General features: G+C 34.5%; 34 protein-coding genes, 5 long non-coding RNA genes, 1 other non-coding gene and 1 pseudogene across 120 annotated transcripts; 18 read left to right on the top strand and 23 right to left on the bottom strand.

Moving 5' to 3' along the window:
• The first annotated feature begins 1,095 nt into the window (after nt 1-1,095).
• Nucleotides 1,096-5,747, top strand: LOC127245835 (uncharacterized). Its single transcript, XM_051266914.1, has 4 exons — nt 1,096-1,624; nt 1,847-1,962; nt 3,968-4,214; nt 4,296-5,747. Exons 1-4 carry the CDS (start codon nt 1,268-1,270, stop codon nt 5,595-5,597), a joined length of 2,022 nt encoding a protein of 673 aa, XP_051122871.1. The 5' UTR covers nt 1,096-1,267; the 3' UTR covers nt 5,598-5,747.
• A 3,051-nt stretch (nt 5,748-8,798) lies between these two features.
• LOC127245965 (transcription factor DIVARICATA-like) lies at nt 8,799-11,036 on the bottom strand. Of its 2 annotated transcripts, none has more exons than XM_051267141.1 (3): nt 10,844-11,036; nt 10,138-10,599; nt 8,799-9,479 (listed from the first exon to the last, which is right to left on the bottom strand). In XM_051267141.1, exons 2-3 carry the CDS (start codon nt 10,533-10,535, stop codon nt 9,083-9,085), a joined length of 795 nt encoding a protein of 264 aa, XP_051123098.1. In that variant the 5' UTR covers nt 10,536-10,599; nt 10,844-11,036; the 3' UTR covers nt 8,799-9,082. The 2 variants fall into 2 exon arrangements, with proteins under 2 accessions (XP_051123098.1, XP_051123097.1); XM_051267140.1 differs by having other exon boundaries at nt 8,800-9,479; nt 10,138-10,580; nt 10,844-11,035.
• Nucleotides 11,037-13,368: 2,332 nt separating this feature from the next.
• LOC127245916 (60S acidic ribosomal protein P0-like) lies at nt 13,369-14,929 on the bottom strand. Its single transcript, XM_051267070.1, has 5 exons — nt 14,672-14,929; nt 14,292-14,360; nt 14,089-14,187; nt 13,609-14,001; nt 13,369-13,515 (listed from the first exon to the last, which is right to left on the bottom strand). Exons 1-5 carry the CDS (start codon nt 14,927-14,929, stop codon nt 13,369-13,371), a joined length of 966 nt encoding a protein of 321 aa, XP_051123027.1.
• Nucleotides 14,930-15,745: 816 nt separating this feature from the next.
• Nucleotides 15,746-18,491, top strand: LOC127245779 (syntaxin-31). The gene is made up of 6 exons (XM_051266813.1): nt 15,746-16,082; nt 16,941-17,191; nt 17,286-17,434; nt 17,715-17,753; nt 17,837-18,043; nt 18,140-18,491. Exons 1-6 carry the CDS (start codon nt 15,860-15,862, stop codon nt 18,297-18,299), a joined length of 1,029 nt encoding a protein of 342 aa, XP_051122770.1. The 5' UTR covers nt 15,746-15,859; the 3' UTR covers nt 18,300-18,491.
• A 6,182-nt stretch (nt 18,492-24,673) lies between these two features.
• Nucleotides 24,674-29,116, top strand: LOC127245783 (anthranilate synthase alpha subunit 1, chloroplastic-like). Its single transcript, XM_051266821.1, has 11 exons — nt 24,674-24,922; nt 25,284-25,465; nt 25,567-25,756; nt 26,702-26,853; nt 26,933-27,048; nt 27,131-27,377; nt 27,480-27,536; nt 27,640-27,792; nt 27,889-27,969; nt 28,054-28,140; nt 28,416-29,116. The coding sequence occupies exons 1-11, from the start codon at nt 24,766-24,768 to the stop codon at nt 28,815-28,817; spliced, it is 1,824 nt and encodes a 607-aa protein (XP_051122778.1). The 5' UTR covers nt 24,674-24,765; the 3' UTR covers nt 28,818-29,116.
• A 14,471-nt stretch (nt 29,117-43,587) lies between these two features.
• On the top strand, nt 43,588-47,707 carry LOC127245896 (uncharacterized). Of its 2 annotated transcripts, XR_007837535.1 has the most exons (4): nt 43,588-44,016; nt 44,127-44,266; nt 44,869-44,990; nt 46,497-47,707. It is a non-coding gene; the product is annotated as an uncharacterized LOC127245896 (long non-coding RNA). The 2 variants fall into 2 exon arrangements; XR_007837534.1 differs by lacking the exon at nt 46,497-47,707 and having other exon boundaries at nt 44,869-45,123.
• Nucleotides 47,708-52,302: 4,595 nt separating this feature from the next.
• On the top strand, nt 52,303-56,481 carry LOC127245803 (arginyl-tRNA--protein transferase 2-like). The gene is made up of 6 exons (XM_051266854.1): nt 52,303-52,574; nt 53,501-53,539; nt 54,037-54,187; nt 54,524-55,639; nt 55,719-56,028; nt 56,111-56,481. The coding sequence occupies exons 1-6, from the start codon at nt 52,427-52,429 to the stop codon at nt 56,225-56,227; spliced, it is 1,881 nt and encodes a 626-aa protein (XP_051122811.1). The 5' UTR covers nt 52,303-52,426; the 3' UTR covers nt 56,228-56,481.
• Nucleotides 56,457-58,213, bottom strand: LOC127245809 (protein yippee-like). Its single transcript, XM_051266886.1, has 6 exons — nt 58,195-58,213; nt 57,881-58,007; nt 57,506-57,549; nt 56,977-57,085; nt 56,838-56,893; nt 56,457-56,734 (listed from the first exon to the last, which is right to left on the bottom strand). The coding sequence occupies exons 2-6, from the start codon at nt 57,974-57,976 to the stop codon at nt 56,650-56,652; spliced, it is 390 nt and encodes a 129-aa protein (XP_051122843.1). The 5' UTR covers nt 57,977-58,007; nt 58,195-58,213; the 3' UTR covers nt 56,457-56,649.
• A 3,122-nt stretch (nt 58,214-61,335) lies between these two features.
• LOC127245810 (uncharacterized) lies at nt 61,336-62,120 on the top strand. The gene is made up of 2 exons (XR_007837488.1): nt 61,336-61,558; nt 61,946-62,120. It is a non-coding gene; the product is annotated as an uncharacterized LOC127245810 (long non-coding RNA).
• A 104-nt stretch (nt 62,121-62,224) lies between these two features.
• On the bottom strand, nt 62,225-64,116 carry LOC127245808 (uncharacterized). Its single transcript, XM_051266885.1, has 4 exons — nt 63,630-64,116; nt 63,255-63,529; nt 62,735-62,834; nt 62,225-62,611 (listed from the first exon to the last, which is right to left on the bottom strand). The coding sequence occupies exons 1-3, from the start codon at nt 63,922-63,924 to the stop codon at nt 62,769-62,771; spliced, it is 636 nt and encodes a 211-aa protein (XP_051122842.1). The 5' UTR covers nt 63,925-64,116; the 3' UTR covers nt 62,225-62,611; nt 62,735-62,768.
• A 2,350-nt stretch (nt 64,117-66,466) lies between these two features.
• Nucleotides 66,467-69,133, bottom strand: LOC127245807 (uncharacterized). 2 transcript variants are annotated; one of them, XM_051266884.1, is made up of 6 exons: nt 68,616-69,133; nt 67,525-67,650; nt 67,309-67,429; nt 67,159-67,240; nt 66,931-67,084; nt 66,467-66,798 (listed from the first exon to the last, which is right to left on the bottom strand). In XM_051266884.1, the coding sequence occupies exons 1-6, from the start codon at nt 68,937-68,939 to the stop codon at nt 66,709-66,711; spliced, it is 897 nt and encodes a 298-aa protein (XP_051122841.1). In that variant the 5' UTR covers nt 68,940-69,133; the 3' UTR covers nt 66,467-66,708. The 2 variants fall into 2 exon arrangements, with proteins under 2 accessions (XP_051122841.1, XP_051122839.1); XM_051266882.1 differs by having other exon boundaries at nt 66,467-66,843; nt 68,616-69,132.
• A 629-nt stretch (nt 69,134-69,762) lies between these two features.
• Nucleotides 69,763-86,597, bottom strand: LOC127245804 (jasmonate-induced oxygenase 2-like). Of its 25 annotated transcripts, XM_051266868.1 has the most exons (14): nt 86,449-86,597; nt 85,895-86,137; nt 85,750-85,797; nt 84,885-85,228; nt 84,722-84,817; nt 84,452-84,628; nt 83,850-83,945; nt 83,730-83,760; nt 83,494-83,569; nt 82,285-82,416; nt 81,709-81,783; nt 72,249-72,917; nt 71,619-71,949; nt 69,763-70,183 (listed from the first exon to the last, which is right to left on the bottom strand). In XM_051266868.1, exons 12-14 carry the CDS (start codon nt 72,740-72,742, stop codon nt 69,932-69,934), a joined length of 1,077 nt encoding a protein of 358 aa, XP_051122825.1. In that variant the 5' UTR covers nt 72,743-72,917; nt 81,709-81,783; nt 82,285-82,416; nt 83,494-83,569; nt 83,730-83,760; nt 83,850-83,945; nt 84,452-84,628; nt 84,722-84,817; nt 84,885-85,228; nt 85,750-85,797; nt 85,895-86,137; nt 86,449-86,597; the 3' UTR covers nt 69,763-69,931. The 25 variants fall into 25 exon arrangements, with proteins under 25 accessions (XP_051122825.1, XP_051122815.1, XP_051122812.1 ...); XM_051266858.1 differs by having other exon boundaries at nt 85,370-86,137; XM_051266855.1 differs by having other exon boundaries at nt 85,750-86,137.
• On the bottom strand, nt 86,498-87,874 carry LOC127245827 (UDP-glycosyltransferase 76F2-like). The gene is made up of 4 exons (XM_051266901.1): nt 87,721-87,874; nt 87,461-87,679; nt 86,740-87,385; nt 86,498-86,645 (listed from the first exon to the last, which is right to left on the bottom strand). The coding sequence occupies exons 1-4, from the start codon at nt 87,872-87,874 to the stop codon at nt 86,630-86,632; spliced, it is 1,035 nt and encodes a 344-aa protein (XP_051122858.1). The 3' UTR covers nt 86,498-86,629.
• Nucleotides 87,875-90,339: 2,465 nt separating this feature from the next.
• On the bottom strand, nt 90,340-91,013 carry LOC127245778 (em-like protein GEA6). The gene is made up of 2 exons (XM_051266812.1): nt 90,811-91,013; nt 90,340-90,685 (listed from the first exon to the last, which is right to left on the bottom strand). Exons 1-2 carry the CDS (start codon nt 90,923-90,925, stop codon nt 90,552-90,554), a joined length of 249 nt encoding a protein of 82 aa, XP_051122769.1. The 5' UTR covers nt 90,926-91,013; the 3' UTR covers nt 90,340-90,551.
• A 2,531-nt stretch (nt 91,014-93,544) lies between these two features.
• On the top strand, nt 93,545-104,149 carry LOC127245791 (clathrin heavy chain 1). Of its 2 annotated transcripts, none has more exons than XM_051266832.1 (30): nt 93,545-93,818; nt 94,114-94,318; nt 95,059-95,147; nt 95,254-95,332; nt 95,442-95,569; nt 96,294-96,392; nt 96,478-96,586; nt 96,701-96,780; nt 96,873-97,100; nt 97,179-97,244; nt 97,426-97,542; nt 97,703-97,900; nt 98,012-98,128; nt 98,446-98,505; nt 98,639-98,725; nt 98,885-98,968; nt 99,027-99,161; nt 99,261-99,323; nt 99,396-99,500; nt 99,658-99,770; nt 99,874-100,126; nt 100,214-100,350; nt 100,425-100,703; nt 100,788-101,790; nt 101,879-102,364; nt 102,449-102,619; nt 102,721-102,906; nt 103,139-103,261; nt 103,359-103,469; nt 103,647-104,149. In XM_051266832.1, the coding sequence occupies exons 1-30, from the start codon at nt 93,774-93,776 to the stop codon at nt 103,803-103,805; spliced, it is 5,115 nt and encodes a 1,704-aa protein (XP_051122789.1). In that variant the 5' UTR covers nt 93,545-93,773; the 3' UTR covers nt 103,806-104,149. The 2 variants fall into 2 exon arrangements, with proteins under 2 accessions (XP_051122789.1, XP_051122790.1); XM_051266833.1 differs by having other exon boundaries at nt 95,059-95,151; nt 95,258-95,332.
• A 1,058-nt stretch (nt 104,150-105,207) lies between these two features.
• On the top strand, nt 105,208-106,157 carry LOC127245893 (transcription factor MYB77-like). Its single transcript, XM_051267036.1, has one exon. It carries the CDS (start codon nt 105,293-105,295, stop codon nt 106,022-106,024), a length of 732 nt encoding a protein of 243 aa, XP_051122993.1. The 5' UTR covers nt 105,208-105,292; the 3' UTR covers nt 106,025-106,157.
• Nucleotides 106,158-107,554: 1,397 nt separating this feature from the next.
• LOC127245826 (RING-H2 finger protein ATL66-like) lies at nt 107,555-108,037 on the bottom strand. Its single transcript, XM_051266900.1, has one exon. The coding sequence runs from the start codon at nt 108,035-108,037 to the stop codon at nt 107,555-107,557; it is 483 nt and encodes a 160-aa protein (XP_051122857.1).
• A 1,652-nt stretch (nt 108,038-109,689) lies between these two features.
• LOC127245915 (UDP-xylose transporter 2-like) lies at nt 109,690-112,313 on the top strand. The gene is made up of 7 exons (XM_051267069.1): nt 109,690-109,834; nt 109,955-110,139; nt 110,230-110,297; nt 110,370-110,502; nt 111,160-111,321; nt 111,424-111,693; nt 112,197-112,313. Exons 1-7 carry the CDS (start codon nt 109,711-109,713, stop codon nt 112,311-112,313), a joined length of 1,059 nt encoding a protein of 352 aa, XP_051123026.1. The 5' UTR covers nt 109,690-109,710.
• A 1,202-nt stretch (nt 112,314-113,515) lies between these two features.
• Nucleotides 113,516-119,104, bottom strand: LOC127245863 (inactive receptor-like serine/threonine-protein kinase At2g40270). Its single transcript, XM_051266961.1, has 9 exons — nt 117,381-119,104; nt 117,125-117,263; nt 116,565-116,636; nt 116,343-116,477; nt 116,142-116,264; nt 115,657-116,051; nt 115,131-115,315; nt 114,834-114,966; nt 113,516-114,280 (listed from the first exon to the last, which is right to left on the bottom strand). Exons 1-9 carry the CDS (start codon nt 117,490-117,492, stop codon nt 113,715-113,717), a joined length of 1,860 nt encoding a protein of 619 aa, XP_051122918.1. The 5' UTR covers nt 117,493-119,104; the 3' UTR covers nt 113,516-113,714.
• Nucleotides 119,105-119,211: 107 nt separating this feature from the next.
• LOC127245864 (eukaryotic translation initiation factor 2 subunit alpha homolog) lies at nt 119,212-122,752 on the bottom strand. The gene is made up of 7 exons (XM_051266962.1): nt 122,247-122,752; nt 121,085-121,141; nt 120,907-120,993; nt 120,673-120,819; nt 120,474-120,578; nt 119,732-119,830; nt 119,212-119,638 (listed from the first exon to the last, which is right to left on the bottom strand). The coding sequence occupies exons 1-7, from the start codon at nt 122,628-122,630 to the stop codon at nt 119,483-119,485; spliced, it is 1,035 nt and encodes a 344-aa protein (XP_051122919.1). The 5' UTR covers nt 122,631-122,752; the 3' UTR covers nt 119,212-119,482.
• Nucleotides 122,753-122,869: 117 nt separating this feature from the next.
• Nucleotides 122,870-122,942, bottom strand: TRNAK-CUU (transfer RNA lysine (anticodon CUU)). Its single transcript has one exon. It is a non-coding gene; the product is annotated as a tRNA-Lys (tRNA).
• A 388-nt stretch (nt 122,943-123,330) lies between these two features.
• Nucleotides 123,331-127,118, bottom strand: LOC127245957 (DEAD-box ATP-dependent RNA helicase 18). The gene is made up of 11 exons (XM_051267124.1): nt 126,814-127,118; nt 126,272-126,508; nt 125,725-125,985; nt 125,532-125,611; nt 125,320-125,425; nt 125,133-125,246; nt 124,622-124,720; nt 124,440-124,529; nt 124,262-124,368; nt 124,034-124,177; nt 123,331-123,938 (listed from the first exon to the last, which is right to left on the bottom strand). The coding sequence occupies exons 1-11, from the start codon at nt 127,084-127,086 to the stop codon at nt 123,677-123,679; spliced, it is 1,773 nt and encodes a 590-aa protein (XP_051123081.1). The 5' UTR covers nt 127,087-127,118; the 3' UTR covers nt 123,331-123,676.
• Nucleotides 127,119-127,326: 208 nt separating this feature from the next.
• Nucleotides 127,327-130,481, bottom strand: LOC127245786 (laccase-12-like). The gene is made up of 6 exons (XM_051266823.1): nt 130,228-130,481; nt 129,959-130,110; nt 129,400-129,644; nt 129,125-129,253; nt 127,776-128,723; nt 127,327-127,695 (listed from the first exon to the last, which is right to left on the bottom strand). The coding sequence occupies exons 1-6, from the start codon at nt 130,438-130,440 to the stop codon at nt 127,565-127,567; spliced, it is 1,818 nt and encodes a 605-aa protein (XP_051122780.1). The 5' UTR covers nt 130,441-130,481; the 3' UTR covers nt 127,327-127,564.
• Nucleotides 130,482-135,472: 4,991 nt separating this feature from the next.
• Nucleotides 135,473-137,239, bottom strand: LOC127245901 (WUSCHEL-related homeobox 8-like). The gene is made up of 3 exons (XM_051267045.1): nt 136,991-137,239; nt 135,703-136,186; nt 135,473-135,617 (listed from the first exon to the last, which is right to left on the bottom strand). The coding sequence occupies exons 1-3, from the start codon at nt 137,169-137,171 to the stop codon at nt 135,572-135,574; spliced, it is 711 nt and encodes a 236-aa protein (XP_051123002.1). The 5' UTR covers nt 137,172-137,239; the 3' UTR covers nt 135,473-135,571.
• A 3,486-nt stretch (nt 137,240-140,725) lies between these two features.
• Nucleotides 140,726-144,491, bottom strand: LOC127245774 (probable leucine-rich repeat receptor-like protein kinase IMK3). 2 transcript variants are annotated; one of them, XM_051266809.1, is made up of 3 exons: nt 142,719-144,491; nt 141,570-142,174; nt 140,726-140,741 (listed from the first exon to the last, which is right to left on the bottom strand). In XM_051266809.1, the coding sequence occupies exons 1-2, from the start codon at nt 144,463-144,465 to the stop codon at nt 141,573-141,575; spliced, it is 2,349 nt and encodes a 782-aa protein (XP_051122766.1). In that variant the 5' UTR covers nt 144,466-144,491; the 3' UTR covers nt 140,726-140,741; nt 141,570-141,572. The 2 variants fall into 2 exon arrangements, with proteins under 2 accessions (XP_051122766.1, XP_051122765.1); XM_051266808.1 differs by lacking the exon at nt 140,726-140,741 and having other exon boundaries at nt 141,422-142,174.
• A 7,323-nt stretch (nt 144,492-151,814) lies between these two features.
• On the top strand, nt 151,815-152,357 carry LOC127245876 (uncharacterized). 2 transcript variants are annotated; one of them, XR_007837507.1, is made up of 3 exons: nt 151,815-151,867; nt 151,975-152,059; nt 152,218-152,357. It is a non-coding gene; the product is annotated as an uncharacterized LOC127245876 (long non-coding RNA). The 2 variants fall into 2 exon arrangements; XR_007837506.1 differs by lacking the exon at nt 151,815-151,867 and having other exon boundaries at nt 151,874-152,059.
• Nucleotides 152,358-160,904: 8,547 nt separating this feature from the next.
• LOC127245873 (uncharacterized) lies at nt 160,905-184,644 on the bottom strand. 36 transcript variants are annotated; one of them, XM_051266986.1, is made up of 16 exons: nt 184,370-184,644; nt 184,270-184,301; nt 183,994-184,172; nt 183,734-183,901; nt 182,993-183,086; nt 182,584-182,654; nt 182,033-182,084; nt 181,688-181,736; nt 181,426-181,517; nt 180,439-180,558; nt 180,154-180,350; nt 179,798-179,902; nt 178,349-178,439; nt 173,245-174,319; nt 162,640-162,744; nt 162,106-162,423 (listed from the first exon to the last, which is right to left on the bottom strand). In XM_051266986.1, the coding sequence occupies exons 1-10, from the start codon at nt 184,564-184,566 to the stop codon at nt 180,488-180,490; spliced, it is 1,005 nt and encodes a 334-aa protein (XP_051122943.1). In that variant the 5' UTR covers nt 184,567-184,644; the 3' UTR covers nt 162,106-162,423; nt 162,640-162,744; nt 173,245-174,319; nt 178,349-178,439; nt 179,798-179,902; nt 180,154-180,350; nt 180,439-180,487. The 36 variants fall into 36 exon arrangements, with proteins under 36 accessions (XP_051122964.1, XP_051122943.1, XP_051122955.1 ...); XM_051266998.1 differs by lacking the exon at nt 162,640-162,744 and having other exon boundaries at nt 173,245-173,306; nt 173,713-174,319; XM_051266984.1 differs by lacking the exons at nt 162,106-162,423; nt 162,640-162,744 and adding exons at nt 172,055-172,352; nt 174,743-175,029 and having other exon boundaries at nt 173,245-174,337.
• Nucleotides 184,645-185,621: 977 nt separating this feature from the next.
• On the bottom strand, nt 185,622-186,401 carry LOC127245953 (uncharacterized). Its single transcript, XR_007837571.1, has 3 exons — nt 186,258-186,401; nt 185,956-186,159; nt 185,622-185,787 (listed from the first exon to the last, which is right to left on the bottom strand). It is a non-coding gene; the product is annotated as an uncharacterized LOC127245953 (long non-coding RNA).
• Nucleotides 186,402-192,309: 5,908 nt separating this feature from the next.
• On the top strand, nt 192,310-196,095 carry LOC127245775 (uncharacterized). Of its 3 annotated transcripts, none has more exons than XR_007837486.1 (4): nt 192,310-193,261; nt 194,015-194,672; nt 194,762-194,846; nt 195,813-196,095. XR_007837486.1 is itself a non-coding variant. In XM_051266810.1 (3 exons), the coding sequence occupies exons 1-2, from the start codon at nt 192,363-192,365 to the stop codon at nt 194,658-194,660; spliced, it is 1,545 nt and encodes a 514-aa protein (XP_051122767.1). In that variant the 5' UTR covers nt 192,310-192,362; the 3' UTR covers nt 194,661-194,672; nt 194,762-195,779. The 3 variants fall into 3 exon arrangements, 1 of the variants encoding a protein (XP_051122767.1); XR_007837485.1 differs by having other exon boundaries at nt 195,789-196,095; XM_051266810.1 differs by lacking the exon at nt 195,813-196,095 and having other exon boundaries at nt 194,762-195,779.
• Nucleotides 196,096-196,462: 367 nt separating this feature from the next.
• Nucleotides 196,463-197,899, top strand: LOC127245796 (PRA1 family protein B3-like). 3 transcript variants are annotated; one of them, XM_051266844.1, is made up of 2 exons: nt 196,463-197,241; nt 197,627-197,899. In XM_051266844.1, exon 1 carries the CDS (start codon nt 196,564-196,566, stop codon nt 197,197-197,199), a length of 636 nt encoding a protein of 211 aa, XP_051122801.1. In that variant the 5' UTR covers nt 196,463-196,563; the 3' UTR covers nt 197,200-197,241; nt 197,627-197,899. The 3 variants fall into 3 exon arrangements, with proteins under 3 accessions (XP_051122801.1, XP_051122803.1, XP_051122802.1); XM_051266846.1 differs by having other exon boundaries at nt 197,608-197,899; XM_051266845.1 differs by having other exon boundaries at nt 197,605-197,899.
• Nucleotides 197,900-199,027: 1,128 nt separating this feature from the next.
• LOC127245795 (protein RETICULATA-RELATED 6, chloroplastic-like) lies at nt 199,028-207,448 on the top strand. 6 transcript variants are annotated; one of them, XM_051266843.1, is made up of 13 exons: nt 199,028-199,921; nt 200,151-200,280; nt 200,630-201,160; nt 201,437-201,544; nt 201,638-202,186; nt 202,450-202,563; nt 202,792-203,449; nt 203,599-204,101; nt 204,259-204,497; nt 204,580-204,703; nt 205,261-206,222; nt 206,594-206,834; nt 207,016-207,448. In XM_051266843.1, exons 1-7 carry the CDS (start codon nt 199,311-199,313, stop codon nt 202,936-202,938), a joined length of 2,190 nt encoding a protein of 729 aa, XP_051122800.1. In that variant the 5' UTR covers nt 199,028-199,310; the 3' UTR covers nt 202,939-203,449; nt 203,599-204,101; nt 204,259-204,497; nt 204,580-204,703; nt 205,261-206,222; nt 206,594-206,834; nt 207,016-207,448. The 6 variants fall into 6 exon arrangements, with proteins under 6 accessions (XP_051122800.1, XP_051122794.1, XP_051122799.1 ...); XM_051266837.1 differs by having other exon boundaries at nt 203,599-204,497; XM_051266842.1 differs by having other exon boundaries at nt 203,599-204,497; nt 206,581-206,834.
• Nucleotides 203,461-206,833, bottom strand: LOC127245825 (cation/H(+) antiporter 15-like; annotated as a pseudogene).
• A 2,250-nt stretch (nt 207,449-209,698) lies between the features above and the next one.
• On the bottom strand, nt 209,699-213,399 carry LOC127245961 (alpha-soluble NSF attachment protein-like). Its single transcript, XM_051267135.1, has 9 exons — nt 213,108-213,399; nt 212,428-212,477; nt 212,254-212,326; nt 211,335-211,414; nt 210,931-211,082; nt 210,546-210,705; nt 210,411-210,458; nt 210,228-210,308; nt 209,699-210,081 (listed from the first exon to the last, which is right to left on the bottom strand). Exons 1-9 carry the CDS (start codon nt 213,250-213,252, stop codon nt 210,001-210,003), a joined length of 870 nt encoding a protein of 289 aa, XP_051123092.1. The 5' UTR covers nt 213,253-213,399; the 3' UTR covers nt 209,699-210,000.
• A 983-nt stretch (nt 213,400-214,382) lies between these two features.
• LOC127245860 (uroporphyrinogen decarboxylase, chloroplastic) lies at nt 214,383-217,365 on the top strand. Of its 2 annotated transcripts, none has more exons than XM_051266958.1 (6): nt 214,383-214,639; nt 215,285-215,403; nt 215,869-215,979; nt 216,118-216,306; nt 216,412-216,537; nt 216,647-217,365. In XM_051266958.1, the coding sequence occupies exons 1-6, from the start codon at nt 214,540-214,542 to the stop codon at nt 217,160-217,162; spliced, it is 1,161 nt and encodes a 386-aa protein (XP_051122915.1). In that variant the 5' UTR covers nt 214,383-214,539; the 3' UTR covers nt 217,163-217,365. The 2 variants fall into 2 exon arrangements, with proteins under 2 accessions (XP_051122915.1, XP_051122914.1); XM_051266957.1 differs by having other exon boundaries at nt 214,384-214,639; nt 215,282-215,403.
• A 1,150-nt stretch (nt 217,366-218,515) lies between these two features.
• LOC127245859 (CBL-interacting protein kinase 2-like) lies at nt 218,516-221,270 on the top strand. 2 transcript variants are annotated; one of them, XM_051266956.1, is made up of 2 exons: nt 218,516-218,796; nt 219,528-221,270. In XM_051266956.1, exon 2 carries the CDS (start codon nt 219,815-219,817, stop codon nt 221,147-221,149), a length of 1,335 nt encoding a protein of 444 aa, XP_051122913.1. In that variant the 5' UTR covers nt 218,516-218,796; nt 219,528-219,814; the 3' UTR covers nt 221,150-221,270. The 2 variants fall into 2 exon arrangements, with proteins under 2 accessions (XP_051122913.1, XP_051122911.1); XM_051266954.1 differs by having other exon boundaries at nt 218,516-218,801.
• A 3,007-nt stretch (nt 221,271-224,277) lies between these two features.
• Nucleotides 224,278-228,464, top strand: LOC127245963 (adenine/guanine permease AZG1-like). The gene is made up of 3 exons (XM_051267137.1): nt 224,278-224,326; nt 226,118-227,242; nt 227,674-228,464. The coding sequence occupies exons 2-3, from the start codon at nt 226,151-226,153 to the stop codon at nt 228,292-228,294; spliced, it is 1,713 nt and encodes a 570-aa protein (XP_051123094.1). The 5' UTR covers nt 224,278-224,326; nt 226,118-226,150; the 3' UTR covers nt 228,295-228,464.
• A 1,233-nt stretch (nt 228,465-229,697) lies between these two features.
• Nucleotides 229,698-233,556, bottom strand: LOC127245787 (mini-chromosome maintenance complex-binding protein). Of its 3 annotated transcripts, none has more exons than XM_051266826.1 (12): nt 233,315-233,556; nt 232,972-233,010; nt 232,760-232,867; nt 232,537-232,680; nt 232,225-232,272; nt 231,806-231,925; nt 231,548-231,706; nt 231,358-231,429; nt 230,901-231,217; nt 230,691-230,826; nt 230,313-230,608; nt 229,698-230,199 (listed from the first exon to the last, which is right to left on the bottom strand). In XM_051266826.1, exons 1-12 carry the CDS (start codon nt 233,480-233,482, stop codon nt 230,082-230,084), a joined length of 1,725 nt encoding a protein of 574 aa, XP_051122783.1. In that variant the 5' UTR covers nt 233,483-233,556; the 3' UTR covers nt 229,698-230,081. The 3 variants fall into 3 exon arrangements, with proteins under 3 accessions (XP_051122783.1, XP_051122781.1, XP_051122782.1); XM_051266824.1 differs by having other exon boundaries at nt 229,700-230,199; nt 232,972-233,085; XM_051266825.1 differs by having other exon boundaries at nt 229,701-230,199; nt 232,552-232,680; nt 232,972-233,085.
• A 2,788-nt stretch (nt 233,557-236,344) lies between these two features.
• LOC127245889 (sugar carrier protein C-like) lies at nt 236,345-239,686 on the top strand. The gene is made up of 4 exons (XM_051267032.1): nt 236,345-236,484; nt 236,615-236,940; nt 237,807-238,439; nt 239,175-239,686. The coding sequence occupies exons 1-4, from the start codon at nt 236,346-236,348 to the stop codon at nt 239,637-239,639; spliced, it is 1,563 nt and encodes a 520-aa protein (XP_051122989.1). The 5' UTR covers nt 236,345; the 3' UTR covers nt 239,640-239,686.
• Nucleotides 239,687-240,345: 659 nt separating this feature from the next.
• Nucleotides 240,346-246,526, bottom strand: LOC127245914 (potassium transporter 2). 3 transcript variants are annotated; one of them, XM_051267067.1, is made up of 10 exons: nt 245,932-246,526; nt 245,793-245,841; nt 245,477-245,708; nt 244,089-244,334; nt 243,919-243,972; nt 242,993-243,253; nt 242,781-242,833; nt 242,580-242,697; nt 242,236-242,490; nt 240,346-241,628 (listed from the first exon to the last, which is right to left on the bottom strand). In XM_051267067.1, the coding sequence occupies exons 2-10, from the start codon at nt 245,829-245,831 to the stop codon at nt 240,502-240,504; spliced, it is 2,385 nt and encodes a 794-aa protein (XP_051123024.1). In that variant the 5' UTR covers nt 245,832-245,841; nt 245,932-246,526; the 3' UTR covers nt 240,346-240,501. The 3 variants fall into 3 exon arrangements, with proteins under 3 accessions (XP_051123024.1, XP_051123025.1, XP_051123023.1); XM_051267068.1 differs by having other exon boundaries at nt 245,947-246,526; XM_051267066.1 differs by having other exon boundaries at nt 245,793-246,526.
• Nucleotides 246,527-252,067: 5,541 nt separating this feature from the next.
• On the top strand, nt 252,068-255,490 carry LOC127245880 (uncharacterized). Its single transcript, XR_007837517.1, has 3 exons — nt 252,068-252,252; nt 252,417-252,521; nt 255,155-255,490. It is a non-coding gene; the product is annotated as an uncharacterized LOC127245880 (long non-coding RNA).
• LOC127245879 (expansin-A4-like) lies at nt 253,390-254,916 on the bottom strand. The gene is made up of 3 exons (XM_051267022.1): nt 254,689-254,916; nt 254,132-254,444; nt 253,390-254,045 (listed from the first exon to the last, which is right to left on the bottom strand). Exons 1-3 carry the CDS (start codon nt 254,831-254,833, stop codon nt 253,742-253,744), a joined length of 762 nt encoding a protein of 253 aa, XP_051122979.1. The 5' UTR covers nt 254,834-254,916; the 3' UTR covers nt 253,390-253,741.
• Nucleotides 255,491-256,654: the final 1,164 nt, after the last annotated feature.

The following is a 256,654-nucleotide window of genomic DNA, read 5'->3' as shown; positions in this document are numbered from 1 at the left end:
AATTTGGATAGTAAAAAATTTTAAATTGATGCCGGGATAAATTATGAATAGTGAAAATTTTGACAAATTCGAAGTTGTCGGGGGTTTGAACTATAACTTCACGGTCACAAGTTCAAGTTCAATCCTCACGCCACCAAGTCATCTCTTAAGGGATTTTGTATTGTTTTGATAGCATATGGACTTTAACACATAAATATATTATAAATAAATAACAATAATATGTATTAATATAATCTAAATACAATAATATAAAATAATATTAGTACAATACAAATGCAATATTTATGCATTACATTCTATAACTTATAAAATATATAAGATAATTTTAATATTTATGTCATTTTTTATAAAAAATAATAAAAATAAAATAATTTTGGCCGATGAATTGATTTTTTGTGTATGGTATGAAAAAGTCAGCTCATAATATTAAAAATAATATTTTGTATTGAATAGTTATTTTTTATGAGTGATAGCATATGTGTATGTTTCTTTAAGTCAGTTTTTCCAAATTTTACTATTTGAACTCTGCGTTTTCCGAAAAAAAAATATTTTTTTATCTCATAAAATATCCTATCAAACATTATTTTTATACCAAACTCAAACAATGTTTTTTTTCCAAACTGATCAAAAAGGAAAATTGTTTATGAAATATACAGCTTATATTAATATTTGTATATTTGTATTTTTTAATAATATTTATGAAAAATTGTTCGAAACAAACTGAATAATAATTTAGCTAATACAAGTTGCATAAAAATGCAATATATTTTTTGTTAAGAACGTGTCTAATTTTAAACTTTAAAAATGTTTAAGTGTATAATTTTTTCAATAAAATGTAAAGTAATTATTCTATAAAAAAAATTAGACTTATTATAAAAGTAATCCTACGGACTACGAATGAGAAAAATATCAAGCAACTGTGTTCTGACGTGGCACGCCAATCGAGCTATGCAGCGCTATTGGCCACGTGTGGGGTCCACAAGAATGACGTGTACTCCGGACGTCAGACCTTTATTAATCGTATTGGAATTTAGGTCTCACGTCCATGCTATTGCTTCCCTTCCCCTCCCAGCATATAAAAATGGAAGACGTGTGTATTTCCTTATCTCTCCATTTCTGTGATTGCAATTGCTGCTAGATTTTTTTCGCGTCTCATCTCTGCCTGCGTCGCTCAGGATTCTCGAGGATATTCGTCTGCAAGGTTTTGAAGATTTGTGATCATTCCAGCGGTTTTGTTAGTTTTGATTGATTTGAGGGAGTTTTGAGAATGAGTAACTCCGAGAAACGGCAATCTGAGGATGGGCGACCGGTCGATGATGCAGATCCCTCCGGTCGAGCGTCGAGCGGCGATGATTCGGCGAATGTTCCGTCTTGCGGTGGTGGGACGTCGGTGAGTGCGGGGCAATCGGTTGCGCGGCGGCTGACGGAGATTATTGTGGAGAATGAGGATGCGGATCTGCTGCTGCAGAGGAATGGTGGGGAAGACGGTGTTCTTAAGTGGATTCGTGCGTTGGATATGCAGGTTATGGGGGCTTGCCGAGCGGATGAGAGGCTGAAACCTCTGCTGAAGCTAAATGTCGCTGCAGGTGTTGCTGATGATCGTTTGATAGCGCATCTAAATCAGGTACCGAGGAAAATCAATTAGATTCTTGATGTTTGCCCTTGATAGTGTAGAGTTCTTGCTTTTTTATTGAATAATTTTCGTTTGTGCTTTGAATGGAAATGCACTATGTGGTGTGAATGTTTGTCGGTTAATTGGATTATGTTACTGTGGACGATTCTATCTTGTTACGGGTGCTGTAAGTTTGTGTTCTTTCGGCCTCATAATCATTTTGTTCATTAACAGCACTTTGAGCCTGCTGAAGTTGGGAGGCTAGCCAGATGCTTGTGCATTCCTTTGGTTTCTATTCGAGTTGGAAAGATCAATAAGCAAGGGACACTATTATTGCCAACATCTATAAGGTACTTGCGTTTAAATGTTGTTTTTTAGGGCAGACAAAATTTATCCCATCAAGAACTGATAGTCTCTTAATCATGTATAGAAATGTGTATGATTTATAAGCCCAATCGAAACATTCATATATCTTAGCACACTAGGGGGAAAAGGATGGGATGAGAATGATATAATTTCATGGGTACTGTACTTGAACAGGTGTGGATAGAGCTAAGGTTTTAACTGTTGAAAGGATATAGTCAAATCTTAGTAACCAACAAATGGAGTTCCACGAAATGCTTGAAATATCTTTTCATTCTCTGTTGCTTTCTTAATTTGCTTTGAATAAATATAACTTATTTAGATTTATTTTAAGTTGATTAATTGGCTGAATTGACTGTAATCTTGTTTGTCATGTGTTGATTGATATTTGTATTTTGTTTTAACACTCTGTATCATTATTCGGATAAGGAATTTCATTGTATTGAGTGCTGATTGATTATTATCCTTTGTTGTATGTAGCTTTAATTGTATTCAATTACATGTATTTTATAAGTGTGGTATATGATTAGGTGATCATTTAGTAAGTGGCTACCGAGAGGAGTATCGTATTATGTCCATCTGATTCCTAACGGTTCACGTGTTTTGAGTGTTGTTTCTAATTTGAATCACAGACACGCATTAAACACAACTTTATTATCCCGCATCTTCTTTATTAAATACCTGGATGTTGATTTGCTGATAGCTAGGAGGTGCTTATGACACGTGGAGATGCCAAGGAAGGTTGATCCAATACATATTTTTGTCGTCTCGTATCATGGAGATTGCAGCAGACACTTTTGTCTGATGGCATTGAGATAACCAGTCCAAAATTCACCTACTCTCTCGTGTCTCATTATCTCCTTTCTGTATTAGCAATTTGTTTTTTTGTTGATACATGAATGTAGGGATGACGATTCATATCATTTATTTTTTGCATAGTATTTATTGCGGGATGCTGTAGTTATATTGTTAATAGTAACATTGCTCGTTCTTCCAAGTGAAAATATCTTTTGACTTGTAGGTAAATTGGGCGTAAACTATTATGATCTCTGAATTAAGAAGATGTAAAGGTAGCTTCGTGCTCCTTGTATTATGTCACACTTTGCCAGAATTCTCTTGACTTTTTTGTTGAATCAGTATGTTTCCTATTTCATTGATATAATATCCTTTATAGTTTCTGTATATATTTCTGTAGCTTGCTTCCTATTCCTTCTATCTTTGCATCCTACTGCTTGTTTTTAACTTATCTGATTTACTATTCTAATTTGATCGATATGATTTCTAAATTTATGGTCATAAAAAATTCACAACTTAGAAATGATAGATATGGAACTTTTACTGTTACCGTATCTTAATGAGCTCAGTAGCCAACTGCCTTGCTAATACAGTCTAGAAATTTCTATAATGACTAAGATTTTCATTAACTATTTAAGCATTACAAATCTCAACATTTGTGTATCTGCTGGCAAATTAATTTCTTTCCAGTTTACCGTTCCTCGTAAATATTTGGCTATCAGTCTGAGCAAATTAGGGCAATCAGTCATTACTCATTAACCATCCTTTGTAAGAAAAGTGAGTTTCTTTATTTGTGTCTTTTGTCATTAATAGTTGTCGTTGTCTGTAGCGTTGTTCAATTATATACTTTAGTTGTGTTGTATCTTCGGTTGGCTTCTGTTGGATTTCATTTTCTCAGCAAATGAATGCTGTCTTTTCTTTCTTCTGAAACACTTTGATTATACTCTGGAAGGAAGCTATGGCGCTGGTCTACGGAAAATACTAAAAGTTATTGTTTTGCCTTTCGAAAATTGTTTGCACGAAGAATTTGTTGTCCCAACTTTGGCTGAACTGAGATAATTAGATTGGACTGCCAATTTATTGCTACTTCATATCATTATCTTGAATTTGGCTTAAAGACCATAGCTCGATTCCAAGTTTCTATGTCTTCTTTGTATTGATTGGATCATATGAAGTATTTCATTGTCGTCTGTACAGGGGGAATTTGTGCCTGACACTATTACTGACCTCTGATTTACGGCTGTCGTTCAATGGAGATGATAGCTCTACAGAGAGGTTAGCAACATTTAGTACAGACACCGAGACTACTGAAACAGAAATCGAAGCCATCCCAGCCGACAAATCTGGTAGGTCATTCTCGATCAAGGTCTCAGACAGCGACGAGGTTTCTTATTTTTGGTGCTCCGAGAAATCTATGCTTTTGGGGAGCGAACTGCTGAGAAAGGTAAACTGCTCAACATATCTGCTCAATGTTCGCTTGTTCTGTCGAAATCGCTTGTCTGATTCTTTATTTCTTACACATTAGATGAAGGATTTGCTCGCGAGAAAACCTTCGCTGTCTGAATTAAGCGGCATTAGCGATTTCCGGCTCAACTGTTTTGCCAATGGTCTCCGAGCCAGCCTTGCTAGATCGAGCTCCAGTCTTTCAGAAACCTCGGCTAATAACAACTCGGTTCATGTCTCCGAACTCCATTCTCCTCAGACATCATCATTCGGTTGTCAGAAAAACATACATTCCCGGCTGCAGACCCCTCATGGGTCGAAGACGAATCTGTTCTATCCGGGAAATCTCAGCCCAAGATTATGTTCTTTCAAAGAAGGCCTACAAAGAAGCTTAAGAAACACAGTAAGGGAAAAGCTTCGGCGACGAGGGGAGAGCTACGCATCATCCATTGACACCGTATCATTAAATCCGCTGTTGCAGAAAGAAAAACTCCCGAAGGTGAATCGAGCAACCCTTTCGCTCGCTACATTGAACATTTTGGATATTATCGGGAAATCCCGAGAGCTTCCGGCGTCTTCAATCCAAGATATACGATCCCCATCATCTCTGTCTCCTCACTACTGCTGGTGCCCTCCCGTCGGGTCGTCCCTGCAATACGCCATCGGAAAACCTCAGCAGCTGCCGGTTTCGTCGCCGGATTCCTTGTCTCTTCCGCCGCTCTCGTCACTGTTGCCCTCCGCCGGTCCCTCCGCGCTCCTGACGTCGAAGCCGTTACTGAACCTGGCTGAGATTCCGACTGTCGATTTCCCCGACCTCCCTCCGGAGCCTCTGGTCCTGCTATCGACGTCGCAGCAGATCCCGACGTTTACGCCCTTTATATGCGACCCGATAGTCCACATTCCGATCATAGATGTCTGCTCGTCGGGACAGGCGTACTTTGTCAGCGCTGGACCGGCGATGTCCACCGCAATTCCGCCGCTAAACCCGAAGAATCTTGTCGACCCGTTGCTTCCGAATACAGAGTCCATGGTCGAACGGGGCGCTCGGGAGACACTGCGAATGCTCATTAGCTCCTCCAACCAGCAGAACTCTCAGCTACTTGATGTCTTCCCGTCGGTTTCGAGCAATGACAAGGGAAGTGTACTTGTGGCCGGAAGCCGGGGACTCTATAGCGGGACCCGCGATGTTGAAGTCGTCAACAGTAGCATTTCGACTGTGGGGCTGTCGTTTTTGTCCGAAAACGGGAAAAAACACCTCTTGGGTCGGGATGGTTTGTTCAATCCGACGAAGAACCACCCGAGCCTGTCGAGCTCCGGTTCGTCGTATACTACTAATTGCTGTGATGACGATGACGATGATGTCGACAATGACGGAAGAGATTGATCTCTCTATTGGTAAAAGTTTAAAAATGTTGGTTTCTCGTGAGGGAGAAAGAGACATGTATATGAATATGAAGATGAATATGAATATGAATATGATGGGTGTTTTGAGCAGTGAGAAACAATGAAATATGTTTCTTGATTTTGATTTTTAGTTTGGTCTGTCTGTGTTTGTTTATTTTTATATTTTTTAACAATGCAAGAAGGAATCTGCAGCAACTCAACTATTGATTGAGTGCGCATTGAGTAAATTCCGAGCCGACCCGACTTAATAGTTGCAAATTAAGGAGCAAATGTGTCTTTGGCAAAACAGCAATTGTTGTTTCCCTGTGAACCGACATAAATGAATGAATCTAAAATTGTTAAAATCTACCGAGAAAGAAGCAGCACAGCTGGAAATGAAATGAAATGAAATGAACCCAATTTTATTTATGTTTTATATTTTTAATTTTAGTTTTATTTTTTGGAAAAATAATCGAAATCAATAATCCAATCATTTAATTCAGACCACAAACCATACATCAACACAGACCAGCCCAGCCCAGCCACCGTAACAATACCATTGTTGCTTCTTTTCCATAATATTGATATAATACCATTCTTGTCGAATAATAGCTATACCTCAATATTATTAAGGGACGGTAGGGTTTGTCTCTTTTTTCTTTTTCTTTTTTTTTTAATTTAAATAACGATGATATTTTGTAAGATTAAATTGTAATGTCTTTATTGAGAAATGTAAACATTGAATACTGAAAAAGATAAAAAAAAATCTTAAAGAAACAGACCCAAGTAAATCGTGAGGAATGTGATTTTTTTACATATGAGTGTAAATTAAAAGAAATGTTATGCAATTTATGAAATCAGTTATCAAATGAGGTAAACAGACAAATCATTTTTTTCATTTTTTATTTTTGACTCTCTTGATAACTTATCTAAATATGTAATTCTTGCCTTGTGACTCAAGTTCCAATATTGATTAAGATTTTAATTGATATCAATAGTAAAATATATAATACATCTCAACATAAGATTTTTATATTAATATAACACAAGTAATAATAATAATAATAATAATGTACACAATATATGTTATTTTAATTCTAGCTATGTACTGTGTATAATATTTTTACGTGTTGATCGGAGCTAATCAACATAGATGCACATGCGTTGTTTGCTCGACCGCACGCACAAGGTTTAAGGTTTCGGACAAGTGGGCATTTAGGAATGTAATTAAATTGGCGGACACATACACATAATCAATAGAATTGCTCACATGCAAAAGATGTGGACATTGTCCTACTATGTGTGGATTCCCATTTTTAGGTGTGTCTTAAAGATGAGTTCTTTAAGAAGCTTTACACATATGTGTATATGTTCTAATTGGTTCTGATACCACTTGTTCGAGAATTAAACGTCGATGAATTGATCTAAGTAATAAATAATACAACGAAATCCAAAATATAAATATACATCCTAATGGACTTTGGAACTCATAATGAAAAGCTTGCCTATTATCAAACTATTGCCAATATATAGAGGTGTGATATATATATAATGTATATATAAAAATTTGGACTAAGATGTCCTTAAAAATTATAAATAATACTCCATCCATAATAATAATAATAAAAAAAAAATTTAAAAAAAAAAGAAAGAAGAAGTTTATTTACTAAAAAAAAAAAAAAAAAACTTATTCTTTATGATAGAAAAAAAAAAGAAAAATAAGTCTATTAAGTAAGTAATTCTTTTTTTTTCAAAATAAAAAGATTAGATTTATGAAGAAAAATTATGGATATATTGAATCTTTATTATATTAGAAGTTCAATCGAAATCATAAGTAAGTCAAAATTCATTTAATTTTCATCATCAAATTCAAAAACACAAAAAAAGACACATTTTTCATTCGCAAACACTATCGGTGTGTTCCTTTAAAATTTTATTTTATTTATTAATTTGAATGATAATTTAAATGTCATATTGTGAATATATATATATATATATTTATAAAGATTAATCGCAATTGTAGGGCAAAAAAAAAAACCAAAAAAAAAAAAAGCTTTCTTTTTCTCTAAAGGAAAGAAAGAAAAAAAGAATGGCGAGCAGTAGAGTCCGTCCAATAAATTTCCTTTACCACTTTATACTTTCTCATTCAATACAAATATCAAATTAAAAACAAAAAAAAAAAAAAAGCAAATGTAAGAAAAGAGCAAGTTGTTATTTTGTGAATATAAATTTCAATTCGGCAATCAAAATCAGCAATCCAAAAGTGTACCTGTTGAGAGCTCTATTATCGTCATTTTTCACAAAGTTGGATTTTCATAAGCTTAAAGTTCATTTCCATGGAGGATTTCATTTCTGCACATGTAAAGTGACAGACAAAGCTGCTTAATAATATAGCCTTTCTGTTTCGCCACTGGCGGCAGAACCCGACAGCACGGAGCCTCGTCGCCGCTCGCCGGAATGACCATTTTGCCCCTCCGGTGAAATAAATCACATTATAAACACATACTCGAGAAAGTATTGATATTTGGTCGAACATGTCTCCCAAAACTTATCTAGTATAGTTCAATCAAAAAAAATTATTCAGTACGCACTCGAATAATAATCGGAGCTCTGAATGGAGTTAGGACATGTGATTGAAGGTGAAACAAAAAATACAATCAAGGCAAACAATTTTTTTTTTTGAGAATTTTACTTAAATCATGATAAAAAAAAAAAAAAAAAAATATAGCTGATTGATCCAAAAATAGTAGCTTTATTGTGGACCCCAAATTCCGGATACCTCTAAAAACATTAAGGAGACAACAGATTTTAAAATCATATTACATTTTATCAAAATTCGAGAGATCTCTATCATTCAAGAAATAAAAACCCTGATACCTTGTTATGATATATAGAAATTTAAAAAATCTACACTTAAAAAAAATATATGGAATATATTATTCCACAAAAAATAAAATAAAACACGAATTCTTAATTAATATTATAAAATAATAATATATATAACATGCAATTAAAAAATTAATAATTCAATAGCTTCACACAATCACAATATGGCCTTGTGGAGTTCATACTCAGCTTTCATTACACAATCCATGCCCTAAAAGTACTGTGATCATAACAACAATAACAATAATGTACTACTTTGATTAAAATAATTGCACCCCCCAAAAAATAATAATAATATTTTTTTAAAAAAAAAAAAAAAAACCCAACAAACAAAAAACAAAAAAGCAAAAATTAACATAGTCCTTGTCAAGAAATCACCATGAAAAAGAAAGCTTCAAGAAAATAGTTGAAACTACTAAAGGTATAGTAGCTAAATACACAAATTTCCACAAGTCTTTCTGCCAAAACCACAATCTTATCATACCATACCGTTTGATGGACTTAAATATGGGAAGAACAAGAACATATACAAAGATGCCGATTTTTTCGATCGAAACGATCTGGCGCGGCGAGTAGTAGACCTTCGGCGAATTTGATTTATTAGATTCGGAAATGTGGACTCGGCGCAACCCTCTTGGCGCTATGCCAAGTTTGCGCGGCAAGATTGCACGGATACGCGACGAGCGAGTCGCTGCCGTAAGCTGCGGGATCGAAAACCATGAACATTTTGTCGTCGATACGACCCCCATCGACCGGCGGTTTGGGGGCACTACTTGCCGGCTTCTGCTGCTCGGAGGAGGGTGGAGTGGCAGCAAGATGGACAGTGGTGATGTCGTGGATGCTTGGCCTCCGTTTGTCCTTGGCCCCCGAAAGCTGCCGGAGATAATATTTTTGAGCATGGCTTGCAACTTGCGTTGGCGTTTTAGATATCACGAAGTTCCGGGAGATGTTCCTCCAATCTCCTTTTCCGTGCTTTTGAAGTCCCAAAAGAAATCGCCTGTCGCAAATTTACATTTCCATCAACACAACACAAAATCCACCGTCATTGATCGTCAATAAGAACTCAATATATCCATACCATATCGAAACAAATTGAATTGAATCGAATGTTTTAATTGAATCACATCTATGCTCATCAATAAGAACTCAATATATCATATCATATAAGAACTCAATACTCATTCCGTCCGTCAAACTTATGCCACTGTTCATTTTTGGATTGTCCACTAAACTTATGCATAATATATTTATAGTAAACAATTTTATCAACGCATAAATTTATTACTTTTACTTTAACAAATAATAACCAATATGTCCGTACTTTTCTACTTATCCCACCACGTTTTTAACATTTTTTAATAAATTTTCATGATATCTCCACTTTACTTTTTATCTATGTTAAAATATCATTATTTTTTAGTCGTCATATCCAAGCAAGAATGCATAAGTTACGTAAACAGAGAATACATCATATATAGGATCGAATCAAGGTGAAGTGATTGAATTGAGCTATATAGAAATGAATTAGATCACTTATGCTTGTCCTCGGTCGATCATCATTATCATCGATCATCAATAAGAACTCACTCAATATATCATATCATATCGAAGCAAATCAAATTGAATTGAACTAATATTGAATAAAATGGGATCACCTATGCTCGTCCTCGGTCCAGGGCACGCCTTTCTTGCGATGCTCTTGATCGTTGATCGTCGCCCGAGCCTGCCTCTTCCTACACACATCAAAACTCCGGAGATCCGCCAATTCGTACGTAAATGAAGAAGCCAAGTATGCAGGAATTGGGACCAAACCTGCCTCTATGTCACAAACATCTGCAACCAATTCCTTGTACTGATTTATAACATCATTCACAGATTTCCCAGGAATCATTGCTGCAACCTTAAACCATCTGTAAGGAGTTTTTTCGTCGAAAATCGCCAGAGCACTCTCGAATTTCTTGTTCTCCTCTTTAGTCCATGCTGTAGCCATTCCCTGCTGTTCTAAGAACCAGCTTGAATCTGATCCAACCGACGTCTCACACAAACTCTCCATTTTTCAATCAATTTTAGCTTCTATCAGCACCCAAACCCTAAATCCCTGTTTGATTTGGGGAAAACTGAAATGCTCAATTAACATAAAACCTAACAGAGTATTCTTTCGATTCGAAGCAGATATGCTTAATTTGCTTATGAATATCATCATTAACATGCAGGAGCTAAAATTAGGGTTCATAATCATCATCAATCATCAAAGAAAGCAAAATTCTACAAGCTTTTACAGGGAATCGAAGCACAAATCAGTTCAGAGGATTAAGAAACAGGTGACTAAGCAGGAAAACAAGTTGAATAATGAATTCTTACCCTGAAATTATGAAGCTCAGCCAACTTAAGAATTTGGTGTGAAAAGCATAGCAAAGCAAATTGTTGAAAAGATTATGAGGAAAGGGAAAGGAGGAAAAGGGAATAATTATATAGAAGCCCTGAAGAAAGGTAGCAATAATCTTAGTGTAGGTATATGATCAAGACTGTGGATTGTGATTTGGCACTTCATATAAATGGTTGGTTGGATTTTCTTTTTATTTTTGTATGTCAATATGTACATATATATATTTGCTTGCTTTGTTTTTTATTTTTATTTTTATTTAGAAAATTATTTTATTTTATAAAAATAAGAATAATAATTATACGAGTATAATAATGATGGAGGGGTGATTGTTTGTGGTGGCTGCTATCAAATGTTGAAATTGAACAATCAGAATCACTTTGTGTTGTCAGCAAGCCCTCTATCATTATTTATTGTTATTTCACAGGGAATATAAAAGATTTTGGCACTGTGTGTCCTCTGCAATTATTGCCTTTTATTATTATTATTATTATATTGTGCTTGGTTTACTATTGTTTTATCATACTAAATTATTACTCGGTTCATAAATAAATAAATATATATATATATGTTTAGTGTGTTTGTTTTGTGGTTTGATTTTAAAAAATTATCAAAATAATAGTCTCATTAAAATAATATTTTCTAATTAACTCGTTATTTTTTTACAAAATTATTTTTACTTTATCACAATAATTATATGAAGTAAGAATATTTTAATTTTTTAAAACCTTTTTACACCAATTATCACTTTATCAGGTATAGTAAATTACGTAAATAAAATTAAAATAATAAATATTTGTAATATATTAATATTTTTATAAAAAAATATGTTGGAAAAGTTTAGGTAAAAAAAAAAAAAAAAAGAAGCTATCATACTAGGTAATAGAAAAAGATTAATTATTTTTTTAATTTTTAACTATTTATAGTAAAGTATATTTTTACACAATTTAAAATTTATGTTATTACTTCTATTATAATTTAATTTTCATTCGGTGAAAAGTAGCTTATTTCTTTTAATTTTTATGTTCAAATATTTTGAGCATACTTTTTATTGATGGATAAAATATTATTATTGTTATGACCAGTATTTTTTTATTTTTTTTCCAATGATGGTTAATAATCACCAAGATACCATTTTAATTTTTTTATTAATTGAAAAAAAAAAAGTTTCAAGAATCTATTGAGAGAGATTTGACAGGGCATTTAGAAAAGGTGAGGTCTATATATTAATAATAAAGTGGAATTATTGATTTTTTTTGAAATATTCACACTCTAAATACATTAGGCAATATTAACTCAAGAGGAAAAACATGTAAAAATATTGATCTTTTATGTGTTTGTCACTTTTTTTCTTTTTTAAGGGAAAAGAGTACAATAATTTATTTCTTTTTTTAAAAAATAAAAATAAAAAAAGGTTTCTTTTGACAATTAAGAGTACCTCTTCTCTTTGCTGTACATATATATTTTTGCACTTTAGACTAAACTTTGATTAGCTGAAATTATACATATTTAACTTTTACAATAAATTAGTTTCATGGTTTACCATACTTTTTTATTTATTTATTTATTAATTCACAGCATATATTAAAATATCTATCTATCATATCATAGTCTGATATGATAGTCTCCAAAATCAAAGGATTAGCAAATTCAGCTAAACACTAGTGATTAGTATTACTAATTAATTAATTAAATGAAACACATATGAAGTCGCTTTTTAATTCATGGCAAAGTTCTTTTAAGGCATGGAATCTTTTTTATTAATTAATATGATGTTGATTGTCAATATATAAGTTATAGATTGTTGATATAAATATAATTGCATGTTGAAAATTGTTTGAAAAAATTCGATTTTATTGTTGCATAATGAAATATTATTTAGTTATAAATTAAATTTGATAATGTATATTTGATTAAAAATAAATTTAAAATATATTTTAAAACTTATACTTCAATCAAATGTATTCAATGGAGATGCCATTTTGTAAATGATAAAGTTCATATAAAAAGAAAGAAATTGTAATTACATACATCACTTCATTTTATATTAATTTCTATAAAAATGGTATATGATGAAAAAAATTAATTCATTTTTATAAATTTAACTGATATCTATATAAATTTTTATTTTTGTTTGGAAGTTTGGGTTTAAATTTTAGATAAAGAAATCTTGAAATTGAATATTGTTTGATATTAAACAAATTAAATTATATTTATTATTCCCCGTTATTTCCTGTAAGAAAATCAAACCAAAACACACCCTTATATTTATTTATTTATTTTCCAAGAAAATTGAACCGCAAGATATCATATCATTTATGTGAAAGGCAAATTTAATCAAAATCAATATAATTCAATTCGTGCAAGTAGCAGATTTAATCATAATCCATACTAAAAATTAAAATGATTAAACTCTAAGCTCAAGAAAAGCAATTAATCAAAGAAAAAATACTTCTTGAAAATCCATACTGAAATAAGCTAACCTTCAAAGTCTATGGCTAAGTTAATCAAACAGGCTGAATCCCATGTCATCATCAGACTCCTCAGCAGGTTCCTCTTTCTTCTCCTCCTCGGCCGGAGAAGCGGCCGGGGCTCCACCGCCACCGGCAGCAGCGGCTGCCGGAGCAGCCACTGCAAATTTGCTGGGATCCTGCATAGTTTGCATCAATAAAAACGATCAGGAACTTCAATTCAGCTTAAACCAGGTGAATTTGGACAAACAATATGATCAAACAATACATACTGCAAGATACTCCTTGATTTTATCGGCTTGCGGGAACGAATAGTCGCCTTCGACTGCAATGGCGAGGAGATTCTTGTATGCATTGATGAACATGTGTGGTGCAGCTGCAAGCGTTGGGTAAGAGATGCCGAGCGAAAAAGCAGTAACTATGGAAAGGCCATTGGAGAACTTCTCGACAAGGTCATCTTCTGTGAGGTCGAGAACCTCGGGGCTGAAAACAGAGCCGTTGTCATAAACAGAGAGGACGACTAGGCCATATGAGAATGGCCTGATTCCAAGCTTGGAGAGCAAGGCAGCTTCGGATGATCCGACTTTATCGCCCTTCTTAATAAGCTCCACTGGTGTGATGATTTCCACAGTTCCTTTGTTGATCTTAGTAGGAATGTTGAGAACCTGGAAGAAGGACACATCATGAAATTGTGTATCGAATTTCTAAGCATGAGATTGTTTTTTTGAGTGAAATAGATCATTGATGAAGACCTGGAAGAACGATGTTTGTGATGGATCGAGGCCAGTGTTTCCAGGCGGCACGATGACGTCGATTGGAGCAATCAAACCAACACGAGCAGGAGCTCCAACCTGTTGGAAAGTGATCAGATCAGTTTGGTGTTCATGAAATATGTATCGAGCGGAAATTAGGGGAAATTTTTGGCTTCGAAGTACGAAAACTGAATTTCATTCACCTTGTACTTAGCAATCTCTTCACTGACTTCCTTCAAATCGCCCTTGGTGAAGATCAGTCCAACATTTCCCTATCCAAGTAGTAGTAGAGCAGAATTGTTCAACAAAGGATTGAAACTTGAAAGAGTGAGTTCATCCAAATTAAGCGAAGTACCAAAATGAAGACATTTTCACGCAACTGATATTGTTCGAAGCTCAACGAAATAAAAATCATCACAGATTCACATCAACAATGAAAAGAAGAAATAAATTGTCGCAAATATACAGCAACAGATATTCAGAATAAGATCAGAAGACCGGTGGATTCCAGAAAAAACGATACAGCAACAGATATTCAGAACTTTTTCATCTATCCAGATGTAAATCTGATGAGAACACTTACAACAAGCAGAGGAATGAGGTTGAGAATAGCCTCGTTTCCGGTCTTCTCCGCATGAAGCCTGATAGTCCTCTTCATCATAGTGTTCTTACCCATGAGGACGATCGAATGTCCTCTCAATCCCTTCCTAATGCTCTGCATCTGAGTCGAACCAACATTATCCGCCGCCACCACCAGAACCTGCGTGTACTCGTCGAGCAATTTGCATAGCTTCTGGTCATAGGCGACCTTCTTCTCCGCCTTGGTACGTTTAGGAGCCATTTATCAAACCAAAAATCTCCGAAACCGTCGAAAAGTAAGGATTTGAGAAGTGAACGAGATCTACAGAACGACGGCCACCACAACGACGGCGTCGTAACTCTGAAATTCAGCGCCGGAGGAAGTCTGAGGCAGTAAAACCCTGACGGTTACTCGCAGTAATATTATATACGTAGTCGCATGAAAGTGAAATGAATTTACCTAAATTGGATGGCTGTGAGTGAATTTCGGAAATTCGTTAATCATGGGTGTATTTTATTTCGGGCCGTAATTATAATTGGGCCTAAATGGGCCAATTATTAGGGTTTAGCTTAGCCCAATAGGAATTATAATTTTAATTGTACGGTTCTACCCGATATTCATAAAATTTACGACTATTTGATTTGATATTTTATTTATTTTAATTTTTAAAATAATATTCATATTTAATTTAACATGAATTTTAAACTATTCAATTAGATTTAATAATATAATTTTAATAATATCATTTATATTTTTATTTAAAATCCGATACTTTAATTGTATAATTTTAATTTTAATTATTTTATATACTTAATTTTTATTTAATTTGAAAAATATCAATGTATACTGTTTGGTTGATTATAGTTTGAAAAATGAATGATATTACTATTTTCCAAAACTAATACAAAAATATAATCGACATTTTATTATTTAATCAAACATTTACTAATATCAACAAATATTAAAATTCAATAATTATATTTGATTTATATTCGAATCCATGGAATATCTATGTCCGAAATTATAAAATTTCGAATATTTAGAACAAAATCATTCTAATTGTTTACCATCCTATTTGACGCTTACTTGAGAGCTGATGACGTGAAATGCGCTTTTCCATTTAATCATACGATTCTGAAGCAATTGGGCGATTCCGCGAAAAGGGGGAGAAATCATCTCACCGTCGATTACATGGCGGCCGCCGGTGTTTCGCCGTTCCGAGATCGGACGTCGGAATTCGTCTCTTTAGCGAATACGTTGAGGAGAATTGGTGGAAATGTGGCGACTCCGATCCAATCGCAATCAAACGAGCCTGTTGCGGCGACTCCGGATCGATCTGAATTCAACAAGGCGGCTTCCAGGTTAGGCCTTCGGATCCACCAAACATCGCAGAAAATCGACCGTCTGTCGAAACGTAAGCTTTTTTTCTACTCCGGCTGCTTTTTTAATTTTCTCTTTCATTTTTTGGATACAAAATTTAGCTGCTGATCAGTACCTGGGGATGGAATCTTCACGGTAGTTGTAAGCTTGTGGTTGCTTGTATGAAGTCTTTGAATGATGATTCCTATCGTTTAGAACAGTAGTTACAGATAGCAAGGTGTTGTGGTTGATTGAATTGATGTGCGTGGATGTTCACGCATCTCAACTTCCTAATTATAAGAAAAGCTATGCGCATTCCGTAGAATTATAGTCTGGTCCAGGCACAGTTTGTATTGAGCTATTGTATATAACTTGCAACTTAGTTCTTCATATTCCTGAATTTTCAGATGCGCTTAATACTAGCCTCTTGCACTTGATTTTATTGGACTATAGTCCTCTTAGGGCAAGTTGATTCTCTACATTAATTAATCTTTATGTTGTATTACAATGTAAAGATCAATTAATCAAGGAAATTTTTTTTGCTTTCTGAATGCTTCCAGTGATCACAGTTCATTTGTCAGATGTATTTGGGACCTTTTGGTCTTCACATGGTAGAAAACTTTCAGCTATTAGATCTGTTACTGATCTTTCTGCTCTCTCATGGAGGCCTGTCTTATCTTTTTTCAGCTTTTCATGTTATAATGTAAAGAAATTTTCACTTGAGATTGGCCATTATTGTTATTACAAAATGCTCTCCATTAGCAGTTAATACTTTTCGGTCTGATGTTTCAATTTTCAATCCATCATGACAAGAAGAATCATTTTGAAGAGCATTAGACACCATTATGTCTTTGTAATGAAATTTTGTATTTCATTGTTTTCAATTGTTAAACTGCATAGTTTGAATGTGCAGTAACCAAAAGGTCATCTATTTTTGACGACCGGAGCAAGGAAAATGAAGAATTAACTGCCTTGATTAAAAATGATATTACCGCGCTAAATGTGGGTATCTCTGATTTGCAAACTCTCCAAAGCATGGAGATCGGCGATGGGAATTATTCAGGGGATAGAGCTGTTCATTTGAATGCTGTTTTTGATGATTTGAAGAACAGACTTATGAATGTGACTAAGCAATTCCAAGAAGTCTTGACTGCTAGAACAAAGGTACATTTTCTATATTCATTGAGGTTTGTTTGGACTATTAAGCAGAAATACTAGCTTCTTCTTCTTCTTCCTGACCAACTTCTCTTTTCGACAGAACATCAAGGCTCATGAGAACAGGAAACAGCTATTTTCTACAGTTGTCTCAAGAGAAAACCCTTTAAAGCAGCCCTCGAATGCAATGGCTGAACCACCTCCTTGGTCAAATTCGCTCAATTCGTCTGGAGGAAATACACAACCATCAGTGTAATTCTTTACATTCTGTTGTTATGTTTTAATTATTTTGCCTCAATCTTAACTTTTAGTCATTGATCAAAATCACAAATCATCAGCTATTTGTTATTGTCTGTGTATATGTCAACAAAGTAGATCACTTTACCCCAATTTCAAAGAATGTGAATCAAAGTAAATCACAAATGCAGAGGAAGAAATAATGTTGTTGTAAAATTCTGCTCAGATTAATATTAGATTATTTCGAGATGATTCATCGATGACTCTTACATTCTTTATGCTCGTCTATATCCAGGCCAAAAGGAAGCGGCGCTCAATCTGGAAATCAGCTTAGGTAACATGATTCTTTGTAAGAGCGTGTTGGTAAAATGATGCATTACTTTATCCTCTTGTCCTGACTTAATGATCCAAAATCAGACGAAGAATGGGTACAGATGGCGCCAGCCCATCCCCCCAAGTCGAGGCCTCCATGTCCATGGTTCAGCAAATGGTTCCACATCAAGAAAGCATCTCTCAAAGCCGAGCAACTGCCCTTCAAAATGTCGAATCTACGATATCAGAACTCAGTGGGATCTTCACACATCTTGCTACTATGGTCGCACATCAAGGCGAGCTAGCTATCCGGTAATTACCCAATCAACTATTCATTCATTTAGCTATTTAGTTTTTAAATCCTCGAGTAGTATTATGATGTTTATTTGGTGGGATCGAAACGAGCAGGATCGACGACAACATGGATGAGTCACTAGCAAATGTTGAAGGTGCCAGCAATGCCCTGCTTAAATACTTGAATCAAATATCATCAAACAGGTGGCTTTTGATCAAAATTTTTCTTGTTTTGATATTGTTCTTGATTGTGTTCATGTTCTTTGTTCTTTGAGTCTTCAATTTATGATTTAAATATGTTTCTAAGATGTATGTATCTATGTCTGCGTGATCATATAATTACTCTCTCTCTCTCTCTTAATCACATACACAATCTCTCTCTATATGTATATATATATACACAACATATAATACACTTAGGTTTGCAGCATAGATATGTGCAGTTGGAAATAAGTATGAGCAAATTAGGGTGTGGTTGCATGTCTTTCTTTTCTTTTTTTTTTTAATTATTTAATTTAAATTCTTACAACCAAAGTACCTAAACAAATGATTTATTTGCTTGGTGATATATATAGTGGATGATTATATATGATATTTTTATGAGAATTTTTTTATTTTTGTTGTTAGATTTGAATTTTAATTTAGATAATAAGTATTTTGCAGAGAGCTGAGTTGCAATCATACACCATTAAAATAAATAAATATTTGAAATATAAATAGTATGTGGAGGGTGAGTGCTTATTTCATCTTCTATATATATAATATATATATGATGGGCTCTGACTAAGCCCAACTGGTCCATTAAAAAATTAATTTGGGCCTTAGCCCAACACCAATTTGATGGTGATAATATTAAAAAATACATTATACAGATGAGCTTTTCTTTTCTTTTTTATTTGATTTTTTTGTACTATATAGTCGTTCGGTTTTCTATATAAATATATCATATTATATAATTATTTTGCAAAACAATTACTAAATACAATAATTTTTTATACTAATTGTGATTGTTCTTTTTAGATGAATTTTACTAGGTAAAAGAATAAAGAACTCAAGCTAAAAGCTTACACATAAGAAGCATGGCTATAATTGGAAATTATTGGTGTGTTTTTTACTTTATTGAAACAATTATATATTGTTTGTTCTTTTCAAATTTGATTTTTTTTTTTTTTTTTATAGATAAATAGTAGTTTAAATGTTCAAATTTATGAGAGAGAATAATATATTTATAAGGAGTCATTGAGAATTTAAAAAAAAAAAAAAAAAATTAAATTCCATACACACTCATAAAATAATACTCTGAAAATATTAAACTATGTAAGCCTTGTGTGGTAAGCACGATTTAGAGGTGTAAAAGAATTATGATTTCTTTATTATATAGCATTGTTGTTCTTAATGAAAATGTAATTATTTTTTCTTTAAAAATATTAGGACTAACTATTGTTTCATTAAAAAAATAATAATATATATATATATTTATACCAAAAAAAAAAAAAAAATCATCCTACTTTCTTCTCTATCTTCTTAATTAGTGGATTTATATGTACTAACTTATCCTTAAGCTTCATTTCTGACCAGCTTCAATTTCGTCTTATTTGATTATAAATAAACATATACAAAGATAGAAATATAAAAAAGATAGAAATTCTGAAATTCATACTTAAAACTCTACAAAATCCAAAATACAAATATCCTTTATTTTGAGATTTAAATTTTTTATTTATATATATTTAACTCTATAGCAATTCTTATAGGAAAAACAAAAATAAAAATTACTGTTTCATTTTTAAAAAAATGATAATAAAAAATACATTCAAATCAAAATTTAAATAAAAATTCAATATCAAACTCTATAATGAATTATCCTTCTTCTTCTTTTTTTTTTTTTTCTAATTTTTATGGTTGTTTGGATTAGCTTAAAAAATAAATAGAAGTCAAAAGAAGAATCAGATCGATTTTATATTTGAATGAATAATTATAAAAGCAATTTTTTATAAAAAAAAATGTTTGGATATAATAAAATTAAAAGTATTTTTAAAATATTAAAATGACCTAATAGAATATAGTAATGTAAATAATATATTTTTTATTAAAATTTTCTAATATATTTAGAATTTTATAAATTATATTCCTTCGTTCCAATACAATACTGTAGTTTAACATTTTTGACCGTATTAAAACAATAGTTTTATTTTCATAAATAATCATATCACTATAAAACTATATTTATTTTTTTATTATTATTATACAATTGTTTATACTTTTTACACTAACACACTAGTAAAAATATTTAATCTTTTTACACTAATAACTAATCCAAACTATAGTTTAGAGACGGAGAGAGTATTTAAAAATTAGAATGGCCAAAAGAGGACGGGACGCACAGCCAAAGGAGAGTACGGTCTCGCGATTGTGGTGTAGACACGAAAGAAGGCGTAGGAGAGTACGGTACCATTTCTCTTCCCCTTCCCCTTCATCAGACGATGGTTTTGTAGATATTCAAATGAATTGGGAATAGCATCATCAACCATGTACATTTTAGAATTAGGATAGATGAAATTAGAGATGTGTTTGTTTTGAAAAAAAATTAACATATCACATATATTCTTTATTATTTTTATATTATTTACACACTAAACAAAATATTATTTCAAAATATTTTACAAAATAAAAAAAATATATATTTTTATACACAATATGTGTTGTGTGTAATAATAATATATATTATTTGTACATATAAACGGGTCCGATGTTAAAAATCAACATGGTGGTGATTTTTTTAAATCAGGACTCGAACACGACCCTTTTATTGGTGTGTCGGGCCAGAAATGACAAAAAAATTCAAGTTTACTTTTAGGGTGTGTTTGTTTGAAGGATTTGTAAAGATTTCTACTATTCATCTTATTTTTTTTCCCCAAAAACATCAAATCAAACACCTATTTTTCATTTTTTATATTATACTAAAAATCAATTTTACATTCAAAACATCACATCAACACCTATTTATATCACATCATACAACTATTCAAATTCAAAATTTTTACTATTCAAATCTCAACTCAAAATCCAAACCCCCAAACAAACACACCCTTAGAAGAACAAACACAATCTTTTATGGTGAATTTGAATCAAATTTTAAGTTTTATTTTTTTGGGTTTTTTTAAAGTGGGTTCGTGTGTGGAGTTTCTATTTTGAGTTGGGATTTGAATAATAAAACTTTTGAATTGTAATAATTGTATAATGTGATATAAATAAAAGTTTGATTTGAACAGTGGATTTGGGAGAAAATTCACACCCTTAGTGAATAGGATATCTGTTTTTTCCGTGTGCAAAATTATTTGGGCGACTAAGCCGTATGCATCGAAAGCAGAAGATCTTCATTCAACCATATTAGAAGTCGATGGTCCAGTGAAGGTTGGTGCAGATCTGGACTCCAATCTTACGCTCATAGAAATTTGGGTTTGACTTTGATTTTTATTTTACGAGTTTATTTGTTTCTTTTTTGTATTTAGGTTTGGTTTGAGTTTTAAGAATTTAGATATATATTGATTTGATAGGTAATAAAATAATAATAATAATAATAATAATAATATATTAATTTAATTGATAAAATTAATAGTAGTATGATTTGATTATGATTTTATATTATATTTAACATATACATTTTAAAATTTGTATTTATTTGTATTATAGAAAATTTTATTTTTTACAAAAATAACACTTGTATATATTTTTCTAACCTATAATTATTATAAATATTAAAGAAATTATTATTTAAATATTTTAAATTAAAAAACACATTCAGCTTGCACAATAATCAGCCTTGGGGTTTGGATTAGATTTTCATTGTTCATCCCATTTTTTCTATTTTCAAAACATTAAATCAAACATTTATTTTTTATTTTTATATTATATTAAAAATCAATTTTATATTCAAAACATCACATCAACACTTATTTATATCACATCATACAACTATTCAAATTCAAAATTTTTACTACTCAAATCCTAACTCAAAATTCAAACCCCAAACAAACACAACCTTAGTGTCTTCCCAAACTGCGGATGGGGTTTTTTAAACTGAAGTTGTGCAAACAGATATAGATAAGTTGAAAATGGTATAGGTTATAATTTCTATTTACTGTTCTGTTTTCCAGTACATTTTATTAAAGTAATTCGTAAATAAATAAATTTTAGTAACAAATATTTTATATTATAGACATATATATTGCAATCTATCTTACTATAATTTAAATTCAAAAAAATGTTTGAATATATATGTGATATATAAAATTTAATTATTTTAATATTAAAATAATAATAAATATATTAAATTTTAGTACATGAGTATTTATTAAAATAATTCATAAATAAATAAAATTTTAGTAACAGATTATTTATATGGATAGGCATAAATATTGCCAGTTATTTTACTATAATTTAAATTCAAAATAAACTAATTATGTATTAAAAAATTATTTTTATATTTATTTTTATAAAATTGTAGATTTAAAACTATTCTGTACAATAAAATGTTATGGGAAGGTCAATACTTATTATGAAGTTACTATCAAAGTTTATACTTTATTTAGATAACTTTTGAGTTAATTTTGAAAGAGTTATTTTGAAAGTTGTTGCTAGGCTTTTGGTAAGCGTGTCTTTTTTTTTCTTTTTTTTTTTTACGAAGTGGGACCCGCAACCGCTACTCGAAAGTACGCAATAGATAAACTTGCCGAACCTAATACCCTGTAATCCAGACCCGACGAGAAAGACACACTAGACGAACCATGTGTGGCAGGTGAGTTAAAAGTGTCGGGAGTTTTTATTTAAAGATTCTAAGGGTGTGTTTGTTTGTGGGTTTGGATTTTGGATCGAGATTTGAATAGTAAAAATTTTAAATTTGAATAGTTGTATAATGTGATATAAATAAGTGTTGATGTGATATTTTGAATGTAAAATTGATTTTTAATATAATATAAAAAATAAAAAATAGGTGTTTGATTTGATATTTTTGGGGGAAAAAATAGGATGAACAGTGAATATCCAAACAAACCCGTCAAACAAACACACCCTAAATAGTTTTTTCATGTTATTGTATAAATTTGGAATATAGATATACAAAACACACTTTGCAAAACAGACAAAAAAATAAAAATAAAAAAGTTGAAATTAAGATTGAGATGGAAATTTATTGATTTTAGGAAACAAAATTCAAATGCATTTATTTGGAAACAATATTTATTAAAATTATAAAAATAGTAGATTACACATGCCTGTTCAACTTTAGTAATTCAAATGCATGAATATAATTATAAATTACTCTTGAGGAAAATATTGGTCAAAATGTGTGTGTGTTTTTTTTTTTTTTTTTTCTGTAAATTTATTATTTTTCTATTTTTGAATGATAATCATTTCATGTAATGTAAGAAAAAAGGCAAGGGAATTTTTTGAAAAATTGTATTTTTAGTTTTATTTCAATCTATATGGTTACTTAATAAAGATATTTTATTTTATTTTTCTATAAAATATTATATTAAAATTATGTTTAAACTAAAATTTAAATTCAAATCAAAATAAAACAAACTATAAAATGTACTAATAAATCAACCCTTGATGATAAAAAAAAAAAAATAATAATTATATTTTTATTAAATTATATCCTTACCAAAATATTTTAATACACATTTTAAATCAAACTTACGTTATATCTCAAAATTAACTTAAATACCATATCATTTAAATTTATATTGAAAAAAAATAATAAAAAAACTCAAAAATCCTTAAAAGAAAAAATTTCATAACCATAAGTAATGGTTTCAAAACTAACACCACACAATTCATTTTAAGTTTTAATAAGAATGTATATATATATATATATATTCAGAAACGATTATATTAAAATATTATCTAAAAAAATAATAAAATATCTAATTAAATTTAAAACAAACACGCCCTTATTAAATTTAAAATTATCCATACTTAGAATAGTCATAAGTTATTACAGTTTTAAAAAAAAAACGAAAAAACAGTACTAGGGCCCCACCAAATCCTAAGTGGGCCCATTCATTTAACCATTTTATTTTATAGTTAAAGCTGTACTGCTATTGCTATTACAATTAATTTTTTTTTAGGTTCTATTTTGGATAAATATTTGAAATTTTTTTAGGGTTTTTTCTTTTAAATTAATTTTTGGTTGGTACTATTATATTTGCTATTTATATTTTATTCCTATAAATTTCAATAATTCAAAATAAAATATTATTTATATAATTGATCATATTTTATATAAAAAATATTTTAAACTAAAAATTAAATAAATATATCCTTAAATTTTAAAAAAAAATTAAAAATAATAAAAGTATTACTATTATATAATATAATATGATATTTTGTTAGATTTCATATAAGATTGTAAAAAGAGAATTATATTAATGAATATAGCCAGAATTTCTTAAAGTATGTATGTAAAGAAATTTAGTATATTACTATAATTTTTCTGTATTTTATTAATATTTTTTGTTTTATTTTATTTTAATAAAAAATATTCCTTTTCTATATAGAAATTTTTTCAAACAAAAACATAAAGAATAATTAATTTTTATTATAAATACAGCGTCTTACACTCAGTATTCACAGTTCAGTGCAAAGTATTGTCTGTCATTTAGTTTTTTGCTCTCTCTCTCTCTCTCTCGCTTTCTCTCAGTCTGTTGTGTGGTGAAGCTTCACCTCAGGGAGCGGAAATGCAGGCTTTAACGGTAACTCACGGGCCGTCTCCGGCGATTCGGAAGCTATTTGGTGCGGCGAATGGTGTTATTTCAGTAGGAGGTCGGAGAACTTCGGCGGTTACATTCCGGCGTGGGGCGGTGAAGTGCTGTGCTTCGGAATCTTCGCGTTTAGGTTTGCATATCTTTTGTTTATATTGCTGCATTACGGTGGTTATTGTTTTCCGGCGGAGTTTAATTGATGGTGGTGGTGTGCGTTTGTTGGTGCGGTTTGGAGAGCATTTACGGCTTTTTGTTTGTTCCTCGGAGACTGCAGGCTGCAGAGTTGGATAGAGTTTTAATTGAATTGAATTTTTTAGAGTTTTGTTTGTGGTTCTGGAGCTAATTGAAGAGTTTGCTTTTATTGGGACTGGATTTATTTGTTCTATGCAGAATTTATGCGGTTGTTGTATAATTAAGGTGGCGATTTACTGTTGATGTTTGCTTTCCTCTTTCTCTGATTTCGTGATTTATTTTTTGTGTGCTTTTCAATTCAGAGGTGGATGAGAAGAGATTTGTTGACGCGTCGGAGAGGGGAAACGTCATTCCTCTGTTTAAGTGTATATTCTCAGATCATTTGACTCCGGTGATAGCTTACAGATCCTTAGTTCTTGAAGATGATCGGGAGGCTCCAAGCTTTCTGTTCGAATCTGTGGAGCCCGGTTTTCATGCAACTGTTGTAAGAATCGAATGTTTTCTGTAGTGATTATTGTTTTATAGTTAAATGAGTGCTCTCACATAGAGGGATGATTTGACGATCATTGTCATGATTTTATTCAGGGTCGATACAGTGTGGTTGGGGCAAGGCCGGCTATGGAAGTTTTAGCTAAGGAGAACATGGTTACAATTCTAGATCATGAATCTGGGCAGATAATTGAGAAGCTGGTGGAGGATCCGATGACTGTTCCTAGAAGCATTTCTGAAGGTTGGACCCCTCAGTTGATCGATGAACTTCCAGATGCATTTTGTGGTAAGTACTTTATTTGGTGTCCATTCTTTTTGATCCATTAATTCTTGTTTGATATACCGTATCTTGGTTTAGATAGTCGTTAATTAGCATTTGATAGTACATGTGTGTAGTGTAGTTGATCCACCATCATTTATGGCTTCCCGTTAAAAGTTGGTTTTGAGGCTTGCAGCTTGCAGTTTAATGTTATGAAAGAATGTCTTGTAAGTCGAGATTGGCCGGAAAATATAGACTTTCATCTGGATGTAACTAGAATTCGAGGGTTCTAATGTGGTTTGTTACAATTAAGTGATACTCTTTTTGTCGTAACTAACTAAAAATGGTAATTCCGGTATATCACTTATATGTGCTGCAACCGACAAATGGTAGATGCATAATCGACGCAATTATAATATTTTGCCTGCATTCGTTAGCCATAACGAATTCATGGAACACGTGTTTTTTGCGAGTCAGCTGCTGATTAATGTTGAGCTCACGTGGTAGTGCATTGACCTTCTGATGTTACCTTACATACATAGTCGATAGCGAAATACTCAAGTTACTTAAATGATCACAATCAAAGTCAAGGATGATCCTCTAAGCTAGACATTTCTGTTGTGTTTAAGAAAAAAGATAGCTTAGGTTAATGTTGTCAAGTAATTAATTATCAATCGCAACTGAATGCAAGTGTTTTGCTGATGGTAACTACTTGTTTCGTAGGGAGGTCTGAGCGTGCCTCATTCATAGCTTTCTGGGCCATTTTCAGGGGAAAAAATAAATCTTTATCCTAAACTTCATGCCCTACCTAGTTGCTTTATTGAAAGACGGGCATAAAATTGACTCAAAACATGTTAAACATTTAATTTGTGGATCATAAGCCCCTCATTTTTCATTTACAAACTGTATCATGGCTTACGAATATGTATTTTCAAAGTCAAAGCTACTCTAATGACATACCTTATTTGACAGGTGGATGGGTCGGGTTCTTTTCGTATGATACGGTTCGCTATGTGGAGAAGAAAAAGCTGTCATTCTCAAGTGCGCCGATTGATGATAGGAACCTACCTGACATTCATCTTGGTCTCTATGATGATATCCTTGTTTTCGATCATGTCGACAAGGTACATTGTAACTTCTCTTCCAGGTCCTCTGTGTTCTTGTAATTGACTGTGAATAATATCTTGCTCGTTTTTTCCTCAGAAAGTTTATGTCATTCATTGGGTACGGTTGAATAAATATTCGTCTGCTGAAAAGGCTTATGCTGATGGAATGGAACGATTAGAATCAATAGTTTCTAAAGTGCAAAGGGTTGATCTGTAAGTTTGCCTTACTCAATCTCGTAAAAATTCAACGATTTTATTGCATTTGCTAATGCATTAATTTATCTTCATTTCGCAGTCCTAGGATACCTCATGGTTATATTGATTTACACACCCATGAATTCGGACCTCCTCTAAAAAACAGCACCATGACAAGAGAGGAATACATGGGTGCTGTTTTACAAGCGAAGGAACATATTTTGGCCGGAGATATTTTTCAGATCGTCTTGAGTCAGCGCTTTGAAAGAAGAACTTTTGCTGATCCTTTCGAAATATACAGATCTTTGAGATCTGTGAATCCAAGTCCATATATGGCTTACATACAGGTATTGATTGTACTATTGTTATGTGTGAAAATCTCTTATCACTATGTTCTCAATCGATATAGGTGACTGAGATTTCATTTTGTTTGCTTACTTCTGTTTCAGGGCAGAGGCTGCATTCTGGTTGCTTCAAGCCCGGAAATTCTTACTCGCTCAAAGAAGGTGAACTCGTAAATTTCAATTTTCCAACTGATTTTTTGCGATTAATCATTTTGTTTGTTTAATGTGAACTAGTATGTTATCTTATAGTTGTATTTGTCGACAGAAACATATTGTTAATCGACCTTTGGCGGGTACAACTAGAAGAGGGAGGACTTTGGACGAGGATGAGATGCTCGAGAGGATGCTTCTAAGCGACGAAAAGCAATGTGCGGAGCATACTATGCTCGTTGATCTTGGCAGGAACGACGTCGGAAAGGTTTCTTAGATCCATCCATGGCTGATGAAAGATCATATTTAAATGTTTATACACATTCTGATTATCTTTTCAATGATGTTATCTGTTCTTATGTAGGTTTCGAAATACGGTTCTGTGAAGGTAGAAAGGCTTATGAACGTCGAGAGATATTCGCATGTGATGCACATCAGCTCTACGGTAATGATATATAGTCTCAAATATGTTCTTAATAATAAAATCCGAAACTTTCCCTACAACATTCGTGACATATTGCGCCTACAGGTCACCGGAGAATTGCTGGATCATCTTACAGGATGGGAGGCTCTCCGCGCTGCATTGCCTGTCGGAACGGTTAGCGGCGCGCCGAAGGTAGCTACTCTATCTTTACTATCATCGATTTTTATGCACTAAAATTGAACGCAAAAACCGAATGATTGAACTCGACAACATACCGAATGATTGAACTCGACAACATAACCGTTTAGACTAATATTTTCATAAAAGTTAAAAAAAAAAATCAGCAATAGTCAAAATTTGGTAATAGTGTCAAAAGCTCCAAAGGTATACCCGTAACTACTCCATGTCTATCATGCATGGCTAATAATCTTTCGATCATCGGTGCGATGTCTTGTAATAAATTTCAGGTGAAGGCGATGGAGCTGATCGACAAGTTAGAAAAAACACGGCGCGGCCCATACAGCGGCGGCTTCGGAGGAATCTCCTTCACCGGAGATTTGGACATTGCGCTTGCCCTCCGGACGATAGTGTTCCCCACCAGCCCCCATCACGACACAATGTTTTCCTACAAAAATGGATCCCAGCGCCGCGAGTGGGTGGCGCATATCCAGACCGGAGCCGGAATTGTTGCCGATAGTCGTCCTGACGACGAGCAGCTGGAATGCGAGCGGAAGGCTGCCGGCCTTGCCCGGGCCATCGATTTGGCGGAGTCAGCATTTGTTAACAAAGGGAGCAGCAGCAGCAATGGTGCGGCGGGATCTCCAGCGCCGGCGGAATCTCCGGTCGGTGGAGTCTCTGTTGGGAACTGATCAGGTATGGTGGTAAAGATGATAGAAAGGTATAATTAGCAGCAGCCTCTTTATAAGGGTATAGGGAAGAACAGTTTCTGTCAGGTGTGTTTTAGATTTGTCATTTTGGGGTGTTTTTGCTTTGTCTTTGAATTATCTGACTATATGGCAGAGATAATAAGAATATATATATGTACAAAAATTACCTACAGAGGTTGGGGCTGCTGCTTTTTGTTGAATGGTGGAAAATTTTAATACTATTTATCAAAGAAGAGTCAAATATCTTGTTTATACCTATCACTTTGAGACTAAATAGTAATTTTACCTGTCACCGAGTGGTTTGAGGTTGAAAGTATAGATTATTTCATTACTGATAATGAATGCAATGTTACATTAACAAGTAAAGTATCAATTTGTAGTAACAAGTAAAGTATCAATTTGTAGTTTTTTAGATATTTGTAAATTATAGGAGAAGTGTACGAAAAAACTAGGGTTGTTTCTCCAGCCCAGCTTTGGATTGGATCATTGTACAAATAGTATTTAGCACAGTCATTCAACCTAAAACTGGACCGGAGGCAGGCGTTTGGGGATAGACTCATCTGTCCTTTTTTTTTTTTTAATTATAAATATAAAAGAAATGGTAGATAATAAAAAATTTTATAATACAATATTATAAAAAAAATTTAAAAAATATATAAATATAATATAAATTTATAATCAAATCAATTACACATCAAAATTCTTCAAATTCCAACCAAATCCAAACAAAAAAGAAACATCTAAATTCAAACTCATTTTAAAATTCAAATAAAAATCAAACTCATCTCAAAATTTTCAAACCAAACTAAAAACCAAATATTTCTTTTTAAAAAATTAATATATTACTGTTACGTACGAAATTTAGAATTAGGTTAAAAGCCCAAGGTAAAAAAAAGAATGGGCCTAACAATGGGGTTGATTGAACTGGCTGAAGGACACCGTGAGGAAATCAAGGAAAATAGATTTATTTCTAAGGAAAATACAAGGCGGAAGGTCCTCAGGGCGGAAAGACCTCAGGTCGGAAGGTCCTCAGGGCGGAAAGACCTCAGGTCGGAAGGATCTCAGGTCGATAGGTCCTCAAGACGGAAAGACCTCAAGTCGGAAGGTCTTCAGGTCGGGAGGTCCTCAAGATGGAAAGACCTCAGGTCGGAAGGTCTTCAGGTCGGGAGGTCCTCAAGATGGAAAGACCTCAGGTCGGAAGGTCTTCAGGTCGGGAGGTCCTCAAGACGGAAAGTCATCAGGTCGGAAGGATCTCAGGTCGGTAGGTCCTCAAGACGGAAAGACCTCAAGTCGGAAGGTTTTCAGGTCGGGAGGTCCTCAAGATGAAAAGACCTCAGGACGGAAGGTCTTCAGGTCGGTAAGGCCTCAAGACGGAAAGTCATTAGGACGGGAAGTCCGCAGGTCGGGAGGCTTTCAGGTCGGGAAAAGGAAGAAAGGTAAGATCTCAAGAATTGATCCAAATCCAGACCGAATTCGGGCAGACGCAGAGGTCTGTTAAGAGGAAGGTCGGGCAAGGAAGAGGTACGGACAGATGCGGAGGTCTTCGGTCAAAGACGGAGGGCGGCTGATGCGGAGGTCGGCCCAAGTGAGGTCGGGCGAAGAAGCAGGTCGGGTGAAGGATGAAGTCGGGCCAAAAGAGCGGAAGGTCTGTGGTCGGCTCAAAGAGTGAAATATAAGGATAATTTTGGTCTGCTGAGGACACGTGTCAGCATGAAAAGGGTTGGAAGACAGTTGGGAAGGAGACGTTGTAACCGTTCGGGTGACGGTTTTCAGTACGGTTCCCCAGAGAATATTTAAAGGTTTGAATCATCATTTGGCAAGATATCTTCAATCAACTTCAACAAAGCAAAGTCAGATTTGGGGATCACCACTTTAAATTTCAGTCTTTTATTTTCCAGTTTATTTTCTGTACCATACAGTGTTTAGAGATTCCTAATCTCAGGCACTAATTAATCAAGTTTAAGGATATTTTCTATATCTTTGAATTTTACTTTATTTTTGTTGAAAAAATACATCAACAAATTGGTGACCACAGTGGGAGCAAGACAAAATTGCTCATTCCAATTCCGGCGACAATTTCATACGTCTTAGATCCGGCCGTATCATCGGAAGGGTCCATATGGCAGGTTCACAACCTCAATCATCTTCGGCACCGGTGGGAGAATCCGTTCCACCACCTATTGTGCCAACTGCCGGGGAAATCCCACAACCACCAGCCGAATGGTGGTCTTTTGTTCAACAAATGTTGCGTGAGCAACAAACGAACATGTTGCGTGAGCAACAGAATCTGATGCAGAACATGATAGATCAAGCACTGTCAAGGGTTAGTCTTCAACCCACTCAAACTCCACCAGGAATATCACCATCCAGACCACAGGCAAATTTCGCAGGGCCATCATTCGTGGACACTACGTTTCCAAGTGCCACAAATCCCAACCGAATGGATAGGGGAAAGTCTCCTCTGACTTTTCCCAACACTGTTCCATTGGGACCAAGGGTTACCAATCCGCAGCCGAATAATATAAGGGAGGACAGGCCTGAAGGATATATACATGATCCTATTCATATTCCTGTGCAGGATCCGTTCCATGTTCCTGATCATCAACGCTTGCATGTAGATCCTGATGAGATTGCACATATATTAAGGGATCAGTATGGATTAACTCCTCAGATGGCTAACCGCCCTGCGTATCAGAGACCGTTCCCAGAAAGAATCATTAATGAACACCCTCTCCCAAGGAATTATCGACCACCCGATTTTCATGCATTCTCAGGGGAGGACGGATCTTCCACCATAGAACATGTTGGTCGGTTCACAGCACAATTGGGAGAAGTTGGTAATAACCCTTTTTATAAGTTGCAGCTGTTTGGTTTATCTCTTACTAGAACAGCATTCTCGTGGTTTGCAAGTCTGCCTCCTGGACAAATTCAGACGTGGGAAGGACTGGAGACGGCATTTCATGCTAGATTCTTCAATCCTTTACCAACTGTTTCTTTAACAGATTTACTGGAATTGAGGCAGTATCCAGAAGAATTTGCTTCACAGTTTATAGAAAGGGTGCGACTGATGAAGGGACGATGTCCTACGGTAATCAGTGAGAAAGAGATGACCAATTTAGTGGTCCGGAATATGCATACTCGTTTAAGAAAGGCACTCACTGCCCTGGATGTTGAGGATTTGGCAAGTCTTGCATCCAAGGCAGGACGTTTAGAGTCTTTGTTCAGAGAGGAAGATCAACATAACAGGCGTAATAGAGGCCAACATATGGCGAGTATGGGAACGGAAACATGTGACTTTGATTTTAATCAATCAGAAGAGATGGCAGCCGAAATCCTTTCTGGAAAACCTTATGTATGCCCTAAATTGAAGCCAGTTCCAGGATCTGAAGGAAAGGAGCAACCGACCTTTGATAGTTCGAAAGCTGATGAAATCTTTGATATCCTACTAACTGATGGGCAGATCCGTATTCCAAAGGGGCAAAGATTGGCCACTAAAGAAGAAATCAAGGGGAGACCATATTGTAAGTGGCATAATTCTTTCACACACAATACAAGTCAGTGTACTCATTTCAGGAAGGAAATTCAAAAGGCCATCAAGACAGGTCGGCTCAAATACATCACTCTAGGTGTAGACCAGCAACCGTTTCCGAAAGTAACAACAGCAATGGTTGACATCCAACCAAGTTCGGAAACAGGGAAAAGTTCGGCCAATAGTGGAGAAACAGGAGAGCGAACTCAGGCAAGTCCTGGAACAAAGAAAGGGAATCAGCCAAACAGCAGCCGACCGGAAGAACGACTCAAAGTTGTTGAAAGGCCAGTCGCTGAAAAATGGGACCGTCCAGACGGTTCTTTTAATGTGGAGGTGAAGGAAAAGGTTTTAGTGCGAGACCACCCGACCAGAAAAACAGGTTCAGTTGGGAACGATTGGGCTCGGAATAAAAAACCTTTACCAGTTGATATAGATCCTCGTTTCCCGGGCATGAATCGTACACAGATTCGCATTGCCAAACGCATGTATGCTGCAAAGTATGGGAAACGAGGTCCTTCAGCAAAACAACTAACCGACGAACAAAAAGCAGCCGACCACTTGGCAGGAGATCAGCCCATTCGGGTCTTTACAGAACAAACGACCAACCAGCAGAGAGTAGCCATTCAGTCTCCAGTTGGTCGGTCCAGTCGGGTCTGGTCAGGAAAGCAACCGAATGACGGATTAGGCGCTTCCGACCATACCAAAAGAGGTTCGTCGGGACAGGGGAAAGGTAAAGGAGTGGCAGATGAAATAATTAAAGGTTTTAGATGTCAACATTGTGAACGGATCAACATCAATCCATCTTTTGAAGAATTCCGTATAGAATCTTTGACGGTTCAATCTCAGAACAAAACGAAGGAAGAAGTTGTAACTACAGAGGAGAATTCAAGATCTGTTAAATCCCGTCTGGGGTCACGAATCCCTTGTCGAATGACAGAGATTAATCAGATGAGAGATGAACCGATATGGGCGAGTCTGGTAGATGATACTATGGACGAACCTTTATGGGCATTCTTGGCAGATGATGAATTAGAGGAAACAGAGTGGGCAAAGACTTCAGACTCTGAGCCTCAACCAGAGCCACCCTCGATTGTGTTTCCTCCTATTCCAGAGGGTGCGATCTCCCATTTGAAGCCTCTGTATGTTAATGCTCATATTTGTGGGAAACCAATCACAAAGGTTTTCGTGGATAATGGAGCAGTTTTTAATGTTATGCCATTGAAGACTCTCAAGAAGTTAGGAAAAGGAGTACATGATTTATCTCCTGTGGAATTCGAAATGACAAGTTTTACAGGGCAGCCGACCAAGCCTGAAGGCATGATGGTTGCCACAATTGAAGTCGGACCAAAAAAGATCTCCACTGTTTTCTTTATTGTGGACGCAGATACTACATACTCTCTTTTGCTGGGAAGAGACTGGATACATGCCTCTCAATGTGTGCCATCAACCTTGCACCAACAATTAATGTTCTGGGAAGGAAATCAGGTCTTCAAAATGGAAGCGAATGATAATCCATTCGATGTAACAGAACAAGTTGAAGAGTCAGTGTTTTATTCCAGTCAGGTGGCTCCGATGTCTCAGTTGTACATGGCCAGGGAATACCCAATCAAGGGTTATAAAGTCACTGGCCAGAACTCGATGTTCTATTAAAAGAACACCTTTATTGTATGGCTCATGATAAAGCCACACCCATTCCCGTATAATTTGTTTGTAATGGAAGATACAAGCTTAGAAGTATGTAGTTCTCTTATTAATAAGTTCTATTTAAAGCAATTATTACATAAAGCAGAAAATAGTAAAGAGATTCTGGATGTTCACCTCCAAGAAGATGAACAATTTCGTTGGCCCGACTTATTAGAAAAAACAGAACCAACAGCTTCATCACAAGACCCGTTGTTGGAGTTTAATTTAGGAACCGAATTGGTTCCAAAAGTGATCAGGTTAAGTGGTTATTTGTCTAAAGAGCAACAAACAATGATGCTCGAAGTTATTAGAAACAACATTGATTGTTTAGCATGGGATTATTCAGAGATGCCTGGTTTGACAAGAGGTCTAATAGAGCATCGATTGCCTATCAAAGAAGGTTGTAAACCTTACAAACAACCTCCAAGGCGAATGAGCCCGGATCTGATGCCTCAAATCAAGGAAGAAATCCAAAAACTCCTCAAAGTGGGTTTTATTCAACCTTGCCGTTATGCGGAGTGGCTAGCTAACATTGTGCCAGTGGTCAAGAAAAATGGTAAGATAAGGATATGCATCGACTTCAGGGATTTGAATCTAGCTACCCCTAAGGACGAATATGTGATGCCTATGGCCGACATGTTGATAGATGCAGCAGCAGGGCATAAAATCCTTAGTCTGATGGATGGTTATGCAGGTTATAACCAAATATTCTTGGCAGAAGAAGACATTCCTAAGACAGCATTCAGATGCCCAGGGGCTTTAGGTATTTATGAATGGACAGTCATGCCATTCGGGTTAAAGAATGCAGGGGCAACTTACCAAAGAGCCATGAATTCAATTTTTCATGATTTAATTGGCAAATCTATGGAAGTTTACATTGATGATGTTATTGTTAAGTCTGCCAGTTTTGTTGAACATTTGAGAGATCTTGAAGAGGCATTTGAAAGAATGAAGAAGTACAAGCTGAAGATGAATCCAACCAAATGTGCTTTCGGAATATCAGCCGGGAGCTTTTTAGGATTTTTAGTTCATGAGAGGGGAATTGAAATCGATGCCAATAAAGCTAAAGCCATTCTTGACAGTCGGCCACCCAAGACGGTTAAAGAAATCCAAAGTCTTTTGGGTAAGGTGAACTATTTGAGGCGTTTCATTTCTAATGCTGCTGGCAAGGTCAGACCCATTACTAAATTATTGCAAGCTGGAAAAAATGCCTTTGAATGGGGTCCCGACCAACAGACGGCTTTAGATGCTATCAAGCAGGCATTGGTTCACCCTCCAGTCTTGATGCCTCCTAAACAAGGTCGGCCACTCAAACTTTATTTGGCAAATACATATGAAGTGGTTAGCTGTTTATTGGCACAGGATGGTGATGACGGGAAGGAAAGGGCAATCTATTATCTCAGTAAAACCCTTACAGGACCAGAACTGAATTACACTATGCCAGAGAAAATGTGTTATTCATTGGTCTTCGCTTGTACTAAACTCGAGCATTATTTGCTGCCCAGAAGAATTGAGGTCATATCAAAGGTGGATCTCATCAAATTGATTTTACAGAGACCTACTATGAAGGGCAGACTCATGAAATGGGCCATTAAATTGGCTCCTTTTGATCTTCAGCATTCCCCTTTTAGGGCAGTCAAGGGACAAGCAGTAGCCGACTTCTTAGCAGAATTTTCACAAGTCGGGTACTCTCATTGTGATATCGTCCGACCACTTGTTTGTTCATCATATTTGAATAGTCTACAGGTCGGATGTGTACCTTATATAAGTACCAGAACATGGTTGATGTTCTTTGATGGCTCTACCTCTGGAAACAAATCAGGGGCAGGGGTCTTTTTGCAAGGACCTGATGGTCAAAAGATCAATTTGCAACTACGATTGGAAGCCATGACCCATAATTCGGCAGAATATGAAGCTTTAATTTTGGGTTTGGAGGCTTTAATAGCCAGGAAGGTCCAGTCTGTAATCATAAGGGGGGATTCTCAATTGGTAGTCAACCAGGTAAACAATCAATATGTTTGCAATTACCCTCATCTTCGCAGATACAGGAACATTGTGGGTCGGTTACTGACAAAAATTTCAGAAGTAATAATTGAGTTCATTCCGAGGAAAGAAAACCAACGTGCTGATGAATTGGCTCAAAGGGCATGTAAAGGAATTCTGGAGGATATGTGGTCGGAGGTCAAGTCGGGCATAGAAGGAAAGACAGACCCAATAGGTGACCGAATGGTCGGGCAAGAGACTGTCGGACAGGACCCCGACTACGAAGTTGTTGGTCAGGAGCCCGGCTGTGAAGTCATGGTCGGGCAGGAGACGGTCGGACAGGAGCCCGACTGCGAAGTAGATGTCAGGCAGGAGTCCGACGGCGAAATAGTGCCCGATTGGAGAACAGAGCTTATCACGTATTTACAGAATCCAGGTGCAAGTGTTTCAATTGCGACACGATTGAAAGCTTTACGTTTTCAATTGATTAATGGAATTTTGTATAAGAGATCATTTGAAGGTCTGCTTTTGAAATGTTTGGGGTCTACAGAAGCTCTAGAGGTAATGACAGAAGTACATGGGGGAATATGTGGAGCTCATCGGGCAGGTCTCAATATGAGATGGGCCATTCATCGTTTGGGTTTTTTCTGGCCAAAGATTTTTGAAGATTGCATACAATTTGCCAAAGGCTGCCAGGAATGTCAGAGACATGGAAATTTAAACCATTTGCCAGTAACCGAATTGCAATTCTTGGCAAAACCATGGCCTTTTAAATCATGGGCTATGGATATTATTGGTAAGATACATCCTGCTTCATCGAAACATCATTGTTTTATATTGGTCGCGACTGACTACTTCACCAAATGGGTAGAAGCAGTTGCTTTAAAAAATGTGGATCAGAAAGAAGTGATAGACTTCGTTTTGAATCAAATTATTTACAGATATGGTATTCCTCAGTCTATAACAACCGACCAAGGTTTGGTCTTCACAGGGGAAAAGTTCTCTAGTTTCTTGGCCGAATTCGGTGTTCGTTTACATCATTCGTCACCTTATTATCCCCAAGCCAATGGACAGGCGGAAGCAGCAAATAAGATTATTATTGGGATCGTAAAGAAGATGGTGGAAGGGAACCCAAGAAAGTGGCATTTGTTATTGTCTCAGGCTTTATGGGCACATAGGAATACCAGAAATACGGCCACAGGGTTCTCACCTTATCAACTCACGTTTGGCCAAGATGCTGTTTTACCAGCCGAAATCCGAGTATCATCTGGTCGGACAGAATTTACTGATGGTGGTCTTACAGAAGAATACCAACAACTTATGATGCAACAGTTAGAAGATTTGGATGTTAACCGATTTCATGCGATAAGTCGAAGTGTGAAACAGAGTGAAATCAGAGCAAGGAGTTATGGAAAGAAAGTTCTTCACAGGACATTCCAAAAAGGAGACCTAGTCTGGAAGACCATTCTTCCTACATATAAGAAAACTGATCAATTGGGAAAGTGGTCACCGAATTGGGAAGGACCATACATTGTTCAAAAAGATATTGGGAATGGTGCTTTCATTATTGTAAATCATGAAGGTAGAAGAGTACATGATTGTATTAATGCTAAATATCTGAAGAGGTATTATCCTGCTTTTTCAGATAACAAAACTGCCTGAAACAAAATGTTATTCAGAACCCATTTATGGGGTTCGGATTCGAACCTATTTAAAGGTTCATTTCTGTTAGTCATCATGTATTTGTGAGAAATTTTCTGCCTCTGAATCAGACTTTTCATCCCAGTGAGTGGATATTAATTCTGGTTCTTCTTCAATAAGATCTTCCAAATCTGGTCGGTACCTTTCCCATTGGCTTTGCATGTCGTCAAGATCTTGATGGGTACGCGCTTGCATGTCTGTTAGGGCTTGATGTTCACGATCAACAATGGTCCGTAATCTTGAGAAGACTTTTCGTTGATTGGAAAAGATGTTATCCCAACCAAGATCTGGAAGTATAGTTGCTGCGTGATTTTCTATCATTTCCATGTGGTGATGGAGATCAGGAATGCGACTAAGGATGTCACGAAGTGGTTCATACCCTTCAATGACTTTTTCCATTAGGCGGATGACGCGATGAATGGTTCTTCTTCCTCGTTGGGAGAATCGGAATTTGAAGTCTAGTTGCTTGAGTATATGTAACAAGTCTTCTGCATGGCCTCCAATAGGGTGATTACCCACAAAGAAGGGTTGAAGAACACCCTGCCAGTTGTTTGATGGAACATAAGGTCGGTCATTCGCCATGTTTGTTAACACTTCAAGTGTTGTGATTTTCAAAGTATGCCTTGGAATGTATTTCTTAAAATGTGAGAAACAATGTTCTTTTAAAGAAGGAGTTTGTTTCTATTCCTACAAAGTTGGAAATTGAAAGGTGATCCTTGTTTTGAGAGACAAAAGAAAAATGGATTACTAAGTCAAGTATTGTTACAAAGGGGGAAATATTACAACAGTGCCCCTAGGGCAGTTTTTATCTGTGTCCATTTGTTTTCATCCCTGGATAGCCTTCTGGTATTGGCAGCCGTCTGATATCTTCTGATGAATTGGGATCGGGCTTGGGTTTTCAGCTCTTGATCCAATTCAGCCTCATTTTTGGTATACTTCTCAAGCAGATGCTGTTCATTGGTAATTTGCGTATCCAGGGTAGACTGTTCTTTCCTTAGCTCCCGCAATTCTGCCTCCTTTTTCTGAATGGCATCATCAACCAGAGCTTTCGTACTAAGGAGACCACCCAGTCTTCCAGTAGTCTGCTGAAGGGATTCTCGAGTCTTAGCCAAAGAATTCTCCAGCGTTGTTTGATCGAAGTCGGGCTGGGGGGTTTCGGCTGACAGAAGGCCAATGACTACCACTTCAGTCTTGAGCTCTGTAAGTCTCTCCATCAGCCGATGCAGAATGGGGACAGCTGGCGATTCCGTCGGAGTGTAAAAGAGAAGGCCACCAACCGTCTGGATGAGTTTGTCCAATAAGTCGGATCTCAATTCTGACAGGGGATGGTTAATGGCCTCGGTGAATATGGTTCGGGCCTCCGCCGGAACCGGAACAGTCGATAGGACAGCTAAGTCCGAAGGCCCCTGTAAGTCCTACAATGTCAATAAGTATTCCAAAGGAGGTGCAAATTTATTCATATAAGATATGTGTTACCTCTGGGCGGACTGCTGTCAGTGAGGGGGGCAGCAATGAGGTCGGTCGAGTAGGGCAGACAGCTGGTATAATAGCAGCCGACTCGTCGGCTGCTGCGAATGGTCGCTGAGGTGCCGACCTGGGTCCCTTTGGAACGTGGTAGATAAAACAGTTAGTGTTCTCCGAGGGAAACATTATGGCATGGATTGGTGGAATCTTACCAAATTTACAGAAGTCTCCGATTCGGACGAAGACATTTCTTCCATTTCTGGATGTTGGATTGCAGCAGGTGGTTCTTCTGCCTGCCACTCGATTGCTAGAGGGAGCGCCGCTGCTGGTTGGGTGGCTGCAGGTTGGGCGGCTGCATCTAGAGCCACTGCAGCCGGGATCTCTGCGGCACCTCCGATTTCGGGATCAGCAACATCAAGGATGTCGTTTTGAGGGTCAGCTTCGGCGAGGGCAGTTGGTCCTTCCTTCGAAATGGATGAGTCTGATGCCATGTATGGCGGTCGACCCATCTGGGAAGTAGTTCCTTCGCTGTCAGAAGAGACCCCTGCTGCTGATCCGATGGGTGAAGGTGTCTGTGGAAAATCATGAAAATGTTTGTTGTCAACTATATCAGGGTTGATCATTAGAATACTAAGGAGTGCTGATGAGAGAACTTACTGGTTCTGTAGGCACTGCTGGTAGAGATTGCCTCCTGGTCGGGTGCCTGGCCCGACCGCTCCTCGGTGCAGGAGGAAGAATTTGCCTCCTCGTCGGGTCCTCTGCCCGACTGCTCATTGGCAAAGTGAGAAGTGGAGTAGGGGTTTGAAGAGGAACTGCCTCAGTCGGGACCAAAGGTTGGTCAGCTGGGGCTGGCGTCGGTTGTGTGGTCGGTGCTGCCAAGGTCGGTTCTGGTGAATGATAAGTGAAATCAAGGTTAAGATATAGTGAATTGGTTCACGGTTTTAAGAAAAATTACCTAGTCGGGGTCGGGTCCTTGCTGACGTCCTAGTAGTTCCTAGGTCTGCTTGAGCTTGCTGGTCGGCCCCAGAGGTCGGGGGTGTTTGCAGCTGGGAAGCTTTCCTTTTTCGTTTTGGAACACTAGATCCGGTCCCCGGGGCGGCTGTTTGTGGCTGGGTGCTAGTATGTCTAGCCGCCCCTAGAACCAATCCTTGGGGTGGAAGGAGTATGTTCAGCAACCGACCCTCATCAGGGGAAATCAGGGGCCATACAACCGACCACCATTCATTGAAAGTATCTACAGTCTCAGGGTTGGAGCGGAAAGGAATATAAGAATTGGAAATTATGTACGTGGTGAGCTGGGATATATAAGAAGGGATTGAATTAGGTAGGACTCGTCGGTCAGGGCTTTGAAAAATTATTTGCGGACACGCGACGGGTCCAGGGATACCTTGGCAACAGCCGAACTGGCGCGCCAGGAATTGAGGTTCATAATTAAAGGTGTAAAAAGTTTTCTGCCCTTTTTTATCAAGTTTTTTGCTACTGAAAAGAGACCTGGGTTTGAGGGCAACGTCCCAGGCAAAAGGATAAGTGGAATAAGGACAAGGCTCAGGAGTCGGAAGCGGATTTGGTACTGGGAAAGGCCAAAAATGGTCGGGAGCATAGCCCGCATATTTTTTATACATAGAAAAGCGAGAGTTACTGCGGGTATCTGTTAAAACTGCAATTATTATTGGATCGGAAGATTGGAGGTTATTGCGTCCTGAGCAGAGTCGGTTAAGGGCTAGTCCCAAATGTTTTTCAGCTGTTGGCATAGTGGGTGGAGATCCTAAGTTAAACGCGTTGGGAAAGTAGAGTCGGAACCAAAGTTCTAAAAACCAAAAAGGACCCGACGCGGCAGTGTCTAATTTCCTATTATCATTATCTGTTAAGCGAAGGCTAACTCTAGTGAGTCCTTCAAACAGATTGGCTAAAAACAGGGTGCCAAGAGAGAAAAAACGACCTGACGCGATATGAATGGCTAGGTCAAGATGAGAAGGAAGAACACATTTGGAAGGGGAAACAATGACGTACCTACAAAGCCAAAAAAGGATAAAGGCAGTATGCTCCCGGTCGGTTACAGGGGTCCCTGGAGCCCCTTGCTGGTCGGTTGCGAACTTTGTCCAACCCCATTCCTTCACACCTTGTAAAGACCACCCTGGATGGTCTTCTGATGGCTCCTGCCCATCTAGGGTTCCCATTACGGGGTCTTCACCCACGACTGGGAGATGCGCAATCATTGCAACGTCCATAAGAGTTGGGCCAAAGGGGCCTGATGGGAAGAGGAAAGTCCCATTTTCCGCATTCCAGAAGGCAGACATGGCCAACAACACCTTCTCATGCAGGTTGATAGGCATGGTGGACAGTAATATTGCTTGGTCGATCTTTTGGGAACGCCATTGGGTCTGGAAGTGTTCTGCTACCCGTCGATACCAAGCGCGGTAAGGATCTTTTGGGTCTGTGAGATGGGTTTTGATGCTGTCTCGGATGCGAACTGCTTGGTAGTTAGGGCTGTTGATAGCCAAGGAATTTCGGGATTCCAAGATTTCCCTCATCCGATTTGAATCTTCAGGAGTAGTGCAATATGGACGGATCGTCGGAGTCAGTACTTTCGAGGCTGAGAATGGGCCCTCCGGGAGGGTTCCGTCGAAGGGAAGGGCAGGAATGTATTGATTCGCCATGGTTAGAGTGTTTTGGGATTGTGATTCGCAAAAGCTTGTAGTGCGGAGAAGGAAGTTAATCAGGAGTGTTGCAGTAACTGGTGCAGTTGCTAAAGGAGTTTTTCACGAGGGTGGTGATTTACGAACTTCCAAACATTGATTGTTAAATGGCGTTTGAAAGTCCCTTGGCGGCGGGCAAGTTGTTACGTACGAAATTTAGAATTAGGTTAAAAGCCCAAGGTAAAAAAAAGAATGGGCCTAACAATGGGGTTGATTGAACTGGCTGAAGGACACCGTGAGGAAATCAAGGAAAATAGATTTATTTCTAAGGAAAATACAAGGCGGAAGGTCCTCAGGGCGGAAAGACCTCAGGTCGGAAGGTCCTCAGGGCGGAAAGACCTCAGGTCGGAAGGATCTCAGGTCGATAGGTCCTCAAGACGGAAAGACCTCAAGTCGGAAGGTCTTCAGGTCGGGAGGTCCTCAAGATGGAAAGACCTCAGGTCGGAAGGTCTTCAGGTCGGGAGGTCCTCAAGATGGAAAGACCTCAGGTCGGAAGGTCTTCAGGTCGGGAGGTCCTCAAGACGGAAAGTCATCAGGTCGGAAGGATCTCAGGTCGGTAGGTCCTCAAGACGGAAAGACCTCAAGTCGGAAGGTTTTCAGGTCGGGAGGTCCTCAAGATGAAAAGACCTCAGGACGGAAGGTCTTCAAGTCGGTAAGGCCTCAAGACGGAAAGTCATTAGGACGGGAAGTCCGCAGGTCGGGAGGCTTTCAGGTCGGGAAAAGGAAGAAAGGTAAGATCTCAAGAATTGATCCAAATCCAGACCGAATTCGGGCAGACGCAGAGGTCTGTTAAGAGGAAAGTCGGGCAAGGAAGAGGTACGGACAGATGCGGAGGTCTTCGGTCAAAGACGGAGGGCGGCTGATGCGGAGGTCGGCCCAAGTGAGGTCGGGCGAAGAAGCAGGTCGGGTGAAGGATGAAGTCGGGCCAAAAGAGCGGAAGGTCTGTGGTCGGCTCAAAGAGTGAAATATAAGGATAATTTTGGTCTGCTGAGGACACGTGTCAGCATGAAAAGGGTTGGAAGACGGTTGGGAAGGAGACGTTGTAATCGTTCGGGTGACGGTTTTCAGTACGGTTCCCCAGAGAATATTTAAAGGTTTGAATCATCATTTGGCAAGATATCTTCAATCAACTTCAACAAAGCAAAGTCAGATTTGGGGATCACCACTTTAAATTTCAGTCTTTTATTTTCCAGTTTATTTTCTGTACCATACAGTGTTTAGAGATTCCTAATCTCAGGCACTAATTAATCAAGTTTAAGGATATTTTCTATATCTTTGAATTTTACTTTATTTTTGTTGAAAAAATACATCAACAATTACGTTACCCTCGTTTTTTTTATTATCTAGACAATTTTCTATATTTTATATAAAAAAAATCTTTTCAAATTAAAATTTAAATAAATTAATATAGGAAGAAATTATTACAACTTGAACAGATGATTAAATTAATATACGAAGAAATTGTGAGTGTGATTGCTAATTTAGTAATACTGCATTCCCTGTTATATACTTCTAAAATGCCCCTTCATAAATTTGCTCATGTTTCTAATTTTGTTGTATCGGTTCAAACATTTTACAAAACATAGAAATCTAGCAATTTGGTTAGGCCCGGCCCGGCTCGGCCCACTTCAATGTCGGTCTACGCTTTGTCATTTTGATATTTTAATTGTTGTCTTCCCTGCGTGGTTTTCACTTGTTAGAATACTCTTGTTCTTTATTTCAGTTTACGAGAGACAGGGAAATGGCGATTTCTCTGTATTTTTGTCGTCGGTTTTCTCTGCATTAGGTGTCTTGCTTGCCTTGTAATTTGATTTGATCGTGATTTGAATTCAGTTATGGATTTTAAGAATTCTGACCGAAGATGGCGGTTTGGTTGATCGGTTGATTTTGTTTGGATTCACTGTTTCTGGTTGGATGTGCCGTGATTATTTGAAGGAATTAGATAAGGATCGCTTGCCGCCGTAATATTCACGAGCGCAGACAGGGAGATGCGATGTGGTTGAGGAATAGAAGGCGTCGAAGAGAGCGTGGTGCAATAATTAGGATCGCTGGCGGAATCTCAACCATCATCGCCCTGCAATCAATCCGAGGAGAAGACCACAATCACGCGCAAAACCTAACTCTGGTTTGTTAGTCCGATATCTCCAATACTGTCAGTTAATTAGTTTTTCTTCCTGCCACTGTTATATATTCATTAACAATTCCTAAATCTGGTTTCTGTCATCGTCATTGTAGGTCTTGAATCGAGTCTGACGGTTCTTTGTGCGATGTCTTGGATCAATGTCATTGAGTGGCTACTCTGTTTTGAGTGATGATTTAATGCTAGGTTCTCAATTAGGGCACACTGAGGTCATTGTTAACTGCATTTGGGAGAGGTATATTCTCATTTACATAACATCATACAGTGGTTATTTGGCTAAGTAATCAATGAATGAAGTGGTTTCATCACTTCTTGAGTAGTTTATTATTGAAACATTAGGAATAATATTCCTGTTAGTTGTGAACTTTTATTCCTAGTGTTCAATTTCACTCATTGTGCTTACTTGGTAGTTTGAATTTGAACCTAAACTACTGAAATTTTTTACATGAACTTCCTATATTATACTTATCTGTTTCCTGGTTTCTTTGTCACATTATTCTCAATCCTGAATCCCCTATACATGTTGCATGGGTTCCACCGGTGAACAAGTTGGAATGTAAGTACCCAATCCAGTGCCTATCCCTTCATTTACCAGAACCAATGCAATGGTTACCTACATATAATAGAATGGTGTAATATCCTGGTGAACCTCAGATAAGAAATCCCCTTAGACTATAGTTATTGGTTAACAGTTATGGTCATGGATGAGCTTTCTGTCTCAAAAATTTATGTCACATCTTGGTAATTATGCTAATGGCTTGCTTTGTTTTCTGTACAAACTTTAAATTCTGTCTTGGCAACTTATTATTTTGTTGCACATGAAATTGGCATGGCTAGGTTCTACCCGGGTTCTTAATGCTTATAGTGAGTGTAAGAAACCAGGAGCTCTCTGGGTTTCAAACAGCCAAGTCAATAACTTGAAGAATCTTCAAGTAGTGACATGCTTTGTGCTATGCTATGTAAGTATTTGATTTTGCATTATTTATTTATTTATTTATATAAATACACTCTTCAAAGGGTGGGTCAATTTATTATAGTTGTGTTATAATCTGATAGTGTGTTGCATTCACCTGGAAATCAGGATTAGCCATATGTGTTATTTTTCATGCATCTATAAATACTGCATATCGAACTTCCTTGCTGTTAGATCAACTAGTAACACTCATCTTGTTCATGCGCATAAGTTAAGTTTGATAGGATACATATTTAGTGCTCCCTCTGGAGAGAGCCGCTGTAATATGTATCCAATCGAACAACTATTCTCTTTTTGTCATTCTCCAAAGTGGTGTTGGCAATCAATCAAGCTAAATGTTTTACTTGTTTATTTTTGCAAAAGTAAAACAAGTAGACAAGAAAATCTCAATCTTTTAGACTAGTGGTTTGTTTTCTGAGCTAGATCTCTGTTTTTGGTTTGTTATATGGAGATCAATGCCAAGAAGATGCATGTGTGTATTATGTGATGTGATGTGACCAATCTATTTAACCATTTTATTGTCCCAAATTATTGGATTATATGATTCAGAGGGATTAGGATGAAAGTAGTTAGTTCTATATCATGCTGGCAATTAGTGTGTGCTTGCTTGGTTTGGGTGTCTTATTACATGTTAATATTATGGTTAGGTTTTTTGGTATGATATCATACAATACTGGCAATGTACGAGGATGTTTCGATTTTTCTAGGGATGACCAAAATTTCTCAAATCTGAAAATCTAATCCAGGGCCAAATCAAAATTTACAATTTGGTTCGGATTGAAAATCTTATAATTTCGAATTAGTATACTAAAAATTCGAAATATAATATTTTAATATATCTTTTTTATTGTATATTTAATATTTTAATAAAAATAAAAAATCAAAATTATTAATTATATTTTAATATACTTATTTTTATTTATTATATATATAATATTAAAAATAATTATAAAAATCTAAATATTATTTTTTTTTTAAAAAAAAGGAATTTCAAATTTTTTTATTTAATTCGGATTTTTTAATTTGGATTTTGGATTTTCATTTCCGTTGCCAAATCCGAACCAAAAACTCAAATGCTCACCCTTAATTTTTCTCGTGAGTACAAAGTGACCAATAAATAAGGCTCTTTTGAAAAATAAAAAATAAAAAATGGTGATAATATTTTGTGACAAGTAAATATGTATTTGACTTTTTTTCTTTTTAAACAAGAGTACAATTGATCTATTAGGTTCGATGGCTATACTTAGTGCGCTATTTCGCGTGTTAAAAAAATAAAAAATAAAAAATGTACAATTTATGTATATGTCAAAAACTTAAAAAAAATAATAATAATAAAAAAATGTGAATGTAAATAATATCTACGTCTTGAGCCGGTGCTCGCATGCTTTTTTGAAAAGCCATTCGCATTTGACCAGCCCGTGTATAATGAGCATCCGGCCCAATATTAGGTTGCAGAAGCCCATCCAATACGCTCACTTTTCTTCCATTACAGACATGCTCACGTGTGCGGTCGACAGAGACCCTACAAGCCCACGTGCTGTCTGCCAAGAGCACGACAGACCTACTTGCATTGGTTAAGGCCCATCCTGCAGAATAAGTTTCCTACCGGCCCAATGATTGCTATACAACAGCAGTCAAGAGCACATGCTGTTTGCCGAAAGTCCAAAAGGCCCAATTGAATGTTGGGCCCAAACTCAATTGAGTCCAATTTAGTCAGTGTAGGCCCATTCGATAGGCCAAACGTTGTGCCCAACGAGCCGACAGGAGCACGTGCTGTCTGCCTTAAATCCTCTCCAGGTGCACTCAGTCGCGACAGCTGTCGCTTAACAGCCGACAGAAGCACATGCTGTCTGCCAAAGCCCACGTCCAGTGGTAATGGACCATCAGGCCCAATTTTTTTCTGTGTGGGCTATAGAGCCCAATGTGATGTCAGCATAAGTCTATTTGATAGGCCCAATAGCTGTCTCCAAACACCCGACAGGATCACATGAGAAGCACATGCTGTCTGCCAAAGCCCACGTCCAGTGGTAATGGACCATCAGGCCCAATGTTTTTCCTTTCTGGGCTATATGGCCCAATGTAATGTCAACATAAGTTTATTTGACAGGCCCAATAGTTGTCTCCAAACACCCGACAGGATCACATGCTGTCTGCTTACTAAATTCCAATCACGCGCAGTGGTCCTGGACCATTAGGCCCAAATGTTGTTTTTGTGTGGGTTATATAGCCCAATGTAATGTCAGCGGAAGCCCATTGAACAGGCCCAATATTTGTCTCCAAGCACCCAACAGGATCTCATGCTGCCTGCTCAGATCCAAACAGACCCACGTGTAGCTGTCAAGGCCCATCTAGCCCAGTGTCGGTTCTCTCCCGGCCCATAAGGCCCAATGGAGATGTCGGCACAGGCCCAATTAAAATTCACCTGAATGTCGCACACACGCCGACAGAAGCACGTGCTGCCCGAGAAATCCCGACAGATCCACGAGCAGTGGTTACCTTCACGGCCCAATGTAATGTCAGGCCCAAATTCTGTTGGTCAAGTGCCGACAGATACACATGCTCTCTGCTCAGACCCGACAGGGCCACGTGCTGTTTGGTCTAACTGGACAATCCCAAGTGCAATTGGTCAATGCCTGTCGGGCATGAATGATCTGATAGTGCCACAATAGTCACCCGTGACCCGACAAGCCCACCAAGGCCCATCCAGCCCATTCCATTTTCAGTCTAATTGTTAGGTTGTAATTATTATTATTGTATATTTATTAATTTAACGAATAGCAAAATAACTATCCAAGCAAAAACTAAAGCTATTGTCCCTGAAGAAGAATAAAAAAATGAATAATAGGTTCTCTACCCTCTATTTCTATACAACCCTATCAGTATCAGATGGGCTTCTGAGGACATTAATAATAATATAAACATGTGTAAATAACCAACCTATGGCACATCAGCTATAAAAATGGCAGCCATAACATAATACTATAAAAAATACACATAACACCCACCACCTCTATATAATTTTCTTCAAGAGAAACACTTGTTCCCATCATCATCATCAAGCCTCCGTTTCCGAGCTGCACTGATTTGGTTACTGAGCTCACACATTGTCATTAGCATAGCATTCATGGAAACTCGTTAGTCAGTACCTTCTTTATGAATTTTCGGTTCATGTGTTGGCTGGCGATGGATCATCGATGACCTAGTAGCAATATATAGATGAATGATATATCCATCAAGACGCTGCAGAAATGAGATTGAATCATAAAAACAATCATTATCCCACTAGCCTGGACCTCTTTAGTGCTGCTGCTGCAAGGTAAGAACCGATCGCCATGACTGATATCCACTTCTGAAAAACAGGTGGTAAGTCAATTCAGGTACAAACTTTTCAATCAAACACATCATCTGCTACTAGCAAACTTAAATTGGTTGAAAGTTTTAATGAGCCATTTTTTTGGAACAGGACGGAATATTTGCATAATGTAATTCCCGCTAATAATTGATCTGATAAACTTGTCAAGACAACCCTCCAGTTATGATGTAATCGCTGGAAAAACTTCAAATCATGCAGAACAACAAGAACTTAGACATGCAAAAAATTAAGTAAATGGGAAAAGGAAAATAATAATAATAGTAATAATAAATGGGATTTTTATACCACAAATATCAGAGAAGCGAGAACTACATACCCAGTCACCTGAAATGCCCAAATATATTGAGTAAACATCTAAATAATTAGAAGTTTAGTGAAATATTATTTAAACAAAAATTTAAATAAACATTATTTACCCAACATAATTTCCAATAAAAATACACAATTTTCTCTCACAATATCACATCAAAATAAGCATATGTGAAATATTTTATTTGCATATGTGAAATATTTTATTTAGAGAACAAAATTTGGGTATAATGAAGTTAATTGTTGGAATGGCCTAAAGGGGGCAAAGAGTGACGGAATGTCTATGACCTTTCCGTCCATATACAACAATCAGAAGTTCAGCTTGTATACAGACACAGCCATGGAAATGTTCATAATGTTTTTCATAAATATCTTCTCTTTCAATAAGATATATTTATTGTATAATTTTGGGAAAGAAATATCTACAGTCAGTCGTATAACTTAAACATACCCAAACATAGTGCTCGAATCGAAACACACTAGTAAAATTATTGCGGATCCATGGAATACCCAAATAGAAATCCTCCTAAATCTATACAGTAAGTTCGTCAATCATTCCGGATCCAAAACTATATAGTATACGATACGAAAAAAACATATGGAAAAATAAACCCTAAACCGCGATTAGGTGAATCGTAGAGAGAGAGTCACCCAAAATTTCAAGAAGAATTTATCAAGTATTCATACAAATAATTAATTATATATGTTCTTAAACTACCAACATCTCAAGAAGAATTTATCAAGTATTCACACAAGTAAATCATTATATATGTTCTGAAACTATCAACATCTCAAGAAGAAGCTATCACGTATTCACACAAATGATTCATTATGTTCATACGAATCCATTCCAGATCCAAAGCTATAAGTTATCACTACCAAGTATTTCAATATTTCGAAATTATGGAACATTGCAAAACGTTACTACCAAAAAGAAGGAACGAAAACCACAACATTCAAATCCCTAAAAGTAAATCAACAACAAATTTCAGCGACCGCGGGCCATAATTTCACGCAAAAACAGAAAAAGGAAAGAAAAATCGTGATCTAAATCCATACCCATGGTTGCCGAACTTGTGTTCGAGGAGATGAACCAGTAGCGAGAGCGAGACGCTCGACTCTGCAAGCCGGAACATTCCTGCTTTTCGAAAAAAACACAATGCAACAAATAACTGGACCGGACAGGGACCCTTCCTTTTATATAATTGTAAAAGCTTATATAAAAGCCCACGTAATAGTAGGGTTTTGTATTGATGTTTTCGAAACTATTTATCAATAAATTAAAATAATAATAATAATAATCAAATCATTTATATATTTTAAATTTAAATATAATAAATTCCAAAATACATAGTATATTTATTCAAATCATATTAAATCACACAGCTTTAACTTGAAAGATGAACACAGAGAGAATGGTACCTGAAAGATCTTTCTCAACATGTTGCCATATCTCTTCTTGAATTCCTTGATTCTTGTTCTATCTACTTCAATTTTTCTCAGTTTGTTTGTAATGATTGCAGTGCCCCACTTGGTACAAACTGTTCTTACAAGAACCCAATCAGTTTTGCATCCAATTCTTCAAGTTCAGCATGGATTCTTGCAGCTTCAAATCATACTAGTTATAATACACATTTGTGTGCATTTCAATCTGCATTGAGCTCTGGTCTGGAAGCATTCATCCCTCAATTCATTAACAGTTTTTAACATCAATCATTCCGGAACTTCCCGACGGATCCTTCCATTATATTTGCTCTGCCCTTGGATTCATACAACTTTGCAGCACCAGCTGATTCCAATCTTGATGCTTCTTCAATAGTCTTAATCTTCAAACAGCATTTGAACTCTACTGATTTCCTAGGGCATCTGAGATATCACCATGGGTAGCCATTGTTATCTCATTCAGAGCAGAAGGCAAAGCAGCAGGATTCACCGCATTCTGGTTCCTTACAGATGCCAATTCAGAACACTCATGGACTGTCTTGTTCTACCAACAAAATTCGTGAACTTGATTGATTATCATCACAGTCATAATGTTTCTTTAATCACTTTAGAGTGTCTTCAAGCTCAATCTGTCATAGCTGAGAGGCTACATGTGAAAATCTCTATATAGAACATCTTAATAAATAAAAGGAAACATATACCCTAAGAAGTTCGATGTGTAATCTATGAACATGGAGTGTATTAGCAATTTAGCATAGCACCTGCAGGCCTGAGATGAATAGATGATGGTATTCTGGAGAGTAGCGATCAACTTTGGGGCTTCCATCTTTTTGTATGCAGTCTGTTAAGTGTTGAATTAGGAGAAGAATCCCGTGATCTTCTCTGAAGAACAAGGAATGATTGGAGATGTTCTCGTTAAGAGAACCACTTATGCAAAATCAAATACAACAATGAACAATCAACCTTCAGTCATCTGTATGTATGTTGTTCCCAAATCATTCCATCATATACTCTTTCATTAGAAGGCACGAAATGAAATAGTAAACACGCTAATAAATTTCTGAAAATGCTTGAAAGATTCTGACAATTGCTTCATTTTTATCCATGAAAACATCATGATCAAATTGAAATAACAACAAAGCAAGTAAAAAATCGCCGTCAATGCTTGATAGATTTTGACAATTGCTTCACTTTTATCCGCGAAAACATCACGATCAAATTGAAATTACAAAACATCAAGTAAAAAATCCCCGTCAATGCTTGATCGATTCTGACAATTTCTTCACTTTTATCCACGAAAACATCACGCTCAAATTAAAATAACAAAACAGCAAGTCAAAGATCGCCGTCAATGCTTGATCGATCCTTACAATTCTCTTTCGACAGTAGAGTTTCAAAAGGTGGAACAGACTCAACTTACAATCTTGATATCGCCATAGCTTGTAGTTGTAGGAGGCGACACCAGGTAGTTTCGAATGGCGAACGAAGAAGGCGGCGGCAAGGCGCCATCAGACAATTGACAAATGGATATTAGGAATGGGAGTTTAAATGGAAATGGCTTGCGCCTGCGGGTCGGGTTTCCCATTTGACCCAAACCCGCCCAGTACATAGCCGCCCTTTAAGATTTTGTGCTTCTGTATATTACGTTTTTATATATTGCGGGCCGGGTTGGGCCTGTAACTGAAGTTATTACTGTAACTGAAGTTATTAGTAAATAGTAATTTTTTTCAAGTAAATTTTTGAATATATTTTTTTATTAATAAAAAAATATTATTATTTTAACTTTAATATAAAAATTTATAGTAGACATTTTTTTTCTTTTTAAATTATGAATAAACAAAAAAAATATAAAACTAAACGTAAATTTAACAGAGCACGAGAAGTAATAACAACTCGAGTCAAATCTTTGGATACACAAATACCTCTCTTTGTACTAAACCTAAATTTAAAATAATAATAATAATAATAATAATTAATAGTGTCCCTGTACATAAACAAATATCCTACACTTTGAGATGTCCAATAATTATAATTGTATTTTTTTCAAACGTAAATTTTATATTTTTACCTGTCATTCATTTATTATTTGTAAATTCATAATAATAATTAAAAAAAAAAAACAATCATTTAAAAAAAATAAATAAATAATCGTGCAAAGACAATTTACCACTCCTTCCGCAGCGTCTATTAATTTACCAGCGGAGTTCTTGCGGACAATTTTCCCGACTGATAAACGCGAGACTTATCGCAATCGAGATCGCTGCACAGTGTTGCATTTAATCGGTGAAGATCCGGTGATGGCGTCGCGAAGCAGAGCGAGTACCAGCGGCAGCGCCGGCGGTGGCGGAAATGATGTCAGAGGCGAAAGCATGGTGATAGATGTTGGCCGCAGGAAAAGCACATGTGGCTACTGTAAATCTGGTGCCTACACGAGTATATCTCACGGTAAGTCTCTGGCGCCTCAATTAATTCTGCTCTGCGGTGTGTTACTTGGTCGCCTGTTGATGATAATCTTGTTGCTAGGTTGTTTTGATATGAGGAAGTTTGAGTTTGTGAATGAATAATGGATCTGCGTGTTTTGCTGTGATTTCTTTCACTTTGTATCTGACAGTTGAATTATTCGAAGGGAATTTTATAATATCTGTGAGGATAATTTTGAATTTGATGATCTGTTGAGCTATACACTTTCGCTAAGTTGGATGGATTCTTGAGTATGTGGAAACATTGTGCTTTTACTTTGTGAGAAAGTTTATGATAGTTTACATTACATTTTTTATTATATTCACATGTTTTGTTCATTCGTATTTTGTAATGTTAAAAAAATATCTGAAAACTACAAAGAAACATACCAACACTGGTTCTCCAAAAATTGGAACTTTGAATTTCATCATCTTAGGAATAGAAATTTGGAAGGAGCAAACAATACTGAGTGTAACATTTTCGATGTCAGATTGGATCAAACATAAATTGGAACCTTTTTCAATTGTGGTTTTTCGTAATTGGAATTAAGGTTTTCATGGACGTTTCTCTACTGTATTGCTGTGTTGTCTTTTCTAGTCTAGTGTCTTTCTTCATGGCGGAATCACACATTCTTGAGGTTTACATTGCTATCTTTAAAAAAGTGTAGACAAGCTTTTATCCACGATCACTTCATTTCCTTATGTTCTGTTATTAATGTAACATTGTCTTGCAAGGATGTGCTACTTATTAAGTTGCTAGCTGCCATTTTCATGTCTTTATATGTTTCACCCATAAGTAATTGAATATCTTTTGGTTCGTTTGCCTGCTGCTGAATGCAGTGGTATCATCCCTTTGTTATGCTTTGTCCCTGCTCATAGTTTCTGTTGTGACTATTTTTTCCCTGATTTTAGGGCTATGGGCAGAGAGTCTCACCGTTGATGATTATCAAGGTTAGTGCCCTGGCTCCATTTCCATATATTTTATTCAGGGCTTCATTTTTTTTCCTTTCTGAAATTATATATATTAGGTAATTTGTCTGCTTGATTTTTAATCAGTGTTTTGATTATGATTATAACATTTTTGTGCATATTACTTTCATGTATTTTATTTTATTTCCTAGTTTGGGATGATGCTAATCCATAATTTGATAAATCTGATGGCATGTTCTATCTGTATGTGAGTGAGTTTGTGTGCTAACCCCCGGAACAAAATTAGGAATGCATTAATTCTAGAAATTATCATTTTCTGAATAAGCATATTTCACAGCTACTTGTAGGTTATCATAGATCATTCCTATTTTTCTGAATGAATTTTCGTTGCTAGTTCATCACAAGTTCTCTTTGACCAAGATCCCTGTATCCCAAAAATTATGCACTTTATATTGCTTTATTTGCTTATCTCTAATATCTTTTGAATAAAACCAGAGGATTTTCGTACTTCTTTGCAGCTCTTCTCGACAGGGGCTGGAGAAGATCTGGCTGTTTCTTGTACAAACCAGACATGAAGAAAACTTGCTGCCCCTCATATACTATTCGTCTCAAAGCTAGTGATTTTGTTTCTTCTAAAGAGCAAATTCGAGTACAAAAGAAGATGCAAAGGTATGTGGACTATGGCATGCCGACATATTTTTGATCCATGAGCATGACATGAGCATTGGTAATTTGTGTCGTCACAGAATGTGCTGAAATATTCTCATTTTTGGGAAATGTTACTCGAAGTTTTGGGTTTTATACAATACCCCCTTCTGAATTTCTGGATTTATTTGTTCATCCCCTGACAATCGACTTAATTTCCTTTCTGTTCAAGCTCCAAGGCCCTTTGTTTTTCTCTTCTCTTCTGAGTATTTCAATTATTTGCCTGGCAATCACATGTTACTTCTTTAAATAGAGACAAAGTTTCCGGCAGGTGAAAATTGATGGATTGGTCTTTTGTAGGTTTCTAGACGGCAAATTGGATGCACAAAAGCTGGACAAGTCAAATGCTGAACTAAATACTTATGGAGGATCATGTAGTAATGCAAGCGATAAAGGAGACAGTTCTGCTAAAATGGAATCATGTCTAGTTGGTCGTGATGGCAACGACAAATCGGAGCAGACTATGCAACTTTTGTCTGAAAAAGTCGACAATGCTGCAAAATCATACATCCAGTGTATGGACATTAAATCCGAAGTACATTTGCCAATTGCTACCGTTAGAAAAGTTGCATCAGCTAAAAGGAAGTTGCACGCAGAAATGTCTGAAGAACTCATTTTCTCTTGCAACATCGCCTTTCAGATTGCAGCCGCTCTAAAGCGATTGAAGAAAGATATCGGCAATGGGAGATCATCTGAAAATGAAGACTCGACCGACCTTTCTCCTAAAATGATCGCCGAAAGTTTATCTAGCCATTTGAAGGAGCTGGGAACTTGTGGTTTGACAGCAAGAGCGTGCAATGGACACATAAATTTCTATTCTACAGCTAAGAAAGCCGAGTTCGTCGAAGCCGAGAAAATCACAAAACTGAAACCATCTCCAACACCTGTAGAGGAAAGCTCGGGTGGAAGTGTTCAACGCAGACGGAAGAGACTCGAGATTCTGATGAAAAGATCCACCTTCGATTCCGAAGAATACTTTCTATACAGGAAATACCAGCTTCAAGTCCACAACGACAAGCCTGAGCAAGTCACCGAAAGTTCGTACAAGAGATTTCTAGTCGACACTCCTTTAGTGTACGTTGAACCAACGGGTGACAGCGATGTTGACATTCCTCCTTGTGGCTTCGGCTCTTTCCATCAGCAGTATGTGTTGGACGGGAAACTTATTGCTGTTGGTGTCATCGATATCCTCCCCAAATGTTTGTCGAGCAAATACTTGTTTTGGGATCCCGACTTGGCGTTCTTATCGCTCGGCAAGTATTCTGCATTAGAAGAAATTCAATGGGTCCGTGAGAGCCAACTACGATGCCCGACCCTCCAGTACTATTATCTCGGCTATTACATTCACTCCTGCAGCAAGATGAGGTACAAAGCTTCGTATCAACCGTCCGAGCTCCTCTGCCCCCTTCGCTTCGAGTAAGTTCTATTCGAGTTCATATCACAATACTTACGTAGTCGAGCTTGAGTTTCCTGTCATCGATTTTTTCTTATGCAGGTGGGTTCCGTACGACATTGCGAAGCCGTTGCTCGACGGACAAAAATATGTGGTTTTATCCGATTGGCGCTCTTTACAAACCGGAGAGTCGTTGCAATCATCATACGATGTTGCTTCCGATAAGGAAAAGCATCAAAGCTCCTTTCCCGACGAGGCCTCAAACGATGTTCTTGTGAACGACGACGAGATGACGGAAATCGACTCGGATTGTTCCGACAGCGAATCGGACTGTGAAGCTAGCGGTGCGCCGGAGGATGTCGACACCAGCAATGTTCTGCTCGGTATAAGAGGCAATCGTCTGCGATACCAAGTACGTTAAAAGTCCCCCGAAACTTCCCACATTATCCTTCGATACAACGTTTGATTTATCCTCGTCGGCTTTTTTCTCGCAGGACGTAAAACATGCATTCGATCCCCGGAAGAGGGAGTCGTTCGAAGTCCAGTTACAGAGATACGCTAACGTGGTCGGCTTAGACCTCTCCAATCGAATGGTTTACTCCCTCGGATGATACATTCTCGGACATACATCCATCCTTGTCTTCGTACCAGGTTCGCCTCACGACCCCTCTCGTCATATGTTTGCACCTTTGTATAATAAGCACTCGTAGTTTATTTCCGAGTGTCGACATGATTCGATGGCCAGGCCGAGTCATGTTGCATGATCTCAGCCGCCGTTCAGACACTCAATTCTTTCCTGTTGTCTAAAACTGGAAGCTTTTCACTTCTGTACATATAATGTGTCTAAATGGAAATGTTACTCGTATTGACATGAGTAATTTAATCGATCTTTGGATCGAAGAATGTGATTTGTTACAAAGTTCAATAGCTAAAAATCCAGTTCTTGAATGCACAAATTGCTGAATCAGATATGTACATATTATTATTATTGTGATAAGAATGTACACTTGATTATGTCTTTTCGAGCCCCCAACTAACCATCGTCGGCGTCACTCCCGCCGATGTGCACCCCGTGGCTGATCCAATAGTTGCTCCCGTCGGGTCCCGATATCTTAAACCTGTTCAAAATCAAAACAAACCAACCATCCATCTCAGAACATCGAATATAATTCTTTACAAGTCTCTAGTGTAAGAAAAGTGTTTGATAGTCGAAAGACAGACCGCTCGAGAACTGATTTCCCTTCCTTGTACTTCTGACTCTTTTCCCGCGCAGTTTCCTGTAGATTATATAAGATCATTGTAGAAAATCCATAAACATCTGCTGCTACAAATGGGCAATGCATAGTAGAATCGTTCTTACATATTTCCAGCCAACAATCGAACCACATTGGACGCAGAAGATGTCTGCGACTACATGTGATCCCGTCATCATCATCCTCTCATCCTTTTCGCCGAGAGTTACATTAACCCTAAAAGATTCAGTGAAAAGGAGGGGATCACTAGTAGGGAAGTCTAACACTAATTCCCTCGACAATTAGGATGAATGATGATAATCGAGATGAATGAACACCAAAATACCGGATAACAACAACAGTTTTCCGGGCAACAATTTCTTCGAAAATGCCTGCCATTCTAATGCAACTCTCTACCAAAGTCATACATACATATACATTTTCCTCCGCGATTAGGATGAATGATAATCGAGATGAATAACACCAAAATACTGAATAACAACAACAGTTTTGGAGGCAACAAAATTTTTCGAAAATGCCCACCATTCTAATGAAATTTTCTACCAAATAGATACATATATATATATATGTGTGTATATATTGGGCAACATCCATGGAAAAGCTCCTCAAATTTTACAAGTAATAAAAGCAACTTACACCTTGCTGAAGAGATAAGCCTTCCCATGCCTGCTGTGGAAAGACTGAACCACCAAAAAAACAATCTATCAGCCAAAAACAATCTTTATGAACTAATTAAATCATCAATAATTTTGATTTCAATAATAATAGTAATAAACCTTTCAAACCAAAGATCATTTTGGATCTTAGTCCAGACTTTGAAATCAATCAATCAATCTTTTGGTACAATAAAACAAAACTACAATCATCATAATCATCAATGGGAACAGCAACAGCAATACACACAAAAATAATTCCACACCAGATCGAGAACAAATAATCAATTCATTTTATCCTCGATTTTACTTTAATTTAAAAATAAATAAATAAAAGAAAAGGAGAAAGCGTGCAGACCTTGGAAACGACGTCGTCGGTGAGAGCAAGATGAGTTCCACAGTGCTTGCAGCTGTAGATCTTCCCCTCAAGTGTTAACACAAACACTCTCCCCATCTCCCTCTCTCTCTCTCTCTCTAAAACACCCCTAACAAAAACAAAAACAACAACAGAAACTCAATCAAATCGAATCAAAGAAACAAAACAATAGCATAATAACAATCAAAGAAGAAGAAGAGAGATTGGTAGAATCGGATTGATTCGGCGTGAAGAAATGGATAGAACAGAAAGAGAGAGAGAGAGAGAGAGAGAGAGAGAGAGAGAGAGAGGAAAACCAAAAGCATACGGCACAACAGAAAGAAACGACTTACTGCTCTGATTCTGATCAACCAAAATGGTGCGTGGGTGGTGCCTTGTGGTCCTTTTCCGAAGAATTATTATTATTGTTATTTAATAAAATTTATTTAATTTAATACTAACTTATACTGTAATAGTATTGAATGAAATTAAAATAATCTTAGGGTGTGTTTGTTTGGAGTTAGAATTTTGAATAAAATTTAAAAAAATCTAAAATATAATTAAAATATATATATATTTTTAAAAAAACATGAATAAAATGAGAAAGACAGAGACAAACTAAAATGACGATATGGACATAAAATTTGAGACAAGGGAAATACTATTTTATTTTACATATCAATTAGATTTTTAAGGGAAGAGTTAAATACTTATTTGGATTAGTCAGTATGAAATTCAACAGTTTTGACCAACACCTAATCGGTGACAATTTTATTTACTAATGAGACAGAAGTTTTATATAAAAATTTGAAATTCCATAAAGTTTTGGTACCTTGTTTGTTAATAATAATATTAGTAAACCCTTAATTATATGTCATGATATTTAATGTGTATGACATTTGACAATCCTGAAATGTAAGTAGTAAGTAGTGATGTTTGAAAATAGCAAAATCCCACCACCCAACACAATAATCATTATTCAATTGGAAGAACTTGCCATTGAGGACAAGACTCACATATTGGAAAAATGATATTGGCTCAACTATATTGTAGTAGTTTGTGTTTTAATAAAAATAAATAAATAATTGATTAATCATTCGTTCTTTAATTTATTTTTTTTTTTTTTGACAAACTGATATTATATATATTTTTTTATAAAACTTAATTTATGTATTTATTGATAATTAAACAAAAATTTTAGATAAAAAGGATGTTTCATATTAATTTTGCATTAATACAAAAGAATATCACGCAACAAATAAAATACAAAATATTTTATGTAATTTTACTAAAATATAAAAAAGTATTATATAATTTATCCAAAAACAACGATTTAATATAGCTCAAACATAATAACAACAGTAGTAGAACAGCGTCATACAACTTAGATGGCAAGGAAGTTATAGTAGCTAGAATCGGTTTGAAGTAAGTGAAAACGTACAAGCCATTGCCTTGCGTCACACCAATGAGAAAGCCCATATCCTTTGCAGCTCCGGGATCCATAATAGGAAGAGAAGTCGACGGTTCACATTACATATTGCATTAGCTGCTCGGAGATATGCATCTTGTGGGAGATCCGTGAACGTTTGCAGAATACGCTGAGCTCCGAACAAGGATCATCTCCGCTCATTCCGGTAGTCAGTAAGTTCAGCCCGCAGCTCTCGAACTCCGTCGCGAATCTCACCTTGTACCGGATCAGCACCGACGAGGTACCCGACCCCCACTCTGACGTTGAAGAACTGGTAGAGAATCCGTCTCCCCTAACCGTTGAGGGGCCCGCCGATCACGACTCAGTTCCCTCGTTTGTATCCACGCCTTGTGGAGGTGCGTCGTTGAACTGAGTACCAGTTCCCGTGGCAAACTGTTTTCTAAACATATCGTGACAGTAATCGAAATGGGCAATGGGCAAATGGATGCGTCAGTAAATGTCTATACCCGGGGTGTGCCTAAGGAAATGGGTATATCACTTTCATGCTCCATTTGGTAAGAAAGTAATGGATCATTGGATTTCGCGCATATCGTTAACCATGTCACCTTATGCGCTTCACTCGCATCGATCAGGCCCGCCGTTGAGTCCCAACCAAGCCCAGTCTGTCGAACAACAAGGTCACGCAGTAGACCGTACGAGGCTTTTATCCGCTTGAACTTTCCTTGTAGTTGCTCCAAGTCGTACTCGCAGTCAGTTTCCTCGTGAAACTGTGTCACTATCTGATCCCAAACCTCCGGTTTGAACTTGCCGTTATTGAGTGCAACCAGAGGATGTGTGTGAAGTACAATTATAGTTCACATGTCCAATTCGCAACACATTTCTGTGCAAAGTGAAGCGGCAGAAAGAGATAAGTTCAAAAAATATCCCATGGAATCTTTTGTCCCAAAAATAAACCATATCCATCTATCTCCGCACACATTTATACCTGTGTATGTATAATACGTATGTATATCTTATATACACACACGTATATATGTTAATGAGAGAGGATTTAGTCTGAAAAACTATAGGGAAACTAGCAACGTCAGGATTCGTAACAGAGGACCCATTTTTTTCAAGGGATTCAGTAGTAAATATAATGATGGAAGCCCCCACTGCCAAGCTATTCCTCTACTCGACGAAATGACGTGGACAAGAGACTACAACCGGAAAACGAGACAACCAAAGCAACTCGAAATGTTCCACAGGCAACAGCTGCTCAGGGTAATACCTTTCTCGTTTGAAGTGGTAGTATTTGTTCCTACTGTAAAAACACCATTAAGCGAACATCTATTTCGAAGCGTATTGTCTCCTAACAAACCATGGCTTAAGTATAACCTCAACAAGTATAACCTTCTACTACACCCTACTTCTTCCTTCGCAAGAAAATTACATTCTATCGCCGCTGCCTAAATTATGTAGATCTTAAAATAATTTACCTAAATAAACGCGGATCTACCTTTCTACTACGCGGAAAGTAACGACAGTAATCTAAAGCAGGCATACATTGTTTCGTAGAGTAGGGGAATAACTTTACGCACGGTTAGGTCGGGGCCGACGATCTGAGTAGACACCGCTCCTCGCTTCGAATCTCCGTCTAATCGCCTTGTTGCCGTCGAACGACAATTCCCCAAACGCCGGCCAACTCTCCGCCCTAGATTTCTGCCTCCCTCTGGAATACAAATTCTGGCTTGTGGTGAGAAATTAAAAAACAAAAAACGCTGCAGCCCTACACCCTAACCCTGTCAAAGACTGTCGAACCGTGAAATTTCCCGCGCGATCTCAAACCTACGGTAAAAAAGAATCCCAAACTAGAGTGTAAAGAAACGTACCGTTTGTGACTCTTAATGGGCTGGAAGATAAGCCCATTGGTTACAAATCCTGGATTTTTATTACTCGCAAAAGATGAAGAAAGACTGAGCTGGACATAGGACATAATTGACACGTGGCACAAGTGAAAGGGCTGACAGTCCACCTGTCACTTGTTCTGTGAAGTATAAAAATGGCATTGAACAAAGCTGATTAATTATAAAATAAAAAATAAAAAACTAAAAATGATGCATAGCAGCAAGAAAGGTGATGTGCAGCAGGGAGAGCTATACTCTCCGGAAAATGGTGAGGGCAGAAATGTCAAAAATGTACAAGTCGATCATCAAGGCAAGTTGTACTCTCCCAATCCCAACACCCAAATGGAAAAAAGCCCCATTAATAATGTAAGGCTCCAATTACTTGATTCTATGCATGTTTTGCCATGTCTTTATTATTCTTATTTTTACTATTAGTTTTAATCGTTTTCTTTTTTTAAAAAATAAAATTATAAATTTAGATATAATGGTTTAAATATAAAACACAAATAAACACTAGTAATTGATTGAGGTGGGATATTTTATAGATTGTTGATATGCCCTAATCAACATGTAATGAATTAAATGATGGGTGAATTGTTATAATGATGTATTGTTACTTCATACTATATTTAATTAACTAAACTCATATCCTGAATTTGTACTATTATATTTGATATTGATTATTTTTTTTTTTTTTTGTATTATATATTGATTATGACTAATTAGGTTCTAACCCTCACTTGATTGAGGTAGGTGGTACAAGTGAATGATGGAGAAAGTGATGATTTTGAAGTGGAAAAGAATGAGCAGCAGACAAATGGCCACAAGTCTTCCAGCAAACTCTAAATAAAATCACATATGTAATCATAAATTTTATTTTATTTTTCACCAAGATATATAATAATTGTGATTTATTCGGGCACATTAACATTTTAGTTCGACTTATTACACGTGTCAGCCAATCAATTTTATCAAATCAATGAGATAAATATCATCTGTTCAGAGGACCATATGTAAATGAGCAATCACCAATTCAAGAATCATCATATCATATCATATCATCTCAACACAAACCAAAACAAGAACAAATCTTTGCTTCATATATATATAAATGGGCATCTAAGCAATTTCGGATTCAAATCCAAACCCGACCCGAACCCTGCGGTAGCACAAGCAGCCAGCTTGTATTAACACAACACCTGCAGTAGTTCATAAATCCATCCCATCCATTAATTTAGAACACTTTACACTTCTGGAATTAAATTGGAATTGGATGGATATAAACCATTTTGTATGTATCTCTATATATATACTTCCCACAAAAATAAAAAAAAAATAAAAAAAATCTATCTAAATCTCTATCCATCTATTGGTATTTTCAATCCTGCTACTATTAGGCTCCAAGAATCCTTTGGACACCTGTCAAAATCATCACACATGGATGATTGAAACCAAATTCAGTATTTATAATAAATAAATAAATAAATAAATCATCATACAGATCATTGCAATAAAATAAAGAAAAAGATCCCATTTTGTTACCTGGAACCCTTCTGGCCAAAATCAATTATATCCTTCATCTTGTTCTTGCTTCTTCAAGTATTTTTTGGTGGATTAGAAACCCTTTTGTACATGCTGATACCTGCAGTTTTGCAATCATCGTCAAACTTTTAAATTAAAATAAGTAAATAAAAATTGAAACTTTACCATTACTACTGATCTAAGTCTAACCCTAGCTAGCTTGAAATTAGCCTCTACCAAACGACATTTATTCAATTCCCTAGTAATCAGGCTAGGAGATAATTAAAATAAATAAATAAATAAATAAATAAAATTAGGAGGTTCTAGAAAGATTTGTGGGTGGGGGGGAGTTGAGGTCCCGGGACTGGTCAAGAACTGCCAGCCCCATGATCAGGATGATTGTTTGTTGGTCATACTCACATCACATGGCACACTACATACTGGTGGGCCCACCAACACAACTTGCAAAATGAATCTCTTTGAATGAAATGAAATTACTATAATGCCCTTGCCCTGAAAGACGAGGAGACCTCAGGCTTACCGCTTCAATGTCGATTTTGTAGACCAGAAGCTTCCTCCTCTCCTTGCAGCTCGTCCTATAGGCGACCGCCACGTGTCCGATCGCAAACCCTAGCGACGACGCGAACATCGCAGCCTCCATTGCCTTGATTACACCTACGCCGGCGCCGCCGCCGCCGAGGAGGAGGAACGAAGCTTTTACTGATACGAACACCAGAGACGCCGCCGAGCAGGCGGTGGTGATCGCCAGGTACGGCCCCCGCGACAGCCCCGGCCGATCGCAGAAGCTGTAGACACCTTCACCGATCGGAAAACAGCATGTTAGTTAGGCTTACGAATCAATTGCAATTTCGAATCCAAATTTCGCCTAATTAATCGATTCCACAGCGCAACTTACAGAAAATCACGGCGGAGCGGAGGATCGAGACCAGAGGCACATCGATGAGCGAGCGGCGGAAGTCGTAGTTCCGGAGATGTACGGAGAGCGTCGACGCCGGCGGAAGCGAGACCGAGAATAAAGCCGACGGAAGCACGGCGTCGGCGACGACGAGCAGAATGGGCGCCGAGAACACGAGCAACGACACAAACATAGTGGTGAAGAAGAACACCGCCTTCACCCATCTCGGTATCACCAAAACCACCGCCGCCGCCGTCGATCTCTTCCCCGCCTTTTCCTCTCTGAAGTATCGCATCCTACTTTTCCGGCGAGAATCAAAAAGGCGGATTTAGAAATGAGCCGGACGTTGAATACGAAAAAAAGCTCTCTATGTATGTATGTATCGGTCAATTTCTGAGGGCTTATTCTATAGTACAAATATAAAAAAGTATATATATAAATATATATTTAATTATTATATATATTATTTATTTATTTTATTTTATAGTTATTTGCCAATTGCAGCATTCTTCATGTGAGTGTAGAATTACGAATTAATTCAAACTATGATGCGCATTTTGGCAAAACACGACTTTAGTATTATCTTCTGGGGTGAAGTGAAATGACGCTTTTGCCATTCATTCCGCACTAAAACCGTGTGTACGGAAAAGCGTTTTTCCCTTTACGTTGCCAAGAAATTTCAAATCTGCTCTGCTAAGTCATTGACATGGGAATATTATTAAATTAAATTAAATAATGAATATCAGAATATGTTTGTTTTTGTTTGGTTTGAATTTGTGTAATAATGGTTAAATTATACTCCTGTGTGTTTTTATTATGAACAAAATAAGTATTACCAAACACGCCAGTAATTTGTTAATTTTAGATTTGTAAGTTTTAGAATTATATATATGATTATATGAATCAAATTTTAATAATTAAATAGTTTATTTTAAAATTAAAAGAATAATAATAATAAAATTGCAGCGGTTTAAGCGGAAATGGAATCAACTAAATTAATAATAATAATAATAATGTGTGGCCACATGCTAAAATTTGTCCTGCAGAATATAATCTTGGTTTGTTATTCTGATTCTTATCTCTCTTATTTAAATAATAATTAAATTAATATTTTATAATATAAAATAATATATTTCTAGACTTAATTATATGCTATCCAAAGTATTTTTTTCTCTAAAATCTAACGTAATAATAGATATATAAATTCAATGTATTACTATTACATATTTCACTTTATAGTATAATTCCAAAACAAGAGTCTACAATAATCACTGTTGTCTTGAAATTTTAAATTAATTAATAAATGTAATCTTAATTTAGTATTGATAGGAAAAATAAAGATAAAAATAGAAAAACAACATTTAACATCATAATTGACTTTTATTGAAATTTGTAGAGTTTATTTGTTTGTGTTGTTTATTTACAGTAAAATATTTTTTCTCATTGAAATATAAATTATTTTTAAATTTGTATGATTATTAATATACATTTTTATTTAAACTAAAAAAAATAATAATAATAAATTCAAAGCACACCTAACTACATGTTACTCCGTTAATTATGCATTGGTTTGGCTTCTAATGTAACTCCCCCTAACCAAATTTGCAATGTTTTGGAAATTGAGAATATGTATATATACAATTAATTGATTAATTATTGTGCTTAATTTATTTTTATTTTTTTTATGAAAGTAGTCTTGAAATTGATATTTGGCAGCAACTGCCCATGTGATTATGTGTCGAGAACAACAAATTCATACAATTCAGGTTATACTTTTTAAATTGAGATTTGAGACAGAGGCAGTGGGTATATTCTTTTTGTGTTTTTGGTTTGGTCAATATATATATATTTTTTAAAATAAAACAAATATTATATTCTTTTTGTATATTTTTATTGACTTTTTATTGTATATTTGATTTTTTAAGTAATAGTATCTTTTATAAATAGTGTATACAGTATACACACACTATATATATAGTGTGTATAAAATTAAATTGATGGGATTAAACTATTCAATTAACCTATCAAACTTGTGTCATTGCTTTTGGCCCAGATTTCGGATCCCATGCCATTCTTTATTATTATTATTATTATTATTATTATTAAATAAATTGTTTTCCAAGAAAAGGGCTTTTCTTCATTGCTGGTGAAATTAGTACACAAAGTTGAATTGACATTGGCCTTCCCCCAAGTAGGGTCAAATTTTATTTTCAGCACCTTCTGCAACAATTTTGACCTTTCAAAATTTTTATATACATATATTTATATTTTGTTTCAATAATTAGAATTTAGAATTCAACAATAATTAAGATTATGATAGTCTCATATATTCTACAAAATGTTATAAATTTTCAGATATATATATATATAATATTTCTAGAAGATGCCATATCATCATGAGTCATGGAATCTTCTCGAGTCAACATTAGGAACCCTGCATTTCACACGTGACAGAGTTATACTTGATTTTGCCATTTCGGAAATGTGTTCATTTATGTACTCTGATTTATTTATTTTAAACAAATTTATAAATAGTATATATATATATATTTTTAAATTTCAAATCTGTTCAAATCGTATTTTATATTAATTATTGTATGAAACAATAGTACTATATCTTTTAAGGGAATCATTCAAATTGACACTACATGATTTAATTTAATGAATACTACAACATATTATTATGTGAATTGTTACGCAGGTGCTGTTAACATACATTTTATTGAAATCAAGTATATTACTTATATTAATATATATATATATAATTATTTTTTTTTATAACGTGGGAATCAGTAACGCACTGTTTAAAAATCAATCAAAACATTATGCACAAATCATCACATAACTACACATATTTTCTAAAATCAAGAACACGTATGGTACAAAAAATCACAACAATATTCACCAATATATACAACAACAACAATGGGAGATGCAGAGAAACCTATCAACAGAGTTACATAATAATCACAGTAATTTTCAATCAAATTTACCAAAAATTTACAGCTTGGAAGAGAATAATTTACCTCTAAAGTGTATATTTTCCGAAACCAGTAATGGAACGACGACGATCGTATCCTCAGCTTGGCCAGCCCGGAGTAGTGATTCCGTGCTTTTGAAACCATTCGGGCATATGGAACTTGTCGTAGAGTAAAGTCCGGACGTCGCTCTGCAGAGAAAGTTGCTTAAGCAATGGAAGAATGACTTCCAGAAGCTAGTAAGCAGATAAGGTTTCACAAATGAGAGATACCGAGGGGACAAAAAAGTCGAGGGAGGGGTAAATTTTGTTAGTTTTGAGTACCTGCTTGTCGTGGGGTTGTCCGGCGGAGAAGGGTACGCATGGAATGCCATTTAATGGCTGCAGCAAGAAACTGAATGGGTTGTTGTCGACAATGACGATCCGGGATAAGTTCTTGGATAAGGACGATAAATCCTTCACATGATCGCGGTATTGCCTGCGATTTTGTATATGAATCTTAAGGATATGAAGAAATGAGCTCGATATATATCGAATGGGGGACTGACTTACGTGCTAATGGTAGATTGTCGATAGAGCCTACGATTGATTCTTTTCTCGACATCTATTCGATCAACAAGTGGACTAGCATAGCCTGCAAAAGAAAGATGGATCGTAATTTGTAACCCTAATAGGGTGAATTGAACATCCAACTTAGTATACCTTCAAGTCCGGCAGTAAATAACACAAGATCAGCAAATTCGCTAAGTTGGCTTAGAAAACCATGTAGCCCGGGACGTTCAAACACTGTCACGTGACTGATCTTAGATTTGCCTTCGATTCCCTTGAAGCCCCGCGAAAAATGAAACATCAAATGTTTGTGAAATGAAAATCCAATATGATATTCGATTAAGTTTTGCTTAGTATTAAGAAACTCACCTCAGAAGAAATGCACTCAAGTTCGAACCATTCTAAACCGGCTTCTGTGGCTTGGGCACGTAGCATTGCTGGCAAAGTTGATGTCTCGTAGGCACATACCAAAGTTTCATCCAAATCGAGAACCACCTGCGCAGAGTATACATAGATACAATTTCACAAAAAGGGTGTGATGTAAGCATACAATTCAATGCATTTTTGTAACTTTTCTGGCTTTTATTAGAAAAAAATCCCATAATTTAGCCAAATTCATCACACAAGGTAAAGAATCTACTCTGAAGTCTAAAAAAGGTTAAAATGTAACAATGTAAAGGTATTATATCTATCACACAGTCAATTCCAGATATATAGAGACATCATCACACATTTAAGTGATTCTAAAGGGCAATCACCAATTATCATTTCATTGTTTCTAATTCGACTAATTTCAGTAACCACATATACACCTGATATCGAGCAACCACCTAAGTCCCTGCAGTATAGAGCTTACCAATTTCACCAAAGAGTTTCTTGCACACTTAAACACCTTAATTATCGATTGTTTAGGCTGAGATATATTGAAACAAGGTTTACTCAATTTGGTTTTGTTTAGGCCAAGATCTCCTTGGATATGCAACTTCCACATCACCCTTATCTAGTAAACATAATCGAGCAGAGTGGAATACGGCAGAAGACTACATTAAAGGAGGTCTAACAAGTAATAATGGCTTAAGGTATCCATTCTTCATCCCTTTTTTCTATGGATGAACAAAGCTTCCTGTTGTAGACGTTCTTCATCACTTACATCAGGCCTACATCCGATTCCTACCTCTACAACGGAACAAATATTAAACAATTATTCAAGGTTATCAATGCTTAGCGTATTAATTGCAATTGAAATTTCTCCTTATTGCACCATTATGCAAATAGATTGAATGACGCAGCTATAGACAATTAAATGCAGCACTTTCTGAATTCTGAGTTGATGTTCGTCCTATTACTTTCCACGTGCAAAAAACTCGCCACACGCAAGCAAATTCATGTTCAATTATTTGACTCGTTTCACAAAATCCAGATCAATCAATATTCAAAGTTTGAACTCGAGAAAATTGTACCGTCAGCTTCTCCAGAGAAGAAGCACCGTCAATTCCATCGATTCCGCCACCGGTAACAGGAATAGCACCGGAACGCGGTGCCTCCTCCGTCTCTTCGACAAAATCGGGGAGCTCAACCACCGTCAGAGGCTTAAACTCCGGCGATGCAGAAGAGAGCAACGAGCCATCGCGCCAGCCGAAGTAAGACAGGACCTCACTAACCGAAGGTGTGCCGCGCAGGATCTGAGCGAAGATCTGAGAAAAGAACGCCAGCCAGTTCAGAAGAGTTCTCCACACCTGTATCGTCCGCGGCGCGTACACTTCTTCCGCCACCAGCTCCGCCATCGTCAACTATGCGAACACCGATATCAGCCGGACTGCGCCTCAGACGAAAACCTCCGCAGTCGATATCCGCACGCGCGCTGATATTCGGTCGGCCGGCCGCCCGCCGCGTGCTCCGGCGAGTGCTCCGTTTAGATGTCGATGTGGCGACGGAGGAACAGTCTAAGAAATGCGATGGGTTTGTCGTCGATTAATATTAAGCGTGAAAATTAATTTTTAAAAACAGCGCGTGTCCATCACAGCGGCATGGGAGCGTGGTAGAACGAAAATTCGGGTTGTTTGAAGCATTAATGGGCCAATGGGCCGTGTTTTAGATGTGGGCCCAAATTAGGCCCAAAACTCACTGGACTGCTATTTTTATATTGGAATATATTTGGGTCGAATTGCAATATATAGAAAATTAATGGTGGATTCGACAGCCGCCAGATGGATTCCAGAAAGGTTTGGATCATCGCATAATGACATGAGCTGGGACCCGTAAAAAAATAAAAAAAGATAGATATTTTATATTGAATTTTTTAAAATATTATAGCTTATATAAAAATAATTCAATAATAATAATACAAGTAGTATAATAAATAAACACACTCAATTAATTGTCAATCGCCATATATATTTAATAATTTAATGCTTTCCATTTGAAACACATAGTTGTGTATTAGTATAATTATGGTGTCTTTTTCCGAGAGAAATATAGTGATTTAAATATAAAATTTTATGTAAAAATTAAACACTAATTATTTAAAAGATGTAATATTATTTTTAAAAAATAGAAAAAATGATATAAAATGATACACCCGATAGTATGATTTTTTAGAAAAATATATCACAGTAAAATAATAGAATTAATTAAACAAACCCTAGAGTTACAATGGAATAAGAAATATTCTTGACTTTTGATAACATATAAGCATATGAATGGAGCAACTTTACAAGATCTTTTTTCTAATGACAAAGATATTTACATAGAAAACATATATATATCTCTTTATATATTATTTTTGACATTTGGACGATTCTTCTATTTGGGATTTTCCTTTAGGACCTTTAGTTCTAATGTAGCGTCTATATTCGTCAAAAGTCATGGAAGAATATAATGCGGGTTTCTCCGGTGTCACCAATTCTTTAATCGGTTGAATAAGTAGATCGCTCTTAGGGTTGTAGAAGTAAGCCAGCGAAATGCGTGGTCGATTCGGATTTACGATCACTCTATGCTCAATGCTTCTATAAATTCCATTGGTTAAAACCTAAAAAACATTTGAAGAGAAACATAAGTAAGGTTTATATATAGATTATTGGCCATTTTCGTTTCTATACTTTTATTTTAAAAAAATATATATTAAATTTACGGAATAAAGAACCCATTCCATAAGTTATAATAATCCATGAAATATTTTATTATTTGCAATAAATTATCATAAATTCTACTTAAAACACAGGCACATAAATGTATACATAAGGAGATATATATCTATAAAATAATGTAGGGAATTTGGATAAGGTTGAATTATTATATTATTATTTTAATATATAGTATATATTTAAAATAATAATGAAATGTAACACATGTACATTTATTTTAATATTGTCGTATTAGGCGTGTATAGTTTAATATGAAAAATTAAAACCTTGCATCACTTCAATGGCTACTTCATGCTGATCCTTTCAGACTATTTTATATATGTTCTCTTTTAAAAATAATTGGTTACATGAAGGCCATCAACGATTATGTCTGGGTTTGTTTGATATCGACTTTGATTTTTATTTACTTATTTATTTTTAAAGTTTTAATTTAAATAGTACTCAATTTTGATAGAATATTTTTTAAAAAAAGTAAATATTTTTTTATTAAAATTAAGTGAAAAAATTAAATATGATATTTCTAAAAAAAAATATTAATAAATAATATCAAAAAATTTTAAAAAATATGCTAATAATAGGGTTTTTTTTTTTTTTTTTTAATGTGGAATTTCACATCTACTACTTATCCAGCAGACTCTGAGTAAACCCCTAATCAAATTTAATACCCTACAAATTAATTAGACTCAATAAAATAAGTCACATTAAGTGTATGTAGCGTGTGAAACATAGAGGGCTCAAAGTTTGAACCAATAACCTCACAAATGTTATTACCCAACAAGTGTTATTATCATTATTATCATTATGTATAAAACACGTGTGTTTACTTGTAATACTTTGATTTTGATTTTACTATTTCAACAATTTTTTTCTTTCAAAATATCAAATAAAATACATATTTTTTATTTATTATATCTTATTAAAATTTAATTTTATATTCAAAATATCACATCAATATATTTGTATCACATCAAATAACTATTTTAATTCAAAATTTTATTATTCCCAAACAAAACTCAAAATCTGACGAATAAACACACCAAGAGGTACTACATAGGCTTATCTCTTCGTGTATAGAAGTAGTTGATTTTGTTCTCTAACAATCTCTTGTCTCTCCCATGAAATAATGAAATTTTAGTGTTATTATAATTTATATAATTAATAAAATTATATATATGTAAATTCCAAACTTAAGAAGTTAAATAAATATCATAATTAATAACATATATGTGTGCAATTACGTGTATATATATCGCCATATTATTATTATTTAATATAAAATGATTATAAAAACAAGGAGGGTAATAAGGAACGAATGTTCACCTGAATTTGATCGCCCATATTTACAATGATTCCGTGCGAAGTCGGCGCCACCGTGACCCAGCCGTCGCCGCGGCGGACTTGGAGCCCCGCCACCGTTGCATCCGGCAGCAGAAAGGTCATGCCGCCGGGATCGGAGTGTGGGGAGAGGCCGTAGGTGAGCTCCGGCTGCGGACACTTTGGGTAGAAATTAACCCTCAAGCAAGCCCCAATATCGTCTCCTCCAAACGCATTTCGGAGGCTGTCTTCTTTCATTCCCAAATTTGCAGATAAAATCTTCAGAAGAACGCCTCCTAGTCTCAAAACTTGCTCCGAATATTCTACAATTACTTCCCTAGAATAGAAAATCAGGTATCCATGTCTATAGACGGTAATTGAGTTTAATTTCTTTTTTTTTTCCAAAAATTAATGCTAACGTGGAGACGATGGATTATCATGAAATTGATGTTTGTAATTTCTAATCCGTAAACTAAAAATGCTCCTGTGAGCTGTACGGATATGGTTTTGGATGTGCAGAGAAAACTCAAACCGTAAGGTGTTCGTCGAAATGCTTGTTTGAAATTTGAATTTCATTTTCTCAACAAGTTAGATTCAGGCAAACATATACATATATATATATATATCGATACGTACCTGAGGGAACTTGGAAGAGCAGGCCATTTTTTGAAATCTCTGATGTTGCAGGGAAGATAATGGAGAAAGTAATAATCGCTCCAGTCAAGAACAGCTCCTTCCTCCACACCTAAACGGCTGCCATAGCCTTCATACGTCACCGGAGAGTTAGCGTAGCGTTGCTTGACCTCCATCGGCTGGTGGAAGAATTCGCGCCAAACCTGCCGCGCTCGGTCCAACAGATCCGGACTGATTCCGTGGTTCACCAATTGAAAAAATCCCCGGCGACACGCGTCGGAGATCTGCCTCCGCGTCGTCTCTCGAATGCTCGATTTCTCGTCATCTAAACCTCCGAGATCGATCAGTGGAATCTCAGCTCCTGTATTTACTACTTCGGAGCCTATTTCCGGTCGTAACTCCGGCGGCTTGATGTACCTCTCGGGAATGACGGCGAGTCCACTGTCTGACAGCGATTGAACGCGGATTATCGGCTCAGGCCAATCCATACGGTCCATCGCCGGCGCCTACTACGTCGAGTGAGGTACATCGTCGTCGTAGCGAATTTGTGGCGGTATTTATTGAAATTGAAGGTATGGATGATGAGTTGGCGCGGTGGGGGACCACGGCGTCGTGCGGTTGGGAGGCGGTTGTGCGGTGTGGTTGCGGCGGCCTCTCTAGAAGCTTGTATGGCTGAAGAAATATAATAAAAATAGATACAACGTGAAATTTATGCTTGTGATATAAATATAATAATATATACGGGGATTAAATGAAAATCAGTGTTTAGCGACAAAAGTTGTTTGGTTGTGTTTTTTTGTTTGTGTGTGTTTTTTTTGTTTAGCATATACGAGTTTGTTTAGTTTGTATTTTTGAATGACTGTATTGTTATGTGAAATATGAAAAATTGTATTAATAATATAAATGGATGGATTCCGGTGAAATCAATCATGGTGGCTTGATTTTAGAAGTTTTCTCACACCATTTTGAGGCCGTCGCTCCGACTAAAATTGAGGATGAAATTTCGATTGAACATCGGTCTAACCTCGTGGCGATTGTTGGATGCTGAATGATCGTCTCACCTAAAAGTTTGAACGGTTAGGGAAACTAAGCCGGTGGGATTCGAACTCGAGACTTAATCAGGTTATGATACCGTGCAGGTCACCTAAAAGCTCAAACTGTTAGGAAAACTAAGTCATTATTCATATATTCGCAAATGGGAGTCCCAACACACACTGTGACAACGTCAGCCTCCTAAAACAAAACTGAAATCACGATTTTGGTTCATGATTTTCGGAAAAGGCTCAGCCGATGTACCATCTGTTATGTTACGAAACTCTTTTGTTGTTTACTCATAGACAGTTTTATCGATGTGGAATTTGAGTATGTGACAGAAATTATTTCTTCTACGAAGATCGATTCAAAGGAAGCTCTTCCTGTGCCGAGCTAAGGTTTCCATGGGAGGAGAGAGCCGACGTGAGAACTTAGAGATAAATTGAAATAATAAAGTATGTGAAATATATTTCTGGAGATGTACAATATGAAGTTACTGTGCGATTTGTTGATTGGGGAAATCACTTGCACGCGTACGATCCACGTGTTCAATAAAGGTTTTTATGCGTTTGGCCGCGACGTGAATACTACGAGGGTTTGTTTGTCTGGGAGATTGGATTGAATTTATACTATTCATTCAATTTTTCTTTTTAAAAAGCATCAAATCAAATACATATTTTTTATTTTTTTATATTATACTAAAAATCAATTTTACATTTAAAACATCACATCAACACCTATTTATATCACATCATACAACTATTCAAATTCAAAATTTTTACTATTCAAATCCCAATTTAAAATCCAAACCCCCAAACGAACACACCCTGAGTAGATAAAATGTATGTGTTACATATAGTATTAATATTAGTGTACGTTGTATTTATTTTATACATTAATATCAAAATATTTTTACATTTTTGCTTATTTATAAATATATTATTATATATATAATTTTTTTATATATAAAGTCAAATGATAAAAATATCAAAATTTTTTACACATAATATTTCTCTAAGGGTGTTTGTTTGGGGATTGGATTTTAAATACACTGTTCATCATTTTTTTTTTCCCAGAAATATCAAATCGAACACCTATTTTTTATTTTTTATATTATACTAAAAATCAATTTTACATTCAAAACATCACATTATACAACTATTCAAATTCAAAATTTTTACTATTCAAATTCTAACTCAAAATCCAAAACCCCAAACAATCAATTGGGACGGAAAAAATATAATATAAGTAGATGTTGATATGATATTTTATATATAAAAATATTTTTTTTAATAATATTAAAAATATATATATACTATTTAATTTGATATTTTTAAATAAATTTCAAAACACAATGAAAATCAACCAAGATATTTAAAAACAAACACATTCTTTCTCTCTCTACTTATACTATTTAATCTATTAATATTTCTTTTAAACCAATGTTATACTCTTTCATCCCCAACTTAATATATTTATTTTATCATTATTTTCGGATCACGTTAAAAAATATTAATTTTTTTTTTTTTTGTAAGAATTAACTTATATATAAATATCAAAATATCTTTAATTTTATAAATATATATATATATTCTTTATTCTTAAAAATAAAAATAACAATATCATTTTACATATTTTTACTCAATAATAAAATACTATTATATGTCACAAATCAAAGGTGTTTTTTAGAGTTTTTATAATAGATTAAAAAATAATAGTATTTTATTAATCAATAAAAGTGTATAAGAATTTTTGCATTAAATTTATGTACAAAGTAATTATACACGTAATCATTATAATTTAAGTAAAAATTAAGGATATTTTTGAATAGTGTATGATTTTATTTTATAAAATAAAAAAAATACTTTAAAATGATAATAGACAAGATGGTAAAAATGATATTTTGAATTAAAAAATAAAAAATAAAAAATATTATCTATATGTATTTTTTTATTACCAAAAACAAATATAAACTTTTGAATTTGAACTAGCAGAGTACTTCATAACTATTTTTCTTTTGTACAAAAAATATCTCATTAACCAATATTTAATTATTAAAATTAAATTATTTTTTTTTTCTTATAGAATATCATATATAAATAAATAAATAAAGTTAAACACACTTTAAAAGTTAATTATAAGTGTACTCTCTATCAGAAGAATCTATATTATCATTTTTTTTAGCTATAAATGAATTTTTAATATCATGTTTGACACTTCTTTATCATTTTAATCATGTAAATAAAATTCATATAAAAATAATTATATATCTAATTTATTATTGTCGTTGAAAAGATCATATGATATTGAAATATTGTCATATGCACTAAAATAACATTGTCAGAGTAGAGTATGATAAGAAATACTACATAGAAGACTAAAATTAATCTCTTTTTGTTCATTAATAAATTCTCATTATTTTTTATTTTTTTAGTGTCTGAGTTCTGTTCGTTAAGTAATTTCATTACTCGAACTGAGTGTTTGTATTCGGTTCAATTTAACTCGGTTGGATAAGTATGATGTATTATTTTATTTGTTTAATCATATATATATATAATATTCTATTTACTTATTTATTTTTAAGTAACAATTTCACAAGATTAAAAATGTCCTTTTTAACGAACATTCGCGAACAATGTTCAAACTCATTTGCTAATAAAATGAGTATATTTATATTATTCGGCTTGATTCGTTTATGTTTGCAAACGAATTTAAAGAAAATCAAACCAAACCAAATTCACAAAAGTTTACATATAATTAACCTTTAAAAATAAATATAATAATAATAATAATAATAATACACTCTAACAGGGTTGTCGTATTCTTAGTCGATGGTAAATGGTAATGTTAACATCCCTCCCATCCCCACCTTTGTTCTCGTTCTTCTCCTTTCTTTGTGTTGTCTTGTATGTGTGTGTGTATATATGGTTTGGTTGGTTGGTTGGTTGGTTTATATAGGCCCTGGAGCAATAATTAATATCATTAATGAAATTGTAATGAATTAATAAGAATATATTAAATTCAACGTCTTATTGTAGTTAATAATTGGTACTATTATTTTTATTCTAAGGGAGTTAGTTTGATTTTAAGATAAGGATACCCTAATTGGTGTTGCAAGGACATAGGCTTGTAGTAGCTTAACATTTATTTTTTATTTTTCTATATTCGAACCGGGTTGGGTTGTAGCAAGATGTGTTGAAAACAAATTAGATCAGTTTTGTATAATTTCTTTTGGTAAATAAAATTAAGGATTTGAAATTTTGAAACCGAAACGATTGTTGTTTCTGCAGCTTCAGATTTCTTTTCTAAATCGAGGTAAAGATTAGCCGAGAAGACGACAATGTAAATATATTTTTAACGATTCAATAACGGATAATTTACATACAATTAAGGAATGCATTGCACTTATGGAAGCAACGGAAAATCCGACCGATCCGATCCGCGAGAAGAGAAAGACGATCCAAGAATTATTACCAATAAAAAAACCTAACCGGCCGCTCTCCACCTCTTCCTTTATTTTTTTCCCTTTTTCTAATTTTTCTCTTTTCATTTTCTTCCATTTTCTTCTTCTATTTTCCTTTTTACTATTAATAGTATTTAAACTCGTACTATGCACAGGTGTATACATAATTAAAATATTTAAAAAAATCATAAATGAACAATAAATACATTTGCGCATAAAAATAAGTTGTTTCAATATACATAGATAATTAACTTGTAATCTATTGCGTTTGATCGAGATTTTATCTTCACATGCTCAAAAAGTAACGGTTTTGCAAATTCTATATGGTTTACTAATGTTCAATATATATATATATATGCATGTATATATATATAATAGGCTGATTCTGGAGCAGGGCGAAAGAGGCGAACACCCAAAATCCACCACAAGAAAAGATAGACTTTTGTAGTGTACTCGAAAAGTAATGGCATTAAATTCTCATGTTTTAAAAAAAAAATGACTTTTGTTTAACTTATGCTATTAATTTTGTATTTGTGGTTGTTCATCCAAAATTTTATTCTCTTAAAAAATCAAAGTGATTCAAACCTTATTTCTTATTTAAATTATTATATGAAAAATATATTATCTATTTTAAAATGTTATATGTATACATATTTTCATCTTATCAAATACATTTAATTTTTAGATTTAATTTTTATTATTTTCAAAATTATGTTTCAATGTGGTAGGTTTTGGTCGGGACTTCTCATCATTCATCAATTTTTTTCTTTCAAAATCATCAAATGAAATATTTGTTTTCCTTAAAAATATTATGTCAAAAGTTCAATTTGCATTCAAAATATTGTATCAAATATTATTTATATTACATCAAAATTTTATTTTATTTCAATTCAAAATTTTATTATTCTTAACATTTTATTCAGCTCCTAAACCTACATCCAAATGATGAAATTAAGTGAAATCAAGATAAATACTAACACACGAGAGATGGGAATTTGGTGAGTCAGTTTATCGAACCTATGTCTGAGGATGATTAAACCATGTATTTTCTCTAGTAGTTCCAATTTAAATTTCATAGAATATACAACATTTATTTTTTAAGGGGTCTTTATTTTTGTTTTTCCCCGAGCCTTTCAAAAGTTAGTAATATCTGGCCGGGGGTGAAGGAGGTGGTGTAGCTGTCGTGGAGGATGTCCATGTACGGGTCGCAATACAAGTAGAGATTCTTGAGCAAGATAGCCTCGCCGGCGCCAGCCGGCACCTTGAGCTCGACAACAGCGGTTTTGAGGATCATATCTGATTCTTTGGGGAATCCATTGACATAATGTTTGAGGATAATCGGCCTGTTGGATCATATTCATCCTCCATTATATATATATATATATAATCGGCCTGTTGGATCATATCTTATCCTATGTTTGGTTGATAAAACAACCGGGATTTATATCTTTCAAATCCAATTTTTTTTGCAAATTAATTGAAAATTTTGGATTTTTAATATTGTAAATGAGATAATTATCCTTTCACGAGTTTTATTTATTATGATAAATTAAACTTTACGTCCATTTTTTTCGTGAACTTTATTTATTTTTTCACCAACTTAGATGTTTTCTAATAAAAAAATTTTTAATACGATTTTTGATTTATATTAAAAAAATATATAATATATATAGTTTTGTACAAAATATATAATATATAATTTATACACTAAAAAATATAATAGTTTAACATAAAATATTACTCCCTCCGTCCCACTTAATTTGTCCACTTTTTCTATATCCGTCCGTCCCGTATAAATTAGCTCTTTTCTTTTTTGAAAATATAATTATACACTTTAATCATATTTTAAAATTCATAATTTATAATTTTTTTATTTTAATTAAATATTAAGTCATTTTAATCTATAATTATTTTTACTAATATATTTTTTAATTACTTACTAATTACATCATACCTAAAACTTCGTGCCCCAACTAAAATGGACAAATTAGTTGGGTATTGTTTTTTTTTACACTACTTTAAACTAAAAATACAAAATTAATACACCAGTAAAATAAATTTTAAATTATTAATCTATTTAAAATACCATTAGTAATATAATAAAATTAATGATTATAAATAAATATATGTAATTGTAGTAGTATATTCAAATAAAATATTATATTTTTATAGAAGCAATAAAATATAATTTAAATATAAAAATGTATATACATATAATATTAAAAAAAGAAATTATTTTAATTTTTATTAGATTAGATAGGAGGGTAGAATGGTAAAATGTGAAATTATTTATGGTAAGTTTTTATATTGGGTAAGTAGCCGTTAAGCATAATGATTTTGATTTTGATTTTAATTTTAATATACACATAATATTAAAAAAATAAATTATTTTAATTTTAATATACACATAATATTAAAATGCGAAGTTATATATGGTAAGTTTTTATATTAGGTAAGTAGCCGTTAAGCATAATGATTTTGATTTTAATTTTAATATACACATAATATTAAAAAAAAAATTATTTTAATTTTAATATACACATGTGAAATTATATATGGTAAGTTTTATATTAGGTAAGTAGCCGTTAAGCATAATTTTGATTTTAATTTTAATTTTAAAAAAGAAATTATTTTAATTTTAATATACACATGTGAAATTATATATATGGTAAGTTTTATATTAGGAAAGTAGCCGTTAAGCATAATTTTGATCTTAATTTTAATTTTAAAAAAAGAAATTATTTCAATTTTAATATACACATGTGAAATTATATATGGTAAGTTTTATATTAGGTAAGTAGCCGTTAAGCATAATTTTGATTTTAATTTTAATTTTTAAAAAAGAAATTATTTTAATTTTAATATACACATGTGAAATTATATATGGTAAGTTTTATATTAGGTAAGTAGCCGTTAAGCATAATTTTGATTTTAATTTTAATTAAAAAAAAGAAATTATTTTAATTTTAATATACACATGTGAAATTGTATATATGGTAAGTTTTATATTAGGTAAGTAGCCGTTAAAAGCATACATTATAAATATTCATAATTTTGATTTTGTATACATTATTATAAATTTTTGGGGCTGCAATGCAAATGCAAATGCAATGCAATGCAATGGGGTACGAGCGGGGGGGAGGGTTCTTGGTGGGGCATGGGCATGGGCATGGGTAGGGGCAGCGGCATGGTGTGCTTACAGGAGGGAGGGCGATCCATAGGTCAAGTGCAGGGCTTGGGAGGTATAGGAGGGAGGGCGATCCATTTAAGGAAGAGGTCAAGTGCAGTGCTTCGATTTCGATCGATCGATGCAATAGCAGCAAAGCAATCTGGTGAGTTATCTTCCATTTTGCTAGTGAGTTTTTCCCACTTCTGATTCTTTTTCACTTTTAATTCATTCTTGAGGTTCTTGGAGGGGAGGGGATGATGACATGTACTTACTACCCTTCTTTAGATCGATTGTAATACAAACCATAGTCCGTAGATCGATCAATCATGTTGGTGAGTAGTTTAGTTTCTTTGCTAAGTTTGAGTTCTTGGAGGGGAGGGGATGACATGTACTTACTGCCCTTCTTTAGATCGATAATACAGACAGACCATATGTCCGTTGATCGATCGATCATGTTGGTGTGTAGTTTAATTTTTGTACTTGTATTTGTTTCTACTGTTTGTTTGTTTGTTGTTTCATACTAATATTCATTCTAAATCTTTTTAGATTCATACGAGAGGGAGCGGCCGTATGATCGGACGACCGAATAAATCATAGGGAGCAATTCGCCTCTTTCCTTTAACATTTATGCATTTAATTTAATTTAGCATATTGCATATAGAAATAGATTTATTTTTCCGTCGGTCCCGGGACATGCATGCATTAATTTTGTTTCTATATTTTATACTAACTTACTTTTAAGTGTTTTTAATTTGTAGGTAAAGCTTATGTGGAGACGAGGGGATCCGCAAAGATCCTTCGATCTCGATTTCAAATCCAAGGTAAGTGATTTTAATATTATTTTGTTGTTTCCTATACATATATACTAATATCTATTTTAAATCCCTATAGATGCATACGAGAGGGAGCGGCCGCATGATCGGACGACCGAATACATCATAGGGAGCAATTCGTCCCTCTCCTTTTACATTTACGCATTTAATTTAATTTAGCATCTTGCATATAGAAATAGATTTATTTTTCCGTCGGTCCCGGGACATGCATGCATTAATATTGTTTCTATATTTTATACTAACTTACTTTTAAGTGTTTTTAATTTGTAGGTAAAGCTTATGTGGAGACGAGGGGATCCGCAAAGATCCTTCGATCTCGATTTCAAATCCAAGGTAAGTGATTTTAATATTATTTTGTTGTTTCCTATACATATATACTAATATCTATTTTTAATTTTCTTAGATGCATACGACAGGGAGCGGCCGCATGATCGGACGACCGAATAAATCATAGGGAACAATTCGTCCCTTTCCTTTTACATTTATGCATTTAATGTTATTTAGCATCTTGCATATAGAAATAGATTTATTTTTACGTCGGTCCCGGGACATGCATGCATTAATTTTGTTTCTATATTTTATACTAACTTATTTTTAAGTGTTTTTAATTTGTAGGTAAAGCTTATGTGGAGACGAGGGGATCCGCAAAGATCCTTCGATCTCTATTTCAAAATCTAGGCTGGTATGGCCCGGTATAATTAAAATCTAGGCTAGCCTAGCTTGGCCCGGTATATTTTGAAACCGGGCCATGCGTGGATTTTGGTTTTCAAGCCCAATTCAAAATCAAGTTGGGCCTATCGGGCTTGAATTTTAAAACGGCCTAAGCCATCCCAAAATATATTACTCTCTCTCTTGCAAAAAATGTACTAATTTTTTGCGTGGCTGAGGGAGTAATACCAGCCTGAAATTGTCAAATTTTTTTTGTCAAATATGATGTTAACTTCTCAAATAATGGAAGCAAGATACCTTAAAATTTGAATCTGCCGATATGGTGCAATGGTGCAACAGAGAACCCTTTCCCAATGCTTTCACATAAACCTCCTGGAATTAAGAGATTAAGTAAAAAAAACACAAATCATGTTTCCACTAGTCCTTCATATAACTGTTATTATGAAATTGCACAAAGCATTATTATTACGAAATACAATTTATCAAATTTTCCAAACTAAGACTACTTAGAAGATTCACAATCTTTTCTTTTCGAAAACCCCGGATCACATGCTTATACCAGCTTGCAAACAATCTGTTCATATCATCTTTAATGTGCCAGCATAATATAAGGGGAAGAAACAAATGTCCGTGAGAAAATTATTAGCACAACATGACAACTCTTTTCAACGTTTTAAATAAAATTTGACCCTTTTGCCTTATGGAAATATGTTCAACAATTATTGGACAACAAATTAATATTCACACATATATACACATGAATACTAGAATTTTAGAATTGTAATTATATTGCAAGCCTATATAGGTACTGCCCATATTCAACTAGAATGAAAGTTTTATTGTCCTTATATTTAGTTGCAAGAAATTACTTACTGGGCAAACGGAGCAACTTTGAGATCCTCCTTTGATGAGTTTCACTTTCTTGAGGACAAACCTCACTGAGGCTTCCCAACTTAACTTCATATTTATCATCAAGAAGTATGTTGCTGGCTTGGACATCCTTCACTAATACAAACAATAAAATTTCAATTTCCCGAAATAAGAATAGAGTAGGGTCCAAAAAAAAAAAGCTGAAATACAAATAGCATAGACAACTTAATTAAAAAATACACATAATCTTAAGAGTGAGATCATGTACAAATCTAAGCTCACAGTTCCTAGAGATATTATCCATTGCTCTTCAGTATCTTTGCACCTATTTTGTGACATCCCTAGGGTTTTTGGTGCACAACTATGTGTTGGAGAAAGTAATCTTTGGTGCTTGATACCAATATTCAGATCTTGTTTAAAAAATATGCTGCATATCTACGACTTTTGGTGTTATGCTGATCTCTTAAATGACAGCTGAAATGCAACTGAGTGTCTATGCACGTGTGCAAGCACAATCCAAACCAAGACTAAATATTCTATAAACACAAGTTGAATGATATATGTAGGACCTAAATCAATAATATTGTCTAAAAACATGTATTAAATCAAAAATGTCGAGCAATGTAAAGGAATAGAAACTGTCCGGGTTCTACTTATGCTTGTAAGAGTTGGGCTATCAAAATTTCAATAGACGCCTAATAAATATCCTAATATAGAGAACTGATGAAAAGATTCACATGCTAGAGAAATTACAAAATAGCATAAGCAAAATTTTCAGCATCGACTACAAAGTGAGTTAAATGACTTCAAATATATTATTTTTATCAAATAGAAAACTTCATATTAGCAAGTATAGACACCATAGGAGCGCCGGAAATAAATCTAAACCTATCACATATATTTATGGTCGCTCATCGCATCAACCTAAAAATGGATCCGTAAAATAAATACTTAATTTCCAAATCTCAGAGACTGTACTACAAGAAAATAAAGAGTATAAAATCAACAAAAGCTAAACATATATATTATATATAAATGGTTGGTTATATTGATTTCATCATGGACTAAGATGGACATACAAATAGCTAAGCTAAGAAAGGATCACACCAAGATTCTTTTTAGTTCCAACGTCCTCCAAACTTCCCAGGCAAACTACATGCATGACAATGAAAAAAAGCTACAAAGAAAATGAAAGAATTAAGGCCAAATAACCTAAAATTCCGTCTTGAAAAAGGAAAAGAACGAATGATGACTTGCTTGTGATGTAGCAACACACCTAAAACTCGATCTGCAACAATGTATAAGGTAAAATAAAAATAAAATAAAATAAAATAAAAAAGATTAAAAGAAAAATTAGTCTAAAAATATACAACCAAATCTCAATGCATAGGATATTAAACATTAGTTTGGAAAATACACTTATCCAAATGCCTCATTGATATGCTCACCTGATTAATGTGAGCTGCCCCTAATAGAATTCTGCATTCAAAATGGAAGAGTACAAAATTAGTACTTGAACTCATATGGAATTACTACTTGTTGCATACAAAACCAAGGGCATGACGTACAGAACATTAAGCCTACTTCATCAAGAATTGTATAATCCCACGCTTCTTATGCCTCTTCGCCATTGTAAATGCAATCTCCACACAAGAATTTTATTTCTGCACAATATAATATGTTTATAAAAGCACGCCCGTTGTCCCATAATGAAGCCATTACTGGATTAATAGAAAACAAATACGAACAACTGGAAGTAAATCAATCAATACAGTTGGAGATATTAGTGTCATAATGAAAGGTCCAAAATTGCTTAATGATTGCATATATAATCAAAATTTATAATGAAATCATGTTTACAGGATAAAGGAACCAAGCAAGTGTTTTTGGCTCAATACATAATGGAAGAAATGTAACTATTTTCATTCTTTATTTTAGAACAACTAAAAATTCAATCTCGTTGCAATTTTGAGACAACAAATATTGTCGAACATAAGCACCAAAGCATACAACCAGTTCAACCGCAAATCATTTAGTGTTATTTGCCATTGATTACATATAGAAGATGTTTAACTTGCAAATTCTAAATTCTAAATAGTAAAAACCAATAAACCAAATGAGAAAAAATAGCAGAAAATAGTTTTATAGAACCAAAGAGAACAGATAAAACCTTTTGCCTATTTGTCTATTATTTTTTGCTTTTGGTGAATTATTGGTGTAAAATGCAATAACCGGTATGATAGCTGACTTGCGACGTGCTTACGCCATCACGGGCGCCCGGGTAAGTATTTCCGTGAAAGGATTGGCGCGAACCAGAGTGAGATCTCCGAACTCCAGGGGAACCAGACTGAGACGCCAAAAGCATATGTGTTAATCTATGTTTCTGTTGTGACTTAGTTGTAGATCATTTCTATAGATATTGAAATTAAAAAATCAATACCTGTCATATCTCGATTTGCCTCCTTAGTTCCATTGTCTTGATGGTGAACCTCTTCAACTATTGCTGCCCCTTTGAAGAACATTCATAATATTTGTTCTGCTTCAATAATGCGGCTTCTTTAGATTTACCCAAAAAGGGGGAAAATGAAACCACGAATCAATACCTTCACCAAGGAGCGCGTGCGAAGGGAAAGACGGAAAGCAGCCCTGCTAGTGGTGGAGGCGGAGCTGGAGGAGGGACGGCTGCGCTGTCAATCGATAGAGGAGATGGAAGCGGCCATAACAATCGAACACGAGAGGAATGGATGGGAAGGGAATGGATGGTAGGGATAGACAACTAATGCCCAACCGAGGTCCAGATCTCAGCCGATGAGCGCGATCCATACATCAGTGCATCGCAAAGCTATTTCCTCTCGCAAAACATCACGCCAAATACCCACCTTTTTTTTACTATTTCCAAAATTTTCGAAAACTACAAAAAACTTCTGTGGAAAGATGATTGTAGACGCTGCCAACAAAATCATAATCAAGTTTAAATGCAAAGATTAACAAAACAAATTCATAAAGCATTACCACATGAAAAATAATTGATTGATGTAGATATCATTTCATAGATGAGTCCAAATGCCGAAAGGATCAAAATACTAACCTTGACTCCTCCGTCAGAACCAAATTCCAATACCTTCTGGCACCGATGCCGGTTATAATATTTATTATTTTTACACATAAAAATAAAAACTAAGAAATAGGGGGAAAGGGGTCAAATTATTGAAAATACATAATTTTACTATAAAATATATTTTTGGGGCCGGAGGCAGGTGACCCCAAACCCCTAATAGTTCCGTCCGTGTGTTTATATATATATATGAAATTTCATTTCAAAATATCACCTAAAATACTATTGCAGTTCAAATTTTTACTATTATCGAATCAACAATATAAAGCTCAAGTGGTGCCTATTTATTCCAAACCACAAACACACACACAGCTTAAAACAAGCAGATTAAAATGCTGTTGTAATTTACTCACATGATGAGTAGTTCTAATGCAGCAACTCCCAAGATTCCGATCTTTGATCTGTCAAGAAAAAACACAAATACCAGTTCAGATTCATGGACAGAAGATTGCAAGAATGTGAAGAAAGCCCTTGAAGAGTATGGATATTTTATAGCACAATATGATTATGTTTCAGGTGAACTAGACAGGCAAGTGTTTGATGTAATGGAAGAGCTGTTCGATCTGCCACTCGAGATCAAAACTAGGAACACTTCTGACTTGGTGTTCTATGGCTATGTCGGACAACTTCCCCATGCCCCCCTCCATGAAAGCATGGGAATTCCAGAGGTAACAGCTTCTGAAGCTGTTCAAAGCTTCACAAATCTCATGTGGCCGTCGGGAAATAATAGATTCAGGAAACCTGTTCAAATTTTAACATGAATTGATTACAGTGTTCTTGAGCTTCAGGTTCAGAACTAACTTGTAACCAAGCTAAGAGTTAGATATTATCTCAGAAATATGTCTAATAACTTTGAAATTTTAAGAAAACTTTTTCGAGCAGGTTACTTACTCTATCCTTGTGTAGTGAAAGCATACTATGTTATGCTAAACTAGTATCAGAACTCGAACAAACTGTGGACAAAATGGTGTTTACAAGCTATGGAGCACAAAGACACTACCAATCCCATATTTCATCAACAACGTACCTTCTCAGAACCATAAAATACTCACCTCCAGATAGCGACAACGGCAACAGCAATAATGTGGGAACAAATGTTCACACTGATAAAGGCTTCTTAGCCATACTTCACCAAAACCAGGTCAATGGTTTGGAAATACAGCTGAGGAATGGAGAATGGCTTTCTGTGGATGTCCCGCCTGCGTCATTTGTCGTCATGGCAGGGGATGCTTATCAAGTAAGCAATTTTCTACAACATAAAGATTCATGTTAATAACTATACATGTATGTAGATAGGATGAATATAAAGAAACAATACTGCAATGGTGCTTTTAATTTGTTACCTAGGCATGGGAGCAATGGGCGTGCAAATCATTGGTACGCCCTCGCAGATGCTCTCCAGCGTCGAATTCCATCCACAATGCGTCCAAAAAGCTCCAATGGCTGGATGTGCCAAAACATCGAGCTGAGGAGCCCATTCGCCAATGTATCCTCGTCCCTCCACCATATCCATGAACTGTTCAGGCAATGCATCTTGCCGATTCATTCCGGAGATTGATCCAGGCCTGATCACCCACAAGAAATGGAAGCCGCTGTTGGCTAATCCCCAAGCGATTTCTAAGCATTTTCTCTGTTTCAATGATGCAGCGCTTCCGAAAGTCACGTAGATCACTGATTTTGGGGCTTGTTTGTCCAGCCAGGAGATGGAAGTCCGATCAGGTGTTAAATAGCTGCTTGAATTCGGTGGTGAGTATAGGTGAAAGGGACCGATTGGATATATCGGCACCAGAAAAGTTTGGCGAAGAACAGCCATGGCAGAGTCTTCTAGCTCTTCGAATGAGTTGAATATGACGCCTGAAGAAGTTTTAGCTTCCTCGACAAGCTCTGATATATACTTGGTGAATGTTTCCATGTCCGGCACGCCGATCGCCGGCAGATCCTTGACTCTTAGTGGAGGAAGATAGACAACGGATTGTTCTAACTGAGAAGCTGCAGATATAAGAAAGATAAAGCAATTTCAGAAACTAATTGGGGGATCTGAAACCCTAATTTTTCGATTTGTACCTTGAATCGGGAGATAATGTTTCTCCTGAAGCAGAGGAAATGAGCTATAGACGAGGAAAGCGCCGCGCCGGAGGTTCTGAGCACAAATCTCGGCAGGGCGAAGCTCTTGGCGATGTCTCTGGTGAAAGTTAGGGCAGAATCTGAAATCAGAGCGTAGGGACGATTCTCGGAGGAATCGGTGAAGAACTGAGTCAATAAATCTCGGAAAGGCTCCGAACACTTGTGGTTGATCAAATACGCTAAATCGAAGACGCTGAGACCTGCAGTTTCGGATTCGGAGAGATGGTCGGAGAGGGGATGGAAGGTGAACTGAGGGTATTTGGAGGAATTGGGGGCGTTGAATTTAGTGTGGATGAAAGAAATGGAGAAGCCTATGGAATGAAGAATGGCGGCGAGATGAAGCATCGGCGTCATGTGGCCTTGCAACGGCGGTGAGAAGAAGAGCAGCCTACCGCCATTGATGGAGCTTCCGAGCTCTCATTCACCTTCCATGGCGACCATCGAATCATTAGCGAACTGAACTATTTTTAATCATAAAAAGAATATTCCATAGATTATTTTAATTTACCATAGATTATGGAGTATTATATTTAAAGAATAGCTCTATGGTTAATTTTAAATAAACCATTTTTAATTCAATTATTTTAGTTTAGGTATAAAGGTTTGAATAAATTTAAATTTAAATAAAATTGATTGAACATAAAAATTAAGAAAAAATAATGGGTGTATTCTTTTTGTAAAAATATATATCAATATATATTTTCAAAAAATTAAGAGTAAAAAATTATTTTTGATCTCATTCAATATTATAATTATTAATTTTGGTCCAACTTAAATGAAATTGATCAATTTTAGTCCAAGAAGGATGGCTGGATGAACACGGCCGTATTGGCTTCAACAACGCCATGTTGGATGATTCAGAAGGTCTGTGTTGATTACCCTGCAAACATATTATGTACTCCTTTTGTTCCATGAAATTGGTCTCCTTTTTTGGGCACAAGTTTAAGAAATATTGTATTAAATGGTTAATTAATTTGATTAATTTATATAATATTTATAATGTATTATTGTTTTAATTATTTTTATTTAATAATATATTAAAATAAAAATAAAAATATTTTTTTATATTGAATATTTTATATTTTGAATTTTTTTAAAAAAATATTGTATCATCAATAAAATAGTAATAACTTAAAAAAATAATTTAATTTTCTTAATTTAAATATAATTAAACAATAAATAATAATGTGACTGTAAAAATTTTTATTTTAATAATATTTTATATAAAATTATTCAAAAAGTACGAAAAATAAAACTTAAAACTAATTTAGACAATGAATAACAATAAATATGATAGATGAGTTATGAATTTGTTTATTCTCACAAAATTTTAATCACAAGTTCTTAATAATATTCTCTCCATCCGAAAAATTAAATCTTATTTTTTGTAAATATGCATAATATATTATTTTTCTTACAAAATAATAAGACTAAATATTTTAATAATATTTTTTACAATTCTCAATAATAAATAATAATAATAATAAAATCCTAAACACAAAAAAGTATGCACTTTTGTTTTCTTATATTTTTTAAGAAATAAAATACTCCGTCTGTCCCATTAACATTTGTTTTTTCACGTAAATTTTTTAATATTAGTATTATATTGAATTGTAGTAAAAAAGACAAAAATACCCTATTAGTATGGTGTAATATAAAAGTAACAACATTTGTGTGTAATATAATATAAGTTGAAAGGGTATTTATTATGTTAGATAGGTAATAAAAAAAGAACAAAAAATGAGCTTCAAAACATCTTCACGGAGAAAAATAAAAACCACAATGCTTAATACAAAATACAAACACATCATAACTTAAATGAAACATTTTCACTTTAAATAAGCAAAGTAAGTAACGAATATGTAAATAGATGGAAAAACAGGACAACCATGCTAAAGAATTTTAAAAAACTTATTATATAGATTCCATACTCTTCGGTTCATAGACAACAATGAAATCATTAAAACAAATTACAGAAACTTACTATATGACAGCTATAGAAGTGATTCGCCCACTAGCGGATGCGATAAAGGCTCCGGTGTGTTGATCAGCTATAGAAGTGATTCGTCCACTAGCGGATGGGATAAAGGCTCCGGTGTGTGGATCAGCTATAGAAGTGATTCGTCCACTAGCGGATGGGATAAAGACTCCATTTAGCGCATTCAAGCACTCCATATTAATTTAGAATATACTAATCGAATATCGAATATTGAAGTTTTGAACCATGAATGTCATTAGCAGCAACCAATTTTTTCAAAAAATACAATATTAATCAGGACCAACAAACTAATAATACCCTAAATCAGATCACTTCACACATCCGTATAAGCCATCATTTAGATCTTTAAAGATAGAGATTTAAGAAGTTGTCGCCGTCGTGGAAGTCAAAGAAAAATGGGCAAAATTTTTCATCAATTGACCAAACTGTGCGTCGCCGTGGTTGAGGAAAAGGAAACGTGTAGGGTCTTAATTTTTTACTAACTAGCAGTACTTCATAACTATTTCTTTTTGTACAAAAAATATCTCATTAACCAATATTGTAGATTTGCACCCTGTCCACTAATCTTTTTGTGATATCCATTCATCTTGTTTGTTTGTTGTCTTGTCAAAACAACGAACAAACAAATTGTGTCATGAAATAGATCATTTTATTAGAAAATGTGTTAATAAAACTAAGACTACTGGACTCAATGTTTTCTCTTAACTATAATATATATATATATATATTGTGGGACTTGGAACTTGAAACTCACATTCAAGATAAAATTAAAAGGAAAACAAAAAAAAATCAAAAAAAAAAGAAAAAAAAAAAAAGAAAAAGAAAGAAAACACTCGACAGTCATGTATACACAGAGATATCATCGTCTCAACTAAAGCCAACACAAAACCGCCATGGAAGACACACCTCAGATCTCACACTCAGACCAGACGACGTCGTTTTTATTGAAACCTAACTACATACACATCACCATGATATCTTCATATCATATCCTCCATTACAGACACTCCTTCAAACTTGAAGGATATATATTCACCCAGTCCTGAACTTCGATTCGTCCACCTCCGCCGCACCCTCGCCGGAGCTCAGTCCTCCCTTCCGCCCCATCTCCTGGTACCCCTCCGTCCCCAGCTGCTCCTTCCTCGTCTGCCCTCCCCTGCTCCTCCCTTTCCAATCCCAATCAATTAATTGAATTAAATCACTCCGATCCGCCGCACTAATCGTTACTTCAATTCGCCAATTCATTTCACAAATTGATTAATAGAAAACCTTACTAATTTCTCGTGCGTACCTTCGGCGAGGTGCTCCTGCGCTTCGAGGCTTTTGCCGCCGGTGCCGCCGGGAACCACCGTCTCCCCTTGCTTCGCCCTGGCGTCCATCTCCTTCCTCTCTTGCTGCGCAGCCATAATTCCTCCCGAACTCTCCGCAACTGTGTCTTTCGCGGATTGAATTGATTCGATTCGATGTTAGGGTTTGTCGCTGATCGACTGAGGAGTTGCAGTACATATATACAGTGAACTCTAGCTAGGATTCATTGGAATCTGGATAATGACTTACGGAATGACACGTGTGACACGAGCCGGAAATGAATGACACGTGTCCAGCGGTTGCTGATTCATGCTTTCTCGTCTGCTAGTCTAAATTCTAAATGTTTCCTAGAACGACGTCGTTTGAGTTGAGTTGTAGGCGTAGCTACGGCACTGTTTGAAGTAATATAACCGGAAAAAACGTATCATTATTAATTTATCCTTTATAAAGATAAACTTAATTTTTCATTTTTTATTGTATTATTTAAATGTATATTAATAGTCTTGTAAATATATGTGCAAAAATAAAAACGAATAGATACATATTAAAATGAGTGAGCCGTGTGTTTTTTTTTTGATTGATTTAAAAATATATATATATTTGAATTTAGTATTAAAATAATGTCTCTAGATATTTTGTAAAAAAATATATATTTAATTTTTTTTTTCAGAATTCAAATAATAAAAAATAAATTTGAGGGAAACAAACTTAATATTTTGTATTGTGTGTTTTATGTGTTCTCTTTCTTCCCACAATCATTTTGTTATTTATTGGCCTTCAAATGATTGATCCCTATTGATTTGTCGTTGGGCTGGACTTGTTACCTTTAGATGCCCACCTCTTGGATTGGATTTGGGCCAAACTTAACACATGTACTTTTGATATAAAAATTTTAAAATAAATTTATAAATAAACATGAAACTACAAGTTTAAATAATTAAATACTATTTTTTCCGTTTCAAAATTATAGTTTTGTTATATTGGTAAAAAGTATAGATAAAAATAATAGATAAAAGTATAGATAAAAGATATTTTTGTCCTTGTGAGTTATTAGTGTAAAATGTAGTGACAATTGTGTAATAATAATGAAAAAGTAAGAATAATTTTATAATGATATAGTTATTTATGAAAATAAGACTATTGTTTTGGGACGAACAAAAATAGTAAATAAGACCATTGTATTTGGACGGAGGAAGTATAATAAATCAAAAGTGTATATTTTTTTTAGGGTGTGTTTGTAGGAGATATAGATTTTGAGTTGGAATTTAAATAATAAAAATTTTCAATTAAAATATTTGAAATGAGACAAAAAGAGTATTATCGATATAATTTTCTGTACCAAAGATAAAAAAAAAATACTCTAACTATTTTTTTAGAGAGTTTTGGAGTATTGAAAATTTGAAAAAAATAAAAAATTAATATTTGATTTAATGTTTTATAAGATAAAAAATATATTTGATGTGATATTTTTTTAAAAAGAAATAGTGCCAATGAGTGGAAGTTTCATTGTAGAAACGAAATCTAAAATATTGACAAAAAAACATAAACCAAACAATAAACAACAAAACATATTTGCATGTGTTTCTTTTAACAAAAATTACATACTACCTCAGTCCAGTCCAATAAGAATGATTATATTTGCATAATGTGTGTTTTTCTTATAAGTTATTTAAAAATATTAGTAATATATTACATATATTTATTATTTTTATATTTTATTTGGCATAATTTTTTATATTTCAGATAAAAAGAAACATACATTCAAATTATCTCACAAAACAAATGAATTATATTAGTGGTATCAATTTGTGTTTTCGGGTAGTATTCGTGCCGGGTTGAGTCATTAGATAATAAAAAAAACTGTCAACTCGAAACCGATCCAACCTGAATTTTTTTTGACCTAAAACCATAGATCCCACGACACGAATTCGTTCATGTAAGATTTATGTTGACCTGAATTAGTCTCAGGTTATTCGAAATCCGAAAAAACTCAATACGAACTTGAGACAAAACAGACTCGAAAATTAAAAAAAAATTTAAATTAACTTAAAACGAATTCATTTTAATTTTTATATTATTTTATATTTAAAATAATATAAATATTACTCGATCCGTCCCGCGTAATCCTATTTTTATTTTCTTTCTATTCCATATAGTTTGTCATTTGTTTTGTTTTTTTTTTTAAATATGATTATAAATTTTAATCATATTTTAAATTTAAATTTTATAATTTTTTTAATTAATTGAACTATTTATCATTTTAATCTTAATTTATAATTATTTTTATTATAATTATTAGTTAATTATATTTTACTTAATAAGTCCACTTACACAGAGGGAGTATAAATTAAAATAACAATAACAAATAATTTCAGGTCAACCCGAAATATGACACAATTTTTTTTTTTGTTTCGGATTCGAATTGATCCAATTTTTTACAAATTCAAAATACCAAAATTCGAACCTAAAAGATTCATGTCGGACCGATTTGATTTTTCGGGTCGGGTTTAATTTTGAGATACTGTATTAGTCTTGTCGACGCTAATCTTAAGCATTGTATCTAACTGTAGGAATGCCAACCGCAGACGATTAGCAAGCGGCGTCGCTCGTCTCGTCCGTCGATCGGATCTCTCCCTCTTTTAATTTTCTTCTGTCTCAATTTTTAAAAGAAAAAAAAGAATAAAAATAGAAATATCTGGTCATATAAAAGCACGCCATCGCAGCTCACTTCATTTCCTTTGAATAGACGAAGGAGAAGACCTCCGCTTTCCCTCTCTCTAGATCTCTCTCTGCGCTCCTCTCTCCTTCTCCGAGGGATTGAGGGTTTCTCTTTGTTGCTCCAGATCTCGAACTTCCTGCCGACGCGTTCCCTTGTTGCCTCTCGATTAATCGATCCTTTTTTCAGATCCGGAGCGCTGATCTCGAACTATTGGTTGATTCGCCGCCATGGCTGCCGCAAACGCTCCGATCACCATGAAGGAAGCCCTAACGGTACCCTCAATTTTGTCGCTTACTGCTTTTGCTGTATATTTGGTTGTCGTCAACTAGGTTTCTGTCGTTTGTCGACTGTGATATTGCTTGTTTAAGTTGGTTAGCTTTTTTGGTTAATTGATGCTTGATTTGATGTATTGGTAGAGTTTTAAGGTGAGGGAAATGGTGTCTTTTTGCTGGTTGAGTTGTTTATGCTTAGTTTGGTGTTTAGATCTGCTAATTTTGATTCGCGGATGCTGTACTTTGTGATGGCGGTAGCATTGAATTCTGAACGTTTTTGATGCCATGATTGCAGTTGACTAGCTTAGGGATCAATCAGCAGTTCATTACCTTCACCAATGTTACCATGGAATCGGAGAAGTACATTTGCGTCCGTGAAACAGCACCTCAGAATAGTGTGGTCATTATTGATATGACCATGCCGAATCAGCCGTTAAGGCGGCCAATTACTGCTGATTCTGCACTTATGAATCCGAATTCTCGAATCTTGGCTCTAAAAGGTGATCTTATCTAAGAATTACTATTAGATTGATTGGATGCATTTTAATTCCATATATATATTTACCAAATTTTAGTTTGTTTATAAAATAGCTCACTGATATCTATTATCAGATCATTAGTCAAAGTATGTTCATGCAATAGATCAACTGTTGGCCATTCGCCTCAAGGTTTTCCCTAAAAGGTTTTCAGTGGAAAAAGTAAAATCTTGAGGAAAATTTGTAAATATATGATGAAAGGTAGATGTTTAACGTACTGATATGGCCATTGAACAAATGATTCAATTCACAGTTATGGTGTATGCTTTCTGCAAGTTGTTATTTATTTGCTTAAATATCTATCCTTATTACGAACATATTTGTAGAGAAAGGATAAATCTAACAATATTTGATTGAGGAACATTAGCTGGTTCAATCAGAACATGCCTTGGCTGCATGTGTTATAAGTAAGTTGAGAATCTCATTTGATTCTGAAATGATGTGAAATTAATATTTAATTTGTAGGCCTTAAAACTCTTATCTCTCTGTACTTGCGCATAATAATTCTATGTTGAGAAATATCAGCAATCACCTCGCCATCTGCCTAAAACATGTTTTGTTGATATCTCTACTTCCTTGTGGTTGCTAATAATTGATAGCAAGTAATAAATTTTGCTTGTTCAAAATAATGCAGTTAATCAAAATTGCAGTTTTGTTTCTTTAATTTTAACTGCGAGACTGAAAATAATTGTTCCTTGATGAAGCTCAACTTCCTGGAACCACTCAAGATCATTTGCAAATATTTAACATTGAAGCGAAAGCAAAGATAAAGTCACATCAGATGCCTGAGCAGGCAAGTTCATAATACATCTAGAAGCTTAGATGCCTCGAATGGTATATTGATTTTTGTTGATGCCGCATCATAAAGCTCGACTCTGGATAATTTTATTGTTGGACAGGTAGTATTTTGGAAGTGGATTACCCCCAAAATGCTGGGTTTAGTCACGCAATCCTCAGTGTATCACTGGTCAATTGAAGGTGAGATGCCATTATTTAGGTCTTTTGAAATACAACTTACGGATGATCCATTTTCTGTTCATTTTTGCTATTTGTTTCTTCTTGAGATCACTTTCTTCTTACTTGACAGGCGAATCTGAACCTGTGAAAATGTTCGATAGAACTGCCAATTTAGCCAACAACCAAATAATCAATTATAAATGTGATCCTTCTGAGAAGTGGTTGGTTCTGATTGGGATTGCTCCTGGTTCACCTGAGGTGTGTGATTACCAACTTTTAATCAGCTTCTGCCTTTTTAAATTGCATCATTAAATATTTTAGAAATAAGGATAGTGAAATAGTTGTGTGAATAACCATTTTTGTCATCTAGAGATGGTATCTGGTAGTTCTGTTGTATATTGTGGAAACACTTTATCATCTACCCTAGTAGGTTTTACTATAATTAGATAAAGCAAGATAATCTGTACCCAATGCTTCATTTTGTATTGGAATAATGACATTATGTTCTGGGCTTGTGAGGGTTTCTCATTTGGGGTTTTTGCTTGCATCTTACACTACGGTTCTGAGTGACTAACTGGCTATTAGATATGGGCAACTGGGTTGTGTTTATAATTACCACCCATTATTATTATTAGTTTTAAGGTGTTGATAATTGTCATCGATGATTTTTCTTTTTTTTTTTAAAATGGTGGTGTGGTAGCTTGGTGCACATTGTTTTTCCTTTATATGGTGATAATTTTGAAGGATTTCCCGAGAAATTTTGCTAGCAATTATATGTGAGAATTGAATAATTCAACTTTTTTTTTCTAGTCATTGCGTTTTCCGGGCACTACTTTAATCTCATTAGATTATCTTAAGAATCCTTTTCTCTTGTGGATATGCAGGATGTGATTTGTATATTCATATTTTACTTAGATTAGGATTTATAGCTTTATGATTGACCTTGACAATGATTGTAATGTGGCATTATTTTCTTCATCAGCGGCCTCAACTTGTCAAAGGAAGTATGCAGCTGTTTTCTGTGGAACAGCAGCGTAGTCAAGCACTTGAAGCTCATGCTGCAGCATTTGCTACTTTTAAAGTATGCAATCCTTCCTTTACTTGTTCACTAAAATGATGTTATTGGTTTGTGCATTTTTTATGTTATATCTGTTCCTTTTGTGTAGGTTCCAGGGAATGACAAGGACTCTATCTTGATATCTTTTGCAACAAAAACTTCTAATGCTGGCCAGATAACATCTAAGTTGCATGTTATTGAGCTTGGTGCTCAGCCAGGTGTGTTATATAATTGAGGTTTGGTCATCTTTTGGATAATGTATATTTCCATTGGTTTTCATATTGTCTGACAGGTTCTGCTGTTATTATTTGTAACTCTGGCAATATTTGCAGGTAAACCTGCTTTTACTAAAAAGCAGGCAGATCTTTTCTTCCCTCCTGATTTTGCAGATGATTTTCCAGTGGCCATGCAGGTATTCCTAACTGGGTTGAGTTATTGCGCTTGATATTCGAGTCTCTGTTGCATCTATTTATAACATGCTTTCTTTTGGGTAAAATGTGTCAGATATCACATAAGTTCGGTCTTATTTATGTGATTACCAAACTTGGGCTGCTCTTTGTGTACGACCTGGAAACTGCTGCAGCTGTATATAGAAATAGGATCAGTCCTGATCCCATCTTTCTGACCTCTGAAGCTTCATCAGTTGGTGGTTTCTATGCAATTAATAGGCGTGGCCAAGTTCTACTTGCTACAATCAATGATGCGACTATTGTGCCTTTTGTCAGTGGACAAGTACGTTTAGCAGCTTTTGTTATTTAGTGAATGCCTGTTTGTTTTGTTCCCTTACACATGTTTGAATTGTTCTACCAGTTAAACAATCTGGAGCTTGCTGTCAATCTTGCCAAAAGAGGAAACCTTCCTGGTGCTGAGAATTTGGTAGGTTGATATTAGTGCTTGCTTTTATTGTCCCGCATATCCATTTAATTAATAATTTGAAAGCATGATCAACTGTATCCTGTCAACTTTTTCTCCTCATTTTAGCTTTCCCTAGTAATTTATTTTCTGTAGAGACAAGTTTGTATGGGGGAACAGAATATAACTATCTTGTACACTGCAGGTTGTCCAGCGCTTCCAAGAGTTGTTTGCTCAGACCAAGTATAAGGAGGCTGCGGAGCTTGCGGCTGAATCTCCTCAGGGCATCCTCCGGACTCCTGAAACTGTTACAAAATTTCAGGTGCCTATTTCCTTGCAATGTAGATACTATCTATGGCACTGAAGATTTGGTATAGGAAACACAAGTTTCTCAGGATGCCACTTTGAATTTGGCAATGCACAACATGCAATGTATTTAGTAAGGTAGTTTTATGTTGATCACATTCTATTCATATATACAGAGTGTTCCTGTTCAAGCTGGGCAGACTCCTCCGTTGTTGCAGTACTTTGGAACATTGTTAACTAAGGGAAAGCTTAATGCATTTGAGTCGTTGGAGTTGTCTCGTCTCGTTGTCAACCAGAACAAGAAGAATTTGTTGGAGAACTGGTTAGCTGAAGACAAACTGGAATGCAGTGAGGAACTTGGTGACCTTGTGAAGGTTAGCTTTTCAATATAAGTTTGAAATAATAAATCTTTTCTTTTTCTTTATCAGTTCATTAGTCCAAAATTTTGCTTGTAATTGCATAACACATGTTTCCTTATGTCGTAGACTGTTGACAATGATCTTGCACTGAAAATATATATTAAAGCTAGAGCTACACCCAAAGTTGTTGCAGCCTTTGCCGAGCGTCGGGAGTTCGACAAGATCTTAATATACTCAAAGCAGGTCATTTTTCCCCTCACCATTTTGCTTAGGAGAATTTGAAGTGTGTTTGAATTTGTTTTGTGGTGCCTTGAAGTTTTGGATTTTAATTTTATTCAATGAAAAGTAGGTTTTTAGATGCGAGTCTTTGAATGGAAAGTAATTATTTGATTTAGTGTTTTTATTAGGAAAAGATATTTCACAGTAAATAGCCTAGTGCGAAATGGTAATGGAAAAACAAACACACTAAGCTTGTTTATGAGAACACGACAGTTATTTTTTTATTGTTTATTTTTCCCTTGTTAGCGGTTTTACTGAAGAACTTGTTTGTGTTTAAACAGGTTGGGTATACACCAGACTATCTGTTCCTTTTGCAAACTATTCTCCGATCAGATCCTCAGGTTTGTCTGGATTTCCATTAGCTGAGTTTGTTTGTTTATGATGTAAAACTCTGCTACATTTTCCCTCCTGCTACCCTCCCTCCCACTTCTTTTCCTTTCAATTATGATTTTAATGAATTTATATTTTGTGTAGGGAGCCGTCAATTTTGCCCTTATGATGTCACAAATGGAGGGAGGTTGCCCTATTGATTATAATACCATTACAGACCTTTTTCTTCAGGTTTCAGTGCCTTCCTCTTGTTTCTTTTGAATTTGAGTCCATGCATCTCTGACCCTCTCCATCTGTTGTTTCTACTTTATTTTTAAATATGTTTATTTATGTGCTTATGCATTCCAAAACTAATTTTTTAGTGCTAATCATGAATCTTGTTATTACCAGAGGAACATGATTCGTGAAGCCACAGCTTTTCTATTGGATGTTCTGAAACCAAATCTTCCAGAGCATGCCTACCTGCAAACTAAGGTTGGTGTTTTAGTTGTCATTATGTTTTCAACAATGGAATGATGACTTTCCTCTTCAGGTCCTGGAGATCAATCTTGTTACATTTCCTAATGTGGCGGATGCTATTTTAGCAAATGGTATGTTTAGTCACTATGACCGGCCGCGCATTGCACAACTCTGTGAGAAAGCAGGTCTTTATGTGCGAGCTCTTCAGGTTAGTGTCTGGAACTTTGTACCTGTGTGATTAAAGTGTACATGGAGTGCTTTTTCTTTTGGTTTTGTGTCTAAGTAAACCTCAATTTTTTGCCTGCAGCATTACTCTGAACTGCCTGACATCAAGCGTGTCATTGTGAATACTCATGCAATTGAGCCACAGGTTTGTAAATGTTGATATTATTTTCTGTCTGTTGGAATGGTTGTACTTGTACTTAAAGCATGGTAATTTTAGGCACTTGTGGAGTTCTTCGGGACGCTATCTAAGGAATGGGCTCTGGAATGTATGAAGGATCTGTTACTGGTCAATCTTAGAGGAAATCTTCAGATAATTGTCCAGGTATGTTGGAAGGCACCTCGAATGTTTCTGTGGTATTTCTCATGTTGGTTTGGTATGCTTATGATTCACATTGAAGCGTGCTTACTTTCTGCAAATATTTAATCTTATTAGAAAGTCAGTTTCCTACTCTGAATACTGATTATTAAGTTTTCTTTAGGTTGCAAAAGAATACTGTGAACAGTTGGGTGTGGAGGCGTGTATCAAGCTCTTTGAGCAGTTCAAATCATATGAAGGACTGTATTTCTTCTTGGGTTCCTATTTGAGCTCCAGGTTATCTAGTTAGGAGCAATCAGATTTATTTACTGTTGTGGGATTGCCTGTTGCATTTGTAATTCATTTTCTAATAGTTCTCCTACTTATTAACTCTTGTCAGTGAGGATCCTGATATTCACTTTAAGTACATTGAAGCTGCTGCAAAGACTGGACAAATTAAAGAGGTTGAGCGTGTAACCCGAGAATCGAACTTCTATGATCCCGAAAAAACTAAAAACTTCTTAATGGAAGCAAAACTTCCCGATGCACGGCCACTGATCAATGTGTGTGACCGCTTTGGTTTTGTCCCTGATCTCACACATTATTTGTACACCAACAACATGCTTCGCTATATTGAAGGCTATGTACAAAAGGTATGTTTTCTTTGTAGTCTGTAACTTCTTGAGTTTGGAGTCCTTTTCTGATGGCTGGAATTCATATATCATCCTTTTGTTTGATAGGTCAATCCTGGAAACGCCCCATTGGTTGTTGGTCAGCTTCTAGATGATGAGTGTCCTGAAGATTTTATCAAAGGTCTGATCCTTTCTGTCCGCTCCTTGCTTCCAGTTGAGCCTTTGGTTGAGGAGTGTGAAAAAAGGTAGCTTCTCTACTTGTAAGCTATTTATGTTTTTTCATCTGCTTTGTTAATCTTATATATGATAATGGATGCAGGAACCGACTTCGTCTGCTTACTCAGTTTTTGGAGCATCTTGTGAGTGAAGGAAGCCAAGATGTGCACGTCCACAATGCTCTGGGTAAAATTATTATAGATAGCAACAACAATCCAGAACATTTTCTCACTACCAATCCGTATTATGATTCACGGGTTGTGGGCAAGTACTGTGAGAAACGTGATCCAACCCTTGCTGTTGTTGCGTACCGGAGGGGACAATGTGATGATGAACTTATCAATGTTACAAACAAGAATTCATTGTTTAAGCTGCAAGCCAGGTCGGTACCCTGCAACTAGAATACCTGCTTTGGTAGTTTCATCTCTGGTAAGAATTGTTAAGATTATTTTTCTTTCTCTTGCAGGTATGTGGTTGAAAGAATGGATGGTGATCTGTGGGCGAAGGTACTGGATCCTGAAAATGAATTCAGAAGGTTGCTAATTGATCAAGTCGTATCTACTGCTTTGCCTGAAAGCAAAAGCCCGGAGCAAGTTTCTGCTGCTGTTAAAGCTTTCATGACAGCTGATCTTCCTCACGAACTGATTGAATTGCTTGAAAAGATTGTGCTGCAGAATTCTGCATTCAGTGGGAACTTCAATTTGCAGAACTTGCTTATATTAACCGCCATCAAGGCCGATCCTTCGAGAGTTATGGATTATGTGAATAGACTTGATAACTTTGATGGCCCTGCTGTTGGAGAAGTTGCTGTTGAAGCCCAATTGTACGAGGAAGCTTATGCTATTTTCAAGAAGTTCAACTTGAATGTTCAGGCTGTCAATGTTTTGTTAGATAACATCCGTGACATTAACCGGGCTGTAGAATTTGCCTTCCGTGTTGAGGAAGACGCTGTCTGGAGTCAGGTGGCTAAGGCTCAATTGCGGGAAGGATTAGTCAGTGATGCAATTGAATCATTCATCCGAGCTGATGATGCAACTCAATTCCTGGAAGTCATTCGAGCTGCAGAGGATGGAGAAGTGTATCACGACCTGGTGAAGTATCTGCTCATGGTTAGGGAGAAAACGAAGGAACCCAAAGTGGACAGCGAGCTCATCTATGCATATGCTAAGATTGATAGGCTGGGTGATATTGAAGAATTTATTCTCATGCCTAATGTTGCCAATCTGCCGAATGTCGGCGATCGTTTGTATGATGAAGCTCTATATGAGGCTGCCAAGATAATTTTTGCTTTTATCTCCAACTGGGGCAAATTGGCAAGCACTCTTGTGAAATTGAAGCAGTTCCAAGGAGCTGTTGATGCTGCACGGAAAGCCAACAGCGCAAAGACATGGAAGGAAGTCTGCTTCGCATGTGTCGATGCTGAGGAGTTCCGGTTGGCTCAAATTTGTGGTCTTAACATAATTGTGCAGGTATTTCACAGATTCATTCCCCAATCCTCAATAGCTTTGCTTTAAATTGATATTTTCCGCCTCTTACATAATACTGTGATTCTTGTAGGTTGATGACCTGGAAGAAGTTAGCGAGTTTTATCAAAACAGAGGATGCTTTAATGAGCTTATATCTTTAATGGAGAGTGGTTTAGGATTGGAACGTGCACACATGGGCATCTTTACCGAGCTGGGTGTCCTTTATGCGAGATATCGCCATGAGAAGCTCATGGAGCACATCAAATTGTTCTCTACTCGTCTGAATATTCCCAAGCTCATTCGGGCTTGTGATGAACAGCAACACTGGAAAGAGCTGACTTACCTGTACATTCAGTACGACGAATATGATAATGCGGCAACCACTGTCATGAATCATTCGCCGGAAGCTTGGGATCACATGCAGTTCAAAGATATCATTGTCAAGGTTGCCAATGTCGAGCTTTATTACAAAGCGGTGCACTTCTACCTGCAAGAGCACCCTGATCTCATCAATGATGTTTTGAATGTTCTCGCTCTTCGCGTGGACCATACCCGAGTTGTGGACATAATGAGAAAGGTTCGTACTTTGTCTTAATTTCCACAATATATTTTATGTGAATGTGCCCGCCCTTATTCTTACAAGACTTTATAATGATCTCAGGCTGGCCACCTACGACTTGTGAAACCATATATGGTTGCTGTTCAGAGCAACAATGTGACAGCTGTGAACGACGCTCTTAATGAAATTTATGTGGAAGAAGAAGACTATGACAGGCTACGCGAATCAATAGACTTGCACGATAACTTTGATCAGATTGGCCTCGCACAAAAGGTGGATCGAATTTTTCACTACCTTTTTTTTTATTATTATTTTTTTAATTTTTTCATGTTGAATTGATGCTTATGTATTTGCTATCTTTTGTGTCCGTGCAGATTGAGAAGCATGAGCTTCTTGAGATGAGACGTGTAGCTGCCTATATCTACAAGAAGGCAGGCAAGTGGAAGCAATCAATTGCCTTGTCGAAGAAAGACAACCTTTACAAAGATGCAATGGAAACAGCTTCACAATCCGGTGACCGTGAACTTGCTGAAGAACTACTTGTTTACTTCATTGATCAGGTAATAAGCATATATAACATTATATATATATATATATTCGGTAATCAATCGACCTGTATATATTCCGACAAAATGCTCACTGCTGTTTTGATTGATATCGTAATTCTTTGATGTTTATTTACTGTATTGCGATTATGATTGGTGATTCAGTACATTTTGGAAGTTTACATTAATTATTTCAATATTTAGTGGAAAAATTGTAAATCTAATATTAACTCATTTGTTCCTCTAGGGTAAGAAGGAATGCTTCGCATCGTGCCTCTTTGTCTGTTACGACTTAATCCGCCCAGATATTGCACTCGAACTTGCCTGGATGAACAACATGATCGACTTCGCCTTCCCATACCTGTTACAGGTGATTAATCACTATTTTTTGGAAATGTATTTAACAGTTTCATCTTCAGCTGTCGGATATTTGATGCACACTCATTTTCTTTTCACCTCTTCTGCAGTTCATCCGAGAATACACAGGCAAAGTTGATGAGTTAATTAAGGACAAGATCGAAAACATGAACGACGCTAAAGCCAAAGAAAGTGAGGAGAAGGAAGTTATGAAGCAACAGGTACCCCTCTTCGAAAACCCGTCGTTGCAACTCTCAAGTCTTAAACCCTTTCAAAATAGAAGGAAAAAAGGATAATCAATCCAATTCATCACATATTGCAAAATATTCGTTCTGATTATCTGATTTCTTTGCAACAAACCTACCTTCAACTGATTTGTTCTGTTAATTTTGGTGCAGAATATGTATGCTCAATTACTTCCTCTTGCTCTGCCTGCGCCTCCCGGCATGGGAGGCCCGGGAATGGGAGGAGGTTTTGGTGGCCCACCCCCACCTATGGCCGGGATGGGGATGCCACCAATGCCCCCATTCGGCATGCCACCTATGGGGTCCTACTAATGCGGTGTATGATTTCGTGGTTGGTGATCGAGCTAGTAAGAAACAATGCTGCATTCATACTAAATATATATATATTACTGTACACTGGTGTGTTTTTCCTTCTCACATTTGTGGAAATCGACAGGCGAAAACTTAGCTCTGCTTAGCAAAAATAATGCGGGGAATTCAATGTGTCTATGTTTGTCTATCTGTTTGTTTGTTTGTGTTAGGGTGTGGATATATTTTCGTTGTAATATTCTTTAGTAGCGGAGGCATTTTTTTGCAGCTTTAGGCGACGGAGCTGAGGTTAATTTGTGCTTTGTAAAACAAGAGGACACATTTTATACTGATTATTTTTTGTTTTTTGTTTTTGTGCTTTTGGTTTTGAATTGTGTTTGGTTGTCTTGTTGCAAGTCTTGATCCATTCATTTCTTCCTATGAGATGCTATCAATTCTAGTTCTGAAACAATATTAATGTACTATTTGCTTGTTTAGATAAGGTTTTGAAATTTTCTTTAGAATCATAAAATGTTGTGTGAAGTTTTAAAAAAAGAGTTTTTAATAGCGCTTTTTGGGTAAATGGCATTGATTTTTGTTCGCCCTTTTACTAGCTTTTTCAGTATAATAATTTGTAGTTGAGTCTTGTATTTTTTTTTGTCTATTTGTGATTGTGAGTGCTTAAAATACTCATAAGAGCAGACTAGATTGTGATTGCATGGTAAGGTAGCAGCATTTAATTGTTGAGGATGAAATTGAGAAAAAGGAGTATTGATTGATATTGGTGCGTGCATGCATGCATGCAATCAACGTGTTCAACTGTAGCATTCCAACCCGCATGGGCACCTCCCACCAAATGCTCACCTAATTCCCCCTTTTCATCTGTCATATCCATAACAATAATAATAATAATATTATTATAATAATAATAATTATTATTAGTACAATGCCGCACTGCAAGTAGTTGTATAACTGCCTGCCTGCCAGCCTGGCTGGCTGCCTCTAAAAGTGTAGTTTTGATTCTCAACCGTTTCCCTCTAAACCCATCCTTCACCTCTTCATCTATCAAACCAAATCAAATCAAATCAGTTATTTCTCCCCCACCTTACCCCCCTACATCCACTAACTAACTAACTAACTAACTGTAACAACAACAACAACAACAAACAATTCTATTCAATTCTTCTCTTTTACTATATTAATTAATTCATACTCACTCCCCCCTCCATATATATATATATATAAATAAATAATTAAATAAACTCAATGTCAATGGCAAAATTGCACTGCAGAGACACACACACACACGAAACTGACTAACCAACAATATGGTATGGAAGTGGTTTCGCCATTGTGCGCGAGCAGTTTCAGGTTCATGCCTTCCAACTCCCCCCTCCCCCCTCCCCCCTCCCCCCTCCATATATATATACATACACACTAATTCTATACATACCCCCAACCCTACAATTTCTACCATCATATATATCATAATTATAATTATATAATATATAATGGATGAGGAGGAGGAGGCTAACCGGGCCCGGCAGAGCCAGAGGATCAAAGGGTCCTGGAACCCCGAGGAAGACGCCGCCTTAATTAAGCTGGTCCAGGAGCACGGTCCCCGCAATTGGTCCCTCATCAGCACCGCCATTCCCGGCAGGTCCGGCAAGTCCTGCCGCCTCCGGTGGTGCAACCAGCTCAGCCCCGCCGTCCACCACCGTCCCTTCACTCCCGCCGAGGACGCCCTCATAATCCACGCTCACTCCCTCCACGGCAACCGCTGGGCCACCATCGCCAGGCTCCTCCCCGGCCGGACCGACAACGCCATTAAAAACCACTGGAATTCCACCCTCCGCCGCAAGCGGCGTCTAACCACCGGGGCGGAGGAGGAGGAGGAGGAGTCGGAGGGGAAGCGGCGGTGCTCCCGTGTGTCGCCGGAGCAGGGTAGTTACGGTGCGGATGAGTTTTTGGAAGAAGCGGATCAGGGGGAGTTGGGCCTACAGGGCCGTGATGGGCTTACTCTGACGCTTTTACCCCCCGGGACGGGAGAGGAGAAGATAGAGTTACCCGCCCGTGACGGTGATTATTTGACGGTGAAGGAGAAGACGGCCCCGTCCGTCGAGATTGGTGACACGTGTCTGGTCACGATCATGCACAGGATTATAGCGGAAGAGGTTCGGAGTTACTTTGACAAGTTGCGGGCTAAAGGTGGGCTTGAACCCAAGGCCCAAAATGACTCTTAACATCATAAATTAAATTGTCTGATTTTTTGTTTCTTATTAATCGTAGTAAAATGATAACAACTTAACAGAAGTGATGGATTGTTCCGTCTTAACAGGGATGGTTATGCTATGTTTAATAATAAAAAAATGTTTTCAAAAAATATTTTTATATACAATAAAAATCAATAATTCAGACATACATACATACATAACAAAATTTGTTGTAACAATTCTTTAAGTCTAACAATAAAAACAACTATACCTAATGATTCTACAACACATTAGATATAAATCAACAACATAAAGTGAAGTGTAATAAAAATGTGCCTAAACACAAGCTTATAACTTTCCATAATAATTGAAGTCTTGTAGGACTGGACTGGATTTGATGTCGAGGCAGTGTGTATGCATATCATAATATCAAAAGCAGCCATGACAAGAATGTACATTACAAGTTGCAAACTCAAAAATTTTCAGTGAGGTTAACTTTATTTACAAATTTGTGTAAGCACATGGTCATAACTTTACATGATTAATCAAGTAATTACCACTAATAATTCATTTATTTTTCACTTATTTAGCAAAATGCACAGAAAAAAAAAAGCACAATGTAAGATGATTCCATTTTGCCAGAAACTAATGTATTTATTTAGGCCTGGCCAATAAATTTCACAAAATTGGATCCATCAAAAAGCAAAAACATGTATACATCCATCTGTCATGTACCTCTAAATTCAATTTTGCTACTGATTTAATTGGATTTCAGGTAAACATTCACTTTACTGTTTACTGAACTAATTTTTAGTCCCCAAATTTCACCAAAATAGTGAATGATTTATTAGCAATATATCTATATATATATATATATATATATCACATTGAGACCTAACACTATAGTAGACTGTGCTCACTTAGCGCGCTTCTTAAAAATATTACTCTTTCGGTCATAAATCAATATATTTATTTTACCATTTTGATCGCTCGGATCAATCAATCTATTTTTCTCTCTTTAATAATTTTATTTTTTTACATATTATTACAATTTAATTTACATACAAAGTACTACTATCATTTTAGTGATATAATTGTTCATTCATCTATTCATTGTACATTTGTATGTGCATATAAAATACTAATATAAGTCAACAAAAATATCTAAAATATCATATTATTTTATGTAATACTCTCAATTATTTATTTATTTATTTATTTTTATATTTTACAATAAAAACATATAACATTATAAATGAAAACAACCATACTCATGTTTGAATAATTTTACACAAAGAAATTACAAGTAGTTTCCTTCTTAATTTTTTTCTTTTGATAATTTTATAGAATTATGGACAATATATTGAATCACTCTTATAGAATTATTTGGTGCTTTGTATTAATTTACATAATTAAAATATATAAATTACACTTACCACGAATGTTATTTTGAAAATTACAATTAAAAATTTCTCAGCCTTGACAGTACAATGTAAGCGTACCATTAATAAAATTCGGCGTGAATCAAAGAGTTTTCTAGAAGCCGATCCGATCGGCGAGTCATACCGGCGAGTCAACTTGGAGCGAAGCACGGCACAACGGGCAACTCGATTGAGTCGATAACCACTTATCCAAACACTCGGAGTGAATACAATGTCGGCAAGGCGGAAGCACTTTTACTTTCTCCTTAGCCGAAAATAGTCCGAGACATATACAACACTCTGCTTCGTGGAATTTGCCGCCGCCGGCGGAGAGGTTTCTGTACAAAACGATCGGCATGTTCTCGATCTCGGCGAGGTCCAGTCCTCTGCGCGGCGATGGTTCCGGCGGGAAATGACGGATGGCGGAATCGGAAGGCGCCGGCGGATTCGAGGCGCTGAAACGACATATCCAACGCGTGTAGAAGAAGATTATTGTGGCGATTATGGAGATGGAGCAGACGACGACGATGGAAAAGCGCAGTCGGCTGTGGATTTGGAATATTTTTTCGTCGAATTCGGCGTACGGCCATCGTAACGGCTCCGATAACGGCAGCGATCCCATGCTTTACGATGTGATATTTTCGATGCAGAGATGAGTACGATTGTGACGGAATTTGCTACGGTGGTAGAGAGAATATAATCTAGGAATTGGATTTGAAAGTAGAGGAAGAAACGTGTTTGTAGCTGATATATATATATATATAGACGGAGTCGACTGAGTTCGTCCCCCACAGGACGTCTGAAGTTACTTCGAGGATGGCGCGTGGGCTCAGTGTTATCTATTGCTGCATCTCTTATTTTAGAAAATAAAATATATAATTAATTTCGAATTATGATTTTAATAATGGGTTTTGATTACTAAAATGTAAAATTGAAATAATTATTGGCTACAATAGAGATAGAGGTAGGTATTGCTTTAAAATATGTAATATTTTAAATGTAATAAATAAAAAATTAAGTATTTTAATTTAATAATTTTTAAAAAATTGGAATAGTAAAACCTTACTATCAATCACACCTATTTTAAATTTTAAATTTAGGTTTTTTTTTTTAATTTTTTTTTTAGGTTGTGTTGTTTTGTTGTTTTACGGTTTTTACTTTTTGTTTTCTTAAAAAATATCACATCAAATAATAATTATTATTTTATATTATATTACAAATTTATTTTTACATTTAAAACATCACCTCAAACAACTATTTAAATTCAATTTTTTACTATTCAAAAATCCAAACTCAAAGACTAAAACCCACCAACAAACACTTTAAGGCAAAATTTTTAGATAGCTTTTCATAAAAATACTATTTTTCACATACAAAATGCAAACAAAAACCAAATACACCATTATGATTTTTTTGAGAGTAATACCATAGATAATGTAATCTTATCTAAAAATTTAAATTATTAGGGGTATATATTATTTATTTATTTATCTATGAACGCGAGTCCCCCAACACTGATTTTTAGAAGGGGGCTGAGACCTCTGTATCTCCTCTTCCATAAACTATCCATATAATCCCAAACTGATCGATCCGAGCTCCACTTGACTCAACTCAGCTAGAAGAAGAAGATGATGATGATGAATGAGAAGGGCAATCCAATTCATGACATCCGCGACAACGACGAGCCATCTTCGAGCAAGTGACACGACACGACACCTTTTTTGACAAATTATGTATATGTATGTATATCTTATAGATGGTAAAAGTCTAAAGGATGAAAGGGAGAGATGAGGAAGAGAGCTATGTATATGTTGATTGATCAATGTTAAATTATATATTTTATATTATAAATATATCTTAGCCATAGCTATCGTGTATGTTGATCCTACTTGAGTTAGAAATAATAATAATAATAATAATAATAATAATAATAATAATAATAATAATAATTAATAAGTGGCACATTAATTAATTTAATTAATTAATCAAACCAAGAGCAAAAAAATGGCACATGAATCAATAAATCTCACAGAATGAGTCAAATAATGGTTGTTGCAGATGAAATGAAATTGGAAGATTTGTTGTGTTGTATGACATTCAGACAAATCTCGTTTATTGCACCTACAGAGAAACCCTTCAGGTAATACAACCTTTTTTGTGATGATGATCGATCGATGATCAAGATCAAGATCAAGATTTGCCCGATCGAGTGAAAGAACAAAAATGCAGATCTCATACTTTGGATCGCTGATTTGATAGAAAGTGTAGAAGAAGAAAGTGAAAAAAACAATAACAATGAATGATCAGGACAAAGGGTTTAACCTTGGGACCGTAGGTGCCCTTACGTTGTCTGTCGTCTCGTCGGTTTCCATTGTCATCTGCAATAAAGCTCTCATGACCTCTCTGCATTTCATTTTCGGTGAGTGACTGACTGACTGACTACTTTTAACATCAATTTCGATTTCAATTTTAACAAAACCCTGATCATTTTAAGAACATATAATACTATTTTGGTTTTGATTAATAATAATTACTACAGCTACGACTCTGACGAGCTGGCATTTGCTGGTGACTTATTGTTCTCTTCATGTGGCACTGAGGATGAATTTTTTCGAGCACAAGGCCATCGATTTTCAGACCAATATTGGATTCGGAATCTTGAATGGGATTTCTATTGGATTGCTAAACCTCAGCTTAGGTTTCAATTCTGTCGGTTTCTATCAGGTATTTAATCAAGAATTATTATCCCTTCTTACTTGATTTGATATATGTATGCATGTTCTTCCTAACTGATTTATTTTATTACCTTGGCAGATGACAAAGTTAGCCATTATTCCATGCACCATACTCTTGGAGACCCTTTTCTTAGGCAAAACTTTCAGGTGGGCTGAATAATTAATTTATATATTATAAAGTATAATTAACCCTGATGATCAATTAATATGGTAGTGCAGTAGGAACATTAAGATATCTTTGACGATTCTGCTAATTGGAGTTGGAATAGCAACGGTTACTGATCTGCAGCTCAACATCTTGGGCTCTTTTCTCTCTCTACTTGCAGTGCTTACCACTTGTGTTGCTCAAATTGTATCCTCTCCATTCCATTTATGTCTGGTTTTCTTTGTTACATTCTTAAAAATCTTGAATTCTTTGTGTGATTTTACAGTCTACCATTGAATGTTTTGAGGGAAGTTTCCATGACCATCATAATTGTTTTTCAATCTTTCTTGGCAAAATTACTTATGATCCCCTTGGGGAAGTTTGTATTATTCTCCTTTATGATTTAAAACTTTGATGGGACTCTGATGTTGTGTTTTCGAAATTCGCACAAAATATATTTTTTAGAAAATTCCATGCAATATTTTAAAATGAAAGGGACTCTAATATAATTTTTAAAAAATTTTGTGCAATATATTTTAAAACACAAGAGAGTTTTGTATAACTTTTAAATTTCAGGGGAATATGATATCAATTTTCCAAAGAACTGATGAATTATAAGCAATTTTGTCATATTTCTAAAGGCTAAAAAATGGGCTTATTCACACCTTTGTTTGATGTTAAATGCTCGCAAACCCCGTAAAATTTTCGGTTGTTTCATTCATTTAATCTTTCATAATGATTTTTACGCAACCTTCTAGCATTCTAAATTTGAAGTTTCAAAGTGTATGTTACATTTGAACACAAGTTCCATTTGTTTTTTGGGGTTGATTTTATTATGTTTAAAGCTTAACTTGGTCCCTTTAGATGACAAATACCATTCAGAAGAAGCATAAGGTGTCTTCAACCCAACTTCTATACCAATCTTGTCTGTATCAGTCGATAACTTTGCTAATCTCCGGCCCGTTTCTGGATAAGCTTTTGACGAACCAAGACGTATTTGCCTTCAGCTATACACAAGAAGTCGTGGTATATATATATATATATAAACTTTGTGATATTACACCTTGTCCTAGTGATTTCTTACAAAACTTTGTGTAGGTTGAATTTTTTTTTTTATTGTCGATGCAGATTTTCATCACTTTGTCGTGTCTCATCTCCATCTCAGTTAATTTCAGCACGTTCCTTGTGATAGGAAAGACATCGCCCGTCACCTATCAAGTTCTTGGACACCTTAAAACTTGCTTAGTATTAGCATTCGGTTACATCTTACTTCGCGATCCTTTCAATTGGCGAAATATTTTTGGGATAATGGTTGCGTTAGTTGGAATGATTCTATACTCTTATTTTTGCACGATCGAGAGTCAGACAAAGGCTGATAACCCCCCGGCCCTCAGTCAGGTAATAAATTGCTTGGTTAGAGTGCTGATTTAAATTACAATACGTATGTTATCGTATACTTAATAAATATACCGTGTGTTGTGTTAATTCTTACAATGTGCCGTCAGTTTGCATTTTAAATGTATGTTATTTTAAGATATCTTATATGGTGAGTTCGATTATAATTTTTACAATATACTGGTAGTTTATATATTAGAAGAGTTCAATTATAGTATGTATTATATGCATTATTGTCGTGTATTCATTTATTTTATTTGCATTATGCTAACGTATAATATGTGATGTCTATTTATACTTCATATATTTTCAGATTATATTATTTCATAATTTATATTTTAAATGTGCACTGTTATTATATATCCTACATATCGTATGAATTATACGCTGACAGTTCATATGTTGCATTTATATTAAATTAACATATACTATGTGATTTCTATTTATACTTTTATATATAGGAAATGTAAGAAGATCCTAACCTTTTCATTATCTTGTACCTCCAGCCGAAAGACATCGAGGCTGATCCACTTCTCCCGGCTGAAAAGGATTCGGTAAATCTGAATGAGATAACAGTCCCTAAAGGCTCAACTTGGGAATTGAACAAAGATTTGCACGCTTGACTTGAAGGCTGATAATACGATCAAATGTGGGCAATTTTCTTCGACACCCCACCCGGCATGGCACCATCGACGTCCAGGTCAGGATGAAAAAGAAAACATTGCTTAATTTTGTGACATTCGGGCATTGCGAAAAGATTAACCTTCTGTTTTCCCATTGCTGTTAAATTTTTCGTGCATAACCATGCCGGTAGTATTTTATGAAATTTATTCAGTTGACACGAAACTATGCTGACTTAGCATGAACAATAAGAAAATTTCTTGCTAAAAAAAAAAAAAGATGCTAGTTTCTCTTTGTACACTAGTTTTTTTTTTTTTTTTTTTAAATGATGAATACTCTTCTTCGTCAATATTGAAAGTTTGTTATTGATTTGAATGATTGAGTTTTAGTTTTTAGTATTGGAGGAGAAAGATACTTAAAAATTGGATGCTCTATGCTGAATAACCTTTCAATGCTTAGTTTCAGCACATTTGTACTTTAACGAATTTCATACTCCCTCTTTCCCAAAATCATAGTCTGAGTTGTGTTTGACACAGAATTTAATGGGTAAAAAGTACGGGCAAGACGTTTTTGCCCTTGCAGGTGTATTAGTGTAAAAAGTAGTGATAATTGTGTAATAATAATGAAAAAATAAAGATAGTTTTTATAGTGATATGATTATTTATGAAAATGAGACTATTGTTTTAGGACTGATAAAGATCGTAAACATAACTATTGTATTGAGACGGATAAAGTATTTGTTATATAAATTGGTAATTATAATTTTTAATATCTCTGATAAATACCAAAATTTTAGTACAATCGTATGCATCAAATTTTTTCAGTATGGTAATAGTATATAGTTTGATATTTTGGTATATATAAAAAAACGGATGTAAATTATATGTTGATTCGACTAAGTCAACACAGTGCTAATAGCTTGTAAGACTGTTAAGATAGCATATGTTATAAATATGCTAATATATATATATATATATATACTCACCACTCCTATAGCATATGTACTGATCAATAGCTGATTCATGCTCATAAAAAATATTGTTTATTGTTTGATATTTTGATATTTGATAAATAGCTATTGATACAAAAGTTATTATAATTTTTTTCTAAAATTACCTTGAATTTTACTATTTTGGTATTAAAGTAAATATATATATAGGATATTGTACAAGAAACTCCGTATACCAAATTATTGGTACAATCTAGTGTATATATATGTCTTTCATAATTTTTGGTATACCGAATTCTCTATATACCAAATTTTTTGTATGATATCCGTATGTTTTATTAATATACCTAAATAATTAAGCTACAACATAAGACATAATCCAGTATTTCTGATATACTGTACCAAACCATCCCTATATACAACACATTGAAAAAGAGATGTAGAAGTTACAGCTCTAACTAGCATCAGCTGACATGATCTCAACTTCAGCCCACCAAAGCGGCGACACTCGCGGTGCCGTCGCGTCGGCATCCATCCCCGTTATCGCCTTCAACCTCATACAAACTTCTCTCATATCCGGTCGCCGCCGAGGATCTTTGCCGGCGCACGATCTTATCACGCCACCAATCTCTTGAAATTGATTTTCGTCGAAAGTCTCCAAAGTCGGATCGACCAATTCTCTCAATGACTGTGTTCCGGTAAGATAATCCGATGCCCAATCCTCGAGCGATCTCCTCCCTGCCGAATATAATAGCCTTCCCGTCATCATCTCGAGCAGGACGAGACCGAAGCTGTATACATTGGCTGATGGATTTGGTTCTGTTCTCGATGACAATGGCGAGCTGGCGGAGGGGAAGTCGGAGACTTTTGCAGCGTAATCTTCAGTTAGGTAGACGGCCGAAGAGTCGAGATTTGGATGGGCGATTGGCGGGACGAGTTGGTGCATATGCTCGAGGCAATATGCGATCCCCATTGCGACTCGTAGTCGCGTTGCCCAGTCTAAATGCTCGGCTTCTCTTACTGTATAGATTAGACGAAGCATAGTTGTCAATCTTAAATAGCGAAAAATAATATAGAGTGAGAGCAAAGATAATAGGACGACTACTGTTTAAAAATTTAAGAATATACTATAAGAAAAAAAATTATAAATTATTTGGTCAAGTCTGTATGGTGCTGATTTGACCGGATCAGCATATACTATAAAGTGACTAACATATTTATACATATTTCGACGTATTTATAATACTATCATATATGATATTATAACTCAACATATGCTTTCTTATAACATATTATACTTTTTTTCGGATCAACACAGTATCTGCAGCCTTATCAAGTCATACAAATAAAATTGTAGAAAACGTATTGTAGTTAATACTAGTTATATAAGCAAAAACAGATAAATAAACAATCAAAGTTAATCAAATTCAAAGGTTTTCCGCAAAGCTAAAAGCCACTGCAATGTTATTCCCTAAAAGCAGCATTGCAGAGCTATTAGCACGCTATTGACAACTATGAGGCGAATATGGATGAACGAAATGCCGAAGAAAAGGAAAGAAGGCTTGCTACTTACTATGTAGATGCTCGAAGAGAGTACCGTTGGGGGCATATTCAAAAACCATCATCCGTGTGAAAGGCACGTCTTCGATGCAATACCCAAGCAGGCTAGCAAAGTTCTTGTGGTTCACTCTTGACAACGTCTCAATCTGAAAAAAAAAAAAAAAGAACGGTGTGTTGGATTAATTTCAAAAAGTTCGATTTTTATCTAAGGATACACTATTGGAAGACTATATAACATGTAACTAATGATGCAATTAAGTTTTTAGATGAGATAGTCATTTAATATATTATCTGCTTGTAGAAAGTGTACCTTGTTCCTGAATTGGGATTCCATGCTATTCGACCAGTCCTTGGACGATGTCACAGCAATGGAAGCAACCGCAATTTCTGTTCCATTCGACAATGTTCCTTTGTACAACAACGGAGAAGAACCGATCACATTGCTGAAATCTTCGCAAGCAGCCTCGAGCTCGGATCTTCTGAGCTTCGGGACGCCTGTAACACAAAAATTAGGCGCAAAGTGATAGCAATACAATTATAATGTATAATTAACGATGTATTTCTCTATCAGATAAGTTTTTAGGTAAGATTATCATTTAATATGGTATCAGAAACAAAGGAGGTTTTATGTTCGCCTGTCGGAAGATTAAAATATATAATCAATTATGTATTTTCCTATCAGTTTTAACTTTTAGGCGAAATGATCGTTCAACATGGTATCAAAACGTGGAAGGTCAGCGGGAAGACCATAATATATAGTTAATGATACATTTCGCTGTTAGTTTAACTTTTAGGTAAGATAGTCATTTAATATGATATCATAAGGATTTGTTTACCAGTTACAAAAGCTCTTTGGAGCTGTCCGCTGAGTCCCGTCGCCCATGGCCGGACGGAAGCAACGTTGCTGCATTGCCAGAATACGATCCCGACTACTAGAAGGAGCAATAGAGAACTTCCGGCAACCGAATATATTATCAGAAGCTGGTGTCGATGATAATGACGATTATTATTCCTCAAAGGTTTATCCATTAGAGGGGATGGAGCAAAAGGTGTGTCGGGAGCTGCCGAAGGAATTGGTGATCCCGGAAACGGATTCTGATCTGTAGGCGAAGGCGCAGAATTAGGAGGTAAATCTGGTGCCGGAGGATCCCACGGTATGATGAATTTCCGGACACGTCTATTGGAAGGAGATTCTTGCAAAGACGTTCGTCTTATCACGTTGCCTGAACTCCTGCAGCGAAGGAGTCACGACGACAGGATGAATATATATATATATTATGTTTACTTTGTATGATTAATTATAGGTGAAGATTTTAAGTACCCGGCGACCGAGAGCTGATTACACGACGGGGTTGGCTTGGTGCCGGCGGGAACTTCAAACAGATGGTCGAGTCGAAAATGTTTGGGATATCTGTTCTCCAGAAGCTCGTTGTTGTCGAACAAGCTGCATTCGATATCGATTAAAAAAGATTTTAAATTTGACTATAGTATGATTGTATGTAATAGGTTTTCGATTTCTTACATGACGGCGGGTGTTGTTGAGCCGTAGTGGAGCTCGCCATTGAAGTCATTGTATCCGATGTCGAGCAGCTGCAGCTCTTCCAAATCGAGAATCTCATCGGGAATGATTCCGGAAAAGGAATTGTTGCGTAGAATTCTGCACGACGAAGAGCCGGGTTTTTCAGTTTCGATTTGTCAAAAGGTCGAAGATTGAAATGGAAAAAGATAGAGTGAGTGCATTTACAAGGACTTGATGTAAATCAATTCCCCTATTTCAGATGGCAGTGTTCCTCTCAAACACAAATCCCTTAGGTTCCTACATCATCAAAAAAGACACATGAGGAAGTCACTAAATACATACATGCATATATAGCGGAAATTACTATCTTGAATTTTAGTTCGTTTAGTCTTAACTCAAACTACTTTTTTACCATTTTCTTCGTTAGTCTCTATCCAAAATATTAATTTCCCATTTTATAAAAAGTAATTATAAGATACCTTTTAATTTCTCCTTAAATTACAAATATATCATTATTCATACAATTACTTTATAAAAAAGTCAAATGGCAAAAATGTCGAAACTTTTTACACACTTTCACAGAGGAGTATAATTTACTACATTGATGAAGGTATACGATATAATGACAGACAATACACAATTTATGTTAATATAACATAATAGTTACTATTTCAAATGCTAACACATGATAATTGTCTATTATGGCGCAAACTACTATCGATCTCAGCATACAAAATATGTTCATATAGCACAGTCAAAACATTATTTCAATTTATGGTTCTTACAAGGACACAACATGGCCATCGAAGCACTCCACGCCGAACCAAAAGCACGGATCATCCGTATCAGCGACGTCTTCCCAATTCGACAGCGCCCCGAATGGATCACTCCCGAGTTTCTCCTTAAATCTCAACAGCACTGCACCTGGAATTCGACAAAATTATGTAACTTCTTGTATATATCGCTCGGTTTTCGCCGATCCACTGTTTTATTCTACTAACTAACTAGCTAGCTAATAAGAAAATTAGCGACGATATATACCTTCATTGTTGAGAGAGGAGCAGAGGGTCAAGTTGAGGATATAAAGAGATGAAGATAGTATCAATCTTGTGAAGGGGCAGAGACCTCTGTATCTCCTCCATCGACTATCCATATGATCGGAAACTGATCGATCCGAGCTCGAGTTGACTCAGAAACTGATGATCAAGCTAGAAGAAGAAGAAGATGATGATGATGATGATGATGAATGAGAAGGGCGATCGAATTCATGACGTTCGCGACAACGACGAGCCATCTTCGAGCAAGCGAAACGACACCTTTTTCGACAGATTGTGTATATATATATGTGTGTGTATGTATAGATGGTAGAGGATGAGTGAGAGAGGCAATGAAGATGAGTTGCAGAAATGGTTGAGAAGTTTTGGTGAAGGAAGGTGACTTTTCAAATAATGGAAATAGAGGAATAAAATTTAGTTGTTGAGCCTGAACTTAACAACATCCATATCTATCTGTAGGGTTGAATTTTGTTAATATTAATATTTATAATAATAATAATAATAATAATGCAGTGGTGTTAAGTGAGAGGTGATGCTGATTGATACTTCTTTGTGTGTGTTATAATTAATTAATTAATATATAAGTATTGTATTGTATTGTATGTATGTATTGAGAAATTTGTAGGCCATAAAAAAACAAATGAATAATAGAACTGGAGAAAGAAACAAAAGTAAAGAGAGTTGAAGGAGGGAGGGTGGTTAGGGTACTCATCACCTCTAATCACTACATACAAAAGAAAATAAATGATATATATATATATATAGAGAGAGAGAGAGAGGAGTTACAGTTACAGGCTTGAGTTTGGCATTGCTTACGTTGGAATTTCTCTCTCCCTCTCTCTTATAAATTTCTTCAAGAATAGGCAACAACAACACAACAAGTGGCAATATCTTCTAATTTTTATTTATTTATTTTAGTACGGTGAAAATCCGTAGCCGCTATGCCGAGCCTAATAGTCTGCAAATTAAACTCAACAAGACAAGTCATATTAAGTGAACCATATGCTGCACAGACAAAACTAGAAAGCGTCGAGGTTTAAACTCATAATTTCACGATCACAACCAATCCCCAAACCACCGGTCATCTTTACGGGACTCATTATTATTATTATTTATGATGTGAGAATTCGCAACCGCTACTCGAATGTGTACACTGAATAAACCCCGATCGAATCTTATACCTTGCAAACTAAGCTCGATAGGCAAGTCATGCTAGATTACCGGACTAATTATTATTATTATTATATATATAAAGAGAGAGAGAGAGGACCAAAGCAGCACGCTCCTTAAGGACTGGTGGGGAAAGTGACGGGTATTTAAATGGGCAAAGAATTTCGCACTTGATTGCTTCCTTCATATGATTTTTGAGTATGTGGATGATCATTGCTTCCACTCATTCTGTCTGTCTCCTTTCATTTTTCAATATCCCTACAAATATATATGTTTATAATCATAACTAGGAATAATAATAGCACCCGTTTACTCGGAAGTGAATTCTTCTATACGATACCATTATTTATTTATATTACTATTTGATTTGAATGTTTCAGCACTACTTATAGTTTAAGATATTTCAATCATACATTCAAAATCTCATAATTTTTATTTTTATTTTTTTAATCGTATATAGGATTAAAAATAATGATTAATTAATTAATATCCAACAGCATCACCCACTCTATAAATTAGCTTTGTTCATATCATGCTGCTCCTGCAATTATTTTTCAGCCATAATAATAGTAGCAATGATAATAATTAAGTGGCACATTAATAAATTAATTAATTAATTAATTGAACCAACAGCAAAACATGGCGCATTAATCAAATAAACAGAATCAGTTAAATAATGGCTGTTGCAGAAGAAATGAAATTGGAGGGTTTGTTCTGTTCTGTTGTGTTCTGTTCTATGGCATTCAAACAAACGCTGTTTACCAACACAATTTAAGAAAAAACAAAAACACATTATGGTACCAATTGCACAGAGAAACCATTTTGTGAGAGAAAGAGAGAGGACACTTACAAAAATTTTGATTGATGCTGATCGAGATTTGTCCGAAATAAAGAAAAACAATGTAGCATCATCTTCTTTCACTCTGTTATTCCCGTTCCGGTGTTTTCCACGTCGATTTCTCCCATACCTGTGTCTTCTTCCTCCTCGCTGTCCTCGTCACCACTAACTTCTTCATTTTCACGTCCCAACTTAGCCATGTGTTCTGCAAGCAGTTTGTCTTCCCGTTCGCTCACCTGAATTACATTATTCAGGGATGGGTGGCAATGTTAAATTTAGAAGCTGATTTGGAGCATATGTAAGATATATATATATATATTCAAGCTCACCGCTCTGGGTGCCTCCTTAACAGTAAGCTTTCCCTTGTGATGTTCGATTTCTTCCATGCAAGCTTGGATAGCTTTGTTGAGAATCGCAATGCCTTGCTCCTGCAATATACCGAATTAATATTTCCAGCCAAAAATTATAAATTCTTTTCAAATGAAATATCTTTTCACAACTCTATGTTGTCTTTTATCTTGGACATTATAGAACTTATATATAAATTAATAGACTCGTCTCGCATTTTTTAAGATTATAGAGCACCAGGGCAAGCATTTTCTCGGTATTATTTCTTAAAACTGCACTAACAAATCGTAGGGTGTTTTCATCATATTACACTGGGATGAAATGATAAGAAATTATTCGTTCAAATTATAGCTTTTCTCATGGTGTGGGGTTTAGGCTAGAAGAAACAGGATCATTACACATAAGCTGTTCATATCGAAATGTTCCATCAGACACTAAATTCGCACTTTGACGGGTATTGTGATTAGTTATCGCACATAGGATGGCATTCAAATCATTACATGTATGCTATAACATTATTCTAACTTGCATTTTTCTTACATATAGAATTACCGCAGGCATACAAATTGAGCACTTTATTCTATCAAATAACTCTATTCATACAGTTACACATCCAAAGCATAAAACTGCATATATAGATATAACAGGTATAAATACAACTTTTGGATAGAAAGCAGCCGCAAGACGTTTAATTAAAAGGAAAAAAATGAATATAACAATTACCTTGTCCAAGGTCTGTGTGTTGAGAACATACGCTGGAGGTGCAACAAGTTTAATCTTAACAGGGCAGTCATTGTTTCCGGCAGCTTCAGCTTTGCGCATTGCTTCCTGAGGAGTTAAAACACAGATTCATAACCCTGTTTCCTATAGACATAAAAATGTCTGAAGAATGTAGTTAGATGAATAGTTGCAAGATTACAACCTTAATGTGCAGAACACCATCAAACTGAAAACATTTCATCTCAATATCAGCTCGTATCTTCAAAGGCTGTGGTGTCATTCTCCTCCTAATATTTTTAACGAGCGCATCCTTTACTTCCTCAGTTAAAGCAGGAACCACCTTCGTTATCTAAAGAACAAAAAGTTAATAAATGGTTAAAACAACATTATGAAGATAAATAAGCACTTTGTTCAAAGGTGGGTGAATAAAGGTAACCTCCTGTCCATCGGGGCCAATTTCTTTGACTTCACGAGTTAAGGAATCAAGCAATGTGTCTGGATCATTAACAATTAATTTGAAAGCCTGCATGTACATGAATGTAAGTACAAAAACATATACTCTCGTCACTAGAAAATTTAGAAATTACACATTGATGCAGTACATAATGTCACACCTCAAATGCATGCCCGTATTTCCTGTAAAGAGGCCAGCCAACGTGGACGTAGAGATCCTGCCACAGATTTATTTTCTGTTAAAACTTCTCCAGGCTACAGTAAGTTCTTGGTTACATACCATCAACAAAATATCAATAACTATGCCCAGTAGCACATAAAAATCATAGTATAAAATAAACTTCCATGATATCCAGACCATACATATCAGGACTCTGAAGATCTTTGCATGACTCTTTCAATAAATACCTACAATAACACCTAAACAGAACCAAAACAATAACACCTGCCTGCCTGCAACGAATTTTTTAATTTGCCTCTAAGCCATTCTCTTCCCTAGAGTTTTTCTTGATGACTAACAGGGTAAAAGTAATAAGCACAAAAAAATGGTAACACCACAAGGTAACTAAGCCTAAGAGAATGATGTGGAGGATAATACAGAGAGGCCTAGCAACCTTGGCGATTCTCTTTTATAGGTGGCGTAAAGACAATCAAACCCAAATCTTTGAATGCCTACATCTGTGCTAACTTAAAAGTGACTTTGCCACTTAAACCCTAAAATTCCCATAGATTATAGTTTTTCAGTTTACTTGACTCAGCTCCAAATATAGCGAATGGCCATCATTCATGTCAACTTGCTAAAACTATGGTTCAACGACAACATTAAGTCACTATGCTCTCTCAAAAGACAAAATACCATTGGCAAGCAAGGCAAGGAAATTATTGTTCAAACTTCAAAATGTATTTTCGAATGTATAGCACTGATTAAGCAGGTTTTTCCATGTGCCATCAATTTAAGGTACACATTGAAACCATTATGTACAATATTATCTTTATATGCTGCAATTTTTATTTGTGCTATCCTTACCTGATAGAAATTGAAATTGAAATTGAAGTACTTTACTAACAAAGTTAAAACAAAGAATATATTCATCATCACATTAAGAACCAGTATGTGGATCATATTTTCCTATGCTCCATAAAATTTCTTCAGTCATCAAACAATAAATTAACTCTTCTTGAGGCACAGACACGCTTAACAATTGCGAAAAAATTCCAATCTTATAATAAAAATTTTGCAGAAAATGGACGGAAAACTTGCTGTAAACCCCCGAAAGGTAAATAAATTAGCTAAAATGAAGAACCCTAAAGGCAGAAGATTACCTCAAGATCAATATTCATGGTCTCAGCGACATGTCGCATGATGGAATGCACGAGCTTACTCTTATTAAATCTCTCCTCACAAGCCTGAATATCCTCCTCGGAAACACGCCTCTTGCTGAGATCAATGTAACCCTTCTCCTTATCGACACGGAGGACCATGACCGGCTCGATCCGACCGACTTTAATAAGGCTGTTGATGCTCCGAATACGACGGCGCGACAGCTCGGAAAAGAGAATCATACCCTCGATGTTGTTGTACTCGAGGAGCGAAACGTAGGCGCCGCTGTCGGCCATGCTCTTCACCTGTATCATCACCGCCTGGTCGACCTCCGGATACTTAGCCTCGTACATCCGGCACTCGAGGTTCGGCCCGTTGGCTGCCATGGACGCTCGCCGAGGTTTATTCGTGCCGCCAATTCGACCCAATTTAGGGTTTTGAAGAAATTGAGACTGAGTGAGAAGGAGAGAGAGAGAGCAAAACAATCAATAAGGAATCGAATACCCACTTCCCCTATGGTTTTTTAATAGTCGGTGATAATAATAAATCATTATTAATTAAAAATCAATAAGGAATCCGAGTAAAAAAAAATTATAAAATAAAAAACAACTCCAAAAATAGAAATCGCCCACCGTGGGGCTCGAACCCACGACCACAAGGTTAAGAGCCTTGCGCTCTACCGACTGAGCTAGACGGGCTTGCTGTCTGCAATTTTATAATTATAATATAATTATTAAAAATAGAAAACTATTTTAAAATTTGAATTGGCAATTTATCTCAAACAATCGAATTCAATATTAATTTTTTATTTGGAACTGTTAAAAACGATCAAATGTGATGTTTTTATCTGTCCTGCAAATGATAATTACTTTCAATTTTCTGGTTATCCCCTTCCCTCGACTTTTGTTTAGTATATCAAATTTTCGGTTTATTCTTTCAATTTTTTATTTTTTTAAAAAAATAATATATGCCTTCGTTGCATTCTTCATAATACTTCTTTAGTCTCGTCTTTTCACGTCATTTTGTTAATAAAGGGAGTAACAAATAAACATTACTTCTAAAGTTTAAAATAAATAAATCGATCAATAAAAAGGAAACACCTGCATAATAATACTATATTAAACCTTTAAATCATATGTATATATAAATAACAGGCCGGGCTGGGCTGGAGTGGGCCGGGCTGGTTCACCCATTGACATCTCTATTGTTGCAACTCTTTCAAATTTCCCACATCATCAGCAAACTCAAAACAGAGACATTCCGATAAAAAACAAGCAAACCAGTACAGCTGTCGCCGATGATGTCCCAGTTCTCCCGCGGCCGGTCCACAACCCGAACAAAGATAGAACCGGTGGCGCAGCTTCCGGTTCATCAGGAGCCATCCGTCTTCGACTGTGAATCGAATTTCAGTGTAATAAGATGCTGTGGAATATCACAGGTCTTCAGTGCCCGTCAATTTCGCATACTCGTCTTCATTGATCTTCCCCTTTTTCAGCTTCTTCAGGAGGCGGTACTCCCGGTCGAGCTCATCCGCATCCTCTGTTGTCTGAACTGAGCGTCTCTGCCGCGCTGTTTTCTTTCGCATGGCTTTGGTCGACGAGTTCGCCGCCGGTTTGGGCTTCAGTTGCTTCTGCTCTTTCGCCGCTTGTTTCGCCTCCATGTTTTTCTTCCTTTGTTTCTCCCTGGATTTATCCCTAAATCGCAATCCAAATCCGATATTAGACAATGAATTAAGAAATAATTTATATCGAATCTAAATCGGCGTAGAATTGAAAAGGCGAGGCTTTACTTGAATTTGATGTCATCAAGGTTTATATCTTGGACGGGAACAAATCCTTCGGTGGAAAGAGAGTGGTGCTTTACTTCCGGCATTGAAGGGAGCTGTAATAAACCGTATCCCATGCCCAATTTCCCGATCTCGAGTTCTTTCCATCTGCAGAGGAAAAATAAATACTCAAAACTGCACGATCAAGAAATGATGATTTGAAGGAGTGTAAACGCGGTTTATTGTGTTAACCTGAATATGTAAGAACAGTGATGTTCTTTATAAGCGCGGACGTACGATACAAAAGCTCTGATTCCTTTTTCCATAATGTCGCGGTCTTTTTTTGCAGCTGTACGGATCTAGAACAACACGAGTAATGTCAACAGATAGGTGTAATAAGATAAGACAAGGTGTTGGGCAGGATGCCTACCTGAGAAATGATATCGGGATCCTCGTCGCAGCATTTTCTCTCTTCGAGTGGAACTCTCCGGATGCTAAGGAACTCGATATATGCTTCCTCCTGTTTTAGGACACAGATAATGATCGATAAAACAGACAATTATGTGTTGCATTTATGAAACCAAAAGAAAGAATTCGAACAGAAATTGCAACCTTGGGTAATAGAAAGACAATTGCACTTCCTTGTCGCCCCATCCGAGCAGTTCGGCCTACTCTGTGTACAAACACATTCGGGTCTTGTGGGGGATCATACTGCTCATAGCAATGAACTTCAATTATTAGATGCAGCTTTATGAAACCAATGTAATTATTGATCAAATTTATATAAATCATCAAATGCCAACGATGATTCCATGTTGATGTACAAAGCTGAACTAATTAAAGCCCGGAATTGATTAAAATTCGTCATAATAATAAAGCAATCAATAATACACTAAATTATCCTATATGTAATCAAACAAAGTAAATACGTGTTAATTAGTCTCATAATTATATAATCTATTGAATAATACTAAGGATTATAATCTCATCCTAAAAGGTAAACCCTTAGCTAATTTTAACATCGACATATATGTATTTTTTAAGTTCCTGAAGTTCATATAATAGAGAATAAGAATAATATGATCAAACGCGAGCAACTTAGTTCAATTAGGGCGGTGATTACCTGTACTATACAGTCGACACCAGGAATGTCGAGCCCACGTGCAGCTACATCAGTGCAAAAAAGAATGCCGCTTGGAAGTGATGTAAAAGTTTCCAATGCCTTCTCCCTTACCGACTGCAAAAGTTAATGGTCAAAGGCTATTCACCTACGAAACCCACAACATGAAACCTTAATATTCGAAACTCACCTGTTTCATTTTTCCGTGGAGAGGAATTAATGAGAATCCTTTCAATGAAGAAAATCGTGGAAGTACGGCTCCCCAGTAATCAACGCAGGCACATGTCATAAAATAGCTAAAGGAAAAAGAAACAGGAGGTTTTGCATCAGTGAGATCTTCTGGAACCAAATTAACAAACAAAATTGTCGATTCTGCTTCAAAAGGAGAGTAATGGAACTTACACAATTGTTTTCTTGGCCTTGTTTTTTAGGAGGATATCAATGAGCTGTGAAGGTTTCTTATCTGCTTCACATTGAAGATACTGCAAATTCAAGAGAGAGTTAGAGAGGAAAATCACTTTCGTCAATATCAGCAGTAAATAAATGAAAAAGACCATAAGCATCTAACTTGAATAATAAATAAAACATCATATACCTCAATATGAAGTCCCGAGGGAGTTTTTGAAGATGCAACTTGTTCAGAAGATGTAGAATCCTTTTGCCGCTTTACTTCAGCTCGAACCTCTACCCTCACAGGATTCCGTAATCCTGCTTTTGAAAGCTCTTCAACTGCTTCAGTTTGAGTAGCAGAAAAAAGACCTGTTCTTCGAAGCTTTGGCAAGCGAGAAATTACTGCACTTATCTGCTTCTGGAATCCCATATCTAATAGTCTATCAGCTTCATCTAAAATCAAAATCTGTTTCAAGTATTCCACACATACCAAGGTGTCGGTCAAGCATTCATTGTGTAACCATAAAACTACATAAAAATAAAATAAAAATTATATATGTAGGATCACTTTGCGCTCATAATTAACATCAAAATCCCCAGGCAATCCATAAAAACTTCAACGTGTACAGTTTCATGGCAGATTTTTGGAGAAACATCAATTTTGAGAGATTATTGTCTAATAAAAACAGAAGTAAGGGCATAGAAGAAAACAAATGTATCATTATCCAGAATGAACAAAGAACAAGGAAAACCTCTAGGTTTCGAAAGTCCAATGCATCCATCCTCTCCATGATATCATTCAATCTTCCAGGGGTCCCAATCAACAAATTAGCTCCTTCATCCTCTATTTTCCTCATATCAGATTTCACATCCATTCCCCCAACCAGCAGCATGGGCCTCACATTTGACAACGTTGAAATAAATGGCTCTGCAACCTTAAATATCTGAGACGCTAACTCCCTCGTTGGAGAGATTATTACTCCCATCACCTGAAAAATTATAGAACATTAAACTGCATATTAATGGAGTTAAAACTACAACTCCTACCAGATTATCCAGACCAATGTGTGGCTGTTTGCAATTTTTAATCCGTTTTTTCACATTGTTCATTCAGAATCTCTTTTTTTCTTTTTTGGTTCTATTAAAACATCACGTCTATAATTATTTTCCATTAAACTAGCATAAAAAAATCTTTTCTAGTAAATTTTGACGGCTCAAACACCGAAGCATAAAAAATCGCAGTATAGCTGAATTAGACATAGAAAGTTGGGTATTCTGTATAATCAATTATCACCTGATGGAGTTTAGGAGGCCCGGCGCGGCGGAGGATCTCAACAAGAGGAATTACAAAGGCTAGGGTTTTCCCAGAGCCAGTAGCAGCATCGACTGCAACATCCTTGTAGTTACAAAGCAAGGGTATGGTGGCGGCTTGAACGGGAGTGCAGAACTCGAAGCCAGATCCCGAGAGCACTTCCAGAACCGATTCAGATAACGGCGGATTCAGGTCGGAGAACCTTGTGCTAGTCAAGGCTTTGTTCGGATTCCCGTCGTCAGCGGCGGCAGCCATGGCGCGGCGTGCAAGATTTGCTCGTTAGAAGGTTTGCGCGAGGCTTTATAGGTTTTGTTATTTTGCAAATTGATCCCCAAAATTAATACTATAATTGAATTTAAGCCCTTGAAGAATGAAATCCAATTACGGAATTACCCTTCACTTTAGATATTCTCAAACACTCCCATCAAAGTTCATATCATGCAATTTGGGACCTGTCTGGTTCACAGATGATCGGAGAAGATGAAGTTTGCCATTAAAAAAGTTCAATCTTTTTCACTAAAAAAAAAATACAATAACTTGATAGTTCTTTCAATTTCCTGACAAATAAACACTGCAAAAAATAAAAATAAAAATGCAAAGAATAAGAAAAGCCCCCAAATTGGGGGAACGAATACAGAGAGCTTCCATGGCAGTCCAGGAAGAATACTCTCTTCAGCAGAGATCGATCCAATCAATCAATTTCTATATATATATATATATATATATAATTGGTTTAGCAGACGGGAAGATCACGAGGAGGAGGCTCCAATTTCTGCAATTCACCGACGCCATCTTCAACTACGAACGCCATTGCCAATCCCCACGTGATGTGCACGTCCAGATGACAGTGCATCAGCCACACGCCTATTAAGAAATTCATCCAATTGTTAGAGGAAGACCACGATATATATATGTATATATAAGTATATGTTGTTGGTCGGAACCTGGATTGTCGGCGACGAATCGGATGACGGCCCAGCCGCCGACGGGGACGCTGGCTGTGTTCCTAAGCGGCGGATCGACGAGGTTGAATTTTCCGGCATCCCTGGCGGCGTTGAAGTTTCCGAATCCTTCGGCGACAATGTAAAAATCGTAGCCGTGGAGGTGGATCGGGTGGTTCTCGGCGGTGAAAATGGAGGTGCCCTGCAACACCACCTCCACCGTCTCGCCGTACTTCAGCCGGAAAACCTTCGTGCCGCGGCGGGGCTGCCACAGTGCCCGGCTGACATTTCCGGTGTAATCGAATCTGACCGGAGGGTTCGCCGGAAAGTCGCTGGTAAACACGCCGGGAATGCCCTGCCGGTGGGCCTGAAGGAGCGAAAAATTCGACGGGAGGACGAAGGACACGTTGTTCATGCTGGCGGCGAAACGGGTCCCGTTCGGGCCCTGGCAGTTCCGGGCCCGGGCTTTGGGCGGGCAGTTGATGAGCCCGAGCCCGACAGTGAAGAATAAGCTGTGGTCGATTTTGGTCGGGACCGGGGCCCGCCGCGGGCTCCGGAAGCTGGCGGTGAAGGCGGTGGCGGTGGCGGTGTCGTTGAAGGCGGGCATTGTCGGCATGACGGGTTTCGATTGGGAATTTTTCGGGGAATTGTCGTAGGCGAGGATTGCGGTGGTGGTCGTGTTGTCGAACGGCGCATTTTGGGCGCTCGCGTACGCGCGCGCCGCGATGTAATAACGGGCGGGGTTTTGGTCGGCGGCGACGAGGATGTCGGTGGTTTGGCCGGGGCCGAGCATGAGAACGGAAGTCGAGAAAGGTTTTACGTAGGAGGCGTCGGCGCCGACGACGGTGAACTTGTGGTTGGCGATTTTGAAGAAGAGTTGTTGATTGAGGGCAGCGTTGATGACCCGGAGGAGAGTTGTGGCGCCGGAGGTTACCGGAAAAGTTAGCGTGCCTAGTTAAGAAGATGTGAGTAAATTTGTGTAAGTATGTAGCCACGGAATTGTTTTGGGGGAATATTTTGGAGGACACTTAAAATTGAAATTAATGTTTATATATTTAAAATAATTAAAAATAGATTGTTTTCCTGTCCATTTTAAATAAATTTTTTGGGATTTTGCAAATAGATTAAAAAATAATAGTATTTTATTAGTTAACGAAAGTGTTCAAAATCAGAAAAAAAATATTTTGAATTGAGATGCATAAAAATATGGTAAAAATAATATTTTGAAATATGATAGAAGAAGTATGATATTTTATAAAAAATAATAATAATAATAAAAAATTATAATACAATACTTTTTAAAAAATTATATATATATATTATTATGTAAATAGTGTCAGAAAGTAACTAACCTTGGCTAGAGCAATTATAAAGATCGCCGGGCTGACCGTTGATGGTGTAAGCGTCGGACACATTTGGCGCGGCGCCCGTCCGTGTCGCTTGCCTTACGACATCGATGGGATTTGCATCCCACCATTCACCTAATAGTTATAGAACAAACGAGTTAATATTCTATATGGAAATATATATATATATATATACCCTTAAAAAATGAATATCGTTAATGAGCTGTATGATAATAAAAATTAAAAATATAAATAAATAAAATCGTTATTTATTGTAATACCGAGAAGAATGGGAAATTCATGCTTGGGCTTAGGGAAGGGGTACGACTCGCCGGCTCTAGGCCGAATGACCAAAGCCCCATAGACTGTGGCCCTTAGCCACGAGCTATGCGCGTGCCACCAAAGTGTGCCTTCTTGGCCTTGAATCGTGAACCTATACGTATAACTTCCGCCGGGTCTAATGGGGCATTGTGTCACGAATTCCGGCCCGTCGGCCCATCCGGTCCGCATTTGCCGCACGCCGTGCCTACACATTACGCTCGACACAAATTAATATTTGCTCGGCAACCACAGATAATTTTTTTTTTGTATTATGCGACCATTTTAAGTGTATATCGTTTATTTAAATTGAAGAATTTTTTATTTTTTATTTTTGTATTTAAAATATTTGAAATGAAATAGCAGTTTGGTATGATATTTTGTACGAAAAAATAACGAAATGAAATATGTAAACAAGAAAATGAAAATACAAAAAAATGCAACTTAAAAGTTTTAAAAATGATAATTATATACGGCACGAAAAGAATTTTGAAGACACTGACTCATGGCAATTTTGATTACCAATGAATGGTGACATTGTAACGAGCCCTATTGACGACATTGATCACGAGCGTATCGCCGTTCTCGACCTCTAATGTGGGGCCCGGGTACATCCCGTTCACCGTGATCGCATTGTGGGTTTTGCACAGCCTCTTCACCGGCGTCGCTTGCACCTTCGATCAACCACACACCACCGCCATTATACATACAAATACATATATATATATACACACAAAAAAAAAGTGAAATCTTGATAAGCAAAAAGTAGAGAGAGAGAGAGAGATTCTTACAACAAAATGGTGATGATGAACCATTGCATGAGCCATTTGCATTGTGCATACAAACAAAACCAAGAATAACAATGTAGCCAAGAACAACTTTTTAGAGCCCTCCATTTCTATTGAGTGGAATTTGCTTTCTTGATTTGCTTTGGTTATGAGTATGAGGTAGTAGCGATACAAGAACACTTGAGGTTGCATGCATATATATATATATACACACATATAGATATAGAGTGAGAAAGAGGTTGTTTAGAGGTAGGCAGATTAGGTTGTGTTGAGAGTAAGAAGAGTGAGAAAACTGAGATTAGTTAAACTTCTTGTAGGAGTGAGAGTTTGGTGCACCCACTGTCTCATCAATCTCAACCCTTCTATTTTTATTTTTCATTTTTTTTTTATATGTTTTATTGTTATTATTATTTAATTAATTGTTGGAGTTACTTTTCTATTCAATTCATTATGTAAAAATATTTCGAATACTCAAATTTTAATTTAATATATCATGTTTAGAACTAAATAATGTCTATATAGATATCCAGACACAAATGAACAAATTTTTGGGATTTGCTTGTTTGTATTGATATTTTAGTGATAAATTTTAATAGAAATAAATATTTAAATTAAATTTTATTTTATTTATACTTTGTAAATGAAAATTATGATGTGTATGCTATTTTTAATATATATATATATATATATATGTGGAAAGACAGTAATATAAGGGGGAGTGGTTTTTGAAGAATGTGATTTATTAGGTGTGATTAATTCAGTAGGTCATCATTATAAGAATTGATGGTGTTTTTGTTGATTAATAGGCCACTTTTTTTGTGACACAATCATTTTGTATTAGTCACTTTCATTTCTATTTATTTTATTTTTGTAAAATATATATATATATAAAAACTCAGAAGTTAGACGGTACCCTCAACTTGTATATATCACTCGATAAGTAAAGTCGGTGTACAAAAAAAATTGAGCAATTAAACCCTAAACCCTAAACTGCAACGATCGACATGAAAAAAAAAAAAAAGAAAAATAATAAAGTAAAATAGTGATTAATTATTATATATATATAGAAAATGAAAACACAAATACCACCGGCATAATTTTATTTATTTATTTCTCAATAAAAAAAAAGGATAATAATAATAATGGGAAGTATGCATGTGGTGATTCATCATTGCTTATTGTTATTTTCTTACCTTTACCTTTGTGATTCCATTTGGATTTTGTTTTATTTGTGCGTGTTTTTATCATATAATTACTATTCATTATTTAATTTTTAATTTTAAATATATATATATATATATTTATGCCTTCAATATTAATTTAAATATCATAGAGACAATGTTATGCTTTTACAGTAAAATTGGTGTTCAATTTAATTATAGGAAGCCTTTTGTTTATTTTATTTTTATTTTTATTTTTTTGTTTATCAACTTCCCGGTTTATTATGCCTTTTAGCCCTTTGTTATAGTATTAGGGTTATTTCAATTTCAAATCGTACAGTTAATCAATAAAAACAAACATGTTATTATCTATGTTAACTAAATTTTACTTATTGATTTAATATAAAATAATCAAATTATTTCATTGGAAGAAAAGTCGAAAAGTTGAAGTTTGAACGTATTTGTATATACTATATTTTTAACATTCCTAAAACAAGAAAAAATAAGACCAAGTAGACGATGTAGATGTAGACGTAGAAAGTCTTTGTTTGATTTATTAGGTGACAATTAGATTTAAATTTTTTTAGTTATGCGTTGTCCGAATTTGATTTGGCAAGTAAATAACAGTAATTCAGTTAGACAAGTCCATAACGACAAGTTACGTACACAATATTTTGCAATTAAATATTCTTCAATTAGGTGAAACAAAATTCAATTTAAACTAACAATCTCAGTCTTAGATCCTTCTTAACAATAAATTATTCATCACGGGCGGATGTGTTACTTTGCACGTAACATAATTTATAATTAATTTTTTTTTTTTTTTTTGGTTAATCCTTTAAATTTATTCAATTACTATATTTAAAATTTATTTATACCGTTCAACATTTATTAAAGATAACTAATTTTATTACATTTATTATTTTTAATTACTAGTTGAGAGTTCAACTGTTTGAACTATACACATTTGACATTTCAAATAATTATTTTTTTACTATTTAATCTATACATTCTCGATATAAAAGTATATTTCCGTCAAATTTATTTTTACTTTCTTCTTCGTTAATTTTATCTTAATAGTAATTTTACCGAAGTAAAAAAAAATATTAACATTTAATTAAAATTTTCAAAAGTAACATCAATTATATTTTTACTTTTTTTTTTAATAAAATATTCATTTTTCTTAATCTATGTGCAGCTCCGATAAAACTATTTTTAGCGGACATAGGTATTACTATTTTTTATATAATAGTGATTGGATTGACCGTGCTGAAATTGTATAAACCCCAAATTACAATGGGAAATTACTATATACATACACCACATATATATATATATAGTTTGGGTTTGTTTACTTAAATTACGTAATAATTTTCAAAGTCTGAATTTCCGAAAATAATTTTCAACAAAAGTAATGTGATAATGTATAATTTCTGGAAATTAATGGGACAAAAATAAAAAATCAAAGAAAGATAGAAATGGAAAACACAGACACAAATGATGGAGATAGAGATAGCTCAACAAGACTGTAGAAATTTTTGTGCACAAAATTAAACCAGTAGGTATGTTTGTTACTAATTAATTAATTAATTTAAAGATGCAATAAATTTAAAGAAGTAGAACTAATGGCAAATCAAAATTGACTAAAAACCAACTACACACTCACTAAATGAATATTCTAACATATAATTTTAGTTTCAAAATTTGTTGGTCATCTCCTATTGTTTACTTTCACATTTTCACACTATTTAATTATTCCAAAAATAAAACTAAAAACATCGCTTCAAAATTAAATATTCCTTTCGTCTCATTTTTATATATCCATTTGTGTTTTGCATTAACTTTTAAGAATATTAATATTATATTGAGATATAATAGAAATAAAGATAAAAAAAAACTAAACTAACTTCATTAATATTATATGATATAAAAATAATAGCATTTGTGTAATATATTATAAATTGAAAGAGTATTTGTAATGTCAGCTAGATTGAGCAATGACTAAAAATAAATAAATAGATACTTTGTTATAGGACGAACCAAAATGAAAAAATTAATAAATTGTTAAGACGCAGAGGAATTATTATACATATATAAAATTTAAGGTCACAAACAGCATAGCGTTAATTTAACCTATGTAACCAACATATATTTATATATAAATGCTATACGGGTGACCAACATATATATTTGACCGGATCAGCCTATGCATAAATATACGTTGGTTACTCCTATAACGTGATCCGGTCAAGTCAGCAGTTGACTTAACCGGTTAAGCCTTTGATCTATATCGAAAATTTAATTTAAAATTCAACTTTGTTTAATCTTTTTTTTTCTCTTAAAAAAATGTCATAATAAAAGTTGGAAGAACAAATATAAATAATGATTTGAGTGTGGTAACAACAAGAGTTATTATTGTGGAAACTGTGGATGGATGGGTACTTGACAACATATTCACTTACCTTATTGATCACCACCACCATAACCATGTTGCCAAAAACAAACAATTACTACTACACATGTTAATGTTGGTCACAAAACTCACCAACACCTTTTGTCAACTAATTAACCAGAACCACTCCTTCCTTGCTTCTTCTTCTTCTTATTATTATTACTATTATTATTATTGGCAAAATAATAAAATTTAAAAGTATTTGTTATCTTAAAATATTGTTTTTGGACAAAATTCTATTCGGCCCATGAAAAAAGTCTTGCGGCCCGTTTGGTTTAGTCCATCTGTATAGGTCGCAACCCTTGACACAATTTAATTTTATCATATAGTTCATTTAGTGTTATTTATAATTGACATTATTAAATAGTGGTGGTAACACTCCACTCTACAAGCTACGCAGTTATTCATTCTAAAATTATTTTAGAACAAACACGGTTAAACTATTCCAAAGAATTACTCATATAATTAGTCTAATCAATTAATTTAATTTTTATACAATTTCAAATCATCCAATCCCAACTCATCCATATACAAGAATTAGTTTAGCACTAGCCCAACTCCGAGTATTTATAAAATTACATTTATAATTTATTTAAGAATTAAAAATATTTTTACATTAACACCAGAATATAATAGAAAATATGGAGTACATTTGAGCCGCCTTTATTTAAATTTTATATTCATAATATAAAATAACAAATAATTTTTTAATATTTATTTTATTAATATTTAAATTTAACAATATGATATAATCAATTTTAACGTTATACATATATTTATAGATGATATATAGAAGTATAAATCCCTTTAATGAAATGGTCTCCAAAGGGCCCAAAAGAATTGGAGCCCTGGCAGTGGGCTGCCCACGCTCAGGGCGGATCTGCATTTGAATGTAATGATGAAAATAAAAAATATATATTTTTAATTAAAATATAGATATTATATATATAATTGAGGAAAGTAAATGCATTACATAGGAATTTATTTTTGCCCTAAAATAAATGCTTAAACAGATTATTATTATTATTATTATTATTATTATTATTATTTAAAGCAATATAAATGCATCGCCACAATGTAGCCTTACATTGAAAATAAAACATAAAAAAAGGGTGTATTTTTTTTAATGGTAAAATCAATTTTCCTTAATCACAATTATACTTTCTTGTGGCCCATTCTTCATTTACTAGACAAAGCCCATAATTATTTTTTCATTTATTAAATTACAGGAGACTAATAAAATGAATATCAAGAAAATGATACTCATCTTAAGCAGCAATATGAATTCTAAGACCTGAAAGATTAAGGTGTGTTTGGTTTTGATCTCAAACTCAAATTGCCACTATTTAGCATACATAATTTCTAATAAAAATATATTATTCCTTCTCATAAAATATTTAGGCAAAATACTATTTAAAACAAAATTCAAATGAAAACTTTGATTTTAAACAAAAATCAAGGAAACAGTAAGCAACCAAATATTCAAATATTCAAACTAAGTTTAGTCTTTTTGGATAATAAAACAGCCAAAAACTGTTTCAAAAAATTAAGGAACTATAAAATGATCAAATCCCCATCTGATTGTAAGCTATGTCATCGATGAGTATTAGATGAATAGATGAGAGTTACTAAGGTCAAGTTGGCATAATCAAGAACACTAAACTGTGTAACAAGCTTGTCAAAAAGCCAAACATACCAGGATGAGAAGATGAACAACACATGTTTGTTGTAAGAATCATAGTCCCGTGGGGTCGCCATCGAGCATCTCATTCGGTCCATTCCTGCAATCATTAACCGATCATGTAATGAATTCATGTATGTTTAAGCACACAAAAAGCGCAATGCGAGAATTGGTAAGAAATGGACCACATTTCGTAGAAGGGAATCTGTCCAAGGCCGGTGGCATTGATCGATGTGGTGCCTTCAAGGGATAACATATGTGGTTTGCTTTTACTGCTGCAGAATGGATCTGTAGAGTGAAAGACCATCTCCTCACTACTTCTGGAGTCGAGGATGTTCTTTGATTTGTCGGTGGAAGACTCTGCTGCCTCTGTTTCAACTTCAGATCCTGTGTTGTTTGCTGTTGATGGCATCGCTTTTTGCTTCCTCTTCGACCTGGCGCGCCTGTTCTGAAACCAATTGTAGACATTTGTTTCGGAAATTTGGCCATGCTGCATTAACTTCTCTGTTAGTTCAGGGATTCTTGTCTTGCCTATGGAGCCCTCTTCCTGGAAGGTCTGCTCAAGTATTTCCAGCTGCATAGGCGTTGGCGTCCATCGCTGCCTCCCGGAGATTTTGTGCACACCAGATGACACTGAAGGGTCATAATACATTCTTCCTAACCTCAATCCTGAATAAGCATGACAATTCTATTGACATGAAGTTGAAGAATATTGAAGGATAGGGTTTTGCAAGTTAGTGTTCTATAGCCTTGTTTGTTAGTGTATTCATTTGCATCAAGAAAATAATACGACAGTGTAAAAAAATCAAATAAGATTCAAAGGATAATCAATTCAAGAGTTTCTAAGCCTCTGGAATTCCTGAATCCAATTGAACTGTAAATGAAAATGAAGAACAACCGCAATAAAATCCTTAGTTAAGTCATGATTTTTATTGTAAACCAAGGCTTACAGTTTCCAGAATCGGGATCATTAATTCAAGAGTTTTTAGACCTCTGGAATCCATGAATCCAATTGAACTGTTAATCAAAATGAAGAACAACCACAGTAAAATCCTTAGTTTAGTCAAGAGTATCGCTTACATTAAGGCAGTTAATCAGTGTTGGAAAGATGAAAGTGAAATCAATGGTGTTCCAACTATAAATTTTAGAAACACATTCACTTGATCATGGATTAAAGGCACAGAGATTGCGAAGAAAAAAGTGATAAATAAGCAGCAACAACATCTTCATTGCCAAAACTCAGATCTAGGAATTTAAAACAAAGAGAAAAATCAATGGTAGCGTTGCTTCTCAATGATTATTTTGCACTTTCTACACCGAATACTAACAGCTTCCGCCTCAGTTCTCAACCTCAACGCCAAAATAATCAAACAACATATGAAGATTGCACACAGAAACGATGATTAAACGAAAATATACAAAATCACTATCATCAATTCAACGAAATCGTAGAGACGATTGATGATTCCATACCAGCAATATCGTTCTGAAACGCGATCGATTTGTGCAGCTCGACTAGCTGCTCGGAAATGGCTGCGTAAGCCGCTATTTGCTTTCGAAGTACCTCCATTTGCTCGTCCGTCATCACCTTCACAAACATTCCGCCGCCATGAAAATCCCCCGTCTGCTGCTGCGGCTGTTGCCCCCACTCCATTGTCGATAGAGATTGCAGAAATTAGAGAAATTTATTATGTTAATTAATAATTTTTCCATATATAATTCTATATTACTGTAATTTGATTTCATTTCTCACGTGCAATAGTCTATTATATATTCTATACATGTTCATTAATTTCATAAAGAAGCTCAAAAGCATCTTCAACGCCTTGTTCATCTACCTATGTCCTGCTATCTAGATGAGCTATTTCACGATAAACATTCAGTCTAAAAAATGACAGACATATGTTTTCTTTTACTAATAGTTGTAATTTAAAAATGGGGAAGTTGTTTAGAATCAAATGACACATGTTTTCTTTGATGACAAGAAACAATGAACATAGTCATGATTTGAATGCTCTTTCAATGCATTCACTAGCTGAGACATCTCATTTTGTGTCTAACAAAAGAAATTCACTGGAATGATAAAGAAACGCGTTGATGAATGAAAACACTCTTCCATCATCACAGAACTGCGAAGAAATTAACACAGTAAGGGATTATAACAATTTGTGAGGGAATTCGAATTCAGTTCACCAACGAATTATTCCTTTACTAATTGTATATGAACAGTGCTTATCATTAGAGACGACATGGACGTAGAAGAAATAATATATCAAAGCTCCAGAACAAAAGAAAAAAAATACAAGAATGAAATAATATTGTGCCAAAAAACATTCAAAACAGAAAGATAAAAAAAATAAAATAAAATAAAACTATTCTAACCAGCTGGGCTGCTGAAGAAGAGATCTTCCAAATATACCATCCAAGAAGGACACTTACTAATTGAACAACCCGGCATTAAAATCAGTCTACTTTTTCTTTCAATCAAGTTATAGACTATGGAAGGTGCTTTAGGACGTTCAACTATAAGCTCTCTAAGGTCGTCGGTCAAGTATATCTTAAAATAGAGAGCCAACTTCGAACACAAGACTGCCTTCCGGCATGTCGAAGAACCCCTCGTGCCGCTGCTTATAATAGTTGATCGGACCCGTCATCCACGGAATCGAAAATTCATCAAACTCCATCAATTCGCCGCCATCTCTTTTCTTCAATGCAACACGACAGTTGCCGCTGCTAGTGTCGACAAGGAAAATGCAAAATTGACTGGGCGAACAATCAATACGAAAGGTTGAAAATATCCAATTCTCGATCCTCGCCCTGTATTGTAAATAGTTTTGTAAAACTTGTCGTCCCTTGGGTCGAAGAAATCTTCCAGTTTCTTTTCGGGGTTTAGGCCAATTTTCCAAATTGATCATATGGCCATCCCATGGAAAACTTTCAAAGTCATCTCCACCTTTTTCAACATGCTCCAATCCCGGATTCTGTTGTTAAACACCGAATATTGTTTCATATCCCGATCAGTGACTACTATTTTATAGTCCTTGGACAACGGATCAAAACCAATGTCACATATGAAATCACGAAAATATGGAGAAGGGAAGCCCAAATCTGTAAATGTTCCGGCAGAAGGATTGAAGACAACGATACAGCGGTTTCCATAGTCGTCTTTTCCATAAGAACGCGAACCTTCGAGTAATAGTCCATCACATCCCCTCCTGAAGAAGCTGTTCGAGCCTTGGATCAATTCATCATGAAAGAGGCGTAATTCTTCCTCACGATAGGAAAAACTCTTTTAGATTGGAGAACCATGATGAATTCTTGGATCGATGGAGATGTGCCTATCGGTGATGGTGTGGATCCACGATTTGGAGTCGAACCAGAGACTTCACTGGAAGTCTCGCGAGGATCAGCTCTAAGACATCCGAAACTAATTCAGTATGTTCATCTACAGTACTATTCATCTTCGCCTCCGATTCGATGAACGAATGGTACGTAATGTGTGTTCTAGGCTAGTGAAAGGAAATAACATTCACTACGGATATATTTTAATAGACTAAAAATAATATTGAAATGGTCAGAGAGATCTATCTATCTATCTATCTATTATTATTATTATTATTATTATTATGGATTATATTAATACCAACATATAATCTGATCTGTAGTTATTAATATTACAAATAATACAAAATATGCAATACCATATGTAATACCTACAAACTTCTAAAAAAAATAAAAGGGCTAAATATTTCATTCAAAATATAATTTTTTATTTTAATAAAATTTTTGTATGTCCTTAATATAAAAATAACTAAATCTAATAGTGTGTTTTTTTTTTCACCAAACTACATAATCTTATTATTTGGATTATATATTTTTAAAAAAAATATTTTTATTTTTTTAATCAGATTTAACAGGTTGACTCTTGAAATTTTTAAAAAATATTTTATTAAATATTATTTTAATATTAAATTTAAACCAAAATTTTTCAAATTAAATCAAAAGAAACACACTATATACATTTTAATTTTATTTAAAATTATAAAGAACATATATATATATATATTTAACAATAATATGCATTAATATTAGGAATTTGTTCACTTTAGTATTTTTGGACCGTATAATCAAGTTAACACAATATATATATAGTTCTAACTAATTCATAAAAAAGGGAGCAGTTGTAAATGTATTTAAATTAAATTTAATAAAAATATATAATTTAAATTCAATACTCTTAATTAAAACTTTGGAAATATAATTAATTATAAAATTTATAAAAATATTTATTTGTTAAATTAATTTACAAAAAAAATTTAATTTTAGATAGTACTATCCCGTCATTAAAATTTGTTCTCATTTTCTTTGTAAAATATAAAAGGATCGTGAACAGATTTGGATGCCAAAAGGATTATCTAATAATATTCAAATAAATAAAAAAAAACTATTATAGTCAATAAAATAATTACTGAAAATACTGAGTTAAATAAATAAATCATCTAAAATGATTGACATAGCCTTTCTCAGTAATGACATTGTCATTGCAACTGTATAAGCTTAAGTCGGAATCAGAATTTAAAAAGAATATAATATATTATTTTAAATTGTATATTTGATTTTTTATTTTTTTATTAAATATTTGAATTTTTTTATTTTTATATAAAAAAATGTATTATTTATTAAGTTCTATCTATACTATTTATTTATATTTTATTATAGACAAAAAATATATATTATTGAGGCCCTAATTTTTGTTTTAAGATTGTTTAGATAAAATTAATATTAATATTATTATTGATATTATTTAAAGTACATGAATATTTTATGTTAAATTTTAAAACTAAATTTACGCTAGAAATTTCTTTTTTTTATTTATATTTTTTTATAAATAAAAAATATTATTATATATATATATATTTAAGGGCCCTTATTTTTATTTAGTCTCGGCCTTCCAAAGTCAGGAATGGCCTGCCTCTTCTCCAATAGTCAATGGTCAAGTAGCTCTCCCTACACACATGTTGATGCATACGGAGACATGCCTAGTTTCGATCTGGACATACACCGTGTCGAATGACGGGAGAGAACAACTATATTATGTATCATCGGGCATTCATTGAATATCAACAGCTCCCTATCCCATGGCAAACCTCGTTCAAGATGATCATATTAAACGGCAGGGGGCATGCCTCTATTGCTCGTTGTCCATTCACAAGACCATAAGGACCTACTGAATGAAAGGGTTCATTTAAGCGAGGGAACTTTTGCACAACCAAATATCAAAAATTAATGAAAGTGAAAGTGTCAACATCGGCGACAATCTGAGTTTTTGGATGCTCATACGATACAAGAAATAGTAAGAAAAATGGCTGAAGGCAGGCACTTGTTTTAAAATGGTGGGTACGGTGAGGAAGATTACGACAACAAAAACAACAACTTAGATTCTGTCGTGCACACCATTAGATGTTTCTAACCATCCGAGAGTATCCAACATCAATTTTTTGTAACACCACCTCAAAACATCAAGTCATGGAAGTTAAAATATTTTGCGAATAACTTTAAAAGCTTCCGTTTTTTGTAATCAAAATAAGGTGCCTAAGAGCCGAAGAAAGTAATATTTCATCCCTCAGCCAAATTTATCTCACTTTTCTTTTTAGTCTTTTCATTAAATTTATCTCATTACTAATTTTGGCAAAGTTAACAAATAACATTTAATTATTACCCTTCATTTAATACTTATTTACAACAGTTACCACTAACTTTATTACATTCTTTCTCTTCATTTACTTTATTTTTTAATTAAATTTTCAACAATACCTCCAACTATCTATCACTTATTTAAAAAAATATTTATTTTCCTTAATTTTCGTGGGAGGCCAAATAAACTAATTTTAATAGACGGAGGGAATATATTGAAAAAAAAAAAAAAAAAAAACAGTATTTGTTCAATCAAATGTTGAATGTTACACTACATATATATATATATATAGGAGGAATCAAGAAGGATTCACATCCTACAAATTCAAGAATAAAAGAATAATATTGGATCAGTCACCTTTCAATCCACCGGCGACGTTTCCACCCCCCCGCTGCCACCCGCCGCCGCAATCTCCTCCAGCTGGCGGAGGATCTGCCCCAGCTCCGGCCGTGCCGCCGGCACCGGATCAACACAATGCAAGGCCAGCTTCAAAGCATTCAGCAGCTCGTCGCCAATCGCCGATGCATCCCTCATCAGCTCGAAATCGAACACCTCATTAGTCCACTCCTCCTTCACCACCGCCGCCACCCACTGCGGCAAATCCTGGCCATCCATAGCCTCCTCCGCCGGCGACTTCCCCGTCAGAAGCTCCAGCATGATCACGCCGAGGCTGTACACGTCGCTCTTCGCCGTGGCCCTCCTCGACTTGGAAACCTCCGGCGCGCGGTACCCCAACAGCCCCGCCGTTGCCGACACGTTTGCATTCGCCACCTCCGACATCAGCCGCGCCAGCCCAAAATCGCTGATCTTGGCATCCGTTTGCTCGTCGAGAAGGACGTTGCTCGACGTTAAGTTCGCGTGGATTGTGTTGGCATTCTTGTGGAGGTACATTAGGCCTTTTGTTATGTCCCGCACGATCTTCAACCTCGTCGGCCAATTCTTCGACGCGTTTTGTCCTCGGCCTATATTCGCATAAAATATACGATGTGAATTAAGCATAAGCTCGTCCTCCCTGAATCACAAATGTGAGAAACTATGCAACAAATCATATTCAATAGCTATTTATATTATATCACACAATTTTTATACTAACTTTTTATTATTTCAAAATCAATTAAGAATTCTAAAACATATCGAAACACACCCTAAATACGTGCTAAGTTTGCGAAACAAACAACGGAACTTAAAGTTCTTGATGAACAAAGTCCACGATCGATGGACTAACTTCATTCGTATTGGTTGACTCTAAAATATATCAAAAAAAAATGATATGTATTACTTTAAACTTTAATTTTAACTTTCAGGTGAAATGATCATTTAATAATTTGCAAAAAACGAATATCAATAGAATCAAGAAAATCTCTTACCATGTTCATTCGTATTGGTTGACTTTAAAATATATCAATAAATGATGCGCATTACTTTAAACTTTGAACTTTGAAGTGAGATGATTATGTATCAGTTTTTAAAAAACGAATAACCAATAGAATCGAGAAAATCTCTTACCATGGAGGAATGTGGCGAGGCTCCCATTCGGCATGTAGTCGAAGACGAGCAATTTTTCGCCTTTAGGGCCTAAGTAGTAAGCCCGAAGGGCGAGAAGGTTCGGGTGCCTAATCTTGGCCAAAACCTCGGCTTGCGCCTCGAAATCGCGCTGCCCTTTCGTAATTTTTTCGCGCAATCTTTTGACAGCAACTTGAACTCCATTCTCCATGGTAGCTCTATACACCGTTCCATAAGTACTTTTGCCCAAAATCTCGGCCGTGGCGCAGAGAAGATCGTCGGCGCTGAAGTCCATCTGCCCGTCGAAATGGACGAGCTTTCCGCCGCTCGGTTCGACCTCGATCTCGATGACCTTTCCGCTCGATACGGCGCGCGGCTTGTCCCGATTTGTCGCCTGTCGTTTCTTGAGTAAGCAGCAGATAAGAATGCAGCAGGTGATAAGGAGAATTATGACAAGAATCCCTGCCAGGATGAGGATGATGTCTTTGGTATCGAGTTTTTGTCGACGGCGGGAGGGGGGCGGGGTGGGGTGGGGTGGGGAGGGGTGGCAGGGGGATGAAGCAGTGTAGCCACAGAGGTTAACATTGCCTGTGAATGAGGTTTGGTTGAATTTTTGGGACAGGCTTATAGGGACAGGGCCTGATAAGTTGTTGTAAGAAACATCGAAGGATTGGAGATTCGGAATCTTTGTAAGAAGGCCTGGAATCTCACCATTGAATCTATTGTGGGAAAGATCGATGTTTTTGAGTGAATTTAGTTCCCCAATTGTTTCTGGAATCTTCCCATCGAATTGGTTGTCTCTTAGGTTAAGAACTGACAGGTTCTTCAGGTTATTACCAAACAGGCTTTCCGGCAAGCTGCCGTTGAGCCAATTCCCCGACAGGTCGAGTGTCTGAAGCTCCGACAGGGTTCCGATTGTCGCCGGAATTCCGCCGGTGAACAAATTCCGGTCAAGAATCAGGGATCGGAGCCTGGATTTGCCGCCGCCCCAGGTGTCCGGAATCGGGCCGGAAAAGTTGTTCATTTCCAAGGAAAGAAACATAAGAGAAGACGAAGTTGTAAGCCTGACAGGGATTGGTCCCGACAGGGAATTGTGGCCAAGACTGACCCTGATTAGTTTCGTCGAATTCGCGAGGCTTTCGGGGATCGATCCGGACAGGGAATTGTTAGCCAATTCGAGTGTCTGAAGAAGAGGGCACGAGCCGAGCTCCGGCGGGATCGCGCCGGAAAATCTGTTGTTGAAAAGCTGGAGGCCTCTGAGGTTGCGGAGGAAACCTAGCGCCGCCGGGACGGCGCCGCCGATGGAGTTGTCGTGGAGGCTGAGCTTCCTCAGGGCCTGGAATTGCCCGATTTTTTCCGACAGGCTGCCTGATAGGCTTTTCCAGGGTAGCTGGATGACGATGACCTGTCCCTGAGCGCATTTAATGCCGGCCCAATCGCCGGAGCAGGCGCCGGCGGCGCCGCCGGACCAGCTGGATAAGACCCCGTTTGGATCCACGAAGTCGTGCTTCAGCGCCTGGAGGGAATTGTAGTCTGATTCTGTTACAATTATTCCGTCCCACGGCACGGAATTTGCCGCGCCAAACAATGACTGGAAAATTAGTAGAAATAGCGGCCATAAATGAAGTTCTAGTGGACCGGAGCCGCCGGCGCTGCCATTGTCGTCTTCTTCGTGTCTTCTTCTTCGATTGTCTGAAATTTGGATTTTGGGGTTGTAAGAAGCTTCGATTTTTTCGAGAATGGCGGCCATGGCTGGTGAGGAAAGAATTAATTGGATTTGGGGATTTAGGGATTTAGATGAATTGGAACGATTTTAATTTTAGTCCATTTTATTGATCTTACAGAACTGTAACGGATAGTTTGTCTTCTTCGATGGATTTTGTAAGAAGCTTTTGTGGGGGCCATTAATATAATTATTACCTATTGTGTGTGTTTATTTAGAAAATTAATAAATTTCAGGCTCCTCATGTCACGTGCCTTTTTCAACGGCTATCTCTTTCGTTGTCGGCCCGGTCAACCTTTTGCATGCGAATATACGATATTGGGCTTGTCGATTTTGCTCGGAGTGGGTTGAGACGGGAGCTTTTTGGAGGGTATTTTGGTCATTTAATTATTATTTTCGTTGTTTGAATGGGATGATGATTACTTCGTATATAATGCTGGCTGGACATTCATTTAAGTTTTCATATGAATAATTTAAAAAAGGTTTAATAATTATCTTCCCCTTTGCCGCTTAAAAGTGATGCCGCGTGTTCTTTTTATTAATTAATTCATTTTAATGAAAGAGTTATATTTTAAATCAAATATATACAAAGAATATAAAATATAATAGCAATTTTTAAATTTTGTTAATTATATTTCTTACTACCAATGTACAAATTTGCACATTCAATATCAATACTATTTAGAATAAAAACAAAATATTGAATATAATATTTTTTGTAATTAAAATAAATATTATTTCGTGTCAGATTGATATATGACAAAAACCGACCATACCCTAACATATTGCAGCATTTCATTCTTTTTTCCCTTAAGAAGAAATATATATCACAACAATCCATTTAGATAATATTAGGTTGCGTTTTTCTTTTTTTTTTTGTCAAAAAAAATTATTTTATTTAATTTTTTACTATATAATCATTCTAATTTTTATATAAAATAATATTATCTTATCTTATAAAATATAATATTTAAATAAAAATAATAAATAAATGAAACAACTCCGAAGCGCACCCTTAATTTGTCATTGAATATTTAGGACCATAAGAAATAAATTGGCTCACATGCAACTTGGACCAATTTTCCTCATTTTTTTAGAAGTATATCAACATAGGGTTCCCTATGGGTGTATTCTTTTTAATATATATATATATATATATATATTTAAACTATTTCACAAAAACAAATACTTTTTTTGTCCACACACAAATAAATATTTATTTTTTACGAGGTGCTTAAGAAATAATAGTATTATTATGTTAATTATAGTGGGTAGTTAAAAATAGTGAAATGATATTTTTGCCTTTACTTTTTGGTATAAAAGTAATGGTGTAATGTAAAAAAAAATGATGTATTTAATGATATGTTTATTTTGTAATTGGACGTCCCAAAATATAAATATATATACTTTCTAATCGGACGAATGGAGTATATCCTAAGTTTCTGTTTATGTAATAATAATTTGGTATAATATTTTATAAAATATATATTATTGAAAACTTTGTATAAAAGATTTTATGAAAATTTACAAAAATTTGAACTAAACACAATGAACATTGTATGTCAATCAACATATAAAAATTATAAATCTTTTAAATAATTCAATAAATTAATTTTATGTCATTTGGCTCACTTTCCTGGAATTATGTTTAGTTTTATCAATTTAGTAAAAATGATTAGTGATATTATTTTTAAAAAAGATTAATAATTATTTAAAAAACATTTGAGTTAAACTTGGGAATTGAGTATTGAAATAAGTGTATTTGAGATCAAAATCATTATTATTTAGCCTATATAGTTCCCAATAAAAAAATATTCTATATATTTATTTTTAAAAAAATTATGAAAATACTTTTAAATCAAAATTCAAAATAAATATTCAATTTCAAATTAAATCCAAACAAACGATTTTGAAAGTTGAGTTTAGAACTTTGAATACTAAATTCAAGTTAGAATGTTAATATAATCTAAATATTTATTATCGTGATATTTTAATGTAAAATTAATTTTTTATATAATATAAACAATAAGTATTTATTTAATATTTTAGGAAAATAAGGAAATAAATTAATAGTTGAATTTGAATTTGAAACCTTCAAACAAAGCCTATACTATAAAAGTTTGGAATATTTTATAGATGGATTTGGGTATGGATTTTTGGTCACAATGATAAAAATTTTAAAAAAATAAAATAAAAAAATGGTATGTTTCCAATTAATACTTATTCCAATTCCAATAATTTCTATAAATATCTTCAATTTTATTTAAATTTGGGTCCAAATCTGGTGGTCCATTTTTTGGCATGTATTTTGGGGAATTTATGATACTTAGTGTTTACAGTCGATAACAATCCAATTGGACCATTTGCTAAGCTGGGTTGTAACATCAATTTTGTCATTATATATGCATACACAAATATATGTGGAAAAAACTATAATACCAAATTATTTTGTAATTAACAGTTTTTATTACTCTCTCTTTCATTCAAATCTATTTTCAATGTTTGTTTTTTTTTCATCCAAATTTATTCTCGTTTCGTTTTCTAGTAACAAAATATCAATTTTTCTACTTTTTACTATCTAAAAAGGTAAATGTTTATACTTTTATCTATTTTTTTTAAAATTTGTGTCCGATTAAATAAACACATAATTGAATAATGACAGAAGGAGTATTTTTATCATTTAGTTGGATCTTAATATAAAAATAAAATAATAATTTATTTGTCATCATTCTTATAATCTTATATATATATATATATGTAACATTAATATACTGATACAGAAAGTGACACTTTGAGAGTAACAATAAATTCGTATAAGATTCATTTAGGGTGTGTTTGTTTGGGGATTAGATTTTAGATTTAAATTTTTGAAGATTTTGAAGTATGAATTTTTAAGTTGTATTTGTTTGGGGGTTTGAATTTTGTAATGAGTATGTTGAAAAAAAAATTATTATTTTATTGAAAAAATGATAAATTGATGTGATAGTTTGAAATGAATGATATTTAATATTGTTAAAGAAATTATAAATAATAATGAAAAGTGATGTTTGATTTGATATTTATTAATTAAATTTAAATTTAATTTCTAGAAATTTTTGTTTTCTTTTATATTTTTGGATGATGTGAGTTCTCGCAAATTTGTATTATTTATTCAATTTTTTTTTCAAAATTATCAAAGTAAACATTTTTTTAAATTATGCTAAAAATTAATTTTACATTCAATGCATTGTATCAACTCTGATTTATATCGCATTATAATACTCCCTCCGTCTCAATACAATAGTCTTGTTTATCATTTTTGTCCGTCCCAAAACAATAGTCTCATTTCCATAAATAATCATATCACCATAAAATTATCCTATTTTTTTATTATTATTACACAATTGCCACTACTTTTTACCATACTCACAAGGACAAAAAAATCATTTATCTTTACTTTTTATCAACTACGTGCCAAACACAACAAGACTATATTTTTGGAACAGAGGAAGTACTATTTTTCAATTCATTTTTTTTTTTAATATTTCAACCCCAAACACACACAACACTATTTTTTTTATTCTGCGATGGATGCGCTGACAATTTCTGAAAAGGCAAACTGCTATAGAAGGGAAGTGGACTGCAGAAAGAAAGTAAACTCTAGGTAGAGATTAATAGGATTTTGAGAGGAATTGAGCGTCTATACAGTAAAATTAGACCAAAATTGCCTAAACAAACACACCCTTAGTGTTATATCTTAATTAAATATATATAATATAGATGCTGTTTTATAAACAATATATTTTTATGTAAGATAAATAAATAAAAAATATATATATTTATTTGTTTATAATTAATTAAAAATTAGTTTTATAAAAAATAAATATAAATATAAATATTTATTTATTAATGAAAGATAAAAATAAAATTGAATAAATTGATTAACAAGAGAAACAAGTCATTTGTTTTAAACCAGATTAAAAATATAAAATGTGATGTTTTAAATCTAAAAGTAAATTTTAATAAAATATAATAAATAAAAAATATATATTTAATTCTATATTTTTTTATGAAAAATAAAATAAAATAGTAAAACTATGATAATTAATAACACAGCTGGCTTATGAAAACACATCCAATCCAATGTGAGCTTCTATGCACCAATCATGTGTCTCTTCACACGCTATCAACTTCCTATTGTGTATTTGTTAATGAATATTTATTTAAATTTAAATATTATAAATATATAAAAATATATTCCATCCATTATTTAAGTTTATACTCACTTTTTTTTTAGGGTTGTTATAAAAAAATACTCCTGTTTCTTTTTTAAGTAGAAATTATTACACTTTTGTACTTTTTTTACTATAAAAGGAAAAAGTAACAATCCGGCCAAATGATGCATAACGGTGGGAGTACAATACTGTTTGAAACGTTGTATTCAATGTTATTCAAGATGAAATTTTCAAAACAACTTCAAACATTAGCATATGCTCCGCTGGTCTCAAAACACAAAAATAATTATCTCAGTTTTATTTTTGATAACTAATTTTTACAAAATCATCTCCACCTTGTTACATAAAGTATTGGTATTTTGGTACTTAAAAATATTTTTACATCTACTGTCAGTCAATATAATACTATTATTTTTTAAATTTTTGTGTTCATCTCAAATGTCCCTTTTGTTTTGAAACGAATAAAATATTTATTTTATATTTTGATATTAATAGGCACATATCTTTTAAATAATAAATATTTTAAAATTAAAGTAAATTAATATGTATTTTCAGTATAATATAATGATTAAAAATACAATTAATAATGCTGAATTGATGATTGAAATCACATCTGAAATTATTCAAAGAGAGACGCAAATTATTGGGCCAAGTCTGGGCGACTTTTATTCATTTATTTATATCTAAGACCCTATATTTTACTTGAAATATCGTATTAAAATATTTATTTAATATAAAATTTTACTATATTTGATTTTAAATAAACGATAGACAGACGAGTTTGATAATTAGTTGACAGTTGTTAGCTGATTCAATTAGTTGTTTGTATTAAAATATTTGGTAAAATAATTATTTGATATTAACTGTTTATACGTAAAAATAATTTTTTAATATATTCAATTGTGTTCTTTTGAGTTTAGACTGTTTGAAATTTTTTGTTATTAGTTATTGAAAATTGTAAAAGTATTATAAAATAATATTTATTTTTATTATAGTTAAATTTTAAAAATAATATTTTTTTATTGAAAAATATAAATAATTTTTTCAATTGAAAATGATGTAAAATATAAAATAATAATTTTTCGTCTATATATTTATTAGCAGAGGTGGATGTCCCCCCTCCCCCACCCCACCCCATTCCACCCCACCCCTTATAATTTTTTATTTTTTATTTTTATTTTATAATATATAATATAAAAAACAATAAATAAATTTAAAAATTGGTAAAAATTGATAGAGTATTTATGTGAAAATTTAATTTTGAATAATAAAAAGTTTATATCATAATAATTTTTTGATGCTATAAATATAGATATGAACAAAAAAGTAAGAAATAATAATTAAAAAAAAAAGAAAAATCTTCAAAAAATTCTCAACCAAATGCATAGGAGATGATATTTTTAAAAGCTAGTATTTTTTAATAAATTTTTTTTACTATTTATCAATTTCATTTAATACAAAATTCATATTGTAATATGTAGTTGTTATGTAAGTTGATATTTTGAAATATGATAACTCCATTGATAAAATTATTGGATAACAAATAGATTTTGATCGTTTCGAAATTTGAAAATTTAGCCCCCCTCTCTCATGACAGTCTGGTTCCGCCTCTGTTTATTAGTGATGTGTGGAACAATTCAAAATTTTAAAAATAATGTAAAGTATTTTAGTTTGATTTTTTAAATATATATATTTTTTATGTGTTTGTATTAATATATTGTATGTTGAAATTATTTGTGGACTATGTAATGTACTATCAATATATTTGTTATATTTATATTATATTAATATATATTTTGTATGATTGATTAATATCTTACTATCAGTAAGTGTATATTTTATACTCTCTCCGTCCAGTTAGAAAATATATATATTTCTATTTTGAAACGTTCAATTACAAAGTAACTATTTCATTAAATACCCCATTTTTTCCGCAAATACCCCTACTTTACATCACATTGTGAGGGCAAAAATATCATTTTACTAATTTTACCTGCCCACTATAATTAAAATATTATTATTCATTAATCTCCGCGCCAAAAGTAATTGTATACTTTTAACTTGGACGGAAGGAGTATATTGCAAGTATTTATAATGACTAATTGTAAATAAAAATCAACATATCATTACAAAGTGCTTCCTTCGTTCAAAAAATATTCTGAAATTGATTTTATTTTTATTTAAATAATATTTTATACAAAAAATAATATATATTTTTTTAAATAAAAACTATATAGACTAAATAGTACAAGTATTAATTTGAACTACAAATCAATGAATTTATTGCTTTTGATGAAAAATTTTGAATTCATTAAAATTAATAAAAAACAAGAGTAACATTAATAAGAATTATGAGTTTGTAAGTATATGTATAGAATGATCGAATATAGTACAAATTAAAGGAAAATTTTTTCTCCACTTCCTACAACATAACAACCCATCGATTTTGCAAATTATCTTTGATTGATACTTAATCGGCAATCATTGATATATTTCTATATTGTTATATATTATTATTATTATTATTATTATTATTTTTATTTTTATAGAAAATATCATGTTAAACCATTGTTATACAAATTTAAAACTGAAATTATTTAATAATTTGAAAATATAGTGAATTTGTAAATATGGTTAGATTTTTTTTAAAAAATATGGTAAGTTATAAAATAAAAATAAAAAACTGAAAATATTTAAGAATTTGAAAATATAGTAAATTTGTAAATATGGTAAATTTTAATATAAAAATAAAAAACTGAAAATATTTAAGAATTTGAAAATATAATAAATTTGTAATTATGGTAAGTTTTAATACAAAAATAAAAAACTTAAAATATTTAATAATTTGAAAATATAGTAAATTTGGTAAGTTTTTTTTAAATATGGTAAGTTTTAATATAAAAATAAAAAACTGAAAATATTTAATGATTTGAAAATATAATAAATTTGTAAATATGATAAATTTGTTTTAAATATGGTAAGCTTTATATAAAAATAAAAAATAAAAAATATTTAATAATTTGTAAAATAAAAATAATTAATTAATTAATTAAAATTCCCAACGGTCATTTGTTAAAACAATTAATTAATTAATTAAAATTCCTTTGTTTTGTCCAACGGTCATTTGTTATATATATATAAAGATATCGTTCGTACATACATACATACAATTGCAAGAACTACAATCATCTATCTCTATCTATATCTTTATCTCGGTTGGTATTTCTATCTTTATCTATATCTCTATCTTGGTTGGTGTCTTGGAGAAAGGTTTTGGCCATTTCCGAATCCTAATCCGAATCGCCTGCTTGCTTGCGTTCAGATTTTGAGGGTGTGAAGGATCGGAAGGTTGTTCTATATCCATGGCTTCAATGATCAGTCTCTTCTCTTCTCTAAAAAAAAACAAGGTTGGTTCGGTTTGATTCTCCCTTTTTTTTCCAGGATTTCTTTAATTTCTGATTGAATTCTTGATAATTGATTATGAATTTAAAATTGATCTTGATTGGTTTATTCCAATTGTGTGTCTTTCTCGTGCTAATTAATTTTAAATATTTTTATTTTGTAGGTAAAGCTTATGGGAGACGAGAGGATCCGCGAATATCCTTCGAACTCGAAGGATATCCCATAACAGGGAGTATCTCCTATTTTTTCTTTTAATTTACGCTTTCCATTTATTTTATTTTCTTGCATATCCCGGGACTTGCATGCATTAATTTTGTTCCTAAATTTTATACTAACTTGTTTTTAAGTGTTTTTATTTTGTAGGTAAAACTTATTAGAATTTATATTTTATTTCTTTAAATAAAAAAAAACAGGAAAATTGCATAATTTTTAGTGCTTAGGATTTTATTATTAATATTATTTGTTATTGAGAATTGTAAAAATATTATTAAAATATTTAATTGTATTATTTTGTAAGAAAAAAATTAATGTTTATGCATATTTACGAAAGAATGAAATTCAATTTGAGGATTGAGAGAATATTATTAAAAATTGTGATTAAGAATTTTTTAGAATAAATAAATCCATAACTGATATATAATATTTATTACTATCAATAACCAAATTTAATTTTAAATTTTATTTTTCATATTTACAAATAATTTTATATGAAATATTATTATATTATTAATGTTTTACTGATGATACAATATTTTTTTGGCTAATTTGTACAAAATCTGCATGTGATTTCACGAAATTGCGTCAAATTTCTCATACTATTTTTTTTGTAATTTTAGGGGTTTGCAAAATGAGATTCTAAAATACCGCTGAAGGGGTTAGAGGCAGAGTTTATGAAACCACAAAGAAGTTCGACAGAGATTTGATACAATTTTATGAATCTATAGGTTTTCGGCAATTTAGGGTATTTTTTTTTATATAAAGAATAACTTCAAAATATGAAATATTCAGCATAAAACATTATTTTTATTTTAATTTTAATATATCATTAAATAAAAAAAATAAAAATAACAATATATTATAAATATTATATAAATTAATCAAACTAATTAATTATCTAGAGTACAATATTTCACTTTGTATCAAAAGAAAGGAGATCAATTCTATGGGAAGGAGGGAGTAATAAATTTTTTTTTGAAATTTAGTCTCTAAATGATATTAAAAAATGCTTTTATAAATTCCGTCGTGTTATTGATTGTGGTAAAATTATGTATTTTATAATAATAGTATATATATCTATAATTAATGTTTTATATATATTATCAAGTTTTTATAAAAATAAAAATAATATTAATATAAACAAAGAATTATTAACGAATAATTAGATTGAAAAAAAAATATTATAATTATATTTTAGTTTTTATAATTTTTTATTATATAATCATAATTAATTTAAATTATGTTATTATTTAATACATTAATATTTCTATAATTTATTTTTTAATTTAAAATCTAATTTAGTTATTTACCAAATTTATTATTTTAATTATTTTTTATATTGTAGCAATCTATTTAATTATTTATATAATTGAATATATGATTATTACATAATAAATCAATACTAAATATATTTAAATAAAATTAAAATTAATTACAATACACAATACTAATAAAATATTTTTATTATAAATAAATATAATATTAATATTAAAAAATTTACGTAGAATAAAGCATCGTTTAAATATTATTTGTTAAAGCTTTTTAGATTTTTTTAAATAGTATTTAATTTAGTATTTTATGGAAAAAATTAATGTAATATTTTATAGAAAAAATCAATGAATTCATTTCTTTCGAGATAATTAATACTTAACCATTGACAATATAATAATGCTGGACTTGTAGTTAATTAGTTACACCTCAATAATCATATAATTAATTGTTAAAATTATTTATAGAATAAAATTTGACTAATTATATATATATATATATATATTATGTGCTGCTTTTAAAAGAAAACATTGAAATTTTCATTAAAAAAAATCAATTTAAATATAAAAATATAGCTAAAAAATCTTTAGTATATCTCTACACAGTTTAATGTATATATTTCTAAAATAATATTATTAAATTCATTTATAATAATAAAAAAAAATTTACTAAACTGATTGACTCTTCTACTTAAACAACATATTTGTGAGAAATAAAAAGTTCATTTTACATTGTAAATTGGTTTTATTTACAAATTACATTGTAAATTGATTTTATTTGATCCAAAATTAAATTTATAAATTAAATTTTTTTTATATTTTAATTTTTTAATTTCAATTAACTGAAATTAAACTTAACAAACTATGTTTTAAACATATAGTAATAAATTTAAAAATATTTATATTTATTATAGTGAAGGTAATCAAATATATTTTATATATTTTTACTAACAAATAAAAATTATATATATTTTAATTTACTATAAATTATTTTAAAACAACTAAAGAAACCCAGTTAGATCTAATTCCTCTCTCTCCCTCTCCCTCCCTCTCCCTCTCCCTCTGGATACACCCACTTTCTATCCATTCCTAAGTCTCTCCGGCCATGGCTGCGCCACCACTCCTCCTCCTCCTCTGCCTACTCGCAGCCATCTTCAATAATCAATTCAATCTCTCGCGCTGCCCTGTTCAAGTTCAAGAATCAAGATCGTGGAAGAGGAGAGGATGATGATGGTAAGATAATGCCATTGATTTCTTCCTTACTCTCTCATACTCTTTTTTATTCGATCAAGAATTTCAATTCTTGATAATGCCCTAAGCCCTAAATCCTCAGGTATTCATTTATACATATACACGGTCCAAAAATAAAATAATAATGATGGAATGAAAAAGAAAAAGAAATTATTAGAGGTTGTTGGTTAATTTCTAAAGAAATTATTATGTATTATTATTCTTCATGTTCATGTTGATATATTATTTATTGTTCATTATATTCTAGCACTGTTTGATTGACTGTGGAGAGGCTATTAGATGCAAAAGACATATTTCTTTCTCAAGGTTCGGTAATTCATTACTCGATCCACTTCAAGGAAAACAAAATAGTAGCAAAGATTTATGGACATTTTCTAACTTCCAATAATAACACAATTGTTGGTAACATTTTATTGTTTTATGACTTGTATGCATTAATTTTATTTCTAAATTTTATACTAACTTGTTTTTTAAATGTTTTTCTTTTGTGGGTAAAGCATATAGGAGACGAGAGGATCCGCGAATATCCTTCGAACTCGAAGAATATCCCATAATAGGGAGTATCTCCTACTTTTTTTTTTAATTTACACTTTCCATTTATTTTATTTTCTTGCATATCCCGAGACTTGCATGCATTAATTTTGTTCCTAAATTTTATACTAACTTGTTTTTTAAGTGTGTTTTTATTTTGTAGGTAAAGCTTATGGGAGACGAGAGGATCCGCGAATATCCTTCGAACTCGAAGGATATCCCATAATAGGGAGTATATCCCATAAAGCGTAAATTAAAAGAAAAAGTAGGAGATACTAACTTGTTCGCGGTTTCATAAACTCTGCCTCTAACCCCTTTAGCGGTCCTTATTTGATGTTACTGTGAATAAATTTTAGAATCTCAATTTGCAAACCCCTAAAATTAAAAAAAAAAATAGTACGAGGAATTTGACACAATTTCGTGAAATCACATGCAGATTTTGTACAATTTAGCCAAAAAAAAATATTGTATCATCAGTAAAACATTAATAATATAATAATATTTCATATAAAACTATTTGTAAATATGAAAAATAAAATTTAAAATTAAATTTAGTTAGTGATAATAATAAATATTATATATCAGTTATGGATTTATTTATTCTTAAAAATTCTTAATCACAGTTTTTAATAATATTCTGTCAATCCTCAAATTGAATTTCATTCTTTTCTAAATATGCATAAACATTATTTTTTCTTACAAAATAATACAATTAAATATTTTAATAATATTTTTACAATTCTCAATAACAAATAATATTAATAATAAAATCCTAAGCACTAAAAATTATGCAATTTTCCTGTTTTTTTTTTTTTGAAAAAAATAAAATATAAATTATAATACAAAATATTAAATCAAACACTCTTAACAAAAAATAGTTGATATGCTTTATGATTAATATTATTAAAAAAAATATATCCAATATATACACGTCAACATAATCTATATATTTTATAAGCTTATCAAATTTTGACAATTTAACAAAAATTTATTTTTTATATTGTCAACACACTTCTAATGGGTAATATAAAAAATAAGAATAATAATCTTAAATTAAAAATACAAACAAATATTTTTTGGAAAATAATTACACACTTTAATCTCATTTTAAACTTTTTAATTTATTTTTTTTAATTTTAATTAAACTAATTAGTTATCTTAATCTTAATTTATAATTATTTATATTATAGAATAATTATTTTCACTAATACATTCTTAATTACCTACTAATTACATTCCTCCTAAAATACCGTGTCTACAGTGTAGCAGACACGGTATGTGGGACGGAGGAAGTAATATTTTTATAATTTCAATAATAAATAACAAAAATTATTATAAATTTCAAACAAAAATGAACAAAATTAAATATTTTAAAAAATAACATATCAATGTTTTTAATAGTCATTTTATGTATAAACAACTAATGTCAAACAATTGTTTTACCAAACACTTTAATACTAACCGCTAATTGAATCAGCTAGTCAAACCAGCTAATAAAATCAGCTAACAGCTAATTGAATCAACTATCAGCTAATTGTCAAATGCACCCTAAATAATCGCCAGACTCAAACCTCTGCCGTTTTCGAGCGAGGCGTGCCTTGGCAGCTCTGAAACTTTGGGAGATTCGAGCTCGCTGCTCCACCGATAACTCAACGCCGGTATTTACAGCCACCGCATTTTCCTTGTAGCTCATTCCCGAGCATTGAGATCAAGATTTACAAAATGACAGAAATGCCTCAATTATATTTAATTATATTAAATATGTAATACAATTATTTTAATGGTGCACATATCATTGTTTATTTTTGAACGAATAAAAATAAAAAACAATATTTTTTTTTATAAAACGGAAGGGAGTATTATTTATATTTTAATGTCAATAGGAAAATAGATATCATACTAATTTATTACATTATATATATAATACTAATTTATCTTAATTCGTATGTAAAAGTTAAATAAAAAATTCACTCCCGAACGGAGGGAGTATATATTTATCTGTTGAAAAAATAGCATAAGTCGTGTCCTGTACTGTACTTTGCAAAATTTGCTGAAAAGATCTCTGGTTCTAAAATTTTTATTTTACCTACTAATGGTCAAATAATATTGCAAAAAATATTCATTTCGGCAGCCATGCTTAAACTACGAGTACTATAAAAAATTATAGATAACACTAGAAAAATTACAAAATACCCTTCAATGTATTAATTAAATTAGTTACGGCTTTTTAGAAATTCTATAATTTTGTAATAATACTTAGCGTTTAAAGTATCATATGTTACAATCATTTTAATTTTAAATAAATTATTTAATTATAGTAATTTTAATTTATAATCATTTTTATTAATAAATTTCAGAATTATTTATTATATTTTTTAAATTTTAGTAGTTACAATAAAATAGATATTTTATATAAAACTGATCGAAATAAAGTATGTTTGTTTTGCAAAATAATTTGAAAGAATATTTTTTATATAATAGATCACACGAAATCCGACACCGAATGTAAAATAAAGTATGTTTGTTTTGCAAAATAATTTGAAAGAATATGTTTTATATTAAATATAGAAAACTGTGTAAATAATATAAAAGTAATAAAAAATGTGTAATATATTTTTTTTTTATGAAAAAAAAAGTGTATATTGTTTTTGAAAAAAAGAACACACCATAACATTTAAAACATAATTAATTAAAATTTAAATAGTTATTAAAATTTTTTATTTTTTTTCAAAGCAAATCACGGAACGGAAAATAGTGTTATGAGCCGTCGATTTGAGGAAGTGCAAGGCAAGCTATAGATACTATCAGATCTGAAGAGGAAAGAAAAAAATATCGTTTTAGTGTTTAGAGTTGAATATGAGAAGAACGAAAATCAATCGAACGAGGAAAAGAGAGGGAGAGCTCATCTGGCGGCGGCAACCGAGAGCACCGGTTTCACCTTTAGTGTCGGATTCCGTGTGATTGAGAGAGCTGGACGACGGAAGTCCGCTTGTGTCTAAGTATCCCTCCCCGTGTGTTAGTTGGTTGATCCTAAAGCAGTTCTTGAAATCATTCGATTACCTCGCGCATTGAAGTTAAGTTTCTCGTTTAAATTTGTTGTTTCCGTGCGTTCGAAACTATATACAAATGTGAACTTTGTTACATATTATAAATACTACTAGATTTATATGTTATTTACAACAGTAATATTATATTAAATAAAAAATATTAGCACAATATTATTTATTAATATATATTGTTAATTAATTATTAATAATATTATTTTTAAATTTTTCTATCTATAATAATCACAACATAAAATTTGAAACGAACATAGTTTTATTTTGTAGATTTCAAACATAACCCCCTTTTATACAAAATGAACACATATAGTTTATTGTTATATATTTTATTTATATTATATTAATATATACTAAATATTATCAATTTAATCCAATACGATCAAAATCAAATAATTGCATTCTAGCCTAAGACATGACGGCGCTAACTTAGTTAGCTTATGATATAAATTTGAATAAGGTTTACAATAATACATACATATATATATATTCAATGAACTATAAAATTCGATAGCATTTTTTTTTCAACAAAATTAAAAATGACATTACAAATATACAATAATTAAAATAATATGGTTACGATTTTGTTCATTTTTCTTTTTAATGATTTCCTATAAATATTATAAATATAAAATAAAATATATATGGACATCAATAATATATATTTTATCTACTTAAAAAATTAACAATTTAACGTAAAATAATATTTTTTATATTTTGACACAATTTTCATACAAATATAAAAAATATATTCATCTAATAGGTATAGTATACTTAAATTATCTTTTTATTTAAAATAGTTAATTTGTATCTTTGTTGGAAATTCTAATCTAACACAGATAATTCATCAATAACGTAACGGCCTATGGACTTGACCCAAACCGTTTAATCCAAACCCTTTAACCGTAAACTCAAACTAAGTCCATCAAACTCTTATAAATCAAACAGTGAGACATCAATCGCTCGAGCTTGGATCAATTTACTTTTATTTATATTAATACTAAAATACAAGACAAAAGAAAAAAAATCTTTTCACACAAAAGATTAATAATTAATATTTATTAATCTAAGTGTAAAAAATAAATGTATACATTACAAAATTCACATTAATATTTAAGAAAAATATTTGAAATTAATTGTATATTCTTATTCACATTAATATTTAAAAGAAATATTTGAAATTGGTTTTATAAAAAAAATTATTTCTTACAAAATATCTAAAAATCATAATAAATATTATTATATCACTCTCACAATTTCACATTATGTTTTTATAATTCTTAATAGCTAATAACAAAACAATCAAAATCATAAAAATTAAAAGAATAAAATACAAATACTAGCCAGACTTGTCAGGCCCGAGCCCAAAATTTCATTCCAATAGCCCGGCCCATAGTCTCAATCGAATCCACAGAGCGAGGCCTATTTCTATGTCAATCTCAGCCCAATTTCATGTCGGGCCAGGTGTACACTTCCACCCAACGTACATGGATCTAAAAAACAGATCGGCCCGATCAATTCACGTGGCCCGGCCCGGCCGCGGCGTGACAAAATATTCCACTTCTGTTAATAATAAAATAATAATAATAAAAATGTAGGTAAAGTTGAGTTTGGTTTTTATTTGAATTTTGGGATGAGTTTGGATTTTGTTGTTTCTTTTGTGTTTAAGTTTGGTCGGAGTTTGAAGAATTTTGATGTGTATTGATTTGATAGATAATGAATAAAATAATATAAATACGTATAAAATTTGTATTGTATAATTTTATTATGAATTTATATTATACCTAATATATATATTTAAATTTTTATTTATTTGTATTATAAAAAAATTTATTTTCTATTTTATATATATATTTTTTTCATATAATTATAATAAATATTAAATAAAATTTTAATTTATTTTTATTTTTAGAAAAAAAAAAAAGAAAATAAAAAGAAGAAGGGTAAATTGGGGCCAAACCCCCTAGAGAAACATAGCTGAAATTGCCCCAACAAATTGAACGCGAAATCGGCAAGGAACCTAAAGTCCGCTCCATCGCAGTTCTCAGCGTTTGCCGTCGGTCGACGGCGGCGGAGTGCGGCGGTTTGCTGCGTTTGAACAATGCCAGAGCTTCCGGAGGTGCAGGCGGCGCGCAGGGCGGTGGAAGAACACTGTGTGGGGAAGAAGATCAATAAATGCACTGTAGTTGATGATTCGAAGGTAATCGACGGCGTCTCTCCGAAGGACTTGGAATCAGAGCTCGCCGGGAAAACTATAGTCGCCGTGCATCGGCAGGGGAAGAATATGTGGCTCGAGCTTGATTCACCTCCTTTTCCCACGTTTCAATTCGGTACTTTCCTTAAACCCTAAATTCCTTCCGGTACTGTTTTCTTCATCATCGATTAGTCCTTAATGTTATTGCCACTTTCGTTTTAGCTGATGATTCGAAGGTAATCGACGGCGTCTCCCCGAAGGACTTCGAATCAGCGCTCGCCGGAAAACTATAGTCGCTGCGCATCGGAAGGGGAAGAATACGTGGCTTGAGCTCGATTCACCTCCTTTTCCCACGTTTCACTTCGGTACTTTCCTTAAACCCTAAATTCCTTCCGGTGCTGTTTTCTTCATCATCGATTAGTCCTTAATGTTTTTGCCACTTTCGTTTTCCAAATATTGATTGTTATTGTGGCGCCTGGAATTATTCGATAAATTTAAAGCTGTCACTACCAGAGTTTCAGATTTACTCCTTACAGAACTATAGAAGACTCCTGCATTTTCAATTTCAATTGCATGTTGATTATATGCTGCAAAAATAATAGAGTAAAAAACTTGATTGGATTGGAAGCATGCTTTCTGAACTGGTGGTTTGAAACTGAGATATGCTTCTTGTTTGCTTAATTTCTATGTTTTGATGATTCAAAGTGGGGGATAAACATTGGGGCTTTTCTTAGAATTGATCGTCATTTATTTTATGAAGGAATGACTGGAGCTGTATATACCAGGGGAGTTGCAGTCACTAAATATAAGTGGTGAGTGACATATTTACGGTGGTAAGATTGGAACAAGCTATTGAAAATTAACCCTAATGCATTATTTTTACGATAGAGGTGTGCCCGTATCCTGTTTCAGGTTGCTGAGTGGTTTCCTATTTTAGACACCCAACGAGAAATGAGATCTTCAATTGGTTTAAGTTTTATTCGGGAAGTTTAATATAAGATACTAGAATCAGGAATTTACTGTGTATGATACGTACGTATATGTATATTTTGGAGTAATGCTATGGAGTTGAGAATCTGAGAATGGTTTCAAAACTGTGCAGGGTGGAGTTTATGTGGATGATACCCAAACTGATTCTAATATCATCGATTAAGATTCCAATTATTTTTGCCGTGATCGACAACTTTCACATACTGATGAAAATTTAACACGTTGTAGTAATATAAAACTTATTGTGTCTGAGACAATGCAAGGCTGTACCATCTTTATGTTTTAGGTTGTCTGTTTTTAAGATTGTGTTTTTACTGATTACGAGTTTACGGCAGCATGTGCTATTATTGACAGGTCTGCTGTAAAGGATACAGACGAGTGGGCCTCTAAGTATTCTAAGTTATTTGTTCAAGTGAGGTTCTGTACCTTGATTTTTTGATCGAAACTTCTAATTCTTAATGAATCAAACTGCAAATTTTTGCTTGTAATGGTGAAAGAAGACCTCATGCTTTTCCCAGCACTCAGTTATTTTCATGTTCTCATAGGTCTTTAAGTTTTACTATGAAATATATATAATGCATTTGATGCTATTATTACATTAATCTGTGTTTCCATTTGTGATTCAGCTAGATGATGGTTTGGAATTCTCTTTCACAGAAAAGAGGCGGTTTGCTAAAGTCTGTTTAATAGACAATGTAATGTGGTAACTTTACGTCGTCGTATTGTTTCTGTTCATCATATTCATCCTTCCAAGATATTTCCATAACAATGCTTCTCACAGCCGATTTCTGCTCCCCCTATCTCTGAGCTTGGTCCTGACGCATTAAAGGAGCCCATGACGGAAGATGAGTTCTACAGTGCTTCAATATAAAAATATTGATATTTAATATAAATAAAATATATAACAATAAATAGAGAATTGTGTCATCTATTATATATATTGATAGGGATATTGGATTTGTATTTAATTCATCCTCGCTATCTATCCTTAGGCTTGCTTTAGCTTGTAGCAGCTAGCACACTATATAATTATGTTGTGTTGTTGGAATATTGTTAGGTTTGAAGAAATTATATACCTCTGAAATTATGGAGGTTCACTTCTACTGCGGAAATTGATCTCAGGCTCAGGTATATACTTGTTTTCTGATTTGTTGCTCAATTTTTGTTTGGGTTTCTTGTTGCTGTTATGAAAATTTGACATTATTGGTAAGTACGGAAAACATTTTCATCTTGTGTGGGACTGCATTTTAAGATCATAGATCATTTCATACCAACTTGTAACTTGAGAGCAGCAGTATTGGTGTTTATCAATACACTTAATGCACTCAAATCTAAGGTGTCACCGGAAACAGAAGATTTTTTTCGGGGTGCAAAAATGGATGGTGGGTGTAGCTTGTGGGGTAGGGGATAATGGCTTAAATCTGGCTTCATGCTAATTGTGAAATTTTGAAGACAGTAACATGTGATTTCTATTAAGATCTTTAATTTTATTTATATATGTTCCTTGTTCGGTCATACCAAGCATTTCCTGTTGGATTATACTGTAAAGCAAACTTTTAGTACGCTTTTGTATCATTCAATTTCCTTATTAACTGGAATAAATAAATTGTTATTTCACATTGTGTTGCTTTTATTTATGTTTTATATATATTAGCATGTCCACTTATTTAATATTGTAGACAACATGGTGTGTGGAGATCACACAGAAGATCTTGTTGTCAGTTCTTTATTAAATATAAATGGGTTTCACAACTGAGATGGTTATGGACAAAACCATCGGTTTAAGTTGTAGTATAAACTTGGAATTAGTTTGTCTTGACTATTAGTTTACACTAATGTGCTGCGTCACATTGAAAGGATCACAGTTGAGATATGTTCTTCTATTCTGACATTGAAGAACCAAGATCTCGGTAACTCTGTTAATTCTTAACCTTAGATGAAATAAATTAAATATATGGAATAAATGTTCGTTGCTTTAATTTACCATAAGTGAGAATCCTTAGTGATTCAATATGCTTCGTATTTTGGGCAACTACATTATTCGCATAGTAATTAATTTACTATCATTAAGGCACCATGTCCTGGACATCCAGGTTGATGACATCCCCTTAAGGAACTCAATAAGGATTATTGTATAAACCCTGCAGGTGGATTTAATCCGTACAATAATAAGTTTTGAGTGGTATTACTTAAGGAATTAAAAGATATTAATTAATTAAATTGTCAGAAGATTTAATTAATTAATGGATGTGGAACATCTTAAACATGGGGAATTAATTAAGTTTAATAGAAGCCCAGATTCAATTTGGGTTGGGCTGGGAGTGCAATATTAATTCTTTAATGGAATGAATTAATATTTTATGATTCGAATTATATTCAGGGCTGAATATAGAGATTTGGATCTATAAGGGAGCCCGAGCCCAACACCTTCTAAAGATCCCCGGTCTGGCCCAATTACCTGTTGGGAGACTTATTAATATGCGGTCTTTGTCAAACCCTAGGGACGGTTTTTCAAAAGGAGGCGAAAACCACAGGTGCAAGCCGTCAGCTCTAGGGTTTCACGAAGAGCAAAATTCGTCTCCCTCCGTTTGATAGATCGCCGCCCATCCGGTGTTCGAGCGGGGTTCGGGAACAGTCTGGAAGGTCTCTAGCGGAATCAACCTGTTCGTGATTGCTGTTGGTGGTTCCAAAAAGGGTACATCTCTAGTTCATTCTTATAGGAGCATGCTTAGGATCGTTTTATACCATGTATGTACGCGTTGGCATCCAACAACGATCCGTGGGAATGAACAGCCCTCACCGGCGTGTTCCTACAATTGGTATCAGAGCAAGGTTTCGTGGATTGTTGGCTCTGCCAGAAAACGTGTAGTTGGTATTGTCTTTATCGTTTTCGCATGTAATGTATGGAATGAATATTTTTTTTGTGCGTGTATGTTGTTTCCCTTCGCAGCCCTTTTGGTTTTGTTGTAATCGTTTTTCCCACCAGATAATAAGTGTGGGTAGATAGGCGGTTTGGTATATAGATCCATGTATGTAGGGCTTTTCATGTTGTTTGAGTTATACTGCGTAATTCTGAAAAAGACATGAAAAAGGAGGCGATTTGGAAGCAGTTCGCATAAGCAGAACAGCCACGAACGCAGTGGGGCAGCGAAGCAGAGGTGGCGCTGGAGGTAAGGGCGGACATGAGGCTTGTAGTGACGGCCAAGAAACAATTTTTGGTGATGGAAATTAGGTTTTCGGCTTTTGGGCCGAAAATCTAGGGTTTCCGTCGGCTGAAACTGTTTTGGCCATAACTTTTGCCTCGGTTGTCCGTTTTCAGCCCATGATACCTTTTCGGAAACGGGAGGACGAGATCTACACGAATTACAGCTACGCCGTAACGGCGAATGCCGCAGCCAAATTCGATCGTCTTCACGAAGTTTTCGCGACTTCTTCCCGATGCGGCCCGGTTCCAGTTTTTCCATCGCGTGAGAGGCCGATGTCTAGCATCTGTCGCGCCCCTTTTAATCCTGTAATAGTTGTCTTAGGCTATTGGTTAGGGTTTTAAGGGCTGCGTGGGTGTGCTTTTAATTTTCTGCCTTTTATTGCTTTGTGGATGTATTTAAATTAATGCTTGCCAAAGTATTATGTGATATGCATGATTATGTGACAGGCATGATTTAAATTTACAAGCATGTTAGGAATCATGTACTAGATTTGCGGAATTAATTTTCTAGAAGCATGCTAGGGCTTACGTGATTTGCATGTTAGGAGCATGCTAGGAATTTAATTATTCTATGCATGCTGTCAAAACCTTAAAGTTTAAATGACTAAGTATTTAAGTTGAATTATTATTAATTCATGGGCCTCCATAATTGATCTTTAAGTAAAGTGTTTGTTATACGCGGGATCCATGGGGTCTCCTCCCTAACGGATATTAACATGCACAAGTTTACTAGATAAGATTTCAATTAAAGTGATTTAATTTTAAGTAAAGTGTGTGGCATACGTGGGATCCATGGGGTCTCCTCCCTAACGGATATGTCACTCATAAGTTTACTAGATAAATTAATTCGTGATAACTGTAGGAGATTATTTGCATTAAATATGACTGCCCTTCGGTTGCATATTAACTGTAAATAGTTGTCCTTGGCGTTAAATTATGGTCATTACTTAGATGTGGATTTTAAATATAACCCCCCAACGGAGTCCCTGTTTTAATTCACATGGCCAGTTCTAAAGTATCGGCAATTAATTTCATTCGTCATAAGGATAAGTTGATGAGATAATGAAATTATAGGCTAGCTGCCTGTTTGGTGAATGCATGTGTAAACGTCCGTCATAACATGGCTTGCATGTGCGATTTACTGAGCTGTCGTGATATGTATAATCTCGTGGTTTTTGAGGTTTTCCCATGATTTTATGCTTATGTGTTAATGTGAATTACTGCTTACGTGTTTGCATGTTTCTGTTTGTTTATTTCAGTTATCAAAATGTCGTTCAATCCACTTATGACTGTTCTCAATCAAAACAAACTCGTTGGTCCGAATTATTTGGACTGGAAACGAAATCTGGACATTGTCCTTGCTGCGGATGACTATAAATTCGTCCTAAGCACCCCTGCTCCAGCAGACTTAACTGAGGAATCTACTGAAGAGGAAAGGGAGGCTCATCGGAAGTGGCATAGGGCTGATCAAATGAGCCGTTGCTACATATTGGCGTCAATAACCAATATGTTGCAATTGCAGGTTGAAAAGTTGCCTACTGCTGCTGACATGATGTTGAGCCTCAAGGAGCTCTTTGGTGAGACAGATAGGGCTGCTAGATTTGAGGCAATGAGGAAGATTATGACTTCCTCCATGCCAGAGGGAACTTCTGTGCGTGAGCATGTTCTCAAGATGATGGAAAATCTGAATGAGATAGAGCTGCTCGGGGGTCAAATCGATGCTGACACCAAGATCGATATGATCCTGCACTCACTCCCTAAGTCCTACGAGAATTTCCGTCTCAACACAATCCTGACCAAGAAGGACTATACTTTAGCCGAGCTTCTTGTGGATTTGGTTGCAGCGGAGGGACTCATGGGTAGGACTCCACAGGCGCTGTTTTCTGCGCAGTCTGGACCTTCTTCGTCGAAAGGCGGGAAGAAGAAAAAGCCTGCCAAGAAAAAGGGTGCTGCAAATAGTGGGAGCAAGTCGGTCGCGCCTTCTGGTGGCGTGAAGAAGCCAAAGGGGAAGTGCTTTAAATGCAGCAAGACAGGACATTGGAAAGCTGATTGTCCCCTTCTGAAGGGCAAAGATGGTACGTCTTCTACTTTGCTTGTTGAAACATGTTTCGCGGCTAGTTCTACCAGTATTTGGGTAGTAGATACAGGAGCCACTGATCATGTTTGTTATACAATGCAGGGGTTCCTGCCACTAAGGCAGCTGAGTGAGGGCGAGATTATCATAAGCTTGGGAGATGCAACCAGAGTGGCAGCGGTTGCAGTGGGAGATGTGCATTTATCTTTTTCTGATTCAGTTTTAGTTTTAAAGAACGTTTTGTATGTGCCAAGTTTTAGAAAGAATTTAATTTCAGTTTCGAAACTTTTTGTGGATGGATATTCAGTTGTTTTTAATAAAAGCGTTTTTATTATGAGAAACAAAGTTGTTATCTGTTCTGGCACATTGGAAAACAATCTTTATACTATTACTAGTGCGCATCAAACTGAAACCAATACTCAAGTTCATGCATCTTCATCATTAAAAAGAAAACAATCTTCTAAATCGAATCAAACATATCTTTGGCACCTTAGATTGGGTCATGTCAACCTTAGGAGGATCCAAAGACTAGTGAGCAGTGGTTTCTTGGACTCTCTACAAGTGGAACCATTCTCAGTCTGCGAGTCCTGCTTGGAAGGCAAGATGACCTCCAGGTCTTTTAAGGCCAAGGGAAATAGGGCTAATGAAGTGTTAGAATTGATTCACTCTGATGTATGTGGGCCTATGTCAATTCAAGCTAGGGGTGGTTTTGAGTATTTTGTGACTTTCACAGATGACTACTCAAAATATGGATACATTTACTTGATGCGCCGCAAGTCTGAATGCTTTGACAAGTTCAGAGAATTCAAGGCAGAAGCGGAGAACCGTCAAGGTAAAAGTATCAAGTCATTACGGTCTGATCGTGGTGGCGAATACCTTAGCGCTGAATTTAGGCAATATTTGTTAGAGAATGGGATTACATCCCAGTTGACTGCGCCTGGTACTCCGCAACAGAATGGCGTGGCAGAGAGGAGGAATAGGACTCTTTTAGAAATGGTGAGGTCAATGATGAGTTATGCTTCTCTACCCATCTCGTTTTGGGGATATGCCTTGGAAACAGCAGCGTACATCCTGAATTATGTGCCTTCCAAATCAGTTCCTGAAACCCCAATAGAATTGTGGTCCGGGCGAAAGCCCAGCATGAACCACATTCGGATTTGGGGCTGTCCAGCACACGTGTTGGACAAGGAAGCTGATAAGTTGGCATCTAGGACGGAAGTACGGCTATTTGTAGGATACCCTAAAGGAACACGAGGAGGTTGTTTTTATAGTCCTAAAGACCAGAAGGTAGTGGTGAGCACCAATGCCAGGTTTTTAGAAGAAGACTATATGCATGAGCATAAGACCCCAAGTGAAATTATTCTTTACGAATTAAGGGGAGACAATCAAGTACCAAGTGTACAAGAAGATATACCACAACAAACTGCACAGCGTGTTGATCCTTATGTCACCACACATGATTTGCCTCGGCGTAGTGGGAGGGTAACTCGATTACCCAGTCGTTTCTTGTTAGTGGGAGAGTCCTCGGATTCAGTCCCTAGTGATGAACAAGAACCTGATCCCTGTACCTATAAAGAGGCAATCCAAGATGTTGATGCAGATTCTTGGCATAAGGCCATGGATTCAGAAATAGAATCCATGCATGCTATGGAGGTCTATGACCTCAAAGACCTTCCCAAAGGCAAGAAAGCCTTTGGGAGCAAATGGGTCTTTAGGCGTAAGAGAGGACCTGACGGGAAGGTTACTACCTTCAAGGCACGGTTGGTTGCAAAAGGTTTTACCCAGAAAGAGGGCATCGATTATGATGAAACCTTTTCACCAGTAGCCATGCTAAAGTCAATCCGGATACTCTTATCCATAGCAAGTCACATGGACTATGAGGTTTGGCAAATGGATGTCAAGACAGCATTCCTTAACGGGAATCTGGATGAGGACATCTATATGCAGCAACCTGAGGGTTATGTGAAGAAAGGCCAAGAGCATCAAGTCTGGAAGCTAAAGAAGTCTCTTTATGGACTTAAACAAGCTTCCAGATCTTGGAATATTCGCTTTGATGAGGTGATCAAATCCTTTGGATTTGAACAATGTCCAAGTGAAAGTTGTGTGTACAAGAGGTGCAACGGAAACGTAGTGGTATTCTTGATACTATACGTAGATGATATTCTTCTCATTGGAAACAATGTCAAGATATTATTAGACGTAAAGGTATGGCTTTCTGAACAGTTTCAAATGAAGGACATGGGAGATGCATCGTACATTCTTGGTATGAAGGTCACTCGTGATCGGAAGAAAAGAATGTTGTGCTTATCTCAAGCCGCCTACATTGATACTGTGCTTGCCCGTTTCAGCATGCAGAACTCCAAGAAAGGATTCTTACCTTTCAGACATGGAGTTGCTCTATCTCAGGATATGTGTCCTAAAACACAAAAGGAGATAGATGAGATGGCTAACATTCCTTATGCTTCGGCTGTAGGAAGTCTCATGTATGCCATGCTGTGCACGAGGCCTGATATCTGCTATGCTGTTGGCATGGTAGCTAGGTATCAGTCCAAACCTGGTCAAGGACACTGGATTGCGGTAAAACATATTCTCAAGTATCTGAAAAGAACTCGAGATTATAGTTTGGTTTACCAGTCTGACAATCTAGTTCCTTTGGGTTACACTGATTCAGATTTTCAAGGTGATCGAGATGAGAGAAAGTCAACCTCGGGTTATGCGTTTACCTTGGGAGGCGGAGCTATTTCATGGAGAAGCGTAAAGCAGAAATGCATCGCAGATTCTACCATGGAAGCCGAGTATGTTGCTGCTTCTGAAGCAGCAAAAGAGGCTGTATGGCTCAGGAGCTTCTTGTATGACTTAGGGGTGTCTGAGAGTATGCCTGAGCGTGTAATCATTTATTGTGATAACGCTGGTGCAGTGGCAAACTCAAAAGAACCTAGAGCTCATAAAGCAAGTAAACACATAGAAAGGAAGTACCACATCATACGAGACATCGTAAAGCGAGGAGACATAGCTGTCACTAAGATTGCATCGTTGGACAACTTGGCAGATCCCTTCACGAAGACTTTACCCATTAAGGTTTTCGAGAAACACGTAGAGGGCCTTGGTTTACGATACATTGCAGCTAGACTTTAGTATAAGTGGGAGAGCTTGTTTTTGCATTGTATACTAAAAGTTTAGCTTTAGTATAAGTGGGAGATTGTTGGATTATACTGTAAAGCAAACTTTTAGTACGCTTTTGTATCATTCAATTTCCTTATTAACTGGAATAAATAAATTGTTATTTCACATTGTGTTGCTTTTATTTATGTTTTATATATATTAGCATGTCCACTTATTTAATATTGTAGACAACATGGTGTGTGGAGATCACACAGAAGATCTTGTTGTCAGTTCTTTATTAAATATAAATGGGTTTCACAACTGAGATGGTTATGGACAAAACCATCGGTTTAAGTTGTAGTGTAAACTTGGAATTAGTTTGTCTTGACTATTAGTTTACACTAATGTGCTGCGTCACATTGAAAGGATCACAGTTGAGATATGTTCTTCTATTCTGACATTGAAGAACCAAGATCTCGGTAACTCTGTTAATTCTTAACCTTAGATGAAATAAATTAAATATATGGAATAAATGTTCGTTGCTTTAATTTACCATAAGTGAGAATCCTTAGTGATTCAATATGCTTCGTATTTTGGGCAACTACATTATTCGCATAGTAATTAATTTATTATCATTAAGGCACCATGTCCTGGACATCCAGGTTGATGACATCCCCTTAAGGAACTCAATAAGGATTATTGTATAAACCCTGCAGGTGGATTTAATCCGTACAATAATAAGTTTTGAGTGGTATTACTTAAGGAATTAAAAGATATTAATTAATTAAATTGTCAGAAGATTTAATTAATTAATGGATGTGGAACATCTTAAACATGGGGAATTAATTAAGTTTAATAGAAGCCCAGATTCAATTTGGGTTGGGCTGGGAGTGCAATATTAATTCTTTAATGGAATGAATTAATATTTTATGATTCGAATTATATTCAGGGCTGAATATAGAGATTTGGATCTATAAGGGAGCCCGAGCCCAACACCTTCTAAAGATCCCCGGTCTGGCCCAATTACCTGTTGGGAGACTTATTAATATGCGGTCTTTGTCAAACCCTAGGGACGGTTTTTCAAAAGGAGGCGAAAACCACAGGTGCAAGCCGTCAGCTCTAGGGTTTCACGAAGAGCAAAATTCGTCTCCCTCCGTTTGATAGATCGCCGCCCATCCGGTGTTCGAGCGGGGTTCGGGAACAGTCTGGAAGGTCTCTAGCGGAATCAACCTGTTCGTGATTGCTGTTGGTGGTTCCAAAAAGGGTACATCTCTAGTTCATTCTTATAGGAGCATGCTTAGGATCGTTTTATACCATGTATGTACGCGTTGGCATCCAACAACGATCCGTGGGAATGAACAGCCCTCACCGGCGTGTTCCTACATTTCCCTCGCCATTTTTTTTTTCCTTTCTATTAGCTATGTTTTTCGAAGATTTGTTCATTCTTCGCTTTTTGTTCAGTGAATTACCATTGTCCTTGCTCATTGATTGTTCGTTGTACACGCCCACCTTTGTTTTGTGTTATTTTAATCTATAATATCTGATTTCAGGGAGGCTCATCTAAACCGAGCCAAGTGAATGACGAATCGAATCGTTGTTAAAACAATACAATACAATACGTAGAGAATATATAAAACATCAGGGAAGAAGAGCTTCGGAAAAAATGCGTTGATCGCACGCACCTTGGTTCGTCATTGCTACTTGCCTAATTTATTTATTTATATATTTATTCTGGTTTAATTCTATAGGTGTTCATTCACATTCTTCAGTTATGTTGCTTGTTCTCTCAACTGTCTGATAGTATATATTTATGTGTGCTGCTCTGTTTTGTTAAGATGATCTATCTAATGGTGCTCAATCAATGACATACCACTCTTGGAAGTAATTTCATTCTTGAGGTTTGCTTGGACTTTTTGGTATTAGAACTGTGATATCTTCATTATGCCGATTTCAAATTGTATTCGAACGCATTGATTCTGTGGTATACAATAACTAGTGAGGTATTAACTTCTTGATCTATTCACTTAACCTACATGTGAAGAAGTTTGAGAAGACATTAGTCGGTCTTGGTAAAAAAAATCATGAATATTTTATATCTCAAATGAGGCAATGACTTGAAGTTATGGTTTATGAATGATAGACGAAGAGGAGAGCAAATCAACCTACAGAATCAGTTATCTATGTATTGTTGCATGTCAAAATATTGATATTTTAGTAATGAAGAAATAGTTTGGATATTCGATGTATGTGCTGGAACTTGGTACTCATGATGATTTGGGTTGTAGGTAGAAAGTGGACAGAGACTTCTTCTATTGGGAAAAAACTTCTCTGATGCACCATTGCAGTTCGATACAAAGGTATTGTTGGAAAAAGCTTCAGCATATCGGTGGATTCAAATTGTCAGGTACCTTATTTCCATTATTTGAAAAAGTTAGACATCTTATTTGGCAAAAAAAATATGACAATTTCAGGCTGTTATTACTCCCGCCACGCAAAAAATTAGTGCATTTTTTTTTGCGAAGGATGGAGTAATATTTGTTTTGGGCTGGCTTGGGTTGTTTTAAAATTCAAGCCCGATAGGTCCGGCCTAATTATGAATTGGGGTTGAAAACCGAAACCCTAGGGGTGAGCATTCTCGGATTTTCGGTTCGGATTGTGCACGATCCAAAAATCCGGAATTTTTGAAAAAATCAATCCGAACTGAACCGAAATAACCGAAATTCGAAAATCCAAAATTCGAACTAAAAAGTCCGAATAAAACCGAAAAATCCGAAATTTTAAATATTTTTAATTATTTTTTTAATTTGTAAATTTCTTTTATATTTTATTATTATTTTATAATATTAAATATATATATAATATATAAAAGTAAATATATTAAAATATAATTAATAATTTTGAGGTTTTTTATATTAAAATATAATAATTTCTAATAAAATATTAAATATATATAATAAAAAAATATATTATAATGTTATATTTCGGATTTCGACTTAGTTCGGATTTTAAGTATACCGATCCGAAAATTCGAAATTTTTCAAAAATTCAATCCTAACAAATCCAAAAATCCGAACCAAATTTTAAATTTCGTTTTGGTTTGGATCGGATTTTCGGATTTCGGATATTTTGCTCACCCCTACGAAACCCTGCCATGGCCCAGTTTTAAATTACACCGGGCCAGGCTAGCCACATACTAAATACACTAAACAACAAGTTGGCATAAAATTTAGAAACAAAATTAATAGATGCAAGTCTCGGAACGTAAACAAAAATAGTATATATGTATAGAAAACCATTTACCTTAGGTTTGAAATCGAGTTCGAAGGATATTCGCGGATCCTCTCGTCTCCCATAAGCTTTACCTACAAAATAAAAATACACTTAAAAAACAAGTTAGTATAAAATTTAGGAACAAACTTAATGCATGCAAGTCCCGGGATATGCAAGAAAATAAAATAAATGGAAAGCGTAAATTAAAAGAAAAAGTAGGAGATACTCCCTATTATAGGATATCCTTCGAGTTCGAAGGTTATTCGCGGATCCTCTCGTCTCCCATACGCTTTACCTACAAAATAATAACACACATAAAAAACAAGTTAGTATAAAATTTAGGAACAAAATTAATGAATGCAAGTCCCGAGATATGCAAGAAAATAAAATAAATGGAAAGCGTAAATTAAGAAAAAAAAGTAGGAGATACTCCCTATTATGGGATATCCTTCGAGTTTGAAGGATATTCGCGAATCCTCTCGTCTCCATAAGCTTTACCTACAAAATAAAAACACTTAAAAAACAAGTTAGTATAAAATTTAGAAACAAAATTAATGCATGCAAGTCCCGGATATGCAAGAAAATAAAATAAATGGAATGCGTAAATTAAAAGAAAAAGTAGGAGATACTCCCTATTATGGGATATCCTTCGAGTTCGAAGGATATTCGCGGATCCTCTCGTCTCCCATACGCTTTACCTACAAAATAAAAACACACTTAAAAAACAAGTTAGTATAAAATTTAGAAACAAAATTAATGCATGCAAGTCCCAGGATATGCAAGAAAATAAAATAAATGGAAAGCGTAAATTAAATAAAAAAAGTAGGAGATATTCCCTATTATGGGATATCCTTCGAGTTTGAAGGATATTCGCGGATCCTCTCGTCTCCCATACGCTTTACCTACAAATTAAAAACACACTTAAAAAACAAGTTAGTATAAAATTTTGGAACAAAATTAATGCATGCAAGTCCCGGGATATGCAAGAAAATAAAATAAATGGAAAGCGTAAATTAAAAGAAAAAGTAGGAGATACTCCCTATTATGGGATATCCTTCGAGTTCGAATGATATTCGCGGATCCTCTCGTCTCCCATAAGCTTTACCTACAAAATAAAAACACACTTAAAAAACAAGTTAGTATAAAATTTAGGAACAAAATTAATGCATGCAAGTCCCGGGATATGCAAGAAAATAAAATAAATGGAAAGCGTAATTTAAAAGAAAAAGTAGGAGATACTCCCTATTATGGGATATCCTTCGAGTTCGAAGGATATTCGCGGATCCTCTCGTCTCCCATAAGCTTTACCTACAAAATAAAAACACACTTAAAAAACAAGTTAGTATAAAATTTAGGAACAAAATTAATGCATGCAAGTCCCGGGATATGCAAGAAAATAAAATAAATGGAAAGCATAAATTAAAAGAAAAAGTAGGAGATACTCCCTGTTATGGGATATCCTTCAAGTTCAAAGGATATTCGCGGATCCTCTCGTCTCCCATAAGCTTTACCTCCAAAATAAAAACACTTAAAAAACAAGTTAGTATAAAATTTAGGAACAAAATTAATGCATGCAAGTCCCGGATATGCAAGAAAATAAAATAAATGGAATGCGTAAATTAAAAGAAAAAGTAGGAGATACTCTCTATTATGGGATATCTTTCGAGTTCGAAGGATATTCGCGGACGAATTAAATCAGATGGTTCCATTTCTCAATCTTTCTGGATCCAATGAATTCGAAAGAATTGAACGAGGAGCCGTATGAGGTGAAAATCTCATGTACGGTTGGATCCTCTCGTCTCCCATAAGCTTTACCTACAAAATAAAAAAACACACTTAAAAAACAAGTTAGTATGAAATTTAGGAACAAAATTAATGCATGCAAGTCCCGGGATATGCAAGAAAATAAAATAAATGGAAAGCGTAAATTAATAGAAAAAGTAGGAGATACTCCCTATTATGGGATATCCTTCGAACTCGAAGGATATTCGCGGATCCTCTCGTCTCCCATAAGCTTTACCTACAAAATAAAAACACACTTAAAAAACAATTTAGTATAAAATTTAGGAACAAAATTAATGCATACAAGTCATAAAACAAGAAAATGTTACCAATAGTTGTGTTATTATTGGAAGTTGGAAAATGTCCATAAATCTTTGCTAGTATTTAGTTTTCCTTGAAGTGGATCGAGTAATGAATTACCGAACCTTGAGAAAGAAATATGTCTTTTGCATCTAATAGCCTCTCCACAGTCAATCAAACAGTGCTAGAACATAATGAACAATAAATAATATATCAACATGAACATGAAGAATAATAATACATAATAATTTCTTTAGAAATTAACCAACAACCTCTAATAATTTCTTTTTCTTTTTCATTCCATCATTATTATTTTATTTTTGGACCGTGTATATGTATAAATGAATACCTGAGGATTTAGGGCTTAGGGCATTATCAAGAATTGAAATTCTTGATCGAATATAAAAGAGTATGAGAGAGTAAGGAAGAATCAAGATCGTGGAAGAGGAGAGGATGATGATGGTAAGATGATGCCATTGATTTCTTCCTTACTCTCTCATACTCTTTTTTATTCGATCAAGAATTTCAATTCTTGATAATGCCCTAAGCCCTAAATCCTCAGGTATTCATTTATACATATACACGGTCCAAAAATAAAATAATAATGATGGAAGGAAAAAGAAAAAGAAATTATTAGAGGTTGTTGGTTAATTTCTAAAGAAATTATTATGTATTATTATTCTTCATGTTCACGTTGATATATTATTTATTGTTCATTATGTTCTAGCACTGTTTGATTGACTGTGGAGAGGCTATTAGATGCAAAAGACATATTTCTTTCTCAAGGTTCGGTAATTAATTACTCGATCCACTTCAAGGAAAACAAAATACTAGCAAAGATTTATGGACATTTTCTAACTTCCAATAATAACACAACTATTGGTAACATTTTCTTGTTTTATGACTTGTATGCATTAATTTTGTTCCTAAATTTTATACTAAATTGTTTTTTAAGTGTGTTTTTATTTTGTAGGTAAAGCTTATGGGAGACGAGAGGATCCGTGAATATCCTTCGAACTCGAAGGATATCCCATAATAGGGAGTATCTCATACTTTTTCTTTTAATTTACGCTTTCCATTTAATTTATTTTCTTGCATATCCCGGGACTTGCAAGCATTAATTTTGTTCCTAAATTTCATACTAACTTGTTTTTTAAGTGTGTTTTTATTTTGTAGGTAAAGCTTATGGGAGACGAGAGGATCCGCGAATATCCTTTGAACTCGAAGGATATCCCATAATAGGGAGTATCTCCTACTTTTTCTTTTAATTTACGCTTTCCATTTATTTTATTTTCTTGCATATCCCGGGACTTGCATGCATTAATTTTGTTCCCAAAATTCATACTAACTTGTTTTTTAAGTGTGTTTTTATTTTGTAGATAGAGCTTATGGGAGACGAGAGGATCCGCGAATATCCTTCGAACTCGAAGGATATCCCATAACAGGGAGTATCTCCTACTTTTTCTTTTAATTTACGCTTTCCATTTATTTTATTTTCTTGCATATCCCGTGACTTGCATGCATTAATTTTGTTCCTAAATTTTATACTAACTTGTTTTTTAAGTGTGTTTTTATTTTGTAGGTAAAGCTTATGGGAGACGAGAGGATCCGCGAATATCCACTACAAAAAAATATTATATTTGTAACGGAATTCCGTCCCTAAAGATCACGTAGCTAACGTAATTCCATCATTAATTCCATCTCTAATATCATTAGTGACGGAAAAAGTGGATTTAAAGACGAAAAAATTTCGTTACAAAAATGATATTTTCTTGTAGTGATCCTTCGAACTCGAAGGATATCCCATAATAGGGAGTATCTCCTACTTTTTCTTTTATTTTACGCTTTCCATTTATTTTATTTTCTTGCATATCCCGGGACTTGCATGCATTAATTTTGTTCCTAAATTTTATACTAATTTGTTTTTTAAGTGTGTTTTTATTTTGTAGGTAAAGCTTATGGGAGACGAGAGGATCCGCGAATATCCTTCGAACTCGAAGGATATCCCATAACAGGGAGTATCTCCTACTTTTTCTTTTAATTTACGCTTTCTATTTATTTTATTTTCTTGCATATCCCGGGACTTGCATGCATTAATCTTGTTCCAAAATTTTATACTAACTTGTTTTTTAAGTGTATTTTTATTTTGTAGGTAAAGCTTATGGGAGACGAGAGGATCTGCGAATATCCTTCAAACTCGAAGGATATTGACCGAACTCATAATAGGGAGTATCTCCTACTTTTTCTTTTAATTTATGCTTTCCATTTATTTTATTTTCTTGCATATCCCGGGACTTGCATGCATTAATTTTGTTCCTATTTTTGTTCATAAATTGTTTTTTTAGCATTATGTATATAGAAATAGATTTTTTTTTACGTCTCGGGACTTTATCCTAACTTAAATTTTAGTGTATTTAGTTTGTTGGTAAAGTTTATATAGAGTCTACTACTATCCAATCCATATACGACACGAAAAAATAAAAATTTTGGTCTAAAAATTAGATCCAAACTATATATAGGTCAGGCCAGCCAAGCATGGTTGAATAACCAAACCGTTTCGAGGTCTATGCAAATTTTTATGTGCTAGGCGCGGTCCAAATTATTAAAATAAGGTAACTAAAAATATTATTTTAATATAATATTAACTTTAACATAAAATTAATAATTAATTAATATTTAGTTTCTTAATTATCAATAAAAAATATTGTCATAATTATATTAATTTAGATTAATATAATTTATTATTTAATAATAAAAGACACAATTTATTTTTAAAATATGATATTAAAAATCTGGGCTGGGCTGGCATGGCCCGGTATAATTTGAAACCGGGCCATGCCTTGGTTTGGATTTTCAACCCCAATGCAAAATCAGGCCGGGCCTATGGGCTTGAATTTTAAAACGGCCCGCGCCAACCCAAAAAAATATTACTCCCCCCATCGCGAAAAATGCTCAAATTTTTTGCGTGGCGGGGGGAGCAATACTAACTTTAAATTGGCACATTTTTTTTCCAAAAATGATATAACTTTCTCAAATAATAGAAACAAGATACCTTGAAATATGAATCCACCGATATGCTGAAGCCTTTTCCTTTAAATCCACCAATAGGCTGAAACGTTTTCCAGCAATACATTTGTATCGAACTGCAATGGTGCATCAGATAAGTCATCTCTCAATACTTTTACATATACCTCTTGAAAGTAAGATATTTAAGTAAAGAAAACACAAATCATGCTTACACTAGTCTTTCATATAACTGTTATTATAAAATTGTCCAAAGCATTATTATTACGATATACAGTTCATCAAATTCTCAAAACTAAGACTATTTAGTACCAACTCGCATACAATATGTTCATAACTCATGGAAAGAAAAAAAATGCCCGTGAGAAATTTATTAAGCACAACATGACAACTATTTTAAACGTTTTAAATAAAATTTGACTTATTTGCCTTATGAAAATATGTTCAACAATTAGTGGACAAAAAATTAATGTTCACACATACATCCACATGAATACTAGAAATCATATTACTCTTTTTGGACAGTTTTTTATTATAAAATTCAAAATGTAACAAAAAGTACATATTCATTTAAGTAACATATTGCAATACTTCAAACACACATTCGACTACGCTTACCTGCAACGTCCCTGGGTTTATTTGCAATAGTTTTATTTGTAAGAGGAAATAAAATATATTAATTGAGAAGATAAATACTGCATTCAAATAATATAATTTAGATAAAAGAAAATTTCTAATCCTCTTCGCTTTAATATTTATTTGCAATAGTTTTATAATTGTTTTTTAATTATAAAATAGGGAAAAAAAATGAAAGCTATAAAAAATTTTAAAAAAAATCAGAATATTTCACATTAAAAACAATATATAATAAATACTAACCTTCTACTAAAAAACTACAGTCATATTTGGGTTGCGAACGAAAATTAAAGAATATTGATATTATATTGATAGTTGGTAAAAAATATGAGTATAAAAAGTAATAGCATTTGTGTAACAATAATAAAAAAAATAAGATTAAATCTTGCAGGATTTTACATGCTCCCGAAGTACGTCCGATCACTAGTGATTTCATTAGTATTATAAATATAAAAATATTAAAAAATTATTTCTAAAAATAAATAGAAACAAAACGGTCATATTTTAAAAGATTTTTTTTATCGTAATGATTTCATTAGTATTATAGTAATATATATAATATGAATAATTTTTAATTATAAAGATTTTTTTTTAAAAAAAAAAATTACTTGTAAAAACAAATAGAGACCATAACGGTCATAATATAACAATAAGATTTTAAAAGATCTTATGACTAATGATTTCCTTAATTACTATCACCAATAGACTTGGATTGGGCAAGAACAAAGAATGAATGGAAGGTAGACGAGATAGGGATGGAGACGGAGAGAAGAGATGGTGATGGAGATGGAAATGGAAAGTATTCTGAATAAAATGAGACAGTTGAGAGTTAGTTACTTACTTGAGCAGGCAGAGGGCAGAGAGCATTGCAGCGCATATTTCCCCTACGGAACGAGTGATGCATATACATACCCCCACCCCTCCTCAGCAATGCCCACTCACTCTGCTGCAGAGAAAGGAAAGGAAACACATAATATAACATCCAATACTTTTGTTTTTCTTACAGCAAAACAAAACTTAAATCGACACGACGAGACGAGACCATCAAAAATAAATTTATATAAATGATGGAATGAATGAATTAAAAACTGCATTATGACTGACATTCATGCATTGTGACTGATGCTCTCTTACCGAATCATGTGACTTTTTAAGAGATTAAGGAAATCATGGCAAAGAGATCAAGGAAATCTTCACCTTCTTCTTTGGTAGATGTCTGGCATCTCTTTTTGGTTTAACTTTAACTGTATCAAGCCCACTTGGTGGGTTGAGGCTGTCAAATAAGGCCGCACTTGATTTGCCAATAGTAGTACCCATTTGGCATCTCGAACCTTCCTCTTTGGATTGCTTCCCTTATTGTTCGGAAGAATCCGAGGTAATGGTGGGTGTTGTGGCTGAGAACATTTGAGATGGACAAATAGTTATAAAATGATGGACAAAAATAATGTGCAAGTGATGAAACAATGAGTCGATGATTCGTACATTTCTAATAGAATCTGAGCCAGCATTTCGTGCACGTTGAACAGATGGGTTATGTAAGCCTTTGTATGATTCTTACATGTGTAGCACTTGCAATCCTCGACGATAGGCGATGTGTCTTTCCTGTAGAAATGAATATCGAAAAGCCACATAAATTGTGTGATCCTTTTTTACTACACGAGTGAGATCTCATATAAACACTAATCAATGATCGACAAAGAGACGAGACTAATGTAATTGCAGCAAATACAAGTACTTTTTTTAGCATATCTAGTTGATGTTGAAATTTAAATTTTTACGCTAAGCCAACACAGCATCTAAGCACTTAATCGATGTTCCAAAAAAAAACTATCTCCCATTTGCCAGAATATCCAAATCTCAATAATTACCTTTCTATTCCGAGTAAACATATCATGCTACAATAGTTACGCCATAGAAATTATTCATTTGATTGAATGCCGATGCCATGCTACTATAGCATCTAGTAGTGCATGCATACTACAAATATAATATAACTAAAATTTTGCATTCAATATCTTATATTCTCTTTGTCATCCAAATATATGTCACACTTTCTTTTTTGGAATAAATATTCTCACTTATCATTTTAGTAAAGAATTTTTTTATCATTCTTGCATTTTTTCACTATAAAAGTCAAAACATATCAATTACTAATTAAAAACTTATGCCCACATGTTTGAGCATACAATTCGATGACGAAGAAAGTACTATTCATTTATGGGAATAAAAGAAAAGAACACTCACCCCAAAAAACACACTTTTTATCCTTTAAAGAAGTTACCGAGAAACAGAGTCAATAGTTCCCATTCCAAGAGAAGTTTAGCTAATGATCGACAACATTTAGGTTCGTAGTAAACATAGGTTTAATATGGCATTACTAGTTTTTATTGTATATCACAGGTTTATGACGGTGGCAAAGTTAGTTGAGAATTTGATGGAAAAAAATTGAACAAGCAAAAGATGAATGACCTTCAATTAGCTGATCACAAACATCGTGTTTCTTGTTTTCCGCAGAAGCAAATGTAAGGGCAAATCCTCCAAGTGTAAGATGGTAAACATATCTGTTGGAGATTGAACTTCATATCAGAATTTTACCCAAAGAATGATCACGATAGAATCTATATGCTATATAACTATCCGACATGATAAAAAAAGTTAGCATGATTGTAGTTTTCCTTTTTATTTTGGGCAAGATTGAAGCGTTAAATAGAGTTAAGGATTGGTACCGTACGTCGAGTCAAATAGGTCAACCCCAGCAGCAACACCTTGCAAGATTTCCTCTGAAATTTTAAAAACAGAAGATATTCATTGCCGAGGAATTTCATTCATGGTGGTATATGAATAAGGCCATAAACGAACTCTTCCTAACTTAAAACGTTCAAAGGTTTAATGGCCCATTTAGTGGATAATCGTGAACACAGTTTGCATACATCAAATTAGACCAAGTACTGTGATTCTATAACCAATAAATGGTGTCATGCTGGTTGTGCGATAAGCAAAAACAGAGCCCAAGACATAGAGACTCGGCAAAACAAAAGGAACAACGTATAATAGTAATATCAAGACTAAAATTTACCAGTAAGCCCAAGACCACAAATCTGACGGGGTTTGTTTTCTGGTAAATGTTCCTGCGTTTTCAAGTAAAGAGACATCAAATCAACACTGAATTTCCAACACATATAAGAAAAAAAAAAATTATAAAGGAAATGGAACAATAGGAATATCATAGCAATTTGAGATGAGAGGACAAACTATGCAATTCGTCTGGCACTTGGTCATTGGAAATTTGTCATAGAATATAATGGTTTCCCAGAAATAGTACATAAAAGTTACAAAAATTATGATATGCACAGATATTGTTGTAGATATACATATATATAGATATAGTAATATTAGATTGCATACACAACTCTATCCTGGTGGTGCCAGTTTTGTCACTGTTGCACAAGTTTATCTTAAAATGCAAATCAAATATGATAAAGCAACAAATTTCTGGTTAAATACTTATGCGAGAAGACATGGAATTTCGATACCCTTTGCTTGACATGAAAGTTATAAATATGATAAATTTGATATACTGCTCCACTGAAGCAACACGCTATTGATGGAGACGAGATAAATACATACAATAATAGCACGGAGAAGAGCAGGGCGATCATCCAGACTTTCCCCAAGGCCAAAGCCTCCTATGCAGAATCCTATACGATACAATTTCTTGTAAGTAAATATAATGAAAATGGCAGGTTTGAAATCATACAATAAGCATTAAAGCCTAAAAAGATGAGGAAATGTTGAGCTGAATATTGAATATTTGAGTAGGTTTGGCAGTAGTCATATTTTATTTTATCTCGTAATTTATTACATTTTTTCTTCAAAGATTAAATCTCTTAAATGAAATAATGAATATACATATATATATATAACTTGTTGTAGCTTTTGCATTTCTTTATAATGTGAAATAATATGATTGGCTCACAAGTCGGCATCATCTATAAATTTCCAGAAATCCTCAAAAGACATAAGTGGTTATGAACACCTGACACATTTCGCTTTGCAACTTCTTCTGCACAACACTTCCGTTCATCAATTCTTGAGCCTCCCACAATTGTCTCAAATGCAGCTCCGCCTGTCTACATTTCAGAATTAACATATGCAGTACTGCATTTAATTCACCAATATCAAGTTATAAGTCAATTAATTACAAATATATCACAATTCTGCTACCAAATTAAATGCCTAAAACACAAGCCGAGGTTTTTACAATGTTTTCAACCATTTCCATGTGCCCATGGACCACTTTCCAGACTCTTAGGATGAACAATTTAATATGAAAAAGAGGAGCTACCAGATTGTTGATAAAAATGCTTTTCTCGATTTAAAGTCAACAACTCATTCAAGTGAAATGATGCATTTCCTGATTTATCTAACCTCGTCTCTGGTTTGATGAAATAAGGCCAAATTAGGAGGCAATCAACTGCTTTTGGTATTCACTGGCTAGTTCAACTTAAGTGTCTCTATATTAACAACAAATCAATGAGCAATGTTCTCACACAATTCACAAGATAATCATCCCTGTCTTGCACATATTCTGTGCATCGAAAAAATTGAAAACCAACACAACACATTCGCCTATGATAACTTTCTCATTTCATAGGTTCCAATTATAAATGTCGGCTGATGCGAAAGTAACCATATCATAACTCCCTAAAAGGTATCTTCACTTGCTCATTAAATCAAAGTAAATAACCTGATAAATAGGAACACATTTAGCACGTACATTGGAAGCAAGATCCGACGGTAGGCATTCATCAAGCCATCTCACAGTTCGATCAACCGAGGCTCTGTTTCTCTTTTCAGAAACCCATGCAGGGACTTCATCTGCCAATGTGGACCATATATCCGGCTTCATCGATGAAATCATTTCCATATACTGCTTTGGTTTCATCTGTCAAAATCCCATCCGTCAAGAAAATTGAACATAGCAGCACTAAACAACACTACCACAAGATTGAGTGAAAAAACACTTTGATACATAACTTTTTTTACCAGCGGTCGACCACAAGGAGTCTCGAAAGAAGCTCCCAGCCTGTTAGCGCTCTGGTAATCCGGCAAGGATATAATTGAATCCCTCGGGACGGCCACAAACACATGATCTTTCAAACCAAGCATCTGATGCAGCCCTCCCAATTCGGATATCGTTTTCATAGAGATTCCTTCTGCGCTGCAAAACGCATCGAAAATCAAGGGAAACAATCGACACTAACTACAATTCAAATTCTGTCCAATTCCTCGATCATACACCATCACGAATACCTAATCCGCAATCCGGAGACGTCGCGCCACAGCTAAATAGAACATAAGTAAACAAAATCAAAGAAAAAACAGAAAGAAGAAGATGATTAAAGTGACGCACAAGTGAAGAGGACTAAATTGGAGGAGGCGGGAGTCCGGCGACGGGAGAGTAGACAGCAGGTCAGGGGAAATGAAGGAAGGCAAACCCTTGCGTGTAGTGAGGAGGAGAGCTGGAGTTTCCAAACAACAGCTGCCGCCGACCTGCAGTACCCCCGCCCGAGCTCCGCCCTTGCTCCATGCCTTCACGCTGAATTTCATCGCCTTCACCGCCGTCTCCGCCGCCTCCAGCCTGTACGGTTACCCAGGTCACAGCCTGTGGATTCGTGCCCTTCGTAAAATTAGGGCTTACGAATTTAAATTAAGCTATAATATAATTATTTATAAGTATAAAAGGGGTGTAATTAGTAAATAATTAAAAATATATTAATAAAAATAATTATTTAGTAATATAAATAATTATAAATTAAGATTAAGATAACTAATTAAAAAAATTTTAAAAAAATAAAATTAAAAAGTTTAAAATGAAATTAAAGTGTTTAATCATTTTTCGAAAAATAACATGGTATGTGGGACGGATGGAGTATTATTTTTAATGTGAAATATTCTGATTTTTTTTTAAAAAAAAGAATTATAGCTTTTTTTTTTCTATTTTATAAGTCAAAAAGAATTATAAAAAACTATTGCAAATAAAAATTAAAGAGATATGGATTATAAATTTTACATTAAAATTATCTGAATTATATTATTTGAATGCAATATTTATATTCTCAATTAATATATTTTATTTCCTCTTACAAATAAAACTATTGCAAATAAACCCAGGGGCGTTGCAGGTATGCGTAGTGGAATGTGTTTTTGAAGTATTGCAACATGTTACCTAAATGAATATATACTTTTTGTTACATTTTGAGTTTTATACTAAAAAAATTGTACAAAAAGAGTAATATGATTTCTAGTATTCATGTGGATGTATGTGTGAACATTAATTTTTGTCAATTAATTATTGAACATATTTCCATAAGGCAAATGAATCAAATTTTATTTAAAACGTTTAAAATAGTTGTCAAGTTCTGCTTAATAATTTTCTCACGGTCATTTTTTTTCTTCCCCTGAGTTATGAACAGATTGTTTGCGAGCTGGTACTAAGTAGTCTTAGTTTAGAGTTTTTTATGAACTGTATTTCGTAATAATAATGTTTTGAACAATTTCATAATGACAAAGACTAGTTTGAGCATGATTTGTGTTTTTTCTTACTTGAATATTTTACTTTCAAGAGGTATATATAAAAGTTTTTAGAAATGACTTCTCTGATACACCATTGCAGTTCCATACAAAGTTATTGCTGAAAAAAGTTTCAGCCTATCGGTGGATTTAAAGAAAAAAGGCTTCAGCATATATATCCATCACTTGCTTCACCCTGTTTTCTCCCTCCCTTTGCAGCCAAACCGAAAATGATGGGATTGGGATGGCTCGCCCGATCTGCAGGAAGTGAAATGAAACATAAATGATATCGGTATATCTATCCTGCTTACATCTTTCAGAATCTGGGGCGAATGTTGCGCCGGAGGCATAAAAAATTAATATTTAGATGCATTTAACTGATCATGAAGTCAGTGAATAAAAAAAGTGCAAGAAATAAAGGCTCACACAATCCTTTGAAATGCTTTGACATTTTCTTGCAGAGTTTGCTTATCTTCGGTGCCTCCAGCATAGAAGTCGTAGTACATCTTTAGAAGGCAACCTTAGCAAGTTCTTGGAACTCACTTACATTTACAGGTTCATCCGCCATTGATAAGCATCAACTATCAAACAAATGCTTCAATAACCAGCGAGATTTGCTGGATCATAAATCTGAAATTGAAAAAATAAACAAAAAAAAAGCTGATCACTTGGCTCGGTGGACATTAAAGGTTAGAAGTATTTCTATATAACATAAACGAAGAAATTACCTCGGAATAGATATAGATACATATGTGGCTAACGTTTATACCCACATAATTAGGGATGACATATCGTACCGTACCGAACTTTTCGGCATGGTGAAAGTACATACTACCGATATGTACCGCTTATACTGAAAATTTTGATTTCGATACGATACCGGTATATACTAAAAATATAATTTTAAATTTCAAAATAATTAAAAAAAATTAATAAATATCACTATTCTCCACCACAAAAATATTATGAAAAACTCAAAAAATTTTCAATAGTCTACATATTTTTTGTTATGATTTTTTTAAAAAAAATTAATAATTATTATCTATATTAATAATTAAATTATTTAATAAAAATAATATCGGTACGGTATCATACCGAAATATCGACTTTTCGAAAATTCATATCGATACCGTACCGAAAACTTCGGTACGATATCCATACCGTACCGAAATTTTTGATATTTTTGACACGATACTGTACGATAAGTCGGTATATGTTCGGTAAATTTCTCCATCCCTACACATAATTGATATAAAGAGTCGTTTGGTTCACAATTTTTTTTATTATTTTTTTTTTTTATAGAATTGAGATTTTACGGTAGGATTTATATGTGATAGAATTTATTGTATTTAGGATTTCAATCTATCCTACTTTTGGTTGGTAAAACAACTAGGATTTATATCTTCCAAATCCAATTTGTTTTGCAAATTAATTGAAAATTTTGGATTTTTAATATTTTAAACAAGATAATTATCCTTTCACGAGTTTTATTTATTATGATAAATTAAACTTTACATCCATTTTTTCGAGAACTTTATTTATTTTTTCACCAAATTAGATGTTTTTAAATAAAAAAAATTTTAATACGGTTTTCGATTAATATTAAAAAAATATAATATGTATAGTTTTATACAAAATATATAATATATAATTTATACACTAAAAAATATAATAGTTTAACATAAAATATTATCAGTCGGTCCTATGTAAATTATCTATTTCTTATTTTGAAAATATAATTATACACTTTAATCATATTTTAAAGGGTAAATTATATAATGCCCCTTGTGTTTGAGTAAAAATGCACAAAATACTCTATGTTTTATTTATTGTATGAAACCTCCATGTATTAATGTAAAGTTTGTACGAAACACCCCTCTTGTCCAAAATTTATATTTTGTTCTAAATAAAGATCTAAGTTAAGTTTTATACAAATAAAAAATGTAAAATATTATTATAATTTTTTTAATAAAATAAATAAATAATTGATCAATTATTTATTTTTATAATTTTATAAAAATGAGATAACTATTTGTTTCTAAAAACTATAAAAATGAAAGATTAATAAAAAAATATATTTTTGCACAGATATCAATTTTGGATCCAGTCGGATCCGACAAAGTCGAGACGATGAATCACTGGCGGGGCGGCAGGTCCAGTACTTTTCCCGGCAACGGCAATGGTTCCTCTTTCTTCTTCTTTTCCGACAGCGGCGAACCGGCCCCGCCTCTTCGTCTCCGGCGGCGGACAATGGCGGACGCACGTAGGGGCAAGGAGGCTGCAGCCTCCCCCCTCTCCCTACCCCCACCCCATTAACTTGCATTTTATTTTCTTTAATTTTTTTTGTTTGAACTTATATATATACATATGTATCTATATAATATGCATCCTTTTTTTTTACTATTTCACTTTTTTTTTTAATTTTATATTTTATTTTTTTTAACATGTGTATGTATAATATTTATATATGTAATATAATAACAAATAATTAGAATAAACTAAAAATATACTAAAATTTTATATATGGTGTGTTTGTTTGGATTTTAAGTTTTGAATTTAGGTTTCTAATAATAAAAAATTTTAAATTTGAATATTTTTGTGTGATATTAATAAATCTCATGTGATATTTTGAATATAAAATTAATTTTTAGTAAAGATAAAAAAAATATTAGAAAAACACCACATAGGAGAAAGAAACAATTTCCGATATTGTTTTTTAAAATGGAATTTTCTTCTACGTGGTGAACGTCACGCGTAGTTAAAGAACACGAATAGCGACTTTTGCAAACATGTAAGATATATTTTTACCAATGAGATAAATACATAACAAAATTAATAATAGGATATACATGTGAAATATTTTTTACAATTTTATCTAAAAATTCAGGTGTCTAAAACGGGTCTAATTGCCCAAGTCTTGAATTCGATTTCGGATCGGTGCATGTACATTGTGAGTGTATGGTAAAAAAATAATAATAAAAACAATTATATATATACAACAAAATACAGTCCAATCGTCCACTGCATTGTTATTATTAGTAGTATTAAGCCAACTCCTTAATTTAACACGTGCCTAAAACTTTATAGATTGTATAATATAGTATATCCTATTTTTTTAATTCTTTTATAGATTGTGCTCCAGGGTGTGTTTGTTTGGGGATTGGATTAGACTTCTACTATTCATCCCATTTTTTTCCCCCAAAAAACATCAAATCAAACAACTATTTTTTATTTTTTATATTATACTAAAAAAACAATTTTACATTCAAAACATCATATCGACACCTATTTATATCACATCATACAACTATTCAAATTCAAAATTTTTACTATTCAAATTCCAATTCAAAATTCAAATACCCAGACAAACACACCCTAAATGGTCTCTCCTAATTTTATAATAATAAAAAATATTTTATTCAGATAAATGACAGTGGAATATGTTCTGCAGCTTTTATCTCTACTTTTGTATTTTATATTTTATATTAAAATTTTATTTCAGACATATATTTATTTATTTTGAACATAGTTATTTAGATAATATAAAATAATATTTAAATCTTATATTTATTAGTTTGTATATATATATATATAGTATTATTAGTATTTGAAAATATAAATTGATATATAATTAAAATATTAAAATATATGTTTAAATATTGTTAGATTCTCGTGTAATAAAATTTGTGAGGTGTGTTTGTGATGTTTTTATGCTTATTGGGTTTGTTCATCCATTTATTTAATTAATTAATTAATTATTTATTTATTTATTATTATTTTTATTATGTTACAATTCTCTATAAATATTATTAAAAAATAATATATACTCAGCATATTAATATTAATGTTATATGTAAATACCATTGTTAGCTAATTTAAATGAAATTTATCCACAGTAACACATTGTTTGTTTGGATTGTATTTGATTTTTAATTATTTTATTTGACTTATTATTTTTTTAATATGATATTTTATATTAAAAAATATATATATTTATTAAAAATCGTACAACTTTAAGGTAGAAAAAAAAAAGAATTTCAAACAAAAAAAAAAAACCCACAATTAACCAAAACTTATTTAGCTAAAACTAAAACATTCAAATTCAATAAATTCTATTCGGCATAATCAATTCAAATCATCGAACAGTACCCAATAATCACCCTAATAAATGGAGAAAAAAGAATAAAAATTAAAAACACAAACCAATCATATGTAGGAAAAAAAAAATGGACAAACCATGAAAACAACTACAATCAACATTTTTTAATTAAATTAAATGATAAATTTATTACCTACATATTTTATTAACTAAATATTTTTTCTTAATCTTTCGTGTTCTGATTAACTATTATTCGAACAACTTCCAAACGTATTAAAGCAAACAAATTAACAAATACATTTATTTCCAAGTAAAAAAATTAACAAGATTTCAATTAAATAAATAAATAAAGCATGGGCAAATTTCAAAACCTTCATGCACAAGTTTTACTTTTGTACTTTAGTTAGGTATAGAAGAATATAAGAATAATATAACATTATATATCAACGCTTCTATAATAGTACTCCATCCGTCACACATATCGTGTTTACTATACTGTAGACATGGTATTTTAAGAGGAGTATAATTAGTAGATAATTAAGAATGTATTAGTGAAAATAATTATCCGATAATATAAATAATTATAAATTAAAATTAGTTTAATTAAAATTTAAAAAAATAAAATTAAAAAGTTTAAAAATGATTAAAGTGTATAATCATAATCTAAAAAAGGAAAGTGACACGGTATGTGGGACGGACAGAAACGGCAACGTGGACATGGTACAGAAGGAGTATAATCTAAGGCTGCTAGATATATGAATGTGTTTATTTGTAAGATTATAGTTATTTATTTTGATTTTAAATAGTAAAATTTTGAATTGAAATAGTTGTTTGATGTGATATTTTGAATATAAAATTAAATTTTATTGTAATAAAATAAATAAAAAATGAGTGTTTTATTTGATATTTTTAGAGATAAAAGAAAACTAAAATAGTAAAATCAAACATAAAATCCCACAAGTATAGGTGTGTTTATTTGCGGGGTTTTGTTTTGAGTTCTGGTTTTGAATAGTAATATTTTAAATTGAAATAATTGTTTGGTGTGATATAAATATGTATTAATGTGATATTTTAAATATAAAATTCAATTTTAATACATTTTTGTATTTTACATATTCTATTTAGCTTGTCAACATAATCCCAAGTTATATATAAAACTAATCAAAGGACAATTAAATAACGATTATGGTCATATTTGTTGGTGTATTTAAATGTATTCTTAATTTAGGTTAGAGTGTTAATTAGAGCTAAATACATTAATAACTATTATTTTTTTATGTATTATTTGAATTAATTAAATCAACATATGTGGTATGTATTGTTACCATGTATTGTTAGGTCATATTATATATGTGATGAGATCAATCGTGATATATTTTGTGGGATTATATATTTTAACTGTCATTGAAGAAGAAATATGGGTTCAATTTATTTTTGAATTTTTTTTTTCACTTTTTTTTTTATTTAATGAGTGTTCTTTATAAAAATATATAATTTTTTCTCTAAATTATTAAATTTAATCTAATATTTCATCACCATCATCATTATTATTATTAAATCACCCGAATCATCTTAATAATTATTATCATTTTTTTTATGATGTTGGATCCGTAATTACTATTTTTCAATTACGATCAGAATAATCCTAAACCGAATTTAGTAGCGTGTAATTTAGATCAGTGAAACAAGTCACATTGGATGGATCTTGTATGGTAGACAAATTTAGAAGTATCGAAAGTTGAAATTTATAAACTCATGATAGTCACGAATTTTCAATAGGCTGGCGAACCTAATTATTATTATTTTCTAACTCTTTTGAAAATTAAAAGATTCTTTTAAGTAAGGATTGGATGAAATGAGGAATCCAAGTAGTCAAAAGTAAGCTACGGCATCTTATTTTTTCTTGCACATTTTCTCCTCTTGTCATCATTTAGAATATGACTTCTTTGAATTTTATTATTACCATGCATTACAATTATATAACTATGACATGCAAAAATTATAGTAATTATCATTGTATATATTTGGGAATGTATGAAAATTTAAGGTAATGATATTTAGGAGTTGATTGAATTTTATTGGAAGTTTTACTGTCAAATAGGGTGGGTTTGTTTGAAGGATTTTGGTGGATTTCCACTATTCATCCAATTTTTTTCCCCCAAAAACATCAAATCAAACACCTATTTTTCATTTTTTATATTATACTAAAAATCAATTTTACATTCAAAACATCACATCAAACCCTATTTATATCACATCATACAATTATTCAAATTCAAAATTTTTACTATTCAAATCCCAATTCAAAATCCAAACCCCCAAACAAATATAAAATGAAGTTAAATTATAAAAATATAGAACATCAAATCTACATGTATTGAATATATATATATATAACGGACGATAGAAAATTAATTATATTGAAACAACATACAAAATAATCCATTTATATTACACTCTTTTTTAACATAACATTAATACATAAATAAAATATGCAGGCACATCCAATATTATTCAAATTAAATAAAAAAAAAGTGTCCCATCTTTAAAAATGTATACTTTTTTTTAAAAAAAATCATTCTTTTAAGTTATAAAATAATATTTGTTCCATTTCTTTCAAACATAATCACTACTTAAGTGTCCTTTAAATCAAGAACTTGCAACCCCCAAAATTCCATAAATATTTACCCCAATTGATCAAAATCAAGAACCCTAATTTCAATTTCAATTTTTGATGGCATCATCATCTTCTTATTCCTTCCCTGATTTGTATTCTTGGATTGAAACCCTCCCTCCAATCCCTCAATGGAAGCCAAACTCTTCGATCTTCACTTTCAATCTTAGCCGTCCTTCTTCATCATCATCATCTTCTTCTTCTTCAAAACCCTCCATAAAGGTCTCAATTAGAAACCCTAATCCTTCATCTCTAACCCTTTCAATTTATGCAGACTACAGATTCCCCATCACTCTATGGACATCAAAAACCATAACCCTAACCCTAAACCCCAGCCCGGACAAGCTAACCGATCCCGGAAACAAAGCCTTCATCGAATCCCTTACAAACAACTTTGTCGAGGATGTCCTAAACTATGCATCCATTAAGTGCCCGTATTCTCGGGCGATCAAACTCCCTAATGAGAAAGACAAGCTTAAAGATGTCTTTAACTTTTGTTTTCTCACTCTTTCTTTCGTCGTATGCATTTATGAAGCTCCCGGCGACTTGCGTGGGTCGTGTCTTAATACACTTAAAGACCAATTTGCTTCCCCTAAAGCTAGGGATGCCTCTAGGGTTTTGATTAGGGTTTTGGGGTCGAACACCGAAGAAATTTGGATGCGTTCTATAAATCTTGCGATCACGAATTGGATCTTGGAGCTCAAATCGACTTATTTGTTGGATAGGTCGTTGTCTCCGTTGTTTTCTCATTCATTGTCGACTTTAGGTGGATTGTGGAAAGTTCAAGTGTATTGTCCCATTGTTGCTATGTCTATGGAAAGGTCGAATAATTCTTCGCTTGATGATCATCTCGAGTTTTCTCTTAATTTTCATCAACTCGAAAGTGTGATCCAATTGAATTATAAGGTGGGAGTTCGAGAGAAATGGATAGATGTCATGGTGAACGTTGACAACATAAGGTAAACTCGAAAAGTAAAATTTATTTTATATTCAAAATATTTTATATATTTTGGTTGATACATGAGTCTTTAATTTTAACTTTTAAAGTAATCATGTTAGGTAGAATCTTCTTTTACTTCAAACATATAAAAACTCAAAATATATGGATATATATATATATATACCAAAAGAATGCACTTCAAAATTTTTGTTCCCCCAATTTATTTACTATCCAACTTTTATGATTATATTATGTGTAAAAATACATTATTCTTTGTTATAAATATTATATTAACTTAAATACAAAGTAGGAATACAAACACAACCTTATTCTATTTTTGTTTTTTTTTGTATTTTGAAGTTTTTAATATGAAATAAATAAAAATTGTGTTTTGTATTAAAAAATAGAAATAGTTGTTATTTATATGAAATTTTTAAAAGAAAAATAAATAGTAAATAAAATAACACTTAATATGGTTTAAACTATTTAATTTATATATATTATAATTTATTTTTTTTGAAAAGATAAAGATAAAACTAATCATTAATTTAATACTAGTATTAAATAATTTTTTTTAAAAAAAAAACAAAACAAAAACCACGAAAAATAGATATTGCATATTTTTAGTATTTATAATTTTTGATAATTTCATCGTTAGTTATTAAGAATTATTAAAATATTTATCTTTATTAATTTTATTAGCTATTAAAAAATAAAAATTAAAAGAAGTCATAATTCAATTAATTAATTTATTTATTTATTTTTATCACAGGTGTGATGTTGTCAAGCTCCTATCGGATACTTTACTCTCGGAGCGCGGGGCCGGGACTTCCGAGAAACACTTTCCTTCCCGAATCGCTCTGCAAATCACTCCAACCCTAGAATCCAACATCATCGCCGTTTCCGTGGGAAAATCCTCCGACAATCCCGCCAAAGAAATCACCGTCGAGAAAGGAATCGAAGCCTCCTTCGAGCCGCCGTCCACCGTCGGCCTCAATTTCTCCACCGCCGAGAGCGCCTCCACCACCATCAAGCCCTGGAAGTTCGAGCAGTCGGTTTTCGGCAACGCCGCCAATCTCAACTGGTTCCTCCACGACAGCACCGACGGCCGGGAGGTCTTCTCGTCGCGGCCGTCGAGACTGGCGCTCATAAACCACAAGGCCTGGTTCAAGCACCGCTACTCCAACGCCGGCCGGGCGTTCACCCGCCAGGGCGGCGTGGTGTTCGCCGGCGACGAGTACGGCGAGCGCGTCTGGTGGAAGGTGGATAGAGCGTGCGTGGGCCGCACGATGGAGTGGACCATCAAGGGCTGGATTTGGGCCACGTATTGGCCCAATAAGTACCGGAGTTCGTACAGTGAGACTCGGAAGTTGGAGTTCAGGGAAGTGCTGCACCTGAACCTGAACGGCATCAATTGATGGTTGAAATTTGTAAGTGTTTTTTGCCGCCATAGTCTGGATCCCTTATATACGCTCGAGATCAACGAGACAGATATTAACCGCTTAGTTTTAATTGCTAGAAAATCGTCCGGCGAAGACGGCATTTCCTTCTGTACTCCGACGGAACTCCCTGCGTCTCTTTTCCAGATGTATGGTCTACTGTATGTAAGTTCAATTTATCATATTCTTTGTGACAAGTGTCTACTGCTATAGGCTTCCGCTTGTTATCTACGTTAAGGGTTACACTGCGTCAATCTTCAACTGCGTTTTCCTCATGTAAATATACCTCTTGGGACTCTTGAATGGGCCACAACTTAAGTAAATAGTCAGTGCTGTAAAACTAGAAATCCAAGTTCATTTTTATGCTAATAATATTTATAGTTTTGTGATTTAGAGTGCTGTTGGTGGTTGAACATTTTGCCAATGCTTGGTTTCCGATGAGCGGTGAACCTAATTCTATAGACTGTAGACTGCAGTTTAGTATGCTTAAAATTCGAGTGTGAGTTGCGGGCTTTGGATATATAGCATGTCAGTATTTCTTTCAAGTGTAGGAAGATGAGTTGTTACTTATTTGTTTGTCAAAACGGTTACTAGTAATCTACACTTCGGGTGTGTTAGTTCGTAGGAATTTGTCAAAATTTTATTATTCATCCAAAATTTTTTCTCAAAAAACATCAAATCAAACATCTATTTTTTATTTTTTATATTATACTAAAAATCAATTTTACATTCAAACATCACATCAACACCTATTTATATCACATCATACAATTATTCAAATTCAAAATATTTACTATTCAAATTCCAACTCAAAATCCAAACCTCCAAACAAGCACACCCTTAATATCTGATGCAGCTTTTTATCTTCCATCAACATGTGCCTCTGAAAACTCAATACAAAAAAATTCCTTTGATAGATGCTACTGCAAATGTAATACAATGTGAACGCACTTATATTTTGTTCATTTTCATCACTGGGGAAAAATTGCAATGAATTTCTCTTACATTTTATCTGGGTCTCTATTTATTCACTGCATATTGGAGCCTCGTGGTGTAAGATTTTATCCTGAGGTTTTGATATGCGATCGCCGTGAGCTCACCTTCCAGGTTGGTGACTTGGTATTCTTGAAGGTCAGACCCTATCGCCAAGGCAGCTTGCGCACAAGGTCATGCCCAAATTTTATGGACCATTCCGCGTCCTTCGCTGTGTAGGAAAGATCGCATATAAGCTGGATTTGTCAGCCACTAGTCTTATCTATGTATTTCATGTATCTCAACTTTGTCGAGTGTTAGGCGATCACCCAGTCGAGCCTCATTTACCCGACAACCTAGAGGTCGAGCAACTGCCTGTTTATGATCCTGAAGTGACAGACGATTGATCAAACGTGCCGGAAGTACGGGTGATTGGATTAAATTTTTACTATTCATCTTATTTTTTCCCCTCAAAAAAATATCAAATCAAACACATATTTTTTATTTTTTATATTATACTAAAAATCAGTTTTATATTCAAAATATCACATCAACACCTATCTATATCACATCATACAATTATTCAAATTCAAAATTTTTATTATTCAAATTCCATCTCAAAATTTAAAATTCCAAACAATCACACCCTAAAAATATGAAAATAAAATTTGAACGGAACTATTTTTATTTTTGCGCTTGTTTTTAAATAGAAACAAAAAACACGCTCTAAATTTGATCAATAATTTTAATTTATAGTAGATTGAAATCTCATTTCAAATTTACCCATCTGTCGTGACTTATGTATATATATATATATATATGGATCTGACGGTTCTCGTGCAAGACTGAACAAAGAGGCCAGCCAATCAGAATCGTTCGCTTCCTCTCTCTCTCTCTCACCAAATCGACAATGGCCTCTTCGCCGACGCTTCCGATCTCCAATCCTCAATCGGAATCTCAGCCGCCGATCGCAACCCCGGCGTTCCGAGCCTTCCTCTCCCGCCTCAACGCCACCATCCGCCACGGCCTCTCCCAGCGCCGCCCTTGGTCGGAGCTCATCGACCGATCCTCCTTCTCCCGTCCGGACACCCTCTCCGAAGCCGCGTCCCGCGTCCGCAAAAACTTCTCCTATTTCCGCGTCAACTATGTCTCCCTAATCGCGCTCTCGCTCGCGCTCTCTCTCCTCACGCATCCTTTCTCTCTCCTGATGCTTTTGGCTCTCCTCGCCGCCTGGGTGTTCCTCTACCTATTCCGCCCTGCGGATCAACCGCTTGTGATTGGGGGACGCACGTTTTCGGATCGGGAAACTTTGGGCATTCTGGTGGTGTCGACGATTGTTGTTATTTTCCTCACAACCGTCGGATCGCTTCTCATCTCGGCTATGCTCGTCGGCCTTCTTATCGTCTGCACCCATGGCGCATTCCGCGTTCCGGAGGATCTATTTTTGGATGAACAGGATCCTGCTAATACTGGATTCCTCTCCTTCCTAGGCGGCGCCGCCTCATCCGCGGCGGCCGCTGCCGCGCCTGTTGTTGCACGCGTATGATTCAGATCTGATCGGATCTGCCAATTGAACTGAGCCGAAGAGGTAATTTAGGCGTTTAGGGTTTCAAATTTAATGAATCAATTTCGATTGGCTCAACTATCATATTCTTTTGTGATTGGGAGTAATTTCTTAGGGTTTTGTTGAACATTTTGTGGCTTTACGTTGGATTCAAGACCCAAAATATCTACCGAGATTTATAATTGTTCAATCATCTGTAGAATTATCATAAATTCACCTGCAGACATTTTGTACGGCCTCTTACTGTGTTCATATACATTGATATACTATTGTTTTACAATTAACATTATCTCCTCCATAGATATTTCTTCATACAATGTTTTTGCCCATATTTGAGTCAATTTTATTGAATTTCTCTGCTTTTGCCTGTTATTGTCTTTTGAAAAGAAGTCGTTATATATATAAACAGAGGATCTACAGACATGTAAGTGTAGGTGGAATGTGGATAGCCGGTGGAATGTGGATAGCAGAAGATCGATGATTGGATCTGATCTTGTTTTTACATATAACTGTTTACTGTTCTTTCTCAGAGTTCTGGAGTAGAACTCATTAGCTAAATGGTTATATTGAATTTGGTTTGGATTTGTCTTGATCTTAGTGGGCTGTGAGAACCTGTGCATAATTAGATTTTCTGGATAAATCGTTTCCAAGTGTCTGAATCCAGAACTTTAATTTTTCGATTGTTGATTCTTGATGGTTTATACACATTTTATTTGTACACGAACACACACAAGACCTTGATTTGGGCATTGCTGTAGTGGATATTGCTGGTAGAATCTCAAAGAATTTCTGTTTGTCAACAACCTGGGTTCTTTAATTGTCGGATTACTAGTATTTAAGGCCAACATCGAATGATCTGAGTTCTTTGTATCCATTTATTCTGTGTTATTAGCATGCCATAGATTGTACGTTGTGTTTAGTCATAGATCCATTGCTTTCTTGCACTCGGGTTGATCTCATTTCTTTTGATTGTTCCCATTTATTTCGACTTTGTTCTTATTGTCTATCGTATTTCTTTCCCCATCTTACTTTCCCCACTCTGTCTCGAGCATGTTGCCACATCCCCCTTTTGTTACCTTATATTCGATTTTCCATGGTACTTCAGCCGAACATAAGTTTCATTACACCATGTTTTCTTTGTACGATATTTCGAAGCTCAAGAAACCGTGTTTTCTCTATTGTTTTGTTCTTGTGTTGATGTCCATCGTTTTGTTCTGTTTTTCCTTAATGAATCCTCGCCTATGCTTTGTTGACGTATGGATATTTTACTATGGTACATTGTATTTGTTCCGAGTTTTTAGGTTATGGAAAATAGTTATACGGAAGAATGGATTGTATCATATTGATTCTGATTCAGTTGGTCCAATGGATTTATGTATCAGTTTGCGTAGTGTTGTCACGTTTAATTTACAAATTATTAAATTCAATCGGGGATTTACTTGGAGCAATGGCTGGGTTTCTTACGTTTTAAAAGGGAAAAAAAATGCCTCTTTGTTCTTCCTTTCCTTTGAGCTTAAACACAGTTTGTACATTCATTTCTAATAAAATGTCAGCTCTTTTATTTGTCTTTATGCATAAAATTATTTATTATAAGATGAAATTATTTATTATAAATAGATTATATAAATTTTAACAAACACTTTTTAAAACATAATGTATATTTTCGAACATAATGGAGTTTCAAATATTTGTTTATATTACATTAAAATTAAGTAAAATACAATATAACCGAAAAACTATGGGGCGGTAATGTAATACCTCGAGTTTAAGAGGACCCACCCATTGCATCCAAACTTGGAGGAATGAACGAGGTGAGCTGTGAATGGACAAAAGGACCAAATTGTGTGCTAAAAGCCAAAGTGCAACTTCATGGTTGACAATGGAAGTTGGAACTTGTACCGGCCACTGATTCCGACGATTCAAAATCCACCACTAAATGATTCTCATTCATATTCATTATCGTCCACGTAACCAAAAATCCAAGCAGTGGTAGTAGTTCACGCTCTTTTACGTACACCTTTTTGCTACGACGAAGCACCGCCACCGGCCTCACCGGAGAAAACTACACCGACGGCGCATAATACGTATAAGTTATGGCACACGCTTTAAACGTCAGGCCGCTGGGGTTTTATTCGGTGCACCGCAAAAGGCGCGGCGGCGGTGGTGGTTCCCGATTGTCGGTTATTTGCCGCCGTGTTGACGGCTGTTCTGGCGACGGACGCCAGACGAGCAGGAGAGATGTGTTGATCACTCCGTTCCTCGCAGTCGGAGCGTATGTGTTTCGGTCTGCGGTGGCCAGGGCGGAGGATGAGAAGCCGATTTCGGAGGGGAGGCCAGTGGTTGGGCAGCAGGAGGTGGTGAGTTCTAGTTCTAGTTCCAATTCCAGTTCGACGGCTGAGACAGATGCGACTCCGGCGGTTGAGGAGGAGCTGGTGAAATCGAGGATTTACGACGCGACGGTTATTGGGGAGCCAATGGCGTTGGGGAAGGATAAGAGGAAGGTGTGGGAGAAGATGATGAGTGCGCGGATTGTGTATCTTGGGGAGGCGGAGCAGGTTCCGATTGGGGGCGACAAAGATTTGGAGCTTGAGATTGTCAAGAGTTTGAGGAAGAAATGCGTGGAAGCTGAGAGGCCGATTTCTTTGGCCCTGGAAGCTTTCTCTTGCGATTTACAGGAACAGCTTGATCTGTTTGTGGACAAAAGGTTCAATTTCCCTTTTATTCCTCAATACTAAGAATTATTGTTTGTACTTAGGGTTTCAGGCCTACTGAAATTGTTGACTGTAAAATTTCTTCGTGAATATCAATTGGTTGTTCAATAAGTTGAGGTTAGTGAGCTTCAATAGTTAATACCCTGAAACTGAATTGATGTGATGTTCAATTTTCAGTTCTACAAAAAACAGTCATATGTTTCTTATTTTAACTTGTGCCAGGATAAATGGGGAGATGTTAAAGTCTTTTGTAACTAATTGGCCACCTGAGCGTTGGCAAGAGTATGAGCCTTTGCTAAATTACTGCTGTGACAATGGGATTCGGCTAGTCGCCTGTGGCGTTCCACTCGAGGTAGTGACTGGAAACATGTTGTTGTGTAGATGGATGTATGATAAATTGGGCAGCTTTCAGCAAGTAAACAAGCATTTTAGTGTTACTGTTCTAAACCAAACAATCGATTGGATTGAAGTTGTGTGCAGTGGAGAGTTCTGTTGGGGATTATATTGATCTGATATTTGATTTATCCTTCATCTAGAAACATCTTATATGTTTTATTTGCATTTGGCACATAAGAATTTTCGCAACCATCATTTTCTTTTAGTATTGCATTGAAGCTTATTAACTTGATTAAGCTCCATAGTTTGAAAATGAGAAGGCATGAATTGGGGCCTAAAATTTTATTGATGTACTGTTTGCATAGGTTTTACGAACAGTTCAAGCTGAAGGTGTCCGCAGGCTTTCTAAAGCCGATCGGAAGAAATTTGTTCCTCCAGCTGGTTCAGGTTTCATCTCAGGATTTTCCTCTATCTCGAAGCGATCATCTGTTGATACAAATTTCTGGAGTCAGTCTGCTTCTTTTGGGTCGAGCTCATACCTGTCCATTCAAGCACGAGTTGTTGAGGATTACACAATGTCCCAGATCATCTCACAGGCTGTGACAAATGTTGGATCTACTGGCATGATAGTTGTAGTTACAGGTGCTAGCCATGTTGCATATGGGTCAAGAGGAACTGGATTACCTGCAAGAATCTCGAGTAAAATGCAAAAGAAGGATCAGGTGATAATATTACTTAACCCAGAACGACAGAACATACGCAGGGAAGGAGATACCCCTGTTGCAGACTTCTTGTGGTATTCTGCAGCTAGACCCTGCAACAGAAATTGCTTTGATCGTGCTGAAATAGCTCGAGTGATGAATGCAGCAGGTGGAAGGAGAGACACATTACCTCAGGTTAGTTTCTTATATACATTTGGTTTAGACATGGTGGTTTTTAAGTTTTTTACATGTGTGAGAACTTGAAATTTTGTGTGCTCTTCTTTGCCAATTGTCATGTGATGTTAATCCGTACAACCTTATCGTATCTTGACATGGTTATTTTAAAAGAAGTTTTGTAAATAGATAATTTTCCGTATCATAAAAGAATTTTTTTGTTGGATATTCAATGCGAAAGTATCCTCCATCTCCAGTGAATGTTTATGAGACGCATTTGTGATGGTTATGTTTCAGGACATTCAAAACGGTCTGGATCTTGGCCTCGTATCACCTGAAGTACTACAGAATTTCTTCGATCTTGAGAAAAATCCTATTCTTTCAGGATTGACTCATCAATTCCAGGTACAGTTGGTGGTTATACATTTCCATTTAATAAGAACTATAAATGTTGCTATGTGACTTTGAGGTTTTATTTCTTTCAATTCTCATTTACAGGGTTTCAGAGAGAGATTATTGGCAGATCCAAAATTCCTGCATAGGTTAGCTATAGAAGAAACTATATCCATTAGCACCACACTGCTAGCCCAGTACGAGAGGCGTAAAGAGAACTTCTTTCAAGAGCTTGACTATGTTGTCACAGACACATTAAGGGGAACAGTTGTTGATTTTTTTACTGTGTGGCTTCCAGCACCCACATTGTCATTCATCCCCGTTGTTGGCGACATGAGTACGCCTGATGGCATAGAAGCAGTAAAAGGTCTTTTGGGTTCCATCCCAGACAATGCATTTCAGAAAAGCCTTGTAGGGAGGGACTGGAATTTGAATCACAGAATTGCATCAGTGCTTGTTGGCGGTCTTAAACTGGCCAGTGTTGGATTCATTTCTAGCATCGGCACTGTGGCTTCCTCCAATATGTTGCTTACGGCGCGGAAGCATCTTAATCCTAGACTGGCCACAGTACAACAGAATAAACGATCACCTATACTGAGAACAGCACTTGTATATGCTGCATTTCTTGGGACATCAGCAAATCTACGGTACCAGGTTAGTAAGCCTTTATTTGGATAAAATAAATATTAATTTACATATTCATTCACATTTAAATTGACAGTATTTTTCACCTTCAAATTGGAAATTGGTGAAAATACTTTGTTAAAGATATTGCGACCTTTGTTTATGCTGCATTATTCAATGAGATAATTTGGTCTAAGCTGTGCTCTGTTCTTTTTAAGATATGAATCCTCTTGGGGTTACTTTTGAAACATATATATATATATTCTAGTTTAATATGTTTAATATATATGCAGGTTATTGCTGGAATAGTGGAACACCGAATTTCGGACCAGTTCTCTGACCAGATATTTCTTGTGAATTTAATCTCTTTTGTGGCTCGAACTGCAAACTCTTACTGGGGAACACAGGTTAGTAGTCCTATATAGCCTTCTCAAAAATGAACTTCCATACATGAGCTGTTCCCTATTTTCTCTGGTCAATGATTATGTGTCATAATAATGGAGCAGAAATGTGGCTGCATTAAGCCTCCCTTAAACATAGGCTGAATTGTCCTCTGTTTACTTCAAATTTGATTCCAAGAGGTGATTCTCAGTTTAGTAGTCAACTGATGTTTGTATTGTTAATAATTGATGCAGCAATGGATCGATCTTGCACGCTATACAGGACTACAGGCGCGTAGAAGTGAAGACATATCCTTCGAGATTCCAGATTCTACAAACTCTGCTGCATTGGAATGCCAAATCATAGAAGAAACCAGCATTGATGAACACAACAAGCAATAGATCATACTCTTGCTGTCCCTTTGTACATGCACGGTCATTACAAAATAAGAAATTTGGGTCTTCGCCATTCTTGCAAATTTTGAATAATATTTTGCAGTATCAGAGGTTGAATTGGGTGGAAAATGAGGATAAACAACATGCAGGAAATTTTCTGTCGATATGATTACAATGTCCACTTCAGGACATTTACAGAGGTTGTATTCTCTTGAGGTATTTGTAGTGTAATTTCCTTGGAAGTTAGATGTGTTCTTGCATGTGTATCGGCGTGTAGTTTATTGAAAGAACAAAACGTTCAGAAAATATGGTACAGCTCATTTTTCTTGATTATGAAAAGAGCTATTGGTTTACTGTATGTTGAATTGTATCATAACTGCAAAGGAATTTACACATTTTTGTCCCTTGTTTGCTATTTCTGATATCCTGTTCTAGCTTTTTGACAGAGATGAATGTAGGCATTGATCTGCCGAGCTCTCCCTCCCACGGGTCATAGTGCATCTACACAAAACCTCAGGTGAGTCCCCATTATCTAAACTCTCTACAGTTTTCGAGTTAAGGCATTAAATCACTCATTGATGTTGCAGCAGATGGACGATTGGACAATGGTTCACGGCTCATCACTGCATTTCTCATCTTTTTCTTATTAAGCTTTTCCCTGTGCAGTCTTTGTTGTTGCACAACCAATACTGACGCCGTTGTTCCATAGTCTGTTGATGCCAGCATGTCGCCAATGACGCCAAGTTCAGGACATTCGCTCCAAGTCCCTAGCCCCATAAGGATCTGTGATGCTTGGTGGCGTTTCCCTACTATCAGTAAGTCGAAGCAGTTCTCTAGGATCTTCAGGGATGATGCTAGGTCCACACCATCCTTGACGACTTGTTCTTGGTACATGAAGTTCTGGTTAACCATGTTGGCCTGACGAACTTCGTCTATCAGATGGTTGTCCTGCTTTCTTTCTCTAGCACTATCATTCCCAAAGAGTAAGAACCTGATGATTGTTAGAGTGACATTCTCGTGTCTCGCCATTCGAGCTCCATAGCTTAGTGACTCTGCATCATCTGGACCTCCAATGTAAATGACAGCAACTCTGTAGATGGCCTGGTTGTATATAATGGACATTGAGCCAGTTAGGATTCCTCGATCTACAAGGATTCCAACCGAGCATGGTGCGCAGCTCATGACTTGGGTGTTCATATTCTGCATAGCCCTGTTCTCCGACCATACGGAACCATCTATTTCCCAGTGCTTGTGGAATGGCAGAATGACTACTGTTGCATTCTGATCCAACGCTAACCGGCAGACGTCGTGGTGTGTTGTTTGCAGGTGGGATATGGCACTGAAAGATTGGAGAGTGACGCAGTCTTCGTGGTAGAGGTGATATTGGTGCAGAGCATTGATTATCCGGCCTGATCTCGAGTTGGTTGGCTGCAGCATTCGCGTCGTTTGATGAGCTACGAGCATGGGCGTTGCTCGACCGAGTAGCTCGATCAAAAGGACAGCTATGACAGCAATGGGGCTTTCTGGTGTCGGGCAAGAAGCTTCGAGTAGATTCACCATTGAAGGTACAGTTTCTGGATTCTTGACGCAGACTAATATTCGAAACTCCGTATCGTATTTCATGTGCTGAATAGTCCTTCTCCTTAGGGAAACGAAACTCTTGGTTGGATCATAGAGCAATTTGATCAAAGGAGCTATGACTGCTGTCACAACTATGACTGAAGCAATGCTCAGAGCAAATTCTTGTTCTGTAAAAACCTGTCTTCAATATGTGAGTTTCAGCTTTGAGTTAAGAACTATTTGATGCATAACTGATTATGGTCCGATTGGAGTTAATCAGTACTATTTTGATTAAGCCCGATCATCACATTGTAATAGTATACATAATACATGATTGTTGTCGAAACATCATGTGTAGTGTATATTATTTGTATATGTTGTCAGTTATATATTATATATTCTGCGATGTTAAAATATAATACGGCAGACATGTGCTATATATATGTTACTATTGTATGTTGCATTATATTAACATAAATTGTATGTTTATCTAAATTATGATCTATACTTTTTAATCGATGGTGTTATGCCGTGTGAACTATTATCATATATTGTAAGGGCTATTATCATGTGTTATTAATTCATATGATGTATTCATATAAACTGTGTTTTGTCTATATGTAATGTCCATATGTATGCAATGTGCTGTCATTAGAGTGCTGAATGATATCATTCAGCACTCTAACCGCAGCCATTTGATGCACGTATTTTTTTTTCGTCGGAGAAGAACAATTTAGAGTTTAACCATACCCCGCCGTCTCTCAACAGGTTGTACAGAACAAGTTCGCAGGTTCCTCTCGCATTCAGCATAAGCCCGAGGACAACTGCGTCGCGTGCCTTCATCCCGAAGAAGTGAGACATGGCTACAACAGAAGCTACTTTGGACACACAGGAAATGAAAATCAGCATGGCTGCAATCCACAACGATCGCGGATCGACTTTGAAGAAGTCCGTCTTCAGCCCACTGGTGGTGAGGAATGTCGGGTAGAGAAACTTCCCGATGGGATAATCGAGCTTGGAGATTATAGGCTCGCCTAACGGCTGTCCATCTGGCACGACCAATCCAAACACCAACGGCCCGAGCATGAAATGCTGTCCGATGAATTCTGATACGAATCCCGCCAGAAGAGTCCCAACGAAACAGAGATGGATGTATCGCTCAGGCAAGGTCCTACCGGAAGGTATTCTTTTCACAATCCTGCGGATGACGGGTCCTACGACGAACACCATCCCGAAGATGAACATAAATGTGGATCCAACCATCATCAGTGATTGCAGAGGTCTGTCGAAGGACTGCAGCAGTCCTAACACTATAGCTACAAGGCTTATGCCGAGAACGTCGCAGAGCAACGATGTTGAGATCGCCATCTGGCCTAATTCACTGCTGTCCATCTTGATCTCGGTGAGCAGACACGCGATGTTCGGGAATGCGGTGAGGCACTGGCACGCGGCGAAAAAGGGGAGTGCTTGTGCTAACGAATCCTCCATGTGTACGTATCTTTTTAGCAGGAAAGCGAAGGACACGGTCAGCGCCAGTGTCCCGATCATGGCGGAGATGCCGATGATCGAGGCCTTCCTCCCGGGGCGAATCATCTGGCCGCTGTCCTGCTTCACGCCCACCGCAAAGAAGAAGAACATGATCCCGAAGGTTGCGACGGTCTCGAGCGTCACGACGCTCCTCGCCGGGAACAGATTCTTGGAGAAGATCTCCTGATTACCCAACAGAGAAGGTCCGTACAACACTCCTCCCTGTTTTTTTATACATATATAGAGTGCTCTAAAATCGCATACATTGCTGATGAATCTGTTATATGTGTGTTTTTGTGGAAAATGCAAGAAAATACTCGACTCGACTATTAAATGACCATCTCACTTAAAAGTAGTTGGACGACGACGAATTGGTGACAGTAATACTCGAACACGGGATGTCCTGACTTTGTTACCATATTAATTATTAATCAACCAAGTCCTCTAATATGGTATTAAAGTCGGGACGTCCCGTGTTCGAGTCCTATTGTCACCCATTTGTCGTCCACGTGCAATATTTGTATGTGATGCGTATCCATTTTAAGTTTCTAGGTAATATAGTGATATTTGACAGACTCGACTGAAAACTCACCAATATCTGGGAGACGATGGAGGATTGGCCGAGGGGGCGGAGGCAAAACTCGAGGGCCTGAGATGTGATGGAGATCAAGGAGAGCTGCATGAGGATGAGAGGGACGGCGTAGTCCAAGGGGCTGCGGCGGAAGAAGTTGCCGAAGGAGGCGTACCTGCCGATGTATTGGCATGCAATGTACTTGTTTCCGGCCGACACTGAATCCGCCAATGGTTCTTCCATGGTAACAACCCAACCCACCTTTATTGTTATTGTTATTGCTATTACTACTACTGCTACAATTATTATTATTATTATTATTATTATCTGATAAGGAAGGAGAAGAGGAGGAGGAGATATTGCAGAAAAGAAAGGTCATATTGAGATCTCATTTGGTCCTTTTTTGTGTTCATTCTGAATCTCAGGTGCTAAAGCTAAAATAAAATGGGAGGTTCTCCACGAGTTTAGTTTTGCTGTGCAGTGCAGAGCGGAAGAGGCTTTATAATTATTATTATTATTATTATTATTATTATTGGTTGTCTCCATTGCCAGGTACGTACATATCTATCTATGTCCATTCTTTGCTAAATTAGGGCGACGGTTATTGACTTGTGCTAATTAAAGCTATCAAAGATATCAGAGCGAAAATATAGTAGCAGTGACTAGTGAAATTAGTTTTAATCGTCTAGGCGGATTTGAGGATATATGATAATTTAGGAATTTAAGATATGGATCGCCTCCATGTTAGTTTTACTTGCTGAATTGATGTTGTCTATTTTGCACCACATTTCCAATTTCCGATAATGTTGAGTTATTTATATTATATTTTTTAATGAAAAATCAATAATTTCGTATGAAATACTGTTATCTTTTATGTTATTGATATGATTTTTAATATTTCATATAAAATAAAATTTCAAACTAAAACAGTAAATAAATATATCCATTATGTTTGTATAGTATCAATAATGTATAATTTGAAGTATAAGTATATTATATAGTACCCAAAAAAAATAATTAATTGAACTAGAAATACTATAATCATTTTTATTTTATTTTTATAAATGTTAATTAGGCCTGTCAAAATACTCTCTTGAGTGCAAGAGAGTATGTCACGTGGACAATAGATGTTACCATTAGGCCCATAGTAGATCTTAGAAATTAAATCGTGGGCTTACATTAGTGGCCCATAAGCCCAACATTCAGCTTACCAGAACTTGTTTTGGTCCACTTTATTGGCCCAAATGTGAAAAATGTAATAATTTATTTACTCAATCTTCATGATGTAAGTTATTAGTTTGGTATATTTTTAACAATTATAAAATTTAGTTTAATAGGTTGATTTTTAAACAACAGCACGTGGAGCTGTCGGCAATTTACAAACAACAAATGGGCCTGTGATATGGGTCTGAGTTGACATTACATTGGGCCGAATGGGCCCTAAACACTGCCCGTAGAACTATCAGGATCTGTTCAGACAGGACGTGCTTCTGTCGGCCGTTGTGCGACATTACCGTTGGGCTCCTATGGACGGGGAGAGAAGTGACTCTGGGCTCGTTGGGCCTTGGCAGCTACGCGTGAATCCATCAGGGTCTGGGCAGAGAGTGCAACAACTATTGGGCCTCTCAAATGGGCTTTTGTTGACATTGCATTGGGCTATATAGTCCACGTAAAAACAATATTTGTTCCTAATAGTCCAGGATCACTGCACGTGTGTGTCTGATTTTGGGTGGACAGACACATGTTTTTCTGGCGGCAGTTAGATGGCAGACGCGCACGTGGTTGGGATTCTATGAAGCAACAGCACGTGATCGTGTCGGGTGTTTGGAGACCATCATTGGGCTTGTCCAATGGGCTTACGTTGACATTACATTGGGCTCCTTGGGCCGGGACAGAAGCGACTTAGGCCCGATGGGCCTTGACAGCACATTAAGCCGACAAGGTCCGGACAGACAGTGGGAAACCTATTGGGCCTATCAATTGGGCTTTTGCTGACATTGTATTGGGCTATATAGTCCACATAAAAAACAACATATGGGCCTAATAGTCCAGGATCATTGCACGTGTGTCTGATTTTGGGTAGACGTTAAATGTTCTTCTGTCGGCTGTTAGGCGACATATGTGCCGGACTGCACGTGGTTGGGCTTCTATAAAGCAGACAGCACGTCAAATGGGCTTTTGTAGTCGTTACATTGGGCTATACAGCCCATACAGAAACAAATTGGGTCTGATTGTCCATGACTGCTGGACGTGAGCTTTGGGCCGACAGCATGTGCTTCTGTCGGCTTATTGAGAGACAGTTTCTGGGCCTGTCGATGGGGTCCACACTGACTAGATTGGACTCAACTGAGCCTGGGCTGACATTCAATTGAACGGTTGGGTTTTTGGGAGACAGCATGTGCTCTTGTCTGCTCTTGGACACCTATTATTGGGCCGGTTGGTGTGTGCTGTGCAAGTAATATATCAGACCATACGGGCCTATAAGGAAACCGTGTTGGGCCTGGTGGGCCCAACCACTGTAAGTAGGTTTGTCTTGCTTTTGGCAGACAGCACGTGTTCATGGTTTGGGTGTCTTATGATAATGTAATCATGTATTAAAATATTAATATATTATGATTAGATTTTCTGTTACCATATCATAGCATGACGGTTCGATTTTTCCAATCAGTTCTGAGAAAAAAAAAAAAAAAAAAAATCCCTTTAAATCCCTTTTGAGTAGAAAGTAAATATGTAAGTATTTGATGTTTTTCTTTTAAAAGGAGTACAGTTAATAAATATTTCAAAAACTTTTAAAAAAATGTGAAAGTAAATAATATCCAAGTCTTGCTCGGTTTTGACCCACCCGTTTTCTGTAAGATGACCACTTATAACCCGCCCAACAAGGCCCATTCTGCCCCAAGATGTAAACCGTGGCTCAGGCTTATAACCCCTAATGGGCCCAAACGAGGTAGAGCTTATAATCTAAGTCAGCCCAGCCTTAAATGCACCAGGTTCAAGGCGGCCCACTATAAATATAAAACCATCACCTACCTACAAAATCAACAATATGAAACTTGTACACAATGTACAATCATCTTACATCCATCTACACACACATTGACAGGCAATAATTATTACAACCAACCTTCCAAGAAAAACATGAAATTTTGTCTATAAAAGTGGGGCTTAAGTAGTTTTACAATGAAATTATGGCTATGGCTATGGCCATGGAAGGGAACCTGTATCTTATTATTCATTCAATACAAATAAGGCATCCAGTTTTGTTATAATATATATATATATATATATATAATAATACAATACATACTAACTAAAGCTCAAAGCAAGTGAAGGTATGCATGCTGCTGCATTCAAAATAATTCGAAACATAATCAACAAAAAGAATTACTTATCACCTCAAGACTCAAGAGTTAGGTGAGATCATCCTCCTCTAGCTCTTTAGCTTTCAACCCCTCCTTCACTCTCAGCAGAAGTGTTGTCCTCCAAGAATCCTGAAATACCCCGACCGTTAGAGAATAACGACCCTAACCGATTTTCCACAGCACTCGACTCACTCAAATCATTGGTTTCGAGGAGATTAAAAAAGTGAAGATAACTCAACCAGATGCTAAAGGGGTGAATGTGAAAATTTGCTAACCAGTTGGGTCATGCTGTCGTATTCCTTCACGGCGTCAGTGAATTTTGCAATGTCTTCCTCATCGACTGCAGCGGCTAAGTCCTGTAATTTATGTATTGTATGTCAATATCACCGGTCGAGATATTGATCAATTGAATAAGTTAAGATAACAAAACAAAAAGGGTTTTGATGTTATGGGCACACCGATAGTAACTTGTACTCGCGTGTTCCGGAGAATGTTGGGTCCAAATCCTGTAGAGAAAGTGGATATTTGTGTTCAGGTGATAACATGGGATAATAATAATGAAATGTCGTAAAACAACTGAAAACAATAATTACTTGGTATTTGTCTAGAGCATTGGTTATTGCGACGACATCGCCCTTGCAGAGCTGGCAAATACCAGCATTAAGGAGATGCCCTTTAACTCCATACTTCAACAAATTATTAGTGAGAGAGTGGCGCGCTATCTCTTCATAAATCTCAATAGCCTTCTGATATCTGTAGAAAAATGAAGCATCATAAATCCTTCGACTACAACAGCATGTGGACTCACAATACGTATGAATGAATTCCCTAGTTAGATATACTACAGATTATAATGATTGTAAATGTAAAGCTGATGCATGCAATTAACAGAAGGCATAAAAATGAAGAAGTATGACACAGAAAAGGTAATGATTCCTCGGGCGAGATCTGAATATGCAGTTATTGACAAAACTTAACTGTTCTAATTGAGCAGAAAATTGAGCAACTTTCTGTTTACACTGATTTGCAGATGTTGATACTTCTTCACTTTGGAAAAGATCAGCAGCTCTGTCATAGTAAACAACAGCCTTCTCCAAGTTTTGTTCTTGCTCATGCAACTCTGCTACTTCCTGCAAGGAAAAACATCTCTCGAATATTATTTATTTTGTTTTCAATTGTAAAATTATTACTTTGAATGTCTCCTTGTCCCAAGCAATACAACAACCAATACGACAGTAAATGTCATTGATTAATCATAACTAAACATGGGAAATTTTATGTTTTCCATCCTATATAACAACGGGCAGGGCTTGATTGCCGTATGGGAAACATCATGTCTATAACATCATCACCGGATATTGAGATGTTTCTAAAGTTCGTACCTTGTAATATCTGGCAGCCATATTAAGTCTTCCAATATCTAGAAATACATTTACTGATTGCTCTAGGCAGGATATTGACTCTGCAAAATCCAAATGCATTAATTGACCTGTAACTTCCCCACATGAAACTAAAAAACAAAAAATGCTGGAATGCTGGGTCATAACTCATTAGGTCAGAACTTGAACAAAAAATAAGGATATATGTATGGAAAAAAAGTTAATAATAATAATAATAATAATCAACAAATAATGAATGCGTTTAAGTACGATGAAAAAAATGAGAAGTAGGTTTGAGATGGTTTAGTCCTAGAAGACCTGTAGAAGAAAGGCCTAGTTCATGCTGCACAATTAGGAAGTCCATAGTTTATATCAAAACATGAAAAGTGAGCTAAAAAGGAAGGGAAGGAATTTGGAAGGGACATTATATTTGAATATAAAGGAAAGCATGCATTTTAAATAAATACAACGGCAACATCTGATCCATATTGTCAACCACCACATAATGAAATAGTGGCTAGGATGATAGTGATTATCCCATACCATGGGATAACAAGATACATGTGTCCACTACTTTTACCTAAAAACTCAAAACAATTCCTCAGATGCAAAAGTTTATTTCCCCAAATGATGAAAGTCAGTACTATTCTGTTAAGGACAGGTTTTCTCAATCAAATTTTTAAGGAGTCGGCATTGTGTGAAAAGAAAATCTTCAGACTCAGGTAATTAGGAACACAGTCATGGGCCAATGAGGGCCAGATATGTAGTGAAGTGGAAGGTCTTAAGATGCAGTAACTTCTAACATATCGATTATCACATCCTTGATTAAATTTAACTAGTTTCTTCACAGTTCTCCAAAAATTAACACAAAATCAAGACTTAAAATAAAAAAGATGATAAACCACACAATAACTGCACGCACCGTTTATGTTGGTTTTTTTGTAGCAATGTGCAGCATCAGCATATGAATTAGCAGCTTCGTGTTTGCTATCCATCTAAAACCAGTTGAAGAAACACATCTTTCTATAAAAACGTTAAATAAGAGGAATATTGACCTTAAAGCAAAGGAAGCTGCACTACAAGGCATAGACCTTACCTTCAAATGACAATTGGCCAACTTAACATACACAGCACCTGCCCGATTCCCTGATAAAACCATTATTTCAAGATTATATGCAAGTAAAATAATAATTCCTCGAGCAACAATCACTTTTAATTTACACTTCTTTTCACATCATATTTCCTTCAAGATAACTGAAGTTGGTCAAATTCATCCTTGTGGTATAAACTGATAGCTGTTGCATTGCTTATCAAAAGTTACAAGCTAATGCACCAGCAATCAGCTTAAAGACCATTCAAATCAACACACATTGCGTGCATATTTTACACAACTTGAACAAGGAAGTGTCAAAAACTGAACGCTAGTTTTATTGCCATGAAGGAAACCTGTTCCAGTGATTCTGTAAAAAACATGTTTGCAAGATGAAATTATGCAAGCACAATCTAACTACAATTATTACCTAATAACATCTCAGATTAACTAAAAAATCTGCTCCTAGGACAAGCCTCCTACACTACCACTTTTAATTTCCAACTAAAAACCAAATCCATACATCGATTGTCATGAATCCAACATATATTCAAGGAACAAGCGATAGATGAATGATTCGTTAGTTTCTTCACAGCAATAAACACAGAATAACGAAAACAACTTCACCGATAAAATCAAAACGACTGCAGAAATCAATATGCATCATCAATTTAGAGAGTATTTACATTCTTTGGCGAGCTTGAAGGAATTCGCGGCTTTATCAAACAACTCAGAAGCGTCTTCGTATTTGGAACCGAAGAGTCCCCAGCCGCTGAGCTTCTTCTCGGCTTTCTGCTCGAAATCTTCACCTCTTGCCAAATGATCGCCCATTTTTCCCCTCCTTTTTCTAATCCTTCACGCAAAAATGACCCCAACGCGGCTCGATTTTGTAAGGAAGGTGAACGAGAAAAGTAATCGACCAGAATCGGTAAGCGATCTCAGAAAAGACCTTCTATCGTCAACACTTCTGGCTAAATACCTTTCGTCCTCTCCAGTTCCTTTTCTCTTTTTAAATAATAATAATAACAATAATAATTGGGCCAATTGAGGCCCAATTTATTGGGTTCGTTTATTCCTTGTGGGCTAGAGTCCTTTCTGTAAATTACTTATGGAAGTATGGTAACACGCTTTATCATGTTAAACAAAAGCGCGTTTGTAACCTATCATTTTCGTGAAATTAGAACTTTTCCCTGATTATTTAAAGTAGAAATTATGGAATTTTTAAAAATAATAAAAATTTAAATAATAAATACAGTAATATAGTGAAGTATTTGATACAATAATGTAAAATAAATATTGGTTGTGGTGGTTTTAAAATTTTAATTTATATTTTAAATGTAAATTAGGCTTTGAGTAAATAAAGATTTTTAAAAATTTAGAAAAAAAATTAAAAAAAAAAATTTAAATTTAATAGGATAATATCTTATTAAAAAAAAATTCAATGTTTTTTTTAAAAAAATAATAATTAAATAATTAAAGCTATTTGATGAAATCCATATAGTTCATAAATACGCCGTTTATAAGAATATTTTAGCCAATAAATCAAGTCTATGCAGCATAAATGGATACATAAAAGTGATATTATTTGTCTCATATCAATTAGTATATAAACTTTCGAATATTAATATTTTATTATTAATGGATTTAAAATAATAGTAAATATAATATCTAACTTTTTGAATATACATTGTAATTTATATATAAAAAAAATATTATTTGTATAATAATAATAATAATAATAATAATAATAGAAGAGTGATATTGCTATTTATGATAATAAGATAATAGATTCAGGATGAATAAGTAAGAAATATAGAACGATTAGTGATGGACACAAATGTAATAAAATTTGATCGTATTTCATTTTTTTTATTATTATCTTAAAAAAAATAATAATAAAATGGAGTCTTCGTAGGCAGAGTGGTCCAGGGTTTATATCTGACAAGATTAGATTTCAGATTTCATGCCTCTTATCTTCTTTTTTTCTTCTTCTTCAATTTCCTCTTGAATCATATTCCTTGACTACGTCTTCTTTGTTTGAAGAGATTTTCCATAATTGGGGGTTGAGATTCTTCAATTCGTCGCTGGAGGGGGTTTTCCAGCGCAGTGAGCTAAGAAATGGCGTGCATTTATGGCAGTTCAGTTTCATCGCTCTCTCTGAAATTGAATTTGACCTCTCTCTCAAATCACAAGCCTAGATTCGTTTGTTCCTCGGGAGGTAATTCGATTCCCTTTTTCTATTTTCCTTCTTCAATTCTATGAAGTTTTTCTGTAAGAAATGGTAATTCTATGGAATCCGAAGGTCTAGCTTTTGGCTCTAGTATTGCTGTCCTCAAGCTTGTTTTAGGACCTCAACGTCTTAGTTGAGTTTCTAATTAATTAAACGAGTGCTGAATTGTGGCTAGCTGATTTACTTGTTCTTATTCTGCTATATGATGAAGTGCCTTGAATTGGCCATTGTTGTTGATTTGATTGTGATCTCAGATTTATTTACAAGTTCTAGGAGACATTTCAATGGTGAGGATGTTGCATAAGAGTGATTGGATTGAACCAAATAACTTTGTTAGAATGTTTAAGCAGGAACTCCTCACGATAGAAGCTTTCATGATGCTCCATGAAAGTAACTTACACACACCAATGGAATAATCTAAGCTATGTAGAGAGTCAATGAAATCTAAGTGTATTTGTTTAGGATTTATAGTTTTAGGTGTTTTTGTTGTGAGGTAGGAGGAATCGTAAATGTATTATATGGAATGATGTTTTGTGTACTTCTGTTAACTTTTATTGCTATGTATATATATATATATATATTGTATTTTTGGAAATAGTTTAGGAATGAATTTGCTGTGTTATCGTGCAGCAGCTGTGGCGGAACCGAAAGCTGTAACAGCTACAGAGCCTTTGTTGCTTAATGCAGTACGAGGAAAAGAGGTGGAGAGGCCGCCGGTTTGGCTTATGAGACAAGCAGGGAGGTACATGAAGGCAGGTTTATATGATGACATATTAAACCCCTTTGTTGTTTCACACTACCCGTCTTCTTCTAAAACAGGCTACTCAATATGTTACTTTTGAGTTCTATGTGAATTTCAAATAAGGATGCAAATAGTCCCTGGGCTATTGTTTTTTTCTTGCACACTAAAAACTTTACACTGATATATTCCCTTTTATAAGTTGAATTTGATCGTGTGAATATCACACGAGTGATTGTGCTGATCCATCTCTAAGCAAATATATAGAAGTGTATTGAATTTAGAAATGCCAACTTAGTCTATGAAATATGGCTATGGCCAAAATTGTTATTCGGCCTCTTTAACATCTTAATCGATACACAGCTAATCGGCTTTTGGGAATGGATGCATGACTATCCTTTTTTGTCTTATTTTAAGGTTTTTTATTTTTTCTTATTATGTTATATTGAATGTGCGGTTGTGTAATTTCTTCTTACAGAGTTACCAAATCCTATGTGAGAAGCATCCATCCTTCCGTGAACGGTCAGAAAATGTAGATCTTGTGGTGGAGATCTCTCTTCAACCTTGGAAAGTCTTTAAACCGGACGGGGTAATATGGTTTTCCGGCGAAACTAATTCTTCAATTGATAAGACTTCTCTTCTGCAGTTCTGCTTTCCTTTTATATATGGTCAAAAAGGTCGATTCATCTGATAAATTCTTGCAATCCTTTACCCTTCAATTTTTCAGGTCATCTTGTTTTCCGATATTCTTACCCCATTGTCCGGCATGAACATACCTTTTGACATTGTGAAAGGTAAGGGTCCTATCATATTCGATCCAATTCGCACAGCTGCTGATGTTGAGAAAGTGATAGAATTCACTCCTCAAGAATCGGTCCCTTATGTTGGGGAGGCATTAACGATCTTGCGCAAAGAGGTATGATTTTGCAGCCATGATCAACTAAAGCTTCTCATCGCCCTTTATGAATTGGTTTGTCACTTTTTTAAATGTATTTTTCTTGTTTAATTTTGTCCTTGGTAGGTAAACAATGAAGCCGCTGTCCTTGGGTTCGTCGGGGCCCCATTCACCCTGGCGTCATACGTCGTCGAAGGAGGTTCCTCAAAGCACTTCTCTAAAATAAAGAAACTAGCTTTCTCAGAGCCAAAGGTTAACTACTTAAAATTGAGTTTTGAATTCGTTTCTGCGAAAGGCATACGATTCTCTACTTTTACAGCTTAATAATCATAATCCCCCTATTTCATCGCTGCTCTTTTAGGTCCTTCACGCGCTACTTCAAAAGTTTGCAACGTCGATGGGCAAGTACATCCAATACCAAGCCGACAAGGGAGCTCAAGCCGTTCAGATTTTTGATTCATGGGCCACTGAACTCAGCCCTGTGGACTTTGAAGAGTTTAGTCTTCCCTACTTGAAACTAATAGTGGACATGGTTAAACGAACCCATCCCGACCTCCCACTGATACTCTACGCCAGCGGGTCCGGTGGCCTGATAGAGAGACTACCATTGACGGGGGTAGATGTGGTTAGCCTGGACTGGACGGTGGACATGGGTGAAGGGAGACGAAGGCTCGGCCCTGATATGGCGGTCCAAGGTAATGTGGACCCCGGCGTGCTGTTCGGGTCGAAAGAGTTTATTACGGACCGGATTAAGGACACGGTGAGGAAAGCCGGGAAGGGTAAGCATATATTGAATCTTGGACATGGCATTGTTGTGGGCACTCCTGAGGAAAATGTTGCCCATTTCTTTGAGGTTGCTAAGAGCCTTAGGTATTGATTGGAAATGGAGTGTGTGTTGAGAGGTAAGAGGATTCCTTCATTGTTTTGAGGTGAGCCTCAAGATAAAAGGGAGAGTTTTTTTGTATGGTTTTGGGACCATTTAAGGTTGTAATTTATGCACTAGTTATAGCTATGGATTTTGTGTTTTTTTCACTTAGATCACCATGTTAGATGTTGTAGTGATCAATATAATTGCTCTGACGCCTCCGGATCTTGTATGTCACACATTGTTCGTCTAGTGTGGCATATCTTATATGATTTAATTTGCAAACTATTAAATTTGACGCACCCGTTGGTGCAAATTTTCACTATAAAAAATATATATACAAATATATATATATTACTCTTCCATGTCACATAAGATGTTTCATTGACTTTGTAAAATGTTTAGTAAATTCATAAGAAATTGTGTGATGGTGTGAGTTAGACCCTGTATTATAAAATATTTTATTTGTTTTGTTTGTATAAGATAAAAAGTTTAATGAATCCATAGGGAATTGTTTAATGGTGTCAATTATGTGAAATCTTTGGTCTCGGTGTTTTCAATATTTACAAGTCAATACTATATAAAATTCCTAAATAGTATCTAAACTAATATTATAAAACCGCTATGCACCGGGTAAATTTTCAGTCGAACTTAATACTAGGTCCGGCAGACAAGTCACATAAGACAAATCATGTGTGGTAAGTGACCTGAGGTATCGGGAATTTGAACTCATGACATCACGGTCACACATCCAATCCTCACGGGACATATTAAAAATATATAAAATACACTCTTGATTAGTATTTTAGTGTTTTTAGAAATAATAATAATAAAGTAAAAGTAAAAATTACACTTCAAAAATATCAACTAAGAATTCAAAAAATACCATAATACATTAGTATAATACCTAAATAATATCAATTCAAAAGTTCAAAAATACTTGTTAAGGGTTGAGTACATTCTAAAAATACCATAATACATTAGTATAATACCTAAATAATATCAATTCGAAAGTTCAAAAAATACCTATTAAGGATGGAGTACATTCTAAAAATCACACTTTTTGAATAATTTAAATTTTACTCTGTTGACTGAAAAATCACGCCCCTAAAAAATAAGATGCATAGAGAGAGAGTCTTTAAATAGAAAGAATTAAAATTCACTCAATGTAGGTATAAGAATTCCTAAAATAGGGACTAAAACAACGTAATATAAGATACGTTGCATCGAGAGAAAGACCAGAAATAGAAAAGAATTAAAATCGACTGCAACAATAGCAATACTAATTGATAACTATTTCCATCATATTGTGGATAAATATCAAACATAATTAGGTAAGATTATAGCAGTTGGATGATGAGACGCGCCGTCCAATTAGCACAAATTAAGGAGGGGCAGGGCTGCCAAAAAGGGAGTTTCATCAATGTCCTCCTCCTTATAATATCTCGAAACTTCCATCTACAACGACCTAGACGGAGCAGAAGAAATTCCGAGAATAATATATAGCCAGCCTTTCCGTCTTCCAGACATCCGCGATTCGTCGATTCCTTTCCCTTCTATACCAATTATCATCTTCATTAACTTCGTTGATTATATTCTCTCGCTCTTATCCAGGAGGAACGAAGCTCTCGCTCCGCTCTTCCAAGGTAAGGTATGCATCGGCGAAGCGGTTAATTTTCTGGAAAAAGTTTTTCACGTGTTTTATTCCAAGTTTTTTTTTTTCTTTTTTATGCATCGATGTCGATGGTTTTGGACGACTTTACGTCGTGGATTCTGATTTGAGCATATTCAGTTAGGCTTATTTGATTTTCTTCGTCACGTAAAGATGGAGGAGGATACTCGAACTAGGTTTTTACTTTTTAGCATTTTCAGCCATGCAGTTGTGATGTTCTTCGTGTGTTCATCTTTTTTATTTTCCGTTTGATTTGATTATCACGTCTACATTTTTGTTGCTCAACGTGAGTTGCTTTTGAATTCAGCTATGTGATTGTGATGTTCTTCGTCTGTTCATTTTTTTATTTTTATTTTCCGTTTGATTTGATCACGTATATATTTTTGTTGCTCAACGTAGGTTGCTTTTGAGTGAGGTCTGTGTATCTTCTATAATGAGAATTCTTCTGTTTAAAGAGTCATGCAACTACTGTCAATGGCAACGTAGATTTAAACTTTTTGATTAGAAAGAAGCTCTTCTCAAAACATTATGAAATGTTTTAAGGAATTTTTGTGTTATATTTGGCATGTGGATATGCATTTCTAGTATCTGTATCATCAGTAGCATTCAGGATCAGGAACATGAAATTAAACATTCCTGAACATGCTTAATTCTAAAGCAGATAGGTTTCAATTTCCCTAACTGTTATGTTGTTTTTTGCATCAGGGACTTGTACAGCAGCATCAAGGGAATGCATAAAGATGTGCTTCACCTTTGAGGCCTGCGCACTAAACACCGACGCCCATCTGCTTCTCAAGTCCAAGCCAATCGTGCACGGCATTGGGCATGAATCTCAGTGCACGACGAGCAAATGTTGCAGCAGCTTAACGTTCTACGATGCCCCAACTGATTGTCTTTTGAAGCACGATTTTGAGGAAGACGGTTAGTTTTTTGTCAAATATAATATCCAGGGGGAAGATCAGGGGCTGGCCCTGAACTATAATTGGGTGGAAATGGATACTAAGGGTAACATATTGATGGGGAAATATGAAATCGGGAGGTTCTTGGGACAAGGCGCGTTCGCCAAAGTTTACTATGGGAAGCACATCGAAACAGAGCAGGCTGTGGCGATCAAAGCAATCGACAAGGCAAGAGTAGCAAAACTTGGACTTATGAACCAGATCGAGCGAGAGATATCAGTGATGAGGTTGATCAAGCACCAAAACATTACTCAAATATACGAAGTAATGGCCACGAAAGCCAAGATTTACTTTGTGATAGAGTACGCTAAGGGGGGAGAGCTATTTCGGAAAGTCGCCAAGAAAAGGCTAAAAGAAGGCACCGTCAGAAAATACTTTCAGCAGCTGATTTTTGCGGTGAATTTCTGTCACAAGAGGGGCGTTTATCACCGGGATTTGAAACCAGAAAATCTGCTTCTGGACGAGCACGGTTGCTTAAAGGTATCGGATTTTGGTCTGAGTGCACTCTCCGAATCCCAGGGGCAGGATGGGTTACTCCACACGGCCTGTGGAACCCCAGCTTATACTGCTCCGGAGATTGTTACTAGGAAAGGCTACGATGGAGCTAAAGCTGATATATGGTCTTGTGGGGTGGTTCTATTTGTTTTGTTCGCCGGTTATCTTCCGTTCTACGATCAGAATGTTATGGAGATGTATAGGAAGATATTCAGGGCCGAGTACACGTGCCCTGAGTGGTGCTCACCTCAAGTAAGCAGGTTGCTTTCAAGAATGCTCGATCCAAATCCGAAAACCAGGGTTTCCATTGATGGAATAATGGCGACTCCCTGGTTCCGGAAAGGGTTGGATTCAAAACTGGTGAAGGGTAAAGCAGGAGACATAGATGCCGATGCAGGAACTGATATAGTAAAACATTTTGGTTTTGAAGATCTTGCGGCAATGTCAAAACCTGTTACCCTTAATGCATTCGGCATCATCTCACTCTCCTCCGGATTGGACTTATCGGGTTTGTTAGTGAACACTGACCAAAAGGATGAAGCTAAGTTCACGTCGGATAAGTCTGCATCTACGATCATTTCAAAGTTTGAGGAGATTGCTGGTAACATGAAATTGAAAGTGACAGAGAAGAACGACAAAGGTTCCTTGAAATTAGAGCACCAGAAAGACAGTTGGAGTGGAAGTTTAACAATCTACATAGAAATCTCCGAAATCACTTCCTCCTTCCATTTTGTTGAGATGATGTCTAGAGGCGACGGATTATATTTTCAGAAAATCCTGAAACAGGACATGAAACCGGCTCTTGGGGATATTGTATGGGACTGGCAAGGCGACCAAAAGGTAATAGAACTCTCTAGAGATATACTAGCTTAGCTGCTGAATCTCCAACATCTCTTGTTCCATTTGTTTCTGCTATCCGATCTTTTTGACAGTTTGTTCTAATAGTTTGTTTTCATCTACAATCTATCGAATGTTTTCATCATTTCTATGAAATAAAACCTTTTTTTTTTTTTTTTGTACTTCTTTAATTGTCTATACAGTTTTAGCATAACTAAGAGATATCTAATCTAACTGTCATTAGAGTGTTCCTGGAACAAGTTTATGAGGAAGAATTCCTATTCTAAGTTCTCATCTATCCTATTTTGCAGCAGAAATTTTGAATATGAACGAATGTACAGAAACATAATCGAAATGCAGCCAACAGATATAAAATAGCCAATTGTGGAATTATTTTACACAAATATACTGACTTATAGAAGGTTCTATTCAAGAAACCCGTGTATGGTTGGTTCAAAATTTCATAAGAACCGAACTAGGCGAAATCCAATTATATCAGAAACTATAAAATTGCTATTTTATCAAATGAAAGCTAATTGGCTGTAACACAGGGCACAATAGGCTTATAAGGCTCGAAAAAGATCTAACTCAAAAAGTGGGATCAATGATCAATATCAATTAGCATATTAAGAATTAACAAGAAAACTATAATAAAAGATTATTATAGGCAACAATTATTAAAAAGAAAAGAGGGACTGATGGGCATCAATAATATGCTTTATGTAAAGTAAGTGTAAAGAGAAATGCAGTTAAAAATAATGGCATAATGAGAAGCACATCTAAGCATTGGACATCTGTGGACTACATTTTCATATGTTTGTGGGACATTCATTCTATGCATCCTCAACTTGTGCTACTTCCACTAAATCATGTTAAAGACCATGGGAGCCCTCTTCTAGTTCCATTCTTTTTATTTTTATTATTTTTTCATTCTTTATTATTATTATTTTTTCCGGATATGGAGTTAGTGTAGCAAGTTGAGAACCAAGTGCACGAAATCATTCGAGATATCATAATGGGGAATTCAAGTGTCTAATAAAGCATGAATAGTTGGCCCCTTTGGCCTACTTAAGTATTTTTAAATATTCACACTGATCTCAAGTCATTCATTCATTCATTCATCATTTTCTCCTAATTAAAGTATGTAACAATGCATGCTGCTAATGGTGGCAAACACTTTTCCTTCCGCAGCCCTTTGTTTTATTTGAACCACAAAAGTATATTCAAAACTTTTCTAGATAGTTAGGTTATATGTATGTATGTATCCCTAACACCACTCTGTTCATAAGTCTATAACTCCCTAGCAGTTATCGAGCATCATCATTATCATCTCTTTCATATTATTAAATGCTTACCAAGAAAGCGTCTAGCGATTACATATATCCGTATGTACAGTATAACAAGTTATGAAGATTTTGAGGCTAAGTAAATATTCAGGAGACGATACTTATAAGTTACATATCCAAGAAATTTTATAATTTTCTGCACTATGAATACTATAAAGCATGAATATGGTTTGTGGTAGCCTACCAGTTTCTAGCAACTCATCAGAACCTATATCTATCTATCTATATATATATATATATACCCTATATCTTTATTCAGGTAACTTTCATAATCACTTTTAAAGCCTCTTCTTTATGGAGAAAGGGACAGAAAAGAAACTAATGAAATGAAGGCGGATTGTTCATGAACCAAAAAGTGTGTATAAACAACGGCCAATTAATTTGAGCACTTACCGTTATACTATGCTGATTGTCATTCTCAGTACTATGTCTAAACAAAAGCTAGTTTTGCGCCTAACTCGAACATCATAACAAATAATTCACAACTAGGCATTACTTATTGAAAAAAAAAAAAAAAAAAACAGGAATCTATTGATTGAGATAAAGGAGTGGGTGCATCAAATGGAAACCAAACCAAAAGGGTATATATTAGCTGTTATGATGCTATCAAAATTCTTCGAATTCCCCTTGGTTCCCTCCAATCTAAGTAGCTTTCCATTACAGACAAGTGGCAATGAGGAACTCTTAATTATGATTTGCAATATTCTTGATTCAGGTATGATCATGAAATGAAATGAAATCAAACAAAACACAAAATATCACTGATATTCTGAGAGAGAGAGAGAAGAAAAAAAAAAGTAGACTGATAGCACTGCACTCAATTCACTAGCAAATTGGATGCAAACATATAGCAAGGTAAAGTCTATAATATCCACCTATATTTTATTATAAAGACATAAAATATCATTTGTTTTATTTAAATTCTCGTATTGTATAAAGTAACCACAAAACACTCTCTCCACCCAAACACACACTTACATCAATATGCACTTAATTATGCAAATAAGTGAGATGAACTATCTTAAAACTATAAAATGAATGGTTAATTTTCTCTTTATTTATTTTGCTCAAAGAATGATATTCGAGGAATTTTATCTTATTTATTTGCATAATATTTGTATAATTAAGTGCATATTTACATGCAACTTCACATAGAGTATTTTATGCATTTATAATAACATACATGTAAGGATGCAATTTGCCCTATATAGCAATTATCAAATACTTTGGCTGGAAATAACAAAGGTAGTCTGTGATTACCATATGATTAGGTTAATCGACATTAGGCCTTTCGGCGGGGGTTAGAACTGTCTTGTCAGATTGGTTATGGCTAGGTTTGGATTCTTTAAGCTTTAGTTCTCCAGCAGGTGGAATCGCTTCATCCCTTTCCTATCTTCCTTTGCTTGGCAGGGGACAGGTAAACACACCATTATCAATAATTAAATAAACAAACACATCATCAAATAACTTTTACCGAACAGAATATGCTGCACGCTTTTGAATTTGAAGACGAATTAAGAAACACACTAAAGTTTAATCCGAAATGTAGTGTAGGAAGGAACGAAAACATTCATGAATCTTAACTTCGTTCGTAATGTGAAAAAATTCAACGTGATTCTAGTCGACTTCTTAGAAATTGCATAGACAGAATAAAACTCACATTCACAGCTACGAAGAAACTCAAAACATCTATTTGGCTGTCGCTGGAACCTGACGCCGCCGATGAAACCTAGAATGGAGAAATAGAACGTAGCTGCGCCTGAAATTCATCGTTGTATGCAATAATCGATTCGGAATGGTGAAATTCAAAACATAAGCTGCTGGAATTCTGATTCACACGAAGAGCGGGAAATTTCAGATGACAAAAGTAAACACCAGTTTTTTTTTTTTTTTTTTTTTTTTTTTTTTTTTTTTTTTTTAAGGATAGTATTAAATAGGATAATTTAGAAATTAGGCGATGCGATGGAGATAGAAATATATATTTTATTTTTTTTATTTGGATGATGCGAGGAGATAAAAGTATGGGGTAGAGATTTTAGTATAATTAATTATTTCTTATTTTTGAAAATATTACAAGTGTTTGGGATATATAAAAAAAGAAATATTACAGGGTATTTGGGACAGATGGAGTACCACTTATTTTGTCACTTTTAAAGAATTATTATTTTTAAAAATTTAATTTATATTTTTTTAATTTTATTTTAATTTTAATCTATAATTATTTTTGCTATATAATAATTATTTTCATTAATATATTTTTAATTATTTACTAATTATATTCCTCATAAATTTTTGTGTCTACATTAAAGCGAACAAACTAGCCAAGGAGTATGATTTTTTTAGTTAATATAGAGTTACAGATTTCTAAGTTGCGTGAATTTTTAAAAAAATATTTTATATGATATATTATGAAGAAAAAAATATTATTCCTATATTTATTTATTTATTTCAAAAAAAAGTTGATAAATAAAACAAAATTTAAAAAAATAACGTCCGTAATCATAACTAATCATTTTTTATTCAATTTGGATAGCTGAAGTTTCACCTGTTTCACTAAATTAAGCCTCTGTTTGAGCAATATATTTTTACTCATTTTGTATTATTTATTTTTCAAAAAATATTACATTAAATACAATTTTTTTTTTTTCATAAAATATCAAATCAAATACTAACTTTTTCCAAATTTTCAAAAAAAAAAAAAACTCCTATTTAAACAAATCTTAGCCATTAATAATTTAAATTAATTAAACTATTATTTTTAATTAAGAGAATGAGATAGGTTTAAGATAATTTAGCATATATTGAATTAATTTAACACATTAGGCATTAGCATAGGATCCAAATTCTTTTTCATTTGTGTATCATCGGCATGAAGATAAAAACTAACAAATATGACAAAATGATTCTGCCGAGCATCTTTATTAGATGACATGATTTTTACAAAATTATGTTAAAAATATAAAATATGTTATTTTCAGTTAAATATTTTAATTTTTTTTTATAAAATGAGAATTTGCAGCTGCGGTTTGAAAATGCAAATTGTAAATTCTCGACCTAACCTAATATTTAATATCGAAATATTTGAGTTTTTTTTTATAATTAGTATATAAAGGTTTTTAAAAAAATACAAAATTGTACAAATTTTATAAAATTACGAAAAAAACTAATGTTAAAAGTATGAAAATTTGATGTAATTTTGTAAAACTATAATCCCATGTGAATTTTATGCTATTGTACCTTTAATAAATATTTGAATAAATAGATCCAATATAATTATAGTCCTACCTATAAAATCAAGCCATTATATTAATAATATAAGTTATAGTGCTTAGTTACATGATTAAGTAATCTTTTGTAGTAACAAATTATATATAGAAAATAATTTAATATGATAAAGTAAATGCGTAATTAAAGATTATATATTAAAATAATCATATTTTATGAACTTGCGAAATAGGATAAAGAAAGTGTGAAATTAAACACACTTCAAAACAAACTAAAAAATCACACACACAATATATATATTACGGCTGGTTATTTAACATTAGATCCATGCAAATTCAGAGTATATATTAATTATTTTGACTATCTTTCCATTTAAACATTATTATTATTATTAGTAAATAAATAAATAAAAGAACAGAGTATATATATGTAGGCTTAATCTTTAGTCTGCACACAACTCACCAACATGGATGTGGAGTCCGGCACCGAGCATCCGCCGCCGCCGCCGCCGACGGTGGCGGCGGCGGCGATGGCGGCCGTGGTTTCCTCAATCAACCGCCTCAACGACTACGTTGCAGAGAGCCGAATCGGAAAGCGGTTCAAAATAAAGGAGCGGAATACCAGCTTCACCACCGAGCTCCGCGCCGGCACGGCGACGTTTCTCACAATGGCCTACATCCTCGCCGTCAACGCCTCCATTCTCACAGACTCCGGCGGAACGTGCTCAGTCGCCGATTGTATCCCTCTCTGCTCCGACCAATCGATTTCGCCGGCCGAATGCATCAATCACCCCAATTCGAGACTCCTAAACCCCGACGAATCGTGCAAATTCAATCCAGTAAACCCTGGCTACGCCGCCTGCCTCGAGAGAACGAAGAAGGACCTAATCGTCGCCACGGCGGCCTCCGCCCTAATCGGATGTCTGATAATGGGGATTTTCGCCAACCTCCCCTTAGGATTAGCTCCGGGGATGGGCGCCAACGCCTATTTCACCTACACCGTCGTCGGATTCCATGGATCGGGAAGCATACCTTACCGGAGTGCTCTGGCCGCGATTTTCATCGAAGGATTAATCTTCCTAATAATCTCAGCCGTCGGACTGCGTGCGAAGCTCGCGAAAATGGTGCCGAAGCCGGTGAGGATTTCTTCCTCCGCCGGAATCGGATTGTTCCTCGCCTTCATCGGATTGCAAGGCGAGCAAGGAATAGGTCTAATCGGCTACAGTTCGTCCACATTGGTGACTCTCGGAGGTTGCCCTAGATCCGCCCTTGCAGCGGTGGCGCCGGTGGTAACTTCTGCGAACGGCACCGTTTCGCTCCTCCCCGGCGGCGCCGCCTCCGGCGGCATACTCTGTTTGCACGACAAGATGCAGAGCCCCACTCTGTGGCTGGGATTGGTCGGAGTGGTTATAATTAGTTACAGCCTGATGAAAAACGTGAAGGGAGGGATTATATACGGCGTCGTTTTTGTCACAGCTGTTTCGTGGTTCCGCAACACCGCCGTAACCGCCTTTCCAAACACGCCGGCCGGGGACGGCGCGTACCGTTACTTCAAAAAGGTCGTGTTGTCTAACTCTATTGTATTATATAAATAAATAAATAAATAGTAGTACATAACTATAATTTAAATTTTTAAATACGATTTTCATTTAATATTATTCCTTTCCTTTTATACTCATTTTAGCAACTACTTCCTCATATGTTTTAAAAATATTTTTACACATTCATTTATTGTCACTGTGAATATAATATTATTATTCTTTAAATTTCATTTTGTATCCTAAATGTCCTCGTTATTTTTGGCATGAAGGGAGAATATTACAATGTAAATAATGATGTCATCTAAAATTTAAAGTTTTTAAATGAATCGATCATCATTTAACATGGTATTAGAATCAAAGCATTTTATATTTGAATTTCGTGGTCGTTTATTCATCATCGTTTACATATATCGACCTTGCACGTAAAGGGCGCATTGGTCTTTTGACAGGTAGTTAGCATTCAAAAAATCGAGAGCACCGCGGGCGCGTTGAGGTTCACGCACGTCGGAAGCGGTCGGTTCTGGGAAGCTCTGGTGACGTTCCTCTACGTCGACATCCTCGACACCACCGGAACTCTATATTCAATGGCGAGATTCGCCGGTTTCCTCGACTCACAGGGGAATTTCGAGGGGCAATACTTTGCCTACATGTCCGACGCGGCGTCGATCGTGGTGGCGTCGCTGCTAGGGTCATCGCCGACGACGGCTTTCATCGAATCGTCGACAGGAATACGAGAAGGAGGCAGGACAGGGCTGACGGCGGTGACGGTGGCGATGTATTTCCTGATGGCGCTGCTGTTCACGCCGCTGCTGGCGTCGATTCCGGCATGGGCGGTGGGGCCGGCGCTGATTCTGGTGGGGGTGCTGATGATGAAGGCGGTGGCGGAGGTGGAGTGGGGGGACATGAGGGAGGCGATTCCAGCGTTCGCGACGGTGGTTCTTATGCCGGCGACGTATTCGATAGCGAATGGGCTGATAGGAGGGATTGTGGCGTATATAGTGTTGCATGTGTGGGAATGGTCGCACAAGCTGTGGCAGAAATTCAAGAATCGAAGAAATGCACAAAAGTGAAGAAAATAAAATAAAATGAATTTTGTTTGTGTTGATTTGGTGTATAATAAATAATATGCTTTTCATTTTTTTCTTTTATCCTTGTAAAGAGTGAAGTCGATATGTGTTTGTGGATATATACATTGATGATCTCACCGTTGTTGTGTATGATTCAATATAGTTGTTGCTTATGATTCAATATAGATTAATAATATATGAGATAATAACATAATATTTATGTCCTTCTAGTTTTTATATGAGCACCCTAATTCTCCTATAGAGATAGGAGACAGTGATAATGTTGATTAAACATAATGAATATACCATAAAATATACAACGCATATTAAACATTCTCAATAGATAAATACATAAACAGATGACACATAAATGTCTTGCTATACTTGATTTTTTATATTTTTTTAAACAAGGAAAAATGGATTTGGATAAATGGGAATTGTGAGGAAGAAAGGGACAGGACTTAGGAGGAGACAGGAAGGGTCATAATGGTCCTGCGTGGTGGCAACTGCCTCTGCCCGACCAATAAATAACTTCTTACTGATTTGGTGGGCAACTAGAGCCGGTGACTTTATACTAATAAATTTGTTTAAATCATTCTAAATTGATTGATTAATTAATTAATTTAAATTCGATAAGCTTAAGACTCGTTTCTCTTCTTAAATCATTGTATTTAATTCAAAGAGAAAAAAAATGTGAAGTAGAGGCAACTGGGCTCAGTCACATAGTTCTTGTGATGAAAATTCAAAGATCAACATCCCTTGTTATGCTTATCCTCCCCAACAGCCTCTGCCCTTTTTCTCTCTCTTAGGCTGAAGAAATTAATGCCAAAAACAGGGAAGATATTTTGTGGAGAAAGGGTGAGGATGATGATGTTTTTGAGTGATTGTGAATATTCTTTCATGTACTAGTTAGTGGAGAAAAAGAGATTCCATCATCAACACAATTAAGTTCACAAAACAAACACACTACACTCCTTAAACTAATTGCTAATTAATTCAATAATTCATCCACCAGAATCCATTCAAAACGTGGCTGCCTTGAACATACATACACAAAAATAAATGACCACATTGTGGGAATAAATTCTACTTGCCTATACCACCTCTAACTGAACGTTACGTGTGTATGTATGATTAAGACGACGATGATTATGATGCTGTGAGATTATGCTCAAGAATACAATAATCACCACACAAGCAATGATTTGGAATTGGATGATGTTTCATTATCTAAATTCACAATTTTGTAAACTATAAACCCCAAAAAGAAAAAAACATGAACTTATTTTTCATATACAACAGGCTTAACCTTAACCATTGAATTAATAAATGCCACGTATCAAGAAACTTTACACTAGAGTACAATTGATTAATTAATTAATCAATTATAAGCCTAGATTCAATTCCATATTATAAACCACAACAACCTGAGACAAGATAAGCAAATTGAACAGGATATTTAATTTAACACCATCCTTCAAACATCTAATGGGATTGATTAATTTACATTGAAACTTAATTTCTGTAAAAAAAATATATAATAGTATAAGATAGGATAAGCAGAAGCTCTTATAAAGGAGGAGGATGATGATGATCTCAAATAGTAAATTACCTTCAAACACTGCTCAAAAATACATATATCTACATAATTAACTGTTGAATAATTTCCAAATCATTAGAAAGAAAGCCCATAACTCAAATCATTGATAAGAAATTTGGTTCATAGCTAACTATAATCTACAAACTTTATTATACTTGTAATAGAAATGGACATTTAAAGTTTATTAGAGTTACCTTGGGAGTCTCTCCTTCCTCAGCCTCTCTAATTCTTTCACCATTTCCCAGTGCTGTTTCGACAAGCATCTCTCTCCAAAACTAACAGACATTAGCCTCCCCATTGTAAGCCATCTACATCACCAAAAAGAAACAAATATGTGTGTATCAGAACAGTAAGAATGAATCATAGATCTGCATAAAAGAGTCTAATGAATCAAAGATCTTCATAAAAGAGTCCTTTTTACCTGCTGAAGTCTTCACTGCCCAAGCTCCTATCGGATTGCCGGGCAGCAACTAAGTCGTCTTCAAGGACCTTCTGCATTTGCGGCTCGATTGTATGAGGTAGAGACTTCATGGTGGCCAGATACCATCTCCATGCTTTCCGCATTTCTTCAGAAACTTCAAGATTTGAGTTTACTGAAGATGGACAGAAGGGGAGAACCAGGTCGGCAGGTAGGATGTTTGACTTTGCTTCGGATAAGATTAGCAGCTGAATGTCCGAGGCCATCTCCATTTTATAGTATGTGAAATCATACTCAACCTGGGAATAGATATAACCAACAATGTAAGCAAGCGAATTCGTAAACTAGCATTACTTCAATGAACCGGTTATATGAACGAACCTTTTGGGACTCCATCACGGTTTTCAATATGCGTGCATTTTCGCACCCTGTTGAGTTAAGTGTGCCAGTTTGCAACGAGGTCTCATCGATGGTTAAGTGAGAGCCATCAGCTAACTGCAAAATGCCGGGTACCAGTCTGCACAAAAGTAGGTTTCATTATCATGCCCTATATTACATGCTCGTTTATGTATATTAATGACTTTGAGCTACCTATTTGTTTTGTAGTCCTTCCTCGGAGCAAGTGTAGCCGTGTTGAGATAATCCACGGTAAGGGGCAAGGATTGTGTGAAAGGCAGAAGGGTTTCAATTGCATGTTTGAGTTGATTCCCGAAAACAGAGGTGCTTTCCTTGTTAAAACAAGTAAGATTCAAAGATAGTTTCCCAACAGCAAGTGAATCTATTCTAGCATGGACTCGGGATAATAGGTGCAACAACATGTACTCAGCTGCAACCCTGTCATTTCCAAGAACAGCCGTGAAGTGTCCGATAAGGGCTTCCCTAACTTCTTTCACTGCACTGGGAGTTAACTGCCACACCATTAAAAAAGAAAATTATCTTAGCTACAGAAGTGGTATTCAGCGAGAGGATCAAGATCAATGCACAAGGCTAGAGGACATTATGCTGAAAAGATTTAGGTATGAATTGAAGTGCAAGCTTGAGAACTCACCTCAAAGGGTAGACCAGGAAGGAAATCATTAACTAGCAGTTTCCGATGTGCAACACAGTGAAGACGAGGCACCTGCAATTACAACAGTATATTAATTTCAACTTTTCAATGATAAAAAGAAATGAAAATTAGTGGTTGTCGGAACATAATGGCAAAATAATACACAACAAAGCGCAAGATGTCAAGGGACCTTGGAAGGAGGCAGATATACTAATGCATCTTCACAAAAGTCATTGGTGATTTCATCAGGATCATCTCTGGCTAAAGCAAGGTCCGGATCAAAAGTGAAGATGCCCACAAACTCAACAACATCATTTAGCTTCAACTCGGATTCTGGAGAATCATATATCTGCATGTTTCATTTAAGAAATCAAGAGCATGTCACATATCAGATCAAATAAGAATTTCATCCGACACCAGAACTGAATTTGGAAACCAGTGTGTATACCTTAACTAAACAGGGGAAATTATTTTTTCCAATATCAGGACACAGACTAGAACCAAATGCAGTTTCTTCAGTTGCAATCTTAGGCGGGCTTGAAGAACTGGCAGCCAATTCATCATTCCTCTGACAACAAAACCAGATGGCAGCAAATCAGGTATTATTAAATAGCATGCCTATTGAACAAAATCAACAAGACTATACTCCACTATGTTTATCATGCAATCTAACAAAGATCATCTTAGTCTCAATCACTTCTTCCAGCTAACTTATCAAACAACGGGTGGAAATGTATTTCAGATAGGATCTTCATATACTATAGGGTAAGAATCACATTCCAATGTCTCATGCCCAAAGCAAGGCATGATCATTGAACATCAATAAGTTTAAGCCACGATAGCTGTGAAGTTGCAGGCATTGCTCACCATCTTTTTAGAATTTGGAGAGTCCTCGGGAGCATCATGACTCGGATCCTGCCAATACACGTCATTGGTCATTTCTAAAGCAAACACAAACTCTTAACCATAATATATATGCTAAAATTGTTGAAATTTACAAAAGAAAGCTTGGAATAGCAAGTGTAATGGAAAAACATTAACAGGGTCAATGGTGAGATGCTCCAACCATTGATCATCTACTAAAATCAAAAAGAGGAATTCAATACTGGGACATTTCATGGATCAGAATAAAGCCTAATCCAACAAATTTATCAAAACAAATTGTTAGAGAAGACTAACAGATGAGTAATGTACCGCCATCTCAACATCACTGAAGGTGGCAGGATCCTCCCTATGTCTCTTTTCTCTATGCGGAGATACAGTATCTGTAAACAAATTTTTCATAGCTTGTGGAGATTCAATCCATGAACTCTGGCCTGGGACCTGAAAATTACAAAAGTAAAAAAGATTGCAAAAAAACAGTGTAATGGAAAAACGTGAAAACAATAAAATGAAGACCTACAGGAACACAGTAAAGCAGACGACGCTCCCATATTTTCATATCAGATGAAGAGTCAATAGGTGATCGGGAAGCATCAGCAAACTTATTAGTTTTCCAAGTATCGCCATCCTGCATTAGATGAATTCAATCAGGCAAAACATCTCTATTGTGACACGAATTTCTGGTCACGGAATGCAATTTCAGAAGAGAACACGAAATTGAACAAATTATACCTTATAAGCACCAACATAGTACTCATTCCCCAACATATCCTGTATCATACCCCGAAAACGAACAAGAGTATTAGGCTTAACCCATTTAATTGTTGATTGATCAAGCAAGGGCACCTGAAGACGACGATACAATCAATAAGTATAGAACAGTCGACATTTAGCCTGTTATAAAGCTTGACTTATATCTACTAGCCAGCAGCTAACTGTAATCCAAGAAATTTTTACAGATAGCAACAATCATTCCCATTCTTATTTCGAAATACAGATCTTCTAGGTTTTCCATAAGAAATGCTAATTAGAGAGAGAGAGAGAGAGAGAGAGAGAGGGATGAAAAGAGACTAGCCTTAGAGAGACCATCTTCATCGAGAAGAAATTGACGGAAAAGCTCGGTGGCTCCCCAGTCCTTGCCATCTAGCACTGCCGCAGCGGAACCGGACGACACGGCCTTCTCGAACGTCAATCGCACTGCTCCGAGCGGATTCAAAAGGCAATCGTACGGAAGTCCAACCATCTTCGATTCCTGTTTTCCCTCTCTTCGCTCTCACCTTAGTCGTTTAGGGTTTTTTCCCTCAGATGTCAAATGACCTCCCCGCGCCAAAATAAGAAAACGGACTGCTGAGTTTCCCGCCAAAGTTCCATCACATTTCCCGCCATTTTCCTTTAATTTGGGCTGTATCACTTCTTGGGCCGACTCAATTTATTCGTCTCCAGCCTCCCGTTACAGTGATCCAAAGTTTTGATTATTCAGTGAAATAATTTAAAATAAGAAATAGTTTTGCTTTTTGTACTAAATTTTAAGAATATTAGTATTATATTTGAATGTGATACGAATAAAAATAAAAAAATTAAACTAAATTTATTAATATTGTATAATATAAAGATAATTAAATTTGTGTAATATACTATAAATTAGAAGGGTATTTGTAATATTAGGTACATCATACCATTACTAATGAATACTTTTACTTAATAGATGATCAAGGGACGTATGGGGTAATTTTTTTTTACGTAAAATATACCAAATTACATAAATAATGCTATAAAAATAATAAATATGTTATATATATTAATTTTTAAATAAACGAAAATATAGAGCGCATACCTTGTTTGCTTTGATTCAACTTATACATATAGATATATATACAAAGGCACACAAATGTCACTTTCATAACATTACCAATTAAATCAAGACCATGCTTTAATTATTATTATTATTTTTTTAGTTATATTACTAAAATAATATTTGGTTACTAAAAAAGATAACCTTATGATAACAGTATTTCAACGTAGCAGTCGTACGTTATTGGATTGACATCTGACCAAATTATTTATTATTATTATTATTATTTTGGATAAATATAAAGTTTTGGAGAATTTAAAAAACCGTAAAAATGGCTTTGTTCTTATAATTTATTTTTTCACATTTTTTTCAAAAATATTAATACATTGCAAATATTCATTATGTAAATATTCATTAATGTTAAAGTGTGACTTGGATTTAGCGGTCTACTCGACCAAAAATTAAAACGAAAGGACTGTTTCAATTGACAGGGTTCCTTTTTGGTTTATCCTAATTAATAATAAATAGGCTAGGGTTTAGAGTATTTTGGGTGCTTATAAATAGATAGTTATGGTTCTTAGCCATACGACGTAATTGTAGCTCTCTTTGAATCAGTATAATAAAATCTCCACGGTTCATGCCCGTAGACGTAGGTTGACACACCATCATCGAACCACGTAAACACCTATGTTCTTTATTTGTTTCCTTTCTCGTTTTTTCATAACAAGTGGTATCAGAGCCATATTTGATTGATTAAAGATGTCCTCGTATAAGTTTGATCTTGAGAAGTTTAATGGATCAAATGACTTCACGCTCCGGAAGGTCAAGATGAGGGCACTTCTGGTTAGTGCGTATGTGTTGGAGGGAGAAGAAAAGTTTTCTAATGACACGAATGAGGAGATAAATAAGGAGATTTTGGCAATGGCTCATTTTGCGATCTTGCTGTCAGTTACTAATGAGGTGTTACGGGATGTTGTAGATCAGACAACGGCATTTGGGTTATGGAATAAACTATGTGAGAAGTACCAAAAAAATTCTCTCACGAACAGGCTATATTAGAAGCAACGTCTTTACACCCTCCGGATATCCGAAAGTACTCAGGTAAAGTACTACGGGATTAATATGATAATTAGTATGGTTTTAGTTTCTAGTAATTGTGTGTGGTTTCAAGAAGTGGTAGGTGAGGACTTGTCAAAATAAATATGATGGAATTATCTTTATTTGATGAAGAAGAGGTATTGCGAATAAAATAAAAAACGTATTGCATTATCTTTTCCCTCTCTTCAACCAACAATTGTTGGGTCATTCTTGATCTTCAGGGTTGAGGTTAAAGCAAATGATGAAGATCAAACCCTAATTTTATTTTGTTCATTATTTGGTTCATATGAGAATTTTGTAAATACTATGCTATATGGTAGAACTACAATTTTTGTTAATGATGTGAAAGATGTCCTTATGTCCAAAGAATTGAAAATAAAAGTTTATGTAGAAGAGGATTGGTTCAGGTCTGTTTGCATATAGGGGAATACCACACGAGAGGGGTAACGGGAATGAAAGGTCACGTTCAAAATCAAAATAATCAAAATTCTCTAATAAAGTTAAGTGTTATGAACCCTTTATCAAAATGGGTGTTTGAATTGATGTTTTTTAAGGAAAAAAAATTGAAATAATAAAACAGATAAACAAATCTCAAGTAAACACACCCGATCTCATTATTAATTTCATTAATTTAATTTAATGCATACTTATATTAATATTATTTTTCTATCAATCAAATCAATAGACATTAGAAACTCCGAACCCAAATGGAACATAAAATTTCAAACTCAACTTAAAATTAAAATTCAATCCAAAACCAAACATAATTCTCCCAAGTGCTCAAAAGAAACACAGCCATTCTTTTTGCTTAAAAATTTTTATTTTATTATTTTAGTTGTCAAAATTAAAATATTTTATTTTTATATTTTTTATAAAAATAATTCTTAATTAGATATTAATATTCCTATATTTTAACTTTTCCTATTTCTTTTATTTTAATATCAAAATAAAATAGATATTACAATAATTTATTACCTTATATATGTATAAAATATTAATTTTAAAAAAATTATTATTATTAAACCTTGCAAAATTTATCTCAATGATGTAGTGAAATTTCCAATTCATATTTAGTAACAAAAATGATTATAAGATTCTTTATTTGGCAGCTAATGTGAACTTCTGGGAGTTGGCTGTTGAGATAATCTTTCTCGTTAGCAGTTTTCTCCGTTCTCAAAATTTCATCTCCTGGTTTGGTTTTCGGTTGGGGGCAGAAATGGCTGGCGGTGGTATCGCACCTGCACTTCCCGGCGGCGGGAAGGTGTATCCGGGAAATCTGACGCCGTACGCTTTGGTGACGTGCGTTGTTGCGGCCATGGGAGGGCTTACTTTCGGCTACGATGTTGGGATTTCAGGTAGGGTTTAAGTTTTTTTTTTTTTTTTGAATTTGTGGTGTTGGTAATTTGTCTGCGATTGAATTGGATGATTTCGATTGGACTGTGGTTTGTTAATCTGGTGTTGATTTTGATTTTGATTTGTGTGGAGGTGGTGTGACGTCGATGGATTCGTTCCTGATGCGTTTTTTCCCGTTGGCGTACGAAGAGCAGAAAGTGAATTTGAGAACGAAACTGAACCAGTACTGTAAACTGGACACCGTTGCGATGTCGCTGTTCACGGCGTCGTTGTTCGCGGCGATGGCGTCGTCGATTGGTGCGGCGACGGTGACCAGAAAATTCGGAAGGAAAATGTCGATGCTGGTCGGAGGCATCCTGTTCTGCGCCGGATCCTTGATCAATGGCTTCGCGCAGAACATCCCCATGCTCATTTCCGGTCGGTTTCTACTGGGATTTGGAATGGGATTTTCCAATCAGGTTTTTGAACATTTGTCCAAAATTTTCCTATATTTAAATTACCTTTTCAATGAATTGAAGCAATATAGTATGTGTTTTGTTGTTTTCATTTGATCGAAATTAATATTAATATATTGCATCCGTACATAATCAATATACTCCCGCTTACTATAGATTTCATAGTACAAATTAAAATATATATATATTTTAGTATTGTATAATATAAATACCAATTATATTTGTCCAATAAATTATATAAAATACTTAATATAAAAGACAAATAGTGCATTTTCTATTAATGGTATTATTTTTAGTAATTATACTTTATATATTTTTAATAAAAAATTATTTTACATTTTAAAATATTATTACAATAACATCATAAATCTATGCCAAAGTATTTGTTTTTTTGATTTAGTATTTGTAATCATATGAAAATAAGAAATATTTAAGGGTTAAGGACATAGTGTTTTGTTCATGATTATTTTGATTAGAAGTGTGCTTATTTTGTATTTTCATATATATATATATATATACACACATTTTTTTTTTTATGTTAGATATAAAAATTTTATATAAAAAATAATATTTATATTGTCTAAACATTGTCACCGATGATTAATATGATCTATTTCCAAAATTATCTAGTGTTTGTTTGTCTATGTGCCATTTAAATTTTTAAATAGCAAAAAGTTGAATTTAAATAGTTATTTGAAGTGATGTTTTTATTATAAAATAAATTTGTAATATAATATAAAAAAATAAAATTGATTAATTTAATATTTTTAAAAAGAAAAAAAAAATTCTAAAACAGTAAAACTAAAAAAAACACTACACTAGTGATTAAACTTAACCGATTGTTTAATTTTGTGCTGGTGCATTTGCAGGCTACGCCTCTATACCTTTCAGAAATGGCTCCCTACAAATACAGAGGAGCCTTCAACATCGGATTCCAGATGTCTATCACCCTCGGCATTCTGGCGGCCACCGTAATCAACTACATCTTCGCCAAATTCGACGGCGGCTTCGGGTGGCGGCTGTGCCTCGGCGGCGGCGCCGTCCCCGCCGCAATCATCGTCATCGGCTCACTCCTCCTGCCGGAGACGCCTAATTCCCTAATCGAGCGCGGCAAGCGCGAAGACGCTCTCGCGAATCTTGTCCGAATCCGCGGCGTACGCGACGTCGGCGTAGAATTCCACGACCTCGTCGCCGCGGGCGAGGCGTCGCAGAGAGTCGAGCATCCATGGCGCAATTTCTTTGGGCAGAGAAAGTACCGACCTCATCTGACGATGTCCGTATTGATCCCCTTCTTCCAGCAGCTGACCGGAGTGAACATAATAATTTTCTTCGCGCCGGCGCTGTTCAGAACCCTAGGCTTCGCCAGCGAAGCTTCTCTGATGTCGTCGGTGGACGTCGGAATCGTGATCGTCGTCGCCACTTTGGTCTCCATCTACGGCGTCGATAAATGGGGCCGGCGCTTCCTCTTGCTCGAAGGCGGCTCGCAGATGTTCCTCTGCCAGGTTAGTTACATTTTTGCTATAAATTCAAATACTACTTTCCTCGTTATCCAATATTTTCTTTTATTGAGTACACTATAATCAATTTATATATGATAAGTGAAAAATAAATTTGGATAATAATAACTTAGGCGATCCAAAATACCTGATAAAAGACCAGATCCAGACCAACTTGATTAATATATTAATAAAATATTAATTAAGAAAAAATAATTATATTAATTTTTCTATATGAAATTTATGCATAATATATTTTGTTTATTCATAATTTTATTACTTTATTTTCAAAAATAATATAATAATTTAGCTACTTTTTTTTTTTTACTTTTTATATATTTTATTTTAATATTAGAATATTATTAGTATTTATTAATTTTCAGATTTAACTAAGTTTATATATTCTCCGGACAGAAAGATTAATTACTTTAAAATATAATTCATTTGTTAAGTTTTATTTTACTTATTTATGATAAATTTATTATAATATTTTTGTTACAAATACATAAAATTTGGTATAGTCAAATATCAAATATAATTACTTCTTAGGCCGATCATGTTATAGTCAAATTCAAATATAATTGAATTCAATTCGGGTTTTGAAATGAAATATGCGTGTTCATGTCGAGTCTCGGGTAACCATATTTGACTTTTATCATTTCTTACCATCTACTCTAAATAATATTTAGAATAAAATTTTTTAAATTGAATAATACCTAACATATCTCAACATATATATAGATTGTAGTGGCGATTTTCTTCGCCGTCAAGTACAGGGTCACCGGAGCCCCCACCGTGTTCGATAAATGCTTCGCGTCGGCGGTGGTGCTGTTCATCTGCATCTACGTGGCGGGCTTTTCGTGGTCGTGGGGCCCGCTCGGGTGGCTGGTGCCGAGCGAAATATTTCCGTTGGAAATCCGGCCGGCGGCACAGAGCATAAACACGGTGGTGAACATGACGTTCACGTTTCTGGTGGCGCAAGTGTTCATGCCGATGCTGTGCCGCATGAAGTACGGGCTGTTTTTGGTCTTCGCATCCTTCGTGGCGACGATGTCGGTGTTTGTGTATTTCTTCCTGCCGGAGACGAAGAATATTCCGATCGAGGAGATGATGTACGTTTGGAGGAATCACTGGTTCTGGTCCAGATACGTTACCGATGATGATCTTCCTACAAATGGGGATAGTATTTATATGTATCGTATATGAATGATTAAATTTTATGGATTCCAGAATAAGGGTGTTTTTTCATGAGATTTTATCCAATTTTAATTTTAATAAATATCAAATTAATTATTAATTATTTATATTATATTCAAAATTAATTTTAAATTCAAAATATCATATTTATATTTATTTATATTACATAAAATATAAATTGTAAAATATTAAAATTATTTTATACATTTTCGTTAACTAATAAAATATTATTATTTTAAATTTTTTATAAAATTTCAAAAAAATAATATAATACTATAATATATTACCTCCATTCGGTTGTAACAAGTAGATCTATTTTTTATGTGCTAATTTTAAATATTAATTATTATATTAAGATATAATACAAATTAAAATAAAATAACAAAAATATTTTTAATAATATGTTATAATACTAATATAATGATATTTATATACAAAACTTATAAAAATAAAAAGATATATATTTTTATTATTAAATACGACATAAATAATTTATCTTTAACTGACGGAGTATGAATTATACTAATCTAATATAAATATAACACCAAACTATACTAACATTGTTGTTGAATTTAATACAATAAAATGGAAGGAATATAATACACATATTTTATTTATAATACTACTTATTTTATTCGTAACATCAAATTAGCAATTAATTTTTAATCAAATTTATTATATTTAACTTAATTATCATTTAAAAAACAATAAAAAATAGCACCAAAAGAAAAAACAAAGATACTTCCAACAAATAAACTCTTCAAAAACAAAAGGCATCATCACTCACCAGCATTTACACTCCCACAATCATCGCTCATCATCATATCCAGTCAAACATTCAAACAACCAAGCACGTGCAGACCACGTGCTCCTACACAATATAAACCATTCCCACTTCCAGCAGCGAAGCCGGCGGCACCTTCAGAGCCACGTCTGGCCCTCTACAGTTCCGGCGGAGAAAATTATACCCGAAATCGATTGCCGCCCTCTTCAGCACCGACGACCCTTGCTTCGACCGCACGTGCGAGTGCCCCAAAATGAACGCCGTCCCCGCCTGCTGTGCTTCATAAAGGTCCTGGAGCTCTTCCCGCATCTCCATCTCCGCCGCCGCCGTCGTAGACCTCCCGCCGCACTCCGATTCGGTATCGTCGACCGCAAACCGCACCCTCCGCTCCGCCACCGGCTCCATTTCTATGACGTCTGTCACACTGCCGATCGTCGGGCAGCCGGCGGAGACGCTCGCCGGCTCCATGACATCTTCGATCTCGAACACCGGCGGTGGACCCGCCAGCTCGATCGTCCCGATCACCGCCAGCCGGCACTCATTCGACGACATCCCCGACTGAGAACTATCGTTCCCGTCGTCCATGCTGTCCCGGGCCTTGTACCAGTCGTATCGGATGAACTCGGCTAACCGGGTGACGAGCTCGGATTCAAACGAATCGACATCCTGATGAACGTCGCGGTATCCATACCTGACAATGCACCGGTAGGAGCGGTGCGCGGCGGGCCCCACGCGACCGACGAGGTATCGCTCCGCCGGCGGGACAAACGGGACGGGAACGGATTTCACGCAGACGAAAACGAGGACCCGGTGGAAGGCAGGGAGATTGGTTACAAACCGGGAGAAATTCGCTGGGATTCCCGACGTAAGATCGGTGAAGACGAGACCGATACCTGGAACCCGGGCGATGCCTAGGCTTGGGCCTAAGGCGAGTAGCCATTCGAGCGAGACCTTGTTGTGGAGATCGTATTCGTATTTTTTAACGGTCGCGTAATGCCAAACGAACATAACGGTGACGAGGAAGAGCGCGAGGAGAATCGGGAGCCACGCGCCTTCGGTGAATTTGATGACGGAGGCGGAGAAGTATAGCAATTCGAGCGTTCCGAAGAAGAGCAAGAAGCTCAATGCGACGAGGGGCGGCTTGTGCCAACAAAGGATGATCACGAGCGACGTGAGGCAAGTCGTAACGAGCATCACCGCCATCACGGCCAATCCTACAAACGAACAAACGAATCAATTTGCGAAAACATACCAAACGAGTATACAATTACGTTCTAAGTTTAGAAATGTTAAACAAATCAACTAGCTCGCGAGTCAAACTCGATTCGGCTTGTTAACAGCTTGGCTTGGTCGTTTATAGATAAATCGAAAATTATTTTTGTTTTATAAACGAACCGAGTTCAAACTTAGTTTGCGAGTAGTTCAATTGAGCTCGTTAGTGATAGTATATTTATATTATTTATATATTAATATAATATATATAATTTTTATATAAAAATTTACATTTATTATTTAAATTTAAATATTTTATTATAAAAATATGAATAAAATTAAATATATTTAAATTATATATTTAAAAATATATAGAATATATATAAATTCAAGCAGAACTCGAACTCAAGCTCAAGTTTGAGCTTTACGAGCCGAGCTCGAGCTCGAGTTTAAGCTTTACGAGCCGAACTCGAGCCACTAATTTGATTCGAATTCTTAACGAGCCGAGTCGAACCGATCCTGTACTGTTAACAAGTTTGAGTCGAGCTTGAACAACCGATACTCAAACTCGCTTATTTAACAGCTCTATCTAAGTTCAATACGACGTACCAGATGCGTTTCCCATGTGTTTGATGTCTCGGAACCCAATCGTGACGGCGATGCAGAGGATCATGAGCATCCAGTTGATCTCCGGGATGTAAATCTGGCCGTGCATCTTTTCGTTCGTGTGAACGACCTTCACTCTCGGGAAACAACCGAGCGATTGGCTCTGGTTGATTATCGAAAATGTCCCGCTGATGATCGCCTGACTCCCGACCACCGATGCGAGTATTGCCACCACAAGTACCGGCCATCGAACACTTTCTACCACATATTTCAGCGAATAAGAAACCGTAACGAATAAATCCCGGCATCACCTCTCGAAAAAACTTAAAAAAAAAACGTCGTCATACCTGGAACCGATACATAAAAGCCTATCTTGTGCACCGGATGGTGATGTTTCGATAGGTACGCCGCTTGGCCCATGTACGCCAATATAAGCGCAGGATACACTAAAAACGTGAAAGCTATCTGTCGAACAAAGAACAAAGACACGCAAATTATGAACAAACTTTCTTTCCGAACAAAGAAAATGGTGAAGTTTCGATTATTACCTGAATTGCTCTGTAGGAGAAATGGCCAAGATCTGCAAACATTGCTTCGGAGCCTGTAGGACCACAAAGTATGAATTTCAATACTATTAGATCAAGTAAATAGCCGTCTCACCGAGAAAGTTTAAGTTATTAGGGATACATATTATATATCATTTATTTATCTATCTATAAACAGAAGTGCACCAACAGATACATTCGAAGAACATATTTACCGGTAATGCATAGAAGAATTCCGCCCAAAGACATCCACCCGCTTTTCCGAGTTTTCTTCAAAAACCTTATCATGTAAGTCGGAGAGAGCGCTTGGTAGACATGTGTATTCCATTTGAAAATATTGTACAATCCGAGCGCGCTTATGCATAGTAACCAAGTGAAAACAATCGGCGCGAAGCAAAAACCGATGCGATGCGTGCCGTAGTGTTGTAATGCGAAGAGGCACACTAAAATGAAGCAAGTAATCGGAATCACCGCATCTACAAAACGAAAAAGAAACGATATAAACACTTTGTATAAAAAATTACATAGCTTGACTCATCCCATCGCAACATCAATGTAAGAATATAAAGATCATTGTCATCGCTGTAATTTGGAGTTCCCCATGTTGGAATATTATCCGAACACAATTCAACTGGAATTCGATGCCTTTCTATGTTAGAGAACATTGCACATAATCTTTTAAAATTGCATGAAACTCCATATTTTCGAGAATATTGTAATTCTTAAAAAAAAAATGTTATGAGATGTTTAAACCTGATCGATAGAACTTTGTGTAGTTTCTAAATCATAAAGGATAAGTATGCAAACTTTTCAAACTACAAATAAATTTCAAGTAATTTTGTCAATGATCAAAACACATCAATTCGAGAACGTATAAATAGAAAACGAAGGGTGTGTTTGTTTGTGGGTTTTAGTTTTTTTGTTTGGATTTTTGAATAGTAAAAAGTTGAATTTGAATAGTTGTTTGATGTGATATAAATAGAGGTTGATGTGATCTTATGAATGTAAATAAATTTGTAGTATAATATAAAAAAAAATGAAAAGTAATTGTTTGATTTGATATTTTTGGAAGAAAAAAATAAAATTGAATAGTGTGTAAAATCCACAAATGAAGTTTTCGAGAAAAAGAAGATTCACATACACTGGTGATGTTCCCTCGACATCGATAATTCAAGCCCCGAAACCGCGGAGAATACTGCAAGAAAACACAAAAAAAATTGTCAATCGCAGCGACAACGACGACAAATACAAAACCCACCAAAATCAATCAATTCGACATAATTGAACACAACCAAAGCTCCATCGACGCACCGGATATCGCCGGCGTAAGCAATCCATCCCCGATAACCATGCACGTTCCGAGTAAAACCAAGATCAACAAACAAATGTGTAAGGATTTGTGATTTTCAAGCACCGTCTTGACCTTCGAGCTGTTCTTTGTCAGCGGAGGGTGCTCGAGCTTGTACGTCGACAGCGCCTCGTCGGCGACCTGCCGGTTCGGGAGAAGACTAACTTTGGCGTGCCTGCAGATTAGGGAATACAGTGCAAAAGTTCCACCTGCAATTTTTGTTACCAACAGAACTCAATAATGATCGTAAGTCATAACAACCTTAAAAATTTTTGTTACAAGAACAACCACAGTGCTCAATTATTGCATTGTCCAATCCATAACAAAAAAGAGGTATGCTCCAATTGTTTATATCGAAATCCAACGTTATTTCAATTCAAATTTTTCTATTAAGCTGAATATAGAAATCGAGATGACCGAACAAGAGAAGATAGTCAATTAGAGAATAATCTAGTCTTATTAATGAAAACCAAAATAGGACGTTTTTGTTTGAGAGATTTTAGAGTAAGTTTAGTCTATGAATTTTTTTTTCTAAAAATATTATAGTTGAAAACAACGGAATTCTAAACAAAGTCAGAAGCGACAAAGCCATTTATCGAATCTATTTTATGTTGCCGACATATAAACCCTTTGTTTTGGTTATAATATAATGCAATTTTCTAATTTTTATAATTTTTTTTATATTATAATAAAAATTAATTTTATATTAAAAATCACATAAAAAACTATTTGTTATAACATGAAATAATTATTTAAATTTATTTTTTTATTATTTAAAAATTCAAATTCCCAAACAAACACACTCAAAATAAAAATTTCACTGTTCATCAAACACAATACCAATAAAACTGTCTTTACTTGTGAGGTTTTGGTTTTGAGTTTTGATTTTAAATAGTAAAATTTTGAATTGATATAGTTATTTGATGCAAGATAGAAATATGTATTGATGTTAAGTAGATTTTAATATAATAAAATAAATAAAAATTAGATGTTTGATTTGATGTTTTTGGAAGGAAAATAAAATTGAAATAGTAAAATAAGAAAAAAAATCTTCCAAATAAACATAGCCAATGTTATTCTAACAAAACATTACATGAAAATATTATTTATATAAAAAATTCAAATCACGTCAATTTCAAATCAAAATAAAAAATATTTATAGTTTCAAAAACAATAAAAGTCCATAAGAAAAAAAAAAAAAATTGCAAAAGTTAAAAAGTTAGCCAAAAAATTAGAAAAACGTCGTTTTAAACTATTTGGATGGCCCCAAAAATGCTGGAATTTCATCTAATTTGGAATTAGGACACGAAAATACAAAAAATTGGCAAATTGCGTCGATTTCGAACAATACCTTCGCCATTGTCGTCGGCGCGGAGGACGACGAAGACGTATTTGAACAAAGGGACGAGAGTGAGTGTCCAAAAAACAAACGACAGGACACCAAAGATCTCCTCATTAGTCTCCGAGTGATGAATGTCCTCAGCAAATGTGCTTTTGTAGACATACAATGGAGAAATGCTAAGGTCGCCGTACACTACCCCCAGGCTTTGGTAAGCCAGCACCAAAAGGTTCTTCCAATCTTTCTGAAATTAATTACAAACAATCAAATCATTACAACATAGGAACCAAATAATTGACAATTGGAATTCGAAAATAAATAAATAAACCTTTGGAGGTCTCCATGGCTTCTCGTAGCTAAGATCCATGGCAGCTTCCCTTTGCAATGTCCGAAAATTACCAAAAGGATTAAGGCAGATCCCAGAAAAAGATTACTTAATAAAAAATAAAATTAAAATAAAGAGAGACCTAAATGGCACCGACCCACGAATCAAATTCTAATCGACAACCACAAACAGTGAAATGACCAATTTCTTGCCTACTTCCAACTGAACCCCATGTGGAATCGTCGAGTCACTAATTTAGCATTCCGACAAGGATTTCTTTATTTGTTTTTCGTGGTTTATAAGGTGGAAAGAAGAGAAAAGGGGAAGTAATTAAAAAGCTATTTTGATCTGTGATTTTAATTAACAGTAAGAACAGATCAAGAAGAAACTGTTGTAGAGACAGACACCACTCTGCATTTGGATTTTGAAATAGAGGAAATAAATTAGCCTCAGCCTTAGCCTTAGCCTTACCCTATCCCTAATTTGGATAAAGAGTTGGTAAAAATACAAGTTCTAGCAACTTCCATTAACTTCCTCAATTTCACCACTCACAATTTCAATTGGGGACCAAAAAATTAAAAGAAAAATGGTAAGAAGATGAAGAAGACAGTGTAAGAAGTGTGCAGTGAGAACCAAAATCACATGATTCAACGACAGTGGAATTTTTATCAAAATCAAGAAATAAAAATTCAAGAAAATTAAAAATCAGTCACACCAAACTTGAGCCCACGAAAATAATGGCGTCTTCAAGGACCATCAAAACCCGCAGTCTAAATACCAAACCTATACATACATATAGATACACATGCCCTGCTGGCGTTTTATTTATTTATTTATCTAAAATAATAAAAAGTGGTTTTTGGAGGAGAAAAGGAACAAATTATCGTCAAAAGGTTAGAGCATAAAATCCGAAACTATTAAAAAATGAAAAAGTGACTTATGGGATTTGTCTGAACGCCATTTCTGTATATTTCTTCAACTTTGTTTCAGAATACAAAACTATTTTCTTACACTGTTTTAACATACTCGAACTTTTTTAAATGGCCTGTAATAAGTGCATTCTTTTCATCTTGATTTCAATTTCAATTTCAATTTCAATTTCAATTTCAATTTTAATTTTAATTTTTTAGAGAAAAAGAGGTTAATTGAATTGAACAGTAAGAAGAATAAAAATTGGTGAGGGTGAAAAGGAAGGGAATGTGTACAGTTTTCGATATGTTTTTTCAGTTCTTGTGTAGGAAGGAGCAGCTCCACGTGACCGGCACGTGGGCCCCCCTTTCTTATCATTCGTTATTAATTATTTATTTAATCAGCAGTCCCATTTCTGAAAATAATAACCCTTTCAAAGAAACCCTTTCGTTTTCGTTTTCGTCTCGTCGTCTTCTGTCAAATATTTCACGAATCAAAAGCCAAAGAATCTTTAAAAAATGTAAAAAATACTCAATTTTTATTCAAATGGTGACTGATGATATATATATCTATACCTGAAATTATTGGTAAATTGATAAGACAACTTTAAATCAAAAGCCCATATATATATATATGTAGAATTAAATCTGGGATAAATGATAGATAAATTTCTAGATTTTCTTTTGAACCAGAAATTAAAAAAAAGTGTCGATTTCGATTCGGCTGCTGTAGGCTTGTTGCTCATTATTCCTCGTTTATCTGTTTCAGATTTTTTTCTTATTCTTTTATTTAATTATAGATATTTTAAGATTTTCTTTTGGGAAATTGGGGGGTACTGAATGCGAATGGTTGTGAAAACTGCAGGGTTGTTGAGATGCTCTGATCCATTGCTATCTTCGTAATTTTTTGTACTTCTGCAGTGCTGTTACCGTGAGCTCCAGGGCATGCAGCACCCGGCGAATCCAGACCGTTCAAATTCTTAACGGCCCAGATTCATTCTTCTCTATGGATGAATTTAATAGAGGTAACATAACAGCTGCATTAATGAATGCAAACTAGTAAGTAGTATCATAAATGAGGCGAGGAGGCTCAGGACGATGACAATTTGGAGCTCCGGGACTGCAGGACCAGATGCATCCACCCCGCTCATCTGCCCTCTCCCTTAGCAATTTTTTACTCAAAATTGGATATGTTTTTTCATAATTTTCTTTTTGTCAAATTTTTATTATTTGAAATTTATGTTTGTTTTTCAGAAGGTAATGCTCTTTTTTTAAAATTAAAAAAAAATTAATATATTTTTTTAAAAAAATTAATACAATATATATTATTATTACATTGATAATCTTTTATACTTTATATAAAAAATATATATTAAAAAACAAACACACCCTAAATAAATAAATTATAAAACATTATATTAATATTATTATTGTTTTAAAAAAATAATAACTATTCAAACGGAACTAGACACTGAAAAGGAACACGATCTTAGAATTTGTTTCATTATTGTTTGAAATTAATACTTCTTCCTACTTTTATTTTATATATAAAAGAATATCTGTTTATATTTTAAATAAATTTATTTATTTTAAACATATTTAATAAATATTAATTAATTTAATAAAATTTCTAACATCCTAATAGATCCATTCAAAAAAATTTTATTTATATCTATCTTAATAAATAAGTTTTAAATTAAATATAAATAAATATATATATTTTTTAAAATATTTAAAATACCAAGACACTATTTATATAAAAATAATAAAATAATATTATAATTTATTATTAATAACTTATTAATTTAAACTATTTAAAATATTGTGTACCTAACTAAATGAGTCATTAACGGAGTATTATATTTTTTGAAAATAATTACTATTAATTGTTGAAAACTATAAGATAATTATTGAAACATTTCATTATTTTACATTTTAAATATTTTATTAAGAAAAATACTATTTTTGCCGTCAAATTCTATGCTTATAAAAGGATCGAGAACATAGTTTTATGATGGAGGTAGCAATAAATTTTAATTGCAAAATGTGCATATTTGTTGGGGTGTAAATCCAAATTCTATATTGGAATCTTCACAATTTTATAAATCATAAATCAATTCCATTAGAATAAGGTCTTTTGAAGAATATTCAAAAACAAATTTATGCGGGCTAAGCCCAAAGCGGACAATATCATACTAGTGTTAAGTTGATCCAGTCTCAACAGTGGTATCAGAGCCTGGTTCGATGGTGAAGTTGACTGAGTGGTATTGGGCATTGGTTATGGTGGTTGGCTTGCCTCGTGACTTGCGGATAAGCCTTGTGTCGAAAGTTTTCTGGTGGTATTGGGTCGGTCTCAATTGAGGTGGTCAGGCGGGGGTCCCTTTGTAATAGGCGGTACGAGGTCGGCTGGAAAGGTCCATTGGTTGGTCATTGGTTTCATATTGAAAATTGTGAAGAAAATTTTACATCTTATAAATTCCAAGGCCTTTTGGAGAATATCCAAAAATAAATTCGTACGAGCTCAGCTCAAAGTGGACCCAATCCCAACAATAGTGAATATAAACTACTCCATAAAAGAAGATAATCACGGTCTTTGTAGTCCAAGGAGCTTTGGTTTAGCTCCTGACAGAGTACACATATTGGTGAACCGATAAGATAATCGGGTAGGGTTAAAAGAAATCCGTTTGTCGAGGCCATAGTTAAGTCGCGAAGCGACATTTGTTCTGTCCATTGGCCGACAAAAAGCGGGAATGAATGAATTTCGGGGCTCCGACTGGGGCTGCTAGCCTGTCGCACAACTGCAAAATAAAATATCAATTCCTACATCCCAAAATATGCAGTATAGCAGTAATGAGTAGGGTCAGGGAAATAATAATTCTTTCTCTATTTGATTGATTATAATTATATTAATATATACCGGGGGATTTGATTATCACATTAAATAAGGAAGAATAAAATTTACTCAATAAAAGCAAGTTAACTATAATGCAAAATTAGCGGTTTACCAAATATAATTAAACTCTAGCATAGGCATGAATTTTTTATTTGGGACATGACATTTGATCATTGACTAAAAGTTAAATTCATCGACTAGTTGTATAAATTGGTTAAAGTTGATCTACACGCGTTCACAACCAATCTTTCCTTATTTTTTTGATAGCTAAGGTACGACCGTTAACTATTTCTCTAATCGGGAAAGAATCCTATGTACGACCGTAGTTTTCTAACTCGACAGCAGTAAAAACTAGAAAGACTCAATTCAATTTAACAAGCTCATGCGAAGATTTGTTTAAAATTGATTTTAATTGATACGTGGACAATAATAAATTCAAGATTTATAAACTAATCAATTATAAAGAATTAAAAATACCCAACATCGATGAATACCAATTTTAATCGAAACAAAGTCTCACAATTTCAATCTTGAATATCAATTCATACCTACACTATAAATGAAACTACTCGCAAACCATAACAATTAAAAACATAAAATAAATCAAAGATTTTATCATGCCTTCAAGTTTAAAAATCGACAACAAACCAATTATAGAAATGAAGAAAAAGGTGTCCGGAAGTTCTTCTCCGTTGCTCTCCTAGTGTTCTTTCTTTCTTCTCTTCTCTTTTAAAAATGAGTTGTAGGTGAGATCGTGGATTTTGCGTTTCTTCTTCATCTTCTTTATTGGCCCTTGCTCTCATTTTTAATTCATCACTTTAGATCCCCTTTGCAATTTAAACCAAACAATTCTAAAATTGCTAATTAACTCAGATGACCTTTTTGCAATTTTTATTCTTCCTCTGCTTCGTGATCACGACCTAAAGATTTCCAGCGTTCTGCTTTTTTGTTCAATACGCCCAAAATTTGTCAACTCCTCAACTCCTATTAGAAAGTTCAAAAACACACCATTAGGAGCATATAAACAAAATTCGCATAAAAAAATCGTCTAAAATATAACAAAATATTTATCTAATATCACATGGACGGTCAGTTATTTGGACATCACAGTCTCTGTGCTGACTGCCTGAATTTATTTTGATTTTGATTTTTACCTTTTCTGTATTATTAAAATGTATTGAATTATTCTAAATATATATTAATCATAATTATTATGTACTTGTACAATATTATTGTTAATTCTTTAATAAAGGCTCTAAATAATTTACAGCATGGGGATGTTAGTATTTGTCTAGATATATTTTGTATTTTAAAAATGAAAGTAAAAAAAATGAAAATTAATAAGTGTAATATTAAAAAAAAAAATTGTTATAGAAGCATATTTTTTTAAAAAATATGAATATAAGTTAGTATCTATCCTCCAATTTATTACTAGCAAGATAATTTTTTATAGGCAGGGTAGAGTAGACTTTTACTTATTAGTGCTATTTATTGCAAATCTTAGCTCAAATAAATAGGTCAAATGCCCCACCCACCCTAATAGTGAAAATTTATATATAGATATTTCGGTTTAATTTATTATTATATATATATATATTTTTTTACTTCTATTTTGGAGTAATTTATTTATTGTTCTTTTAATGCATTGCTGGCATTTATAGGGAAATTCTCATTCGGGCTTTAATATGGGGCCCATATTATGGTCCATTACGGCCCAAAGTAGTATCTAAAAATCAAAGCCACGTGCAATAGTATATATATATATATATATATAAACACAACTAAACAAACAAAAACTGATTAAATATGGCCTATAAGGGATGATGAGCGAATTATTTATTGTCATGTCATAAGTTGAATGAATAATATAAAAAAGTAAAAAAATATGTATATAAGTAGAATCATACTCTTTTATATTCAAATTATTAAGTTCAATAACTACTGATTATAACTACACATTCTAATATTACACCGTTTGTACTACTAAATAATATAACAAATATTTTCTCCGTAGTCAAAGAATAAGAACAAATGTGTTTGAAGCAAAGCATTGAAAGGTTATTACCATATATATATATATCTACATACATATTTATAGTATCAATAAATATTTATTATTTTGTGAACATTCATACTACAATTTTATATTATTATACAAATATAATAATATTTTTTTTTATATGTCAAATTTATACATGTTTTTTTTTTTTGTCTATACATTAAATATATATTAAAATTAAGACAAAATCAACAAATTGCCATTTACATATAATTCTCTCTTCATTATTTATTTACAGTAAATACCAATAAAAAAATTATTAACTAAAAATTAAAAATATACTCTATACTAACTTTTATTATTATTAGTAATTTTAATTTCAATAAACTATTTTTACTATATCAATAGAATATATAATAATATTATACTTATATTGTGATATAAATAAAAAATATATATTTTAGATCTGTGAGCCACACGGGTGGTGGCGGAGGTACCTCGGAAAGCCTTGAATTTATCTAAACAAGGCGGCTCGCGCCACTGAAGGTTTCAGTACTTAAATGATGGCGGCAACTGATTATTCTAATTGGTATTTTAATAGCGGTTTTGAAAAATTCAGTGCTTAAAACTATAGCTAACTCAGCGTTTTTCCATGGCTACGAAGTGAGTGCACCGGATCTCGTTTTGGTCTCTTAGTTTTGATGTTTTGGTACTTTTAGGTCTGGAGTTTCTTCGAACCAATGGAGCCTATAATGTGTTGTTTTTACATTTCAATTTTCTTTCATCCGTTTAGGTTTCATCCATGATTTTTCTGTTTGTTTGCGCAGGGAATTCCAAACACCAGCTCAATTAGTTTTATTAGAAGAAATAGTGAGCAATGCTCTTTCATCACTCCTTGTTGAATTGGACTATAGGCTGCTGCTAATATACATGTAAGTATGGTATTTAATTGTTCGTCTGTTGGCTATATTGCTTTAACTTCAGGTATATAAGTTCATTCGGTTTGGTTTGTCTTGTGGAAGCAATCAATTGTGCTATTCGTCTCATCATAGAATTGCTTATTGTTTAACTGAAGTATTTTGTTAATATTTGTGGCTCGCCAAAGCAGTTTTTACATATATATAGACTTTATGACATGTAAAAACTACTGGTTTGAATATGTAGGAGCCGAACCTTGCAAAACCAACTGTTCTTCTTTGTTCTGTTTTATGGTTATCTGTATTGCATATTTACACAGCATATTTGTGGAAGCAAAGTGTGCAGAGGTTAGGCAGAACAAAGAATATTAGAAGGGTTAATTATCACAATCATTCCCTACTTACATTTATGGTTTGTTTATTAATAATAAAGTAAATCTTAAGTAGTACACAACAACGTTAGTATAACCTTACAGAAGAAGTATTTATGTACAACTTAGATATAAGTTAACAGATTTAGCTAGCTGTGTATCAATTCAAGGAATCTGACTACTGACAAACTATTATCATTCTCACTGCCTTCTTGCTCTAATGAACGACAACTGAATACATGTTGGTTTATGTCTGGTCTTGTGTTTAGATTGAGTGTAGAAGAACTTACTGAGTTTACACATTCCTCTCTTTGATGATACGAAAATGCCTTAATTCCTTTCTATTGATCTGTTTTGAACTGATGTTCTTCTTAGCTTTATCCTTGGCGAGTGGTAAGCTGGACTCTAATGATTTGATTTAGGATTTTAGGTATTGTTGTAATTTTATTATAGAAGGAGAAGATCAGAATCAAAACTACTAATATGTCACAAAATGAACCATCCAAATAGAGTTAGTCAAAAGGGCAACATAAAACACACTTCATTAAGGTACCCTTACTCAGTAGTTTACACTGGAGTAGGGAAGAAATCTACAACCTTCACTATATGGTATTTGTAATGGCTCATCCAATATTAGCCATACATAATTCCAATATCTCTTGAATAAGAAAATTTCTCCAAAAAAAAAGTGAAACCTATAATGTTACTACCATACATACACATATTAGGCTTCAGCGGGTGCAAACCTGCCACCACAGCTCCCTTAGCCTCCCCCATACCTACATACTCACCCATAATTCCCACATCCAAATACAACTCAATCTTTTAATGTTCATGTCTATAATTCAATATCACCCAATGTAATTAAAACTGTCCTCCCTCATATGTCTGTCCGAACTGCCAACCTGCAGGGGCAACATTGTTGCATGTAATAGTCCTACCATCGCTGGTAGTAACCTGAAATGAGAGGCTCTGGCCATTGAGATACCCATTGCTCTGCCAGTTCTGGCCCCAGTTTCTCGACAGGGATTGCCATCCTGTTTTTGATCCCTTGATCGATACTTTATGGACATCCCCTGCACCAGCCACATTAGTAACCAACACCAAATTGAAGTATGAGTGGCCGTTGATAGTGAACCTTATTCCACCCTTCTTCACACAAGGAACCCTGCCAGATGTAAGAACTTAAAACCATCAGAAAATGCCTCAAATCTTAAAAGACAAAACTAGTGATGATAACTCACAGAAGCTTACCTCCTGTAAGAAACAGGAACAATTCCAGCTCGGTACTGGGCTATCTGCAAGAATGCAGGCTGAGCCAGATCAAAGTGCTGGCGAGGGGGGTTGCACCAGCCACCATTGTTGTTGGGGAGGGATGGATTAGGAGGGCAGAAATTTGTAGCTGTGACCTTAATGGTTCCCCTTAGGCACCATTTCTGGGCACCGGAGCATGTTATCTCAAAACAAGCTCCACAGCTAAGGCCATTGTTGAATAGAGCTGTGCTGAGTGCTGCTGTGTTTGTGCCGTAGCCTTGGCTGTATAGATTTCCATACCCACAAGCACCCCCTGGACATATGCAAAGATATTACACATCAATAGCCAATATCAGATGATGTTAGAATCGCATATAGATGTGTCCCAAATCCAATTATATAAAGTAAGTTTTAGTTCCAGATTTTAGAAGGGATAATAAAGTGTAGGATAGTTATGGTCCCACTTAAAGAAATGATCATTATGCTTTCTTGCATGATGGACACCACTTAATTCACAATACATATAAACCATTCATTGTAGAGTTGTAGCAACTGACCCATAGTGCCTGAAGCATCCCCGCCGCCATAGAAAGTGGCGAAAGCCGACTGCCACCCGCTGCCATAAGCTTCAGTTCTTAGACATAAGCTAATGAAGAAGAAGAACACTAGGGAAGCCATTGGAAGCACTGCTGGAATAGCCATTTTAGAAAGAAAGAAAAGGGGGAGAGATAGCAACTTAAAGGGCTTTTGAGTTCTCACACCTTAGTACAAAATCTTGAAGTAAGAGGGGCGTATTTATACACAAACAAAAGGTATGCAAATAATATGTTGGAAAACGACAAGTTTGCAGCATTTGGTGTCCTTTAGCCACACCACAACAAGTGAATCAAAAGAAAATATTTTGAAGTCACCAATAGGCACATGCATTTGTTCCAATGTGAAACTACCAACTGCTAATCCTCCCCTAGGCCCCACAGCCACATGTGTTTCTCAACTGTTTTCCCCAATTTTTCCTCTTGGCAGGTATGTGGAAAAACTTACAACAATGGAAGCACTTGATTTATAAAATTGATTGGAACTTCAAGACACTAAGGTACACAACTTTACTGCATAAAAAAATGTATGAATTATTTTGTTGTCGTTTCTCATTATATTTAATTATCTGCTGCATTTGATATTAATTTGAGGTAGAGTTAGTAATTTAATCAGTTAGGTCAGTGAGATTGAATAATGTCAATTGATTGCATAATTCTCGACTGCACCTACCACCATAATTAGTAATCTACTTCCAATTTATTATCTTAGGTTTAGCAGATAATTGAATAAGCAAATAATTAAGCACTTATTTTGTTGTTTAAAGGGGCACATTTGGTGTTAAAGTAGCCTATTAAGGAATCTATATACATATATGCGTGTGTGTGAATTGTAGATTCATTGGAGTGAATAGGTTTTATTGAATTACTCAATGGGTTTAGTAAGTAATTGGGTTTTTAAAAATAATTTTACTTGAATTCTGAAATCTTGTTTTAGGAAAGAAAAACATCTTGTTAAAATTAGTCAAACATGTCTAAAAAGTCAATCCAGACCAACTAAGACATAAAAGAGTATTTAGTGCCTTAATTTGTGGTGAGTGTAGAGTTGTGTCAATTTGTTTGGTGAATACATTACTTTTGAGATCAATGAGAGCACCAAAAGTATGTCTCATTTAATTTGATAAATAAGTGAATTACCTGCCGCCTACGTTTGATGTAGTACTTTCTCTGTTAGGTTGGTAGTCAAACAGCTGTTTATTAGAATAAAATGTATTGCATGAGAGTTTAAATTTTTAATAGTAAAAATTTTGAAATAAAAAAAAAATTGTATTACATTATATAAATAATTTTTTATTAAATTATTTAATCTAAAATTTAGTTTTGATATAATATATAAAAAAAAATATTTAATTTTATAATTTTTTAAGAAAAAAATTTGGTGAATTAAAAATCTCGCAAAGTTCTCCAAACAAAAACACCCGTCTTTGGGTTGGGTTTTGGAAGAATTTGATTTAAGTTTTGTATTTATATAATATTCTTGAAATAGTATGAGAAAAAAAGATATAAAAATCCTCCAAACAAACACATCCTGTCTTTAGTTTGATTGGGAAGATTTGATTTTATGTTCTGTGTTTAGATAATATTTGATAAAATATTTTATTATTATTATTATTTGGTTTTTGAAAAATAACATAGCCTAAATAGTAAAGTTTAGAAAGAATGTAGTATTAAAAAATACGGTATTTGTTTTGGGTTTTGAAAATAATGAGGTAAATATGAAATGTAAATGGATTTGATGGAATGGCACGAAAATAAAAGCGAAATCACGGCGTACATTTAACATAATGTATTAGGAATTTTGAATAGGAAATGCAATTTTTAGAATCATTTAGTTGTAAAACTAATATCCGAAAACAACAATAGAAGTTTAATAACAAAAATATTTCAAATGTGTAGGGTTTAAACATACTTGTGATTTTCTTTTTTTGGT

The sequence above is a fragment of the Andrographis paniculata genome, unplaced genomic scaffold, assembly GCF_009805555.1.
Source record: "Andrographis paniculata isolate CXL003 unplaced genomic scaffold, ASM980555v1 Contig25END, whole genome shotgun sequence".
In the NCBI taxonomy this organism is placed as follows: Eukaryota; Viridiplantae; Streptophyta; class Magnoliopsida; order Lamiales; family Acanthaceae; genus Andrographis; species Andrographis paniculata.
This window is presented reverse-complemented; position numbering and strand designations above follow the sequence as displayed.

Excerpts from the sequence above, each read along its gene's own strand:
- LOC127245835 (XM_051266914.1), top strand. The coding sequence starts at position 1,268 with ATGAGTAACTCCGAGAAACGGCAATCTGAGGATGGGCGACCGGTCGAT. Across the intron at positions 1,625-1,846 it reads TGATAGCGCATCTAAATCAG|CACTTTGAGCCTGCTGAAGT; the intron begins GTACCGAGGAAA and ends GTTCATTAACAG. Across the intron at positions 1,963-3,967 it reads TTATTGCCAACATCTATAAG|GGGGAATTTGTGCCTGACAC; the intron begins GTACTTGCGTTT and ends TCGTCTGTACAG.
- LOC127245965 (XM_051267141.1), bottom strand. The coding sequence starts at position 10,535 with ATGGAGAGTTTGTGTGAGACGTCGGTTGGATCAGATTCAAGCTGGTTC. Across the intron at positions 9,480-10,137 it reads TGGACCGAGGACGAGCATAG|GCGATTTCTTTTGGGACTTC; the intron begins GTGATCCCATTT and ends AATTTGCGACAG.
- LOC127245916 (XM_051267070.1), bottom strand. The coding sequence starts at position 14,929 with ATGGCTCCTAAACGTACCAAGGCGGAGAAGAAGGTCGCCTATGACCAG. Across the intron at positions 14,188-14,291 it reads AAGAGATTGCTAAGTACAAG|GTTGGAGCTCCTGCTCGTGT; the intron begins GTGAATGAAATT and ends ACTTTCCAACAG. Across the intron at positions 14,002-14,088 it reads CACAAACATCGTTCTTCCAG|GTTCTCAACATTCCTACTAA; the intron begins GTCTTCATCAAT and ends TCCTTCTTCCAG.
- LOC127245779 (XM_051266813.1), top strand. The coding sequence starts at position 15,860 with ATGGCGGCCGCCGGTGTTTCGCCGTTCCGAGATCGGACGTCGGAATTC. Across the intron at positions 17,192-17,285 it reads TCTTGACTGCTAGAACAAAG|AACATCAAGGCTCATGAGAA; the intron begins GTACATTTTCTA and ends TCTTTTCGACAG. Across the intron at positions 18,044-18,139 it reads CAAGGCGAGCTAGCTATCCG|GATCGACGACAACATGGATG; the intron begins GTAATTACCCAA and ends CGAAACGAGCAG.
- LOC127245783 (XM_051266821.1), top strand. The coding sequence starts at position 24,766 with ATGCAGGCTTTAACGGTAACTCACGGGCCGTCTCCGGCGATTCGGAAG. Across the intron at positions 25,757-26,701 it reads ACTTCCAGATGCATTTTGTG|GTGGATGGGTCGGGTTCTTT; the intron begins GTAAGTACTTTA and ends CTTATTTGACAG. Across the intron at positions 27,537-27,639 it reads TTCTTACTCGCTCAAAGAAG|AAACATATTGTTAATCGACC; the intron begins GTGAACTCGTAA and ends ATTTGTCGACAG.
- LOC127245803 (XM_051266854.1), top strand. The coding sequence starts at position 52,427 with ATGGCGTCGCGAAGCAGAGCGAGTACCAGCGGCAGCGCCGGCGGTGGC. Across the intron at positions 54,188-54,523 it reads GTACAAAAGAAGATGCAAAG|GTTTCTAGACGGCAAATTGG; the intron begins GTATGTGGACTA and ends GGTCTTTTGTAG. Across the intron at positions 56,029-56,110 it reads GCAATCGTCTGCGATACCAA|GACGTAAAACATGCATTCGA; the intron begins GTACGTTAAAAG and ends TTTTTCTCGCAG.
- LOC127245809 (XM_051266886.1), bottom strand. The coding sequence starts at position 57,976 with ATGGGGAGAGTGTTTGTGTTAACACTTGAGGGGAAGATCTACAGCTGC. Across the intron at positions 57,550-57,880 it reads CCGACGACGTCGTTTCCAAG|TCTTTCCACAGCAGGCATGG; the intron begins GTCTGCACGCTT and ends TTGGTGGTTCAG. Across the intron at positions 56,894-56,976 it reads CGATTGTTGGCTGGAAATAT|GAAACTGCGCGGGAAAAGAG; the intron begins GTAAGAACGATT and ends TATAATCTACAG.
- LOC127245808 (XM_051266885.1), bottom strand. The coding sequence starts at position 63,924 with ATGCGATACTTCAGAGAGGAAAAGGCGGGGAAGAGATCGACGGCGGCG. Across the intron at positions 63,530-63,629 it reads CCGCTCCGCCGTGATTTTCT|GTGTCTACAGCTTCTGCGAT; the intron begins GTAAGTTGCGCT and ends CGATCGGTGAAG. Across the intron at positions 62,835-63,254 it reads ACAAAATCGACATTGAAGCG|GTATCAGCATGTACAAAAGG; the intron begins GTAAGCCTGAGG and ends GCAAAACTGCAG.
- LOC127245807 (XM_051266882.1), bottom strand. The coding sequence starts at position 68,939 with ATGGCGGAGCTGGTGGCGGAAGAAGTGTACGCGCCGCGGACGATACAG. Across the intron at positions 67,241-67,308 it reads ATTTACTGCCGGACTTGAAG|GCTATGCTAGTCCACTTGTT; the intron begins GTATACTAAGTT and ends TTTCTTTTGCAG. Across the intron at positions 67,085-67,158 it reads CGACAATCTACCATTAGCAC|GCAATACCGCGATCATGTGA; the intron begins GTAAGTCAGTCC and ends ACAAAATCGCAG.
- LOC127245804 (XM_051266859.1), bottom strand. The coding sequence starts at position 72,742 with ATGGACCGTATGGATTGGCCTGAGCCGATAATCCGCGTTCAATCGCTG. Across the intron at positions 71,950-72,248 it reads GCTCTTCCAAGTTCCCTCAG|GGAAGTAATTGTAGAATATT; the intron begins GTACGTATCGAT and ends TTTCTATTCTAG. Across the intron at positions 70,184-71,618 it reads ATATGGGCGATCAAATTCAG|GTTTTAACCAATGGAATTTA; the intron begins GTGAACATTCGT and ends AATGTTTTTTAG.
- LOC127245827 (XM_051266901.1), bottom strand. The coding sequence starts at position 87,874 with ATGACGCCGATGCTTCATCTCGCCGCCATTCTTCATTCCATAGGCTTC. Across the intron at positions 87,680-87,720 it reads CTCCGAATCCGAAACTGCAG|TGTTCGGAGCCTTTCCGAGA; the intron begins GTCTCAGCGTCT and ends ATCAACCACAAG. Across the intron at positions 87,386-87,460 it reads ACATTATCTCCCGATTCAAG|CTTCTCAGTTAGAACAATCC; the intron begins GTACAAATCGAA and ends TTATATCTGCAG.
- LOC127245778 (XM_051266812.1), bottom strand. The coding sequence starts at position 90,925 with ATGGCTGCGCAGCAAGAGAGGAAGGAGATGGACGCCAGGGCGAAGCAA. Across the intron at positions 90,686-90,810 it reads GCAGGAGCACCTCGCCGAAG|GGAGGAGCAGGGGAGGGCAG; the intron begins GTACGCACGAGA and ends GGGATTGGAAAG.
- LOC127245791 (XM_051266832.1), top strand. The coding sequence starts at position 93,774 with ATGGCTGCCGCAAACGCTCCGATCACCATGAAGGAAGCCCTAACG. Across the intron at positions 97,543-97,702 it reads AAACTGTTACAAAATTTCAG|AGTGTTCCTGTTCAAGCTGG; the intron begins GTGCCTATTTCC and ends TCATATATACAG. Across the intron at positions 102,907-103,138 it reads TTGTTTACTTCATTGATCAG|GGTAAGAAGGAATGCTTCGC; the intron begins GTAATAAGCATA and ends TTGTTCCTCTAG.
- LOC127245893 (XM_051267036.1), top strand. The coding sequence starts at position 105,293 with ATGGATGAGGAGGAGGAGGCTAACCGGGCCCGGCAGAGCCAGAGGATC.
- LOC127245826 (XM_051266900.1), bottom strand. The coding sequence starts at position 108,037 with ATGGGATCGCTGCCGTTATCGGAGCCGTTACGATGGCCGTACGCCGAA.
- LOC127245915 (XM_051267069.1), top strand. The coding sequence starts at position 109,711 with ATGAATGATCAGGACAAAGGGTTTAACCTTGGGACCGTAGGTGCCCTT. Across the intron at positions 110,503-111,159 it reads CCACTTGTGTTGCTCAAATT|ATGACAAATACCATTCAGAA; the intron begins GTATCCTCTCCA and ends TGGTCCCTTTAG. Across the intron at positions 111,322-111,423 it reads GCTATACACAAGAAGTCGTG|ATTTTCATCACTTTGTCGTG; the intron begins GTATATATATAT and ends TTGTCGATGCAG.
- LOC127245863 (XM_051266961.1), bottom strand. The coding sequence starts at position 117,492 with ATGGATAGTCGATGGAGGAGATACAGAGGTCTCTGCCCCTTCACAAGA. Across the intron at positions 116,265-116,342 it reads TCAACAACACCCGCCGTCAT|CTTGTTCGACAACAACGAGC; the intron begins GTAAGAAATCGA and ends TATCGAATGCAG. Across the intron at positions 116,052-116,141 it reads AATCAGCTCTCGGTCGCCGG|GAGTTCAGGCAACGTGATAA; the intron begins GTACTTAAAATC and ends CCTTCGCTGCAG.
- LOC127245864 (XM_051266962.1), bottom strand. The coding sequence starts at position 122,630 with ATGGCAGCCAACGGGCCGAACCTCGAGTGCCGGATGTACGAGGCTAAG. Across the intron at positions 120,994-121,084 it reads AATACGGGCATGCATTTGAG|GCTTTCAAATTAATTGTTAA; the intron begins GTGTGACATTAT and ends ATGTACATGCAG. Across the intron at positions 120,820-120,906 it reads TTGGCCCCGATGGACAGGAG|ATAACGAAGGTGGTTCCTGC; the intron begins GTTACCTTTATT and ends TTTGTTCTTTAG.
- LOC127245957 (XM_051267124.1), bottom strand. The coding sequence starts at position 127,086 with ATGGCTGCCGCCGCTGACGACGGGAATCCGAACAAAGCCTTGACTAGC. Across the intron at positions 125,986-126,271 it reads TGGACTTTCGAAACCTAGAG|ATTTTGATTTTAGATGAAGC; the intron begins GTTTTCCTTGTT and ends TACTTGAAACAG. Across the intron at positions 124,178-124,261 it reads CACTGTTCTTACATATTCAG|ATGGAAAGAACTCGAGATCG; the intron begins GTTAACACAATA and ends TTTCCTCTGCAG.
- LOC127245786 (XM_051266823.1), bottom strand. The coding sequence starts at position 130,440 with ATGTGTGTATATATATATATATGCATGCAACCTCAAGTGTTCTTGTAT. Across the intron at positions 130,111-130,227 it reads TTCATCATCACCATTTTGTT|GTGCAAGCGACGCCGGTGAA; the intron begins GTAAGAATCTCT and ends GGTTGATCGAAG. Across the intron at positions 129,254-129,399 it reads TGAATTTCCCATTCTTCTCG|GTGAATGGTGGGATGCAAAT; the intron begins GTATTACAATAA and ends TATAACTATTAG.
- LOC127245901 (XM_051267045.1), bottom strand. The coding sequence starts at position 137,171 with ATGGAGTGGGGGCAACAGCCGCAGCAGCAGACGGGGGATTTTCATGGC. Across the intron at positions 136,187-136,990 it reads GTTTCAGAACGATATTGCTG|GATTGAGGTTAGGAAGAATG; the intron begins GTATGGAATCAT and ends ATGCTTATTCAG. Across the intron at positions 135,618-135,702 it reads ATTCCCTTCTACGAAATGTG|GAATGGACCGAATGAGATGC; the intron begins GTCCATTTCTTA and ends TAATGATTGCAG.
- LOC127245774 (XM_051266809.1), bottom strand. The coding sequence starts at position 144,465 with ATGGCCGCCATTCTCGAAAAAATCGAAGCTTCTTACAACCCCAAAATC. Across the intron at positions 142,175-142,718 it reads CCTCGCCACATTCCTCCATG|GCCGAGGACAAAACGCGTCG; the intron begins GTAAGAGATTTT and ends ATGCGAATATAG.
- LOC127245873 (XM_051267007.1), bottom strand. The coding sequence starts at position 184,566 with ATGAAATTCAGCGTGAAGGCATGGAGCAAGGGCGGAGCTCGGGCGGGG. Across the intron at positions 182,655-182,992 it reads TGCAAAGCGAAATGTGTCAG|GATTCTGCATAGGAGGCTTT; the intron begins GTGTTCATAACC and ends TGTATCGTATAG. Across the intron at positions 181,518-181,687 it reads GTTGACCTATTTGACTCGAC|ATATGTTTACCATCTTACAC; the intron begins GTACGGTACCAA and ends AATCTCCAACAG.
- LOC127245775 (XM_051266810.1), top strand. The coding sequence starts at position 192,363 with ATGGCATCATCATCTTCTTATTCCTTCCCTGATTTGTATTCTTGGATT. Across the intron at positions 193,262-194,014 it reads GTGAACGTTGACAACATAAG|GTGTGATGTTGTCAAGCTCC; the intron begins GTAAACTCGAAA and ends TTTTTATCACAG.
- LOC127245796 (XM_051266844.1), top strand. The coding sequence starts at position 196,564 with ATGGCCTCTTCGCCGACGCTTCCGATCTCCAATCCTCAATCGGAATCT.
- LOC127245795 (XM_051266843.1), top strand. The coding sequence starts at position 199,311 with ATGGCACACGCTTTAAACGTCAGGCCGCTGGGGTTTTATTCGGTGCAC. Across the intron at positions 200,281-200,629 it reads CCTGTGGCGTTCCACTCGAG|GTTTTACGAACAGTTCAAGC; the intron begins GTAGTGACTGGA and ends CTGTTTGCATAG. Across the intron at positions 201,161-201,436 it reads GGAGAGACACATTACCTCAG|GACATTCAAAACGGTCTGGA; the intron begins GTTAGTTTCTTA and ends GTTATGTTTCAG.
- LOC127245961 (XM_051267135.1), bottom strand. The coding sequence starts at position 213,252 with ATGGGCGATCATTTGGCAAGAGGTGAAGATTTCGAGCAGAAAGCCGAG. Across the intron at positions 212,478-213,107 it reads CTTCAAGCTCGCCAAAGAAT|GGAATCGGGCAGGTGCTGTG; the intron begins GTAAATACTCTC and ends TGGTTTTATCAG. Across the intron at positions 211,415-212,253 it reads CAAAAAAACCAACATAAACG|AGTCAATATCCTGCCTAGAG; the intron begins GTGCGTGCAGTT and ends TGGATTTTGCAG.
- LOC127245860 (XM_051266957.1), top strand. The coding sequence starts at position 214,540 with ATGGCGTGCATTTATGGCAGTTCAGTTTCATCGCTCTCTCTGAAATTG. Across the intron at positions 215,980-216,117 it reads AAGTCTTTAAACCGGACGGG|GTCATCTTGTTTTCCGATAT; the intron begins GTAATATGGTTT and ends TCAATTTTTCAG. Across the intron at positions 216,307-216,411 it reads TAACGATCTTGCGCAAAGAG|GTAAACAATGAAGCCGCTGT; the intron begins GTATGATTTTGC and ends TGTCCTTGGTAG.
- LOC127245859 (XM_051266956.1), top strand. The coding sequence starts at position 219,815 with ATGGATACTAAGGGTAACATATTGATGGGGAAATATGAAATCGGGAGG.
- LOC127245963 (XM_051267137.1), top strand. The coding sequence starts at position 226,151 with ATGGATGTGGAGTCCGGCACCGAGCATCCGCCGCCGCCGCCGCCGACG. Across the intron at positions 227,243-227,673 it reads CGTACCGTTACTTCAAAAAG|GTAGTTAGCATTCAAAAAAT; the intron begins GTCGTGTTGTCT and ends GTCTTTTGACAG.
- LOC127245787 (XM_051266824.1), bottom strand. The coding sequence starts at position 233,482 with ATGGTTGGACTTCCGTACGATTGCCTTTTGAATCCGCTCGGAGCAGTG. Across the intron at positions 233,086-233,314 it reads ATGAAGATGGTCTCTCTAAG|GTGCCCTTGCTTGATCAATC; the intron begins GCTAGTCTCTTT and ends CGTCGTCTTCAG. Across the intron at positions 232,868-232,971 it reads ACTATGTTGGTGCTTATAAG|GATGGCGATACTTGGAAAAC; the intron begins GTATAATTTGTT and ends CATCTAATGCAG.
- LOC127245889 (XM_051267032.1), top strand. The coding sequence starts at position 236,346 with ATGGCTGGCGGTGGTATCGCACCTGCACTTCCCGGCGGCGGGAAGGTG. Across the intron at positions 236,485-236,614 it reads CTACGATGTTGGGATTTCAG|GTGGTGTGACGTCGATGGAT; the intron begins GTAGGGTTTAAG and ends ATTTGTGTGGAG. Across the intron at positions 238,440-239,174 it reads CGCAGATGTTCCTCTGCCAG|ATTGTAGTGGCGATTTTCTT; the intron begins GTTAGTTACATT and ends ACATATATATAG.
- LOC127245914 (XM_051267066.1), bottom strand. The coding sequence starts at position 245,831 with ATGGATCTTAGCTACGAGAAGCCATGGAGACCTCCAAAG. Across the intron at positions 243,973-244,088 it reads GCTTACGCCGGCGATATCCG|TATTCTCCGCGGTTTCGGGG; the intron begins GTGCGTCGATGG and ends GTTTTCTTGCAG. Across the intron at positions 243,254-243,918 it reads GTCGAGGGAACATCACCAGT|ATGCGGTGATTCCGATTACT; the intron begins GTATGTGAATCT and ends TTCGTTTTGTAG.
- LOC127245879 (XM_051267022.1), bottom strand. The coding sequence starts at position 254,833 with ATGGCTATTCCAGCAGTGCTTCCAATGGCTTCCCTAGTGTTCTTCTTC. Across the intron at positions 254,445-254,688 it reads GGATGCTTCAGGCACTATGG|GGGGTGCTTGTGGGTATGGA; the intron begins GTCAGTTGCTAC and ends GCATATGTCCAG. Across the intron at positions 254,046-254,131 it reads GTTCCTGTTTCTTACAGGAG|GGTTCCTTGTGTGAAGAAGG; the intron begins GTAAGCTTCTGT and ends TACATCTGGCAG.